This window comes from Amia ocellicauda, chromosome 5 (assembly GCF_036373705.1).
Source record: "Amia ocellicauda isolate fAmiCal2 chromosome 5, fAmiCal2.hap1, whole genome shotgun sequence".
NCBI classification, from domain to species: domain Eukaryota; kingdom Metazoa; phylum Chordata; class Actinopteri; order Amiiformes; family Amiidae; genus Amia; species Amia ocellicauda.
This window is the reverse complement of record NC_089854.1, coordinates 36,077,460-36,311,496: the sequence shown is the minus strand read 5'-3', so window position 1 is coordinate 36,311,496 and position 234,037 is coordinate 36,077,460. Positions and strand designations below refer to the sequence as shown.

The window sequence follows — 234,037 nt, the reverse complement described above, 5'->3', positions numbered from 1 at the left end:
TGGCTGCACGAGGGCTCTGGCAGGGTGCAGGGATACTGCGGAGAGTGGCATGGCCCCTCATTAAAGGGCTGGAGCCCAGCAGCGCTCCGCCATGCTGCCCCCTCTCTGGGGGCTGAGAGAGCTGCCCATGCCTGGCAGGTGCTGCAGGAGTGGCCCTGTTCCCACAGCTCCCTGCTGCTCGCTGTCAACGGCCTCCTGGCTCCCTGCTGGCGGGGGAATGCTGCGCTGTCCCCTTGCTCACCCTCCCTGACAGCCTGCATAATAACCTGCATGAAGACAAATGACGCTGCAGATCTGTGACCAGCTCATTAGAATGGGAAGCTGGCAAGCCTGTTTTCCCAGCATGCTCTACCCAGGCATTAAATGGCCACAGCCACCTACGTCCACTTCGAGGCGTCATTGGCCAGATTGGATCTGGTGCTGCTGTTTTTGGTTTTTACAGTCGTGGAACAGATCTGGAAGTCCTTTTTTCTGTTTGATTGTTTCTCAGTGATGCTTCACCTTGTTGCTTTGACAGCACCCTGGGACTGGCAGTGCACAGCCTGTTGTAGGACTCAAATTGTGATGCCGCAAATGTGTTTTCATAAAGAGCTCTCAGTTTCTGAAAGAAGTATTTCATGAATACCGGCATTGGTAGGCTTCACTCCCAAAAGATTCAGTCAGAACACCATCATCCGGCTCAGAGGCCTCACAGGTCTTCTGGCTTTTGTTTCAACCCAGTAATATAATTGGTCTGATTAGCTGCTTAACTGCACAGATCAAGTTATTCTCCACAGCCTGCAAAATATGTTCCAGAAAGTGTACCTTGTATCAGAACAATCCTTTATGCCAGGAACCGTAAAGCATAAGGAATATATTTCAGTCGGTAATCCATACAGTGAGGGAAAAAAGTATTTGATCCCCTGCTGATTTTGTACGTTTGCCCACTGACAAAGAAATGATCAGTCTATAATTTTAATGATAGGTGTATTTTAACAGTGAGAGACAGAATAATAACAAAAAAATCCAGAAAAACGCATTTCAAAAAAGTTATAAATTGATTTGCATGTTAATGAGGGAAATAAGTATTTGATCCCCTTTCAATCAGCAAGATTTCTGGCTCCCAGGTGTCTTTTATACAGGTAACGAGCTGAGATTAGGAGCACTCTCTTAAAGGGAGCTCGTTACCTGTATAAAAGACACCTGTCCACAGAAGCAATCAATCAATCAGATTCCAAACTCTCCACAATGGCCAAGACCAAAGAGCTCTCCAAGGATGTCAGGGACAAGATTGTAGACCTACACAAGGCTGGAATGGGCTACAAGACCATCACCAAGCAGCTTGGTGAGAAGGTGACAACAGTTGGTGCGATTATTCGCAAATGGAAGAAACACAAAATAACTGTCAGTCTCCCTCGGTCTGGGGCTCCATGCAAGATCTCACCTCGTGGAGTTTCAATGATCATGAGAACAGTGAGGAATCAGCCCAGAACTACATGGGAGGATCTTGTTAATGATCTCAAGGTAGCTGGGACCATAGTCACCAAGAAAACAATTGGTAACACACTACGCCGTGAAGGACTGAAATCCTGCAGCGCCCGCAAGGTCCCCCTGCTCAAGAAAGCACATGTACAGGCCCGTCTGAAGTTTGCCAATGAACATCTGAATGATTCAGAGGAGAACAACGGTCAGATGAGACCAAAATCGAGCTCTTTGGCATCAACTCAACTCGCCGTGTTTGGAGGAGGAGGAATGCTGCCTATGACTCCAAGAACACCATCTCCACCGTCAAATATGGAGGTGGAAGCATTATGCTTTGGGGGTGTTTTTCTGCTAAGGGGACAGGACAACTGCACCGCATCAAAGGGACGATGGACGGGGCCATGTACCGTCAAATCTTGGGTGAGAACCTCCTTCCCTCAGCCAGGGCATTGAAAATGGGTCGTGGATGGGTATTCCAGCATGACAATGACCCAAAACACACAGCCAAGGCAACAAAGGAGTGGCTCAAGAAGAAGCACATTAAGGTCCTGGAGTGGCCTAGCCAGTCTCCAGACCTTAATCCCATAGAAAATCTGTGGAGGGACATGAAGGTTCGAGTTGCCAAACGTCAGCCTTGAAACCTTAATGACTTGGAGAGGATCTGCAAAGAGGAGTGGGACAAAATCCCTCCTGAGATGTGTGCAAACCTGGTGGCCAACTACAAGAAACGTCTGACCTCTGTGATTGCCAACAAGGGTTTTGCCACCAAGTACTAAGTCGAAGGGGTCAAATACTTATTTCCTTCATTAACATGCAAATCAATTTATAACTTTTTTGAAATGTGTTTTTCTGGATTTTTTTGTTGTTATTCTGTCTCTCACTGTTAAAATACACCTACCATTAAAATTATAGACTGATCATTTCTTTGTCAGTGGGCAAACGTACAAAATCAGCAGGGGATCAAATACTTTTTTCCCCTCACTGTATATTTATTTTAGTTAAATTTCTACTGTGTATATTTTCAGCATATAAAGTGGAACCTATATCTTTATTTCATTATTTCACTTCTCACTTCAAGTAAGAAATTAAAGAACACTGACTTGTTTTCTTCTGCATTGCACATCTCTGTCATGCACAAAGGCCTGTATTTGATCATGCTCAGCACGGACTGAAACAAGGAAACCACAAGTCAACGTGAAAACATACCTCAAGCATGACCAGGAGACACTGAGGCTGAGCAGCATGTGTGTTTCAGACCCACGCCCCTTGACTGACAGACTGAAGACATCGCTTGGACAGTGAACTTCCCATTTTCACTGACACACTGAGGACGTTTTCCTCATGCTGCATCTGAAATGTGGCCACAATGTGCTGTTACTCCCCTGCTTTTGCCACCATTCCTGAATCTGTTATCCTCTCCCCTGGCCTTCAATGACTATAGTTCTCTATTCCCCAAACCTTCCATGGTAAACACAAGCAGAATCTCCAGGAGTAAAATACTCCCCAGCCTGGCTCATCTGCAGAACTTCTCATCAGTAACTGAAACATACTCCACCCCTACTCTTGGAAAACCCCAACCCAGACCTATTTTACTGGTCCCCCTCGATCGCCAGTTTCACATACCTGACATTAGAACCTCACAACAACCCAGACAGTGAGCACTAGGTCTCTGGACTCCTCTAATTCAGGCTGAGGTGCTTAAATTCCCAGGTGTGTGGAACTGAGTAATTTGAGACCTTAAATAACTAATAAAGCTTGTTGTTGGGGTGTTTGATACAATGCTATTACCACCTGTGTCTGCGCATTACGAATTGATAACCTGTTCAAAGCTGTTTCAACAGGTTGAAGAGAGCAGCAGTTTTATTACGCACGTTGAGGACCGACTGAGCAGAACTCTGTTTGATCAGTGTCTTGGCAACAACACGCCTACAGTGTAGAATGTCTGAAACCAAGGACTGAGGGAAAGACGGGGGGTGGGAGAAGCTAAACAAAGAGCCAATTAAGAAAAGAGTTCAATTCATTCTAAGTCATTAAGTTTGGTTGGAATGAAAACCAGAAAACACAGAGGTCCCCCATGACCAGGATTGAGAAGCAAGGTTAGAAAGGTCTGGAGAACGACCCCTGCTGCACTCTGTCGGGATCTCCCAGCTAACCCAAACACGCTGAACATAGCAACACAGACGTCTCCTCGCCTGCTATCTATCTTGTAACCATGGTGACCTTTGCTCTCACACAATTTCGCCTTTCTTATCAGTCCTGATGGCTCCTGTTTTATAAGCCATCCTGTGTGTTTTGCATTTTATAGTTAAGCTGACAGGTGTTTTTTTGCTTCTAGATGACTGACGCTGTAAACGGTTAAACTTTATGCCGAGTTCCCTGCATATGATCTACTCTCTATATTGGGAGGATTCACATGGCTTCAGGAAGACTCCCAGGCGGCTGCATGCTTGTGACTGTCAAAGTGCATACACATATGGTACACATACAGGCCTGTACTGTCTGTATTTATGAATGCTGGGGTGTGTCTGTTACTAAGAATGTCTGTTTTGTTTTATGCAATGTAAATAGGTTAATTATTTCCTTCTTTTCACAATTACAATCCCCTGCACTCATATAAATGTAGAAACCCTGTGTTGCAAAAAGTCTAATCTAACTCACCCCTAGCTTTTCTGTGAGGGAAATGGCAAACGAGTGCCAGTGCCCAGGCGTCCCTCCCCCTCTTACCACTTGTCTTCCTTGTTTGCTGTGAGGTTTTCACCCACTGACCTCCGAGTCACACTTACCTTTTCATAACATGGTGAGATATTTCAGCCTGCGCACATCCGCACACAGACCCAGTGTGTAGAGCTGACCCCACCTCCAGCCCAGAAACAAAACCGCCCCATCCATCATGCTTCTGGCTGTCTGACCACTGATGGATCACCAAAGTAATCAATTACTGCCTGTAGGCCAGGAGTCTGGACTCTGAAAGCAGAAGGGGTAAAGAGTTGAGTGAGAGTCAACAATGGGTATTACTTATGAATGCATCTCAGAGTGCCGTCAGGTCCACTCAGCTGTGTAAGAAGGACAATCCCCTCCTACTACCCATCTACTAAAAAAGGCGTTGTCTTAGAAACCATGAGATCCGATTTGTTTTTCCTCAACGTGCGTCCTCTGCGGCAGACGGAGAAAACGCGTAACAACAATCGATATGCAGTGGGATATCTCGTTTGTTCGCCTACCTGGATACATGTCAGCTGTAAGTCACCCTTGGCAAGGACATCTGCTAATCTATCAATCAATCAATCAATCAAATCAGTCATCTAATATTGAAAGGCAGACAAATATACCGAAGCTCTGTCAAGCTGCATATGGTTTCTCATTTCCTCTAAATTTTAAATTGACTAAACAACCCATCATATCCCAGTGGCGTCCAACCCTGGCATTGTTGAGCCATAGGAATGTGTTCACAAAAGTGTTAAGTTAACCCCTGCTTTTCCTAATGAAAAGAAAACACAAAGTGTGTGTCCTGAGTAAAATTTAACTTTTGAATTTAGTTTGGTTTGTATTTAATTTTTTTTTCCTTTTTAATAAATGTTGTTAATAATTTATAAAATAACCATCATATTTTCATTTTTTTTGTTTTCTCCAAGACCTGAATAACATATTGGACTCACGTACTGGGCTTAACTGCTGAAGTTCAGCAGGGTTTTCTTGAGCTGCTCTGACTGAGAGACCCACAGGATTGTGGCGCCACTTCTCCGTGCTGAAGGTACCAGTTTATGAAATCATGTGATAATCTGTTTGATCCCACTCAACAATATATGACTAGCTGTTTAGGCTTTTCATTTTCCTTGACTCAGTAAAGGGGATTGCAGAGGATTTTGGCACTTGACTTTAGAGGAAATGGGTTCAACCCCCCTTCCACACAGACACATATGCATACACTCCCTGTCTAGTCTCAAATGCCTTCCTAATTCACTGCAGGTTGTTTTTAGTAGCTTCCTCTTTAACGAGGCAATATGTTGTAAAGGGGAAGGACTCACCAGTTTCGAATAGAGCCACTGTCTTTTGCAGGTGGGAGCAAAATGGCAGAGTTCACTGCCTCAGAGTGAAGGGAAGAGGCAGAATTATCAGTATTATCTGATTCCATATGATGAGTATTACTCTCCTGTGCTGCTTTCAAGTGACTTGCTAACCTTCCCTTTGCCAAAAGGTCCAGGCCCTCTGGCAAGAGGGTAAACAAGGGCTGCATGCTCCTTGTTACCATGTTATTATCTTAAAGCTGAGACCAAAACACAACTTTCGCCTACCAACCCCCAATTCACAAATTACAGTTTAATTCCTTGTCAGGGGACTCTTTCTCTAAATTAAAACGTGATGAGGTACAAGTGTTGTAATTTCCTATTGGGGAGTCAAAACTGTGATTTGATCCAGGCCTCAGTGTCAACAAAAAACCCAGAAGTGCAGAATAATATAGTAGGATACGTAAGAACTGAGAAATTAAATCAATTGAAAATGCAGATGGTGTTCACTGCTGCTGGAAATAGATTTGTTCGTCTGACTATAAGAATAGCCATTGGCAACTACCTTTGCCTGTGGTTTGTTACTTGAGATGGAGTGAAGGATGCCTTCGTCTCCTCTATGGAGCTACACATGGAAATGGACCTGCGAGTCTTTATTTAGGCGGTCTTGTTTTTTTCTGCTACAGGATTCCTTCCAGAGGGTTCTTCTGTACAATAAACATGAAGATTGAGTTGATGGCAATTACAGATGTGGAAAGAACATCTGCTTTAATGTTTGAAACAATATCTGCTAAGTATACAAACACACCTCTGTACTTGAACAAAGCTTTGAGATAATCTGATGATGCCGAATCCTGCAACAAGACAGGATAGGATCTGTGAGTTTATTGGGTCTTGCTGTATTGAAACATGCTCATCAAGAGATCTACTCTGTTTTTAAAGAGCAAATTAAAAACTATGAATGGATGAATGGCTAACATCATTTGAATTATCTTAGGATATCTTAAGGTTTCTATTATTTTCTTTAAAAAAAACTACAGCTGAAAAAGCAGCTTTAAAGTTTATGACCTTCAATCAGACAGATTTGGACAACTGAGTAACTGAGTGCAAATTTAAATAGAACAGTCTGTCCATACATTTATCGTGTAATTAAGAAGTCAAATATATAATACCATATGTAGCAATCGCAATAACAGGCAATAGTGTGTCAATAAATCAATGAAAATGAAATATGTAACAAACTTACTTAATGCCATGGCATTGTGTGGAGTAGTGCAAGGTGAAATAATAAAACAGAGACTACATTAAATACCTTGTAAAATCTCTCTTGGCCCAGACATGTAGCTGTGTACTTTGACAAGCAATTGACTGTCATATACTGATGCCAAATCTTGACTTGTCTGATATGGCAATACGTGTTGTTCTTGACTACAGGGTTTGTTTATAATGTTTTAACACAACAACCAAACAATAATATCACTGGGCTGGTGGAAGTGTTATTCCACAGAAGTAAAATATCTTAACTTGTCATTTGTTGAGCTGTTTTCACATTCAGAGATGGATGAGATCAAGCTAGGTGTCTGATGAGAGAATATGACTGAGCTTTTGAAAATACACAATAGATGCAGTTTCATTCATAGAACCACTTCTCTCAACACCATGAAGCTTCATTCTTGCAGCTTTGTTTGCATCTACTGTAACATTCAGTGTTATACAGACCCAAGGCTGAACAACATTATGATTAATTGTTTTCACTACCCCACGTGAGCTACCAAGGGTAGTCAGCAGATTGCAGGTAAATATTAAGCGTGATATTGCATTCTCTCCACAGAGAGAAAATCCAGCATTTTCCATCCCTTCTTGCATTCCTGCGAAAATCACCATCAAGAATCAGGGATAGCCATTGGTCCAGAGACAACAAGTCATGTGACAAAGGGCTGATAATAGTAACAGTATATTACAGTATATTTTGCCACTGATCAACACAGAAAATGTTCATGTCAAAGTAAAAAATAGAATCTGCAAATTGTTCTAAATGATTTACAAATACAAATCAGAAAATAATTGAATGCATAAGTAATCACCCCCTTCAGTCAATATTTGTTAGAGTCAATATGTGGATAAGTCTCTACCAGCTTTGCACATCTGGACAGAGCAAGTTTTGCCCATTCTTCTTTGCAAAATTGCTCAAGCTCCATCAAGTTGGATGGGGACCTTTGCTGAACAGCAACTGCCAACTCTGTATGTTTGGGGTCACTGTCCTGCTGGAAGACGAATCTTCTCCCAAGTCCCAGGTCTCTTGCTGACTTCAGCAGGTTTTCTTCCAGTATTTCTCTGTACTTTGCTGCATTTGCTCATTTTCTGATTAAATCCATTCTGATTTCATGTTGTAACACAATGACATGTGGAAAAGTCCAAGGGTAGTGAATACTTTTGAGAGCCACTGTATGTTTTAAATTAACCTCCTGTAACCTATGCTTTTATTCCATTCACTAAATTAGTTGCACTACACTTCAGTGATACAAACACAACAGAGAAAGCGAATCAAGAGCACAACTAACACTTCAGGACAGTGCAGAGCAGGGGGAATGTTTTAAACCCAAAGGTAAATTCACAACTCACTGATAAAGCTTTGAAAACAAGGTGACAGGACTTCACAAAAACAAGTCTCTTGGTTAGTTTGAATTCACCAACAACACAAACATTTGTTGGACAATAGCTTAATTACAAAGTGGAGATGTTTCATATCGAAAAACTGATCTGTAAAACCTATATCATCTTAATTCTCCTCACCAGCTCAATAATAACTATGTTATTACATTAAATTCACACAAAGATGCACAGGTGCGTGTGTCTGCGCTTCCGTTAACAAGACTAAATAACTTTCAGAAAAGCCACAAAATGAAGTAAAACATCTCAACTAAAAGGGAGTGATCATCCAAGACAGTAAGAGGCTGTTGAGTGTCTTACACCACTATCATCACTATATGCTTTCAGGACCCGACAACTCACTTGAGAAACGAAAGGAGACTTAAAGGATTATGATAAGAATCTAAGTTGAAATGAAGCCTTCAAGGTATCTGGGCAGTTTGTTGTTGTGCTTTATACTGAATGACACACAGAAGGCCCTACAAACACGTTATGACTTATAATGATGTTTACTCAAAATTCAAAAATGTAAACTGTTAATACTTTACCAAACAAAAACAAACATGATAAGAGAGTCAGTCAGCGAGAGTGAACCATGCTGTGCTGCCATATTAGACTGCCCTACACAAGATCTGAGCTTATCTTGTTCAGTGTTCATATTTGTATTTTTGGCAAGGCAAGTACCTTCGTTGTTTTCCAAGTCTGCTTTAAGGGCTACATCTGAATCGGGCAATTGTTTGCATTGTTTTCCATATCACAATAAGGAACAGCACACAAATAATGCACGGCATTTTTGATTGGCACTGGACACTGCTGGGCACAGCCAGGATAATTTCATAGGACATCTGTCAAATTGAAGCATTGGGTTTCTGCCAGTATGCTGTAGGAAGTTGACTGGAAAGACATTATTGGACATTTTTCTCCCTGCACACATTTTTGAAAAGCCACAATAGCTTGGTACAAAAAGCATTTAAAAACATTTTAAATCAACCAAATCTATGATGTATTTATGTATTATCAAAAATACCCTCAATCAGTATTTAAACATAGTAGCGTTACTTTAACATATCAGTTATAGTACATTTCATTGTTCTGACACTGCATAACATCATGCATCATTAATTTACAATCTCTCGTGTTTATTTTTTCAGTAGTAAAATATTGTTAATCAAAATGCATTAGTAAGTATGCAGACCACTCCAATTAACCTAAAGAGCTAACAAACAAAATTAATTTGAATTGTTACTTGTTTTTGTACTTTCAGACATTGTATTCAATAAAATAAAGCAGAAGATTTAAGAGATGTGTACTTATTAAGACAAACAAACAAAAAAACACTGTCTGATAGCAGTGGTCATGTGTGTATTTGACATTTGTACTGCAATTGATTAATTGATTAATGACCATTAAAACAACAAGCAGCTAGTCAACAAAATGGGTGAAATACAACAATATTGAGGTTCATCTCAGAATGACATGAAAAGCTATTATACAGGTTATACCAGGAAGTCCTCTTTTTTATCCTGAAGAGTCTATGACCATTTTAATATCTTAAAATCGAATCACCTAAATAAATAAAATGCTTCAATAGCATATAATAAAATGAAATCCTACTAAATCTACTTCATTTAGGGAATAAAAAACATGTCAAAACTTCATCATTCATCCTTATTGTTATATGTACTCTTAACATGATGGTAGTGGGAACCTTCAACATCTAATTTTCCCTTGAAAAGACAATAGCTCATACTTGTTAATATTTATTGGTTCTTCACACGTACTAGCCAGCGTTTTCAAAAATCTAAATTCCCAATATAAGTGTCTGACTGCGGAGGTGGCGGTGGAGAGGAGTATTTCAGGAATGTTATGATCCTGATCCTCACTCTTTCTGCTCAAAACCTTGTAAAGAACAGAGCAATGTAACCTCAAGCTATTTTACAAGTGACATCATCTTCTTCAAAGTAGTGCCTTTTGTGAGGCCAGATTAAAAGTGAGTGGTTGTGCAATTTAAAAGGTGATGGCTGACCTGATCTTTGAAACACTCATGCTCGTTGGATTCACAGACACCTTTTTAGGGGTTATACAGTGGCACAGCTGAGGTCAGCTGAGCTACTGCAAAACCCCTAAAAAGGTGTCTGTGATTTCAGCATGAGTGTTTGAAAGATCAGGTCTTTCAACTAGACCCCTGGGTCAAAGGTCATTCGCCTGAGGTTAGGATACCCCAAATATAACTTCCAAGATGACAGGTTAGAGAAAAGGGACTTAAACTGACAGTAAATCATGAATGATGAGATACCTCTCACCCTACCTCAAGGAATCCAGATGATCTACATGAATGACAAAAATGTGTAAATAATTTTATTGAGCTATTATCTGGGATCATTCACAAGAGACGGAGTGTTTTGAAGTGTGGCAAATGCAAACACAGTATGTTACAAGTTAAATATACAATTTCCTACTCTACTAGATCTGTTCCACCTATATTGATGTTACATCAGGGACAACTCCAACTACTGCAGTCGATAAATTATACAAATAAATTGTTCAATAGGAAGTAGGGTGCTGGCTTAAGTGTTATGCAATACTGTAGCACTAGGGGGCACATTTTGGAAATTGTTCTTGTTTTCACATTGAACTGCAGAAGATTCTTTACATACATACAATGGTCTCTCTATAGCAGATTGTACTTCATGTAACAAAGACTAAAGAGAAAAGTAACATTATACAATTATTTTTAACCATCTTTACAAGAATATCAGTTTGCAATTAATGTAACTGCATCGCGGCCAATTAAGGATTTTGTGCACATTATTTTACTAAATTTGCGATTGTCTATTCTGTATAGTATGTCAGGGTCAAAACATTATCTTTTAACTGGTACATGAACATTTACTGCAAATGTGAATGATATGAATATTGGGGCAGCTGGTGTAGTCAACTGGATCGCATGTGTCATTTTTTTTATTATTTAACAACAATAAGAAAAAGGGAATATAAGCCGATTTAAAAAAAAATGAAAACTAGATAGACTGAAATGCCAAACCATTAACTAATGGCTACATTCAATTTAGATTACATATTGCAAATGTTTAACCAAGCTTAAAACATCTTGTTTTGGGACGGCATTCCAGACAGAGCACCTGCAAAAGTGAGCTTTCAGATGTGAACCTCACCAACTCAGTAACTTAAAATTCAATGTTCACCTTTACGAGCAGCATTTTTTTTTTTTTAAACTGTACAGCTGTGCAAAATGTCTTAAAGTTCAACTGCATCATTGTCTAAGAATGTGCACCAAAATCCGAAACGGTTGCTTGTTTATAGAATAATTGCAGGACACTGTGTGGATTTACAACGTGCAGATAGGGAGGCTAGTGTTTAACCTTTTACCGGTACGTGTATGCATACTGCGTGCAAAGATTGCATCCACTACGAGATGGCTTTTGCTTCTTTTTCTCCCTGCTTTCCCATTGCTCTGTATCATGTTTATATGCGTTTCGCTTTGCTCGTTAGCTGCAATAGAAAGTTGGCGTGCAAGTGTTGCAGAAGTGAGATCCAGTGAGTCGTGATTTACAGGAATGTTCCTTTAAGTCGGAAAAATGCGAAGCCACCGGGGCGGAGCCGAGATCCCCCTGTCACACTTTGAATATCACTTATATATCTGGAGGCAAAACTGAAGTACAGCAGCGGCGTGGTAGCAGCAGCAGCCGCCGCCGAGAATGAGAGCAACCACGCAGCGTCCGTTCAGCACCTGGCGTTTTTGCAAGCCTGTTGCGTCCAATTAACACTGTGCGCCAATTCGCTGTCTTGGGAAACCCGAGTTGTCAAAGGCTGGATGTGTCGTTTTATTCAGTTATTAGGCTATTGTTGCACGCGTCTGATATTGCAGAATAAAAGCAGCTCCTTTTCTCCCGCTGCTAAAACTTGCCTCCACATGTCACTGTAAAAAAGTACAGTCAAAACTAAGTACTCATGTAAATGCATACAAGTCTCCTGGAGTTTTCAATCTTTTTTTCTGAAAAACCTTTCCTGGGCTCCGTATCTATCCAGGCTTCCCCCAGAGGACTGCCATGATGCGCTGGACTTTAATTCCCCTGGTTTCACTTTTTGGATTGTGCTCTTTCGCTTCAGGTTGGTGTTTTCGTCTTGGTTATTGTTTGATATGTTAATTTGGCATGTTTTGAGGCGTATTTAGCACGCCATTTAAAACATGCGCAATGATAACAAGCGTAGCCGGAGAGCTTTACGACAAAGCTGTGCTCGGCGTCACCAGACAATAGCCGTTTTGGATGCAACTGTGTACTTGTATTAGTAGCAAATCCGAGATGATGGCATGACATTTTGTGCACTTAATCAAAATATATCTTGTGTAAGAACTCTGTTACCGTTAAATAGTAGGCTATAGAAACATGATGGTGTAAATTGAATCCCCTAAAACGTTTTTTTTTTTTTTTTTGGTTTGGTTTTGTTTTCTTGCATCGGGTGCATTCAACTGCCGCTAAACACGACTTTACATAATTTATATCTATTCGATCTGTTATAGCGTGGACTAATCACGTGTTTCATTCGTATTTTGATCCAAGACGTTTTACTCTTCCCGTGCTTTTAAAGCATACTTTAGGGAGCAGAAGTCAGCGCTGTCTCAGCTTGTAGGACTGTAAGGATGTCAGTGGTCGCGTTCTTGAAGCGCAGATGTCCGCAGTTCTGCGCAGATCTGCAGGATTCCACCGATCCCATTGGTGGAGCCGCGCAGATCTGCGGAAATCTGCGCTACACGAACACGACCAATGTATCGAGGGAGTTCAAATTGACACTGCTCCTGCCGGGAATGTGAATGCCTGTGTCCTCCTCCTGCCGTCGCTGTATCCTTCACTGTATCATATGAAGTTACATTTCGCAGATACAGTGAAGTAGACAGAATGTGTTCGTTATTCAGCACCACTATGTACGTAATATATATTTTTAAAGGGCTTCTCTGCTTGATTGAGATGGTGCGGGCTCAATCCATACAAAAAATAAATAATAACACCATGCTAAATGATCAAGGAAAAAACACGAAATATTGTACTGCTGTGTGTTAAACAGAGCTATATGAAGAATAAAAACATTACAAACATATACAGTTATTTATGTTATTGGTTTTCGGTCCTGCAGTACCCCATGCCCTGCTCGTTTTTGTTCCAACCGAAGTTTTAATTACTTAACAGTATATCGCTTTGTTAGTTCAATTAAGGATTCAATTAAGCAATTAAGGCATCGGTTGGAGCACAAACTAGCAGGGCAGGGGGTACTCCAGGACCGGGAAGTATTTCAGAGGTAGCCAAGCCCCATCATCATCATCATCATCATCACCACCCCCCCCCCCCCAAAAAAAAAAAAAAAAAAGTGAAGGGGGTTATAAGACATTAAGGCTGTTTATCCACCTCTCCTCGTTGTCATCAGCGGCTTCTTCTTTCTCTCCTAAAGGTTTGAGCGGCGTGGCACCGCGTTGCGACAGTCATGCTTGCAACCCCCGGATGGGGAACCTGGCCCTGGGCCGCACGGTGCTCACGCAGTCCGTGTGCGGACACAACGCCACCGAGCTCTTCTGCTCCTACTCCGAGGCCGCGGATGGCTCCTGCCGGCCGCCCAAGTGCGGCAAGTGCAACGCGGCGCAGCCCCAGCACGCACACCTGCCCGCCGCCCTGGCAGACTCGTCCTTCCGCTTCCCCAACACCTGGTGGCAGTCCGCCGAGGGGCTGCAGCACGAAACCCTGCAGCTGGACCTGGAGACGGAGTTTTACTTCACTCACCTGATCCTGGTGTTCCGCTCCCCCCGGCCGGCCGCCATGCTGCTGGAGAGGTCGCAGGACTTCGGACGGACGTGGAAGCCTTACAAGTACTTCGCCACCAACTGCACAGAGACCTTCGGCCTGAGGGACGACGCGGAGCTCGGAGGGTCCGAGTGCACCTCCAAATACTCGGGGGCCTTTCCCTGCACCCGGGGAGAGGTGAGCTGGACTGCCTTGGTTTTGGTTTATTGGTTTTTCTAAAGATACAGGAACTAATTTCTAGAATTTCCTGTCTAGGTTTTCTCCAACTAACTAGTAGTACCAGATAACGGTTTTGTGCTCCAGCTAGAGATGAATGTCTTCAGACGCCCTGTGGGCCATAAGTGCCCTCCCTCACATTTACTATTACAAAAAAAAATGTGATTGTGAAAAAAGTGATTTAAAAGCAACTTCCCATCCCTTTCTAAGTTACACAGAATTAAAAAGCACATTTTTAAACTATTTGTATGTAGGAAGGCTATGCCAGAATCGCCGTTATCGATGTGGCCCTCCAACTGGTCCCCGGCAACAACGGCCCTCTCAAGAAAAGCGCAGACCAATGAAGCCGTTTGAACAGCTGGGTAGGAGGAATTGGCGAAGCCCTAGGCGAGAAGACAGGACGAGTATTCTGCAGTTGACAGGAGGGCAGGATGAACGGTCTCTTTGAAAAGTAGGGTAGCAAGGGTCAATGTTTTGACAAACCTTTAAAAAGGCTGGTTCGCAACTGCCACCTGTGTGCTGCACATCTCCACGTTTCTGAGTAGCATTAAAATATCCCAGGAGAATCGCCTGGTTTTTATCTTGCAATAGTATCAAGGTATTTTGGTTGCAAGCGTGTTCCTGTTGATCAAGTCCTGTTTGTACCAACAGAGGGCATCAAACTGCACTGCGTTCATTTAGCTTGGCCATTACCTGTGGTGCTTAAAAAGAATACACACACAAAGCTGGCTGATGACTTGTTAACTGAATCTCATCTGAGGAGGCGTTGTATGTATATTTGCTGATCTGCTAATATATATATATATACTGCTAATAGTCTCTAAATATAAATGTTTTTCTTATTAAACTGCTAGACTGAGCTTTTAAGTTAAACTGTCTCTTTACATCTGCACATGTTTTGCCTACTGTTTTCTGGAAACGGATCAACGTTGGGTTTTCAGGCGCTTTCCTAAATCAACATTAGATCATGGTGTTCTGTGCAATTGGCTTTCAAAACAAAATGTAGGCTAAATCTGACTGAGAATTAACAATGCCTTAAATAGATTTAGATATGAAGCTCCAAAAGGTTCACAGATTGTGTTGGCTGGCACCAGCATGTGTTGAAGGAAGATGTGACTCGGCACATGTGTGTGAATGGGTCAGTAATCTGATTTGTTAGTGTGCACATAAAAAAACATTGCCTACCTAAACATACAAGTGCCTAAGTTAGTCAGTTATTGACTAGAGAAGACTTCAGTTAAGTTAAAAAGGAGAAGAATGTATGTTTTTCCCCTGTGAGAGCATGTTGATGGTTTTCTTATGTGTACAGTATTTTACTCACTGCTGTATTTCAAAAGTCATTCAGCTATGTTTTTTTGTTGTTGTTTTTTCCAAACTTTTACACTACACAATGTACTACACAGAGACAACACTTCAATGGGTTGTAAATCACTAAATAAAAGAATAGCCACCCTTTCCAGTGAACAACATTTAAGTGGCATGTCATAGCTGAAATAAGGGACTTAAGCAAAACACTGGACAGTTAACTGGAGAGGCAGAATGTATGGGGCGCCAAATGTGAAACAGCGCACACTTTTTTTCCAAGTGTCTATTTTCCACACACTTAACTAAATCTGCAAAAAAAATAAGAAAGTTAATACTTAAGCCGTTTTTTCCACATTTATAAACATTTCATTTTTTAAATAAATGCTTAATCTCCATTTTTGAAAAATTAAATATTTATCGTTTGATTAACTTAATCCTAAATCTGAGTCGCAAAATAAATGTGTAGCTTTTAAATGCATATAAATGTTAAATGTGGAGTTTGTAAAATAAATAAATATATGGCTAACATGCAAATACAGCCCCGCACCTCTGGTCAGGTCATCCTCTCACAGCAGTGGTCGGGGCTTCAGTAACCCGTGTAATGTGAGCTGTGGGGGCATCAAATTGTCTGATTGTGTTTATGTGATGCAGTGGACACTGGCTCCCAGTAAAAACTGAATAAAAAACATTCACTGAACTGCAGATATGTTGGGGACTCTGGGGAAGCTCAGGGCTGGACTTTATATACAGTGAGTGACTAGCACAACAGAAGACCAGGGTGTGAAGTCTAAACTTGTAGAGAATAGTTTCCCCCTTTGATTCACTAGCCCAAGATCTAGTCCTGGATATCAGTGGTCCACTCACTGAACCAGCACACTGTGATAGTGGCTGGGTCATGCCTGTAACCAGATGCATTGTGGGATACTCCTTGTCACTACACTCCACTCCACTACCGCCATTTAAGGGATCATGCCCCGCCCCCACTGCTGTGAGAGGCTGCCGGCACCAGAGGGGTGGGACTGTATTTGCATGTTAGCTATATATTTTGCAAATGCCACATTTTAACTTTTACATTTAACATTAATATTTAGCATTTATATTTAACATTGATATTTAGACTAAATATTTATTTCAAAGATAAATGTTTAGTTTTCAAAGCCAATATTTAGGATTTAGCTAAATATTTAATCAAATGACATTTATTTTTCAAAAATGGAGATTTAGCATTTATTGAAGTTTATTTAAAAAAAAATGTATATAAATTAAGTTAAAGGTGTGAAAAAAGACAGTCAAAAAGTGTGCGCTGTTTTACATTTGGCACCCCATAACAAAATGGAAATGGATGTGGGGGAAGTGGCTGCCCATAGGGGATGCTAGAAGGCCTTAAGGCATTGGGAATGGGCTGCCACCCACTGGTCCTGAGGAGTTTTCTGGTTTTAATCCCAACAGGATCTCTCTCGATGTTCTCAAATTGAACTTTTCTCAGTTAGGCTTACTGAAGCGTTTCACTTGTGATTCCAGATCCTTGTGTTGGCCAATCAGAGGGCTGCTGTTGAGCTACCACTGACTGAAGAGAGGTGCTCTTAGGCTGGGACTAAATCAAAACTTTGACCCACCTGCTGACCGGAAACTGCAAAGCTGCGCTCCGTTTCCTTCGTAAATATCCCCACTATGAAGTGTAGACTTGGAGTTTGCGATTTAGTTTGTTGGTGACCATTTAATTTAATCCGGACCTTGGTGCACAGATTCTGATCCTCTGATCTCATCTCGGCTTTGCCCAAAAGCCTGCTGGCACCCCCCACACTTGGACACTTTTCCCAACAAAACGGGTCTAGAAGTGTTCAATTCATCCAATTCATTGTTCAATTGTGCCAATGAAGGAAATGATAACTGGGCTGCAACAAAAGCCCAAGAGACACCATGGACCTCCAGGACCGGAGTCTGAAATCCTTGCTTTTTGAAGTCTTTCTTGTTGCCGTATTTGAGGCATATAAGCTATCTAGGTTGAAACGCCTAGCAAACACATTAAGAATGCAGTTAATCCTTCAAACCCAGTTTGATTGTAGACATTGCTGCTTCAAGTGCTGAAGATTTTTGACAGCACCTTAATATTTTTAAATGTCAGATCTGAGAATGTCATTTAAAATGCTTTTCACTTCTGAGCATATTTGACTACCATGTTATTCTTTAACCTGGCCATCCTTTAATCTGATTTAATCTTCACACACACTTATATCTCCAGTAAGAAACTGTCTATTCATTATGTCTCAATTTCTCCTATAAGGGTGTAGTTTTCTTTTCTTAATGTCAAGAGATCTTTACGGAGTCTCTCATTCTTAGCAAGATAAATGGCTGACATACTGACGGTCTACAACAATGTGCGTGTTAACTTGGCAATACTTGAATGATGTGCTTAGCTGTCACTGGCTCATAAGTACCATCAGATTACTTAACCTGATCATTAAAAAAGTGCATTCATCACATTGAACAAACTCTATTCCAAGAGCATACCACAACCTCTCTGGAAACCTGTTTCTTTTTTTTTATCACAGCCTGCCCAAAGGAAATTCATTTTATCTACTTGACAAATGTACTTGCTAACATTGTATTTTTTGTCATTTAGTAACATTCTTCATAAAAAAAGAAAAGAGGTGCAGATTATAAAGAACATGTCATTTTACTCACCATAATTAACCATTGTGTCTTGAGTAGTGCACTTCAGAATCAGATAAGCATAACCCATGATGGATAGAAACGCGAGGGGAAAAATGTTGCTTCAAGCAATATAGGTAGCAGGTATTTTGAGATTTTTCTGGAAACCTTAAAACATGTCATCTCTTGTGTGGAAAGCTAAATATGCTGTGCAGAAATGTTAAGACGAACCAAAATGATCATAAGACACAGACGGACTAACATAATGCAAACTACAAATGTGTATATATAATTATTGTAAATGTTATTTTCATTCTTGTTGACCCTTTTGAAGTGCTTGTAAATAGCATTTCCCAGTTCCAATATGCACTATATACTGTGTGCCAGTTTCCCCCAACCTGCGCGAAGGCTTTATTAACTTCCCAGTTGTAGATTGGACTAAAGGTTCAAATGTAATGTTTGCCCTACTGATCGACTTGCAAAACTGCCAAATAGTTCTACAGTTATACTCCATCTGTGCTTGTGTTTTAGTCCATTGGGGCCGTTTCTCAAGCTCCTGAAAACCTCAAGCTGCAGAGTGTTACAGACCCATGACTGAGTCTAGACTTTTTTTCAAGATTTTTTCAAGATCAAGAAAACAGTCAGAGAAGCTATCATAATGCATGTAATTTAGTGTTGCTGGACTGTGTCATATTCTTCATAAATCTGAGCATTGTCAGGATTGAGATTTTTACAAAAAAAACTTCCAATTCTAGAACAAGCAAATATGGTCTATTTAAATCTGGATATAATGATCTGCACATGTATGGGTTGCAGTGCAGTACAAGAACATTGAGGAGTGGAGCGAGGACAATCGGTGAGAGTGAAGATCGTGATGTTCTTTTCCTTCGATAGTAAGGGTAAAATATATTTATGCACAATGCCCATGAACTGTACAATGGCATCATTTTGAGAACAGTTTGGAGGATGCTGTGAACATGCTTTTTGTTAACAGCCTCAGCTATTTGAAACGTTATCCAAGCCGACGTGAGCAGAAGTTTATTTCTGAAATTTGTCGGGCAGGAGAGTGGGGGGAGAGAGTGTCACCATGTTGCCTTGAGGAGGCCGAAGAGCCTGGCTGTGGAGCATTGTGTTCCAGCTCTTGGTTGTGGTGAAGTGTCACACTCTGTGAAACATTTGGAGGCGGATCAGAGAGAAAAACAGTTTTGAGTTTTATACCGCATTTGTAACGGTCACGAAACTCGGACACTATATAAGTCACCGTGCTGTCCAGATGCCTTTGTTTGCAGCAGAGCTATGCAGGACTAAATCTCTGCAGCCTTTGTCCTCTGATTTTCTCAAGTGTCTTGGAGTCCATGGTCTATTTGTTATGTACCCTTAATTGCAGAACACAATGATGTGACCTCGTAGCCCTTTTCCACAGCTTGGAAAGTTTAATTGCATTTCATTCAGTCAGCTCGTGCAATAAACGGTGCATGGAAGGGAGCTGTTTATATTCAAATATTTTCCTTCAGCTTGTTTTGGCTTTGCTACTTTTAAATTCTCAGAGACATAGTGGCAACCTCTTGAATTCCCAGATGCATTTAAAAAAAAAATTAACTTGTGTGCATGAAAGAAGCTGGATTCTGGGTAACTTTAAGCTCTGCTGGCCGGCACTTTTAGAGATGGACGTAAGTTACTAGTTTGGAAATGAAGACGTCGTTTTAAATGGTAGAAGACTCCTGAAGGCATTGTCTTCAAGTTCAACATTTGGAAAAGGTATTTTGAATGAAGTTACACACTCTGACTTCCAGGCATGTATCCTTGGGGATGAATCCAGACCATTTCATAAACCTTAGGAGGTAGAGGCACCTGTCAAGGGAAAGTTAGTTTTCTGACCCCCAGAGGGTGACTAACCTCTTGTCTCACTCTGAGTTGTGTGCTTGGTTACTGTTGTGGGTCCAGCTTTGCTTTGATGTGAATCTCCCAGGGCTAAGAGGGCACATGCAACCCATAATTCAGTCCTAGAAATCAAGACGGAACCTTTGTTTTTAAAACTCACTTCTCATTAACCCACTTGGTCAAGGTGACAGGTTACAACCAAGTCATTAATATAATCTATTGGTAGTTCTGCATCTCGATTATGGGCGCTGTGTTGTCCTCCAGTTTGCTCTTGTTTCGGCTACATTTCGGTCTTGCAGAGCTACTCTATATAGCTACATGTTGTTCTATGGCATGTATTTTTTGCAGTGATGCCATAATCCCAAGTATGTTATAGTATATTGTATGTAATTACATGATGTATAAATAGTGTGATTTTATAAATAAAAAAAAAAAAAGATCTGCAGAATGATCCCACCAATAGTAAAATGTAGTTAATTTTATGAATTGTATGTTTCCTGTTGGTCAGTGACTTTGACGAGAGAAGTGTTGAGTTCAGAGTTGTATTTCTTAAGAGCTGAAAAACATAGGCTATCTCAGACCTGGTGGCCAGGAAGTTGAATCAATACATAGTTTATCATCTTCACCTCCCTCACACTCCCTGCACTAAGAGAGAACCATGGGGAAAAAATAAATTTCAAATGTCTCAAAAATATCACTGAGAAAAATGCTACTCTCATGCACTTCTGGAATACTCTAGTGCGGTCATATGGAGTACATGTCCTGGGCAGACAAGCATCATGGTGAAGGGTGCATTTTGTTGGCAGATTTGTAACATATTCTATGAAGACTGCCACCATATCAGCTGGGCTTCTGCTGGTAATCGCTTACCAAGACTAGCACTGAACAGGTCCCGTCCCTTCCTCTTCCCGCAGATGATATACCGGGCTCTGGCGCCAGGCCGAACACTAGACCCCTATGGAACGGAGGCAGTGGAGCAGCTGAAGGTGACCAACATCCGAGTGCAGCTATTAAAGCGCCAACCGTGCCCCTGCCAGGGCAAAGACCAGGCAGTCAAGCCCCAGCACCTGGCACACTACGCCCTCTATGACTTCATTGTCAAGGGCAGCTGCTTCTGCAACGGCCATGCTGAACAATGCATACCTGTGGATGGTTACCAGCCCACCAGGGAAAGGGCGCACCACGTGGTAAGTACAGCGAAGAGAAACTATACAGTTCGCTCAGCTCGGTAACTTTCTCCCACTTTCTTCTATTTTTCAAAAATTGAATGTTGAACAATAAAATGCTTAAGTGTAAATGGGACCGAAATAGAAGCAATAGTTATCCCTGCATAAAAGGTGGCTTGAGTGTCATTTGAGCTGAGGTTCTCCTGCATGGTTTTAGGCTCTCACCACGGATCAGTCGGCACCAGCTCCCACGCTGCTGCTGCTGCTGCTGCTTATGAATTGCGTGCGGTTGTTTTTCCTGCTGCCTACTCTCCAAAGCCTAGCATTTGCAGTTAATCCACTAAAAGCACGACTGGAACAGGTGTCCCAAACACACCAGAGCTGAGTTATAATGTGGACAAAAAACCTGATGACTGTATCAGAAATTGTATGCTTTATTGACTGCAAGTTCCGATTTGAAGTAACTCCTGCTCCCAGTCGCTCCCACATCGTTACCTCACTGTTGCTGGTGTCGCATTAGAGCGCAACTGAAGGTGACTCATTTGGCTCTTTTCCTGGTTCTATGCCTGACTGGTTTAAAATTAGAAAAAGTTTGGTGTAACTTGAGTTAGGCTTTGGTGTCTTTTTTAGTCCATCACTATCACTCTGCAGATTCTTATTCAGCTTTTTTTTTTTAGCTATGTGTCTGGCGGTTTTGTAATTTAAAAACAAAGGCTCACTACATTCAATGTCATACCTCTCCTAAGTTTAATTATGGTTCATGTCTCCTTTGTAGGCCTCCTCCACTCTTGCAGAGGGTTGGAGTTGGAGGCTTCCTCCCTGGCCTGACAGTTTGATACTTATTAACTCCCCCTCACTTATTTCCGCAGAGACCGGTGGTGTACCCACACTGAGCACTCGTGCTGTTGAAAGCCCCTGTTGCACTGCGTGTGTTTTGGGGTTAAGTAACTTCTTAATCCCTTTCACATTTCACGTGCCCTTTAGCTGTTACAGCCTTTCACGTGCATCTGTTGACTTCTCCAAATCTGGAGTTTTCCCGGGGTCACTGTGCCCCATCACCAGAGAGACTGTGGATCGAAATGGGTGGAGGAATCTTCATGAGGGTTTCAGCTTCCATCATCTTACACCACGGTCTGATGATGATGAATATATATACAATTTAAAATGCAAATTTGATCATTTTACCATTGCAGCATGATGGGCTTATGGAAAATAAACTGATAAATATCTGAAGTTGCTTTGGAAGGATGCTTTTCAGCTGGAGTAAGACTGCACCTGACATACATGGTGTCTGAGAGGGTGATATCCACCTACTGCAGTCAACCCCAGTCTTGATGTGAATACATGTCATTTTCATTGAAGCTCGGCAGCCTCAAACACTTGAGGCGACTATTGCATTTTATTACATGGTGATCTGCCTGGTAATCCTGTTTTTTCCAGCTTCTAGGATAAGGTAGTTTCTCTCTGAGCCTCATAGCCACAGATAAGGTTTGTTTTGTAACGGAGATAAGGTGATGATAGAATTGGATTGACACAGGAGGCTGGTTTGAAATGAGACACCCCTTTTTTTTTTTTTTTTTTTTCTTTGCTTCTCAATCCAGAAAGGCCTTCAGTTGTTTCAGCATGAGGATATCAGTTTCCTTATTACCGTTCCATGGACTTGTGGCAAAGAGAGTGAAAGTGATGTTCCCTTTGATCTATGCATCTGCTAATTTTACTAGATTTCATAGTACTCTTGGTATTTGGTTCCAGAAACAAAAAAATAATGAAATCGGAGTTGTTTACAGTCAACAGACTGCTTTCAACCACTGCCAAGCATGAAGAGAATCTGTGCTGTTTGACAGGAGGAAATATGGGTTAAGAACAAGGGCCCACTCTGAGGAACACAAGTGACTTGAACATGGATACCCAATGTATTATTATTTTAATAATTCCAAAATGCACATTTCTATTTTTGCTTAGGAATGATGAACTGTGTGGCCTTAATTGTAGAACAAGGGACTGTTGTAGCTGGGAGATTCAGAGGAAAAGGCGAATCCAAAAGCCAGAATAGGTTTTCAGTCTTCTCGTAATTGTTTTTAAAACTTATAGTACAGATGCTAGAGGCTGTTCCAGAGTTTTTTGCTGGGTTGTTTTCCATCTTGGAGACAGTGGTTGAGGGGGGGTTGTGATCATCCTCATTGAAATCATGCTGGAGCCAGACAGTAGAGGAGTGGAGACAATTGTATAAGGAAAACATTGTAGCAATAGGGTATTAATAATGTAACCTGCTGGCAGTTTAATAGTGTAACAGACCCATAATAACTTAACCAATGGTTTAATTGCCTCTGTAATTTGATCTTCAGGGTTACCAGTTTTTGGTTCTTTCTTTAGTTGGATAATGCAGTTAATGCAAAATGCTTTGGTGGAGATCAGAAGCCAGAATGTGTCTGTTGCTCTACAGGTCTGTCAGACAGACCTTTTGAAGATCTAGATCATATATGGCACACCTTGTTTTCAAAGTATTTGCTAAAATGCACAGAACACCTTTTTGCCATTTAAAGAATCCGAGTGAGATCTTTTGCTTTTTTGTTTTCCTTCTTCTCAGATGTTCAAACCAACCACACCTAGTGGGAGATCTTTTAAATTGAGGTTAATATTCCAGGGGAGGAGAGCACTCCCATTGTGTGGACTACACTGTACTTAGGGCCTTAACTTTCTTGCAACACTGAGCTACTAAAGCAGATTTAAATAATATAGCCTTGTCTTAAGTTATAATAAGGGGAGGCAATATAAATAGCAGTTTAGGTCTCTGGGGTATTTTTTTTTTTTTCACAACAGGATTGCATAATCTGTATAACCCAAACAACAATAATGTGACCAAGATCTGAGAGATTAAAGCCTGTAAACACTGCAGAGAGGGTGTGTGCTGGACACTGCTTCCCTGGAATACCACTCTTGGTATGGAAATGCTGGTGAGGCCTACGCGTTGTTCCCTATGCCTTTCTTTTGTTAGTTTGTTTTTCTAGTTTGATCTTTAACTGTTTTGTTGTGACCGATTGCCTGTGCTTGCATTCCCCAGTCTTTTTGATCTCTGGATCATTACCTTTTGGATGTCATTACCTCTTGCGTTACTTCTCTTGTGTGTACTTTCTCAATTCCCCAGCCTTTTTCCATGCAATCATGCACAGTTGGAGTTGTAATGTAAGTTGTCTGTAGTATCGCAGATCTGGTTTGGGAATATCTGGGTTACACATGCCATACGGCTGGTGAAAAGCACATTGTAATGGTGTTCATCATGACAATGTGTAGTATGAAATGCATATTGATTCAAGGATGTGTGATGAGCCCGATGGCAGAAAAAAGGCTGGGATGTTTTGAAGTGCTTTTGAACATGATCTGGTGTGGCAAGTACTACAATTTACATTAACAAACACTACATTTGTTTTCTGGGTCTTCTCCGTATCCCCGTGCCTGTACATTCTTAACTGTTATGTGTTTGGTTGTATGACGTTAAGGAATGTAATTGGGAAGGCTTACTGTAAAATCTCACGGAAAGAAAACGCAAGCAAAGAGTAAATCTGGAAATTTCTGTGAGATCCCAGCAATTTTGACTAAAACTGCAGATTCCTTTGGAAGAATTTTGGAATCGAAGCATTACGAGTCACTTAAACATCTCGGTATATCTCGGGAACTATCACAGAGGGCTGTTTGGATTAAGCTTTGTAGTTGTTTTTGAAAGCAGTGGCAATTATATTTTTGTTTTAACTGTTCTGGACTGCTGTGTTATTAATCACTACAGAAGTTTAAATTGCTACCAATTGTGAAACACACAAGCAGCCTCCCCTGCACATGCGCCCAAAGGGTGTCCTGTGCAGGTTGTCAAAACACTCCCTGCACCACGAAGGGGGGGTTATCTGCCCCAACACAAGCTCACGCTCACAAGCGTGGGAACCATGATGCCCAGATAAGAAACTCACCCATACAGAAAGCTGTGTGTCTGTAGTGTATTCTTTTCTAATAATAATTTGATTTAGCACCTCTTTGAAATCACAAAGCACCTCACAGAAAAGAAGTGCATTTAACCAAACGGAACAACCAAAATAAAACCACTATGACTATAAAACCAATAGTATAACATGCCTATGACACACTTATAATGAATTACATTTATTTTCCATGTGTAAGGGTGTCTGGTAAAGACCTTTGCAGACCTATGTGCATATCCCACAAATGAATTTCCCCTTGTGCACTTATGCAATAGCTGTTTTAATGTGAGATCCTGTAACGTCACACACACGTAAATAAACGGGGATCGGAGAACTCTTGATCAGGATGACGTTGGTGTAACGGCAGATGTGGCCACAATGTCGGAAGCATAGGATGCAGGGAGTAAACGCTGCCGTGTGGTCAGGCCTTAAGTCAGCGAAGGCCAGAGAAGAGCCAGGACCCTGAAGCAGCTGTGCAGCATAATCACTCCATACCAGGTAAACATGTGCAATAAGTGACGATACTGCTGACGGTCATTGCATCTGGAGACCAGCCAGCCACTCTCTCTCTCCCTTCATTAGGGCTCGTTTCATCAGTCTAGCTTGTTGTTGTTGCTGTTGTTATTTAATGTCAGCATGTTTGCTCAGGGGCAGTTTCTCCTTTTAATGCATATAGAATTCTGCTGCATGAATGATGCTTCACCTCCTCAAACTGAAACCCCCACTCCTCCCAGACCAGGTCCGTGCCTTGCTGTCCATGGGCCACTGCTCATTTTGTTTTTCCATGAATGGGACGCATTATGATTTCTCCAGTGAGCTGCTTCCCCCTACTCCCCCCCCAAGCAAAAACCAAGGCTGTTTGTTTTATGAGGACATGACATATTTTGTTATTCAGTTACTGGAATTGAAATTTATCTAGCCATTGCTTCCACACTTCCGTGACCAGGGAAGATGAAGGTCCCACTTTATCTCTTTCCAAATATAGAACGGTTCCGCTTGCACCATTTCAGCTCGATGGCTAGAAGTAACCAGGCTTCAGACAGCTTCTCAGGGTCACTTTGGTCAAAATACCCCCGGAGTCTTGGTGTGTCCTGGCCTTTGATGTGTGGAATGTTCTCTGTGCTGTTGTGTCTCTGTGGAGTTCCTCAAGGTTCACGATCTGATGTTAGTAGAGGTTCTGTGGAGTGTGGATGCAGGATGAAGCAGCAGGGGTCATGTGACTAGCCATTAGCAATGTTGCCATTTCTGATGTCTATCGATATCTAGTCTATTTGTGTGAGTACATTTATTGATTGCTTTTACCAAGGGTAATTATAATACACTGATGCAGATACAAGGCTAAACTAGCTAATGGGACATTTTAATTATAAATTAGGTTTTAATTATTGCTTTGTCTACGTTTTTCAGCCTGAACTATATACATATATTTTAATACATTTTAAGCATGTAATGCATGTAAGGCATGCATTACTATCAAGGTGTATGACAACATTTGGGAAGATGACACCTTAAAGACAAAGCAACATTGTGGGGAATTCCCCTCTGCATGAAACTGCTTTTATCAAGGGATTTCTTATGTGGTGTTGATTTTTGGAATAGTAAATAATAAAAATGGATCTAATAATGAGTCCATGGAAAGTACCAATGTGTATCTGTGTTTTTTGTTGGATGGTGACATACTGCAGGAGAGCTGCCTGCTCTTGTGTATGGCACAGCTCTCACCGCTCCCTGCTCCACCCAGGTCCATGGCAAGTGCATCTGCAAACACAATACCGCAGGAGACCATTGCCAGCACTGTGCCCCACTCTACAATGACCAGCCCTGGCAGCCTGCGAATGGGAGAACTGGGGCCCCCCATGAATGCAAAAGTAAGTAACATTGATGGCCGACACTCCACTGTACAGAAACTTGTCCAGTGTATCCAAATACTGTGACGGCTAGCTGCTCAGAACCTATCGAGGCTCTCACACCAGTGTCCTCATTACCCAGTGCATGTTTACATTCCCCACTGGCTCTTGCTTGAGGTGATTCAAGCCAGCATGTTCCTCAGCTCCTGTAGGGACTCTGTGGTTGTTTATTTACTTGGCAGGCTCTTTTCTATCCCTGGTAATATTCTAGAGTAAACTTAATTGATGTGAGAAAGGTGTTTAAACTGAGAACCCTGGTGATTCTGTGGTGTTGATCCAACTGACTGTTTGGGCTCCCTTCCCCTTGCCACAGAGTGCAAGTGCAACGGGCATGCGGACAGCTGTCACTTTGACTGGGCTGTGTGGCTGGCCTCCGGGCAGCGCAGCGGGGGAGTGTGCGACCACTGCCAACACAACACTGAGGGGCCCAACTGCCAGCACTGTAGGAGTGGCTTCTACAGAGACCCCCGGCAGCCCCTCTCTGCACGGGACTCCTGCAAACGTAAGCACAGCATCCCGCTGATCCTTGATCTCCTTATGCCCCCTCTCCTGCTCCTCTTCCTTCCGTCTCTGGGCTCTGGTGTGTCCCTAATACAGAGTGAAGATCAACAGGAGATGGGGCACTTTGCTCACTATAGCAGTACTTAGTAATGCATTTAGGAAGTGTTCCATAGTTTAGGTACCGAGCAGCACTTCAAAATCTCTCCAGTTTAGAACCTCTTTGTCTTTTTGTTTGTCAGTTTGTTTTATTTACTTGTAAAATGCTCTGAGAAATCTATTTTAAGGATGTTATACAAAAGTTTATTATTTCTTTGGTTCAAATGTGAATACTAGAGCTCTGAGAGCAGCCCTACAGAACCTGTAGCTCTTTGTCCTGCTGTCACCCAAACTCAAAACCATACAGGGAGGGACATATTAGTTCCTATTTGAACAAAGACCATATGCTTTCCCATTCAGCAGTCCCGCTCGGTAAGAGTTCATGTACGTTCAATCGTGTGACCACAGACTTGGGTTTGCCCAAGTACTGTTCCCACCTGCCCTTGGTCGAGATTATCTGGACGACTCCTTGGTTTGAATTTTGAGGACGTATTGACATGGGAGCAGGGCAGCAAGGAGATTGTCTGATGTGCAATCAATCAGTGTGTTCACAAGGCAAGCCAGCACAGGTCAGATTATGCAATGCTGATGTGGGGCACCTGACCGTATGAGTAACCAGAATACAATGCCATGCGGAGGAAGGAGGAATGAAAACAGGAAGCGAGTCACAAAACAAACGCAACACAACATCCATCAAACATGCTTCTCCCACTACTTCTGCAAGAGTCTGGCCATAGCAGATTGATTAATCACCAGGAGGAATAATGTAAGCTTGTCTGGAGTATGAGGAGGGGGGACCCTTTAATCTGTCTCCTATAGGAGTTATTAAAACAAAGATTAAAGGCTATTAATGTTCAAAGAGCATCTCAAGTGCCCAGAGTAACATTTTAAAGAGAAGAGAAGGAAAACTCCTCTAGGGAACTGAAGTACAGTGATTTATAATCTAGAATGCATGAAAGAGAACTGAAAGATACTTTTGTTTATAATTTAATGATCTAAAAAATAACACTCCGTGATTAACCAGGTAGAGGAGATCAGACCCATGGTGCTACTTGTCGATGTAGGTTGCCCATCTGAATCTGACTGACCTCTGGTAAGAGCTAGCTAAACCCTGGATTAGGAGTATACAAACAGGTTTGTTGGCAGAAGAGAGAGGGAGAGACATGCACATATTTCACGTGTGGCTTAGGGAGAGGAGAAAAGGAATACAAAATACAAATAGTTTTGGATTTACATATTGACATAACCTTTAGACATGACACGAGGGGGGCAGCCCCAGAGCACTAAAATGAAAATGGAGTGCATGCTTATTTTTTAAGCTGCCGTAAACCCTAGTAATAAAACTGTAGATAAGGAAAACATTGCTTACTCTGCTTTTTTGAAAATGGTGTGCAAGCATTTTAGCCCCACGATAGACATTTAATATCTCTGTGCTTCGAATTCACCATTGTTCTGCAGGCTTTTGGGAACCGAGTGTGGGGTTTGCTTAAATTTATGGTGTGTGTTTCAGAAGTATACTTTAACATTCACTTAATCAGTGACACCTGGCTTGCAATGTCTGTTAAATAGCAGAAGTACATGTTGTAGCTCATGTTCCACTGTCTGGGGACTGGATCAGTAAACCTAAATACCTTACAAACTGCTTCCTTCATGTTTACAATCTGGGTAAAATAAAAAATAAAAAGCCTCGTTTTGGATTACAGTTCAAAATATTTTGGAAATTTCAGGAAAGATTTGCTGTTAGCAGAGTTTCTTTGTGCTCTGCATACCAGCATGATAAAATGTGATAAGGCTTATCAGACACTTGGGCACAGAGTGAAACGTGTATACCTCACAATCTCGCAGATATTGTGCCGGCCTCAGGCCTGCACTGAGACTGTTGTTCTCAGATCAAAGGTTTACCTATTCCCCAGCCCACTGCGCCGATTAGAGCAGGCACTGGCTCTCAGGCAGTCGGCAAGGGCACCGAGGAATTGGAAGCAAGGGCCAACACCGGAGAGCCAATTTTAATTCTATTGAGAGTTTTCCCTCTTGAGGATATAAGTATTTGAATAAAGCTCTTTTAAAATGTTTTTTTTTTTATTAAATAAATATCAATGCCTATATTAAACATTAATGTTTTCTGTGAACTGCCAACTATTCCTGTACATGGTTATCATACAAGTGGCCCCTCTCTCCCTGAGATTTTAAAATCATGCAGTAATTGTCTGAGAAGTTGGATTTCCCCATAGTGTCTCAAACCACTTTTTTTTTTTTTTTTCATTCCACTGTATGTTACTTAAGGCCTCTTAATGCTGATATCTTTACCTTAAGAATACAACAGCTGTTATGGGCAAAATAAAAGGAAAGCACAAAATGATTTGGTACTTAAGTCTACCAAATAGTATAATGCCATGACATTGACAGTATTCAGTTTAAATTACTGTTTGTTTTTCCTCCTCTCCTGTGTTCTGTTTAAGGCAGCAGTTGACACGTTACAGTCCTGTCTGTAACCTCCTCTGAAAAGACTATAAAGCGGTCATTGTTTGAAAGAGCTGTCAGCCTTCTGCAGGTAAAGTGGAGTGGCCCTACGCTGTTTAATCTTCATCCGAGGCATATAAGACCTTTCCCTTGCTGGTATCTGCCAGCGTTGTCTGATGAAATTCAGTATAATTCTGATCGGAGCCATGAGATAACAAAGGGATGAAAACCTACAAACTTATTAATTCCTGACAAACGTCGTGTGCGTATGAGGTCTTGTTGTGGAGTCAGTGTGGTAGCTGTGTGCACTTCTGCCTGACTGTCTGTGTGCTGCAGGCTGCGCTCAATATGTAAAGAATAAGAAATGCCAGATTTGGTTGTGGCTTTTTGCAAGTGGTGCACTGGGACCAGCCAAGTGTATTAGGGGAAAATAAAAGGAATGTCCCTGAACTGAGGTCCAAACTCTGTTTTCCACCAAAACTCCAAGGCATATTCAAACAAGAACTGTAATAGTTTGTAACCAGCAGTTTGAAAAAAGCCTTTCAGGGTCCATGTTTCCAATGGTTTAGTAGTTTAATCACTTTCTGGTTTTATTGCTGATTTACTATCGCCGTACGAAGCAGCGGTGCTCAAGACTAATTGGAAGAGCCCGGTTTCCTGGAAAGTGTGAAGAGTTTACTTTGGCTGTTGTGTACAAAGAGCCAGGCTACAATAGGAGCCAATGGGAAGACAAGCAATCCTTTATATTCTGTCCAGAGAGCAGTTTCCTTAGGCTGTTTACAGTAGAGCTGCGTTTTAAGTCTGCAAAGCATACAATTATCTTTACACATTTTATTGTATTTGTGTTATAATGTTAGAGTGAATCATGCTGGCTTGCCATTTCTCTTCACCCATCCTAGGTCAGCTTTTCTGTGGGTTACTGAGGTGGAGAATTGAGCAGAAATAAAGCTGCAGGGTTCGACTGAGCTGGACTGTGCCACAGCCAAGTGACCAGCACTACAGATTAGTGAACCGCATGGCTTGTGGACGTTTCCCTGCACTGCGTGGGTGCTGGGAGAGGCTGTTGTCAGGAGATGGCATTGTGCTGCTGGAATGGCGGCAGAAGTAGTTCAGATTTATGTATTGGAGCCTTTATTTAGTTACTTTTATATTTTTGTCATTAATGTATTATAGACATGTTCATGCCATTGGTAGGCAAAGCATATATAAGATTTTAAAAACTAATGACCTCCTCTGCCCACCTGCCAAGGACCAAGAAACCTAATGACTCAATATTTTATTAGTGAATGGCTCTTTGTCTCATTGGTGTGTAAGACGCACAGCAAGAGCTATTGTGAAATGACTGGTAGTCATTCCCTGCATCTCACCCAGCATCTGAGATAGAAGTTGGATTGTACCAAGACCAAGCCATTATCTAGTTAAACTGCAACATACAGAATAATGGTTATATTGGGAGAGATTTGTACATGGGTTAGTTTAACATTATATCTCGGTTGTATCTTTGCCTGAATCATTTAGTTTATGGTACATGTTATCAACATGACAGAATTCAAACAGTTCAGTTAATCTGTTTGGGGGTGATAGCACAGTGAATGAAAGTCTGTCTGGTGGGAAGTAGTATCAATAAAGATGTAAGGAAAAGACAATAACACTGTATATTTTCTGATAATGTGTTGAAAGGATCATTGTGAGAGCTGACAGATCGCTTGCTATTGTCCGCAGTAGAAAGAGATGCATTGAGTTTCACCTGTTGCATGAATATTATTTACCGTTATGTACCCCCCCCCCCCAGCATGTGCCTGCCATCATGTTGGGTCGGTGTCCTTCCACCTCGGCGGGGGGTCCCCTTGTGACCCCAAAAATGGGCACTGTGTCTGCAAGCCAGGAGTGGGTGGCTCGCACTGCGACGGGTGCATGGTGGGATATTGGGGTTTTGGAGAGTACGGCTGCCGGCCATGTGACTGTGCTGGCAACTGTGACCCCTTCACTGGTGACTGTCTGACTGGGTAAGTTTAATTAATTTTAATTTTTTAACACCCCCCCCACCATCATGATATTAAGTATCCTAGGATTTTGATAGCTTGATAATCTTTGCGGTAACCATATATATTGTAGAATACTTGAAGGCATTTGGTGCATCCAGCTGCATCCTTACAGGTCTCTGTAATCTGCAGTTCGGATATGGAGGCGTTTCCCAGAAGTGACTTCCTGTCTCCCTCCAACGAGAGTGATCCCACCTGGAGCTGGAGGGGTGATGAGCTGTTCTCTGCTCTGCACTACTCAGGTACCAAGTGTCCTCTTGGCATCTCACTGTGCCCTGTGAGGAGCAACCGGCATCACTGCTCCCAGAGTTACTTAGACAACGTTCAGGAAACTCTATGGATCCATCTTTAATACCCGCATCCAAGACAGAGTGATGGGGAGCCAGGTCCCAAGGGGAACTGCACAGCAGTAATCTGTCCTGCTGAAGAATGGGACATATGAAGGGGATGTCCATCGCAGCTGTCCAGTCGTGCACGTTTCACTTCACTGCTGATTTTAACGTGCTTAACTCCACAGACAGTGCACACAATTAAAGCACAGACGTGATTTTACAGTCTAGGAACTTTGCAGTGTGATTTCTCTTCCCATCGTATAACTAATGGAGACTGTTAATCCATGTTAGTCACGCTGACCATTACCCACTTTTCTATACCTTGTGTTTTTTGGAGGCCCCACCGAGTCTTTCATAGGCAGCTCCTCTCCACAACCAGTTGAGGAAGACCTCTTGCTGCCACGTGAACACCGAGATCATAGTTGTCCGAGGCTGACGAATTCGTCTGAGAGGTCTAATTCAGCCTGCCCCTACTGCTCTCTCCTTAAGCAAGGGGTGAATTATCCAAGAATAATTATGACATTTCATATTCTGTCACATTTTTCTCATTCAGAGATTGACTTTCATATACGTTATAAATATGGGTACAACTAGATGAGCCTGCAGGCCCAGCCTTTGTATTATGACAGCTGCTGCCTCTCCCAGAACAGCCTTCATGCTTCACTTCGTTTCACAAGTGCTACCCCCTGTCCCTCCACCAGGCGTGCTTTCAATCGCTGTGATGCTGGATGTGCAGATGGATGTTTTTCAGTAGATGGGGGGGGGGGGGGAAATTTAACCACACAAAAATAAGCACAGGATTAAAAATCAGAGTTTGAGATGTGAGTCATACAACCTTTATCAGGAATTTTTCTGATCTCTTCAGCTCTGTAGCAGCAACTGTAACATCTAATTGTGGGTATTGGAGACATATTTCAGATCTTAAGCATATCCATGTGATCCATTATCAACTGTAGGGAGAATTAGCTGTAGTCTTTTTAGATTTTGGAAATTTACTTTTTTTTTTTTTTTACATAACTATTTCTGTTTTTCTTTCGCTTTCTTAGGATGCATATGGGTTTAAAATGGTAGCTATTAAAAATATGTATTCATACAGTGTCCAAATGTCCCTTCCCAAAATCCCTTGTTAATCTTTGACAGTATACATTCAGATAAATAGGGGAAAATCCAAGCTATCAATTTCTATTTCTTTCATCTTTTCTTTAGAAAAATGTGAATGTAAAGAGCAAGACCTGGGAAATCCGAAACTCTTCTGTACACTGAAATATGCCTATGGTGAGTATGTATGTCCTGCAGTGCAACTCGCTCCTACTCTGTGCCTCGCTATGTTTGTAAAGGTAATACTAAGCTAGATGTCTAATTTGAAATTGATTGTAAGCCCGGTTTGCATGCAAAGACATTACAGAGGAAGTCCGATAATCATGTCTGGAATGTTCCCAAACTGCCGCTGATCTCCAAATAACTGCATCAGAAACTGAAGAAGAGGGATTCTCTGGATTTATGGAAACAATGAAACTTTCCTCCAATATACAATATACAATATGCATCTTGACAAGAAGAAAATGAAACCGTGGCAACAGAGTCCTAAGCATAGTTTATTTTCTCCAGGGTAAAACTTTGGAACTAGAATGATGCAGCTCTTGATTTTTGCCGCCTTGTCTTCGGTTGTGCCCCAATAATGTGCGATTCGGTTTAGTCTGAAGCTCCCCCACTTCAGAATCATTGAAATACTTGATGTCAGAGATGTAAGGTGGAATTGAGAGGGGTTGTAGCAAGAAGCAACAAATATTATTGCAGAAGCTTGTCCTAGAAGGTATTCTTGGTCTGCGGTTTAGAAAAACAAAACAAAAAAAACAACAACAATGGAAAAGCATAGTTTTAGATAATGGAGCAGGCTTATCATAATGGAAAATATTCTTTGAATAAGATTTTGAAGGTTAACTTTAAGGTTGCCAAAAACGGCACTGTTGTAATGAAAAGGACTGCTTGCTTAAGGAAAACCCAGTGTACCCTCTGCCTTCTACTCTGGGTAATAGGGTTATACTGGCAGGCACTGTACTTTGAGTTCACAAATCGAACAAAAGTATAATGGCAACAATAAAAGTGATCATATCGTACACACAATCCTTCAGAAACCCCAGGGCTCATCTCCTTCATAAAGATTGAAAAGGGAAGAACACAAGTTTCTCCCATTGTGGGAACCATCTAAAGTAACCTTTCTTTGATTTGAATTGCCTTACACTTTTATATAATTCTCTCCATTCTGTCCCTTGTGTCCTTGAATATCCATAACCGCATAAGCTCTGAACCTTAAGGAACTGTAAAATAGCCGTCTGTGTGTCAGCTACTGAGAGGGTGTTGATTGCTGTGGATCAATAAAAAGTAAAGTAGTAATAATAAATAGCTTGAACTTTAATATTGCATTTCAATATTGTGGATAATGTTCTTTCTACTTGTATTTACATGAAGTCCAAAATCAAAAAAGCCTAATGAAGGCGTTTTCACCAAAACGTGACCTATAACAAATACAACATTTTACCTAAAATGTCAAACATTTATCCAGTCACGGATTAATTTGTCGGAATCCATTTTCTACTTATTAGAAATGCAAGCACAGCAGGGTACCAGTTTGTAACTTGTAATTGTTGGGTAGGTTTATTTAATCATGCTTTAAGTTCAGTGCTTCCCAGTCCATGTGAAGAAACATCTCTTGATTCTTCATTTAAAGATTGAAATCGGTTCCAGTTCAAATTGTCACATGGCCTTGAGTTTCTCATTCCATCCAGTCCACATCGTCCCTTGCTGTGTTTGTGCGGAGATGCGTCGGCCCACCGATGAAACTGTGACTCTTTGTAAGACGGAAGAAGGTGTTGCGTTCTAGATTGGTCAAGTCATTGTGGCGCTTCCTAAGAATTGGGTCAGTTAAAAAAAAGTTACATTGTAACTCAATTGCGTAATTGCTGTTCATTAACTCTGAACCAGTGGAGCTCTACAAATAAGAACTAGAATTGATGTAACCATTTATCCACGGGTGGATTAAAGTTGCATTGATAAATCCAAAACGATTGTTTTTCCAGTGAGGTTCCTCCCTGGGCCCTCCTCTGGCTCCCATCTTGACTTTCCAAAGGCTTGATACGCACAATCGGAGGCTGTAGGGTTCTGTGTTGCATGTGGCAAGTCGCTGGTGCACACGAGGAGGTTGTGCGCCCACTGTTGTGTAGCTATGTCTCGCTGTTGTCATTTTACTGTTGTACTTCAGTACCTAAAAGGACAGTGGTAGCATTTGGTTACCTTTTTTCTGGTTTGTTTTGAATATCATTTTGTTGTTCCTAGCAGAGAAGGTCTTTATTTTATATTTTATTGGACAATAGGTTGAGTCTTGCAGCTATCACAGGATACACACACACCTCCTTCCCCCTGTCCCTCCACATCAGACCTTTATTATTACCTTAAAATTGCTTAGGAGAACAAGCTCCCTGAAACAAAAAAATAAATGCATAATTTAATATTTAAGTAAATAAAAGAGGAAAGCAAACAAATACAAATGAATGTATAAATGTGTATACACATACAGGTACTTGCATATAAGTTTAACACGTTCTGTATACCAGGGTTCCATAACGTCTAGCTGAATTTATTACTGCTGTATCTCTACACTTCTGAAATGGAAGCGCTATCTCCTGCTCTCCCTTTATCTGTTGCAGTCTTGAAAGTTAAAATCCTGTCAGCGCATGATAAGGGCTCGCACGCCGAGGTCAGTGTGAAGGTGAAGAAGGTTTTACATCAACACAGCAAAGTGAAGATCCTGCGGAGGAAGACCACGCTGTACCCGGAGTCTTGGACAGCACGGGGCTGCACCTGCCCCATCCTCAATCCCGGTAAGACCACTGTGCCCACAATCATGAGCAACCTGGGCTTTTCAAAATTATAAACCTCAAATGTATCAAAGCTCAAAGGACCCCTTGTAGATTTTGTAGCTCTGCCCTGTGATGTCCTATTCAATTTTTCTTTCTTTTCCAAAATCCCAGTTTTATAATTATTTTAATTTTAGACAAGATGCCTTTCTAACATCTAAGCTAGTTTCATTGAGGATGTTGCCATGGCTTTTTACAGAATATGGGGGTCAATTTTGCATTGTGGAAGAGACATCTGAGGCGTATTTAACTGAAGAATACCACTGGCAGGATCAAACCGTTCACATTCTAATGTTCATGAGTGCCGTTTTGCCTGTGGATAAACACACCCTTTTAGTTTTGGTTTACAGATAGAAAATTGTGCTGCACAGGTGTCAGATGAAAGCTGGAGGGGTAGGGCGGGATATCAAAAACTTCAAAGGCAAAATCAGGAGTTTTTTCACTCGGTGACTGTCTTTCAGGGATGGAGTACCTAGTGGCAGGCCACGAGGACCGGAAACTGGGCCGGCTGGTGGTCAACATGAAGAGCTTTGTCAAGCTCTGGAAGCCCAACCTGGGGAGGAAGGTCATGCAGTTCCTGAAGAATGACTGCAAGGGGTAGAGTCAGGGGAAGCCCAGGAAGACAAGACTGCGGCTTTGTTTCTGTGCACTGAGAGGGGGAAGCGAAGGGGGAGAGCACCCGCCGAGCAAACTGGAGCGAAAAATAATAAAAATAGTAATTTCAAGAAGTGTCAGAAAAGGCACCGAGCTATATAGTAGGAGTTGCGCTTGAATTGAAACCAAAGTTTGCCAGATTTCCCTGTGTACCCAGCTACATCCTCTGAAGCACTTTACTAGCTGTTGGGCCGAGGCGTTCAGACATTGGATCGGGGGAGGTACCTTCAAAATCGACCATTCCCAAGCAGACCTGACCGGCTCTGTGGGGGAAAGGCGAAGATGGAGTTTGTAGTGGAGCGCTGGCCTTCGCATGCACCCTGTCGGTGAGCACTGGGTCAGTTGAGCAGTGGGAAGGGCGCGTCGCACTGGACTTTGAATCCTTCAGGTTCTTCTTTTGTTTGACTTGGCTAATGTGAAAGCCAGATCCACTGGGGTTTGTTTTACTTTTGTTTCATTCAGAGCTGTTACAGTGGAGACACGGACGTCCTTCTGACACACTGTTTAGTCTGAAGCTGAACAGTCCGGTTGCACAGGTCTGAGGATGTGCACGTGGCACACATGGTCAGAGATGGTGAAGTTGTGAATCGAGACTGCCTTGTGTTCAGGTTACAGAGCCATAATGAGCTTTCTTCATCTGTATGCAATACATTTTAAAACTGCCATGTTTTCTATATAATTATATATTAAAAAAGCAATTTAGTATTCAAAATCTCATAGTTGTATGCTCTCACTTAGGAGTCCTGTGGACTTTGTGCTGTTGTGTTCTGCTTTATGTGGTCATGTCCAGTAGTGGCTCTCAGCCTTGGCCCCGGGGCTCTACTGGCCTGCTGATTTTTGCTCAATCCAAGCTCTCTCACTTCACTGAACCATTAACCAAACCTACTATTTACCTTAATTATTTTAAACTGTTGGAAATTTCAATTGTCTATAACATGATATCTCCAAACTGGAATTCCCTAAACGTAACTATTTACAAAGTCAAATTTAAGCAAATTAAGATTTTAATTAAGTAGTTATGAGCTCAGTTTGACCAAAGATCAGAGACTTTCCCCAGGACTAGGGCTGAGACCCGCTGATGAAGAGTATATAATAAACAGAGACACAAGACTGATTTAATTAAATATGCAGGGTTATACAGACATGGTTGTCCATATTGAGTATAACAATCAATTTCTCTGGAATTCCATTTTGTTTTTTCTACTTTTAAAATGTATATATAAATTGAGCTTGTATTTGTTCATTGTGTAATGCTTTAATATTGAAACCTGTGGAGGGGTTTTACACACCGTGTATCACTCTCGGACTGCTCCACGGCACGGCTCCACGTTGAAAAGGATTTTTTGGAGTTGCTCTGAGCGTAAAGATAAGCGGGCTTTTAAAGTCATTTGTTAGTGTGCAATGTCTTTCCAGCACATTGGATTCCACCTCTATTAGCGGTCAGCGGCGAGGCTTGGCATGTTAAAATAATGATCGAATGAAAACAAACCACTGTTTCGTAATGACGTGTTGTTCTTTGTTGTCACTGTGCATCAGATTCATTTAAGAAACATATTCAACACTTAAGCCAAGGAAAGAAGTCCCGTTTCATAACCAGAAAGAGCACGCACACAGAAAGGCGTTTTAAGTAACGTGATCTGTTGGTGACTCAAAGTGGTGACCAACACAAGGTTCTGATTTCCCACCGCTTGATCTTCAGCTGACTGTTTCCATTCATCCAACAAATTCATACATAAACCAAATTCATTCATAACGAAGGCGGAGAGAATGAATGAAATCCAGTGCAATACAGCAGCTTTTGGTCGATCTTTTAATACAGTGAAAATAGTTTTTTTTTTTTTTCCTTTTTAAATCAAATCTGGAATTGTGTAGCATGACTGAATATAAAATATGTGGCTCTTAAGTGTGTTGGGGGAGCTATTGGCAGTAATCCAGGACCTGAATAAGAAAAAGCATCTGTAAAGCCACTTTGAAGGTTTGGTTTCAAATAAAGCTGATGGGCCTTTTACATCTCTTTTGATAAGTATTAGATTTCACTGTATTATATAGAAAACTGTTAATAAAGCGCGAGACAACTCAAGCACACCATGTATGACATCTGATTTACTGTGAAACCGTAGCCAATTGAATGCTGTCATGTTGTATCGGATGCAGGTCATAGATGTCACACCAGGCCTGAGTAACCATACATCACTGTAATGTATTTCTGCCCGATTAGTGTCTCCACATCTGTGCTGTTAATAAATTGGGTGAGGTTTAATTTAATTTGCATAGATGCCCTGGATTGGCTGAAGGAAGACTGTTGAACATTTGCTCACTCTCAAGCCTTGTCCTTTTTGTTTCTCCTTTTGACGGACGACTGCTGTTATTCCCACGGCTCTCATTCGGTTTATAAATGAGTTGTTTTGTTTGAGTTTTAAATCCACCGACGACATCAATTTATATCTGTAAAAAGCACATTCAAGTTATTGTCTGACTCTTGTGTAGAACTTTTTAAGATTGCAGATGTTAGAGATTGTATGTAATGTTGACAGGGATTAATCTAATGTTTGTAATAGGAAGACTATTAAACTTAAAAAGACAGAGAGCTGGGATTACCATCTGTGGCCTGTTTAATTCCAACTGTTTTTTAAAATAAGGCTTCAAAACTGAGCGAAGTTTTTCATAGAAGGTGTCCTTATGGGATAATGTAGAATGATAAGGTGTCCTTCAAGAAAGATATAGAGTTGCTCAGTCTTTTGTTTTGTCAACCAAGACACATCAATAGACAAATAGGCCTTGGAATTGTTACAGATTGAGCAAGATAAATATAATAACCATAAATAACTTCAGAGGAAGGTTTCCGGGAAATAAGAAGTTACAGTATTGAACTTGCAAGAAGTGAGCAGCCAATGAGATGGAGAGTAACTCAATAAATAAATGATGATAATGCTTGTTAAAAATTACAGAAAGCGAAGAAACATTAACGCAGAAGGAATCCCGGAGCTGACTGGAATGTCACGAATCTCCTGCGCCCTGAGCAGTCGCATTGGTCACGGAAAATATGCCAGTAGCATGAGGTCTGAAGCTAGTCTTGCAGAACCTGTGTGCATTTCCACTGGGTCAGCAGTATCTGGATTTATGCACTTTGGTGTTGATTTTTCATGACAGTAGGGTCCACACATTGACCTTGCACTATCGGGCCAGGCTGCTCACTGCTACTGTTCCCACAGCTTCACACCACAATATTGATATTGCATTTGAGGGGAGACCAGTCGCCCGGGGGAACTGCCCAAGCGTGATGGGAGTGGTCTCGAGCCATCTGTGTTTGCAGAGCTTCACAACACAACGCTGCAGATATGTGTATGTTCGTTATTTTAGAACAACTTGGATGTTTTAAGGACGCACACTGCTTCATGTTACTTTAAGCTGCACATTCCAGTTACACCACACGATAAGAGATTGTGATAATCATGCATGGAAATAATTTAAGCTGTCGGTGTTGAATGCAAAAAATAGATAATTTGACTGATTTAGCATGTTGAATTTCACATTAATTTCCGTTACAAATTAAGCCACACCCATTTATTATTAACTAGGGAGTCTCCTGTGAGAATGTTCAATGGTGACCCCACAGGCAGTATCTGTAAAGATCCCATTTTATTTTAAATGTATGTTGGTTTCAGGGCTTTAATGGGGGGTGGTGCCAAGTGTCTGGGTGCCGGATTAAATAAATGGTCACCCACAAACTTCATAGTGGGGATATGTACGAGTAGCAGGAAGAAAGATCTGACAAACATGAAAGCCGCCACTGAGCGCAGCTTTGCAGTTTCCTGTCAGCAGGAGGGTCAAGGGTTTGATTTAGTCCCAGCTCAACTGCTGCTCTCTAATTGGCCGACAAGGATCTGGAATCACTAGGAGCCAATTCATCACCCTGTCCACAGGCGGACTGCAGGGATTAGGCAACTCATCGATCAGGCTCTCTGGTTCGCTAGGATAAATGTTTTTAAGATAAAATGTAGACTCGTTTTCTTTTTAAAAAGATAAGATGGCTTTGTCAGATGCCATTTATTATCATTTTTTTATCAGCCAACATAATGTTGCAAAAGCCTTTCCCGAGTTCCTACAATGCAGTGCTTTGTCTGTGTGGATGGCAGTATAGTTTTACAATTCATATTAACAGGCTGTTCATTAGGTCATGTGCACACTTACTTTTTCTTTCTAATAATATATTTTACCTAACCAATACAGTGGTTAAGAGTTAAATGCTAATAAAAAAACAGGGTGGGAGGGTGGGAGTTTCAGTACTGGCACAAATCTGACCGTCAGGAGCTGAAGTGAAGGTCTATGCTCGATCATGCATAGTTCACATCTTGATGCTATTACAGCATTAAAAATTGCTCTGCCAGTTAGATATGCTGCGACTTGTGGAGTTGTTGGTGAGCTCAGCTGGATGCCACGGCTCGTAACAAGATAGATGCATCCTTGGCCTATCTAGTGAACACCGAACAGAAGGGTTGGTTTCCCAGTTGCCTAAAGCAACAAGGCTGTGCAGAGAAGTACAGATATGAGGTGGGATGGTGCTGAGGTTGAAATGGAAAGTTAAGATTTGGTAGCAAAGCCATTACATATCAGATTTCGTTTAGGAGTAGGGGTGCAACACTGGAACTATTTTAAATGATCAGTGCTGAGGATACAGTGCTGTTTACTCCCTTGTGGAGGAGTCTTCCAGTTTCTGGAGATTGTTCCAGTTTCTGGCAACTATAGGATAACTGTGCCCACAAATTATTGTTGAATGCTGTTTATTTGTAAAGCTTTTATATTAAAGCACTAGATATATAATGTACTGAATTTCCCAGTCAAATTGAATTTGAAAAGAAGGATTTGGAATTTGTATTTGTATTTGGTCCCACTATTACTCCACAGATAATGGATCCGAAATAACAAACCTGTTGTTGGTTAAAATGTGACGTAGCCTTTATTTTCTTTTAAACACAAAGGTGCTGTGCTGTGGTCCTGTATTTTCAGATCTTGCTGGCCTGTCTCAGATGAAGAAATGGGGCTTGTGAATTTGCTGTTAAACAGTACTGCGATTGTTTGCTATATAATTCAGTTATTGCTTTTGTTCAGCCCACATTCCTGTGTTTTTATTGCTTTTCGCTGCGCTGCTGTTGTCAGTGTGCACGGACAATTGCCTTCGCTGAATGGCTTTGACCAATCACAGAAGCCTAGTGTGGCTGAAAGGAAAACAAAGTCACTTAAGCCATGCTCCTGGCCTGAACAAAAACAAAAAAAAAAGTTGTATTATCTCACATTAGCAAACACTTAGTAATGTCACAAATAAGCACAGGAAAGCTTTTGTATCAAAATTGGCAATGGCTGTGAGGATTTCAGATTGTATTTAGTTTGCTAAGGTATAACAAACTTTCCTGCCTGTATACTGAATCATAGATCATGGCTAAGGTGATACTTGAATTTACAATGACAGTGTTGCACTGAGATTAAAGGCATTGTTTGTGCAGTTTTTAGTCTGATGCGTTTGAATTTAAATGTATTTCTGTAGTAACAAAAAAGCATCTAAGAATTAAAACACAAGAGTTTTTCTATTTTAATGACTTGAGACTTTCACTAGTCACAGCACACTCCCATTTTTTAAGTGTCTACTGTTTACACAGTGCTGTTCACAATGCTACACATTGTCTTGTTCACCAAGATCAACTCCACTCCCTGACTATTAATCACACATTAAGTTAATGCATAGTTATGTACCCGTAGCTTTAACATTCAACTTCAGGTATTTCATATGTTCAATACCGCAAAAGATGTGGGAGTCTGGAACAATTTGCCCACCCTTGTCGTCCTTCAGGAAACCTCGGGATCAAATAGTTATTGAGATGCAGGCAGATGCTTAATCAGAAGCCTCCACTCATTTATAACTTTCCTCCTGTTCTTCTGTTCTCTATGACACTGTGTTCTTCTAGGACAGGATTTCAGACACAAAATATGAGTGTCTGGAACCAGAATCTTCTTGTTTTCCACATGACAAACCAGAGCACCATTACATTACTACACGATTCTATCTTTTGAATATCAAAATAAGATTACAAAAACAAATACATGCAACTTGTGACTGAGGCATCATTAAAGCTGGTCAGTGTGCATTATCTTCTAGCAGTGTAATTTAATAGCAACTGATCAAATGACACTAATTAAATATTCAAGCATATCTCCTGTCAAGCAACCGCAAGAAAAGGCAGTTGACACAGACAGCTGATCTCCTCTCAGATAGATTTAGTTGGGGCAAGTTCAAATATTCCCACTCAAGGGGGTGGTTTCCAAAAGACACTGGCACATTTTAACTTGTCCTACATAAAACTATTTGAAAAGAAGATTTATTATGTGTGTAAGGCCCTTTATTTCTCAGATCAACAGCATTGCTTTTCTTGGCAGGAATGCGTCTGGAAACTACAGGTGTGCATTGCAAACGTTTTTCATAAACATTTATATTGAGGGTTAATAATGAACTGCAACACCCTCCCAATTCCATTCTTTTCTTTTGTATTTGTGTAACCTTTGGCAGTTACAGCAATAGCCACCTGTCCTGGTTTGTCTGTAAACGCAACATCGGAAGAGGTCCTTTTCTTAATTTGCTATCAGGACTCCTGTAGCAGCATTGTGGGACATAAACGGATATCGAGACGTTGTGCACCTCTGGCCTCTTGTTTGTTTTCGTAATTTAGGAGCTCAGATTTCTATGAACCTCTGTAATTTCCCTGTAATCCTGTAAGAGTTCACCCTGAATATTGTCTACAAAATCTGATACTTCACTGACTCGTGGACGTCTTTATTGAGACAGAGGGCTACTATTACAAATTGCTATACTGTTACAATAACATTCTTTTGTATTGAAGTTTTGAACTTCAATAGTATTAAGAAGTCAACTAACTGCATACCGTTTACAAATTTGCTGGGTAGTTGCAGATCAGAATTATGGCATCATCTGTATGTTTAAGCCTTTAAGCCTACTGCTGGGCAGTATTTCATTATAAAATAAATCATTAACACTACTGTATTTCCTTAGTAGATTCAACTTTTAATGATTAAAAAAATCTGATTCAAATTCTCATTTGATTTCTAGCAATGTATTCATAAATATAATATAATTGTACCATTAACGAGGAAACAGAAAAGTTGTATTATTTATTTATTATTAGTGCTGCTCAGAAGTCCTTTAACATTGAACCCAAATCTGCCTGTTTCAAACTGATCTCTCTAGAAGTTCTGGTGGAAATAATCACAAAGAAACATGGTGAGAATCAGTTGATAAATAAATACATGAGGGAAGTGAGGACTTGGATGATATACTGTATTCCACAGTCCATTTGATGTGACATGAGCAAATATTGCTTGAGAACGTGTAGACCAAAAAAACAAAAGGTATCCATCAAATGGCAAATATTAGGCATTGAATTTAGCTATACTCAAAATCACCTCTGAACACTTTTGTTTTATATTGAAAAATAAAGGATTGTGGAGATATCGAGTCTTTAATGCTAAACAATCACCTTCTCAAAGCTGGGGCAATGGGCCTGGACAGTCTGTACTCCCTGAGGTGAAGCCGACCTTGACCATTCTGCCCCCTGCAGCCTGGCTGAACTTCCTGGCAGCGAACCAGCCAACCACCCTGCCACAGCACCGGTAGCAAGAAGTTCAATCACAGCCAAGGTGTTCCGTCCTCAAGTGCACCAGGCAATGCTGTTTCATCGAGTAAACTAATTTCCCCTGGCTTTGCTGTTTATTTAACAGCCTATGTTGATGTCTGTTTAGAAACATTATTAATTTACAAGAAGTAAAACTGGGCCATGAAGGACAGGAAGGTCAGCAATGTTGTCATTTATTTATTTTGCATTCTCTGATAGTCTGGTTTTTCAGCTATTCCACCCTCCTTCAATACTGGGAAATTCCAACGTCTCAGACTGGGAACAAAAATAGGATCACATCTGCTACGATAAGGAATCCCTTTGAGTGTCACCACAGCTGAATGATAAGGATTTTGTTGGGGGGGTGGGGGGTTAAAAAAGACAATTCCTTCTAAATCCATGCCTCTGCATAAAAAATATGGGCCTGTGAACAGTACGATAATACAGATAATTAAAAAAAAACATCAACCACAGCGACATGATGCCCTGTTAACGTACATGAGCGAGGGTCATTATAGGGACAACAGCTTTAGTCTTTTTCTTTTTTTTCGGGAAAAAATGTTAATCTCTTTCAATGTAAACAACTCCGCTGTAAATGTGTGTGAAAGCTGTCCTGTTGACGTTGGATGAATTACTACAGGTGTGCAAGTACCAACACGAAGCTTCAATTATGTCCCCTGGGCATAAATAGTGAAAAAAACATTAAACTGTGTCTCACCTTAAAAGAAACTCCAAAGAATCAGGTCGCTGATTTACAAAACTGAACACATACCTCTGCTGCATGGAGGAATGCGGGGATCTTGTGGATACTTTTGCTTATAACTAACAAAACAAAATGCCTTCAGTAATGAATATAACATGTCTGCTGCTTATTCATTTGACTGGATTTTGAACCATTCACAACTAAAACAAATCTGTTCTTTTACCTTTAAGATCTACCTCCTTGGAATTAATTTCAAAGCAGTGTGTGTGTTTTCTTTCATACCAAGATCACAGTGGGGAATCCCAGTGTTACTAAAATATAATAGGTTATACTAACTGGCACTTATTTCAGCTGGTAATCTTATTTTGAGCCTAGTAGCCAGACTATGGTAAGACCACAATAAAACCAATGATACAATTGTAAAATTCTTAAGGGTAAATTACAAAGGTAAACTTTACATATTTTATGCTGATGTTTTTTTTTCTGTTCTCTGCACACTATAAACTATATACAAGTTACATCTAAGACAACAAACAACCTCCCTACTCTGACAACAGTAAGTACGTACTGTGGTCAGCCTGAACCAGGGTCATAATTGAATTCAACATCTCTAAACACAGTATTTTTCTCAGGAAATAAATCTTCTGTTACTTCAAACATACTCTCGGCCTGTGATGATTCTCATTGTTGGTACTGGGGAGCCAACTGTTTTTTGCATCAACACATATCAATAGAAAATAGTATTCTCTATACAGTAAATCCCAATCAGTACTTTTGGAAGCAATTAATGAGAACGGCCTTTATGTAACAAGAGGAGATTGTTGACATGAAGCTTTGATCTATTTGATCCCAAAGCAAATAAGGAGTGGTTCTCCCCACTTCTCTAATGGTCTCCAGTCACATGTGGATTTTGCAAATGCAGTTTTAATTGGAGCCAAGATCCTCTCGTCCTGAAACCGGTGTTGCTGTTGCACACCAATGAGCTGTTTCTCTGTACGAACCATGGGTGTTTAATGATTATTTTCATTTTCATTAAATAAATGTTTGTTATTTGTCCCAGAATACTGACATGTTGGGGCCTGAAATATTGGCTATACAAAGTCTAAGACTTGATACAGAGGTTTTAAAGACTCTCTTCTCAGCTCTGTGTGCACAAGCAAAGACCTCCTTTTGTACCATGGATCATGTGACTCCTGCTTATATGATAACCTTGAGGCTGTGCTTTTAACTCAAAATGCATCTCATCCCCGAAAGTCTGACTCACAGTTCTTCCCATCTGAAGAGCATGAAAATAACTTGAATAATATTTGCTTTGTTGTTCTCATAAATATTAAATATGACCATATACATCAAAATTAAATATTTTAAAAAATACACACACACATATATATTAGATCGTTAGACAGATAGATATAGAGAAAGAGAGATGTTTTTTATTAAGGCACACATGAACTTCAGATTGAGAACCAGTTATTGCCTGTTAGTCAAGACTTTCAGCAGCTGGGCAATTACTATAATAGCAGTGAAAACAGTGCTGTTTATGTACTTGGAGTACAGTCAGCTTGTGTAAACACAAAAATTGTTTCCATTTTCCGGTTGGCATTTGAAGGACTCTTTTACTAGTGTGATAGTTAATTGCACATAAACAATTAACAAAGTCTTGGTAACAAGGTTTCTTTTTGAAAACAAATGTGTGACAATACATAGTTACAAGGAGATATCCACAAAAACTGATAATTATTTATATTTCTTTGTAACTACTTTGATTGTCTCTCTAATGTAAGCTCACCTCATACATACAAGTATGGGCTTGTGTGTGTGTGTGTTTCAATTTAATGTCAGGTGTTACCCCATGCTTGTAAGATTACAGTCGGATCTGATGTAGAATTCAGTTACTATTCTCTATTGATACAGATAAATACCAAATCAGTATCATTTTATGCTTTACTTTATTAGTGACTAAGCGCTGTGGGGCGGGGGGTGAAAGATGAGGATAGGGCTTCTGTGCCACATGGTGCAGGAAAATGCTCTGTTTGCAGGAGTTATAAAATATTATAGCAAAAGCTCCATGTCAGACTGTGGGTCTTAGAAATGGCAGGATGCATTTTAACAGAATGTGTCTGTTTCTGAATCATTCATCCTTAAATAATTGTCCATTCAAAATGAAAGGAGTCATACTGGTCAAACAAATATAACAGACAAATTGAGTTGATCCACATGATAATATTCAGTTTTAAACAGAGAGAACTAACCTGTTTTCATACTTGTAAGGTCATTCGATGTATTAGCCCAGATGGAAGAACCTCAGTATTACATGAATGATGCATAACTTCCACAATGATGTTGGTGGGTTTTGCAGTTTTGACTAATCACAAACAAAACTATAAGTTCCAGCACTCTCTCATGGTGACTAATTTATAGAAAGACCCAGACCGAATCAAATCTTTAAGCTGCACGCGAATGGCAAATTACACACTTGAAACCGTGCATGGTTTATTTTACTATCAGAGGCCACTTGCTACAACTTACAAAAACACCCAATTGGACACCAGTCTGTAATTTGTGATCTGTGGGTAGGTCAGAATTGATTTGGTCTAGGCCACAGTTCGGGTCATTTCCCGGGCAATGAATTAAGGTCTTTCACAGTCGTGGTCATGTAAAAATATGTACACTGCTGTTTCTTCATGTCATATGTATGCATCTAGGAATAATATTAATAACATACAAGTGTTTTTTTTTTCTGTTTTGTTTGTTGTTTTTTTAAATTGACTACAGAAGGGCAAATGCAATTGTTGTATTCTTGTTTGTTTTAAATTCACTTTGTAATTTATATATTCTCTCCTAAGACTGTAAACTGGTCGGTGTGAGCTGTGAGATTTGAAATGCATAAAACCTGGTAGATGTCGTTCATTGTCGTTATTATTATATTACACCTCTCCCATTGAGTGATGGGTTTCATGTAGTCACACATCGCCCTCTTCTGGACAACAGTTGGAAGAACAGATGGAAGAAACAAACAGGCCGCAGTTGCCCGCCACTAATCTAAAGTTATGCACATCTCATTATTGGACGTGCCCGACACTTTATATTTCATGTCAAGCAGTGATCAATGGCGATGCAGTTCCAACTCAAATCAGATCAAAACCGGGCAGACACATGGCAATGGACTGTAAATACTCGTAAATGCAGACCACTAATATCAGTCGAGATAAGAAAAAAACAGATGGGCGTCATTGCATTGAAATAATCGGTACAGTAGTACAATCCTTTATAATAGTGGGCTGTAGTAACAGCACAGTAGGATAGTATAGTATAGTAGTGCAGTGTTGTAGAATAGTGTAGTGTAGTATAGTAGTGCAGTGTTGTAGAATAGTGTAGTGTAGTATAGTAGTGCAGTGTTGTATAATGTAGTGTAGTATAGTAGTGCAGTGTTGTATAATGTAGTGTAGTATAGTAGTGCAGTGTTGTAGAATGTAGTGTAGTATAGTAGTGCAGTGTTGTAGAATGTAGTGTAGTATAGTAGTGCAGTGTTGTAGAATAGTGTAGTGTAGTATAGTAGTGCAGTGTTGTATAATGTAGTGTAGTATAGTAGTGCAGTGTTGTAGAATGTAGTGTAGTATAGTAGTGCAGTGTTGTAGAATGTAGTGTAGTATAGTAGTGCAGTGTTGTAGAATGTAGTGTAGTATAGTAGTGCAGTGTTGTAGAATAGTGTAGTGTAGTATAGTAGTGCAGTGTTGTAGAATGTAGTGTAGTATAGTAGTGCAGTGTTGTAGAATAGTGTAGTGTAGTATAGTAGTGCAGTGTTGTATAATGTAGTGTAGTATAGTAGTGCAGTGTTGTAGAATGTAGTGTAGTATAGTAGTGCAGTGTTGTAGAATGTAGTGTAGTATAGTAGTGCAGTGTTGTAGAATAGTGTAGTGTAGTATAGTAGTGCAGTGTTGTAGAATGTAGTGTAGTATAGTAGTGCAGTGTTGTAGAATGTAGTGTAGTATAGTAGTGCAGTGTTGTAGAATGTAGTGTAGTATAGTAGTGCAGTGTTGTAGAATAGTGTAGTGTAGTATAGTAGTGCAGTGTTGTAGAATGTAGTGTAGTATAGTAGTGCAGTGTTGTAGAATGTAGTGTAGTATAGTAGTGCAGTGTTGTATAATGTAGTGTAGTATAGTAGTGCAGTGTTGTATAATGTAGTGTAGTATAGTAGTGCAGTGTTGTATAATGTAGTGTAGTATAGTAGTGCAGTGTTGTAGAATAGTGTAGTGTAGTATAGTAGTGCAGTGTTGTAGAATGTAGTGTAGTATAGTAGTGCAGTGTTGTATAATGTAGTGTAGTATAGTAGTGAAGTGTTGTAGAATGTAGTGTAGTATAGTAGTGCAGTGTTGTAGAATAGTGTAGTGTAGTATAGTAGTGCAGTGTTGTAGAATAGTGTAGTGTAGTATAGTAGTGCAGTGTTGTATAATGTAGTGTAGTATAGTAGTGCAGTGTTGTATAATGTAGTGTAGTATAGTAGTGCAGTGTTGTATAATGTAGTGTAGTATAGTAATGCAGTGTTGTATAATGTAGTGTAGTATAGTAGTGCAGTGTTGTATAATGTAGTGTAGTATAGTAATGCAGTGTTGTAGAATAGTGTAGTGTAGTATAGTAGTGCAGTGTTGTATAATGTAGTGTAGTATAGTAGTGCAGTGTTGTATAATGTAGTGTAGTATAGTAATGCAGTGTTGTAGAATAGTGTAGTGTAGTATAGTAGTGCAGTGTTGTAGAATGTAGTGTAGTATAGTAGTGCAGTGTTGTATAATGTAGTGTAGTATAGTAATGCAGTGTTGTATAATGTAGTGTAGTATAGTAGTGCAGTGTTGTAGAATAGTGTAGTGTAGTATAGTAGTGCAGTGTTGTATAATGTAGTGTACTATAGTAATGCAGTGTTGTAGAATACAGTGTAGAATATACACTCACCTAAAGGATTATTAGGAACACCTGTTCAATTTCTCATTAATGCAATTATCTAACCAACCAATCACATGGCAGTTGCTTCAATGCATTTAGGGGTGTGGTCCTGGTCAAGACAATCTCCTGAACTCCAAACTGAATGTCTGAATGGGAAAGAAAGGTGATTTAAGCAATTTTGAGCGTGGCATGGTTGTTGGTGCCAGACGGGCCGGTCTGAGTATTTCACAATCTGCTCAGTTACTGGGATTTTCACGCACAACCATTTCTAGGGTTTACAAAGAATGGTGTGAAAAGGGAAAAACATCCAGTATGCGGCAGTCCTGTGGGCGAAAATGCCTTGTTGATGCTAGAGGTCAGAGGAGAATGGGCCGACTGATTCAAGCTGATAGAAGAGCAACTTTGACTGAAATAACCACTCGTTACAACCGAGGTATGCAGCAAAGCATTTGTGAAGCCACAACACGTACAACCTTGAGGCAGATGGGCTACAACAGCAGAGGACCCCACCGGGTACCACTCATCTCCACTACAAATAGGAAAAAGAGGCTACAATTTGCACAAGCTCACCAAAATTGGACAGTTGAAGACTGGAAAAATGTTGCCTGGTCTGATGAGTCTCGATTTCTGTTGAGACATTCAGATGGTAGAGTCAGAATTTGGCGTAAACAGAATGAGAACATGGATCCATCATGCCTTGTTACCACTGTGCAGGCTGGTGGTGGTGGTGTAATGGTGTGGGGGATGTTTTCTTGGCACACTTTAGGCCCCTTAGTGCCAATTGGGCATCGTTTAAATGCCACGGCCTACCTGAGCATTGTTTCTGACCATGTCCATCCCTTTATGACCACCATGTACCCATCCTCTGATGGCTACTTCCAGCAGGATAATGCACCATGTCACAAAGGTCGAATCATTTCAAATTGGTTTCTTGAACATGACAATGAGTTCACTGTACTAAACTGGCCCCCACAGTCACCAGATCTTAACCCAATAGAGCATCTTTGGGATGTGGTGGAACGGGAGCTTCGTGCCCTGGATGTGCATCCCACAAATCTCCATCAACTGCAAGATGCTATCCTATCAATATGGGCCAACATTTCTAAAGAATGCTTTCAGCACCTTGTTGAATCAATGCCACGTAGAATTAAGGCAGTTCTGAAGGCGAAAGGGGGTCAAACACAGTATTAGTATGGTGTTCCTAATAATCCTTTAGGTGAGTGTATATAACGTTGTGCAGTGTGGTACTGTCACATACTCACTTTAAAATGAAACACTGAACTTACAATTTTACCTAGCCAATCATGTAACCACAAAAGTGTCACAAGGGACAAAGGTTTAACCTTAATTTTGGCCCATATATACCCTGTTAATATTTGACACCACTGAGTACAAAGTAACGTTCCCTGCTTTGGCTCAAGGGAAGAATACAGTTGCAGACACTTCGAGAATGTAACCACAGACCCGTTTCCGATACTTAGTAATATGCTAGTGATACTAAAGAACAGTACTGTTTTTTCCATGGAGAAATGTCCCTCGAACAACACAGCGTCCCCGAACCGCATCAGCTCCAGAAAATGAGGCAACCCCTGCGAAATAAGGGACCGCCCCCTCCCGGTGACGTCACGCCAGAAGTCCTGTCTCTGACGTCACCGGAGGACGCGCAGCGGCCGAGGAGCGCTCCACGCGACAGTCCGCGCGAGCAGACAAGATGGCGGCGGCTCGAGTGCCAGCGGAGTGAGTGGCGTGCGAGAGGTACGTTGGCATTGTTTATTTATTTAAATATGGATCACCGCATGCAAAAACAAAAAACCCCAGCCCCTTTCACGCAAGACCGGGAAACCAACGCAGGGCTCTGCGTGCTGTGACAGAGCGCAGTGACACGGCGGTGGAGATGTAGTTGCAAACCCGTGTGAACACGCCGGGAACAGCGTGAAGCCGGAGCCTGTGCCCGCAGCAGCTGTAGGCGCGCAGACGCTCCGCTGGCTGGTGGTGTCGCTGACAGGGACAGGGACGTGGACGACTGCCGGTCCCCTCTGCCGTTCCTGCGACTTCATTTTGCGTTGAGAAAATGAGCGTAACACGTCGCGATTCCTGTGGGAGAATGCGGTGTTTTCGTGTGTAGTGATCATCCAATCCGGGTGCTTCGCAGAAACCCTAGTAAGCACGTTGAAAAGGGAGTCGTGGGAATTTGTAGCCTATTCTGCGCCGTGTTTTGTTGTGGATCTTGATTGAGATCATGTTTCCTAGACTTACGCCACACTCAGAGCGAAACCTCTTGCTATGACTCTTTAACTACAGTTTCTGCTGGGGTTTTTCCCCCAGATTGTGAAAGCAGTGTGTGTGTGTGATTGGTTGGCACTTTCAAATCCGGGAAGGTGCATTTGTGTCCTTAAAGAGGACACTTCTGCCTGTGCGGTATGATAGGGTTGAGCGGCAGCTCTTGTACGTGCGTGTCGGTTTTCATTCAGCACCGACAACAACAGTTTCCAGATCATTACAGCTCTGTCCTAAAATGTAAGATGTTTGTATGCTATGTATGTGTGTGTCCGTTACATTTGTTCACGTCGATTGCATTGCATCCGTTTTTTTACGTAGCACTTGCACAGACAAAATTGTGACAAAGACACAGGAGATGCACAGCAGCTATAGAGGTGTTTAACGCGTCCGGGTTTCTCGGCTTTTACCGCTTTAGAACAAACACCGGAGAGTTTCACAGCGCAGGATGCATAGGATAGTCTGAAAACGTATTATTTTAAGAGTAACAAGTCTGAGATGTATTGTTAAGTGTTCAATCTATTCGTTTAAACGTGTTACTTAAGAAATCGTCTCCAAAACATGGCTTCCAGTGTGTGAAAAGTACTCTGAAGTCATAAGTAAGCAGGACAATGCGACACATTTCCCATTTTTAGCTTCAATTTAAACGCATACATATCGACGATTTAGACGCAAGATTGGACACTGTTACACGATTTAATGACAAGGTAGCCTCATAATCGATCACAGATTGAACATGTTATCCTATTACTGAATGTATGTTACAGTAATTTCCATGATTGCTTCCTAGGCACTGGAAAATGTCACTTATTCAAAAGAAAACGATATCTGTAGTCCCACAAGAGACTGTCCCAATAAATTGTCTAGACAATAAAGCGTTGTATACCCGAAATACGCATTTAAGTACATCATTACGGGGGTGGGGGGTGTATTTTTACTTGTTGTGTAGTTATCCCTGAACAACAGCACTGAGACTGAAAGATCTGAATTTGGAACAGTAACACAATTACAATAGTATTGGTTTTGTGCTAAAAAAAATAAGTCAATATTTTTGTTGTTGTTGTTTTACTACTTGTTTTTCAGGGCTACATACTGTTAACGTGTAACTTAAGAGTGTATTCCCAGAACTGGGCATCCAATGGTGTACAATAATGAAAGTATATGATAGTACATGGCTGTGTCCTCTTCTTTGAAGATGAGGTTAAATTGAAAACTCTGTTTATGTTTGGATGTTATGTTGCATGTTTACAATGATGACTCTCCAGTCTATTGATAAAAACCCAAATTGTTGTCAGTTGTTTGCACTGGATAAACCCCTTGAATTGCAGATAATTTGCTATGCACATATGGCCAGCAACATTGTGGTTAAGTGCCTCAAAGGAACGCATGGATTAAGATACCACAGATTTTGCCATTATGAAGTGAGCTGCACATGAGGGTTTTGCATAGACTGCAGTTATTTCAGAGGGTTGTTTGTTTGAACCTCTGTGAAACTCAATGAAATTAAGAGTGATAACTCAGCCAGCATGTTACTCTTGCTCAGGGGAGACACAGAAGTTTAAAGTATTTTTGTGTTGTTTCTTGTGATGTATAACTACGATATATAAGAGTCCCTATTGCTTCTGTGTTCGGGCCTCTGGCAGTCCTTCTGCCTTTCTTCGATGTAATAGAGAAAAATGTGCTTGGCAGCTTATCATCAGACAAAGGCCTGGAATTGTTCCTTACTGACTACCCATTCTACAGCAGGCCTGCAAGAGAGACCTCCAAGATTCCTCTTTTGTTAACTAAGGGCTGCAGAGATGAGTGCTGAATGGAGTCGGAGGCTGTGGTCTGCACTCTTAGTACAAAGACAGTAGAATTAATAAGACTTGTAAAATCATAATGCTTTATCCCGGTGTGAGAGTATATGCACAGACTGTGTAATATACTGTTCAGGCAAGCGTGCATAAAAACGTCAAGGCCAGGAGGAAGAAAAAAAAAAGTTCCTTTAGAAAACAAAAAACGCGGTGTTTACCCATTCCCTGTGAAGCAGTGTAAAATGCGCAGAGTAAAAGGAGTGTGTCTGATGTGAATGCAGCTCTGTGATGACAATCCCTGTGAATTGAAGTTTGCAGTGTAGAAGTCTGTTTTTCTTTGTGTCTTCAGCTGTAGCATTGTGACACATCTTCTCATTTCCAGACCACCACGTAGAGTTCTGCAGATGAGGTTATCCGTTCAGCTTTTCAGTAATGGAGCACTGAGTAATTTTAACAAACCCGTTAAATGTAAATATTCTAATGCTAATTTGTGTTGGTGCATTGGGTGAAGGATTGTGAAAATGATTACAGCATCCAGATACATTCATCCTTCAGAATATTGATTTAGTGAACATATGATTATCATGATTATTTTATTTTATTTTCAGATTAAGATGCTGTGGGGTGGGCGTGTTTTTCACAGCTTGCCTTCTTAGCGATGGAGATCTGAATCCGAACAAGATGGACAAATGTAAGCACGTGGGCCGGCTGCGGCTGGCGCAGGACCACTCCATCCTGAACCCGCAGAAGTGGCACTGCGTGGACTGCAACACCACGGAGTCGGTGTGGGCCTGCCTGGGCTGCTCCCACGTGGCCTGCGGGCGCTACATCGAGGAGCATGCCCTCAAGCACTTCCAGGAGCGCAGGCACCCGGTGGCCATGGAGGTCAACGAGCTTTACGTGTTCTGCTACCTGTGCGATGACTATGTGCTGAATGACAATGCCACGGGGGACCTGCGGCTGCTGCGCGGCACGCTCGGTGCCATTAAGAGCCAAAACTACATGGTCACCACGCGCAGCGGCCGCACGCTCCGCTCCATGGCTGCCAGCGATGACATCACGGCCGGCAGCGTGCAGGAGCTTGTGAGGGACGAGGACCGCATGTTCACTGCGCTCTGGCACCGCCGCCGGGCCCTGATCGGCCGGGTGTTTCGCGCCTGGTTCGAGCTGACGGCGGGGGGGCGGCGGCGGGCGGTGGAGGACAGGTTGAGGGAGGAGGCGGAGGCAAGGAGGAGGGAGACGCAGGAGCGGAGGGAGGAGCTGAAGCGGCGGCGGAAGGAGGAGCTAGAGTGCACCCCACCCAGGAAGAGCCACCGCCTTCTGGAGCTGAACCAGAAGAGTCGTCCATCCAGGAAATCGTTGGCACCGGCACACAGAGGTCTCGGAAGGGGTTCGGACAGGAAGCAGACGCCTGGGTCCTGGAGAGCCACAACAGTGCAGAACAGGAAACTGGGGAAGGCATGCCGCCAGAGGTCACAACCCCCCACCTCAGCCAACACCCCTACCTCATCTGACGAAGTGCTAAAGCTCGGGGACTCACCGATCCGACGGAGGCCCACGGTCACTCCTGGCGTGACAGGGCTGCGTAACCTGGGCAACACCTGCTACATGAACTCCATCCTGCAGGTGCTCAGCCACCTGCACATCTTCCGCGAGTGCTTCCTGCAGCTCGACCTCAACCAGGCCCTCGAGCTCCTGGCCAGTGCCGTCAACGGTAACTCGCGGCCGCCCCTCTGCAAGTTGGTCATGGCCCACGGCAAGGCAGGGCAGCCTTCCTTTCCTTTGTCAAAGAGGGGCATGTCGGCCGGTCTGAGTGGGGGTGCCTCCAGGACCAGGAACATGGAGCTGATCCAGCCCAAAGAGCCCAGCTCAAATCACATCTCCCTGTGCCACGAGCTGCACACCCTGTTCCAGGTGATGTGGTCAGGGAAGTGGGCCCTGGTGTCTCCCTTCGCCATGCTGAACTCCGTCTGGCAGCTCATCCCCGCCTTCCGGGGCTATGCCCAGCAGGATGCCCAGGAGTTCCTTTGTGAGCTGCTGGACAAAGTGCAGAGAGAACTGGAGACAACAGGCACCCTGCAGCCTGCCCAAGTGCCGGCCCCCCAGCGGAAGCTCATCAAGAAGGTCCTGAATGTCGTAAACACCATCTTCCATGGGCAGCTCCTCAGCCAGGTCAGTGGTTACATGGGTCAAGTCTGCACTCCTGTTTTGCCTTTTTGGTATGATTGGTATGAATGTGTGACACATACAGATGGGTGTGGTAAGTGGATTGTGGCACAAACAGGCAAGCCAGGTTTGGTCATTGATCAAAATAACAAGGAGCAGATTTTTTTTATACACACTGGTGACATCACTCTAGATGGGCATCTGTTGTATATTATCTATATTGCATTGATATTTATGGTCGGTGGAGTGCGTCCCTTCTGAACCCTTTAGGGCTCCTTCAGGATGAAAGAAAAGCTCATTCTTATTATTATACTAAATGTATTCATTCATTTTATATTTTTTTATTGACAATATCATGATGGTGCTTTTTCATTTTTTTATAATGCACACATTAGTAAGTAATTTATTAAAGTGACTGTTTACTAGTCCCCCAAAACTTTGTATTTGATTTCACTTCAGAGTGATTTGTTATTTAAAGACATGTCATGGACAAGTCCTGACTTGCTGAAAGGAGTTTAATAGAGCCTATGTTTACAGATCTGAAACTCTCTACCACTTAAGAGTCAGATTTAGCAGATTCCTATGGACTTCAACTCCACTTGAAAAGCAAAATATCCCCCATTTTAAATCTCAAACCAGGCCTGGGAATAAGCAGCAGGGCATGATTGCAGTATTATTGGCAAAAAAGTATGAGATTGCTTCTAAATTAATTTTTGGTTGTAATACATTGGGGGAAAGCCCAGAAGCCCAAATAGAATCTGAAATGCTGAACACAAAGGCCTGATCTTGAGCCCCTTCAGAGATGAGGTGGTCCTCAATTGTATTTAAAATAATCAGAGGTCTTCTTCGTCTTTACATATTCAATGAATCCTGATTGGCCTTCATGTTCCGTCTGACATCACACGCAAGTCAATCCTTTAATGACGGAAAAACAGCATTAATCACCAGATAAGGTTCTGTTTCTTTAAGCACAGTCGCTGCCAGGAGAACGCAGATGGAACGTTTTATACTGGTAATAAACATTTAAACATCTGCCTTCATTTATCACATGCCATTTTAGTAGAGAATGCCATGTGCCATGCCACTGAACAGAGTCCTGCTGTATTGACTGAAACGGGTGTATTTGAAGAGTCTGTACACATTCTCTTATACATTGGTGTCACTGGCGATTTAATCAAATGCACCTCTACCCGAATGAAGCGGTCCCATATCTAGGACCATACACAGACCATGACACACGTTATTCTTAAGTGCTTAATTAGGGATTTTGGAGATATCTGTGCAATATAAAAAATGTGATGGATACAGAACTTCTTAAATGTCATTGCTTATTACTTTTAGATCCTTGGTGGGGGGGGGGAAGATACTTGTAGAGATTAGGGAAAGTTTTAAAATGAAATCATGGTGGTGGACTGCTTCAGATTGCAGGTGTTTAAATGTACACCCACTGTAAAAATTGAAACGCGCATATCTCACATTCATGCTGGTGCCTCTCTCTCTCTCACGAATAATGACAATTGATTGAGTTTCACACTGGTGGTGTTATCCCCAAAGGACACTCAAGTAACTCCCACATCAGGGTTGGTGAATTCCCAGCTTTCTCCAGCACAGTTCTATAGATTAGTACCCCTCTCCCCTCCTGGTAGGTCACGGATGGCACTCTCTTTGTCCTGGCCCTGAGTCCCGCGGGATGTATTGACTGAGCTCTGGGCTTTATCCTGAATGTCACAGGAGGAGCCAGATCCTCTTGGCCTCGGGTTTAGTCTTTCTTGTCTCTTGAGTGACGGGGCAGTTAGGTGGAACAGCAAGCCCATCCGATAAGTGTGCTTCCAGAGTTGTGAGAATGCCAGGGATCCAGGGCTTAAGAGCCATTTAACACTGAAAACCACAAAGCAGCATTTTTTTTCTGGAGAACCACAGAGTTGTTGACATCGCTGTGATATTTTCCATTCAACTTCTTGCGGATAATTTTCCCCGTGTTGTAAAATGTAAGCTTATGGGTGTGCCTTTTCTCCACCAGGCTGCTATTTATTTTTCCCCTATCCCCTTTTTTTTGTTAAATGTAAGCCTTGAAAATCCCTTTTGATTTCAAGAATAGATTTCATTACACAATTAAAACTATTTTTGCTTGTGTACAGAATAATTGGATGCTGCTGTATGTTTAGTTTTTTTTTTATATATATATAAAATATCTGTTGTAAATGCTTGCTTTTGTACACTCTCTCATGTACCATTGAACCACTTTATTTTCAATGAAGTAGTAGGGCAACGATTTGGTTCCAGTTCTATTGAGAACATGTTTTTTCTTTCCTTTCTGCAATGTGTGGTTACCACTTTCCTACAGTTGGTGTTTGATGGCAGCAGCGGTGATGTAATGGAGAAATTGGATTCTTACAGTCTTTCTATAATCAGGGGGTATATTGAAAACATTTAAACATGGCCCCATTGGGAAGGAGAGCCAAAAACATCATTCAGACAGTATTTTACCACAGGCTTTGGGCTGAAGATCAGTGCTTCATCTTCTCTGGGGAGCTGTTGCTTTATCTACCTGACATGTGCCTGTGGTAAACTGGACTCTTGAGCCGCCAAGAGAGAGTGGACTCACGTGGCGTGCGTATGGGCCTGCAGCTTGCTTTTGTTTCGAAGTGACAAATAGGTGAAATTATACGTCACATACTGCCAGTGACATATGACGTGTCCCCCCCTAAACTTATGCCTATGCATACAGCACTGGCGAGTGTCAATCATTTGTGCACACTTCAGTACACAGTGTGTGTGTCGGCATTTTACACCATTCCACTGATCCATCCGATGAGTCTTTTAAATGATGATTGTGTGTAATCTGTATGAGTGTGCATGTGAGCTCACTGGCCAGCTACACATTCACAACAGTGGTCTTATCAGTACATGCTCATAAGGGTCCCATTACACAAACCAAATGTGTAATTAATATTCATGCTGTACCCTGTTGTGGCCTGGATTCATTGGTTGCCTCGGTCTTGCTGATGGCAGAGTCCTGGGGGCTGTGTAAGAGGATCAAGGCGTGTGCTCTAGCACGGTTTATCTCGCTCAAGGGGTAACATGTTACAGCTCAGTTTCATACTGATTTCTCTCATGCGAGCTTGTGACCTGTAGAATGGCTGTGAAGTAACACTGTGCTTATAATTCACTTCTCCCTTTGACTCTTCACTTGCCACAGGGGGCACCTACCACAGGGGGCACCTACCAGCAGCACCATCTTTGGGTGAAGGGATCTATGGGCACATGCATTTCCTCAGTCAAGCTGCATTACTTCGGCTTCTGGCTCTGGCACATACAAATCACTTCCTGTGTTCATCTTCCTGATGTGCTTTTTTTGGCAGTTTCCACAATTATCTACAGAGTCTGGAGAGAATATTTTTTATTTATATAGGCTATACAAATCCAATATCTTCCAAGTTTTGCAATGCATACAAACAGGATATTCTCCACAAAAACAAAACAAAAATTGGGATATCCCAATGAAGGCAGCCGAGTGCCAGAAAAAGTACATTCTTACTGTGCTGTTTTTGTCTGAACTTCCAATCATGATTTTTCCCTGTTCTGGGTGAAATGTCCTGTTTTTGTGCATCACAAATCCCATCTTCAGACATGAGACATACTGGATCTGTCCTAGTTTTCATTCTGTCCCCACATACTTACTCTCATTAAAAGAATACAGTTCATTTTAAAAATGTGGACCAGTGGAAAATGCCTGATACTTTCACTACAGCAACCTAAAATCCCCAGCTTTCACTGAAGCTGCTGTTTTGGCAAAGCTGTGTAAACCACAGTGAGTGTTGGTCAAACTTCCTAGCAGATGTGCTGTGCAAAGAAGGCGCTGCTTCCGGGGGATGGGGGGGGATTCATCTTCATGGGGGGTGGGTGTTAATTGTGTGTGTGTGAGGAACTTATATCAAGGTCAGTGAGTGCGGTGCATAGACTGGTAACATAAGTGGTCTTACCCATTCATTTTGTAAGCTTTGCAATGAACTACTCAATGAATCTTTTTCATTTTATATGTCTGTCTGTGTGCAATAAATGCAACTGATCTGATGTTTAGGTTTTTGCATGCGTTTTGTTATGGGGGAAGACATTGTTAATGCTTGTCGTGGTACAACAGGGCTGGCTGTTTTTGCAAGATATATCAGTGCTGTGGCAGAAAAAGCCCAAAGCTGCCTGCTGCCCGGCCCTGGTGAACGGTGCGAAGGGATATTGACGGGCTGTGTCTGTCCTGACAGGTCACCTGCCTCGCCTGCGACAATAAGTCCAACACCATCGAGCCGTTCTGGGACCTGTCCCTGGAATTTCCCGAGAGATACCACTGCAACGGAAAGGAAACCGCGGCACAGTTCCCTTGCCTGCTGACAGAAATGTTGGCCAAATTCACTGAGACCGAAGCCTTGGAAGGAAACATCTATGCCTGTGATCAGTGTAACAGTGAGTGAAGACAGTGTGTACGTGGCATGAGCTTGATGTACTGGGCCGTCTTCCACACATTGTCGTTCTCACGTGAGGGGTTAGGATGGGTTAATGTCTTGTTGCTTCCTCCTATCAGCAAAGTAAATTTGCCATGTGTTGAAATTGGTTCCATCCTTTCTTTAAAAAAATAATGAATCATTTCTCCTTTCATGCTCATTGTTGGCTTTCGAGACGCTGTGCAGTGAAAAATAAAGCTGCAGGCTCTGAAATAAATAACAAAAATAACACAACTCTTTTATTGAATAAAATAATAAAACTCTTATTGTGACTTGGTGCATTCCCAACTACAGGCAACTGGGAATGTGGTCTGCAGTCAAGTACAGGAAAGTAATTAGTGCAATATCTTTAAAAATTGCAAAAGCCAAGTATGCATTTAAAATGTATTGCAGATTATTTGTTTCCGCTTTCCCAAAGTTTTTTTCCCAATGTGAATGTACTGTGAGAACTCATACTCCCCCACTGACCCACCACTGTTTTCTTTGGTTACTGCATGATTTCTCCTGGTTTAAAAAGACAAGACAATATAACCTCGTCCTCGTTTGGTTTTAAGGCAAACGGAGGAGATTCTCGTCAAAGCCCATCATCCTCACAGAGGCTCAGAAGCAGCTCATGATTCACAAACTGCCTCAGGTCCTGAGACTGCATCTGAAACGCTTCAGGTAAAGTATGGTTTATTCAGACACACACAAAAACACAAGTGTTTTTTACATGATGGGCATTTAAAATCACGTTTCGGAAAAGATAACTTAATATTATATTCATTAATTTAAATGTAATTTAAAAGAATTACCTGAATTCAAGGTGGCCATTTTAATATACTTTATTTATTTTAGGCCTAATTGATTAACTTGCTCTGTGCTGAAAGTTGCTTTTCTCTGTGCTGAACAAGCATGTTGTTGGAACACATTGTCTCTCTCTCTCTCTCTCTCTCTCTCTCTCTCTCTCTCTCTCTCTCTCTCTCTCTCTCTCTCTCTCTCTCAGGTGGTCAGGCCGCAATCACAGAGAGAAGATCGGAGTTCACGTCAGCTTCGATCAGATACTAAATATGGAGCCTTACTGTTGTAGGGACTCCACAGGGTCACTTAAGCCAGACTGCTTCGTTTATGAATTGTCAGCCGTAGTGATGCATCATGGGAAGGGATTTGGTTCAGGACACTACACTGCCTATTGCTACAACACGGAAGGAGGTAAGACTTGTGTGTTTTGCTTGAGGTTTCTTCTGTGGGTTGTTTTTCCTTTTTTGGTTTTGATATTGCCGTGTACAGATCTCTACTAGGCTCACTACTGTTACTCATTGACAACTCCAGTGGTTTCCAGATTAAAATGTTGGTGAATTGTAAAACCCAGTGTTACTTCAGAAAGCATGGCCACTTCTAATTGATACACCACTGATGCTGATATTAACGGGACAGCTCTATTTCAAACACTGCAGCCCCTCAGTAAACTGACAGATGTCCACAGACACAGAGTCCAGGATTGGTTGTTGCCTGCTCTCTCTCACAGGGGCATTGCTTTTGAGCCCCTCTCTCTATGGACAGTCCCAGAGGTGGGTAGTATTTCGGTTGCAGGTTCAGACAGGTGTAAGCTGAAGCCTGGCCACCTCATGAGGGTGTTGAATGTTTCAGTGGCATGGGGTCAGCTCGTTTTGTTTTAAATTGGAGGAGGGGAGGGGGAGGGAATCTGTGCCGGTGGGGAGGAAAGGGCTTCTGTGTTACCCAGGTGCCACGGGGAAATGAGCTGTTGCCTTGGTAACAGCTCTGTTTTATTCATCATTAATCCAGAGAAAGTGATCTGCTTTGAAAGAGCGTGCCACTTGGATAGTTACAAGTTTAAAGTAAACTAAAGCTTGTGAAAACACGTTCACTTCAGCAGGCTGAAAAACACACTTATAGATCTGTGAGAACGGGATTAAAAAAAAAAAAAAAAAAGAAACTCAGTCTTTGTCATGGCTTTGTGTTCCAGGTCCCTTGATTTGATGTTGTAAGCCCCAAACCCCTTTACATTAATTTATATTTTTTAATATTTGTTTTCCTTCACCAGGGTTCTGGGTCCACTGCAATGACTCCAAGTTAAACATCTGCACTGTGGATGAGGTTTGTAAGACCCAGGCCTACATCCTGTTTTATACCCAGCGTGTTTCTCAGGACAAAGGGAAGTCTCTTTAGAAGAGAGTCGACACCAGCTTCAAACTGAAACAGATCAACTTCACCACCAAGCACCATGTCCACAGGCGGTCTCTGAACGTCTAAGATTGTGGACTTTTTTTTTCTTCTTCAATTGTATCTTTTCATATAAAATACTGGATATAAAAGTGTTAAAGATAAATTGTGAATTTTATGTACATGATGTTTATAATGTTTTGTATGAAATTTTTAAACTTTTTTTTATATACAAGTCATAGAGTGTACAGTAATTTTTAAAGCAATTAATACTGCATGTGGCAAAATCTTTTACCATTGAAAGTTCAAATCTCGGTCAGTTTAATGTCTTTTGTGCTGTCAGTATCATTCGAAACATTCATTTCACAATACAAGTTGGTAACGCATACGTAGAACATTTCTAGATACTTGCCTTACAGATAAACAATCTCAGCTACTGTGAACCTCCTGAAATACAAGGAGCAGGTATGTAGGTTATTTTTTAATAGCCCTTACTTTTAGAATGTAATTGTTTAAAAATATATATATACTGTATTGGCTCCGTAACAGGAGGATTTTATACAGACAAACGTTTAATTTTTATATTCATTTTTTACATTGTACTACAGATACAATATTCTGTCAGAAGAATATGACTGAATCCTGCAGTGCAATAGCCACAGTTGTCCGTGTGAATGTTAAGTTGTTATTTTTAAACCAAAGTTTTGGGTATTTATAATGTGCTATAAAATGCCTGAGAGGTAGCTAATGCAAGTGTCTGAGTGTGTCCGAGTTACCGGTTTTGTTTCTGACAGCAGTGCCATTAGTGTCACTTCCCCATGTCTTCTAATTCATGATTTATGATTGCACAATGCAAATGTCTTGAATTTGATCATTTTGGTTTGTTTTTTGATCAAATTGTAAATTGGTTGAAGGTCATAAACTTAATTGTAAACTTTCATAATTTCATACCAGATTTCTGAAAACCTTTACTTGGCAGATTGTTTCCTAGTATTAAATGTTGTGTTTTGTCCTTTGTGTTCATTAAAAGTTCCACACACATTTGCACTTTAACACCGAGACAGTATCCTCCTTTGGTTTGGCAACCTAACTTAGGCCTTAGATCGAGGCTTTGTCCTACCTGTGAATCACAAAGTACAGAGCTGTACCATGTCAGGGTTTAATGGTCAGAAGCCACTTTCTAGTAATTTGTAAAAACGCAGTTGTGTGCAGGGGTGTAATGTGCGATTTGAGGGTAGGTCAAGGTTTAGATTTGGTCTAGGCCTTTGTCACAGTACAGCAGCAGCAAACAGTATTCCATGGACTGCTCTTAAGTGTTAAAACAGTAGACCGTGAATTGCCCTTTAGTTTTAAGTGCAAAAAGTGAAGGTAACCTGTCCTTATTGCAGCCTCTGATACTGGGAAGTGAGAAACCATGCGTCTTAAGTACTTTACAGTGTTACACTTCTGTGATTTTATGTTTCATTTGGGGGAGAATGGATCAAACCTGTGATCCTGCCATAGCCTGAGTCAGGGAAGAGGAGCATTGTGCCCAGTTAATGCCAGCTTTAAGTGGAGTAGATTCTCCCAGACTTACAGACATCCTGCTCTGTCGTAAGTACAGACACTGCCATCTCTATTTACTCTATATCAAAATAAAAAGCTTTCTCTTTGGGTGATTGCACTATAGGTGCTTATACACATCAAGGAATAATGTCCATACATGCCCAGTCTGTTTGGAATTCCTGCAGGAAAATACAATACAGAGCCGGGTATCTTCGAGTGAATCTTGTGGGGAGGGTTCAGGTTGGTTCTGCCAGTCACTCGACGAAAGGTCACAGGCACAGGCGCTTGGTTTCTTTCGTACATCTGCAGATAGCTAGGAAGAGTCGAGCGCAGCATTGCGAAGATCGTTTTTGTTTGAAAATAAATACAAATCAGTGTTTAGTATATGGTGTTTTTCTGATGTAAATTTATGGAAGCAATACTATGCAAATTGTTACCTCAATTTTTAGAGAAATTTACCTCAATAAAATGAGAATATTTTTGCATTTTTTTTGTTTTTACTTCATGCCTCACTTGTGTTCTGTGTAATGTGTGTGTTCTTTCTCAATGTGTTTGTTGCATTGCTCTCAGCCAATCCAAAACACTGGATGTCTTATTTATGTTTTCTGTATACTCATTATAAATCTTTGTACATTTTTTTTAATAGATTGTAAAGAGGATTGACTAAATGGTTGTGATTGCACCTAAGATTGCTGCTTTATTGTTAAAAAAAAATAAAAATCCCAAAGTTTCAAAATTGAAATCCTGTTTGGGGGAGAGAAAAAAATAATCGACTTTTCTGGCAGAGTAGTGCTATTGATATTAATGCTGAACCTTGCAGGGATTCAAATTACCTGTATTGTTTAAAAGACTATGGTCCACTCAAGATACACAGCACTGTGGACATAAACTGAAATGATTGTGATAGAAAGTACAGTACTGGTTTACTCACATGCTAGAAAAGGGATTTCCCCAACCTTTGGACTTGGCAGCAAGAATGGTCACATGTAGTTCTTTCCTCATTACTCATATGTTTTGCATAAACAGATCACAGGAAATCATCACTATATATTTACATCGGTGTGAGAAACCTAATCCAATCCAATGGAGAGATGGAAAAGTATGGTATGGTTATGAATTTTGTTTCCCTTGGGGCCACTAAATATATCTTGGTAAACTTTCAAATGAAAATGAATAATGTAAGGTTGATTATATCTTTGAATCTTGTTGACCTCCAGTCACCTTAGTTAAGGAACAGTTGAAAAGACCATCGATACTACATGCTGTCTTACACACGGAAATCCAGGGTGCTAATTGGGCTCTGTAAAATCATGAACTACTTTCAGTGTGGCAGAGAGACCTTAATACAGGACTAAAATAAGTCTTATGGTATGTTAATAATAGTCTGTGCTGTACCTAACTGGGATAATACTCCTTGTTGTATTCAACTAAATCCTGACACGTTCAGCAAGCATTCACAAAAGGTTTGGCTTCTTGTGTTTTATAGGTTTGAATGACAGACTCACTGCAAAACATTTAAATAGGGGTTGAAAGCCATTCATCTGCTCGCCAGCTTCCTATGGACTTGAGACGGAAACTCCCTGCCAGGTACCTATATATACATATATATACACTACCAGTCAAAAGTTTTAGAACACTTACATTTTTCCAGTTTTTATTGCAATTTACACAGCTTAATGTCTTAATGTATTCTGAAATTAAAGCACAGAACAAATAAACAATTGGAGAAAAAAATAAAAAATGTAACCCCTTAAGCCAGTGGTTCCCAAACTGGTCCTGGGGGGACCCCCTACCCTGCTGGTTTATGTTCCAACCGAGCTCTCAATTACTTAATTGAACCCTTAATTTAACTAATAATTTCCTAAATCAGAGACTTTTAATTATTTTAAACAGTAGTAGTTTCATGTTAAGTATAGAATTATATTAAAAAATGTATTGAAGAAACAACTATTTTCTTACACAATTTATAAAGTAAAATCTAAGCAGATTGTTACTTCAATTAAGGTTAAAATGGCATTCTGAAATGGGGGGGTGGGGGGATACTTGGTCTGAGAAAATATTGACAATTACGACATATTCTGGAACCAGACAGTCTACTGATCAAAACAAGACCGTCCACGTTTTGGTAGAAGCAACACACACCCGTAGAGAGCTCAAAATGTCAAGATGGAAAACTGTTTACAGTGTACTAATACACAAACATTTTACATAACTGGATCTGAATTTCTCTGTGTTTGAAAGAACATGAAATAATATATACTGGATTAATCGTTAGGTTGTTCTGAACAAAACAAGCCTATTTGCAAAGAAATCTGATCTGTAACCGTCTGAATGAGACCCCTCCCCAGAGCAGACAATGAAAAATGGTGGGTGACATGGAAACTGTAAATCAGATGTGTTTGAGAATTAATCGCGCTGGGAGCCAAGAGAATAAGCTTTCAAACGATGTGCGCATTGTAGGAATACAGTGTAACTTCTATGCACAGGAGCTGCGCATAACACTGCCAAATAATGCTTAAGAGGGTGTAGTAACACAGTATATAACTCTGAAATGTACATTATTTTTCAGTGTTTGGTAACGTAAACTTTTTTGTTTAACCTCTGGCAGTTTACTGCTTACCTTTGCACCATTTCAGGTTATTCACTGGACTGGAACTGCTTAAATTGCAATACAAACTGGAAAAATGGGGGTGTTCTAAAACTTTTGACTGGTACTATATATACAGCTGTGGAAAAAATTAAGACCACTTAACATTGATTTCTGAACTTGGAATGGTCTCAATGTTTTCCAGAGCTGTATATATATATATATATATATATATATATATATATATATATATGTCAAATATGCTGATTTCTTAAGCCATTGTCAGAAAAAATAACATAGCTGGTCAAACAGATTAATAACTGAATGAGAGCTCACTTCCCAGAGCCTAGATTTGGGATAGAAAAACCCTTCTATTGTATTTATTTCAGATACTTATGTACTTATAATTCCTGTTTTCTGTTCAGTCCATATTTCATTTACATACATTATTATTACAAACAAAATCATGAAGCTTATTAAACTTCTACTCTGTTGAAAATCTGTTTCGGATATACAAGCTTCCTTTGGAATCTGAAGCTCAGAGACTGGAAGAGTAATTAGGTATTGACTGTTAACATCCTAAGTCTTCTCTATGCAAATTACAATGTGCTCAGCTCACTAATGAGGTATTATTCTTATTCCCTCTTCAGTCACTATGAGGCCATGGGTCTGAAATCAGATCCTAAACTACAGCGTTGGGGGTTAAACAGAATTCAGTTACAAAGGGGGAAATTTACGTTTTGTTGTATCAACTACCGAACTAGCCCTATATTTCACATAGTCAGAAAATAAAATACTATTATATTAAAGAATAATTCAGTTTTATTTCCTTTTGCTGTAGATTATACAGTTAGGTCCATAAATATTTGGACAGTGACACAATTGTCATCATTTTGGCTCTGTATGCCACCACAATGGATTTGAAAGGAAGCAACGTGCTTTAAGTGTAGACTTTCATCTTTAATTTGAGGGCAGTTACATCCACATTCGGTGAACGGTGTAGGGATTACACCCATTTTTATAGGTGGTCCCCATAATTTTAGGGGCTCAAAAGTATTTGTACAAACTAACATAATCATGAATACAATTGTGAGTTTCAATACTTGGTTGCAAATCTTTTGCAGTCAATGACTGCCTGAAGTCTGGAACCCATAGACATCACCAGATGCTGGGTTTCTTCCCTGGTGATGCTCTGCCAGGCCTGCACTGCAGCTGTCTTTAGTACTTCCAATTGTATTACCAATTAGCACAGATGTTGGTGTGCTGTGTAGTACCCCCCACTACAGGCAGGGGTGATAGAGAGCACTAGACTGGGCAACACAATGCAACTCCTGATAAAACTGTACTCTTAATACAAAGGCTAAAATACAAGGTACTGTAGTTAAACCAATAAAAAGTAAAAAAAAAAAAAAAAAAAAAAAAAAAAGTATTTAAAAGAAAAGGTTTAAAAGAAATAAAAGTTCAATTAAATGTGTCCCTTTCTTCCCCTTTTGAGCTCAGCAAGACCCAGTACATTCATAGAAACTTAGAGGGACACATTCAATTGACCAGATTGCACAATAGCAGAACAGGAACCAGAACTCAAAGGAGGAGGACTGTAGTTCTTTAATTAATTAAGCAGAATAGGGTACAATCGGTGGTTTTCCTCCAGCTTGGAATTCAAAATCCTTTTTTCCTGCTTCAACTGTCTGCTGGTGATCTGCATACTGTCATCTGAAAGCAATACCTTAATTAGCAGCTTTTAATAACCTATTGGTGGAGAAACAGCTGAGCCAAGCCAAGCCTAGCGTCCTCAGACAACTGCTTGGTATAATTGCAGCTGATGTTGCAATTCCTTTCATGAACACTTCTCTTCCACCTGAAATCATGCTAATCCTTAACTATTCATTTGACAGAACACACCAGAAAATAATAATATGTGGTAAATTAGTGACCGATGACCACATAAATCATTGATTCCCCCTCCTATAAAATGAGGACATTCATTAAAAGAACCCTGAATAACAAATTCATTTTAGAAGAAATCTGTCAAATCATTGACATAAACCCCTATGTTTATTCAGAGCAGAGATATACCATTGTTTAGGAGTTTAGTTATGTTCAGCCACAGATTTTATATAGATTGAAACATTTTGTCCATGTTGTGTGGCTTTTTAACTCAGAACCAATTGATGTGGTAGTGTAACTGTGTGAGAAGTGGTTTGGCCTCATTTGTAAAGTGAGAACACCTTGTGTTCTTGCAGAGCTGCAGGCAGGTGCTATGGCTTCACAGGAGTGTGTTGCTCAGCCCAGTGCTTTGTTTTGTGAACTTCAGATTGATCTTGGATGTCAGAGTTTGGTTACTAGTGTGTTTGGCCTGTTCGTGTTTATTATTAGTATTTGTGTAGTGAGTGAGGCACTTCATGTGTTTAGGTAAACTCAAAGGGGAAGTGAGGTTTTGTTTTTGGCTTCACGGTAATAAACTTGCACTTATTTGCACCGTACCCTGTCCCTTGTACCCCGCCTGATATAGAGATTGATAGATTATATACATTATACACATGTACATACACACACACTATTGCATGCACAGGGAACATTCAGCAAGCAAACATGGTTCTTTCTAGTGGATAAAACCTACCAACACATATCCACAGGTCTGGAAAGAAAATAAGTTACTTACCGTTTTTTCTTTGTGTTACTTTAGGATGCATTTTAATGTGGGAGTTACACAAAGTACTTCATACATACATATATACACAAGATATCTGTAGGCAACTTCATAAGGCACTGTAATTTACCAATACATTGAAGGGTGTGTGTCTGGGTAATGACTATATAAAAACTAATCATGTTTATAAGATAATTTGGCCTCCCATGACAAAGACAACCAGTCCATTGAAAAAAGTTAATTGTCTTTTCATGTGCGTTTATCGCAGAACAGATCTTCAAATGAAACGTTAAGACTATTGTGGTGACAAAATGTGCACAACTGGAACTAACTGTCAAACCAGGCCTTGTGAGAATCACCCCTAGAAAGTTCTTGCAAGCACCACGATTACAACTTGGCTCTTAAAAGAAAATGGCAACATTAAAATAAAAAATAGAATGGCTGTGAATCTTGGATCTTACTGGATATTAATGTTTAACTCCTCCCACAAAACACCCTGAAGGGGAAATCAAAAAATAATTGTGGTGATCCCAGTGTTTCCCCTTTAAAATAATGACAATGTAATTTTAACAATGTGGTAAGACAGCATCCATTGATTTACTTCTTACCCCTTATCAACCCAGCACAACATTTTTAGCCCTTAGCAACCCAGTGTGATGCATGTCAGACAGGCCTGGTAAATTGGGATAATATATACAAATGCTTATGAATCACACTGCCATCTTAAAGGTTAAACTATCACGTCAACTTCAAACAGGATTGTTAAGTCCCGTGCTATTCTTCACCCCAAGCAGAGGACCGTGAGGTTGTATCACAGGAATGCCTGCTCTGTGATTAGAAGAAACAGTGTCTTGAAGTGTTACAGTGTCTATAGAGAAAAAGTATTCTGAACAAACGGAAAAATAGATTGAAGTTTCATCTTTATTTTTACAAAAAAGGCTTTAAGGAGTTCAGAACAAAATCCTACAAGGGGCACAGGTGTCAATCAGGAATTTCTCAATCTGTCAGGGAAAATATAAATACTGAGTGCAATGCAACGTTTGTCAAATAACCCCCTGAAACACACTGCATTAAAAGCCAAACTTACAGCCTTAATGTATATGCTGTATAGCTCCCCAAACGAGAGGGAACTGCATAATTCATTCTAACTGCGATGAAGCATTTTAAAAAAAGTGACAAAACTATACTTTCCATTTTTTCCCCCGTTCATTTCAAAACACGGCAGATATGATACAAGTCCACTCCTTCAGACAGACACTGTTCTGCAGACAACTTGGTTTAGGCTGCTTTCTGCCAAAGCAAGTGAGAGAAAAGCCGCTCGGGAGAGTCGGCAGGGCTTAGTAATCGTCTCCCCTGCTCACCACCTCCTTGCACGTGGGGCGCAGCAGGATGGTATGCTCGAACTGCGCCGTGTAGCAGCCCTTCATGTCGCAGAGCGGGGGGTAGGGATCCACGATGCCCAGGTCACAGAGGTTCTTCAGCGCCATAAGGTATTTACTCTCGCCATGACGATCCAGCCAGCGGCGGCAGAAGGCCAGAGTGCCAAAGTTCTCATTGATCACATTCAACAAGTGTTTAGCCCTTGGGAGTCTAGAGAGAAGAGATGGGCTGAGTGGGAGCTGCTCTCGCTGGTTCTTATTAATTCAAATCCACTCAGGCTAACCTCTCACCATCAACATAAGCAGACATGCCATAGAGAGTACAATGACATGGCAAAATTCAATTACTTTGATCAGGTTTAAGAGGACATGAAGTACAACACTGCTTAGTTGATCTAGTGAGAAAGTGTATACACACACAACTATAGCTCTACCTCTACAATGCAGCCCTAGGTGAATAAAACTCACGATTCAAGAATTACATGTCATTCAGTCCTAATTCATTATTAATAACAGAAAAATACTTTAAAAAATAACTTGTTACCTAATTGGCACATGTCCGACGTCAAAGTTCTTCATGTAATGCGAGCACTCCATGTCATCGTGCACAACTCCTTTCCCTGTGCTGCCAAATGTTTCTATAGCATACACCTCCCCCTCCTGAAAGAACAATGCCCTGATCAGAGCATGAGCCAGACAGACACCCCTGCAAACCCAACCTCTGAGCACCGTCCCCCAAAACCCGCATCCATCAACATTGTGGTAATGACAGGTCTTCAGGTCAAGATCAAGGTCTTTTCACCTCAGCGGGAGCTCGTAACCATAGAAGTATAATTCCTACAGATCAGTAGCATAACATACACCAGCTGACTTGAAGTCCAATACTGCATGCATGTGTAACAGTTCCATCTGAGTCAGCATTTTATGGAAACCATGTGTCATGGACTGATAGTGGCACATGTAACAAAAACTGCTGTGTAGCTCTATATAGCGGAGTCTGAAAGTACTCCACCTTCACCTGAAGACGTTTGAGAGAACCGTTCAATGTAATTAAAATATTTATAATTTAACAAAAATGTATTTCAGTTTGTGGAGCAATGATTCAGCCTAACGGAAAAACAACCCTGTTCCAAATGCAAGGTGTGAAGTGTTTCAGCCACAGCAACATGGCATCTGCTGACTCATTGTTTGGTTTATGCAATAAAAGCTGGCTTCTGGATAAAGGCTGCAATCTGATTTTTTCAGTTTTACTTTTAAATGCTGTTGGTAAATAGAGGTCAGGTGTTTTTCCTATGTAGCTTTAAAGCAGGGTAAACAACATGCCTTTTTTAAATTGTACGAATAAGATTATATTTCTCCAGAAACGCAGACCCTACCTGCAATGTTTGTGTTGTGAAGGTGAAGGAGCAGGCAACTGTGAGAGGAACAGACTGATGGGATGACTACCTTCCCACTGAACAGCTATAAAGTTGGCCTGAGAGATTGATTACCAAGTCAATTTTCTTTTTAAAATTACAATGCATGTTACCGTCACACCAAGCACTTACCTCCATTCTGGTTGCTTCTCCTCCTTTGACAATAGGGACAGTCTTGCCGGCATGTATCCTGTACTGTCCAATGGAGTGGCCATTCAAGTTACGAATTGGCTTCACTGAAAAGCATTAAGACCCAGTTTAACATTCAGCTCTGGCAACTACTGACAATTTTATTATTTAAATTGGTTTTAATCAAATCCACAACGAAAACTGTGATAATCCTCTATAGTCAATATTGAATTAACTACTGCATGATCTACATGAACAACATGAGCAGAACAGCCACATTGATTACACTGATGAAGCAGCAATGAGAGATTGTACCTTGATAGGTTTTCCCATCAATGTCCACTTCATAGGATTCCATGACTTCCTGTATAGCTTCTCCAACATCGCACAGACGCACATCGATTCCAGCACACTTCACACGTGACACAAAATACAAGAATGTTAGGAAGCAAATCATTGTACAATTCACTGTGTGTGTGTGTGTGTGTGTGTGTGTGTGTGGGGGGGGTGGTTAAATCAAATTAAATGTGGGTAAATATTCTCACTTGTTATTAAATCACACTTTCCTTAACATTCGAGACAAAGCACACTGTAGAACCTAAATTAAAACACAAAAGGTAAAAGCTCAAGGTGGAAAGAGAAGAATGGAGTATAAGGCTCTTTAATAACCAACCTTGATTCCTGTATTAGTGGCATCTTTCACAGCTTCGAGCAGCTTATCGTACTTTGGATTGAACGTGACGGTAAAAGCACAATCGATGATGCGACCTGCAAAAAAATATGCAATTTATAGGCCCTTTTTTATGTGATTATAGTACAGTACATGTCTTTGCAAAACATATATTTTTTTTTAACCTGGGAATGACACCCCCACATTTTTTTGTTTTTGTTTGCGAACACAACTGGCAAGTATAGCTGAAACTACCTATAGATAAAGATTTTACAGTAAAATAAAACAGTTACATTTAAATCATAGTATATTTTTGGACACAACTGCAGTCAGAAAGCACATTCAAATGTTCCTTAGGAAAAGCAAGCAGTCAAAGCTACATGTCAAACAGCTCACGAGATCAGACCCAAAGACCATGAAGGCTTCTACTGTGGTTAGGCATGTGCCTCAGCCCACCCACGTCTCAGAGCTGTGGAGCACCGACGGCCACCCCCAAAACGGTTTCAAAACAGGCCTCCATGACATCTATTAATCACATTTGAAAGCATCATGTCTACCAAGCCCATACAGTGAACAGAAGTCTTTCACTTGGCTCACTTCAGGACCAGATGTCCGTACAATATTCAAGCGTCTAATTTTACACCCCCCCCAATCACAGTCATGGGAAACATCTGTGTAAGAAGCAGCGCATGCACATCTCAATCAGCAGCAGACAATAAGTTGGACTTGAACAGACTGGTGGAGAAACAGCACAGCCACTGACCGTTTATGTGAGTGCCGAAGTCTATCTTGCAAACATCATCGTACTGCAGGACTGTGAGGTCTCCAGCATTGGGTGTGTAGTGGGCAGCGCAGTTATTCAGAGAACAGCCGGTGGGAAAGGCCAGGCCCGCATGTAGACCGTTCTCTTTGATCAGCTTTCTGGAACAGTCTTCTAGCTTTTCACTGAAAGAAGTGTTGAATAACATTAGATTTAAAAAATAATAACCAGAGGTAAAAATGTATACCTAAATAACTCGGCATTAATTCTTACTCTACAGTGGTTTTCTAGAGTGGCAAGACCTAATTCAGACAGGATAGAGAGAGATGGGAGGTGCAGTAATAACTTTACTCCTGCTGAGAACCAGGTACATAATTCCAGCAGGAAGACAGCATGGAATAAGCTCAGCCTGACTGAACAACAAGGAACCTATTCCAAAAGCCTGATGTCACTCACTGGCATTTTGGCTTGTGGGAAAGTACAAAAATGAGTGGAAAGCTATAGAAAAGCCAGCACTACAGCAATGCCCCCCCTTTCAACGTTTAGATTCGGGTTGCCCTTTCTAGGGAAAACAAAAATATCCTTAGTGTGCAAATTCTCCTCCAGCGAAGCGGAAGAAGCAGACCACACCTCCTCTCTGATTTGCCTACAACTACAACATAGAGGGTAAAGAAAAGTGTATTCATTGAACTCAAAACCATTTTTAAAAGTCGGTTTGCTTACCAGATCTCAATCATCGTCAGGCCCGGCTTGATCCAGCTCCTGACGTACTTCCTGACTTGTCTATGGGCCTCTGCGGCCTGCCTGAAGTCATTCCACACCTCCTCGTTGGCCTTGTCCAGCACTTTCTTCTCGTCGCTTGTCACCCGCCAGGCAGCACTCCGGCTGCAGGGAAACACACCAGCACTGTGTGAACAGCGGTCGCGCGGGTAATGGCCACAGCTACCGTAAGAGAAGCTCTGAGATATTTACCCATCTTGTGTGGTTGGATATTCACATTCCTGTCCTTTGGGGAATACTGCGCTTGGGTAGAGATCACCGATGGGAACAGACGGCGGATCTGTCTGCACCTTGGCTGCAAGTAGAAAGAAGTGTAAGTCATGAATGTCAGGCAACTTGGCTGAGATATGCTTGACACTACTGGGCAGTTGCCATTATCCTAATTCAGCCCAATTAATCTCTCTATTTTAGATTTCTAATCTGGTACCATTTGGAGAATATTTCAGAATGATCCATTACCAGGCCAAGGCATAAATCAAGGTTCTTATGAGTTCTTATGATAACAAAAGTATTTATTGTACAATCACATTCAACACTGTCACCAGATGTTACAGTAAATTTGCTCAGCATCTGCAAGCATTTCTGACATCTTGATGGTGCCACTGTATGAAACTGTTCTCTGAAGCGAGCAGTATCAAATCTTACCATTTCCTTTACTTTAACATAGTATAGTAATGTGTTTGATTCAGATGATAGACCCATATCTTTGGTGTGTGCAGGGAACCACATATGGCAATGCAACTCATTTTACAAAATAATAAAGGCCTAAACCAAGAATACACAAACACTTGGAAGAGAATGGGTAATTCTGTAGTTCTTCAGAGGTGCATACTTTACCTACATGTTTTTGTTCTTCCCTGTCATGGCAACCATATAATAAAGCAAAGTAACAGCCAAGCCGGGACACATCCCTGTGGTTTCAGTGAAATCCACTGGGTCACACCCAGCTAAGGCTACAGTCCGTAAACTAGACTGATGAAAACAAGAAAAAAAGAAAAGAAAAAAGGGGGTTTGGCTATACTGTATGGTGTCCATGATTCTTGACACTGACTTGTAAAATTTAAATTAAAGGAGACCCTCAGCATCATCGCAGAAGGGTTGATTTATATTTGGTATTCAGATAAATTAAGTAATATTTTTATATATATTTCTCCAGGAACTACATTACTACCAGAGGATTCACCAGTGCATTGCTTCAGTTGCTGGTTTGCCCATTTCCACTCTGCCCCTTTCAGAGCTATAACCCCAATATCACGTTCTTGTCCATTTACACACACAAGCTACAAAGCCCTGCCTGGGGAAACAACAGTTGTCGAGTCTTTTTAGGAGATAAGATTAAGCTTTGTTTGAAATCATTCACCATGAACAAAACTGAAATCAAGAGCCATTCAGATAAATACTATTAGTGACTGGATCATGCGATTGGAGTCCCCCTCTTGTTGTGAGAGGGTATTGTGGCTCCTACACTGTGGCGCACTGTGTGGACAAGTTGACATTTGGGCAGACCGATACACTAACTTTATTCTGCCAAAAGCCACATACGTATCAGGGATGCAAATTCACTACAGAGACAGTAGTTTTAACCCGATAATAATTTGGTGAAGCCCAGTGAGAATCTGCATCATGACCTTACATGTAGCCTAAACATGCCCGGATAGCATATTAGAACTAAACCATTTCCACAGATTGCAATTGCTTAATAAAATCGTAATTGGAAAAGTATAAAGCAGCCGTGCCCAACAGACAAAAGGGGAGATCCTGCCTCAGATCCCCACACCTGGTGCATGTGCAGAAGGGACAGAAGTATGACTTACGGCCCTTCTTCTTCTTTTTCTTCTTCTTCTTCTTCCCGGCAGAGTTTTCCCCCTCCTCTCCATCTGTGGAAACAAGACGTTGCCGATGACCTTTACTGAAACTGCTGGACAGTTTGGAGCTAGATACAAACACTATAGATTTAGTGTAGATAGATTTTGTAGTCCTGTTATTCTACTTAAATCATTCTAAAAATGGACTTGCCTTCATCATCTTCCTCTTTGTCCTTTTCTTCCAGAGCTTGTTTCTCCAGTTGTTTGGTCACCCCATCCAACCCCTCAGCGCTTCCATCTTTTTCAGCTTCAGTACTAACTGTAGGGATGTCATAAAACAATAAATAAGACAGGAGAGACATCAAATGATATATATATATATATATATGAGAGAGAGAGAGAGAGAGAGAGAGGTGTTTAATCACTGGTTTCCCAGATCTACTGTACAGACCCCTCTTTCATTCCCACTCATTGAACCAAAAAAGTCTCAAACGATGAAAGTGACGTGCACAGACAATGGATGTGTCAATGGATTCGGTTTATTTCAAAACACTTCTGGTTATTTTTAGATCTTCCCTTGTGTTGCATTTATTTTTCAATCAGGATCACCAAAAAATAGTTGTGCAAGCATGTCCACTCCATTTCGCTCTTCTGGGTAATAAAATGTGAAGCAGGAGTAACGATGAACTCGATGCATTTTAAAAAGTAGAAATCTCCCCTTCTGATATGTGATACGTTTGTGATAATTAAATATACTTTTTGTTATTGAACACAAATATGTACATCTCTAAGTTAAAACACCATTAAGTACCTTTGAAATATTTGATGCAAATCAGATATACTTCAGTTTATTGCAAAAGTTATGTTTTTTGTTATTTGGCTTGTTAGTAAATATTGTTGTGATGCATCTCTTTAAACCCACATTGTTACCCACCACACTATATTACGTAAACTGGCATTCCTCGACACATTATGAAACGGGGAAACTAACACGAAACCACGACACGTAGAAACTCTTTGCGCTACTTACTATTCCGCATTACTTTCCTTGTGCAAAATATACTCGCCCGCCCGAGTGACATCGGCATTTCTTATCACGAATGAAAAGAAGGCAGATTGTCAGTCTGGGCAAGGCGTGTTTCCCTCGGCCTGCCCGGGCCTAACTCTTACCCACACGAGCGCCGTCTTACCGGGAGCGGCCGACTTGTTCTTCTTCTTCTTTTTCTTCTTCTTCTTGGCGGTCTCTTCGGCAGCGTCGGCTTCCTCCTTGTCTTCGGGATCCAGCTCTCCGTTCAGGTGTTTCTCCTGCTCGGCTTCTCGCTCCGGCTCCTCTTGCAGTCGCACCACATCCGCCATGTTTGGAGACGCAGGGGCAGTGAGGGAGCGCAGGGGCTGCTGGGAAGCCGTGCCGTCCGGGGCAGAGCGTGCGGATCAGCTGAGGGGCGGGCGAGCTGTTTCTGCTTAGTGCGAGCAAGCTGGGGGGGTTTTTTACACCCAAAACTGTAGCCACAGAGTTTTAAACCATGTGCTTTATTAAAATGCATGGATTGCACAAATAAAACTGACACATAAATTATACAAAATAACAAGGAATAGGTTTGCAAGTATGTTATGTTGTTTAACCATGCAAGCCACATTTATAATAATAATAATAATAATAATAATTGGGTGCAGGGTGTTTCCTCCGTAATTTACAAAGCTATGCAAATATGAACGCTTTAGGTTGACAGGTATAGTTTGAGCACACTTCTGCAGCAGCACGTGCCACTAAGGGTTATTCGCAGTGCTGACAGCCGGGTTTCCAAGCAACGAGCTTTGCAAACCCAGAAACTGGACGACGTGGTTTCTGTCTGCAGGCAAACGCGCTCTACTGCTGTGCTAATATGGCCAAACTAGTTTATTAGATTACTTCTTGTCGGGGATATTCTCAATCAGTGTTCTTCACCTGTTTCACGAGCAAAACGTGTTTTATACTTGTCACCCACTAACACCGCCTGAAGGTGTGATACAGGTAACACTATTGTGTACATTGTTTTATTATTATGAAGTTGCATTGCAATCCATGCTTCTTATTCATATCTGCATGTGTTTGTAGGTCATCGATAATGCTTAAACGAGTGGAAACTGGAGACACTTCAAACCCCGGGCCATTGTATTTCTTTGATCAGGTAAAGGGGTTGATTTCTGATGTATGGATACAGGCGATCTCGGCAGAATCGTGATTATTAAGCCTGTCGTGATGTCTCTTCAGACTGCAGGTGATCGGACACACAGGAGGCGCATGAAGAAGCCGCTGGACGAGCTGCCGCCGGACCTCAGATACCTCAACATCAACCCGCGCCTGGCAGCTTTCATTAGGAGGTACAACTGCATGGCTTTCCTTCATTACATAGAAAACAGAATACACATTTATCAAAGCTTGGACGCAAGAAGTTGGTGCAAAGAAATGAGGGAATGCATTTGTTATAAGCGCAATAACACAAACGATGTCCTACTGTAAAAGGAAAGCTGTGCATTAATTTGATATGGTTGTGCAATACTAAATAACCTTGATGCTGTAAACGTGTATACATTTTTAAATCTTATATTCTTTCAAGCAGACACAAAACACAATAACTTCTGCTGCATCTAAGTCCCGGTATTTACTATAACTTGTATATTTTGTATACTAAACAATCCATTTATCGCAGGAGACTGTTATTTCATATGATGTACATTACAGCAACTGTAATAGGATAGGGAACCTACAAACAGTATGTATTTGCTTGCATCAGCAGGGGCAAAAAGGTGGTATCCGACGTTGTGTCCGCAGACGATAATGCAGACGTTAAGACCAAAGAGAAAGAAAAACAGACGGCTTTGCCAGAGCTCAGTACCGACCCTGGAGCTCTGGACAGCACTGACCCCGACCAGGCGCTGCTGGCCGTGCAGGGTGGACAGGGCTTGCCCGGGGAGGAAGAGGACATGAGCCCGGTTGAGGAGTATAAGTATATTGCGCCCCAGCTGCTGTCCGAGCTGGGGACGTGGCTGTGGGAGTGCTCCGGCCGGGGAGAGGGGAGCTTCCCCAGAGGACTCCTCAACGTCCTGAGCTACAGCTGGAGAGAGCTGGCGGAGGCGGCAGTGGACAGCCGGAGACAGGGGCACTCGCTGGCTTATAAGAGCACGAAACACGGCCAGCTCAAAGGCTCCGAGGCCTGCGAGAGTCAGTCTGACGAGACCCCCCCAGATAAAAGTCATCACGGAAAGATGAAAGCAAAGAAGAGAGTAGGCGCACCTGCCGAAAACGTGACTGGGAAGAGCTCGCAAGAGTCCACTAATGTGCCGCCGAAACTGACGACGGCTGCGGCGCCTAGACGTGAGTGTCCACCTGCGGCGTAGTGCTGTTCGCGGTCCTGGGGCGCAGATTTCCGCAGTTCTGCGCGCATCTGCGCGGCTCTACCAATGGGATCGGGTAATGCTATAGATGTTGCGCAGAACTGCGGAAATCTGCGCAACTCGATCGCGACCCTTCGCTTTGTTGTCTTTTCTAATTAGAGAGTTCAGTCTTTATGCTGGGTGAATTGCCTGTTTTAAGTGTAACTGCAGTCGTTGCCACGCACTATGCTAACAACACCAACAACAACAGCAAAAGTGGTCAGCTACAATGTAAGATTTTGTTTTCCTTTCACCTGTATTACATAAAATGAAACCGTGACTCTGCATTCACCTCGGTTCCCAGGTGAATTCAAGGTGCTTGACTGTGTCACCTTTTAAAGACTGGGGAGTCAGACTCCAGTGCTGGGGGGCGCATGTCTGCTGGATTGTGTTCCAACGCGAGATCCCAATTACTTATTTCATGTCATTATTTACTCAGGGAGGCCTATCTAAAACGTACGTATTGTATTTGTATAGCCGATACCTTACAATTTGTTGATTACGCAAAACATTGAACCCACAGAACATTTCAGAGTCTGGAGAGAAGTGTTAAATTAATTAAGTTAATTGTTAAATTAGACCAATTAAGCAGCCAAGAGCTGGGCTGGAGCAAAACCCAGCAGACACTGCGGCCCTCCAGGACTGGAGTGTGACACCCCTGACCTGGAGGGTGACCCTTTAAAGGAGAAAACCCTGTCTCTGGTAACCCACCACTGTGTTTGAAGGGTAGTTGGCAGTGGTTAGAGTTGGCAAGCAGGCGAGTGGGTAGGCTTACCAGGAAACGTGTTGGGTGATTAGAGACAGTAGCCCATGCAAGCTTTATTACTTTGATAAATGAATCATGAAACACTATATCATCCAGTGTGACACTGTAGATTGTAGCCTAGTGACAGTGTTGGTTTAATCTACTCCAATTTATCTGGAGTAAACCAGAGTATTAAGACATACTTTTAAATCTGGTAATAAAAGCCAGGCATACAAATAAATAATTGGTTGATCAAGTTGTCCTATGATTTTCTTGTCTTTGAAGTGGTATTTATAAAGGTGTTTTATGCATGAGCAGTTCACTGGTTTGAAATGTATTGCAACTGTATGAAAACAAATGGTTAAGGTGTTTAATATTAAAACACCTTGGCCTGGATCCAATCCACAGAACAACTTACATCTAGTCGCAGTAATTAAATATATTTACACCAGAGCAGCCCAGTTCAAAGTTAAAACTGCGTACTAATGCATACCTCGTACTCCATTCCCCCTTCTCAGGTGAGAAGAAATCGAAGAAGACGGACAGTTCCATAGAAAGAGCTCAATCAGTTGAAATAGGTAAATATATTCCTGTGAGGAAGACACATGAATAGAACCACATAGGCTACATATACTGCATAATTGTCTTAATGAGAATTTTGCCATAATTAATTCATCTTTAAAGTCATAGCCACTTTAATTGCTTGTCAGCAAGTTGAGATTATGCACAGATATATCCCATGTTGATCAAGGATGATCAGTTATTTTGAAACATTGTACATATTTATTTAAACACCATATATACACTCACCTAAAGGATTATTAGGAACACCATACTAATACTGTGTTTGACCCCCTTTCGCCTTCAGAACTGCCTTAATTCTACGTGGCATTGATTCAACAAGGTGCTGAAAGCATTCTTTAGAAATGTTGGCCCATATTGATAGGATAGCATCTTGCAGTTGATGGAGATTTGTGGGATGCACATCCAGGGCACGAAGCTCCCGTTCCACCACATCCCAAAGATGCTCTATTGGGTTGAGATCTGGTGACTGTGGGGGCCAGTTTAGTACAGTGAACTCATTGTCATGTTCAAGAAACCAATCTGAAATGATTCGACCTTTGTGACATGGTGCATTATCCTGCTGGAAGTAGCCATCAGAGGATGGGTACATGGTGGTCATAAAGGGATGGACATGGTCAGAAACAATGCTCAGGTAGGCCGTGGCATTTAAACGATGCCCAATTGGCACTAAGGGGCCTAAAGTGTGCCAAGAAAACATCCCCCACACCATTACACCACCACCAGCAGCCTGCACAGTGGTAACAAGGCATGATGGATCCATGTTCTCATTCTGTTTACGCCAAATTCTGACTCTACCATCTGAATGTCTCAACAGAAATCGAGACTCATCAGACCAGGCAACATTTTTCCAGTCTTCAACTGTCCAATTTTGGTGAGCTTGTGCAAATTGTAGCCTCTTTTTCCTATTTGTAGTGGAGATGAGTGGTACCCGGTGGGGTCTTCTGCTGTTGTAGCCCATCCGCCTCAAGGCTGTATGTGTTGTGGCTTCACAAATGCTTTGCTGCATACCTCGGTTGTAACGAGTGGTTATTTCAGTCAAAGTTGCTCTTCTATCAGCTTGAATCAGTCGGCCCATTCTCCTCTGACCTCTAGCATCAACAAGGAATTCTCGCCCACAGGACTGCCGCATACTGGATGTTTTTCCCTTTTCACACCATTCTTTGTAAACCCTAGAAATGGTTGTGCGTGAAAATCCCAGTAACTGAGCAGATTGTGAAATACTCAGACCGGCCCGTCTGGCACCAACAACCATGCCACGCTCAAAATTGCTTAAATCACCTTTCTTTCCCATTCAGACATTCAGTTTGGAGTTCAGGAGATTGTCTTGACCAGGACCACACCCCTAAATGCATTGAAGCAACTGCCATGTGATTGGTTGGTTAGATAATTGCATTAATGAGAAATTGAACAGGTGTTCCTAATAATCCTTTAGGTGAGTGTATGTGGCCCAATAGTAAATCTGATCTGATGCACTAGCTATTTATAACACATATTAAATGAAATAAACTTACTGGTGCCCTAGCATACACAGTAAGAAGTAGCAGTATTGGAACATTGTGACTGTGGTTAATACAAATATATATTATCACTGGGCTTAATATGGTTTGGATATTATATGTATGTGTGATATTCTGAAACATTAACCATTATGTCTGCAGCTCAGTTGTCCCATTTGCCCATGACCCTAAGCTTCTCTATGTCATCCAGGACCTGTGAAGATGAAGGTAATGCAAATCGATTAAAAACTGACATGACAATTAGCTGCAATGTGTACAGGATTTTAGTCGACAATTTAGATTATTTAATGAAAGCATTACAATTTATGCCAGTTAGATACTGTTAATTTCCCCCCAATATACCCTATATAGTGGAAGGTCTCTTCATCCTGGGGGATGCAATATCACAGTTCAACATAAAGATGACTGATGTCCCCCAGTGATGTCGATATTTAAACACAAATGTTTATTAAATGAATGATTCACCCAGCAATGTGGTTTCAGATTAAGTCAGTGCTTCTGTAACACATTTATTTATTAACAGACATGAAAGAGAAATGGTTGCTGTTCGTTGCACAGTTCACATGTAAATGACTACTGATGAAGTCAAGATTGTTCCTAACTAAATCCTGTCTTACTTTGTTTATCTAGGTTGGATTGTCCAGCAAGAAGAGCCCAAACCCAATGACCCCGAGTGGACAGCGCTCTGCCAATGGGCTGTGGAGCGGCTCCAGCTTGCTCAAGTGCCAATGTACATGCCATTGTTCTTTCAATCAAACTGGAATTGTGTGCTGTGGGCAAAGCAATATTGCATGAAGGATTTCTGTGCAGGAATGCCACTAGCTTTAGGAGTCGTTAGGTACCTGGGTGCATGTAACACAGATTCATCAGACTTTCCCCTGACAGTCCTGTAGAGGAAATTACACAGAGAGATAACAGAAACATAGTATCAGTCAAGCGTCCCATCAGCACATGCCTGTATATGTGTAGTTCTTCTTCAAGTCACTCAATTCCTCATATACAGTACTGTGCAAAAGTTTTAGGCAGGTGTGAAAAAATGCTGTAAAGTAAGAATGCTTTCAAAAATAGACGTTAATAGATTATATTTATTAATTAACTAAATGCAAAGTGATGGAACAGAAGAAAAATCTACATCAAATCCATATTTGATGTGACCACCCTTTGCCTTCAAAACAGCATCAGTTCTTCTAGGTACACTTGCACACAGTTTTTGGAGGAACTCTGCAGGTAGGTTGGCCCAAACAGTTCTTCTGTGGATTTAGGCAGCCTCAGTTGCTTCTCTCTCTTCATGTAATCCCAGACAGACTCGATGATGTTGAGATCAGGGCTCTGTGGGGGCCATACCATCACTTCCAGGACTCCTTGTTCTTCTTTACGCTGAAGATAGTTCTTAATGACTGTCGCTGTATGTTTGGGGTCATTGTCATGCTGCAGAATAAATTTGGGGCCAATCAGATGCCTCCCTGATGTATTAGCATTCTTACTTTACAGCATTTTTAAACATCTGCCTAAAACTTTTGCACAGTGCTGTATATATACAATTAGGTCCATAACTATTTGGATAGTGACACAATTGTCATCATTTGGCTCTGTACACCACCACAATGGATTTGAAAGGAAACAATCAATGTGCTTGAAGTTCAGACTTCCATCTTTAATTTGAGGGTAGTTACATCCAAATTGGGGAACGTTGTAGGAGTTACACCCATTTTTATATGTTGTCCCCCCAATTTTAGGGGCTCATAATCATGAATTAAATTGTGAGTTTGAATACTTGGTTGCAAAGCATTTGCAGTCAATGACTGTGTGAAGTCTGGAACCCATAGACATCACCAGATGCTGGGTTTCTTCCCTGGTGACACTCTGCCAGGCCTGCACTGCAGCTGTCGTTAGTTCCTGCTTGTTCTTGGGGTGTTGTGGTGGTGTACAGAGCCAAAATGATGACAATTGTGTCACTCTCCAAATATTTATGGACCTAAAAAAAAAAAAAAAAAAAAAAAAAAAAAATATATATATATATATATATATATATATATATATATATATATATATATATATATGTTACATTTTATTATTTTGATGATACAGAAAGGAACAAAGCAGCAAGCTGAAGGATCAAGGATTCACCAAAACAGTTCTCCTGTGTCATTATGGAGATGTAAAGAAGGACACCATTGCCAAATACAAGAAGCGAGTCCGTAAGAACTGTGTGTCGGCTCTCTTTAATGGAAGGCCTCGGATTCCGGAGGTCAGACCAGAGGACCCGGCGGCGCAGAAGCTTCTCTACAGAATCAATGATGGAACAGCACTCGTATAGTATCCTTTACAAGCTAGAACTTACCTTTGAAATGGTTTAGAAACCTTGGGCCGGATTAAATAAAAACTTTGACCCACCCACTAACTGTACTCAGTTGCAGCTTCATTTTCAGTAAGATGACACTTTCTTCTAATCAGAAATGTAACCGCTATGATGTACAGGTTTGTAGTTTGCTATTAGCGGGTGGGTCAAAGTTTTTATGTAATCTGGCCCCTTATTTGGTTTAAGGGTAGTCATCAGGACAACAACAAGCAGAAACCAGTAGTGCTGTGAAACAATATTTCTCTAGTAAACTATCCAGAAATGTCTGAGCTCTCTGGATAACTTGCTGAGAAAGAGACAGTTTTGTTCCTCTCTATCAGACGAATCCTCTTCTTTCATGGACTGTTTAAATTTTAGTGTGAAATGAGGTGAAGGGATGGGTGAGAATGTGATAAATTCAGGGAGACATAGGCTTAGACATTGTCTTGGACTACCCTAATTCAAAACCAAGCTGTCTGTAAAGAGTTGTACTGTAAAGACTGACGTTTTTGGGGTGCCATATTTGGGTTAGAGATGTGTTCATTAAGGCAGGTTAGGCCAAAGGTTAGTGACAGGTGTAAACCAGTAAAGCATGACTACCTGAACCCTGCACTCTCAGCTATCCATCGGGACGCATCGCTATTTGTCAGAGCCACTCAGCTTTGCCTTGTGGGGGATTCTACACAAATGTTTTCAGCGACTCCCCTGATCCATCAATTCTTGGTACCTTCACTGCATTTGGTCATGGTAGTGTCTGTCATCCTGATAGGTGGGTTATAAATAAAACATGTAAAATAATAAAAATTAAAAAATGAATAGAAAACTACAAACCTATTCTCAGTGGCAGCATAGTTTTCTGTCAGATACCTCTTTCTTCTGTTCATCAATATAACCTTTATCAAGTGCTTGCAGGTTGCTGTTAACGGCTGGGTAAAAGTTTCAGTGTGATGGTGCTCAACGTCAAAGTGATCCTGACTGCTTCTGTGCTATTGGCAAATCTGTGTGCTTTAACCCCTCTGCACACACTGTTGTTGTAACAATTGGACTGTATTTTGTACAGATTCTAGTTGACTTAAAACATAATTGACATCATTTTCTTGATCTGTAAATGATTTTAACAGAGATCTTTTTTTCTTCCTTTTTTCTCCATCTGTCTCACTGGAACGTGACTTCCTTGCTGTGGCAGCAACACTGTGGTTGTGGCATTTGACCAGAGAGGAGGAATGATGTGTGACAAGGAGGGCACTGTGAAACGACAGTGGAACTGGGTCCGGGGAGCCAAACTAGACGAACCAATTGTCATAGAGGTAGGGCAAGGTCTCTGATAAGTTTCATGATGTGTGAGTTTATTACATAAAGCATTGTGATTGGCTGACCTCGGAAAACTGATTGACTGATTCAAATGATTTAAAAGGACAATAAAACCCTATTATTATTTTAAATTCTTATAAAATTAAGAAGAGAAGGGAGGTTAGGTTCCTACAGAGGGAGAGAGAGGAAATACAGATTATTATGGGGTAATTTAAGCATCATCTTATACGTTTGTACAATTTATGGCCCATAAATGCCATGGCAACATATTTATTTTCGATTAGACATGACCTGCAGGAAACCATAATTCAAAGGGCACATTTTCTCAACTTGATGGAGAAACTGTTTAAGTGTAAAATGTAAAATGTTTTCATTCATTGCGGTTGTCTGAGGTTTTTTTAACTAGATAAAAAAGAAGAGAAAATACATTGAATATTAACTGCATGTTTGTCACAACTCAGTGTGTCTTTTTACAGTTACCCGATAGTCTGTGTGAGGTAGAGCATTCATGATGTGCATGATGCATGACCCGCAGAAAACCAATCTGCAAGTGCTGACAGAACTGTAACATAAACAGTTATCCTCTCCTGTCAGATGCTGCTGGGTCATTGTCTGTAAGCAGTGGTCTCTAACCCTGGTTTAGAGAGGCCCACTCTAGATAGTTTGGTTTTTGGGTCATACTCATTGTGTCTCCATCATATTTAGGTATTGCTTTAGAAAAGTTACAATTAATAAATACATCAATCATATAACATCATATAAAACTACCTTCAAACCTTTCGATTGATTTTCGTTTTAATAACAGCATCAAAAATAACATTACCTGTCCCCGCACCCTCTTGTTCGTGTGTGGTGTGTGCGTCTCCCTTTGCAGGTGACTGAGTTCATCACTGTGCGAATCATGAGCCCGTCCTCGGCCAGTCTGTCCTACAGGGCTCACGAGGAGAGCGTCCAGCTGTCTCTCTCTCCCCTCGGAAACGTCTCTCCTCCAAAGCACAGGGATCTGGTGAGGCTTCTATGTGGAAGAGTCGCATTTAGTCTAAATTTCACAAGCCCAAGTACATCAGTGATCTATGATGATGATGATGATGATGTTTGTGAACACCTGTGCATTCCTTCAGGGTTTGATCATGAGTGATGAAAAGTTCTCCTCTGACACAGCATGCCAACTCTCAAAAGCTAACAGGAAGAAAATGATAGAGATTGAGGCCAGGAGGAAATTCAAGGCAAAGATTTCGGTATGTTAACTTGCAATCTAAAATGACTGCACTATCCCAGCTAACATTGTGGCAACATGAATATCTATTTTTCTTCATTTGGGTATTTTATTTAGCCTTTATGTAGAAGTAGGAGTAGTGGACCACATCTGGCTCGGGATGACAGTGCTTTGAAAGTTGTGAGGTATCTTTCAAAACATGCCAAATACTAAATCGTTTTCTACACCAGACAGCTACCAAATCAAGAAGTGAATTTCTGGAGATGGCAAAGACGCTGGAGACCCTGGAAGAGGAGTCTGGTTACCAGCGAGGGCTAAAAGCAGCGCAGGAACTGAAAAAGCTTCAGCGGAAGGTCAGGAATATCCTGGACGACTGGATGGAGCACTACCGCATCGCCACAGGCAGGTGACGGTGTGTGTGTAGTGTGGGCAGCCAGTGCTTCTCATGAGTGACACACCTGCCACACCGAAGAGTGGACAGGGCATTTAGAAAGCTCTACCAAGTTTATGGGAGTGACATCACCCCAGCAGTCTCCTCTTACACCATGAGACCTGTTGCATATCCAGGACAGCCTCTTCTATTTGAGATTGAGAAGATGCTTTCAGTGGTGGCAGCTTGTTTTGAAAACCAGGGGCTTCAATCCATCATAAAGGGCTGGGTTTGTGATCTGTGGTCGGCACTTGGGTTCAAGAATAGATTTGGTTCAGACTTTGGCAGCATTGCTTAAGGTTAATTTATAGGCATGACTGATTCATGACTTATTTAGGTGAAGGATTTGAATGAAAAGATGTATCCTCTCCTTTTCATCCATTTCTGTATTTTCACTGTTGGATTTCCCTGTAGGAATTGGTTGTCCTGATATTCACAGAATGTCAGACGGTCCACAAAAGACCTCGCTGAAGCGTAAGACTCAGTCAGCTGTCTTGCCCACACTGGCTCCTATTTGTGCAGAGGAGAATGAGGCAGGGCCTGCACTGAGCAACGCTGAGAAGAGACCCTTGCGTCGCCTGACTGCGCCAGCACACAGCAGCCGGTGGGACCAGCCTAGGAGTGCCCAGTCACCACGGTAACCAGGAATTGCAGGCACAATCAAATAGACCTAGACCAAGAATTTAAAAGATTAAAGAACATAAGAAAGTTTACAAACCAGAGGAGGCCATTCGACCCATCGTGCTTGTTTGGTGTCCATTAATAACTAAGTGATCCAAGGATGCTATCCAGTCTATTTTTAAACGTTCCCAAATTTTCAGCTTCAGCCACATCGCTGGGGAGTTTGTTTCAGATTGTGACAACTTTCTGTGTGAAGAAGTGTCTCCTGTATTCTGTCTTGAATGCATTGAAGCCCAATTTCCATTTGTGCCCCGGGTGCGTGTGTCCCTGCTGATGTGGAAAAGCTCCTCTGGTTTGATGTGGTCAGTGCCTTTCATGATTTTGAAGACTTGAATCAAGTCTCCACATAGTCTCCTCTTTCCCAGGGTGAAAAGGTTCAGTTCCCTCACAGTATTCCAGATGAGGTCTAACTAGTGCATTGTACAGTCTTAACATTACTGCCCTTGTTTTAAATTCTACACTTTTGACAATATACCCTAACATGCTGTTTGCCTTTTTTATTGCTTCTCCACATTGTTTGGATGGAGAAAGTGAGGAGTCCACGTAGACTCCTAGGTCTTTCTCATGCGTTACTTCATCTAGTTCAATTCCTCCCATAGTGTAATTATAGTGGACATTTTTGTTACCTGCACGTATGACCTTGCACTTGTCCACATTGAATTTCATCTGCCAGGTGTCGGCCCACAACTGAATATTATCTAAGTCCCTTTGAATAGCCTGTGCTGCCAAGATTGTATCTGCTTACCCACCTATTTTAATCTGCAAATGTGACAAGTTTGCTAACTATCCCAGAGTCCAGATAATTAATATAGATTAGAAAAAGCAAAGGCCCTAGTACTGATCCCTGTGGAACTCCACTAACAACCTCACTCCAGTTAGAAGCGACTCCTCTAATCGACACCCTCTGTTTCCTATACATCAACCAGTTCATAATCCATCTACTTACATTACCCTGAATCCCTACAGCTTCCAATTTGAGGATCAGTCTTTGGTGTGGAACCTTATCAAAAGCTTTTTGAAAATCGAAGTATATTATATCATATGCTTTCACGTGATCTACAGCTGCAGTTGCATGTTCAAAAACTTCGAATAGATTAGTAAGACATGATTTGCCTCGTCTAAACCCATGTTGACTATCTCCAAGAATATGGTTTGCATTAAGATGCTCCTCTTTTTTCTGTCTAATCATTTTTTCCAACATTTTACAAGTAATGCAGGTGAGACTGAGGTTAAAGGTTATGTACTTATTTTATGTCAAATATCAAAACTGCTTTCCAGACTTGCTACTTAAACAGAAAATGTACAGACATTAATGCGAATTGACTGTGTATGATACATCCACCAAGATGATCACAACAGATAGGGCATGTTCTGACTGACGCGCGTACCTGAGATGAGATTGAAAATCGTGAGGAACGTGGCCTTTCTGTTGTGTTGCTCCATTCCAGGGCCAACTCTCCTGTGCGTAAGAGTGAGAAGGAGGAGGAACAGCATCTCATCACGGAGGCAGGAGCGCTCAGGGTTCACAGCAACATCAGACTAGAGTAAGGATTCTATTTGAATTTTTTTCAATTAGGACCGGAATTATATATGTTTCAATCCAGTAAGGAAAACGTCAGTGGAAGGCTACAAGTTTTAAAGCTCACAATTTCACAGTTCTATCAGTTCTATTAGAGTATGTTTGGTTTCCTTGTTCCCATTAGTCCGAGGATATTTTGAGACAGGAGAGTTTTATTTTAAATTTTGCCTTAATGAACGAAATGAAGGCATAAGCTATTGTACCTTTTGTTATGACAAATGTTGATGCTTAATTACAGAGAGCATGGCAAACGGTTCACTCCCATTCACTGTTTCACTTCAGCCAATCAGTTTGATTATTTGCTACTTTACTTTACCCAGCAGCCTCTTCTCCGTCACAGTCTGTAGCTAGCACATGAAGTGACATAAAGACAAAGCAGTTGATATCGTCACTAGATAAGGTTTTATCAAAGAAAAGGTTGGTGCAGGAAAGGCTAAAGGGTGTTGAGCTGTACGTGAGAAGTGTGTCATGCTTGGGGAATTTTCAGTGCTATGGTGCTTTCCCCAACACAATGCAAGGGTATTAACCCAAGTGTCCCTGGATGAATGCCTCACTGAACAAAATCACCACATACACAGTATGCTCCCAGCATGTGGGAAGAGTCTGTTGGAAGCACTCGGCAGAACTGGTATTATACACTGTATTTTACACAGACTATTTGTATATAAGCACAAAAAACACTGGTCAATGCATGAGTAATTGCCTTGGAGGGTATGTTGATACAATTCTTCTGTTCTAAAGTCCCGTTGTGTTCAGCAGTCCAGAGAAGTGCAGACCACCGCTCACGTCCTTGACGTGCCCCTGTCCAGTGCTGCTGAGGAATGCAATGCTGGGGGAGGGGGACAAAAAAATGTGCAAATGCAGCAACCACCAGATGCCGTCCCTGACAGACATGGAGTGCGATGCCTTCGTCCAAGGCCAGGCGCTCCACAGCCAGCAGGTCCTGGTGGTGTGTGTCACCTCCTCAGCAGGGCCGCAGAGCCAGTTCCGCATGGGTGTCCTGGAGGAGCTGTATGAGAAGATGAACAGAAACCGGAGCATGCCTTGTGCTCAGGTAGCTATGGAGCAGGCCTGGGGATGGGGGACTAGGTTATAGGTTGCCATGGTGTTCCTTGGAGGGACAGTGGCTGTCTTGGTCTAATGATCGGACCTGAGCCGCAGTGTAGAGTAACAGCCTTAAATATAATGTGTTCTAAAAAATATATTTGAAGCTGCTGTGCTCTTTGTGAGAGGCCTGTGAATAGGGATAGGAAATGGAAGCGGCCCACTGGCTTCCCACTAATATCTTTGCTGATCGCTCCTCAGGTAGTTTAAAAGGAATATGGGAAACTGGGACACACTTTTTTTTGCTGACCTGTGACTTCTGACCGTGCAGTGTCGTCAGGACACCTTCCGCCTGGTGAAGTATGACGTCTCTACCGCTGGCACACATGCCTCCCGCCGCACCCCCCTGCTGTTGCAACGACACAACGTGGCTCCCGGAATGTTCCTGGTAGGTGAGCAGGGTGGTTTCCGTGTCAACCCAATGTACAGATTAGGAAGATCTTGCAGGAAGTGAGTGGCAATTACAATTTCCAAAACTGTCCTTGCGGTCGGACTCTCAGGTCTAGGACTTCTTTTCTCCTGTTAATGTGCAGTGCAAAAATGGGCCAGCAGGTGGCAGAAGTATAATATATATATATATATATATATATACCCAATATTACAAGACATTATAGAATCACTCCAAAAGATACATTCAGCAACACATTACAGTGAACAAACATATCAAGTTGAATCTCGTAGCTTTCTGTGAAGGAAACTGAGCTGGTGCACAAACCAGACAGGTTCATGAAACGCATTAGGGTAAACCCACACGGTGGATGAGAAGAGAGCTGTGTGTGCAGCTGTGTTGAATACAGACCAAAAGCAGGCAGATGAAGAGTAGTGATACCTTGAGTTTGTGCTTTGTCGAGTCGAAGTTTAAATCTGAAAGCACATTTTCTAGGCTTCTCCTGTAAGCATATTGGACCGTCCCAGATGTTGTAAAGCCCAGTCAGCAAGTTTTGTTCTCTTTAAATACATTTCCTTACACCACTTTAAAAAAAAAAAAAAGGGTTTTGTTGCATGAGTTAAGATCTGTGGGAGGACGAATCCTGAAGTGTGACTTGAAGTGCAGTGATTCAGTTGTGCCGATTCCAGGAAGACTCATCCAAAGTCCAGCATTTTTCTTGAGGTTTTTTTTGTCTTCAATGAAAACCACAAGGCACTAGATTTCGCATTACTCAGTTCTGAGCACTAGAGGCAGTACAGGTTATTGATTTTCTGATCTGAGGCAGCACACAGACACAGCAGTGTGTCAGCGGGCGGATCCATGCAGGCCCTCCGTACATACAGTGCTGAACTGCACATGTGCGCGCCTTAGTGTGGTGGGTGGCAAGGGGAGTGGGCTCATTCTGGATGACATTGTGGATGAGCTGTCTGCCTTCCTGCTGAGACACCAAAGAACACAGAATTCGCCACACTCCTATTATGGTCATTTTTATTCTTTGATAATCTGAAATAAATATTTAAATAGGTTGCAGTGTAGTAAAAACAATTTGTCAAGCAACCCTTATCTATAGAGATATGAGATTTTATATATATGGGAAAACAGTGTGAAAACATATATAGGCCAAATCAAAACTGTGACCACACACCAGCAGCAACTTACAACACTTCTGCTGCCGTTAAGTATTAGTGTGCAATCTGCAACTCGTGGGTGGGTCGAAAAGTTGATTTGGTCCTGGGCTACATGTGGCTTCATTCAAGCAATTAAACATTTAACAATGCTTTAAAAAAAACTGTGTGAGTTTTGTTTAGCAGTTTCCTTGGAGTGTAATCTGACCCAGTTCCTGTTACTAATGTCTAGTTGTGGAGAGTGGAATGGGAGCAATGCAGGGAGCTTCCCTGGGCAGCTGTGTCTCGGCGCTCCTGGCGAGGGCTCCCCGCCAAATGCACACAGCGCCTTCTGTCACCGAGCTGGGCTGTCTGTGGAGCACTTGTTTACTCCCGTAATAAACACACTTCTTCAGTGTCTGTGTTGGGGAGGTTCTGTGGCCAGGATGTGAAACATGCACATTAAAGACTCGTGTTTTTCCGATTATGAATCCTGAGATTCGAAGAACAATATTATTATTATTGTTGCTGGCATTGTTTTAATTAATTTAATAAACAGTGTATGAATTATTTTTAAACTTGATCAGATTTTTTTTTAATTCCTTTTCCAGTCTTTTTTTTTTTTTTTTTACTTTATAACTCAATACATGTTGAATGTATTTTTGTTAACACGCTAGCTAATATCACGGTTTTCTGGGCCAAATCTTAAAGTGCCCTAAATGCACTTTTTAAACTTTAGCAAGAACAAATTGTTTTACAAAAGCCTTTCATTCAAATCAGTTAAAAATCCACTTAAGTTAAATTTAGATCATGTTATGTGCTTCCATGTATTGTTTTAATACCTCTTCCAGGCAAAAAATATAATTAAATTCTCCCTTAGTCCCAGTAACTCATAAAGCAATGTTGCTATTTGTGCAAGAAGGACTTGATGGTGGTGTGTCTTTTTACTTTAAGAGCAGGTATGCCATTTGTCTTTTCATTGTGGTTTATTTGATACACTATGGATGAATGGCTTTAGTGTTTCCATACATTGTTAAATATTGTGCTCAGGTGAAAATCTATGGAGATATTTGCCAGAAAGTATAATATTTTTAGTTTGCCAGAAGGATCTATCATTTAAGACAATATAGAGTTTATTAGTATTTTAACTGATATGTGTATGTTTTTTATTACCATATTCATTGTAAGATCTGTAATTACCTGTGTTCCAAAATCCTTACCTTAAACTTTATTTTCGGTATTTGTGAGAGCATGTAAAACTTGGTAGTTTGGACGCTGGGTGAAAAAATATGAATTCTCAGATGAATTTATAGCATTTTCATAGCAGACGATGAGTAACTCCTGTTGGGTGCTGTTTTTTCCATTTCTCCAACAAAGCTGGAAAAACAAAGTCAGGACATTTTTTAATCCAGGTAACTGCTGAAACCAGTATGTTTTGACACCTGTGTTTTCATTGCTGGGGCTCCAGTGTCACTGCTTATTTGTGTAAGGTTGGCCAAAGTTACACCCGTGAAACTTCAGTGGGAAGCCCTAGTTTAGTCTCGGTGCACTCCACTTTCATGGGTAAACCCTGCACGAGCGCACTCTCACGCTTGCACAACCAGCACCTGGTTAATGGCGGCTTTGAACCCGCTGTACTTGAGAAGCTGTTTTCAACCTGCTCTGTATTTTTGATTTCATGTCACTTCTGCCCCAGGGGTCAAGACCCTGGGGTCACCTGGAAGTGCTGTTCAAATGCAGTGAAAGGAAGAAGCACAAGGAGGATCTTTGCCTGGATGGAAATGTACCTTGCACAGCAGGTTTCTGTTGTTTAGATGTTTTACTGCAACTTCACCAACCAAAGAAAAAGTCACTAGGCAGTCAAAGGTTAATGTTTCAACACATATTGCTGCTGTTAGTGTGTCTTTTCAGGCATAGAAGACATTTTAGTTCTCTAACATTGCCCAGTGTTGCTCTGCTACAGGCCTTTATTTCTGTGTCATTTCAGATGTACATGAGTGGGAAGTTGTTGTTTGCCGATTACATCTTCAATGGGTACAGCTGCTCGGTAAAAGACCTTCAGAAACAGATCAGCAAAACTCGTGGAGACTACGGCAAGGGCCATTGTCTGCCCGTTGACTTCAGACTCAGGTATCTGTGTGTGTATGGAAAGCTTCTCATTGGGGAATGTAACTTGTATTGGCAGATGGGTCAGAAAGTGACGCGGTCATTCATTTATATGGCCTGCAGTGGTCTTCTACAACAGCCTATTGTAACTCAGCAGACTAGGGGTTTTGACCCTTGACCTTTTCTGCATTGGAACATTATCTACTGCTCTCTCCAAACCACTATAAAATGAATAAGCAAAATAAAACACTCTTGCAATCGCATCAGTTTGTGGCAGTGGCAGCTTTTTCAGCCAGTGCACATTGTTGTGGAATGTGTTGTCGGTCACTCCTTTACTGGAAAGGTGTTCTGGGAAAGCACAGGCCAGACTGACTGCAGCGTGTTGATGTAGAATAAGTTACAAACATTTCTCGCACCTGTCTGTTTGTCAGTCCCCAGAGGCAGACGCCCGAGACCGTTGACTCTCTTGCACCCCCAGGCCCGACTGCCAAAGCTAGGAATGGAGAACAGAGAGAGAGCTGTCAGTCAAGAGCCACCTTACAGTCAGAAGAGTCTAAACTCCAGCCCAGCGGCAGGTAGGCCTTCACAGTCCTTGGAAATAATACAGGTTACCTCCACAGCCACGAAAATATCACACACACGTGCCGTGCAAAAACACTTCACTTCACCCGATTCTAGACACTAACTCTTTATTATTGTTCAGTGATATTTCAAGGAATGAAAAATGTTAGATAATTTGCCTCCATCCTGCCCTTTGCTGGCTGGGGAACTGATCCTCGGCTGGGCTGTGCTCTTGTGTTGCAGAGCACAATCCGTTCAAGAGTACGTAACATTCAGCACGTCCAAGAGAAGCCACCTGCTCAGTGGCCAGAAGAGCCTCCCAGTCCCCTTTCCCTCCCTGAACACAGAGAGAGGCTCGCAGACGTCTGGGCCTACCAGACTGCTGACCGGCTCCACCGGCCCCAGGCCCTGAGTGCTCCGGCCGGCTCCGAGAGAACAGGACTGCCCAGGTCACGCGGTCAGCCTCTCGGGTGGGTTGGGTATTCCAGGTGCCAACTCGTCAAAAACGCTTCTTCGGCGGAACACTGATCCAGATTTAGAGCGCCATTTTAAATGTGTATATATAAAATAATTAGAAGGCCTAACATTTCTATAGTATCATTATCCACAAGGGAGCATGTGTTCAAATACACATTTTGTCTTAGTCATAACACCACTGCCTGGTACTTAAGAAAATGGTTGTTGTGTTGTTATTGTCGAGAGAAAAGCTACCTCAGTTTAAAATGTCCTTTTCCTCTGCACTGAAGGAAAAGGCCCGAGAAAGTTTTCTTTATTGAATTTGTGCAAATTTATGTGAATGAAGTGGTACAAATTAACCCCCAATGAACCTTTTGAATTTAATTTGATAAGCATTTAACCGTTTTTTTTTTAATCATACCCCTCTGAAATGTCAAGCTGCAGTAGTACAAAGGCCTATTCAAACACTTTAAGTATATTAGACATGGGACAGCCTAGACTAAGAGGGAATTTGCATTAAGAACTGTTTTCCACCTTGAAGCTGGCCGTGTTTTGTTACTGAAATGCTCGACAGATCAATGCAGACTGATGCTCGGTGTTTGTACCACTGCTTTTTTTTTTTTTTAGACCAGGAAATGAAATAGTTTTTTTTTTAATGAAAAATAAAAACAAATTGGGTGAAAAATATATTAGAACAATTGAATGAACAGTATATATCAGAATTAATTTAAATCAATAAGAAATCCTGTAGCTCCACACAGCACCAGTTCAGAACAGAGGGTCTGTGGCAGGACAACATCCATCCATCTATTTTCAATAACCCCTCATCCAGTACAAGCACCCTGGACAGAAAGCCACAGTCTGTCTTAAATTGGACTGTTCTGATTGTCACAACACCACTGGAGCTAATGATGACAGAGGACGACAGGAGGTTTACTTTAGAAATCTGAATCAAAAAGCCTGATTGACATTAAACCCTGATTCTCAAGGACACTATTCACTGTATCAGGAGTGAAAGGTGTTTATAAAAACCCTTGTGAGATCAATATTTTTATGAAGGACATTACCCCACTGCACAGAACAGTAGATTTTACACAAATATTATGTCAGTACTTTTGTGAATGTTTAACATCTTCAGCTTTCACAGGTCACATATTGCTCACACATTCCAATTTGAGCTCAACAAAGAAACCCTCTTGAGATTCAGGAGAAAACAGTCTGGTATTTCTAATGTTATTTATTGGAAATTAAATGTAGTAGCATGAATAACACAATATCCAGGAGGAAAGCTTTATCTTAGTCCAGCACAGTGCCAGTGCTGCATCTCTGCACCTCCTGCAGATGAAGAGAGGCAGCACTGTAGGTGATAAGCATGGTAGTGCAACATTGTGTATTTAAAATACTCAAACAGAATGAGTGGCTTTGTGTAGCGCAGGCTGCGTTTACCTCATGGGCACTGGAGTGCCAAGCCTGGCTGTGTCCATTTCCATTCTCTTGAGCTGAAGGAGAATTTCCTCTAGCTGTGGTTTGAAAATTACGTGAACTGGGGGTCAGTATTATTACCTCCTACATTGTAATGAACAACTGAAAAGTGCGTTGAAACAAATTTACATTTAGATCCGTGAAATCGGGAGTGGGGATTACTTGCCCAGACTGGTCAGCACTTTCATCACGGCATTAGAATAAATTCATTTATGAGCAGATATTTAAACTGGGGAATTGCATTTAATGTTGTGATTGAAATAATAACCTGCATTTATCTTAGCGAATGGATTAATGTCACTCCCTGCCTCCGCCCGGACAACCCTAATCCCAGAGCTGTCGTCCTGTAGTTTTCTGAAGTATGTTTACATTTGTTTGTTACTAAGTTTGATTAATTTAGCAAGCTTTGGGATTGATTGCCATGACAACCTAAAGATGCCCCCACTGATGAACACGCACTGTACAGGGTCAGCGTCAGTGTTGATAATTAATCATTTTGAGTCTTGTTTTATTTTATTATTGAATTTAACATTTTGGCCCCAGTGAGACTATCATATTCTGGAAGCAGCAACTCCACCGACGCCTGGTCACTGAACCACTTCTCAAATGCGGTGTGGCTGCTCTGGCTAAACATGAGAGGTGGAAATGTACAATTGGGCACACCGTGTGTACATTCAAAATGGAGCATCTGCATTGTGTGACTCGTGTTGCTGAGGAAACTTCATATATATTCCTATAGTCAATGCATACAAATTAGATTTTTCGGTTAGTTTTTCTCTTTTAAAACACAAAGAAAAAAGCCAGTGCTTTCCTCCTACTTGCTTTAATGGCTTGGTTGGCACGGTTGGTACCAAATACAGTACACACACATGCAGCTCATGATCTCAGGACAGACATAGGTGATGCTAAGATTCACATTATATCAGTGCATAATCAGATCCACAGCTGATAAATAATATCAGCAGATTTGTCTAATTATTTTTTTTCATGTTATGAAACATTCAGGATTTTAACTGTTTTGTAAGAAAACTCAGTGGTTCAGCACCAGCCCAACAGTACCTGGACGTGGTCTTCAAAGCACATTCACCCGTTTAGCGACTTTTAAATTTGTAGTGTTACATTCAGTTTACTGGTCCCAGAGCTGTACCTGAGAATTCTGTATTGGTAAACGCGCAGCAGTCCCCTGCTTTTCGCCCCTCGCTTCAGCGACTGCCAGTCAGTAACAACGTGGGCAGAATTCACTGGGGGAACGAGTTCAAGGGAAAGGTCTCCTCTTCAGAGACTTGGTCCTCCCTGGCTCTCCAAACTTAGAAAAGGAAAATGAATACTCTGTGATTTAACCCAATGAGTGCAAGGGAGGGGGCGAGCATTAGAGGAGCACAGTGCTTGGACGCTGCGCTGTCTAATGTTACACAGAGGAATAATTTATTCCTACAATCATCTATTTCCATCTCCAGCATAGTGCCACGATATCGGGCCTTAAACATTTTCTGGACGGTTATTTGCTTTCAGTTGTGCGCACACTGCTGCTGATACACAGCTTGAAGACTGACTTCCTTCTCACATGTCGATCTGTCTGTCTGTCTGTCTGCGGTCAGCCTGTGTGGAGATTTTGAAATGAGGAAACTGGTCTGGGAGGGAACTGGCATGCATGTCAGTGGAGAGATGGTCACGACATGCCCAGAGGCTCCCGCTGACCGATATTCAAGGGTGTTGAGTACAGTGAGAACTAAATGTGTTTCGAGACAATGCTGGTTTGGTAGTCTGATGAGTCTTAATGACAGTCCTTATCATTAAAAACAAACAAACAAAAAAAAGACTAAAAGACAAAAGCATAAGACCACACCAAAACCGCTAAATGAAATTACACAAACAAACAAAAAAAAGTATCTTCTTCTTTAAGCAGTATTTCAATAAATAACATTGAAAGTATTAAAATAAATATCCTGCTGTACAGTTTTCAATATAGCAGCTCTATGTCCTTACTCCTCCTCATCTCCCCTTGACAGTTCTTCTTCTTCCTCTTCCTCCTCCTCCTCCTCATCTCCGAAGGTTTGCTCCTGCATGCTGGAGAAGGAGTGGGACTTGGCCGCCACCTGTGCTGCCAATGCGGAACTGAAGCTCAAGGCTGCCGTGCCGTGCAGTCCTGTCAGCCTCTCTTTCACAGAGACGGGGGGGGCTCTCTCTGCTAGACCGGACATGGCATCTGCAGACTCCGCACCAGTCTGGCCTTCCCCCTCCGTGCCGTCGTACTGGTAGTGTAGAGTTGCGCCTGGGTTACTGGGTGCCACCCCCTCGTGCGGCTGATCCTGAAGTACGTCTCCCTGCGCAGGCAGCCCACAGGAATACTCGGTCTTAGTCCCTGCGGGGGCGGGGCTTGGGCTCTCCCTGCTGTCGCCCCCCTCCTCTCCCCTCAGCTCTTCAGCGAGGTGGTTGTGCTGACTGCTGTCCTGCACAGGCGAGTCCGTGTCCAGACCAGCGCCTGGGGTATCGTCAGGTCCTGCAGCCTCCACAGGCACTATGGGCTTCAGGACAGCTAGAAAGCAATGATAAGTGAAGGAATGAAACCTTAAACTGAGACATTCGTGTCTGCTGTGTGGCTCATGCTGTTTCAACACCATGTGATCGTGTCGCAGGACAATCAGCAGCTTTGAAAGCTCCTCTCCTGCCGCACTAATGGAAAAAACACATCAACATGTGAAGACCACCGCCTGGGTCTAGAAATGGTCACTGTCACGGTGGCACTGCGGTTGTGTGTTCAGCTAACCCCATGCTCCATTTCATAATGAAGAGCAAGCCATGATGTGATCACTTCAGCATTTCTGTCTGTAATGTAATGCATACATTTTTTGCCAGTGTTTCTTGGGCAAAACCCTGCGCTAGCCAGTGCCTATCTTACAATACGGACAACCACAATTGCAACACACAGCTGGATTCCTGGAACATGTGTGAAGGAACTTCTGTTTTCTGCATCTTTTTCTGCACGCTCCTTAGCATCACTTTAAGGAGCTCTTAAATAGATCACTGCTGTAATTATGCCTATAATTACGCTGCTAATGCGTGGGTGCTGTGCTTGGGAAGATGATCATCCTGACTGTGTGTGCGCCTCCGCCTTCTGTCCATTACTCAGAAGGCACTCCCATAAGACAGACGCTTCCTGCTGTCCGTGTAATTTCAGAGACGCGTCATTATTTAATCCGCCGAAACCTGACGCACAATCCTCAATGACCAGCACTGTAACACTACCATTATGGCTCAACATAGTTATAAATTGCCCATGATCAAGGAAAGCTATCACACAATGCTGATTTCAGTTACGCAGGCCTACGCATCAGTTTCTAAGATGCTGCAGTGTAAGTTTACTATGTATTAATTTTGTTTTTCTTTATCGGTGTGCGGTAATAGGGGCAGCTGCTGCTTTCGTGCTCACCTTGGTCACTGAACAGAAGCTGTTTCCACTTTTGCCGTTCCACCTCTGAAGCGCGGAGCCCCAGCACTGATTTGAGCTCCTGCAGGACCCTCCTGGACTCCTCTCTCTCCTTCTTCTGCCTCTCACGCTCCTCCGGCGACAGGAGGTCAAACAGACTGCCCCGGCCCTCTGCTTCCGAGTCTGAATCCTCCACGTAGGCTTCCAGCTCCTGCCAAAAAAGTGCTCAGGACATTGACACATCCAAGCGGGTGAGGGGCACAGTGCTTCTTCTCTAACGGGGATCCTGCTCCACCAATCCACCTGCTGGCAATGTCTACAGGCTAATAGAATAATTTGAGACTGCTGCCGTTTGCCTTAAATAGCCCTAACAATACAGGATCTCACTGGAGTGATTCACCAGCGCACCAGCTGGGACAGCAGGCTGGAGTGTTGCCCTTAAGGCTGTGTGTTGCAGTAGAGGGAGGGGGCTGTACCTGCTCCTCGGGGACGGGGTCTCTGTCCTCGATGTGAGTGATGGGTGTGGGCAGCGGGGGGATCAGTGGAGGCTGGACCTCTTCGGGAGAGTCTGGCTTTCCTGCAGAGGAGAGTAAAGCGCTGCGTCAGCTCGTGTTTCCGGGTCAAAGAAAATACTCTCCCATAACCTGTCCTTTCCTTTATAACTGGGGCCTATTTTACCAACATCCTGCAAACCCTCCGATTCCTCTCTAATCCAGCACCGCCTTTACTTCAACAAAGCAGTGAATGCTGAGCTGCACCATTCTCACCACGCTGTATGTACAGAGGTGAAAACATATGGCTGAACCAGTGGTACTAGGTTTTCATGCTGTAGGCGGCTAAAGGCCTAGATTTCAGTGCAAGACCACTGGGGGGAGGACCCTGCCAAGATTCGGCATTCCCTCCAGTAAAAGCCTGCTGGGATGCAGGAGGGACAGGCAGAAGAGCTGCACTTTCTACACACTGTTGACTTTATTATGACAAAGGAGACACGTGAGTCCTTACAGGCAATGATGGCATTATCAGGCAGGGAGACAAAAGATCTGAGAGTGTTCAGGAGGTACAACATTATCAGGCAGAGAAGGGAAACAGGAAGCCCAATACATGGGGAGATGGTGTTGCAAATACAGGCGGGATACCTAAGGTACTGATTTCAATCACTCCATGCCATTGAAAGTGTGATCTGAACTAGATAGGATAAGACACACAAATAAATACTTGAATACTAATCACACATTGCACATGCCTATATTGTTTTTAATAGAATAGCGTTTCCTTTTTGTTTGTTCTTGTGTTATTTTTTCCCTCAGAATAGTTAATCTAGTCCACAGGCCTGCATATACCACTCTGCAATGGGGCTTGTGTTCAGAGAAAAGTACACCTCTGTATTTGTTTAGTTACACTCAGCTCTTCGCTTACTAAGCCACCAGGAAGTGCGCTGGAGTTAAGCTAAAACAAGAGCCTTTACTGGCAGATATGCTTCCGTCACCACCACGATGATGACTTGGATACTCTCCGTTAGCAATGCCAGACCTCTAGGCCTGACTCCTGTTACTGTCCACAAATCACCCAGGAGAGCTCCGCGGCAATCTGCTCCGGCCAGATATCCCAGAGTAACGCCATCTTCACAGAGCTATTTATCTAAATTATTCTGGCACAATTACACAGTGCTCGTATTGTCAGGGTGCGAGCCAGACACACCACATGAGGAAACGCAGTCCAGCAACGCAGCTCACACTATGCCACATCAGCACCTGTGATGCCCCACACAATTTAACTACGGTGTTCAAGACAACCACTTGCCAAGCGCTGCGCAATGCTTTACGTCAGAGGAAGTCAGTAAAAGCTTAGCCCTTTAACCATTTCAATTGGGGGGGCAGAAGGCTGCCCCCCGCCAAAGTAAAGGGACTAAAGAAAGCCACAGGGGTCCGAGTCATCACTGCGTTAATTGTATGGACACTTTCACATCGTGGGTTCGTTCTAGGAGGGGGGGCTGTTCTGTGGGGCAGGTAATTGTGTGTCGAACAAAAGACCAGTGTTCCCCCACAAGCCTATGCTGTTTTCAACAAACACGTCACACAAGCGGTTAAATGACAGTCTGCTGCTGTGAGACCCTCCCTTTCTCTGCTGTGTTTGTGGTTGTTCTAGTGTGTGGGGGAGGTTTTCCCAGGTTAAGCAGTAGGTAAAAATGGGAATAGGATTGAGGATTTACCTAAATAAGGAATAAGATTAAATTCCTAAATAAGGAAGCAGCCCTGGAGCCGAACATAAACATATAAAATACAAATCATCGAACCTTTAAGAAACGCAAACCGTGAAAAGCAAGATCTTGCCCTTTCTTTAAGATCATAAGCCCACTCAGTCCATTCAGCACAAGACTCTGGACAACATCTGTGTCAGAAGCCACTGTTACTTCAGTGATGTGGCTTCCAGTTCAAATGGTTTAATCTGAAAAGATCCAGTGCTGGTTGGAGTAGAAAGAGTCTGAATACTGAACACATTACTAAATACCCCGGTATCTCCGAACAGAATGGAGGTATAGTAAACCATGACAGACACCTATAGAAACATCACTGCAAACTATATGTATAGCATAATGGTATAGAGCAGAAAAGTCGACAGCCACATCTGACCTCGAGGACAATTTGACCTATTATGGCAGTTCACATGCTAGTAAATGAGTTACGACAGTAGGGGAAGTGTCCCGGCCTAGTCGAGGTGGTGACTGGGGTTTGTTACAGTTTCAAATAGTTTTGGATTATGTTGGGATACAAATTAAACCAAAAAAATCAACACAACAAAACAGAAAGTGATAAAATAAGCACACACAAACAAAACTAAGTGTAACCCAGCTGTGCCACCTCGAAAGACTCACGCATGTAGAAACAAGGCCACCACAATTGCTGTCACACGCTCACACAGTGCCTTTGAGGTGTGTGGAGTGATGTGTGTGGAGTGGGGTGCGTGAAGCGGGGCGCGCCGTGCCGGAGTGGGAAGAGACCTGTGCAGTTGGTGGCTCGGCGCAGCATCCGGTCCACGTGGGTCACAGCGTCCTCCCAGCAGCTGGAGCTGGCCTGCATGTGTGGCTGGATGAGTCTAAGCTTGTCCTGCAGGTCCTGGCAGCCTGCGCACGTCATCTCCGCAGGGCCGTCTGACACCATCAGCTTCTCCAGCTCGTCCTCCAGAATAATCACCCTGCGGACCAACGGGGATGAGGAGGTGAGACACACAGGGCACACGGAGGTGCACACACACACACAACACAGACATACAGACTCTCTCGAGCAAAAACTGCATAAACAAATGGGCATTAATGGGTTTATTGTAATCTTTAAAGAAAATGTAATGATTTACTGAAGAGGTCAAGAGAAGAAACAATGTGCTTTGTGATGTGTGGAGCGGAGGAGGGTGTATGTGTGATAATGATTAACCAGAAATTTCTCAAGCGTGCTCCATCCACTTCACTCTCTGCTAGGCTGTAGGCCCTGTGTCAGTATTTCTATGCTCTGTCGGTGGCGGAGGTTAGAATGGAAAGCCTTGATCCAATTCATTGTAATGCGCAGGTGAATTTTTACCGTGCTGCTGTCATGGCAACTCCTTTGTGAGCAGCGCTACATTAAACACAGACAGATGGACTGACAGACAGACAATCTTAACCGCGGTGTTGTCACCCTGGGCACGCACTCGTTGAGCAGGGCTTTGAGGTGCAGCTGCAGGCTGCGCACGGCAGTGTACAGGCTTCCCAGCTCCCGGTGCTCCTGCCGGACCTTGCGGCTGCGCTCAGGGCCAGCGGGGGGCTGCTGCTGCGTCTCGAAGTAGCGGTGGAAGTCGTAGCTGCGCCGCAGGTCCCCCAGGCAGCTGGTCAGCGTGCAGTGGAGTGGACCCGTCACCTCGGAGACGGCCTGGTGCATCAGGCCCCAGTCCTGCTGGTCCTGCCCCGGGGACAGCAGCAGGGCGAGCCGGCGGAAGAACTCGGAGCTCTGGCCCACCCACAGCTGGAAAAGGACCTTTCCAAAAGACACAGTGACACGATTAGCAAGGTCTCTGAGCACTGGCTGCCTTCGCACCACTGCACTCCTGTCTCATACCTAGACAGGCAGTGAGTCAGTGGTCTCCACTGCATCACAGACCCGTGACCTGGCGATCCACGGCAGACAGAGGGAGGAGGGATGCTGGCTCATGCTGATACTAGTTCCGTATCAGGAAGCAGCAGCACGGTGTGTGAATCATTCTCAAACCCTGTCCCTACATGCTGCCAAATCCTAATCTGTATACAGTTACCCAAAACCCTCCGGCATCTGGACACTCTTATTTATTTATGTAGTTATTGATTCATTAAAAAAACGATGATCCGATGATGGGATTTCAAACTAATTATACAGATTTGCAATCTCACCACCTGCAACTGGAACACAGAGAGAGCTTTTACCTGCCGCCCCCCACAGCTTTTTAATTTTATTTGTTCTTGGATTAAGAGATATCTGGCAGGACTATATCACTTTGGGCTCCCACAGGCCTAACTGCACACATCCTGCACTGCCCTGGTACAGACAGAACTGGAGGTTTTGCAGCCTGCCCTGTACGAACAGGCTGACAGGAGACGGGCCAGCACTGCAGTGAGGAGAACGGCCACACTGTCCACCACACACTGGGCTGCTGCTGACTCACCCTGCTATTTATGAATGGGCTGCTTTCAACTAAATGCATTCTGGAGGATATGCAACAATATCCTGTTTAGGCACGAAAAAAAAAAAAAATCCTGCTTATCTACAGTACACACACACACACAAAATACCAAAATAAAGGAGCAGTCTATAAGGAAGGATCACAAACCATTGCATAATATTTTTCATTGTGGGGGGGACAGAACACATTTAAAAATGAATATTTAGAGTGCAAAAAATAAAAAAAATATTTAAAACAAATGATTAATGAGAAAGCCGTGAGAACATCTCTCTGGCATAGACAACAGGAGCACTGCTTTCTAGCTCACTGGTGCTATGGGAAAGGCACGGGGACACTGAGGCATGGGGAGGGACAGAAGAAGACAGGAGAGAAGTAGCAATTGAGAAAGGGGGTTGACAGAGAAGAGGCCATGTCTCTGGGAGTAGTAAGAGCAGTCACCTTGAGTGCCGGGAGGCTGTAGTCATCAGTGAGCTCCTGGGCCCGTTCGTCAGACAGCTGCTCCTCACTCAGACCCAGGCCCAGCTCCTTCAGCGGCACCGTGGACACGTAGTTGGTTGCGTTGTCGATCTCCGAGTTCAGGGGATAGGTGCTGCACAAGGGTTAAGGCAACTAAAAACATGCAAGGCATTTTCCTGCAATACTCTCATTTTATTCTGGTCATAGTGTTGCAAGGTGCCATGATGACCTTTCACCTTGCCAGTTCACTTGCCTCCCTGTCAGTTTCGATCAAGGTACAAGCTGACTTTATCTAATGCAAGTCTGCTTCTTTAAGAAGACATGATCCATGATTATGATATATACAGTACTGTGCAAATGTTTTAGGCAGGTGTGAAAAATGCTGTAAAGTAAGAATGCTTTCAAAAATAGACATGTTAATAGATTATATTTATCAATTAACAAAATGCAAAGTGAGTGAATAGAAGAAAAATCTAAATCAAATCCATATTTGGTGTGACCACCCTTTGCCCTCAAAACAGCATCAGTTATTCTAGGTGCACATGCACAAAGTCAGGGATTTTGTAGGCATATAGTCAGGTGTATGATTAAACAATTAAACCAGACAGGTGCTAATGATCATCAATTCAATATGTAGGTTGAAACACAATCATAAACTGAAACAGAAACAGCTGTGTAGGACGAATAAAATTGGGTGAGGAACAGCCAAACTCAACTAACAAGGTGTGGTTGCTGAAGACAGTTTACTGTCAAAAGGCATACACCATGGCAAGACTGAGCACAGCAACAAGACACAAGGTAGTTCTACTGCATCAGCAAGGTCTCTCCCAGGCAGACATTTCAAGGCAGACAGGGGTTTCCAGATGTGCTGTCCAAGCTCTTTTGAAGAAGCACAAAGAAACGGGCAACGTTGAGGACTGTAGACACAGTGGTCGGCCAAGGAAACTTACTGCAGCAGATGAAAGACACATCATGCTTACTTCCCTTCACAATCGGAAGATGTCCAGCAGTGCCATCAGCTCAGAATTGGCAGAAAACAGTGGGACCTGGTACACCCATCTACTGTCCGGAGAAGTCTGGTCAGAAGTGGCCTTCATGGAAGACTTGCGGCCAAAAAGCCATACCTCCGACGTGGAAACAAGGCCAAGCAACTCAACTATGCATGAAAACACAGGAACTGGGGTGCAGAAAAATGACAGCAGGTGCTCTGGACTGATGAGAATTTGAAATATTTGGCTGTAGCAGAAGGCAGTTTGTTGCTGAAGGGCTGGAGAGCGGTACACGAATGAGTGTCTGCAGGCAACAGTGAAGCATAGTGGAGGTTCCTTGCAAGTTTGGGGCTGCATTTCTGCAAATGGAGTTGGGGATTTGGTCAGAATTAATGGTCTCCTCAATGATGAGAAGTACAGGCAGATACTTATCCATCATGCAATACCATCAGGGAGGCATCTGATTGGCCCCTAATTATTCTGCAGCATGACAACGACCCCAAACATACAGTGACAGTCATTAAGAACTATCTTCAGTGTAAAGAAGAACAAGGAGTCCTGGAAGTGATGGTATGGCCCCCACAGAGCCCTGATCTCAACATCATCAAGTCTGTCTGGGATTACATGAAGAGAGAGAAGCAACTGAGGCTGCCTAAATCCACAGAAGAACTGTGGTTAGTTCTCCAAGATGTTTGGGCAAACCTACCTGCCGAGTTCCTTCAAAAACTGTGTGCAAGTGTACCTAGAAGAATTGATGCTGTTGATTTGATGTAGATTTTTCTTCTGTTCACTCACTTTGCATTTAGTTAATTGATAAATATAATCTATTAACATGTCTATTTTTGAAAGCATTCTTACTTTACAGCATTTGTTCTAATCTGCCTAAACCTTTTGCACAGTACTGTATATATACACTCACCTAAAGGATTATTAGGAACACCTGTTCAATTTCTCATGAATGCAATTATCTAACCAACCAATCACATGGCAGTTGCTTCAATGCATTTAGGGGTGTGGTCCTGGTCAAGACAATCTGCTGAACTCCAAACTGAATGTCTGAATGGGAAAGAAAGGTGATTTAAGCAATTTTGAGCGTGGCATGGTTGTTGGTGCCAGACGGGCCGGTCTGAGTATTTCACAATCTGCTCAGTTACTGGGATTTTCACGCACGACCATTTCTAAGGTTTACAAAGAATGGTGTGAAAAGGGAAAAACATCCAGTATGCGGCAGTCCTGTGGGCGAAAATGCCTTGTTGATGCTAGAGGTCAGAGGAGAATGGGCCGACTGATTCAAGCTGATAGAAGAGCAACTTTGACTGAAATAACCACTCATTACAACTGAGGTATGCAGCAAAGCTTTTGTGAAGCCACAACACGTACAACCTTGAGGCGGAAGGGCTACAACAGCAGAAGACCCCACCGGGTACCACTCATCTCCACTACAAATAGGAAAAAGAGGCTACAATTTGCACAAGCTCACCAAAATTGGACAGTTGAAGACTGGAAAAATGTTGCCTGGTCTGATGAGTCTCGATTTCTGTTGAGACATTCAGATGGTAGAGTCAGAATTTGGCATAAACAGAATGAGAACATGGATCCATCATGCCTTGTTACCACTGTGCAGGCTGGTGGTGGTTGTGTAATGGTGTGGGGGATGTTTTCTTGGCACACTTTAGGCCCCGTAGTGCCAATTGGGCATCGTTTAAATGCCACGGCCTACCTGAGCATTGTTTCTGACCATGTCCATCCCTTTATGACCACCATGTACCCATCCTCTGATGGCTACTTCCAGCAGGATAATGCACCATGTCACAAAGGTGGATCATTTCAAATTGGTTTCTTGAACATGACAATGAGTTCACTGTACTAAACTGGCCCCCACAGTCACCAGATCTCAACCCAATAGAGCCTCTTTGGGATGTGGTGGAACGGGAGCTTCGTGCCCTGGATGTGCATCCCACAAATCTCCATCAACTGCAAGATGCTATCCTATCAATATGGGCCAACATTTCTAAAGAATGCTTTCAGCACCTTGTTGAATCAATGCCACGTAGAATTAAGGCAGTTCTGAAGGCGAAAGGGGGTCAAACACAGTATTAGTATGGTGTTCCTAATAATCCTTTAGGTGAGTGTATATTAATTATCTTAAAAAAGTAACATACGTGCCGTCGCAAGAAGGTTTGCTGCGTCTCCCAGTACAGTCTCAAGAGCATGGAGGAGATACCAAGGGATGGTCCGTTACAGCAGGAGAGCTGGACAAGGCTGTAGAAGGGCATCAACCCAGCAGCAGGACTGGTATCTGTTCCTTTGTGCGAGGAGGAACAGGAGGAGCACTGCCAGAGCCCTACAATATGACCTCCAGCGGGCTACTGGTGTGCATGTTTCTGACCAAACTGTCAGAAACAGACTCCATGAGGGTGGCATGAGGACCCAACGTCCACTAGTGGGCCTGTCCTCTAGTGGGACCTGTGCTCACAGCCCAGCACCGTGCAGCTCGATTGGCATTCACCAGAGAACACCAGAATTGGCAGGTCCACCATTGGCGACCCGTTCTCTTCACAGATGAGAGCAGCTTCACACTGAGCACATGTGACAGATGTGAAAGAGTCTGGAGACGCCGTGGTGAACGTTATGCTGCCTGCCACATCATCCAGCATGACCGGTTTGGCGGTGGGTCAGTGATGGTCTAGGGAGGCATATCCTTGGAGGGTCACACAGACCTCCACGTGCTAGCCAACGGTACCCTGACTGCTGGTAGGTACCGAGATGAAATCCTCAGACCCATCGTCAGACCTTACGCTGGTGCAGGGGGCCCTGGGTCCTCCTGGTGCAGGACAATGCCTGGCCTCATGTGGCCAGAGTGTGTAGGCAGTTCCTGGATGACGAAGGCATTGATGCCATTGACTGGCCCTCACGTTCCCCAGACCTGAATCCAATTGAGAACCTTTGGGACGTTATGTATCAGTGCAGTCGTTTTCGCCCTCTGCCGGTCTGTACCTTTGTTGTCCCCAATGTCTGCTGCTTGAACTTGTTCTTATGAAACATCGTCTTTGAAATTGTAAGGATGGAAGCAACCCAACGCTCACTGTATCCCTCTGCCAGTAAAGCCAGAATTGAACCCTTCTTTTCCTCACTCGAAACTTTGCTTTTTCAATTCTTTTGGCATGGTCAATAGTTATTTTTTTATTACAATTACTTTTGAGGTACTACTAGTACTGTTTTTGCCATCGAGCTGGTCCTATTGCAAGAGGATAGTGATGACCACAACAGTGCTTTTTATACTTTTCCTTGTTAAATAAGATTTGGTTCAGGTAATCACCTAATCAGTACATCATTCAGCAGAATGAGGTGTGCCTGTGTTGGAATTCAACAGGCACTGGAATGGAATGGCTGCCATACATGTAGAGATGCTGATTTAAGAAAAAATTGCAGTGGTCTCTTATTTTTTTCCAGAGCTGTATATATATTTGTAGATATTCTAGATATATACACAACCATTCAAAAGTTTGGGGTCACTTAGAAATGTCCTTGTTTTCCATAAAAACCTACATGAAATTAGTCTGAATAAGAAATATAGTAAAATTAATAGGAAATATAGTCATTGACAAGGTTAGAAATAATTATTTTTAATTGAAATAATAACTGTGTCCTTCAATCTTTGCTTTTGTCAAAAGAATCCTCCATTTGCAGGAATTACAGCCCTGCAGACCTTTGGCATTCTAGTTGTCAATTTGTTGAGGTAATCTGAAGAGATATCACCCCATGCTTCCTGATGCACCTCCCACAAGTTGGATTGGCTTGATGGGCACTTCTTACGAACCATACGGTCAAGCTGCTCCCACAACTCAGTAGGGTTGAGATCCAGTGACTGTGCTGACCACTGGAGCTGTTCTTTGGGTCATTGTCCTGTTGTAGGAGGAAACTGGCTCCAATCAAGCGCCGTCCACAGGGTATGGCATGGCATTGCAAAATGGAGTGATAGCCTTCCTTCTTCAAGATCCCTTTTACCCTGTACAAATCTCCAACTTTACCACCACCAAAGCACCCCCAGACCATCATATTGCCTTCACCATGCTTGACAGATGGCAAGCGCTCCTCCAGCATCTTTTCATTTGGTCTGCGTCTCACGAATGTTCTTCTTTGTGATCCAAACACCTCAAACTTAGATTCGTCTGTCATAACACTTTTTTCCAATCTTCCTCTGTCCAGTGTCTGTGTTCTTAATCTTTTCTTTTTATTGGCCAGTCTGAGATATGGCTTTTTCTTTGCAACTCTGCCTAGAAGGCCAGCATCCCGGAGTCGCCTCTTCACTGTTGACGTTGAGACTGGTGTTTTGCAGGGACTATTTAATGAAGCTGCCAGTTGAGGACCTGTGAGGCGTCCGTTTCTCAAACTAGACACTAATGTATTTGTCCTCTTGCTCAGTTGTGCACCGGGGCCTCCCACTCCTCTTTCTATTCTGGATAGATCCAGTTTACACTGTTCCATTAAGGGAGTAGTACACAGCGTTGTACGAGATCTTCAGTTTCTTGGCAATTTCTCGCATGAAATAGCCTTCATTTCTCAGAACAAGAATATACTGACGAGTTTCATAAGAAAGCCATTTTGAGCCTGTAATCGAACCCACAATTGCTGATGCTCCAGATATTCACCTAGTCTAAGGAAGGCCAGTTTTATTGCTTCTTTAATCAGCACAAGTTTTCAGCTGTCCTAACATTACAAAAGGGTTTTCTAATGATCAATTAGCCTTTTAAAATGATAAACTTGGATTAGCAAACACAACGTGCCATTGTAGATATTCCATTACAAATCAGCCGTTTCCAGCTACAGCACTCATTTACAACATTAACAATGTCTACACTGTATTTCTGATCAATTTTATGTTATTTTAATGTACAATAAAATGTGCTTTTCATTCAAAAACAAGGACATTTCTAAATGACCCCAAACTTTTGAACGGTAGTGTATATATGAAACCAGTTTACCATTACACTAGAATTGTACTGGGAATCATTTAAGATTCACCACATAAAAAGAATCGTCCTTTTAACAGAGCAAAAACAATTACCTCTAAACTTAAGCTCACTTTTAGTTTACTATTGTTCACTGTTCCACTCTTTGGCAGCTTTACTCAGGCAAATTAACCACACTGTTCTTGCACTGTAAATATGGTTACACTGAGGTTGGACTCTGGTTTGCATGCCTTCACTGGGCTGTACTACCCTAGACCCTGGGAATAGACGAGGCTTATTCATGGTCAAGCGTAGTAACGCACATTGAAATAATGTTAAAGCCCAGCAAACCGCTGTACAACCACAGTAAAAACAAACAATAAAAAATGTCCAGGCAGACTTTCATAAGCTGCCATGAGAGAGGATGGCCAAGGATTTATATCAAAGCCCCCAGCCTTTAGCTGTCCCGGAGTGGCATGGGCGGGGTGGAGTGACCCAGCTTCCTTCAGGGGTTGCCATGACGCCCAGTGGGCCGCTGTGGGAGGCCGAGCTCTGGACAAAAGGATATGACTTCAGCATGTGGCAGGTGGCCAGGCGACAGGCTCGGAAGGTTGCGCGCAGGGACCTGTACACGGCCCTGCGGAGGCCCAGGAGCTGCTGGCTACGGTGGGGCCCCGCTTTGTTAAAAGGATAGGCAGCACTGACCCTGTCAAGCAAACTTGAAAAGTGAAATGTGATACAACTGTGCAGATGTCCCAGAACATCTCTGAAACTACGCATAATAATAATCACAATAATAATAAACACATTAAATTAAACAGAACACACGCACACATAATACAAGTGGCTGGGCAGGCAGGGAGAACAGAAGTGTGTATGTGGTGTAAAGCAAGGCCAGTCTTTTGGGATTGGATTTATTTAGGGAACAACACAGTTCAGCGAATGAACCGCCACATTCATGCAGCAGCAGAGTTATTTATTTACAAAAGCTTTGGATCTGTGTAATTATGTGAGACCCATGTATTATGTATGGACCCACTTTGATCTTGACATGCAGTCTATGTGAACCCTAATGCTCTATGGCTGGGGACTAGTGTTGCACTAGACAATTACTATCAAAGACGATTCACCTGGTGAGAATGCTAGGAGAGCAAAATGACAAGAATTCCTATGCTCTCACTTTTTTTTTTAATCTCCCTCAGATTAATCAACGCAGACTCCTCCAGCTGTTCTCTGGGTTTTGATAATATCCTCCCTCATTCTGCACCTCTCCCATTACACACCATCCAAATAGCTGAATATCAATCGTGTGTGGCTGTACTGGGAACTCACAGTAGCATTAATACACTGACCGCAGAGTTGCACTGATCCAAGACACTCCTGTACTGGCCTGGTTTAGTTGTTTTACCCACATACTGTACTTGACATTTCTGTTCCCATGGCTGTGGTATGGGTATCCAACGACTGTATCGAGCATGTCCGTAACCACGTGCTCAGAGTCAAAACCTCAGGAGTCGTCTCCCTATGCTGAATGTGTTTCTTTGAGACCCTTTTCTCAGGAAACTGATTTCGAATGCTCTGGGTCTTATCATCAATGTGAGGCCTTGATAAGTGGTGGAAACTAGAAAATATTCTGAGCTTCAGTGCAAAGATAGGAGGTGGGAGGGCATGGAAAGGGGTTCTCCTAGGACAGCTGTTTCTTTCTATCAAACCCCCTTTATTACGGATTTATTTTGTGAGATCTGGGTCTCAAATCGCTGCCCTGGTGAACCATCAGTTCCCAGGTGTCATGAGGCTTTGAACCAGAGCTGGGGGGTGGGATTAGGTATTACAGACACAACACAAACAGTCCCGTGTTCAACAACAGTGCAACAAACTGTGGCTCGGTGGTGTGTTGATGGGCACACTGAGCAGAGGGTGAGGGGAGACTTACAGGGTGAAGCCTCGGGAGATGACCTCCGTCTCTTGGACCAGGCGCAGGGCCCTGCGGACCAGGCTGGTGACGGCCCTGCTGTTGGCTGCAAGCTCCTCCAGCTGCCTGCTGCACAGCCTCATGGTGCGCTGGAGCCGGGCTGTCCTCCAGAGGCTCAGGCCCCGCAGCAGCAGGAATGCCGAGAACGCCAGGAGCCAGGGGCCCAGGGCCATCCACGGCAGCCCCTCCGCCAGGAAGCGCACGCCCACGAACACCCCAGCGAAGGCGGCCAGCACGGAGAGGTCCCTGCGCAGAGACAGCACACACAAGGGTTGAGCTCAGTGCCGCTATTTCACACTCCAATTCCAAATTCCAATTCCAGTTCTTTTTGCCCTTGACATAAGAGGCTCTACCGGAATCGGAACTGCACTGTAAAGGAATTACAAATGGAACTGGAATGGAAAAACTGGAACTGACCGCAACCCTGGCACACGTTCACCAGTTGAATAGTGATTTGAAATCGATGTTTACCCACAACAGACAACAGGTCACTCACAAAACTGTCACAGCATGAATACAGTGTGATGCGTCTCTCAGTTCTGTAGCTTGTCAGAGTGTGAGAATCCTACACTTTAGTATGAATGTCTTTTTCCTCACAAAACCCTTAAGGTAGAGTAATTGCTTCTCTCTCCCCAAATCATCTGAATAATATTAAAAAAATAATAATGAAATAAAATAATAAACTTAGTGCAAAAGTATTTCCAAGGTGGAAGGAAGCAAAACTCAAGCAGAGAGTCTCACAGAAGGATCCACTGATGGAAAGAGAGATAAGAAGGAACCGAACACAGAAGTCTGACTCCGACCCAAGACAAACACAACACTGTGAGGCACTCTAGAAACACAGGATAGCACTGGGGTCTGTTTCGGTTACAGATACAGACACACATTTCATTTCCAGGGTTATTTATTCCCAGAGTGATATGTAAACTAGCACCATGAATAAAGGCACATCTTTTGATATATGATAGACAGCGGCGTTGGGGGAACAGTACCACACAGTGGGAACAGCGAGGGAGCGCAGGTCTGGCGCGGGGCCACTGTGTGCATGCTCAGAGGATCCTGTGGAGAGGATGCTGGGGTCCAGCAGCTCAATCAGCTCCACATCCTCCTGCAGCAGCACTTCCTGCCCCAGGATGGTATGCAGAGAGTACTGGCGAAATCCCACATCCTAGGCAGCAGGGCCAAAGAGAGGGGGAGCACAGAAAAACAAGTCAAGACAATTCCTGAGCATTTGTATATGTTGAGCTGTAATTGTAGTTGCTTTGTAATATATTTATTTTTCTGTAGGAGAGTCGTAGTGGTTTCTCTCTCTCTCTCTAACCCGTAACAGGCACACGTGCAATTCCTGTACTGACACAGTCACCTTTCACCTTGGGAAAAAGGCTTTACTTGGAAGAACAACAGGGCTGCTCTCCACTCACATGCTTACTTCCTGCCTTACACATGAATGCGTGTTTGTTACAGCTGGAGGACTCTGCATGACTGTACTTTCTACGCCCCTTTGAGCACACGGGACCGGCTATGTTGACTATTTTGTTTTTACGTATGCATGGAAATCTGCAGGGATTATCTATAGCCATGATGTATATATCCATTGATAGAGACTTTATTTACATGCATTTGAGGCTAGACTATTAATACAACTATTTTCTTAAACTGCTAAGTAAAATATGTTCTCCTAAAAAGGCAGCCTCAACCGACCCGTTAAGGTTTAGTGAAGTAGTGAAATGGAAAGTACAGCAAACGAAAGTAAAGGAAATGGTTTTAGCCCCGGTACTGTGAACATTTGGTACAAGAGAGGTTGTCATGGAAACTCTTACCAGCTGCTGCTCTGGACTGTCGGACTTGGTGCTCTGTGAGAAGGGGCTCCATCTCAGGAGGGCGTCAGCCAATTTCAAGAAAAGGCCTTTCTGAAAACACCGGGAGAAAAAGGGTTGAAGACACTCTATATACATCTATTGTGCCCCAAAAAACAACAACTTAGGAGAAAAAAAACAGACATTTAAAAAATAACACTTAATAAAGAGAAAACATGTTTATGACTCACACAAACTGCACTCTCAGACATCCTCCACAGATAATAAAGAATGACATCTATTACAAAAAGTACACAGACAAATTACCATACATAAACAAACAAATTCCTAATAAACAAGTATGCAGTTTTCCATTCTACTGAAAATGACGTCCAGGGAAATTGTCCAGTTTGGGTACCCCTCCACAGAGGAGGAGAGCCAGTAATGGAGAAAACGTGTCAAATCTGCGGTTTGTTCAGCAGCTCTGTGAGAAAAACAGACAGATGTCTACACATAAGGCCTTCTGTTAGGCCCTTTATCGACGCGGTGGTACCACCCAGTCACGCCCGCGATCCAGGTGCAGAATTCCAGAGCAGGATCTATAACTGCAAAGTCGGGTCAACAGCTACAGGACATGTCTCTGTTTCCAAAGCTGACATTTGCCTCTCAGTATTTACTCTCTCAGTCTACACTGCAACCCCCAAAGACATGGGCCTCCCAGCCTCAGATGACAGACCAGCACTGTATTGGTCTCTCGCAACCTTGTGCTCCCATTTTACCTGCTGAACAGTGACAGGTTTGAAAGGTTTAATAAAACATATCGGTCAAGCTTGGTATTTAATTGGTTATCACTCAACCACTGTCTAGCTTCTTTCCATTACCCTTATGCTTGGGAATGCTCCTGTTTTGATGTACATAAAATAATTGATAATTGATCTGTGAGTCTGGACTGATAATTGTGTTGACAGCTTTACAGTAGGCACTGCACTGGGTCACATAAGGCCGTCGCATCATCGATTTCAGCAACAACGTCAATTTTGGATTTCAAGGGCACAATTATCCTTTTGGGTACAAACAAATCACTTTCAAAACTGATAGATCAGCATCTGCACTGCAAAATTTTTTTGCTTGAAATTTGCTTGAAATAAGTGAAAATATCTGCCAATAGAACAAGACAAAATACAACATATTCAAGGCATATTTTCTTAGAAACAAGTGTTATTATCTTGCTTGTTAAAGAAATGTATCTTATTTTAAGGATGGTTAGTTTTTCTAGCCTGGAAACAAGATAAATATACTTGATAAGACTTGTATTTTTTGCAGGGTGTTGGTTTCAGTCTCTGGGACAAGGAGGAAAGTGACAACAAGCTGAAATTAAAGACAGAATAAAGAGCGAATCTGCTGCCGTGCTGCTTGTTATTTTTTATACTATCTTGCATTAGTGAAGGACTAAATAAGAAAGTGTTGATGTTCTATAATAACTGCTTATTAATAGTGTAAACTTGTATGTAGACTATACCTCATTCAATTAATTTGTCCTGCCCCGTCACTGATTACACAGTTTAAAAACCAACAGCACAATGAAAATTAATATTCCACCATTAAACGCAGACGGAGTCATTGCAGACAGGTATCAGTGTACATCCCCACCCACCTGAGTCACTAAAGAGGCCCCCTTATCTATGTTCCCATTCATTTCTGGAATAGCATTCTATTCCAAGCAGACCTGTGGTGCTGCATTTTTTTAACAAATAAGAAAGGGTGCACTTCCTTTCACCGCAGGAACATCACAAAAAGATCGTGGTGGGATATGGCTTCTGTCTGGGCAACACAAAACAAACCAGTAAGAAATATGTTGTTGCTTCTTTAGACTTCAGAGGGCAACATTTGTGTTGTAAAAAACTAAACAAAAACATGAATTCATAGTTTCAAAGGTTTCCTTCCGGGTACTCAATGCGGAGTTTAAAATATTAACAATTACAAAAAATCTCGTTCAGTGTGTTAACTGTGCCGAGACTTCACTTTCTAGTTCTGCTACACCTTCAACATTCCTGCCATTTCTTTCATTGGATGTGGTTTCAGAATGTTGTCTGGCGATTTGTTTAGGCATTGCACAAAAAAGGTCATATGAAAAGCAAAGCAGTCCTTGTGTCAACGCAAGAGGAACGTTTACACCAATATGAAAAGGAAATAATAACCGTCTCGCTGCAGGAGTCTACGTAACAGTAACGTAAAACTAACTGCCTCCTCCGACAACAACAAACTGCACACACAAACAAAATGCAGGCCAAGTGAGAAGAACATTAATGGCTGGTTTCACAGACCTTGATCAGACTAAAATAGAACAAAGATAACATTGGGTAATCCATGACCAGTGTTAATTTGGGTTTCTGAAACCATCCCAGTGTAACCTATAAACAGGAAGTGAGGTGGGTTCATTATCCTGTGTGGTTTGCTGTATCTTTTCAGTCCAAGAACACAATTAAGCACTATATTAAGGATCTGTGCGCATTCACCACACACTGGTCTCTAAAGGACGGCCTCCCACAGAAAGAGTTGAGTGTATCTGAGCCGAGCAGCAAATAAAACAAACACTACTTAAGCTCTACCTTTACAATATATGCAATACAATAATTGGTTTTAAAATACATCTAATACAAGCAGCCAGGTAAGCAGGCTGTATTTGGAAATCCCTTTAAACATGTTAACGCCTCTGAGATATTCCTGCAAATATTCAAAAGCTGCGCAATTATGAATTACAATTAATTGGAGTGGGTCGGGGAACGCATGTTCGTGCAAGATGTAAAAATTAACCCAAATGAAAACATTTTTATTTGATTTGGTGAGACCAATTTCACCAAGGTTGGGCCTCAGTCAAAATGATGCAGCACTAGCCTCCTTAACCATGTTAACCACACAGGGTTAAGAAAATGTACTGCAGTAAAAGTGCGTCATTTTTTACTATAACTCACTGCACCATCTGGTGCCATGTGTGTGGGAGTGTAGAACTGTATGGTAAAAAAAATAAAAAAAATAAGACATGTCTGGCACTATCAAGACTCAAAAATCATTAAAGTTTCCTGTAACTGTTGGTCCACCGTTAGTAAGAACCAAACAAAAACAAAACAGCCCAAAAAACTAAAACAAAGCAAAGCCATCCGGGTGAGAGATCTGGCCCTTTCACTCTCTACAGTAAGCCTGTGTTGAACCTCTAAATCAATCTTAAGAATATTTCTCTTGTGTGTAAGCAGTTACTGTCATTATCCAGTAATGCGGTACATTTCCTGTCAAACAATAGAAAACTGGCAAGCCCTCTTCCGTATGCTCACAGAGCACCTGAGACAAATGATAACATTATTGTGTTTTGTTTGTTTTAATTTAAGAAGTCCTTTTTAATTTCTCAACTGTAACTAATCCCATATCACACAGGAGTGTTTTTCTCCATATAGAACATTCTTAATAGTAAACCACGAACAGTGAATATAACTAATAAACAGTATAATGTGCACAGATTAAAACAATATGAATGCAATGAAATAGTACACTAATGCTTTGAAGATACGATCAATAATGCTGGAGATCTTTTTATTTCTCACTCAAGGTGATCCAAAGCAGTAGGCATTAAAGAGTTGTCCGAGGCTGTTGGGTATACGGCTTTCTGAAACTTTTTGAGACATTGTATACGGGGGTTAGAGAAACATAATCCTCTTGATGTTTCATTCTTCTGGTGGTGGAGAGTTAAGTTTTCGGCATTGAGTCGTAAAACAGACTTAAGCGAAGCTGATTTGGTTTATAAGCAAGACTAAAATAAACCTTCAGCTGACCACCTGGCCTTGAACTTATGTTGGGGGAGAATTCAAGTAGGCCCAGATTTCTCCACTTAGTCCTCAAGGTCCTCAAGGCCATGGGAACAAGGAGAGAAAGAGTGGTTGCATGGTGACCCCCTGCTAAATTAAGAAGGGGGCTATTAAAATCCTTCTGACCTCGTGAAATCAATTCCTACGTGCCCGTTTATGATCACTGGTGTAGCGTAACTGTGGCCTGAAAGTCCTGACACTTTTTAAATTCACATTCCTGTACACTGAAGCCACACTGACCCCTGGTCTGTCCGTACACCTCCACAGTGGACAGAAAAATCTAATTCACGATCTGCAAGATGGAGTAAAAAGAAAAAGAAAGAAAAAAACAAGACAAAAGAAACTCGTCGGTTTGCCCTGTTTCCGAGGTACGTCCTTGCAAGTCCTTTCGCAACTGTCCCTTCGACCAACCTTAATGAGGTCCATACAAAGATTGCATAACCGCTTTTGAGCTGGTCACAGAGAGGATAGTTCAGAGCACCGTGCCAATTATGGACCTCAAAACTGTCAACTCCTGTGGTGGCATTTTTTATTAGAACTGTGTCATGTTTTTAAGTAATTAGTAAATAAACAAAAACACAAACAGGCATGTCTCTTATAAGCCGTGCAGCTACAGATCAAAAGGATACACAACTGACATGTAACTGTCCAGGCCAACAGCAGGCAGTAGGGATAGCTAACTGAATAAATATACAGATAAACCTGGTGCACAGCTGGCTGATTCCTTGGTGATATAACAAAGAACCCCCCCAGGCCTGGCAGGAATTGGTATGTTCAGCGGAAACCCTAGTGTGTTCACATGACAACAATTTTAAAATGCCAACTTGACCCTGTGACAGTAAGGTTGGCAGTTAAACAGGTCTTACACATCTTTAATAACATACATACCATATATATATACACATGTATGTATACCATATATCACAGCTAGATGTATTACACCTCTGTGACTCACACATCTAAACTGAAGCCCAGGGCTCTGAAGGTAAACACCATTTGTTTATAGAACTGCTGATAACAGCTGTGTCTTCCAGCTGTTAATCTGGGCACAAGTGCTCCCTACAACATGATATAATCTCAAATTGCAGAAATACTAATCCTCCTTAAAACAAACATGCAGGAATCTAAACTCAGCTCTCTGCGGTATTATGTTTATTTCTCAATTCACAAATGCCTTTTTTCTCCTGTGCTGTTGCTGAGTTGTTGAGTCAAGTTATGCAGAACAGGATTGTGCGTTTTTGTCTATTGGCCACGGTTCTATCTGTATTCAAATCAGCTTTTATTGTGAGGAAAAGCTTTCAATTCTCCAGGCTTCGCTTGTGTCACGGGCCACATGTGACAAGGCCACGCACCCGGAGGAAGTAAATGTGAAGGATTTTCCAGAGGCACATAACATCGCCAGGTCTGATTAAACAGCTTTCAAAATGTGCAGTCCAGCAAATGGCGGCCCAGTCAGCGTCATTATCAGTGTCATAAGATTAAACCTAGTTTTATCCCTGAAGAAACTGGACTAAAACAATTTCACGTGTTTACCATCCCGCTATAAATAGACCTGAATATACCAAAAACAATTCCCCAACTCAAATTGAATTTAAGACTTTAATCAGTTTATCAGTTCAGAATGCAAGTAAAGGGTTGATTTAAATGTTTTCTCATTATAACGATGATGACATGGTTAAGACAAAGTTCTACAGAAATGAAAAATATATATTCCTCTGTAAAACCCAGCCTCAAATTATCAAGAGTACTGATATCACGCATTTCAAAACCCATTTTCCTTCGTCTACACTACATATTCCAGATTTCCTTTATTTGCTTGGTGAGGCCTTTTGTTTTTCTGCCTTTCATTTCCATTTGCAGACCTTTATCATAAAGAGAGCAGGCCTGTGCCTCTGCACTAGCGATGTCCCAGGAGTGATACTGATCAGTGACAGAGCAGACATACAGTGCCCTGGATCAAATCCCCATCCTGTACACACCAGAGCTGCTTTACGAGAAAGCACTTACACAAACAAGCCCCTGGAGGGAAAAAAAACACTTTCTCACACCCACTAAAAAAAGTCCCAAATATACAATCTGCTCTGTCCTACTTAGCCTGGTCCACGAATTACAAAAAAAATGAAAATGCCAGCTCAGGACGGGTACGTTTCATAGTGTGAGAGTGGCTCTAAGTCCCAAACTACCACTGCTCTCAGATTTCCTTATCTTCCTACTAAGATGTGTGGAAATCTCAAATGCTCACCCAACGGAAAACACCTAAAACAGGCATAGGCATGTGCACGTGTTAGTTTCCATAGGAATTATTCTGCCATGCTGCTTATGCAAATTGTGCTGTAGGTTTCCATTTTGACACATTAATTGATACGGGGGAAGATTTATAAAATATGTATGTGTAAGAAACCCCATCTGTCTTCAGAGCTACAGGGCACTCATCACTACTGAGAGCCCTGCAGCACTTTCACTGTTGCCTGTTTGAACTGCAAGAATGGCATTCACTGAGACTCTCAACACCAGAGTCAAAAGAACAACACCCTGTTGTATAATTTGCTTAAATGCACACTCAGTCGCATATATAAATCCTTTCAATACTGAGACCCACAACAATATTCAGTGCAAATGACAAGGTATAAAAACACTAACCTTGTTGTGTATATATATTTCCCATTGGATAGCCATTTCACCCTTGATAGTGGTTTTGGTAGTTTTTTTTTTAGAACTAAATACATTAATAAAATATACTTTGTTAATGTTGCACAATACAGGATGCCTGCTATTGTAACTCACAACTCTTTGACTTGAAACCATACTGACAGTAAGAAAGTATTTTTCCCCTCCAAGACCCACACTCGCCCAGTCGGAAATAATGCCTAAGAACATGTAACTTGCACGGACACAGGGTACAGTGAAGTTAAAGGGGTCCTCTCTCAGTGCAAGAAGCCCCATTGTCAGCTGGCTCCCACGTCTTGCCATTTACATTTTAACTTTCATTCGATCAACCACAAAAAAGGTTAAAGCAAACAAACTGGATAACTATCAGCTCCTTTGCTCTAATGCTGAACTCCACTTCTCTTCCCTAACTTCCCTAACTAAAGTGCACTGTCTATGGCTAGATTTGCACCCTGGACATTTAGCATTACAAAATGTATAATCATCATTATTCTTCAAAATCAACCTACACATCTTCAGACAAAACTTCAGGCAGAGGACAAGAAAGTCACATCTGTGCTATGGTGTGACAGTCACGAGGCACCACCAGGGTGAACGATTTCACAGCGCCCAAGAGTTAAAGAACAGGAAGGCTGAGAAAAGGCGCAGCAGACAGAAGGGGGCACAGAGGAAAAGGCCGGTGATTCAGGAGCAGCACTCACTCTTGGTGTGGTGGGGATATCCTGTAGGAGTGGGCCCTCCTCCCCAGCGCATTGCTCTTCCTCCTGCGACACAGTTGGACATGTCTCGAAATCCGTGTGTCCTAGATCCTGTAAGTATTGGAACAGCGGAGAATTCTGTTGGAAGGGAGAAAGTGTAACTTAAGACACAAGCCAAACTTTTTTTTTTGTCGTAATTCCTCTTCAGGTTCTGCTTACCATTCCAAATCACCGTGGTTGCCGCCTACATTTAAAGCTTCACAGCGTTTTCGTTACATTTATTTACATGTGCAGTATCAATAAGGTTGTCAGATACTTAGCAGGGGATGTGAACTGTCCACACCACCTTCCATTCCAGAACATTCATTCGGAATGGCCCACCACTGCTTATAGGCATTAGATGACAGAAGCTGCTTGTCAATTTTTTATTTATTTATCATTCATATTAATATTCCGGCCGGCAAATCCTACCAATGTAATCTCTGAGCTCAAATGAGAAAATCCAAATGTGGTCTTGTTAAAAAGACAGAAATCAAAAACCAGAGCGTCCACTTTTTCCGCTGATCATTAGTTCTCAATCTGGGACAGTCAACCTAAGAACTGCTGTAACATAGAGTACAAATCACAGCTACAGCATGCTTCCAAGCACGGGGGAGTCAAGAAGCAGTCCAGTGCATTTCTATAAGAGCATTAGGCCTTATTAATTTATTTTCTGCCCCGGCATCAAAGCAGGAGCTCTAGATGCCAACTGCTGAATCTGATAAGAAACACAAAACAAACAACAAACACAGGCTCTTAACGCACATCAGTCAGCTATCTGCTCTGGGAGCCAAATAAAACAGATGAGAAACAAAGCTGAGTATCTCGATTGGCTGCAGGTAAAGAAGCCCCTGGCCTCTGCTAATCCAGAAATGGCAGCCTGCAGGCAAAGCATGGCAAAGCAACCCACTATGTGACCCCCTCAGGCACAGAACCAGGTATTAGTTACGCTGTTTAATTTTACTCGGCTAAAAAGGGCACCTTCTGCCTGGGTAAGTGGAGGAGTATCTCATATATCGAGCAAAGGCAAGCCTCATCTCATCTCCCTAGGGAGATTCTCCTGTGGCCTGGCTGCTCTGTGACCAGTCATTAAGATGCACCTGTCCTCTTTATCTGACCAGCTTACAATGTGAAAGAACAGCTTGCAGCAAGACACAACTGTACAGATGAGTTTGGCCCAACCCGTGAAGTAACGGGTCAGGCCAAACTCAAAAGCCAGTGGTTGGGTCGGGCCAGTAATATAAACTCAAAAGCACTTGGAATTAGAGACCACATGATACACATGAGTTAAAAAATGTTTATCTGATGTTGGTGGTTTTCCTGAGGGGAAAAAAAACAAATACTGTAAATCCGCTACGGCTCATTCCACACATCAAATAAAAAGTAAACAAGCGTCCATTACGTCTCATTATTGATGAACTAAGAAGTGCATGACAATATTTGAAGTGCCTAAACATTAAAGTAAAACAAAATCTTCTTTTCATCTCCCTGGAATTCAGATAAATCTTGTTTTTGTTTTGTGGAACTTTTTTCATTGGACATGTTTTTTCAAAGCCTTGCTAACCTCCTTTTAAAGACATGGATTCAGCACTTTTACAACACCTCATATGAATTATGAAAATAAAACCTGTGGTTGTGTCACTATCATAACTTAACAACATGGCATGCATTCGCAACACTATAATGTGCAACTCTCAACAAAAACAATATCACACATTACAGCCAAGTGTACATATTTTTACTTACTTACAGCTGCAATTAGAACTCATACTGAGTAAATACTATAACCTATTCAATAATGAAAATGACCAGAAAGCAGTATTTTAAACACTTATTAGCTGACACCTTAAGAGTAGTATTTTTTCATTTTTCAATTTAATGAAACCTCATATTTTGTAAATGTCTTGGCTTACATATAAAGACAAGACTTCAGTAAATAGACTGCACAGTGTAGAAAGACACCCATTTATACTTGAGGCACGAACCCCATTCTAGTCAGTCCTTCATGAAGACTCTGTCCAAGAAACGGGCAGCGATCCTGAAAACTGAGATTGTACAGTACTGTGCAAAAGTTTTAGGCAGGTGTGGAAAAAATGCTGTAAAGCAAGAATGCTTTCAAAAATAGACATGTTAACAGATTATATTTATCAATTAACTAAATGCAAAGTGAGTGAACAGAAGGAAAATCTAAATCAAATCCTTATTTGGTGTGACCACCCTTTTGCCTTCAAAACAGGTTTAGTCCACACAATGTGTACAGGCTGTTGCCTCATGCGCGTAATGGAAATGGTGACACATTAGTTAATTTACATTTAAATCCATTTAAAATCAATAACTGACAAAGGCTATATCCACCTGTGACCCCTATTCATCAAGACCAGACCTGCAATCCACATCTCTGTTAATAGCCCTGCTCAATCAGTTGCATCTGTTTTGCCATCATGTCTGCCTTTGTAGGATTAAGGCAGGACAGCCTGCCAATTACAATTTATCATTTCAGCTTCACAAGATCTGCTCTGATAATCAATATTGTGTGGAGATATTCTGATGCTTTTGCAAAATAAGTCACATTTACATGTTCAATTTAGTTTCAGAAGTGAAAAATATAAATCAAATATCTGGCATAATTTGCATTTATATTTGATCACAAGTCTGGTGAAAGCATGAAGTATTACACCCACTTACATAGTCTTACAGTCCTATATATGGCTCTAGAATAAAGGTGTGGTTGTTTTCTCCCCCAAATTTGGGCTTCTTCATAGACGGCCTGGATTAAATCAAGCCATTCTCAGTTTACAAACCCAGATCTTCATGGCAAGCTTCCAAAGAGAATATAGAAGATGCCTCTAGGTGCCATCAAGTACAGTTTGTACTTCGCAGTTGGTAGGTTAGGCTTAAGATCAAATTTAATCTGGGCCTTTATTTAATATTATACTTCTACACAAGTGTATTGAGCAACATAATTACCTTGGATAATAACACAAAGATTCTTTATTAAGCCCTTCTCACACTAGCACACCAAACCGGGTTCAGACCCTCTTTCTGGCAAAGCGGGTCATGTTTTTCATTGGTGAGAAAGCATGGGCACAGGTACAAAGTGGGTTGACCTTGGTCAAGAGCAACCTGCCTCAAAGTTTAAAGTCAAGTGAAAGACTTCGTGCCCTGTGTACTTCAGTGCCAGTAGATCTGACCAGCTTATTGAAACTGGAGCGTGAGAGGGCAGACCCGACCCGCTTGACACCCCATCGTACCCTGGGGAGGGTCGAGTCAGAAAGAGGATGGCTTTTGGATAATGTGGCAATAGGTGAGAACTTGCTCACACTCAACCACATTACCCTGAGAAACAATTTTTTTTTGGCCAATGTCTCAGTCACCATCTCCAGCTCCTGTTTCACCAAACAAATCTTAGTGTCTTTTCCCACGCTGCTCCATTACATATACAATTCAAGAGCTGTGTCCTGACCCACTTTTCTCTACACCACATGCTTTCATCCTACATCCATTCTCCTGTCTCTCGCCATATCATCTCTGCTCCTCTTCTACAGGACAACTGCTCATCCCATTAAAAAAAAAAAAAATACATATATACCCTTGTGTATATGTAACTACTGGTGTTTGAAAAGCCATGTGGGAAATGATATAATAGTAATATTCCGCCTTGATATCGATTACTATATAAATATAGAGATATGCATAAAGTACTTGCCATAATATCATTATATTTGCAAAGCCGTTGTTTTCTATGCATAGTCTACCTGTTCACCAAAGCTCCTAACGTTACAAACACGCAACAGTCAGTGTCTCCTCCAGAGAATTGGCAGCACAGTGTGTGTGAATTATAGCAATATGGATCCAATGCGTACTTACTGCCAGCGCTGACCTAGTTCAGTGTAAGCCAGCAGACAACCTAGCGAATCGTTTGCGAAGAGAAAATTAAAGTATTTTTGAGCAGTTGAATAGATTCACTACATTGTCAAACAGAAATATCCAGCAAACCGGCCGGACGCATGAGGGTGTTTACCTCACTGCACAGTTGCTCTCGTGGTCGGATTTAATGTTCAATTACATGCAAGACTTATGTGTAATGAGGAAGAAAAAAATGCATTCGTATTTAAAGCAGATCCATGCATTCCTCACAGAGACCGATTTGCATGAATGTAATACACTGCACTGCCAAATTAAACACAATATTGATGGATCAATGCACAAATGCAGAGCCACACTTTATTAAATCAGTCATAAACATTTCCCAATTAGAAGAATGCAATTAGTATGCAAAATGAAAATCCACCACTCAATCAAATACCCCGCGGTTGTACAAGTATCGTAAACGCTGCACGAACCTCGAATACAACCTCTTCATCAAACTCCTCAGTCATTGCTCTCCGCCATAGATAGCTAGTCGTTACGCATTCTGGGATTGTAGTCCAAAAAGTAAACGGGAAATGAAACTCCGTCGTCGCTCCTGGTTGCGCGAAGCCTTGTGCTCATGAAACTACAAATCCCACAAGGCGCAACAACGACTACGCATGCGCAGTTTAAACCTCCCCCCTCCCCTCGCCCCCATTGAGTGGCAGTGTTGAGGCAATCCTCGTGGAAGCGTGACGTCAGTGAGGGGCAATGTACGCTGGCGAGCTTGTGGGTGAAACAGCGCTGCACTCAGGAGTGCATCACACCAGAAAAGTGTCTTATACGGTGAAGGAAGAAAAAAAAAACACTAAATCCGTTTGGATTATTGGGATACTTCTCTGTCGTTGTCACGGATCTGTGCGCTTTGGGAAGAAAGGAAGACGCGATGGTATTCGTGCAGCTGGAAATGAACGTATTCATGGATTAAAGAAGCTGTTTGGGGAATCATGAGCACAGGTTTGTTTCTTGTTAGTTAAACAAAAAGTTTGCTCCGGTGGATTACAAAACCTATTCGCTTTGCAACGCGCATCCAGGTGTGGCTGAATACTTTTCTTGCGTCTAATCGTTTAACATCCAACACATATAGCCCGACAGCACTGAATAATTTAAGTGATTGTCCGTCTTATTAACGCCCCTCAGTTGGTCGATAGGTTAAAGAAATTTGAAAGTGGATGTTGATTAAAATCCGTAATAACGCGTGTTTTCCGTTGTCCGATACTTCCAGACAAATGGACTCGCACGGCCGTGTGTTGGGTTTAAGGATCCGGAGCGAGCGCTGCTCTTGCTTGACTCGAGTTGCCGACCGTGACTGTAAGTGTTAAAACAAAGGCATTTCAGTGCGATTGATGTGGTTCAGCTTCCCAGCATCTATCCCCACACAAAGCACAGGGACGTTTGGCTTCTGTTCAATTGTTCTCGCCTTGTTTGATTAAGAGGGATAAAAAAGTGTGTTGTATTTGAATTGCTGAAGGCAGCCAGTCCGAGCGTGTCCGGACAGAGAAAGCAGATTGGAAACGCACTTCCACAAAGGGATCGCCTTCATCACAGTAACACATTGTCACTTGAGTTTAGATTATATAAAGTGTATAGTCTTGGCGCTCCAACAATCGCCTACAACATTTTCCCGAAATGTATGTATTTATGAAGCGGCTTATTTTCAAGCATAGGACTTACCGGTCCCAGTCTTGGATGTGATGAATCGGAAACACCTTGATTTTTTTTTTTGTGTGTGTGTCAAACTGGCTTTGAAGTTACTGAAAGAATATTGAACAGGCAAAGAAACAAACACCATTGACTGATTTTTGTGTAGCTACTGTTGCGTTTCCATTAAGGAAGCACGTAGGTACAGGATATGCTGAGCTCGCTTACACGGACGATTTTAATGACGGCGTAGATATGGTCAATGGTTACTTATATCCTAAACTAAAACCACACCAACAGCTAGAATCAGTTACGAGCACATGAACTAAACCAGTGCAAAGTCTTGGCGCTGATATTACTGTGAGCCCTGGCAGCCGCAGAGAGAGAGCACAACTTTAAACTGCTGCTGGGTCTCAAATTGAAAATCAAATCAGTCTGAACAATTGAACAACACGGCACTTTCTTTCTGTTTTGCATGCACTGTTCTGGGTGTTGTCAGGTTAACAATACTGTTTTCGGTCTAAAGATGTGCAGGACTGAATATATGCTCTTGAGCAGTAGGGGTCGGGGAATACAGTGTACACCATAATATCTGTATAAAGAACGACGACAATTCTAAACTTGACGATTTACTTACTACATAATGCATCTCCCCTGCAATAAATAGAAGGAGCTTACAACAAAATTCAGTCTGTACTACTATTATATCACTGACGCTACTTTGATGCCAAAAACCCGACCCGCCCAGCACAGGGGCAATGCAGCCCGAGAGACAGGACCCGAGGGCACCAACTCAGCACTTCACATTAGCCGGGAGCTAGTTTTACGATAGGTGTAAGCTGCTGCCTGAGGTGGACAGATAACTCGGGGAAGGGCTTCAGAGACCGACCGGCACAGTGTGCAGTGCATCCGAGACTGCTGAAGTCACCAGAACTAAGCTGCAGAGGTCCGTTGTACTGATCCTGGCCTGCTCCCAGAACGGAGACCCCATTTCCTGTACTGTAACAGATATATTTGCCAACTAACCACTTTTAAAGTAAAAAAAAAAAAAAAAACGAGCATTGTAAGGATGCATTTCAGATGGAAATTCCTAGCATGGTTCTTGTTCTGGCATGCACCTTCCTCCTTTATGATGCCCACAGTAGGATTAAAGGCATACTTCTATTCCTAACCTCTGTCCTTATACAGTATTCCAGAAATGCAGAGCATATTGTGCCTCTTCTCAAAAGACTGCAGAGAAAGACTGGGCTTTGGGTATTCAGTGGGAGCTGACCTACTTTGCAGTGATTCTAGGTACCCTTGCAGTTTCAATTAGAGAGCCATGTGGTCTTGAAAGCTTCTTGTGATATCAAACAAGGGGTTACAGGATGAAGTGCCATAGATCCCCTGCTTGATTCATTATGAAGTTCTTATCCTAGGAACTGAACAGCTATGCACGATCAAAGGTACATGCTGTCCTGTACTACAGAGCTACTGCTTAGAAAAGATTCCCTGTGGAGCTGAGAAAGGAGTGATATCAGTAAATAAAAACGAACATGCTAAGTCGTGTGGCAAGTTGTTTTTACAACTTATCTCCTGTGGTGATTCACCCTTAGATAGCAGATATTAATTACGCTAGCGGGAGCTGTGTGTCGTGTGTCAGGCTCTGAAACACGGTGTTCAGCTGAACCTTAGGCTGCGTTTGTCAGTTGATTTTGTGGTACGTCGGCAAAAGCCATGCAAGTGTCAAGGTCAGTTCCGTGTTTTCTTTTGTGTTTTTTAAAACAAAAGCTGTCACAATGTGATTTCACCTGTTTGTTTATCAGTATGAATGCAGTAGGATGTTTTGCACTAACAAGGAGTATCTTGTTTTGTAACCCCTTCAGCCAGGACATAGTTTTGGAATGTTGTTGTGTGACAGTGTTGCCACTGAATATCATGGAATGGTATTTTAGGCAAGAATGCTCTTTCTTCTTCTTTATTATTTATAAATGAATCTCTTTTCATAATGTATTTCCTCTTTTGGCACAGGTGTGGTGGGGCTTTAATAATCAGTCGCCAGGACACCACATTCTTATAAGCAAGCTGTAGCAGTTTCAAGGTGTTGGAGAACATGACTGTAAAAATGATGCAGTGCGTTATTATATTCTTTACCTAGTGCTTTGCCAGATTTGTAATGGTTCTGAAAACTCCCCTGAGATTCAGACCCACAGAAAGGGACCCTGCATGGCACCTGGTTTAATGCCACCCCAGTGACCTCAGTACATCCAACACATGCCACATTCACTTATCACTCATACACAAGCGATGGGAAATCGTGGTGGCAGCATTTTACTGATGTTCACGTTTAGTCATCTCTTTGAAAGGAGTTTGCTTGCTGTCCACAAATGTTCATAACGAAAACTCGCTGGTGCTTAGAAATCATATATAGAAGCTCTAGGATTTTTCTTTAATTTGGAAGGGTAGGTCAGTGCTAAATAACTTCATCCAGTAAACCAACAGGTCTGGAGACGTGATCTTTGGCATCCTGATGTAAGCCGACATCTGGTCTTTTCCAACTGCATGTTAGCTTAATGTAATCTTCACCTAGGCTGTAGCTCCAGATCATTTAGTTTTTCTCGGAACAGTTGTTTCAGTGTAACATCGCAAGTGCTGCAGAGCTACCCGTTGCATGGTGTCATTGCCCTGGATTAGAAGAAATCCAGACACGAAAGAGTGAGCATCAGTCTAGTTATTTTCATTTAGCATGTATTATCAGAATACTGCCTCTCATTGCAGTGATTAAGGTACACCCTGTTTATTTTGTCAGCAAGACCTTCACTTTACCTCATGGGATGAGGAGAGGAGATGTGTAGCTTGTGTCTCTCAGACATGTTCACTGTTTACCTAAAGGTAGGAACATTTAAATTAACTTACTGAAATACCCCACATGTTCCCTGCAAGGGAAAGAAGATTTGAAAGCTCCATCCCTGGTTTGCTTTCAATGAGTACTGAGTTTAGGCTGCAAATTCATAATCCGTACTGACATTTTTGTTTTAAGGCAGATTAACACTTATACAACCATATGAAAAGCCAGCTATGTTTCAGTGTGAGAGTCAAGTGTCCACATTGTTTCCTAAAGTGTATGAAACATTTTGTTTCTATTATCAAAAAAAGTTTTCGGTTTTGGTAATATACATTTAATGTATTGAACAAAAGTGTCCAATAGCCCTTTTTTGTATGCTATAAATGTGACCTAAGGTGTGTTTGAAAGTGACAATGACTAGTCCACAAAGACCAGTATGTTCCAGTAAATATATGATTTATACTGGCATTAAATTGACTTTATCTAAATGATGGTTCATTTAAAAAATACAATTGCATACAAATATATTGTTCACCAAAATGTCAGCAGAAGACATCTTTAAATTCCTGCAAATCCGCAGTGCTCAGATGTGCCTTTATAGTTCATTCGAGCTGGTGCTCAGTGTAGCTTGATACGTTTCTGTCTTGGAAATTACAATGTAGGAGTGATACTTAGAAGTTGGAATAATAGACACTGGGGGGAAGGGAATTAGATTTAAAGTGTAATTCTAGTTCAATGTTAACCCTCCTGAAAACCTTCTTCATAGGTTTTGATTTAATTCTACAGTGGCAACAAGTAACCAAACGTCTTCCTAGTGAGTGGGACAAAGACAGATTGTGTGGTTGTTTGCCTTATAGTCAACAGGCTGACCTGTGATTTCATATAGAATTTAAATAAAAACGAACAAACAGAACCTGAGCAGCAAAACCATTTTGTACAGATGTAAGGCATTCCATGTGGTTTTGCTGTACAAGGACAAACCACATCATTCTGAGGAGGGCTTCTGTTTCAGAGGCCTCTGCTCTCTGCGTTTTCTACCAGGCCTATTGCTGGCTGCAGTCATGTCAAAGCCTGGCCGTTTGACCTTTCTGTAACCCCCTTAGCTTTTCTCTGTCATAGCCCATCTGTTTCACTGGGACCCTATTGTACACCCCAAAGGCCACCCATCTGTGATCTCTGGAGCTGTCAGAGTCAATGACTAATTAGCCTTCCCAGTGTAATGTGATTCACAGTAATATTACCTTGGAAAAAAAAGTAAACCTTACTGTTACTGACTTAGACAATCACAGTCGGTATGTTTAATGTGACATGGCATTTTCTAAGAACAAATGTATGCGGAAAGCCAATTCGAAAATATCATTTTCCGAAACGGTAGGACATGCCTAGTAGCAGATGATGCAGAAGTTTGGGCCAGTTTACACACATGTAGAACACTGTCCGAACAGGTATTCACAGGACATATGTTTTGTCAGTTTGCACAGAATAATCTGTCAAATGTTGGTGGGCTGTTTTTGTTTTCCAGAAAATTGTACCTTACATACATTTTAGAAAAACATTGCTTATGTTTACTTGCGTTTATTTTTCTTGGTAATGCGATTTCAGAGTTCCATGCTTATGTAAACCCACTAATAAAGATGATGACCATTTTGTATGCAAATCAGAGACTACAGTGCTACTGGAAGCTATCAAGTTTGATTGAGACACTTGCATTCTGGATTGTATTAGAAGTTATAGACCCTGTATTGTATTAAAGATCTTCTTATTTAATTATTTTGAATAGTCCCAGGAGAGTCTGAAGGGTTGGACTCTCCTGCTCATGGGACCGATTTGGACTTCCTCTGTAGTTGGGCCTTGTGTGTCCCATGGAAGGAGAATCTCATGTCTGTCAGAATTGCACACTTGGACTGCGTTTCAGAATAATCATTTGATTTATACTGACCTGTGTTCTTTTGTTCCTCCCTCTAGGTATCAAGAAACCACCAGTGGCGCCCAAACCTAAGCTAGTTCAGACCCAGAAGCCCTCTCCCCCTCCTGTTGCACCCAAACCGGATATTCTTTCCCAATCAGCTCCTGCACCAAAAAAAGCCAAGCCAGCAGTCGCACCTAAACCATGCTTTCCCAAAAGTGTGTTGCTCCACAACTCGAGTCCCCCCAGCTTGAAGAACACATCCCAAACCTTAACCGATGAGAAGGCCGAGCTTTCCGAAAACCTCGGGCTGCTTAATTCTAAGAACGGCCTACAGACGGAGTTCTGTAAGCTCAACTCAAATTACATCATCCCAACATGCACTTGTATCCCAGAGTGTGGTCACACCTGCCAACACACTGGGAACTCCAAAAAAACTGAGATTGTCATTGATCAGCTGGAAAAACTGGAAACCTGGCAGAATGGCAGAGCAGACAGGACAGAGTTTTCTCCTGTTCCCAGAACTAACAATTATCACAAGCACAAACATCAGGAAAGCTCCACTGCCCGGAAGGACAAGGCAGATACCTTTGATCCGGATCAGAAACTGCATTCAACTGGAAGTATTGATACATTTGCCGGGAAATGCTTACTTCCTGAAGGACCACAGGCAATGGCTTACAAGCAAGTGAAAGACCTTCAAGCTAACAGTCAAATAACACTGTCTAGTGTATGTCAGCCTCGAAACATCTCTGCACACTCTGAAAACCCTGTCTGCTCCACAGAGAGTGGATGTGAGCCCAGAGAGGAGACCAGCAGGGACAGTGAACCTTTAATTTGCCCAGCAGCACCGAAGAAACCTCTTCCGGTCCCCATGCCAAGAAAGTCGAGAAAATGTGGACTTGTGAGGCAGGATTGTATTGAAAGCAACCAACTTGAGGTGAAGGACACCACTGAAAGCACAGACCAGGAGACGGATGGGAAATCTGTGAAGAACAGTCCGTTTAAGTCTCCAAAAGTTTGCATCCATACTCAGAGCGTTTCCTATTCCAGAAACCCTGGGGAAAACCAAGCACATGCCGAACTCTCCCATGGAGGAGATTCAGGTAAAAAATCAGAGAAGCCAGATCAAGTGTGTGGAGATGCCTCTGTGGGTGTACTGGAGAACATGTCCCATCTTGCTGATTGTGGAGAGGTGGAAGAGGAGGATGCGATACAGCCCCCTGCAGTGTCTGAAAGTGAGGATGCAGAGAGGACCAGCAGCTTTGTGCATGCCCCTGCTACCAGGAGCCATCTCCGGTTCAGAGCTTCCTGTAACATGCAGCTCACTGTGGCTAACACTCTTGCATTTTCTGAAGAGAAAAGCCACACTACAGACATCAACTCTCAGACTGAAAGGTCACCAAAAGTGGCCCCAAAGAAGCCACAGAGACACAGCTTACCTGCCTCTGGACTTCTGAAGAAAGAGCTTTCAGAGGAGTTGAATGAGAGGAGCCGCTGTGTGGGAGAGGGGGAGTCTGGTCCCACTAACCAAGACTGTCCACAAGAGGAAGAGCAGATTGTTCCTGTTGAGGAGGACTTGAAGCCGGAACCGCCGACGGAGAAGCCTGCATGGAGGCTACATCGCCCCATTATGCCGTTTTTTGGAAAACCTGATTCTTTAAAAACTGCCAGCACCAGGAATGTGCACGCCAAAGTGCTTAGTCTGGGCAAACCCAGAGCCAAGTCCTTCTCATCGGCAGACCTGGAACGCTCAGAGAGCTTGCCCAAGGAAGGGCAGAAGAGAAGTTCTTTCAGGAAGCTTCTAGAAATGAAACTCTCTGTGAGAAAGCTCCCAAGGTTGCTGGCCAAAAGCAGCCAGTCCCTAGACTGCACCACAGTAGCGGCAGATCCTCCTATGGATGAGTACAGAACTGCCGCCCAATACAGCCCCGTGGCAAAGACACGTGGGCAGGTGGCCAATGGCCAGTGTGAGGCTCCAATCACTGTGAATAGCAAATCGGACTTGGTGGATGGACTGAAGGCCTTGTGTTCGCAGAACCTCCTGGAGGGAAGTTTATATCAGGAGTCCCTCCCATTTCCGGACTTGGATGTGGAATATGAGAATGTGCCTCATTACGAGGAAATCCCGGAGTACATGAACTTGCCTTTCCGGAACGCTTCTGGATTACGCCACTCTGTATCACCACCTTTCAGCTGGAACAATTCCTCGAGCGTGGAAGATGCGGAGGCAGACCTGTACGAGGTTCAGGAACCTTATGAGCCCCACCTGAGGTACATCACCCATGATCTGAGTAGCACATATCAGAGGTACTGGCATGCTTGGCTTAATACAACACACAGGGGCTGGTTTCACAGACTCAAATAAGAACTATCCATGGCTACCCAATGCTGTTTTAGGTATATTAGTCCTAGACCAATGGAGGTCTGTGAAACCAGACAATATTGCTAATGTATTGAGATGTTCACTGCGTTTCAGCTTTATTGTGGCTGATTTTGATCAGTTTATTTACGCTTTCAGGTGTTCTTCATTTGTGATGTAGGGCAATGAGATTGACTCTCCTATAGGACATTAAATGCTACCATTCTTCAATCTGAATCTAGTAGTGCTCCATTTCATAATTGGTTGAGTACTAAAATACAAAATGTTCCTGTGTTTGTCTCCTTAACACTAAAGAAGCTTCTGCTGCATTTTGCTCCAGCTATGAACAAAATAAAATTCTTTTAATGTCTATCGGCTAGTTTATCCAGCTTTACTACATTTTCTTTTTCAGAAATTATAAGTTTTTAATCTTTCAATATCACTATCAAATTGGAATAAAATATGTAATGTTTTTCTCAGAATTATAGCTTTTGAATTGCCAGTATCTGGTTTCAGAATATTTGACATATAGAATTTGTTTGCTGCAAAGATTCCAAGTTTGATTTAATTTCATAGACTTGTTCTTAATAGAAGTTACATTTAATATTTATATTTAAAAAAAGCATCTGAAAAAATTGTAAGATTTGTTTTAATCTGGCCCAGTATATCTCAGTGACGAAGAGTATATTTAAGTAAATTGCTGCATTCATCAGTGTAAGCTTAGTCATATCTTGCTTGCTTGTCTCTGAACTTGGCCTTTGAAAGAGTACAGCTCCTAATGAACAAATGGGCGTGGTGTGTACAGCGACCCATTTGAGACGGTGCCTCTCGGGAGCACACCTTGTAGCAGGCCTGTCTCTGACCTGCACTGAACATATGCATAATGTTCTGCAGGCGGCAGTAATAAATGACTTATGGCTTTGTGTACTCTTTGTCCCCCCCAGGGCAGGTTTACAGGAAAGAGGAATCTTGGCGTAGGAGTTTGTTAGTGTTTTGAAGTCAGGTGATAGGAGGAATTTCTAGAATGATCTTATTCACTGTAGTATAATTGGTGAACATTTTGATTTTAAAAGCCACATTACAGATGCATTTTATTTTGTTCCATTGTTTTAGTTCTAGGCTTTAGTACATATTGTGAATATTAATATTATTTAGTAAAACTACTTTATCCAAGGATACAATTAAGCTAAAAGAGAAGCTGAGTGGTCTATAGGTATAATCTGAAGTCTTAAGTGACTGTCATATGCATGCAACAGGTTTTTTTTTGTTTGTTTTTTTGTAGTTTTGTCTTTCAAGACACAAGACTGTGCTACATGTATATCACTATCACCCTTGAAAGAACTCCCCTGTGTACAGTTTTGTAACATGCAATAACTTTTTTTTTTTTTAATATACACGCTTTAGTATCAAAAACATGTGTATGCAGGAAAAAGCCACGTATTCAACTTAAACTTTCCTAACAATATTATCAGACAAGTAGTTGAACACTTCGCTCTGTTTCGACTTTAAATCTCTCCTTTGTTCATATATCTAATGATCACTGCTGAGCAAAACTATTTCACCTTGTTGCCCCATGCAGGCCAGTGCATTTCCTCCTTCTATCTGACTTGGTGTTGTCTCTTGTTCTGTTTTTTGTTCTGTCTTACCTCTTTATCTCTTGTAGTCTGTTATCTTTCTGAAGTGTAGAGTTGCTATGTGGGCCACACTCACGTCACTGTGCCTTGCATTGTCTGTCATTCATTTCTTCTCAATTTATTTTGACAACTGGGGAGACTACATGAGGGATTTTTATTGTGGGGGGCAGTAGAGACCTTTGTGGATTTTGATGTTCAGAAGATGCACAGTTAGGTGGTAATGCATATTCCCAATGAAAAGTAAATTCAGTGCTTTGCCACAAAAAAAAAACTTCCTAATGCTAGCCTTAAAAGGGGGTTAAAGCAAAAGCTCCTCTGGCCTGGATTCATACTGCACTAAAAGTGGGACTCGCTCTGGCCTGCACTGGAATAGTACATTTAGCTGAAAGATCACATTGGGACTGAGGACGATGAAAGAGGCATTCATACAGCTGCTGGGCTGCCTTTTCCTGTGGGTTATTTTCAGTGGAAAGACAGGAAGTGTTGGAGCGGTGAGCTTGACGGGTCGGGGAAATAAGCCTTTGGTGTGATTTTTCGAAGGGGTTTTCCTTCGGCCTGCTCAGTGTCCACCTCTGGAGCTGCTGGAGCTTGTGTGCTGTGACTTATCAGTTTGCAGGTGGGCTGGAAAATAGGCTGCTGTCCAAGAGACCCCTTAAGCAGTACATTGATTGGGTCCCAGTGTTGTCCTATACAATAAAGGTCAACTGTTGCAGCTGAAATTGTTTTAAATGCCCTCATGTGTTGTTAGGAGCGTATAATTAAAGTGTCTGATTCTTCTGTTCAATTCTTAAATCTTGGCAACTTTTGTAAGCTTAACCAATGGCTGCTGCTGTTTATACCTCAAAGGGGTTTAAGAGGTCACACTTAAGTGTTTCAGGAGTTTGGACAACCCCAATAGAAGTGCGTAAAAGGTGAATAGTTTATTTTGGCCTAGACTCTCTTGACTAAGGGAAAAATGACCCGGCCATGAGGACGTGGTCATCAGAACCCACCCACTAGATGGAATTAGACGAGTTGCTGCTGCAAAAGTGGTGTTGGGGGTACAGGAGGGAAGGAGAGCAATGCATGCTGGGAAAGTGTGTGTGTGTTGCCAGATACGTATGCTTGGGAAGGTGGAAGTAGTGCATGAGAGAACTCCTTTACAAGTTGCTTATACGATGGAATTGATAGTATTTTAATATTGTTTTGAGATTGTCACCAGGTCTACTCAGTAAATGGAAGCCTGACTGAGGTTCCTCACAGGGACCTTCAATGGGAAATCCAATTGCTATTTTTACTCTGTAGATCAAAGATGTACTCAGTGCAGTGTGTGGGCTGTGTTAAAACCTAGGTAGCCTAGCTGCAGGGCAACAATCTTTTACTTCCAAGAAATTTCTCAACCGCTCAAAGAATGGGCCAAGTTTTTTTCCTCTCTAATTATTATTCCCAGGTTTGAGTAACAATTGAGTCGTGAGCTGTTTCACAAAAGGGGTTCCAAATTGTTCGTCAGTGCAGGTTATTGAATGGGATGCCAGAGAAGAACACATGCCAAGGACGCGGTTCCTAGCAAAGGCAGTACAGGCACACATGACACATTGAGCCTCAACGTGGTGCTTTTGACTGAAAACCCCCTAAATACCACACGCCTCACTCATCTTACATATCTTAAATTTTAGTACTCATACCGGAAGCTTGTTTCATCAGAGCTGTCCAGTATGTTAATTAAAACCAAAACAAGAACAACAACAAAAATGTAATTATGAAAAATATTTGAGATCTGGGCTTCTGCCTTGAGACGCTTCTTGTTAGCAGATGCCTCTCCGGCATGTCGGGAAGGCACACTACAGGCACCCGTGAAAAGGCACTGTATCTTTAAGCATTTCCTCATATTAAGTTTGCCTGCAGCTCATGCCATGTGGAGCTCTACATGCCTCATGTCTATCAGATGGGCCCTAGTTTCCATGAAGGTGGTGCTGACGGGTAGGCCTAATCTTTTGTGCTTTCAAGAAGGCGGTGTCTGCACTTCCAGTAGCCTCCAGACAGATCTAAGACCTGCCTCCTTGGTGTGCCTGTGTCAGACTGCATGGAATCAACCCTGGCTGCCTCCCAAGCCCATTATCAACTTTTATACTCAAGTCTTGTACCTGCACGTGTACATACAAACACACACTACACTTTAGCTAACTACTTTCTTTTCAAGTTCGGGCGGGTAAGTTCCTTTTAGATCTGAAAACCAAATCCCATTATCGATTCATCAGACGTTTTGATATGTAACATCTGACGTGTGTGACAATAGTTAGCATTACATACGCCAAACTGTTGGTTCATCAATAACACTCACAATTGCTGCCACTGTTATTTTCAACCTCCAACCCGGTCCATTTCTCGTTACGGTCACAAGTTTTTGGTCTTAACCTTTGTGTTGTGGTCGCAAAAATGCGCCCCTATTCTGATTGGTTACGTCAGTTAGCTTACGCAATGCAACTGACAGAGGTGTGTTTTGCATATGGTGAATCTAGCCTTTGCAAATTATTGAATAATATTTCAGATGCACTTGGAATATTTTTTAACCTTTCATTTGATTTAAAATTCAAATGTAAGTGCTTTTATGTTAGGACATGTATGTAAATACCAACAGAAATGCAAAATAGTGAATTTTTCATAGCATTAAAATGCCAATGGGCCTGACTTTGGCCCTGTCTAGCCAGAAGTAATTGCAGGAAACCTGGGGAAGCTTACAGAGGAGCTTTGCGTTTGTAAAGATCTGTGGACGGTTTAAGCAGACTGCCGTGGGACGTGGTTTCCTTGGTTCAGTTTTGCATCTTCTGTTTAAAATGTCAAATCTTTTTTTTTCAGCCAGGGTTTCCTGTTGACCGCTGATATATAATAAACCTTGATTCATGTAACTTGAGATGAGACTGTGATTCTGTTCATACACACTTTTAATTGTTCTGCTCGGTGAACACAGACAAGCTACTAATAAACATACTTCACAGGTGCTCATAACTTCAGGTGTGTGATGTATACATTACCTTATATATACCTTTTTTTTTTAACAAAGTACAAGAACCACATCAGTCAAAACGCAGGAAGCTAGACTAAAATATTAATAGGTGTACTTGGTACTGATTCAGATCAGAAAAACACGGAATATAATTTTTAAATTTATTTGCATACACTATTGTATTGTTTGAGCCATTCCAGTCTTTAGTTAGCCAATTGTACATCTGCTGTCGGTCACTTAACAAAACAGGAAGTGAAGAAGAAAGGTCTGGATCCACGGTAGCAGACATTTGTGAAACGGCTATCTGTCTGTTGCAAAATAGTGCAAAACTAAGTGCATGAATGTGCACTGCAGAAACACTTTCAGAATATGGTTAACGTCTAGGTGTAGTTCAGTTTATTGCATGCTAGTACATAATTGCAGTTTTCGTGTTAAAAATCAAAAAGTAATATTAATTTTAAAACAGTTGGAATAAACTTTCAGCTCTAACAGTGTTGTGGAGGGTGGATGTGCGGGGCTGTGACTTTCTCTCCCTCTGCGGTGTGGCTCTGTGACTGCGCCAGCTCGTTTCCTCGGGGAAGTGAGTGACCAGGCTTTCCTGTTTTTCTTTCAGGCCCACGCTGGACGGGGACCCCAGGCTGGAGAATGACCACTCGGAGGAAGAGGAAATGGCAAACAGCTCTGATGAAGATGACAACAGCTCGGCCTCCAGCAAAGGAGAGCTGGATGCGTCAGGAGATAGACAGGTGCTTGCCTATTGGCACTCTTAAACTTTCCTTCTTTTGGCTCTGAATCTGGGGGAGGGAATCATTTGGAGGAGGTGGAAATCCTGGTGAATTATATTATAGTGCCATAAATAGCTATCGAGAGCTTTTTATTTTATTCTTTGATTCGTCTGACTTCCTCATGCGCTAAGCATCTCCTTTGCAGCTTCCTTTTTTTAATCCTTAAACTGGCTGACCTCATATTCAGGGGTCGCATGCACAAATGAGAGCTGACGGACAGTTTTCATGGTGTGGTGGCAGGGTCTTCTGGTTCTCCTTCCAGCTGCAGCTCTTGGTTAATTAAAACCTGGTTATTTGATCAATTCAGCATCTACAATGTTCTTTTAAAAGGTCTAAAGAAGGGATTAAACAATGTGAAGGGAGACTTTTAGTGATGAGATGGTAAGTCAGTGGCTTACTGGTTGTGGTCATTAGCTGGAATTGTCTGGCTTCCAAATCAACCAGTAACTAACTAGCATACAGTTCTTCTGCTGGAATTGAGTTTCTGGACCACTGAGTGAGAAACTGGGCATCATCCAAGAAAAGATACTCCTTATTTTTGGGTCACTGCCCCCTCATTAGATTGGTGGGACCCCAGTGCAAATAATTGTTCTTTGGTAATACAAGTGATCTTGTTCTTAGCAGAACAAGCCCTTCTAATTTTCTTTTTAGGTTCATGACTGTAACTCATTGTAAAGGACAAACTTGTTTTTTTGTTTTTTTATATAGAATATATAGCTGTGTATCTTTCCAATTTTACATTTGAATAAGTGAATGGATTATGGCTTCTTACATGTCTAAAAGTGACTGAGAAGGCAGTAGAAACATGATGAATAGGCCTCTTGTGTTTTCTTTGGTTGTTATTTTCTCCCTCCTTCAGTTTGTCAGCTTGAGATCCCATTGCTGGCACCAGATAGTGCCTGTGAATGCGCCAGAGAATTGTGTCATGAAGCTCTTGTGTCAAAGCTTTTTTTTGGAGATCGACAATGCTGGCATTGTAATGACTGGATAACGATAGGATTGCCTCTTCATTTTTTGGCTTTTCTGTTCCACGAAAGATGATCCAAACAGACGTCTTATAATTGGAGTATTTCAGATGTGTATCCTGGATGGTCTTTTTCTTTTTACTTTTTGAGAAATTACTAAATATTGCATGTGGCTGGTATTTACTTTCCTGATGGGGCCTAGTTGGAGACGTGCAATATTGAGAGAGGAGAAAGGAAAGAATACACAGAGTTCAGTTCAGGTGCCCGCTCCCCAAGGGCCAGATAGATAAGTGCAGCACCTTCTGAATACCAGAGCCACACAGCCAATGAAACATTTTATAATCATATTTTATATAATGATAATGAATAACATACACTTTTAAGATGGTAGTAATGGATTACCTAATTTAAGGCACAGTGGTGCTCATATTCACAGATTGTCACATAGTGAAGACTATTACCGAAAATGCATTTCAGTTCAGCATTAAGAAGGTGATTCTCTGCCTTCTGAAGATTGTTTAACCAAATGCTCCTCCTGTGCAAATGTGTAAACGAGGTGCTTTTTATTTTTTGTTCTTGGGTCCATATTATTGTCCACTGTCACTTTAAGTAACTCCTGTTGTTCCTGACGCACACAAAGTGGGGAGGTGCCATGTAAAACTTTATTAATTTATGTTGACAATTTAATTTGAGGTTTTATTGTTTGTTTTTGAAAAGTTTTATGAATATGGGCATTAGTCGTAGTTGAAGCTTAAGATCTCTCTAGTCAAATTGTTTAATTTGAAAGGAGTTCTTCCTCTTGGTATAGCATTTTGTCATCTAACCAAGTAAGAAAAATTACCATGAGCAATACTCTGAGCTGAAGGATAACCGGAGAAATGTGATACACAGTAGGCATGTTAAAGAAATAAGAAATGCTGTGACAGAAAATCACAAGAGACATGAGCTCACTCGACAGCTCGCTGGACGGCTGAACGAGACTCTTCAACCCTTTAGACCTGGGGCTCAGCTGCCTCCTGTCAATCTGCCTCTGGGATTGAAAGGTTGTGTTGGGCCATGGGGTGCCCATGCAGACAGCCAGGTCACCGTTTCATTGTCTTTCTACGTTGCAGCACGAGCTGGGAGCCAAGAGGACAAAGGTGGTCCACATCGCCAGGGAGATCATGAGCTCTGAGAAAGTGTGAGTGTGGGCTGATTTAAGACAGGCCAGGCAGTGGCTATGTATCACTTCATAACCTATATCTTGGTCAAACCCAACCCCTGATCTGTTTTTCTCTCAAACAGATTTGTGGATGTGCTGAAGCTCCTTCATATTGTAAGTACCCTTTTTGTATTTGTATACCCTGTGTGTGCAAGTTAATTCGACCAGGCCCGTCTCCTAGCTATTCCACAGCAGAGAATAGGCTGTGCATATGCTGAGGTAGGAAGAAAAATGCAAATGATAGAGACGTTAGTATCCTCATGTTTCCCCTCATAAAATTGTCCTAGTTACTCCTATTAAACATTGGTGCAGAAGTACAAGATGTTCGTCTTTTGTTTGGGCATAGATAGTGAAGTAGGAAAGATGTGTGCGTTCCTAATGCACTGTGGCAAAATAGTCCTGCAAGGTCAATATCTGTGTAGCTCCTGGAGTGATTCACGAGAAAATGAAAGTAGAAGAATCGCTTGCGGATGAAAAGTTAGGACTCCACCTGGACACGCATAGTTTCAGTTATAGTGCAGTTCCTTGCCTTTTATGGGGGGGCACTCAAAACGATAACATGACCAGGAGCCACAGAGCTATGAAGGATCCTGCTGTGAGTGGTGTGGATGTCTTCACTCCAGAGACCTGACAGGTGTGGCGAAATTATAATGAGTTTCAGCTTCATGACAGATGTGTGGGAGGAGTCTTCAGTCGGTGCTTTTCTGTTGTGTTGTTGTATCATTATTTTATTATTTAAAGTTCACTTTGAGGAGAGGGGTGTTAAGAACCACCACAACTTTTTACTTCGCCCCAAATGTCCAAGTTAATTAACACGGGCTACAGTTATAAATAACAATAAATAAAGATTGCTCTGTGGTGCTGCTCAGTGGAGTTTTCGTGAACCATATCTACAGTCCCGTGGGACGCTCTGTGCGCAGCTTTGTTCTATTTGTGGCGTGTGAATTCAAATGAGTGGCTTGCAGTCAAGCATTCAAACCCAAGGTGAACCTGATAAATCTGCATTCCTCAGCTGCAGCAGGGGAAATCCAAAATACTAAGCCCCTAATTTAGTAATTAAAAAAAAAACTTTGCTGGCTTGTGCATCAGCAGCTCACAAGCCACCTGTTGCTGGCTTTCATGCTCGGGCTACAAGACTCAAACCGAAATATTTACAGACTTGCAAATAAACTCTGTAGTGGGCACCTTAAGCGAGACATGAACATTGCATTCTTCATGGGGAGCACATGTAGGCAGCTGCTCAGCATGCTGTTGGTGCTTGGTTGAAGTGGCAAAGCACTTCGGCTTGTATGTACCTCCACTGAAGTCTGACGTCTTTCAGCTGGGTGTAAAATGTTGATATTGAAAGTGTTAACTTGTTTAATGCCAGCTGCTTCCTCACTGCAGTGTAGATGTTAGCGAGCTGAAGAAACTGCATGATAGTGCAGAGGGGGAATTATCCGGACACCCGTTTCCCTGCTTGCTCAATATTTGTGCTGAGTGGAACGTAAATAATAATTACACACAGGAAGGCTGCTCTGCTTAATTATACTTTAAGAGACTCAAGACTGCACTCATGCTGATTGTTTTGTTATCCTTTTCATATACCTAATGCTATTTTGGAGTCTTCAGTGATAGTGTATCGCTGTGATTGCATTTTTTTTTTTCTTGTCTATTCTCTTTGCCCTTCAGTAACTCAACTCCCTTCATATACTCTAGTGAACAGCTGGGAGATGTCACAGTAGCCCTGCCCCCTGTCTGTCTTTCTGTTGCTGACAGGTGCTAAACGTTTATAGTTTGAGTATTATAGCGCCACTGTTATTTTCAGAGTTCTCGGCTTTGGATTGTGTAAGGAATGTAAAGAACCAGTACAATGTTGTCTGGTTTTAGCTGCTCAGTTAGCATTTATGGGTAAAACACTTTATTATAACCATTGGTCACTGGCTAACTTATGCATGTAGTTTATAAACTGTGACATTTATAATCAGGAAGTTATTTAGCAAGACAAGTTGCTTAAGTTGACATTAATTTCAGGATGGAAAAGATGTACCCGAACACAATGCTTAATGAAAAGGCAAGAGCCTACCAATTTCGCCACATGACTAGCGCCCTGACGTTGACTGTCATGGTCACAACCAGTGGCTATTTTTGTTTCCCTGGCATTGTGAGAGTGGGGGAAGTCCAAACACCTCTTTATTCATACTATTTAATTGAGTCATTTGTGTGTGATCACAGCTAGTTAGAGTGGCACTGAGGTGGTGCAAAGGGCTGTGAGCAGATGAGCACTCTGTGTGAGCCTCCTTGTTGCCTCCCTAGTCTGTCCGTTATGTCTGTTTAAGAACAGGAGCAGGTTCCCTCTGGGTAAAAGAAGGGAAGTGGTAGTAGCAGAAATGGCGTGGAGGCTGCTATTCCTTTCAGCCCAGTCTTATTTCACTTCTAAAGGTTTATGCTGTCGCAATCTCTGGAACCTTCAAAGCTGTCTTCTGTAGTAACATACATGAGACCAATGTGCTTGAATCAGTTGTGTGTTGAAGCTGCCATTGGTGTTGATTTCTGCTGGCCTTATTCATATTGTTTATTGCACATGAGCTCTGTTGGTCAGGGGAGTATTGAGCAAATGCAATGAATCTGCAGAGGTACTGCATTAACACATTTCTCAACAATTCCTGCATAAGGAATTTTATTTTTATCTGTTTATAAACCTGTAGGCCTAATCCATTTGATTTAAAACGCCTCCATTTAGATTACAGCTGTAGCCCAGTCTACCCTTTCTTTCTACCTTGATTTTAGTTCACTGTCAGGCGGTGTTGAATCTTCTGATGTTGTAGACTAAACCGTGGGTAAAGTAGTCTGATAAATATCTTAATAATCAACCCCCCCTTTTTTGTATACAAATCTAGGTAACCAACCATATAATTGAATTGTTGGCCTTCTGGACAGTTATTTTTATAAATGTCTTTGGTTTGGCTGAGGCCTAGAAAATGCACCTTGCTTTGTCTTGAGTAGTATTGTACCTTGTGTCTTGGATTAGTGGGATTAGTGATGAATTGTCTTCGGCGAGGCCCGTGAGAAATCTGATATCTTCAGCTGCCTCTTCTGGAGGGACATGGAGATACCTGACCCAGGCTTTCTTTTGCAGACCTTGTTCATTCATCCTGGCACACAACATAAGGCCTTTTGACTCCTGTGTGATCATGTTTATAGCATCTGAAAGACTGACTTACTTAAAAAGGTAGCATCAAATGGACTCATTAAGGAATAAGCACAGTGGATAGTTTTATGCCCTCTGATCTTCCTCCGTCTTGAAAGAAGCGTCACACATTCATTTGTGTCACACGCCAACTGCTCTGTGGGTTGAGGCTGTGGTTTATTATTGCAGTGTGGTAAAGAGACTTTTACAGCTCCATGGTTTGTACACATCTATTCTGAATGACGCTTTGCAGTCAGCTGAGATTAGTTTTTCCCTGATCTGACTATCTTGTATAAGTTGGGCAATACGTGTATTCATACTAGTCATGTTTTGAATTTCTTAATAATTTCCTACTGTTTAAGGATGTAACGCAATAGTTTGCCTGGTTTTCTGCCCACTTTTATTTTTTATTTTTATGAACTGCTTTCAGACTGTGGAATATTCTTAATCTGATTTCCTCTTTCATACGAATGCTGTCATCACCATCTTCATTTTCCTGACGTTATTTAAAGCACATTCTAATTTCTGTTACATAGACAGAAATTTGACCTTAAAATGTCCTGAAATTTGCCATGCATTTTCAAACTCACCCATGTCTCTCCCACTGTCTCACCGTGACTCCCTGTCTCCATGCCTCCCTGTCTGTAGGATTTCCGAGATGCAGTAGCGAAGGCCTCCAGGCAGAGTGGGAAGCCAGTGATTGAGGAACGCACTTTAAACCAGATTCTGTATTACCTGCCTCAACTCTACGAGCTCAACAGAGACCTTCTGCGTGAGCTGGAAGAGAGAGTGGCTCACTGGTACTGGAAAAGAAAAAAGACTCGTCAACACTATGAAAAGCAGTTATTATGAAGTAATTTTATTTAATTATAAATTTAACTTGGGATTTCACTCTTTGGGCCTTTGCAGGAACGACCATCAGAGGATAGCGGATATCTTTGTGAAGAAGGGTCCCTACCTCAAGATGTACTCCACCTACATCAAGGAATTCGATAAGAGCATTGCTCTGCTGGATGAGCAGTGCAAGAGGAACCCAGGCTTCGCCGGTGTGGTGAGGGAGTTCGAGGTGAGTGCTGTGAGCAAGGTAGCCAGCTGGTGGCTTCGGTGTTGCCACTGTATAGTCTGGTGTGTGTGTGTGTGGCACTGCGGCGAGAGGTGGGGCTGATGGAAACAGCGTGGCTGGGGTGTGTTGACGGATTTTCTTCAGCAATGGCCCCCTTCACATCCCTCCTGCACACAGGCAGTGTACTGGACCATATGGGACTGCTAAACGCTGTAGTGATTTTGCCTTTTCCTTTAGTTTTATTAATAAGGGGATCCAGAACAACAGGGAATGGGATTCATTCCATTCCTGTTACATGCAAGTTTAGCCTTGTAAATTTCCCATATGATTTTTGCAGCTTTGACATGGATGTACTTTAGTTTTACCCCAGTTTGACAGTGGTTTCCTATGGATTCAACACATCTTCAATGTGTCTTGCTTCACTGGACCCTGGGAATACAAAGATACGTTACAATCAATATTTTTAAGGCATGCTCACTGTGGCTGACTAGAGTTGATTGTTCATTGTAGTGAGCCACAGCAAAGGCATGTTGAACCACTTTAAGACTATGCAACTCTGATAAACGTACAAGCATGCTATTGGAAATGTTACCAGGGTAAAATTGTCCAAGATAATTAATTTGCGTGTTTGTTTTACATTTCAGTGGTTTTGTTTGAATCAGATCTGTCAGCTGCTTTGTGGGTATTTAAAAAACAAACACATGGAAAGAGTGCTCAGATTAGCAATTCTCATGATGGGTGCGTGGTTTTTTTGGTTTGAGTTGAACAGGCCCTAATTCTTCCTGATCTCTTGTTTTCAGATGAGTCCCCGGTGCGCCAACCTGGCCCTCAAACACTACCTGCTCAAGCCGGTGCAGAGAATCCCACAGTACCAGCTGCTGCTCACAGGTGAAAATAGCTGAGGGGCAAGGACTGGCACACAGCATACTCCCTTACTATCAGGCCTGACTACTGTAGTGGAAATAACTGTTGCTCAGAAAGGTGTAAATGGGGCTAATAAAATTCCCTGAGGTGGTCCTTGCATAACAAAACAAACACAAATGTATTTATTTTTCAGGATCTTTTAACTTCTCTTCCTTGGTAGCTGTCAGTGTTTGGAAATAAATATCTGTGGATTAAACACAACTAAAAAACCTATAAAGAGATTGGTTGTATATTTTTAGCTCTTCCCCAGGAATTCCGACAAATGAAATTAGCCCCAACCACCTAATCAAGAAAAATATTGGATCAGAGTCAGGAATGTGTGGTTAAAAAAAAAAAAAGGCATTTTGTTATATGCAGTGTCAGCTTTGTGGGGGGAAACAAACAAATGTGCCCAATCTGAGCTGCATTTTAAAAGCTGGACATTAAATTCCAGATGTGGGTGGAACTGCAGAGGCAAGGAGGCAGTGGGAAGTGACCAGATGTGACATCAGTCTGGAGCTCAGATTGCAGTGGTTAAATAAGTCCTATCCCATGAGAATGCAGTCTTATTTACAGCATGTCTGTCTGCCCCTGCAGAGCAGAGCAAAGAGCTGCCCCTACTCTACCTCACTTCTGATGCAGACATTGATATGTAAACTGTCTAGCTGGCAGCTGGTTGTTTGGCAGAGGAATTGGAAAGGTACATTACGACACGGTTTTTACCAGGCACTTGTAGGACAAAGAACATGTCTTTTAATTTTATTTTTTACTGTATGGTTATTTTAGACAAGCACAGCTAGCAACTCTCTCTCGCATTCCTTGTTTAAAGGTACATGGAGTTTACATCAAAAAAAGGAACAGCAGCAACAAAGGAGCGATCCTAGGGTCGGGAAAGGGGATCTACATCCCTCGGTCCCCTGAATTTGGATTGGCTGGACAGCCGTGTGTTCTTGGTTTTTCTGAATAATTCTGGCATCCATGTCAGGATTTTTGCACCTTTGCATCCAATCAGTTTATCCAATGCGTCTCTCAGGGCAGTCTTCCATGACCTGCAGATATCTCTGCCCTGCCCCCCTGATAGCCGCGTGCTGTTGATAACACTGAGTACTGGCTGTGTGTGTGTGTTTCTTGTGACATATCGGGAGATGTTGATGAAACCTTGGGTGTGTTTAGCTGGCCAATCAAAGCTCAGTGATTTCCTATATCTTTTCATAATTTTACTCCGTTCTTCTATGTATGCTTACAATGTTGCAACTGTGACATGTAACGGGTCATTTTTGTGTGAATACATTTTTCTCATTCACATTTAGAAATTGTGCAATTAATGAGACTTCACATCACTCAAGTGCTTAAAATCTATAAATAGTAGGCCGATGTTTAGAAAGATCTGCAAAGAGTGAATTGAAGAGGTTGTTAGAAAAACAGATTTTGTGACTGGATTTTTTTTTTTTTTTTTTTTTTTGCAATGTTGCATTTTCTACACTTTCAAGGAGTTAATAAGGTTTTTGTTGAAGTAGACTTCCACATATCAGATTATAGAGAAATAAAAATGATCATTGATTTTTTCCCAGGAAGCCATCAAAGTGAAGATTTTGAAACCATGGTGCAATATATCCTGGTAATTTAGTGCCAATGTCTGTGGAAGGTTTAGTTGTTTGGAAATAACTGATTGTGTGCATCACCTCTCCAGATTGCATTGCTTTTAGTGGCAGTACTACCATCTAGTGGAGTGATAAAGCAACTGCAGTTGAATGTGATTTCGGAAAGGATAGTAGGTCAGAATGTACGTCTTGCACATACTTGGTCAGCGCATCTGTTTGCATGGGCTCTCAGGAGTGCCTGTGCAGAGGACTCCACACTCAGTAAAAACAAGCTCTCTGTTACCAGTTGCTTCATTTAGGAATTCATGTTGTTGGAGTGTCTGTGGTGTAATGGCGTCTGTGAGAAGCCTGTTTCTACTCAAGTTCGATTGATTATTTTGGTCCTCGCACCTTATTTATTCTCCCCAGAGATTTGGAGCAGCAAAATGTTTGAACTGCTCCATTCCAGCTAGCTCCAGACTCTGTCTCAAATTAATTAACTATAATAATTTGTAAGAAAGGGATGTTTTATTTATTTTTATCTGAAAATCACAAATTTCTGACTTGTTTCCACCTGTCCCAAATCTGTCAAATGCTTGAATGCCATAAAGAATGAAAAACGCCTGAAACAGCCATTCCGTTAAACTAAAATCAAACTTAAAATGGTTAAACATAAGTCATATTTTGCAATAAACTTACATTTTTTCAAATTTCTAAAGGATTGTGTTGAATCAGAAAATTGACTATCTCTGGGAAAAAATATATACACAAGTGTAGAAAATTGGGCAACCTTTTGATTAGTATCCCATTTTGAACAGTAAAATTGCATCTTCTTTTGCAGATTATTTGAAGAACCTCCATGAAGATTCCTCAGACTACAAAGATACACAAGGTAAAAAACAGAAAACATCTGCACGGCTTCACCTCTTGTGCTGTTTTGCCATGCACCTATTTTAAGTACAGAGTTGAAGTTAATGACAACTGTTGCATCGTGTGTCTGTCTGCAGCGGCTCTCAGCATCGTCATCGAGGTGGCAAACCATGCGAATGACATCATGAAACAAGGGGTGAGTCTCTGCAGCCTGAGAGTGACGTTCCTTCTCCCTGCGTTCCCTTTCTCTCGCTAATCCTCCCTTTCCCCTCGCAGGATAACTTCCAGAAGCTCATGCAGATCCAGTACAGTCTAAACGGGCATCATGAGATTGTCCAGCCAGGCCGGGTAAGCGCAGTGTCGGAGATGCGGTTAGAATTTATGATCCCTGCTCCCTCGATTTTATTGCTGCCATTTACTCATTTGGCTGATGACTTTAAGCAAGGGCACTAAAAAGGTTTACAAGAACCTATAAACATTTTATTAACAGCATGGTGACAGGATATAACTCAGCTGTATGTACAAGGATCCAGAGAGCGAGTATAATGTGCAACTGCTCGTTTATTGTTATTGCCACAGAACTTAATACTACAAATTGTTATGGTGGTTAAATTTTACACTTCACTGTGGGTTACAGTCACAGATGTATGGTTTGTGAAGAATGAGTGTAACTGTGTATCCTATTTGCATATGTAAGGTTTTCCTTATTAAGTTTGCTCTGTAGAACAGTCAACAAAAGAGCAGCAGGCTTTTTAACCTGTCGGATCGCACATCTAGCAGGTGCCCAGTATCGTCCAATCCCTTACCTTTTCTGCCTTTTTCTATGGTGCTGTTCTCACTGGTGCCTGCGCTCTGCTTTGTCCAGGTTTTCCTGAAAGAGGGGACTCTGATGAAGCTGTCTCGGAAGGTCATGCAGCCCAGGATGTTCTTCCTGGTAAGATCCAAAAGCAACTCTCAGGAGACAGTGTTGTTAAAATTTAAGTGTTTGTTGGGTTTTTTTAAATCACAGAAGATCAACGAGCACCTCTGACTTCACAGCTTCAATGTTGCTGGTGGGGATCAGCCATAAATGTGTTCTGGGTTTAGGGCCTGATTTTTCCCATTTGCAAGAGGGTACGTGGGTATTCTGCAGTTTATGTAGTGTGATCAGTGGGTTAGATGCATTTGTGAGACAAGTGTAGGGTTGAAATCACTGCTCAGCCCCCTGTGCTCCTTTCTCTTGTCCTGATCAAACTCTAACACATCTGATATTTCCTCCCCCCTCTGCCTCATGTCAGTTTAATGACACCCTGCTGTACACCACCCCTGTGCAGTCCGGAATGCATAAGCTAAACAGCATGCTCTCTCTGGCAGGAATGAAGGTAAGACGTCATTCTCCATCCTGTTATTTCCCTGGACTTCCATATAAATATTTGTATTACTTGACAATAACACACACGTAGTAATGATGAAACGCAGAGCACGCCAAAAGGTGACTGAACCTGTGCCGCCACTTCTGTGCCGTTTGATAGGCTGCGGCATGCTGGGGTCAGAGGTCGCGTCTGGCCAAGGCACCTGCATTTACTCCTGCAATAAGGACAGGATGTCATTAGGACATAACTAATGACTCATGCATTGCTTCCACCTTTATTTACTTCACTTTGTAAACAGTGGGAAATGCACTAGTCATTCTAAGCTAACTGTACTGTCGTTCTGACAACAATATTTTCCTCACTTGATCCAGCAACTGAAGGCATATTTTTAAGGCAGTCACAGAAGGCTGTGGAGGAAGAGGGGCTGTGTGGTGTGTAGCCTCTTCCTGATGCGTCGGCCACAATAAGCCGTGTTTTCTCTTCACGTTTGAGAAGTGTAATCGTTCACGAGTAATTCCCATATGATGTTTATGTTGGCATGTAAATTAGTCAGATGACTATTGCTCTTAAATTGCAGTGGTTCTGCCTGTACAAGAATGTAACATTTGCTTTGTCCGCACAGGTGAGCAAACCGACTCAAGAAGCCTATCAAAACGAACTGAACATCGAAAGTGTGGAGCGGTCATTCATTCTGTCAGCCAGGTACGCACTGTTAAAATCAACATGGTTGTGCATGTCTGTTCCCAGTCCAGTGAACCTCTGCTTTAGTTCACTGTCTGGGGACACATACAGAGACGGGAGATTACACAGTGGCTGCTTGCACTGTAACAGGACGGTTTACAACCTGTCCGTGGTGGCCTCCCTGTCCGTCTTTTGTTTCTTGAGCTGTTGGCGAAAGCTTTATTCCACGGTTTCCCTTTCTGAGAGCCATGACCTAGTGGAACATGGGAAAACCGCCTGGCCTTCTGGGTAATGTCCTGGGCCGGTTGCTACAGTAACTGGAGGGGCCCAGACTCTCAAGCAGTCCCTTTTCTTTTCTTAATCTGGACAATCACAAGAGACTTTTAAAAATATAGAATAAAGAAACAGCCTTGCAGACTGTGTGGAAGGAATACAGGAAGAGAAGCTGGGCTACACACCAAAGACAACGTCCTCTGAATAATGTTGCGGGGTCATTTCTCATGTGATGCCAGCCCTCCTGCCTTTGCTGACCTTTCCATCTCTCCCCCCAGGATGTCTGTGTTCAGACGATAACATCTTTGCGTTCATAGGGAGAACAGATTATCTTTGTTGGAAGAACAGAGGGAAGCTGGACAAATGTCTGGGCACTGCCTAGGCTATAAATAAACCTAGAGCAGCTGCTAAATTAAAAAATAAGTATTAATCTGGTTACAGTTCATGTGATTACCATGCTGACTTGTCTGCTGCATTCAGATTCTGAGAGTATTGTTAACCAGAAGTTTTGTTTAATATGTCAATTTTTTTTTAAATCATGAGGTGTGGATACAAAAAAAAAAAATCAGTATCAAATCAGCCTGCTTTTTTCTTTTCTTTTTTTCTCCAGTTCTGCCAGAGAGCGAGATGCCTGGCTACAAGCCATTTCCAAAGCTATTGACGACTACACCAGGAAGAAAATCACATTCTTTGCAAGCAAGAGCCTGGAGGAGGTATGAGGATGTAGTTTAGGGCTCCCCTGACTGCATTCCTTAAACAAGTAACAACATTGATCTTGCATAAAGTTAACTGAATTGGCAACAACAGTGCTGCTGTGAAATCAAAAAGCATTAAAAAGAAATGCTACAAGCACAATAGCAGGGCTCTGTGTTTAGTGACTGTTAATGAACAGGGAGTGCATGACTGAGTCCAGCCAAGGTGAAGACCCTCCAGGCCAGTGCGCTTCAGACCCTGTAGGGTTTCAATTAGGGCCAGATGGGTACCAATTAAGTCCAATTAACTCATTAAAGACTGGGTTGGAAAGGAGATCATGTGAAGGTTTCCGCTCAGTGCTGTAAAGGCTGCCTGTCCGATGTCTCTCCCAGGCTGACTCGGTGAGCATGGACAGTGGGGCTCCTCTCGGCTCCAAGGCTCCCATCTGGATCCCTGACCTGCGTGCCACTATGTGTATGATCTGCACCTGCGAGTTCACACTCACCTGGAGGAGGCACCACTGCCGGGCCTGTGGCAAGGTGAGTGACGGTTGGCCTCCCTGCCAATGGCCTCTTCCCGGTCAATGGGAAAACTGTTAAAGTGTGCTATACTAAATAATTCATAGATTAAAGTGTAAGTATAAAAAGTGTAGGATCTCTAATTATGTTCTGCTGAATAAACTGTACAGGTAGTGTTTGAAGTCACTGTACTATTAGGAGTGCTAAATAATCCCCCGGAGTTGGTATAAAAGTCAAAAGCTGGACAATCGCTCAGCGGCCTGCTTAGGATGTCTCCGTGCGATTGCTTGTCTTCTTAGTTCTCAAGGTCATCCACCTATGGAGAGAGCTGAGAGACTGGGCCTCCGGTGGTGCTCACTGATCCCATGTCTGCTGGTATTTTCTTGGGGGGGAATTCTTAGAACACACACACTATCCTCTAGAAAAATGTGGATATTGTACAGAGGTGCCATGAAAGAGGACACTTCCTGTATGTCAGCAGTAATTTAATATTACTCTTTGTTAACATGGTTGGTTGTTGTTTTTTCCTGTTTCTCAGGTTGTGTGTCAGTCCTGCTCTTCAAATAAGCATCGCCTTGACTACCTGAAGAACCAGTCTGCCAGAGTGTGTGACCAGTGCATTGTCAAGCTTCAGCAAAACGGTAGGAGGAGTTTTGTTTTCTTCAGGTTTTTTTTTTTTTTCTTTTTTCTTCCCCACCCTCTCTCCTTTCTGCACAATAGTGGAGAGCACATCAACACTATTAGTACAAGTTGTTCAGTAGCATTTACCAGTCTACTGTTCAGTTCCAAGGACTGTGGAAAAAAGCTCTTAACATTGCAGATGCTTGTGCAAGATTAATACAATATTTCAAAGCAGGTATATTCTTTTCGCAACTTTTTTGAGCTGTGAGTATGTTTGAGTAACTCTAATACAAAGTTACTGCTCCTAATCTACAGCTTTGGATAACCTGGTGACCACACACTCCTGAAAGTCTAGGAGAGTGAGAACTCCACCACATCAGGAGAGTGCTCTGTTGGGCTGTACAATATACAAATTGCATACCATACACAATTAATATATATGCATATGTTTTTAGCTATTAATACTTCCAATAAAGTGTAAAGTGCATTTCATTTGCAAATGTTTTGTACATGTTTAGCTCTGGCAAGTGTTGTGAGGTTCTTATTGAGCTTTTGATCATATGGCATTTATTTTAATATCACCACTGCTGGTACTCAGTTGTGGTTTTACATGTGATCAACAATCCATTTAAGTATTTGTAAGTGAATATTTGGTTGTTCCTGGTCTTCCCAGCAGATGAAGCAGTCCCTGCAGCCGTGTCTCCCTCGGGCAAGTCCTCCACCGGGGCCTTCTCCTCTGTGCTCATCAGCATTCCCTCGGGCAGGAAGCAGAAGAAGATCCCAGCAGCCCTCAAAGAAGTGAGTGCCAGTGTGATCGTAGGACAGTCGGAATGTGTCCAGGAGGGATATAAATATACCAGTGTTACACATCTGTGTCCAGTGCACAAATCCCCTTTTTGACGTTGAATTTTTTTACCTTTTTAGGTGTCGGCAAGCACCGAGAACTCCTCCATGAGTGGCTACCTGCACAGGTCCAAGGGCCACAAGAAACCCTGGAAGCGGCTGTGGTTTGTCATCAAGAACAAGGTCCTATACACCTATGCTGCTAGCGAGGTGCGTCCCATGCAGTAAAGCCCTCTCGGGTCGGTCATGCCCGTGTTTAAAATGGTGGGGAGGGGATTTATTTCCCAATCGTTGACGATCATTAGTCAACACTTTGCTTTTCTAAATCAGCAGATTAACCGGTTGGCATCAGATTAACATAGGAGTGCTCATGGACATATAGTTACAGAATTTCAGTGATAATTATTTTTATATTCTTGAACCCCAACCCCACTGTCTGATACATGCTCTCCAGCTCCAGAATGCCCAGGGCCCCCAATTGTGACCCACTGAAGTCAATTTTCGGTCTCAAAAATTATTCTTGGACTCTAGGTGTAAAGGATACGCATACAAAGTGTATACACATACTCGCTGTAGTACAGAACCTAATGCAAATAATCAAACTATAATGTTTAGTCAAAGAACCCCTGATAGCTCAAAGGTTTTACCCAATGGTCTGGAAAGTAGGAGGCAGGTCAGGAGCTGATGGGCGATACTTCTCCTGTCCCGGTTTCACTGCTGTCTACTTCTTCTTGCATGTACCTTATTGTCAACTTGTTCCCCATTCTTATCTTGGCACCATCTTTCTAGACAGTTTGCCCCACACTGGACACCCCCAGATGCATCATCTTCCTCCTTGGAAAGATATAGAAATAACTTGTAATTTAATAATGGAGCTAGAACACGTGGAGATCCCATAGATCCCTTATCCCCTGCTGTGGCTTTATCAGGCTCTGTGGAAAAACAAGGTGGATGTGACCTTCCTCAGAGATCCCCAGATAAGTTATTTCACAGCACTTTCTAGATATCCCATGGGAAACACAGACACCGACGAATCAAACGCATTAACAATCCTAAAAACCAGGCACTCCTGCAGTGACTGTAGGGGTTTAGTGCAGTTTTAAATCATCGTTAAACAGAGTTTTGTTATTTGGTTTTGTCCGCAGGACGTGGCGGCCTTGGAGAGCCAGCCCCTGCTTGGCTTCCACCTGAAGGAAGAGCGAGCCGACCAGATGCTGCAGTTCAAGCTCTACCACAAACACACGCTGTTCTACATATTCAAAGCGGACGATGCCCCGACAGCCCAGAAGTATGTGGCTCCATCCAAACTGTACATAGAACTTGATTGAAATACAAGACGGGAATATATGTACACAGGGAAAATAGGTAGAGTATAGGTACTATATAAAGCTAAAGCAAACTGCTCACACATCAATATCCTAGTTTATTGCTTTGCATCAACTGGGCATCCTGCTAAGAATCAACCTGTAGCTCGGGAATCAGGTACAATACTCTGCAGATTTTGAACTGAACGGTGACCTTAGAAAATTTAATTCAGGATATAGAACTTTGGGGGTAAAATGTCAACAAATGTGTGAAGATGCAAAAGTGAAGTTGTAAGCATATGACGTACCAGACCCATGGGCGTTTCAGTGATGCTATAGTTACATATTGATTTTGGTTTTGTTTGTTTTTCTGCGGTTTCCACAGGTGGATGGAAGCTTTTCAAGAAGCCACTGTCCTGTAAGGCTGTGGTCGCATACAGGACTGACGAAACCAGCGCACAGCATTCCTCTGCACGGACACCGGCCTTCATGACCACTGCACAGACACGGAGGCGTTTGTGGTCGTGGTGGCTCGCAAAAAGTCATTTTTAGTGATGTCTCCCCTCTTGTACATATTCGGACATGTGACAACCGTGGGGTTCTGACAGTGGAGGAACATAAAGGCAGGCTGTTCTTTTATAGCTTCCCCAGGTCCTCTATTCAATGTATACCCAGTATTAGCTGTGAGACACTTGGCAGTGAAATCACTTGGTGCCTTTAAGCCTATTTAAGCCTTCTTCCTAGACTACAATGCACTTGCCATTTCCTGGTGCTTTAGGATATAGTGTACATGTACATAATTCAAAGTAAGCAGCACTCATGGCTGTTTTTGTTTTATTTTAGAACTCTTTATCTAATTTCATATTTTAAATGTAGGCCCAGGTGGCTTATGGTTGTGTAAAAAGACGATCATGAAGTTTGCTGACCGTATGAGTGCTGCTTCAGTGTCAGGTGCTCTGCGGACTAACCCAAGTGGACTTGGTCAGGTGGATAGTATGCAGGTGGATGTGTTGTAATGTCCCACTCTCAGGAAAAGGAAGAATACCTTGCAGACCACTTAATCCAGTAGCCCTCTGTAGTTCTGACTCGTAGGAATGCCATCGCCACTTCCTATGAGAATCGCATCTGCAGGTATACGGATCCTGTCTGTAATACTCTGCAGTGCCAGTGGTATTTATGTTTGACAGATGTTTAAATGTACATCTGTTACTTATGAAATGTAAATGCAATCAATTTTATTTTTCTAATGAGTTTTTTGAAAGAGATAATCTTTTCTACAAACCATATATTTGACTTAGTTTTGTTTCCACTTCAATATAATGGTATATAACCATTATATTGTTTTTAAACCCCTTGGAAAATGGCATACTATGATTTGTTTTTTTGATATTCCTAACTGCAGGGTATTTGAAATTTGACATTGACAAGGATGGGATGTTCCTTGATCTAAGAGAGCTCTAAGCAGACTTTTTTATTTTTTTTAATGTTACTAAATTATTCTTAAGTGTGCCGCCTGAAGGGAGAAAGCTGAAGATGTCTGGTCGAATAAGTTTGTGTTCTACATTCATTGGGCTATTCTGAGCAACACCAGCACCTGAATTTCCTTTTTTTTTTTTTTAAACCCAGCCGATGTAATTATCTGTAATGTATTTATACTTTGTTTTTTGTTTTTAAATTGTATAGGACTGTTTACATCTTGTATTTACACTTGCTAATTTGACCATCATGGATTGCACTATGCTGTATAGATGGAAATTTTGGAAAGACAATCCATGCGGGTGGGTTAATTCCGTGTCATTCATGTATCACTACATGCGTTTGTACAGACCAATGTATAAAAACTCTCTGAACAAGTATTTGGTTGAGATCATACTGTCTCCTTTACACTTGCTGTCTTAAAACATTTTGTTATAGTTTTGAACTGTTTTTCTTCTCTCCATAGATCTAGTTTGTCACTTGGACCACAATTTATTTATTTCACTTTTTTTTTTTTCACTAGATTAACTACTAGAGATGAGAATGGTTTGAATGTGATGTTTGATACTGAAGCACTTCCTTCACTCCTGTTACAAAGATTGTGATGGCCCAATATCTAGCAAAGTACTTGCAAGGCAATTCCAGTCAATTGTACACCAGCTGTTTGTACACTTATTGGAGTCACTGTAAGGTGTAAGGGTGACAGAAATAAAATGGACAACGATGAAAGAAAAAAGGATGACTGCTAAATAAGGAGTGTATTGATGGTTAAAAGCATTACAACTGCACATAACATGCTGTTCTTAACTTGTAATGCAGAAGCAAAGATCTAATCTGCATCTTTCAACCATACTTGTCGATGATTTACAGAGGCCAGCAGTGGCGCTGTCAAGGGGTGGCCAGGGGGGTCCATGGCCACCCTGATACAATCACTGGCCCCCCATCATGAGTTGCATATGCATAACATGCTTCTGAGACTAGCCTATTTGAAGAACAATGAATCACCTATCACATGTATATACAGATACATAACACATTAAAAAAGGATTGTCAAATGTTCACTGTACCGGTATTAGTCTATGCATATCAGATAATTAGTAACATTAACTGTAAAATAAGAAACCAAAGTATATCAGTATGTGATTCCTTAACTCTCATATTGACATAGTTATCAACTAGCCTATATACTACAACAGCATAATATAATTCCTGAAATTCAGTTTTGGTGGCTTTTGGTTTTGGTGTGCCACCCCAAGATTTTCTGTGGCCCCAGCTGGCCACCCCAATGAAAAATTTCTGGGGGCACCACTGGAGGCCAGGTGTGGTGATTGTTCTCATCCCATCCATTCCACGGCAGTTCCTTTATATAAGCAGGGCTTCATTATATTTAAGAATGATCAGTTAATCCAATAATTACAAGGGTGTGTGTGTGTACACCAGAATCCTGTAGCCAAATTGAGAAGCAGCTATAGTGGACCATCCTTGGCCTAGACGCACCAAGCAAGTCTGGGTTGTGGTTTCAATTCCAGTGGGGGGGAATCTGCTGTTGTACCCTTGAGCAAGGTACTGTACTTAGATTGCTCCAGTTAAAAAAAAAAAAAAAACAACAACAAAAAACTGTATAAATGGGTCATTTTATGTAAATACAATTGTTATAATATTACATTGTAAATCACACCCAATAAGGCCGTCTGCAAAGAAACATTATAATAATGGCCTTCTGTGTGTAGCAGGAAGTCAAAATACACTTTCGCGTGTCAAGAAACCTGGGTTCTCTAAGTGGTGGAGAGATTGGGTGTTTCAATTGATGGTACATCTAATCCTCGGCAAAAGCATCATCCACAATTACAGGGATCCAACTTTTTATTTTATTGATGCAACAGTTTCCATGCCCAAAGTGTTAGATGACAGTGCCAATGCAATATAACAATTTTTTGAAGCAACAAGCCGGACTGAACCCCCCCCGGTCCTACCGGAGAAATCACTGTCTGCCCCGGGTGAGCTGAGGTCTAGCGACGCCCCTGGCTGCCACTGAGGAGAGGATTGAAGTTTTCTACTAGCAGGGTCAAGGTATTAGACAGCCTGGTTTTCCTCATTCACATGTTTGGTATTGACCCGCTTCCATCTTTAAGACTTAGCAAAGTGTGTAGCTTACCTTGATGGTGGCTCTTCCCACTTTTTGTCCTGCCATATTTTAATGAATAAATCAAGGCTACCAATAGGTACAGCACATGATCTGGTAGTTTCCTTTATATATGGCTCAGAATGTGTTGAACCACCCTGGTACACAATATAGACTTGTCGAATTCAGTGTAGCTATGTACACCTGGTAAATAGTTTGAAAGGACTTTTCAGAAAACATCAGTTGACCTACTGTATAAAATGAATAATCCAGTTCTGCTTGCCCGTACATTAGTTGTCTCAGTGTTTTTAGGGTGTGTAGCGTCATGGTCTGGTTTGATGTTACATGTTGGGGTGTCTTGGCTGGTTTTTATGTAATCTGACAAAACTGGGCTGTCATACAAATGATGCCCAGTTCAACATACTAGTCATCTGATGCATAGTTCAACTGATACTGAATAACAATAATTTGCAATAACCCATGTGAAAAATATATATGTCATAGTTTCTGTGTATCTTCAGATATGTCACGGCACTTAAGGAAGCCAACTGTATTATTTATATAATGTAAACTACAAGTTTTAAAGAGGTGTGGGTAATGCTTTGCATGAACGTTGCTGGGATAAAGGTAGGCCTATTATTCTGAAAAACATTTGCCTACACATTTTAATTTCTTTATAGGTACAGAAACATTATGGACACCAAGTGTGAGCTACAAATACTGTTTTGACCAAGACATTAGACAGTATAAGGTGAATAGATAGTTAAAAATCAGGGGATTAATAATGTAACGTTATATAAGAGGAACAACTAATTACATAGTACATTAGATGCGTTTAGACCAGTTACCTCACACTGAGCTTTGGTAAAAATGAATTATAAACATATCTGCTCAAACAAAGCTCCATGTATTAGTATGTATGGCACAATAATGGTTCACCACAAATAATCTCGGTTAGTTATACACGCAACATCCGCTTACACGGATCAGTGTTGAGAGAGAGAAACGCAGACCCATAATATATGTTATGCCGACAACATGCAAAAACATTAAAGAGACTCATTTGACGTGCAGCTGCGAACTCCTTCCACGTTACGTCGTCCACAGACTGCGCATGCGTAGTGGCAGCCGCAGACACGTGGTTGCGTCGAGAGGTCACGAACTCTGACCCTCCCTGGAGCTGCAGCAACCAGAAGAAACATACATTTCTTTTTTTATTTATGACTCTCCCGCAAAGAAAATAAGAACTACAATTCCGGTAAGGTTTCGCTTTGTACGGGGCACGGCTGCGTCCAAGAACAGGGAACTGGCGAGCTCAGTCTGGGAAGAAAGAGCATGTTGAAAGTGCAGATAAGCTAATACGGGTAGTGCCGGAGCAAGCGACAGCGGAACCAGCAGTGCGAGCGATGATTTGTGCGTGTGATTGTGGAAGAAACCCGCTAATTGTGCAGTTTGTTCTAGTTTCTGCCGTATTTCGGCCCGATTGCACGCTGGTCCGCATACAAAAGACTCGGTAAGATGTGATGTTGTACCTCGGCATCTGTAGGTTTGTCTTCCCGTTTCCTTTTCCTTTACTCGAGAACTGAAACGGTTCCTGTTTGAAAAATAAAGTCAGAGGAGATAGATCGGTTTTAAAGCGAGAATAACCTTGATACACTGAGCACGGATGCGGATTGTACGTGGAGAAACGGTGGTGTAATGTTTACGAAACCAACTTTCACACGCGTAGTCTTTATTTTCCCCCCTAAAAAAAAAAAAAAAAAAAATCCCGCCAGACCGAAGCTTGTACCTCTAGTCTGAGCTGGTTTGCATATGAACCGACGCCGCGGCAACATGCTTTAACCCTTCAATCTTGACCTTTCACCCACAGGAAAAAATAATTTTGTCTTCCTCCATTTTGAATTTAAATATTTGTGTTTACGTTGTTTTGGGGCGTGCTTCATGAAATGCACAAGTCCAAGATGGTCTTGTGGAGCGCAAATGTGATGATATAAAACATGGACGTTGTGTAGCGCAGGCTGGCGCGGTTGTGTTGTCTTGTCTGTGGTCCTGCTGCAGCGCTGACTACAGCTGTGTGTATTAAATCATGACTTTCCCAAACGTGTTAATGCAATCATTTCGGTTGAGGTCAGCAGCGGTACCGCAGTCCTGTTTATTTTTTTATAACTTGTGATGTTGCAGGAAACGAAACGTATTATTGTTATTGGTGTTGGTTTAATCTTTATATGCATTATCTTCAGTTAGCTTGGATGTGCACGGGTTGCTTTCACGACTGATATTGTTCTTTTACAAAACCTGGATGAACAAAAAACAAATCAGGATTCGCAGCCATTTTGTTAAACTTCATCAGCTGTTTTCTTCTGTAGAAAAGGCGCTTTTAGCTACGTTACAATGTGACTTGCATGCTACACCATGCACAATCAAGCTAGTGCGTGCTATACACGGGTTATTTCTGGCCCACAGGTCTCTCTTGGCACTATGTGTGACAACATAAATCACGGTTTGTGGATTTTCAGTAATGCATAAAAAGATCCTGTACAGCAAACCTGACGCTAATGCATTCCATTATTGCAAATCCGTTTTATTAAATAACGTTAAAACACGTTCAATTAATAGTCACAACGTAAGGCACTTCTAATAATTTGTGAACCAGATGTGTTATTTAAAACTGTCATTCCTAAACAATGCTGTTTTTTCGGTTGACATATAGGCAAGCTTTTTAAAAAGCAAATACAATGCTTTAAGGTGGCAGAATGCTTTATTCCTCTTTTTCTCAGTGCATTTGGGTTATTCAGCTCAGCCTGAGCTGTTGCCCCATCCTCTCAGATTGTGCTACAAAAAGTTCAGCTCTGGGCTTTAAAGACATCCCTGTGACCTGGCAAAGGACAACCAAACGTTTTTAAAAAGTGACCTTGAATCAAGAAAAAGAAGGGTATACCTGTTTCAGTGGTGTGTTGATATTAAACCAAGTGTAAACCAATAGTCGCCAGCATTGCACTCAATCTCAGATTTCCTTTTCCTGTGCAGTAATTTGCTTGTATTGAACAGAAAAATGTCAAGCAGACTTTTCCTCCCAACTGTGGGCTTACCCTTGTTTTCACACAATTATACACCAAGGATATTATAACAAAGTGTGTATTATGCAATTGCCCTGAAATAGTGTCTTTAAACAGTTTTCAGTTCCTCATAATGAACTATACCTTTGTATTGCATGCAGAACCTAACAATATGTTGTTTAATAAAGTAACATGGTAAATCAAAAATTAAATAAATAATGGAGAGGTCTTTTTTGTTGTCTTTCTGTACTTCCCCTTTTCTTAATATCTATAATTTTGCTGTTCTATTAACACTTCATTAGTTATTTCTATTTTATGGAGTGGTTTTGCACAGTGATAACCGAAAAGTGCTTTATAGGAAGCCATATTACAATAGCACGACCATTAATAATTGGATTAGCCTATCTGAAAGTGTGGCCTCTGATGGACTGGATTAATATTGATGATGCTTCTCTGAATAATGAATGTGATTAGGTTAGGTTACCAATCACGTTTCCTGGCAGACACGCCCTCCTGTCATATACAAACTTTTGATGCCTGTTTCACAATGGTACTAAATACAATTTTGTAAATTTGTCAGTAGCCAGGCAGGATAGTCAGGTTACATATAACTGGAGTTTCAGAAATAATCAGGAATCATATGCATATGTCAGGCAAATGTTAAATACTTGCCTGTTGAGTACAGCTCAACAGGAACCACTGGGAAAATTTAAACTTATCAGTTCTGCCATTTGTGATGTGCCGGACAATTAGTTACTAATGGTTCATCAATCATATGGAGTTACATCCCCAATATTGGCTGTATTTCAATCATCATTATCATCTGGTTATACCATTGATATTTAAATTATTGCAAACATACAGCTGAAGTATGAGTTTATAGGTACACAGTGGTATGTAGTCAAAGGGTTGACCAGTATGAGCTGAATGTATCACTGTTGTTTTATTGAGGTGATTGAGTGTTGTATTGTTGGACTGGATTTATTCTGTATTTGGTGTAATGTGTTATTCATTTTATATTTTGATTGTGAAATCAATGAAGATATAGGCTAATCTGTAAATTATATATATATATTTTTAAGCAGGGCTGCATTTTATTTATGAAACCACCTAGTCCGTGAAATGTTCGGTTTATAAAATCGGCATAACCTTCGTGTGTAAAAATTACCAGGTTCACAAAGAGCCTGGCCAGCTGCAATGAACACTTATAATGAAGACCTCCTGTCCCCCCACCCGAGGTAAATTGCTTGTTAATAATTCCTATTTCCTGCTGATACACTTCCAGCTGGGAGGAGGGAAGCCTTTGAGCCCAGTGGAAGGCAGGCCAGGCGAGGGCCGTGGTTACCAAGCTCTAGAGAGCACAATGGTATTTTATTAATGATCACACAAAGACCTTACTCAGCAGGTTGATTCAAGGCCTTCAAGCCTCCTCAGAAATTAGTGGTTAAGGGGGGACCAATAGTTGTTGCTGGCTTTTGGCTCTTCAGGACCTTATGATGGACTCTGATTGACCATTTTAATAATAATACTATGCTGTGTGTTTGTGTTGTTTTTTTTTAATTGGTAGTTTTTGTGGTTGAACGGTAACTGGAGGCTTCCTGCAGGTCTTTCCGTCCCATGGGGTTGCCCACTGAGGGGTTGCAGTAGGACAGCACGCCATGGAGAGCACATCGCAGAGGATACAGCTCATACCAGCAGACGGCAGCATGGCATTGGCACATCGCATACAGGTGACCTCATCATCACCAGCTCACCAATCACAGTTCACATAATGGAACAGAGTATGTGGAATACCTGTAGGGGTCCTCTGTACTACTCAAGTTGATTGCAGTGTCTGGTTTAAAAGCAGTAACTGCAGACTTCTCAAGATGAAGATTATTTTCATCCAAAGAAATGTAGTCACATCTGGTACAGGTCTTGGTCACAATACATCATTAAAAGTACTGGGCTGTAAAATATGTGTAAAGTAACAATGTACAATATGCTTACTACACAGATTGTCACGGACCAGCAGACCGGGCAGAAGATCCAGATCGTCACAGCGCTGGATCAGGCGGGCGCAGGGAAACAGTACATCTTGACCAACACAGATGCCTCTACACAAGGCAAAGTGATCCTGGCCAGGCAAGAGCACTCCCAGGGAAAGGTCATCCTGGCTTCTCCTGATGGCTCGGGCGTCAACCAGTTGCTGTTCACGTCCCAGGACATGGCCACCCAGCAGATCCAGGTACCAGGCTCTCGCAGGCTGGCTGTCCCTTCTCCCTGCCTCCCACCAGCTTCCTTTGCTGATGGAATTTCGCTTTCAGATGCGTTTAAGGAAGGAAAAGGAAACATTTACGTCAGAGCGCAGCGTTAATCATGTTTAGTTGTGGTCATCATCATCATCAGTCTTTGTCGATCCACTGCTGGATGAAGGCCCCTGCTTGATCCACAGTCTCTCTTCCAGCTTACACAAGCAAAGGAGACTCTGACCCCATCTTCCCAGCTGCTGTGTGCTGGTGGTCATGGTTGTTTTGAAACCATTCTGTAGTTTTTTTCCATTTTGTGAAAGTTTGCAGTGCCCTCTAATTCATTTGCTGAGAGATAAAAAGGAAGCTCTCTTCAGTTCCTATCCTGGTGATTGTAACTTCTGTGTCTCATTCAACGCCTGTGTTGCCGTGTACAGCATCAAGCATGGCTGGGGGTCAAGACGGCGTGTTGTGGGATGGGTTGTGCTACACACAAAATTAGTACAACCTATCATTATTTAACCCTCAAGTTTTTCTGAAAAGTGTACTTTCTTGTGTTTTCAGATCGTGACAGACTCTGGCTCTGCGGATCTGTCTCCTTCCAAACCGATCATCGAGTATTGTGTGGTGTGTGGGGACAAGGCTTCAGGTATTGCACAAAGATCATTTGTAAAATCTCTGCTAGATCCTGTCTGTGGATTTAGTTTGTTATTGGTAGAACAGTACTATAGCCTAGTGGCACAGCAGCTGAACGCCTGAAGGATAAAAAAAAAAGTACACAAACATAGGATTCTTAACTTCTCAGGATTGCTGATACATAAGTTATCATGTTCTGAAAGTGTCCTTAAACTTTTTAATAACTAGTTTAATGTGTGTATATGTGTATATATAATAGATTTATGTATGTATGTATGTGTAATTATGTATATGTATGTACAGCTCTGGAAAAAATGTAGACCACTGCAAATGTTTCTTAAATCAGCATCTCTACATGTATGGCAGCCATTCCATTCCATTCATATTTGTATTTGTATTTGGAATTTGGGAGAAATGTTGTCAGTAGTTTATAGACTAAAACAAAAATGTTCATTTTACCCAAACACATACCTATAAATAGTAAAACTGATAATTTTGTAGTGGTCTATACATTTTTTCCAGAGTGTGTGTGTGTAATATATATACACCGATCAGCCATAACATTACGACCACTGACAGGTTAATTGAATAACACTGATAATGTCGTTATCATGGCACCTGTCAGTGGGTGGGATATATTAGGCAGCAAGTGAACATTTTGTCCTCAAAGTTGATGTGTTAGAAGCAGGAAAAATGGGCAAGCGTAAGGATCTGAGCGACTTTGACAAGGGCCAAAATGTGATGGCTAGACGACTGGGTCAGAGCATCTCCAAAACTGCAGCTCTTGTGGGGTGTTCCCGGTCTGCAGTGGTCGGTACCTATCTAAAGTGGTCCAAGGAAGGAAAAGCAGTGAACCGGCGACAGGGTCAAGGGGGCAGCCAAGGCTCATTGATGCACGTGGGGAGCAAAGGCTGGCCCGTGTGGGCCGATCCAACAGACGAGCTACTGTAGCTCAAATTGCTGAAAGCGAATGCTGGTTCTGATAGAAAGGTGTCAGAACACACAGTGCATCGCAGTTTGTTGCGTATGGGGCTGCGTAGCCGCAGACCAGTCAGGGTGCCCATGCTGACCCCTGTCCGCTGCCGAAAGCGCCTACAATGGGCACGTGAGCATCAGAACTGGACCACAGAGCAATGGAAGAAGGTGGCCTGGTCTGATGAATCACGAGTTCAAGGTGTTGATTTGGCCTCCAAATTCCCCAGATCTCAATCCAATTGAGCATCTGTGGGATGTGCTGGACAAACAAGTCCCATCCATGGAGGCCCCACCTCACAACTTACAGGACTTAAAGGATCTGCTGCTAACGTCTTGGTGCCAGATACCACAGCACACCTTCAGAGGTCTAGTGGAGTCCATGCCTCGACGGGTCAGGGCTGTTTTGGGACCTTCACAATATTAGGCAGGTGGTCATAATGTTATGGCTGATCGGTGTGTGTATATATACAGTGAGGGGAAAAAGTATTTGATCCCCTGCTTGATTTTGTACGTTTGCCCACTGACAAAGAAACGATCAGTCTATAATTTTAATGGTAGGTGTATTTTAACAGTGAGAGACAGAATAACAACAAAAAAATCCAGAAAAACGCATTTCAAATAAGTTATACATTTGATTTGCATGTTAATGAGGGAAATAAGTATTTGACCCCTTCGACTTAGTACTTGGTGGCAAAACCCTTGTTGGCAATCACAGAGGTCAGACGTTTCTTGTAGTTGGCCACCAGGTTTGCACACATCTCAGGAGGGATTTTGTCCCACTCCTCTTTGCAGATCCTCTCCAAGTCATTAAGGTTTCGAGGCTGACGTTTGGCAACTCGAACCTTCATGTCCCTCCACAGATTTTCTATGGGATTAAGGTCTGGAGACTGGCTAGGCCACTCCAGGACCTTAATGTGCTTCTTCTTGAGCCACTCCTTTGTTGCCTTGGCTGTGTGTTTTGGGTCATTGTCATGCTGGAATACCCATCCACGACCCATTTTCAATGCCCTGGCTGAGGGAAGGAGGTTCTCACCCAAGATTTGACAGTACATGGCCCCGTCCATCATCCCTTTGATGCGGTGCAGTTGTCCTGTCCCCTTAGCAGAAAAACACTCCCAAAGCATAATGTTTCCACCTCCATGTTTGACGGTGGGGATGGTGTTCTTGGGGTCATTCCTCCTCCTCCAAACACGGCAAGTTGAGTTGATGCCAAAGAGCTCGATTTTGGTCTCATCTGACCACAACACTTTCACCCAGTTCTCCTCGAAATCATTCAGATGTTCATTGGGAAACTTCAGACGGGCCTGTACATGTGCTTTCTTGAGCAGGGGGACCTTGCGGGCGCTGCAGGATTTCAGTCCTTCACGGCATAGTGTGTTACCAATTGTTTTCTTGGTGACTATGGTCCCAGCTGCCTTGAGATCATTAACAAGATCCTCCCGTGTAGTTCTGGGCCGATTCCTCACCGTTCTCATGATCATTGAATCTCCACTTCCCTCATTAACATGCAAATCAATTTATAACTTTTTTGAAATTCGTTTTTCTGGATTTTTTTGTTGTTATTCTGTCTCTCACTGTTAAAATACACCTACCATTAAAATTATAGACTGATCATTTCTTTGTCAGTGGGCAAATGTACAAAATCAGCAGGGGATCAAATACTTTTTTCCCTCACTGTATATATATATATATATATATATATATATATATATATATATATATATATATATATATATATATATATATATGTGTGTATGTGTATATATATATATATATATATATATATATGTGTGTGTATGTGTATATATAATTTGCAATAAATTAGGAGATTGATGATCTGACTTTGCTTTGCCCTCAGGGAGACACTACGGTGCAGTGAGCTGCGAGGGCTGCAAGGGATTTTTCAAAAGAAGCATCAGAAAAAACCTAGTGTACACCTGCAGGGGCACGAGGGAGTGCGTCATCAACAAGCACCATCGCAACCGCTGCCAGTACTGCCGGCTGCAGCGCTGCATCGCCTTCGGGATGAAGCAGGACTGTGAGTGTCCCCAGCCCACCGCCACGCTTTCCACACACACAGCCACTATTGCACAAAGCCCCCTCTCACAGGACGTCTGTGTGAGCCCTTGTGAAACCTACCCTGTGACGGGACTCTTGCAGTCAGTTTATGATTCTTTGGTGGGTGCGGGCTACCAGTCAGCTGATAACAATGTGACTAGTCTGGTGCTCAATTGCAAAAGCTGTAATGGGAAGAATGGAATAAAAAAAGCATAATGCTTAATGAGGTAATTTCCTGTTCCCACCTCCCATGTTTTTGTGCTTGTAACAGAGTTTTGCTGTCTTTTTACCATTATTTTACATCTATTTCTGAGTTCCTAGAAGAATGCGCTTTACTGCATTGGACAATGGAAATACCAAGATATACCATGCTATGTGTTTCTAAAGCAGGTTTACTCATGGTGCAGTAGACATGCTGAACCCATAGAAAACCACTGTAAAACTGGTCAAATTGACCACTCTAACCATCATGAGGGAAATGCCATGATGGAACTGGCCTCCTAGCCAGTGGCAATGACTCAGTGTGAGGCCTCGGTGTGCAATCTCCTCCTGGTGATGAGTTCAGGAATATGGGTCATGCCCTCTACCGGCTGTTCGTGCAGAAGGGCTCTCCTGAGCGCCTGTGAACTCCCTGCAATGTGCGGAGTCAGCATTTCCTCCCTGCTGGAGTGCAATGTAGTACTGAGACCTCAAACAGCTGCCTAATCACTAACCCTGCAATGTACTTTAACACCCTACTCTTACCTGTGAACACACCTGCATGACCGTAGACCTGCCCCACTGATTGACACTGTGGTGTCAGAGCGCATGCACGCCCCGCTTCACACCGTGCCGTCACCGGGCTAGGGTGAAAGGCGTTGGCATGAGAGGGTCCTTAGTCCTCCTCCTCTGATTTGCTGTGTTCCTGTCCAGCTGTGCAGTGTGAACGGAAGCCTGTCGAAGTCTCCCGAGAGAAGTCTGTGAACTGTGCCGCCTCAACTGAGAAGATCTACATCCGGAAGAATCTGTGCAGTCCCCTTGCGGCCACGCCCACGTTCGTGACGGACAAGGAGACCGCGCGGTAGGCTCCTGTGCCTTTGAATCGCATCGAGACAGCTTTCATCACAGCCACAATGGACTTCCTTTCACAATGATACCTGTTTTTGTTGTTGTTTTCTTGTTATGTAGGTCTGCCAATTTGCTGGAGTCAGGAATGCTCTTAAACATCCAGCAGCCTTTCCCAAAAGTGGAAAACACAGTCATGATGTCATCACCGGAAAAGGTACGATCCATTTCTGTAGTCTCCCCAGTCCCAATCGCTTTCTCAGGTGGTGGTGGAGTTTCTAAATAGGTTTGTAGGGCATTTGTCTGTGGTTTAAATTACATTTATTTTTACTTTTTTTCTGGTAAATCTAGCGATGTCATTGTAGGTTAAGTTCTAATCTTTCCCACACCCAAGGAACATGCAGCCTGACACCTTGCTCCATCCCCATGCCTTCTGATTCTGAAAAGAGGTTGAAGACCATAAACACTGACTGAAAATGCCTTCAACTGCTTTCTTCCAGAGCGACTCGTTTCAGGGCGATTTAAGTACACTGGCCAATGTTGTGACGTCCCTTGCACACCTCAGCAAGACCAGAGAGATGAGTGACAGCAGCGCAGACCTATCGGTGATTGAGACATTAAGCAATGGCGACAATTCAATAGCAGAAATTCAAACGGAAGAGCAAACCAGTGATATAACAAGGTTTGTCTTGTTTGTAGTCCGTTTCGGGTCTAGTGGTTCGGTGCAAGTCCACATTGTACTTAAAAGCACCTTTTGTAGTGTATTATCAACATGAATTATCAGTGTTTCTATGTAGATATATCATACAGTATTTGTACTTTATTACACTTAGTATTTTGTTTCATGCAGCACCATGAGGAAGGTTACTTGTTGGTAAAAGTTAACCAAAGTTTGCCCTACTTCTCCATACAAATCAATGGAGCGTCTGTCAAAAATGTACACTTTGTCTAAACTCACTGGGAATCCCTTTATTTTTGTTCTTAGCTTGAACAATAACGATAAACAAAAATATACTCAATAAATCAGTATAATTTGATGAATAGTATGTATTAAACTGAACGAATCGCCAAATAACAGGGTTTCACACTAATACGTTCAGCTACAACATCATGCACTAGCTAGTGTGCTACTGTTCATCTCTGAGATTATTCCCAGTGGTGGCTTTGACTGACAGGAACTTGCTGACCCCTTGTAGGGCATTCGATACTCTTGCTAAGGCCCTGAACCCGGGAGACCATCCTCACGTCGAGCACATGGAGGCCAGCATGCACCTCGTGTCTGGAGACCAGTCGGGCAGCGTGCTGGAGATGGACGGCCCTCTGCTGTCGGACATTCACGTGGCTTTCAAGGTAGGCACCGGGGAAAAGCCTGCCCAGCAATGTGAATCTGTAATTGAGACCGGAAACTACAACCCTTTCCAAGTGCCACAAACATAGTTAATGATTTTTATTTGATTTTCCTTTCTAGCTCACTATGCCTTTGCCAATGCCTGAGTACCTCAATGTTAATTACATCTGTGAATCCGCTTCAAGATTGCTGTTCCTCTCCATGCACTGGGTTCGCTCAATTCCTGCTTTCCAGGCACTGGGGTGAGTAAAGAAACCGTCCCAACCTCTCCTCCCATCAGCTGATTGTTCCCTAAGGGGGTTTGTTCTGCCTGTGGGCTTGGTGAACACTGTTTTTCATGGGTTAATACTGTAAATGTTTTTTTGGGTAGTATACTTAGCCACTTCATATTGTAACCCGGGTCTAAAAACAAAACACACATTTATTTTACTCAAATGTTTGGGGGACACTGAATTTTCACTCAAAAGAAGATCCTCAAACCATTTCCTTTAATTGGTCAGACTCAGTAAGGGGATGAGGAAGGCACTTTTTCGACTCCTTGTTCCTTAAAACTAGAAGTCGCTGATGCGAACAGCTCGTATTTATTCGTTTGGCAAGAAAAGCAATAAAACAACATGGTCTTTGTTCACCTTACTTGCTGTAATCAGTTATTTATGCTGTCGTGCTTTTCTATAGTTAAAACCCATCCTTTTCTCATCCACAATTAGGCAGTTGAGTGAGCAGGTCTGTTCTCTCCTCAGGCAGGACAATGACACCAATCTGATGAAGGCCTGCTGGAACGAGCTTTTTGCCCTCGGTCTGGCGCAGTGCTCACAGATTATGAACGTGGCCACCATTTTAGCTGCTATTATAAACCACCTCCAGAGCAGTTTACAGGAAGGTAAGCCATCGCTCATTGAATTTGTAAAACAAACTGATGGGTTATTTTAGCTTTTTATCAGGAGGATTGTTTCAATTACTCTTCAGTTATTCCACTGAAAATGATGAGGAAGCTGAAGTGGGCAGCCACATATCTCTAATATTATATATTTATGATTTTTATTTCCTGTTTTACACAGCTTTAAGTAGTATTTCACAGTAAGATAGAGAGAGCTGTTTGGTGTTTCTCCAGACAAGAGTTACAATCCGTTAAAGCTGGATACTCTTCCTGTAACACCTGTATTTAAAACCTGGTCTCTTTTTCCACAGATAAACTCTCACCAGAAAGGGTGAAGATTGTAATGGAGCATATCTGGAGAATGCAAGAGTTCTGTAACGGCATGGCTAAGCTGTCTCTTGACGCTTATGAGTACGCGTATCTGAAAGCGATCGTTCTCTTTAGCCCTGGTGAGTGCTTTGTGTCGTTGGACAGGATTATAATATATAATGGGCTATAAAATGCCAGCCCATAAAATGAGAATTACATTTCCTGTTTGCCAGAGGCTTCTTGTGTCGATCCAGTGCTGAACACTCGCACAGTTACTGGATGTGTTGTCAGTGTGGCACAGGCCGGGGTTTCAACTGAGTGTACAACACGGGCTTCTGCATGATCCATCTCTCTTATTGGATGTCCTGTGTTTGGTTTTTCACCAGATCATCCAGGTATCGACAATATCCTGCTGATTGAAAAGTTCCAAGAGAAAGCGTACATGGAATTGCAGGACTACGTCACACGGACATACCCAGAAGACACTTACCGGTGAGCTGCTGTTTTCAGCGCTGCTGTGGCTGCTGCTCCTGCTAATAAAGCACCTGAATCTGCTGGAGTCTTGAGATAATAAGGAATATGAACTGTCATGGTGGTTGTAAACCTTATTACAGCAAAGAACAATGCATCCTTTTCACACAGTTTTAAATCCAGCCCCCCACTTCGAAACCTGCTTGTTATATTGCTGATAAGCTCAATGCACAATGGGCTTTGCGTTCAGCACAGTTTGATTTACTTGCATTAAAAAGTATGACAAGAAAATGTACCTGACCTCCCTGCAGGCAACGTGACCCCAGTCTGAGATTTGCTTTAAAACCAGAAAGAGCTCTTAACATGAAGCAGCAGCCTGGACTGCACATGTTCCAGGGAACGAGTCTGTCAGTTCCCTCGAGGGGTGATTCCAATATCCATGCATCGGGATGACCACTGAGATTACACAATAGCCTGTGCAAGCAAATTAACTTCTCTAGATTAACACTCAGTACTTGTTTGTCTGGTAATAAATGCTGCATCTCTTTAGTGTTTTTTTATCTATCTATCTTTCACCTTATTGCTCACAGTTCGATTTATACTCCTAAGCAATATTCAAACCGATTCAGCATAAGAATGTCTTTTGAATGATTTTAGTTTTTGTTTTAAATTACATTCTCATCTGAACCAGTCTGAGCTTAAAAAAATATATAATATATATCCAACCATACTTGGGTACGGTTTTGTAGTTTTCCTCAATGTTGTCAGTCGGGAGTCATTTTAGTTTTGTTGGTTTCGTGTCTTTGCTATGCAGTCCTGTATGAAACCGATCAAACTGTGCGCGTGTCCCTCAGGTTATCAAAGCTGCTCCTGAAGCTGCCAGCGCTGAGGCTGATGAGCGCCGCCATCACAGAGGAGCTGTTCTTCGCCGGCCTCATCGGCAACGTGCAGATCGACAGCATCATCCCCTACATCCTCAAAATGGACTCCGCCGACTACAACAACCAGATCATCACCTCCATCGTGTGAATGGCGCCAAAGCGGTTCGAGCGAGCTGGGAAGCTGCAGACGCCCTCAGAGTGTTTTATATGTTACTGATGCTTGGAACTATTGCCGGATTAAGACTCAAAAGCCACATCAACATAGATTTTTACTTTTTAATGTTTTTATCATTACTACCTTGAAGTCTGAACTTTTTTTGTTTTGTTTTTCTTGCACTCGTTCAGTCCTTTGTGTGAACAAGTAGGCAACTTATCACTGCGAAGAAAACTCCCTTTCACCATCGACACACTCTCGCAAAGAATTTGCATAGTGTCATCTTTCATGTCTTTTTATTTCAAGACTTGTGTCTAGGCACATTCTTTTTAGGTTTAATAAGTAAATAGTCATGTTTGGGTTCGAGATACTGTAGAGACAAACCGATGACAACCCTATTTGTAATAATTTATCCCATTTAGAGAAGGCTAATGCTCAAATTTGTAACATGCGTGTGCTTGGACAAGATCTTGGTGCTCTTTGTATATATATAAATATGTATATTAAAAAAAAAAAAAAAAAAAGAAATCAGGGACCATAATAACTTGTATCCTCCCATTATCTCTGGAAATATGTTAATGTACTTACAAAGGCTTAAGTGTAGAGAATCATTTATTAAAAAAATATGAAAATAAATTACCTTAAAGGTATTTCAGACTATAACACAAATGCACTTTAAAATCTGTTGCTCCCTGTCTAGTTGCATTATGGGTAGTGGAGGAGCACTTGTGGATCTGCCTGGCACATATTTTTTATTTTTGTATTTAATTACAAGCAATTTTCCTTTTTAGGTGGACTGTACTGAGTATAATCCAAAAGAGTTTGGCTACAACTCTCCCTAGATGAAATGACACTCTCAGAAAGCCCCGTTACAGACTTTATCAAGAAGTCTTGTTCTGGGGGAAAAAGTGGAGGTGTTTAAAATAATAAACTACTTGGTTTTCAAATTTGTATTCACTCCCAGTGTGTTCTCATGCAAAATGTTTTGTTACTTTTCTAGTGTGAGTTAGATGGGCTTGGAAACCATGTGATCATTTTGAAGAACACTGGTCACTGTAACAGCACAGGTCTTGATACGAATGTCCCAACAGGAAATCTTAACATTAGGTCTTCCTCAGGCACGAGTTGTGTGTGCTGTAGGTGCCTGACGGTACTTAACAGCTTATAGTATCAACTTAATATCCTAAGAAAAGTAATTGGGATTTTCTGACCATGCTAGAAGATCGTCCTCAAACCTTTGAACAGTTAGCTAGGGTCTTCCTACCGATCGTTGATTAGTTTTGAACCTTCAAATAAATCTTGCCTTCAGTCTACAAGCTGAGGACTTAAAGTGTACCACTACAATGCACGCTGTCTGCTCAGTCCATCTTGGCTGTGGTTGGGTGCAGAGAATGTGTTGAATTTGAATGTACATAGTTTTTTTTCCCCCCAGAAGACAACTTAATGTTGAACACATGAATAAAACCAGTGGATTATGGCCAGTTCTGTCGGCATAGTGCCCAGAGCTCCAGTGTTGATCAGCGAGGTTTGAGTTCACCTTGTTAGATAGCTGCACTATTGTATTCTAGGTGATCCATTCTAAAGTTACACCTGTTTTTGGCTTATGTTTTTTTTTTTTTTTTTTTTAGTTTTGTTTTACTGTAAAAAGGCTAATGTAAATCTTTGGAATTCAAACTAGGTCTGTAAATTGTATCTTTGCCTGTATTTTTTAGGACGCACAGATTGAAAATATCCACACACCCCCCTCTCTCTTTTTATATGTATATTATTAAAAAAAACATTTGATGTTAGGTTTGTAAATAGCTACTGGCAGTGATGCTTCTGTGCATTAAAACAAACTCAGTTAATCCTCTGTCACAAGTTGTCCTGTTTTCCTTTGAGGTTAGTGAAGCCAGATGGGAAAAAAGGTCTTAAGAACACGTCCTGCTGTAATGTTTCTCTAATAAATAGGTGTGGGTGTAAACTCAAATGCCAGAGCTCCCCATGCTTTTGAGGCCTAAGGATGCCTAATTGACATTTGCGCAGCACACCTACCTCCCCGCCCCTCTATTTAAAAACTAGAAACTGTCTCCATGAGAAACCTGAGCTTGTCCTAATGTCCATGTATAACATTTTTACTGTGTGTCTTTTCCTAAATTCTCCAATACAACCGAAATTGCCAAACATAAAAATGACAAAGGTAAGTTTTAATTAGGGCCAGTTAAGCTAGTGCTGTAACAATTGGTTATATTGAAATAATCTCTCGACAGTGTCAGTTCAGCATGAATATTCTGAATATCATTGAGGTGTTGGTAAAAGTCACCAAAAATAGGTTGTTTTTGTAAGCTACAATTTAAGGTAGACAGACAAAGGTGGGTAAGGTGTAATCGGTACATTTATTATTATTATTATTATTATTATCATTTTTATTTCTTGGCAGATGCCCTTATCCAGGGTGACTTACAACATAAAGTGCAAAACACTAGGTTGATAATTACACACTGAGCTTTTTTTGTACCATGTTTTAAACATTTTTATTATGCTTTTACCATAATATTACAAATTTTTCCATATTTTTAATATGCTACACCATGCTACACTTGACCATATATTACCATGTTCTTACCATGGTACACCACACTACACCATCATTTGTAACAATATTTTTACCATACTACACTGCATCTTACTGTATTTGTTACCACATTACAGCACACTACGGTCTTGTAAGGGACAGAAAATGACAGACACCTATTTGGCCCACGATCCCATATTGCATCTGTTGTTCCCTTATCACACTAGTTTTAAGCTGCCTTGTACCACACTTTGTCTTGTCCTTATTGGGCTTGAATTTGAATATTACAAAGGGGTTATGATGTTAAAATAGATCAATTATTCTTGGGGCTATTTCCTTTGACAGAGTATCTTCAAATATTTTAAAATCTAGTCATGATGATGCTTTGTTTATCGATATTGTATGAAGTAGGAAATTACACTTAGTTATAATAAGTGTGTCATACTCTGTGTCTTGAACCAGTGCACATTTCCAAAAATATAATGAACCTAATATTAATGAGTTTAATAGGGCTGTTTGATACTGTACTGCAGTCCAGTCATGCACTACAGGGGCGCACTCACATACTGGACTAGCTCTAGGGCCGGGAACTTCATGTCAGTAGGAACCATTGTTACATGGGACGTCGTTTTCCGTCGGACGCTGTTCCGCGCAGGACATTTTCTCTGCCAGTGTTGCTTCCGGCCTAAAATGGCGGAGTATGTGCAGGTCGCTCGGAGGGCTGTGGGACAGCTAGGAGGTCATGGGGGAATACGCGGTTTGTTATATCAGCTTTTGAGGTAAATGTTTTCATTACTTAAGAAAACAATAACATTTATTTGTTGAAGGTGTGTATGGCAACATGGCATCTTCTGAACACGTCGTATTAACTTGCTTAGATACGCGGTTGTTTTTGCGGTCTGTATTTCTGTCAACACTGATATAAATTAAAATATATTTATAGAAAAAAAATAGTATTGTGTCGTGGTGCAGCGGTAGAATATCACACGTTGGGTCTAAAAGGGCCAGTTATAATTTGATATGTTGTATGTGTACCAAGTAGTTAAAATCCAGTTAAAGCCCTTTACAAATCTTTCTTTCTGAAGACGAGTCGAGTATGTTGTCTGTTATAGCAGTAACTGTGTCCAAACACACGGCTTTCACGAATTAGAGCAAGTAGTTATCGATATCGACTGAATAATGACTGGAGCTGTATCATAACCCTGAAGATGTCTTGTATTCTGGCTTTCAGAGTAAACGATGTTAAAACTGGAGCTCTTGTTGGAGTAGACAAATACGGGAACAAGTATTATGAAGACAATCGGTACTTTTTTGGTAAGACAACAGAGATGCAATGTTGATAAGGGCATCCCCATGTTCTGTAAGCGCTGCTATGCGATCCCAGATACTGGGTATCATAGCAATGTGTTATGGTTCATTTCGTCCACTGCCAGTGGGAAGTCGAAATCATTCACACCTTTCTTTTGAAACCATGTCATTCTGTCACTTTTCTCTGATTCCCTGGTTTGTCAAAGCAGAACCACCACATATTGCAGGAATATAAGAGGAGAGTTTGCTAACGTGTCTCTGTTTCAGGCCGCCACAGATGGGTCATCTACACTGAAGAGATGAATGGCAAAAGAACTGTCTGGGAGGTAGATGGAAGCATGGTCCCACCTGAATGGTAATTAGTCACAAACAATTGTAGAAGCTTTTAAGCTTTGCTATTCTGCCCTTCATCATGGCTTTCATATTAATGGTGTAAAGATCGTGACCTAAATTAACCTTAAGAGCCCAGTGTGACATTTAAACTTTAAACGGGCTTGATAAAAGTGTATAATCCCAATTTACCATACCTCTGTTAGTGTCGCAATGGGGTCCTAAGGGTTAAATCAAAACTGTAAACCTCCTCCATGCAGTGAATACATTTGGGCCACAAGAGGGGGATGTTGGCTTTGTCACCAGTGAGTTCTGCAGCCTCAGATATCCTTGTTCTTCACAGGCACCGCTGGCTGCACTGCATGACCGCCGACCCGCCGACCACACACCCCCTGCAGCCCCGCAAGTTCATCTGGCAGGATCACCGGTTTAACCTGAGTGGCACGGCAGCCCAGTACGTGCCCTTCTCCACCACCCGCAAGAAGGTCCACGAGTGGGTCCCACCACCGCTGTCCAGCAAGTGAGAAACCTTGCCTGCGTAGCCCATATATATATAAACTGTTTGGACATGATCCTGCGGATACTCTGTGCTTTCCAGTCTCACTTCTGATACTAATTAAATTATATATACAAGTAATGTGTTTGAGTAATTATTGCAGTTTTGTGTCAGGCTGGGGGTGTGGATTTTGTGCAGACGATTACAGGTGAAAATAGTGGTGTGTTGTATGAGCCAGTGTTTTAAGGAGATGCTCAGAGCAGTTTTTCTCCAACTTATGTTTTAGTGTTTGAATGGAGACTACTTCTGCGGACTGCTTTCCCCTGTGAATAAACTGTGGGCTGATTGCCTGTGTAATCAATCTCTTATGGGATTAGGCAGTCTGCCTGTAGTTTGCACATGGGGGAATAATGACACAAGTACTGCTAAATTCTAACTTACATAAGTAGTCTCTAGTCAGTTATAAACAGTATATAATTCCTGCCACAGAATACAGTTACTGAGTTTTAGCTGTAAACTCCTAGGTTTCTTTGTGCCTTATAGGTATCTCTCCTCAAATGCTGTACAGTGACTCTGAGACTAGGTAAAAGGTGGCTTTATCAAGAAGCTAAATTAGACTGCACAGTATTTTCCTCTCGGCCACACATTCATTTTTATTGTATTTAATTTTCTTAACAGATAAAAAAAAAAAAATAATAATAATATCTGAAACGATGAACTAAAATGCATTTATTTTAAAGGAAACAATCCAACACTTTTATTTCAAGGTCGAATTCAGCATGTGCCAGATGTATATCATAGTAGCAGTGTGTAGCTGTTAAACAGTGTTTTAATTCGTGCTGACAGATGTATCCAGTCTTAGGACAAACTTCACACATGACCTTCTAAGCTTAGGTGAGATTTATGATGTTCTGTGCTTCAGGTTTCAATTTATCAATGTTTATAAGGGGTTCCTAATGTATTTATACAGCCTGTCCTACCATGAAGATCAAGTGCTTAGTGACAGCTAAATGTCGAGTTGAAAGGTGACCTGACAACCTCCATAAAATGTTCTGTATCTTGAAGTATGATGCTATGCTTCCTCTCTTTTGCACAAAATACAATACTACATTATTTAAAATAGACTAGAATGAGAACACACAAACACATACACACACAGGTGTGTCCCACTGTTGGTGGCATTTAGTTTTGCATGAACATGTTTCTCATAATATGAAAAAAAAAAAAAAAAAAAAACATTAAGACCAAATATAACCATTAGCTTTTCCAAAGTACTGCTTTGGAAAATTGCTCTGATGTCTGTAACCTGCAGCCTGCTGCTCTATCAATGGAGTTGTTTGCACTATAATAGTCTCTGATGGCCTCTCTTACCAGCTCAATAAGCCTGACTGCCTTAGGGGCCATTATGTGGCAGTTTTGGTGGTGGATTTACACCAGTTCCAATGAGGGTAAGAAAAACAAAACAAATATATGATAATGTCCGTGTTTTTTGTTTAAGTAAGAATCTGAAGGCCAGGTGTTAAAACCACATTATACTGGTGATCAATGATCACCAGGGACCTTATATGTAATAAGGAGAATTCAGTGAGGCTGGATTTACTTATTTTTAAGACTGAACAATTTTTAACCTTGAATGTTTGTTTGTGTTTATATAAATAAATAAATAAATAAATGTGTGGCTGACCACACATATGGCACCCTGTGGCAGACACCGGGTAGTGCGAGTCATGTATGTCAGCTGTATTGACTGCAGGGCTTGATGTTTACACATGGGGTGTTCAGTCAGAGTGCTGTGCAGTGAGGCTGCTGACTAGACACCACATAGGCCAGTGAGGGTAACTGATTTAATGCAGGACAGGAGTGGCAGTGTTGGCACACGGTGGCGTGAGAGGTAAGTTGGTGTGGTGCGTTTCTTATCAAAGGTGAATTGGGTGGAATCTGAAACGGGGAAGCCCAAGGAGATTGTGTGTAATTCATTTATGTCTAGTACTAAATTCCTTTTTCTCACTGTCCAAGTGACACTTGATTCTACATTGCATATGTTGTACATAAGGGAGTACACCAGTACAATATCACTGTGCAGTAAATCAGGATCAATCGGATATGTTCATTACCATGTAAATGTAAAGTGTTAATTAAAATCGTTTTTTTTTTACCATTATATGGTTACAGATTTTTGTTCTGCATAAAATGAAAAGAGTCTCCTCAGTATAATTTTGTACAAATACTGATTGATTTTAGTTTAATTTCAATATATAATTATAACAATTTTTATAACTTACATTTTGTTATAAACTGAACTTATTTTCAACATTTATTTATCACAATTCATTTCTGGAGCGCCGCTTACAATACATCTAAAACGATCAATACCATCAATCGGCACTTCTCCCAGGTCTAACAGTCTAACAACCTTTATTGAAGTTCGCATAGTTTAATATACCCTTACAGCCTACATACATTTTCAGTATCACATTACAAGCGCTCGCAGCTCTCACTCCTTCACAACGCAACGGCCCTCCTGTTAATTCTCACAGGTGGAGTTATGTATTTGCTGACAGTAGTTGCTTTAATTAAACAAACGGTATTGATAAAGTAGAGAAGGAAGGGGAGAATTAAACTTATTATGATTATTTTTACACTAAGCCTGTTCCCCCTTTTTTTTGGCTCAGTAGTAGGAAGGAACAGTTCAGATATTAATAATATATGAATATAATGTGTGTGTGTAGTGTTGTCTTTCATAAGAAACTATGAAACATGGAAATCATCATGCTGTCTTTTCCCATAGTTGCATTTGTACCAGTTTTCCTTGATGAAACTTGATAAAATCTTTATTTTTTTAATGAAATTATACGTCACAGCAACTGGCATTTTGGAGGCCACAAAAAGCAGAGCAAACAAGACAGTCTTGTGGTTAATAGCCTGCCTCAGGAATTCTCTTAAGTGTGTTTTTTTTCTGCTTCTGCTTTTCTCTTGCTTTTAAGGTATTCAACTCTCTCTCTTGCTACCTTTGTCCCTTCCTGTCTACACCAATATATATAATTTAAATCCTTTTAAGATTTTTTTTTCCCAAGCTGAACCAGTCATCCTATAAAATCAATTTTTTCTTGCCACGTGAATTGAAAAAATCAACTCAAGTTTCTCCTCCTGAATTTACTTTATGCTTTCCTTTTCCATATGCCAAGTTAATTGATTTCTGAATGTTCAGCCAAACAGGAAGCATGATGATCGTTCATAATAAGGTCACAGGGGGAAAGGGTCTCAGCAGAATCACATGGCGCCATCTATTTTTGTGTCATCTGCAATTCTGACAAGTTTTCTAACTATACCACAGTCTCTAGATCATTCATGTAAATAGGGAAAAGCAGAGGCCCTGGTACTGGTCTAAGGTAACTCTCATTACATAACTCTTTGTTTTCTATATATTAACCCATTCTTAATCCACTTACTTACATTACCTGGGACTCCTATAGTTTCTAGTTTTTGGACTAGTCTTTTGTGTGGAACTTTATCAAAAGCTTTCTGGAAATCCAAATATATCATGTCATACCCTTTTAAATTCTTATTTGCTGCAGTTGCATGTTCAAAAACAAACGTAAGTAGTAAGACATGATCTACCTCTTCTGAATCCAGTTTGACACATTTTTGTCATTTTTCCAATGATTTTACAAGTGATAGGGGTAAGGTTGATTGGTCAGTTAATTCCCTGGTTCAGTTTTATCCCCTTTGTTGTGGATAGGTATAGCATTTGCAATTTCCAAATCAGTCAGATGTGTACAAGCCCTGAGTCAGTTTGAATACTTTGAGGTCTGTGATTAACTTCCCTCAATTCCTTGAGTACAATTGGAAATGTACCACCTGCCCAGGTGATGTTTGTTTAAATTCTCTCAGTTCCCTTAATACCTTAATATCTTCCTCTATGTTGAGATCAGTTTAAACCGGATAGGATTGCTTGTTGACCAGGGCATGTTATTAGTTTCTTCCTTGATAAATGCTTGTGTTATATACTCATTAAAAACATTTTCTACACCTTGCTCATTGTCTATAATTAGCCCATTACTGTCTTGAAGCTGTTTTACCTCTTCCCTTCCTGACCTCTTGCTGTTATCGTGTTGGAAGGAGTCTTTTGCCAAGTTTAGCCCCCATGACTGTGTGTCTTGTGGTCTCTCTCTTTGTCCTGCTCATGTCTTTCATGTTTTGTCCCTGGAGTTCTGTATGCCTTCTATGTTTTTTTTGATCTCAGTTCCTTTGAGACTCTCTACACACCTTTTATTATATTTATTAATCTTATGATTGAATGACATCACCATGACGAGCTCATACACTCTGAGCCCCGTTGCACTAACCCCACAAATGTGAATCTTCCTCCACTGTTTTTAAACCACTTACAAAAGAATCAAGTCTGGGCTCTCGTCTGGCCTGTGCAGTCCACATGGCTTATGCTAATAAGCTGTGCTTGGCTATATTCTAGAAAGGGGAAGGAAACTTTTTTTTTGTTTTCTTTTTCAGCAGAACAGGAAAAAGATTTCCCTAACACATTTCCATTGCACACTGAGCTATTGACAAGATGCACAGGCCTAGCAGAAGTAAACATGGACTTCCTTGTGTGAGTTTACCTCAATGAAAAGAACAAGAAATGAAGAAACACTGTTATAAAGCACCTCAGATACTGGTCACAGAGGTAAGTTTGTCTGGCTTTTTGCTGTTTAATTAGACCCTGTTATGAAGAAAGTAAAATACTGAGTGATTGTGCTTTGTACAGTACTAGTAAGCAGTTTAGCTTGAGTGCATACTATTTGTAATTGCAACCATTAAGCATGCAGAAAGGTCTGTTGGCAGTGATCAAAGGCATATCAAATATGTCGGAGGACTGTAATTCGATCTGTTGTTTTAAACTTTAGAAGCAGTTTTGAAATTGCAAAACATTGTGCAGTTCACCGTAATGACTTTGTTACAATCGTCTCATATGGATAAACTAGAGGTCTTGTGTGTTGTCCCTCAGTGTGCATTTGATAAACCTTAATTTGCCTTCAGTTGTTTTCTTTTCAAAACTGGGAGTATGAATGCTCCTACCTGAGCTAATCAATTGCTGTTGAATGCTGACAAAGGCTGTTTAATTTATGGAGGCATTACGTCATTTTAGTTTCGAACAACATTTACAGGACACTGGGTTCAAGTGCTTGGCAAAATAAGATATTATTGTGAGAAGATATCAACATGTGAGATTTATACATTGTGAACATGAGAGCAGTAGGCAGCTGGACTCGTTCACAGGAACTTAAACAATATGTATGTACAGTGTGCACTACAGCAACTGGTATGAAGCGATACTAGGTGGTATAATCATAATCATGAATTGCCTTTGAGTAAATATACTCATAGTTGCCCACAGTCCGTTTGTTTTTGTCTATTTTTGGTCAGCTGATTCCAAGTTAGCCCTCGGGTCTATTGAGCGTAAGAGTGAGTCAGTGGATTTGAACCCCAGTGTCTCAGCTGACCTGATTGATTCGCACACAGGTCACAACAGAAACAGTTGCAAGTTATTTTGCAGGAAGCTCATAGTGAAGCAGTTGACAAGGAGTCCTCCGTGCTCGGCCCAGTGTTAAGAGCTGTCCCTGAAGAGCACATGGACTTTCACCTTCAAACCACACAGTGCACTCCTTGCTGTTTTACGAACACAGATAAGATAAGGACTGACTTACAGGTTTCTGATACTCATGGCAGTTAAGATCCTGCTTTGGCAGCTGTTGATCATATTGGTATCGGCCACCTGCCAATCCAGCGATGTAGTTTTTGTTATGAAATATTTTGAATACCAAAGGGTTTGTTTTATTTATTTTTGTACTTCTTTTCTGTTCTGCAGTTTGTGTAGCAACACTTCTGAATTTGTAAATGTCAGTATTTTCTAGATGGGTTTTTTCTTGTCTTTTCTCTCTTCTCAGACTTTGTAGGTTTCCACATACAAACCAAGTGATTTGTAAGGTTTTGCAACAAAGTGCAGTGTCATTTCAAATGCACATCTTACAGTCCATATGCAGCCTTTCTCTCTGTCTGCTAACCTGACTGTGTGCTATAAAGTTCGCTTTCAGATCGCTTCACTCCCCACTAATTGGGACAGGTAGCTGTTAACGGGGAATCTGTGAGCATTGTATACACTGCTGGGTGTGGCGTCTGTAAGTCGGACAGTAACTTATAACCTACGTGACCTGGTTCAACAGATTGGCCACAGGCAGACTGATGAAGCTGGTGTCAAATTTTGGGGAACAGGATGATGGGTTCATTCACACCCCGCTGCCTTCTGGGAGTTCTGCGGTATTTGGAAAACAGCCTGCAGCTGTGATTGGTGTGGCTTACAGTGCCTTGAAAACAGTAAATGAGATGGATGCTTCTCTCTAGGGGGACAGCACCACGTGAATCAATGCGTTACACTGTGTGATACCATGTGAGTGTGTGTGTCTGCGTGAGTGTTTTTACTGCACTTTTTTGATGTCATCAATGTTTCCATGGGTTTTAGAAATGAATCATACAGAAAGCTCCAAAGATGTTTCCCCCTTGACAGTTTATTTAAGGGTAAAACAGCAGGCGGTGAGAAATAAAGCACTCTGAAGCCATGTGTGCTGAAATAAAGGAGAAGATCAGCACTTGGTTCTGGGAAAGCAAAGACTGCTGTGTCAGCGATCAGCGGAAACTGTGAAGGCCAGGAAAAACAAACTGGAGGACTGCAGATAACGATACACATACTGAGAATTTTGAGAATTTTAAAGAAAGAAAAAAAATGTTACTACCACTACTTTCCATCACCACATCCATCTGCAGTAATTGTAGCCGAACTAACATACAGAACAATCTCCCTCTGGATTCATACCACATGGAAGTATACTTACTGGGTATATCATATGAATTAATCTTACTTCCACTTCATATTACTTCAACATATATTATTTTCCATCGTGTTGAACGTCCAGTAATTCTAAAATGATACAGATTTAACACATGAACACAGTTAACTGCTGTCACTGCTTTTTTTAAATGTATTTATTTGTGAACCATTTTCTAAATACTTCACAGACCTGTGACCCCTGTATGGCATTGTGAGATAATGACTCTGGCTCTAGTGGTGAACCGGGCAAAATGCGATTAAACACTACATTTCCGTCTGAGATTATCTCGCGTTTGGTCTCATGTAATCTCTCAGCTCATCCAGTGAATGAGGGGAGTTCTGTACTTATCAGTCAAGTGATATTATTAACATAATTGGAAACTGGAAACTCGGGTCCCCAGAGCGACACACATTCCCTGGCTCAGTATCGTAAAGTGAGAAATTTAGAAGTGTGCTGGTCAGGGTTTTCAGGCTTGCAATTTATTCACAGCTATATCAACCAGTAATGCAACAATTACCAGGTAATTTAATAGCAATGTACCGTTGTACATTTAAATCACTAATGTAAAACCCACCAGTAATGGTGTGAATTTCACAACTGAATCAGAAGGATGATCACGATCGATCCTTATGACAACCTCCAACCGGTGTTTTCTTTGTTATTCTAGTTTTGCTCTAAATCTCTCTTTATTTGACTTAAAAACAACAAAACTATTACTATGGAAAACCTAAGTCTTCTTTGACCTCATAATTGATAACATCCTGTCAGTGAACCCCATAGTAACTCCTTTATGTCGGATCTTGATGAGATAAAAGCATTTTTTTGTTTGTTTCCGGAGCAAACGATCTCACACAAATGTATCGTTGTTCAACTAGATGTGTTACACCATGCAGGTCCTGTTTAAAACCTGTACTATCTGATGTCACAGACCACTAAGGGCCATAAACACAGAAATAAACCTGCAGGAGATGCACTTTACATCCTACATGTTTGTCTTCCTGGGTTGTAAGAGAATATGCATTCTGATCCAGTTTTATTTGGCTGAGTCGCTATTATTTACAGCCAGTCGATATTTATTAGAGTTGCCCCGACAGCTGTAGTCCGGATATAATGCATGTTTCCCCAGTAACTTGTTTAACTGTAGTAAGCCCAGATGTGGCATATTGACTTTGGTTACTCTCATACAATGATCTTGTTACACGGGTGTGAGCAACATGTATAAAATGCGTCGACAACATCTAAATTCTGATTTCAAATTCAGACAGGGGTCTTCTGGTTCATGAAGACAGGCTTGTGCTACCCCCAGAAAAGTATTGTGTGTCGTTGCATGGATTTAAACACAAGACAGTTGTGTTGTCCCTGTTTTGGAGACAATTCATATTTTTCCTATGGGTACAAGTATGTGAAAGAAAGTAAAAGAAAATAGTTTCAATATATACTATTCATATATACAGTAGGTTACACAATACATTGAGGGAAAAAAGTATTTGATCCCCTGCTGATTTTGTACGTTTGCCCACTGACAAAGAAATGATCAGTCTATAATTTTAATGGTAGGTGTATTTTAACAGTGAGAGACCGAATAACAACAAAAAAATCCAGAAAAACGCATTTCAAAAAAGTTATAAATTGATTTGCATGTTAATGAGGGAAATAAGTATTTGATCCCTTCGACTTAGTACTTGGTGGCAAAACCCTTGTTGGCAATCACAGAGGTCAGACGTTTCTTGTAGTTGGCCACCAGGTTTGCACACATCTCAGGAGGGATTTTGTCCCACTCCTCTTTGCAGATCCTCTCCAAGTCATTAAGGTTGCAAGGCTGACGTTTGGCAACTCGAACCTTCAAGTCCCTCCACAGATTTTCTATGGGATTAAGGTCTGGAGACTGGCTAGGCCACTCCAGGACCTTAATGTGCTTCTTCTTGAGCCACTCCTTTGTTGCCTTGGCTGTGTGTTTTGGGTCATTGTCATCCACGACCCATTTTCAATGCCCTGGCTGAGGGAAGGAGGTTTTCACCCAAGATTTGACGGTACATGGCCCCGTCCATCGTCCCTTTGATGCGGAGCAGTTGTCCTGTCCCCTTAGCAGAAAAACACCCCCAAAGCATAATGTTTCCACCTCCATGTTTGACGGTGGGGATGGTGTTCTTGGGGTCATTCCTCCTCCTCCAAACACGGCGAGTTGAGTTGATGCCAAAGAGCTCGATTTTGGTCTCATCTGACCACAACACTTTAACCCAGTTCTCCTCTGAATCATTCAGATGTTCATTGGCAAACTTCAGACGGGCCTGTACATGGGCTTTCTTGAGCAGGGGGACCTTGCGGACGCAGCAGGATTTCAGTCCTTCACAGTGTAGTGTGTTACCAATTGTTTTCTTGGTGACTATGGTCCCAGCTGCCTTGAGATCATTAACAAGATCCTCCCGTGTAGTTTTGGGCTGATTCCTCACCGTTCTCATGATCATTGAAACTCCACGAGGTGAGATCTTGCATGGAGCCCCAGACCGAGGGAGACTGACAGTTATTTTGTGTTTCTTCCATTTGCGAATAATCGCACCAACTGTTGTCACCTTCTCACCAAGCTGCTTGGCGATGGTCTTGTAGCCCATTCCAGCCTTGTGTAGGTCTACAATCTTGTCCCTGACATCCTTGGACAGCTCTTTGGTCTTGGCCATGGTGGAGAGTTTGGAATCTGATTGATTGATTGCTTCTTTGGACAGGTGTCTTTTATACAGGTAACGAGCTCCCTTTAAGAGAGTGCTCCTAATCTCAGCTCGTTACCTGTATAAAAGACACCTGGGAGCCAGAAATCTTGCTGATTGATAGGGGATCAAAAACTTATTTCCCTCATTAACATGCAAATCAATGTATAACTTTTTTGAAATTCGTTTTTCTGGATTTTGTTGTTGTTATTCTGTCTCTCACTGTTAAAATACACCTACCATTAAAATTATAGACTGATAATTTCTTTGTCAGTGGGCAAACAAAATCAGCAGGGGATCAAATACTTTTTTCCCTCACTGTATATCTCTCACATACCATTAAATATATACTATTCAATACAATATATATACAATTTCTAGGTTGGGGTTTCATTTGATCAGGTTTAATGACTGTTCTATGAAGACTCTGAAGGATCTGTATCAGATGTACTGCAAAACACACTGACTGAATATCCCAATTAATTCCAAGTCAACATGCAAAACTAAGTAGCTACACAATTTTTCTTCCTGGTGGGAAGATACATTTTATATTCCTCTGATTTTCTGTAAATGGGTTTCATTGACGCAAATGTGTCGGTTGGTGGTGTTGTTGCCATAAGAACTAGGAATGCACGATGTTGTCATTTTTCTCAAATGTTAACAACTGCTAGATCTCTAGTGGCTTGAGCGTCAATAGGCAGACTGACACTCAGTTATTTTTAGAAATGTAAGAGTTTAGAATGCATAATCAGAGATTAAAAAAAATGTATGTATACTATATATTATTATATTTGATTTTCCATGTTCTGTGTAGCACTTATAGTACTCTATGGTAACCTTTGTTTGCTAGACTGAACAGTACAGATCAGAGTCCCACCAAGCCCAGTCTCAAGGGTCTCTTGTGCTTCTCCCTTCCTGGCGATAAGAGGCGTTTAGCCCCACTTTGATTCAGTGCAGTTATTGTTGCTATTGCAGAGCATGGTCCAGTGTTAACAGTTACAGAGCCTGCATGATGACTGTTACCACTTCCTCACCTAAACAGCGAAGCAATTCAAAACGAGGAAGATCCAGCGACACGACATTCTACTCAATTACAAGTATCACAGAATTATAGGACAGTTACCCCAAATTACTTTGACTTCTACTGTTCTACTAAATCTTAGGTTGTAAATGTTAGCTTTATAATAATAATAATAATAATAATAATAATAATAATTATTATTATTAATAATAATATTAATTATTAACAACCTAAGATTTGTAACCTAAACATTTCATTATTATTATGAATGTTTGTTTTCTGTAAACCTCAACTTTTCATGATTAATTCCCCATGTTGTGCTTATTTTTTTAACTACCCATATTATGTTAGCTAGCTTCAGTCACACTTATTAAGGAAAGGCATTACTCCTGACATATCACCCACAATCGAATCTCTACACTTCCAGTGGTGTACATGTGTATCATGCGTCACTCACATCACAACACCCCGTCCTTCTCAGGAACTGTCTGACTACAGCAAAGATGAAGGCCAGTCCTTGTGTGTTTATTCCTGTTCTCTTCCATGAGAGTCTAATGCACTTTCTCAAACCTCCTGTTTCATTTAGATAAAGTTGCTGCACATCGACATTGTCTCTAAACTGATCTTTGCTGTTTGTCAACTGCTGAACAGGAAATGCAAGATTTTCTCAAAACCGCTGGACATTTCACAATGAGAAATGTTATCTTTTCTTCTTAAAAAAATGTAAGTGACCACTGCAAAATTTTCAGTTTCTCTGGTTTTACTATTTATAGGTATGTGTTTGGGTAAAATGAACATTTTTGATTTATTCTATAAACTACTGACAACATTTCTCCCAAATTTCAAATAAAAATATCAGTGGAATGGAATGGCTGCCATACATGTAGAGATGCTGATTTAAGAAACATTTGCAGTGGTCTCTTAATTTTTTCCAGAGCTGTATATAAAACATTAAAATAAAAGGTTGTTCTGAAACCTGTCCGATTTTTCTGGAGGAATTATGATGAGAGAGGGGAAGACATCTTAATTACACTTTAGGATGAAGCTACACTATCTCTGTGCTATTATGTTGTTATCTGTATCTGAACAAAACTTTCTGGTTGCTACCTGGACACATAACCATCCCTTGTGAAAACAAAATGGACAGTTGGGCCTGTTTATGGTGCTTTACTCTGTTCAGAGTGGTGAAATTTATGTTTTTTCTCATGAAAACCAATTCATATTTTGGAATATTTTCATGGCGTGTGTGTGTGTATGTTATGCATTATTGGAAATGTCATGCGTTTTATTTACTGTGATGGCATTGATTGTGCTACATGCTCTTCTGCCAGTCAATTCAGTGATCATATCAGAGCACTCTCTCTTTGTGCCTGAGTTCCCCTTGCCTTTGACCACAATGACAGAACCGTGATTTATGGTTGTGGTGTGAAGCTGTCACCTACTGACCAAATGTGCATGGTACAGCTGGCTTTACAATCATCTTAGGCCTGTTTATTCCAAGGGTATTTAATTTGAATGATTTAAATAAATAAAATAAATGTGGTTATTCACTTAGAATTGGTTTAAATCTGCCAAAAGTTGTAGTAATAAAAAATGATATATGCAATGATCAGAATAAGATGTGCCTCTTATCCAGGTTAGCCAACCATGTCTCACAGGCACAAAAGCAATGCTGCTTTACTGGCATAGTTTAAGGGCTACTGGGGCCAACACACACAGAAGCGACTGAAATTAGGTTCCTTATAAAAACAAAGCAGTAACACAGAGCCACAAACTCAGACACCCACACATCATACAGCCGACAGAGGCCCACAGTACCCAGAGGAGAACAGCTCAGCACACTGCTGCTTGGACACGGTAATAGACTCATAGGCTTATAAACAAAAGGCAGATACATAGGGGAAAGAACCAGGAAGGAAACAATGCAAGAATCATAGGCAATCCCTACTGATGTGTCCCAAGGATACCAGCCCTTCCCCCACCCCCTTCCTCTCATTGCCATTAGTTCCTAGCAGTGCTTATTTCTGTGCATTTTTCAAAATAACTTTGATAAACCTAGAACTGTGGCTGCAACTGCATCGCACAGCATTCTTCCTTTAGGACTAGAATGATCATCTGGCCTGTTTCTATTGGAAATGCCCTCAGGATCATGTCACTCACACTCCAAGTTACTGCGCCTACAGGAATGCTATCAGTAGTGGATTGCACCGAGTTGTAGCTGAAGGCTCAGTGGAAACTCCCTCACCGCTGCTGCCACACCCATTGTCCCACAGTAAGCTTTGCGTGTGTGTTCCTTTTGTGTCCTTCCCCTTGTTTTGGACAATGTCAGCAGCCCGCTATTTGGGTCCCATTATGATCACACTGGGGTCAGGTGTGTCTTACATGCTTTACTTTACTTTATGATATGTGCACCACAGCGTTTGAGGTCACGGTGTGTGGCAGTATCTCTCAGAGTGGACGAATTCGGCACATGAAGGCATTTCTATTACATTTACAGGTCACAGATCACACCTGTTGTTCTCATGCATGATTTACCCACCTGCCTGTTTTAAATGCCAGTCACACAGGCTCTGCAGGTTGCACTGAAATCATAAAAAAAAAACCAATGTAGACATCCTCAGATAAAGGTTTGATAACTGCCTACCATCCAAACAAAACTGTAATTTGCTACCTCTTCCACTACGGTGGCATTGTGGGATTGGTCTGCATGGCAGGGTAACTGCAGTTGAGCAGCAAGACTGTCCACTGATCCATATACCCTGCACACACACTCAAAGCTTTTCTTGTTTTTCTGGTAATGGACTCCTTTGATTTCCAGGTCTTATCCTTAGTGGTAGTTAAAATATTTATTGATTTTCAATGGAGCGTCAACCTTTCAGAGGAAAGGTGGGGAAAGATAATATACACTTTTATATTTGTGGTTTTCATTTGTACGCCCCCGATACAATTTGGTGAAGCCAAAATTAAATGTTCTTCTGCTTCGCCTCCCCTTTGTGAAAAGATCATTTCAATTGCAGAAATGAGGCCTGACCTGATAGGAGACAGCTGACAGGTCTACAGAAACAAAAAGTGAAGACCCATTGTAATGGATGATTACCCTTCTCCCAGTGAACTTCAAAGGATAGCAGAACTCTTATTCTGTATCTGATGGCTGGCTCAATAAAGATGTCTAATTCGAGAAAAGAGAAGGAGTTTAAATGTTAAAGACAATGATCTAGTCTGAGTCCAGTGGCTCTAAGGCATTTGTGTGGTATTTGACTGACAATTACTGAGTTGAGTGCTGAATTCAGGATGCCAGAGAAAGGGTATCTGTTCTGACAACATACTCATATCTGACTTTATGTCTGGAAGGCTCATTAACATTGACAATGGATGGGAAAGTATTATTGTGCCTCCTAAATTGTGAACACTTTTAATTGGAAGGCCCGATTGGTAGGAAACATTAATTTTTAGTTAAATACTGGACTCACTTAATTATTGAACTCCCCTCATTTAGCTGCTGACAGTAACACTAAGCACACAGGGGGGATAACAAAACAAGTCTGTCTGAGGTGAGTTCTTTTTATGATTGAAACATTAACTGAATTACAGAGATAATAAACTGACCTCAATTGTTTAGTGCTGTAGGAAAATAATGTGCCTGTGCATGCATTTCTAACACAAATACACAAATTAAACAATTTTTTGTGTGTAAATAGCCAGTCACCAGAATGAATCCTTCAGTTTGCTTTGGAACTGAATTAAATAAAATACAAAATGCTTTTTTTTTTCCTAACAGAATGAAAACATTTTTAAACTTGACCATCCAAAGTATTCTATGATAAGTTCGCAGGTTTAACTTTCCTACTTGATCAAGGTTTCTCCGACTAGACCCACTGCTCTGGCCGGTGGGGCACTGAACTGCAAATGCAAATTGACCACTGCAAGTTCCACTGGTTTTGCCGTCAGGGTCCCAGTGTCCAGACTGTTGTTGTTGTTGTTGTTGTTGTTGTTATGAAGCAACATAAGAAAGCAGGAGCAGGAAATACGTACGAACAGGGACAGAATTATGTCAGACCCTGTCATATTCCACTGGCTGTTTGGGGGTGACGTCAGTGTCAGAGGGATTTACTTCTGGAGCCATCAGATAAGCACGATCAAAAAGGGCCTCCAGGGCGAGATGGGGAACAGGCCCCAGCGGGGGAGCCTTGGCAGTTCAATGCTTCTCCATATATAGAAAAGCTTAAGAGGAGATGAGAAGAAATCAGGCACATAAAACCAGCCGATGGTAGACACCAGTGTATGATTGTCCCACTTGGAACTGCTTGGATCTCTGTGCAAAGGTCAGACTTCAAGGAAAGTAATAATCATTGCAGCCGACGAAGCTGCACTGTGGCTCGCTGGGCCTGGTGCTTACCGGTGCTTACCCACACAATTATACAGACCATTGGTTTTCCTCCATTTATTTTGAGAGTAATGGAAACACTTTCAGTTACAAATCTAGCAATAAAGAACCTAGGCAGGGAAAACACACATACTCACACCTTTATTATCCTGCATGTCCCTTATGTGCCATATGCAGGTGGTCAATACTTTTGTCTTCAATTCTTCGTTATTCATATGCACATGATGGTCAAATACATTTTAATTCACCTGTCCAAAAATAAATAAATAAAGCCAGCTGTTAGATACCTATATGTCCAGGACACAGTTTACTAAATGTGTTGTGTAACTATGTGAGGAATTAAATGGAAAAAAGCAAAACTACTGAATGTGGAATGCAATTTGCATGGGTTTAAGGGATTACCTCTCTGTCTTTAATATTCGTTTTAGGGCATGTAAGGCATTGTATTGTTTTATTCTTTAGTCAGCTGTTCAAAGACATAAAGAGAAGCGATGGTGTTGCCGGTGGCACTGGCCCCTCCCGTGCCCTCGCTGTAGCTCTGGCGCTGAGTTGCTGATTAAACTGGTGCCTCTTAGGACTGCTGATGTCATAGTTAATCCCCTAAAATGGCATTTCACCTTTGACCCTCCCACCCGAGTCACTGATGCGGCTCTCACCTGACTCCCCCGTCCTGAGGATCTGTTTCCTGCTTGTTCATTTCAGCTTTGGCGCTGCAGCACTCCCACAAGTTGAACTGTGCATCACATGGCCACAGGTAGAACTGGCCAGAACCAGCTATTCCTGTTAAAAGAAAACACACAGGCATGAAGTGAATAGAGGGGTGTGTGTGTTTAGGGTGTGGAGGATGTTGGTGTTATTGAATAAGAATATAGTGTTACATTAAATAAAATGTTTGTTTTCTTCTTTACAGTTAAATAACACATTAAACAAAGGACACTGAATGTTTTAAATGTGTGTTTTATTCTCAACTGCTTATTCAGGGTGACTTAACACAACAGATAGTCAAATCAAATGGGGGTGTAGCCAGTGCCAGTGTGTGTGTAACCTCAGTACTTCCTAATGCACAAAAAAGGTAACAGTACAGCATAGATTACCCTAATCTGTATTTGGGGAATCCTTCTTCTGCTTCAGCTCAAACCTGTTCAATTGCTTTAGCAAACAACAACAAACATCTTTAGAAGCAAGATTGTATCCAAGGGAGATTCAGAGCTTCTGACAGTGCAGTGACTCTGTTTGGACTGTTCACAAATGGGGACCTGGAGGTGTACAATGACCTGTGCCATCCTCTTTTCCAATTCCAGTTCCAGTTCCAGTTCCACTTCCAGTTCCAATTCCAATTCACGAATCCCTTATTCTAATTCCCTTCGCTAGTGACAGAAGACATCAAACTCCCAAAGTGAAATGCAATCAGGAAAGATCACGCTGAACATTTGCTGTACAGATCTCACAACTAGATTTTCCTCAACAGATTAATAATGTTGCCATTCTTACGCTTAATAAAGCCAACCCATACGGGACACATTTTATATGCTAAACATTTTTTGGTAGAAAGTTTTACTAATATTTTCAACCTTGGCATAACAAAGATTTTTCCCTTTTTTTGCTGGTTTAACATTCTAAAATGCATTTTTTAACATGTCCGTGAAGACATATTACCCTCTGAAGTTTCAAGAAAGTGATTTCAAACCACAGAGCAGCTGAAACAAGCTCCGAGAGGCATTTTAAGGATGGAGAGAGATTTTTTCCTACCCTAGGGGGGGGAAAAAAACTATTTCTGTGTGGGTACTCTCTTACCCTGGATCGTACAACATCTGCACAACACATTTCAGCAATGTATAAATATTCACAACAATAGTCCAGTGTAAGACATGTATTATGAATAAATAGTTTATGTTGTTTTAGTGCAAACAATAACCATGTTCTAGAACGTTTGGCACTACATTTAGATGCCGGCTACATTTGATTTTTGTGTTAACATATTCTATTTTGTTCTAATCAGCATATGATATGTGTGTGTGTGTGGGAGGGGGGCACAGCCTGCAGGCCGCATTGATCGAGTTCCCACTCTCTCTTAATAGGCTGTGTGTGCAGTGAGACTATGTCATAGTGAACAAGGGACTCGGATCTGAGTGTACTGCGAGCAAGAAAGCCTTTTAATTTTTTCTGTCCTCTACATAATCAATATGTTCATTAGCCTGGGCTCAACACAATCAAAGCAAAAGCATATTTTCCCCCAGAAATGTCCAGGGGTTTGATTCAGAAGTGGTGGCTAACAAGAAAATCATTTTCGCTGTGCAGACAAAAGGAGGAAAATATGTGTACATTTTAAGAGCAAGTTACAATTGATCTGCAGTATCGCTGTAATGACAGAAAGAGAAAACATGAAAGCTACACAGGTTAATAAACCTGCCGCAGCAGAAATCTGCTTCTGTGAATACTTTAATAATCTGAGGTCAACATAGGACAGGAAGTGCTTATTCTGATATGGAACAGCAATTTCAAACTGAATTTTAATCATGGGGACAGAACCATAGATGAGCATTTTAGTTCAGTTGATTTATGCTGGGAAAAGGCACCTTTACTGTGCCAGATTGTGATTTATTCCTGGTACAGTGTAGTGTAGTAAAGCACAGTGAAGGCATGTTAAACCTGTACAAAATAACTATAAAACCATAGCAGAGCCACCATGAATCCATGTCAAAAGTGCATGCACCTTATCCCAACTGGTTAGCTGTACATCTCGTCTTTCAAAGTCCATTTGTTCTTCTGAACCACCTATCCATGGCATGGCTGGGATTACTCTTTCTCTCCTATAGTGGAAACACATTTGAGTACCATTAGAGTTTAAGAGGCAGCAGCAAAGCTGTGTGAAAATAGCTGAATTAATGTTAAGAGTAGAGTTATCTGAATTTGAAACTAATTTACAGAAACCCCAATTGGAAATATTGCATTTAAGGATATTCCCTCAGAAGGTGGCAGGAGATTACAAAATAACTGGCGTAGCAAGAGCACTAGTAGATCTCCAATGTGACAAACACAAAGCGTAGCCTAAGAGAGGAGACGCATAATGTAGAAACCAGTTCTTCAAATTTTCATCAAGCGGCCCTGAATAATAGATGCAAAAACTGCCGAATCACTGTGTTAAAAATGACACTGGAGAAATTCAGGCATTAACAGGCCTCGAGACTCAGCTTACATAAGAAAAATAATGAAAGCATTTATAGCAATAATATACAAACAGAAGCGAGATATTAAAAAGCTCTAATATCACTCATTCTAGTTGACACATTATACATGGAATATGATATATAAAAGTATTTACATTTAGTGATGCTGTAAAGTGTCCATGCTCCAAAACCTTCATAAGCTAATGTAATGTGTACAATTGGATTGTCAGACTGTATTTTATCTGATGCAGTCTTTGTGAGTTAGAATATTATTCATTTTTTATTTTCAATTATCTGCATTTTAATATCATTATAGTCATAATAGGTCAAGATTTATTCATTCATTCATTAAAAAAAAAAAAAAACATTCCCAAAGGAACAATTGTGCTGTTTCACAAAAAGCAATTTCAGAGGCAATTGGTTTTCAGCCTTCTAAGCCACAACGGGATAGCCTTTTAACAAATAACTCTGGAAATATGCTAATGTAAAAAAGGAACGAAATGTAACAGCCACAAAGTGAGCATCAAAGAACGTCGAGTAATGGCGTCTCATTAAGGCGCCTGCCAGTGTTGCTGGCATTCACAGATCTGCTCAGCGCAGCCTCTGTCACAAAGAAAGCTAAGAGGACAGAATTTGGTAGCGGGGAGGGGGGGGGTGTTAGATATTATAATGTGTTATACTGCACCAACAATCTGGTGTGCTTATGTGTTTATTTTTTTTCATGGCAGATTTCAGTCATGTCTTTTTTTAATTCATTTATCAGGCTCGATTTAAAAGCATGTGATGAGTTGCTTATAGATATGTCATCAGCTGTTATAATCCTGCTTACATACTGGCACTGAAAACAGTAACAGCAGAAACAATAAACTAAAGCTGTTAATTGCAGGTCAAATGCTATGGTGAAAACTCTATACCTGACCAAAAGCTTTCTTCTGTTTGACAGTACGAGCATTCTCGTTCTGATCAATTACATCACCGTTGGTTTGGAACAGCTGATATCACTGTGGCCCAGCGAGAAGAAAAACATGTTTTAAAGGTTCTGTCACGCCAGAGCTCACAGGAAAAGAAAAAAAAATGTGGTTAAAAAAACTGGTGTGAAGCCCTGGCATTCACTGTGCCAGAACACTTGGGTTGTGTCGTATTACAGAACAGAATCTCAAGTCTAATTAATATAGTAGGGAAGCAATGCTGCTGACACTACTGACATTAAAGAAAAAAGAAGAGTCAGAGTCATTAAAGATGGCAAAACCGGTGAGAAGCAAACAAGCCATACTGGAATAAAAATCTCATCTTGCAGGAAGAGCAAGAAAGCCAAAGAGTGAAACACACAAACTCATACTATGTAACCCAGGCTGCGCTCCAAACTGAGAACGCCATGCAGGAACGTTATGTGGGATTTTCCCTGGCTCTGACAGTAAGGAGGCTCTGCTGCAGCTGGATATGGTATCATCTCAACCACACTTTACTTCTGTGTGCCGAATTGACTGCTCGGGCCCGTGTGTCTTTATACAGCATGAGAGGGGCTCATGGGACTCCTCGTGCGTGTGTGGGAGGGATACTGTCTCCTTGCTTTCACTGCACTCAGGCTGATTCTCACAAACTAAATGTTCACACCACCCAGGGAGTGAAAAAGATATCACTACAAGACTGCGCAGAACATCAGCAAACTCCTTGTGGTCAAAACAGTTCTTTAGCTGTATCTCTCTTATCTATAAAAAGACAGAATATGTTATTTTTTGCATTCACACCTCCATCAGAATGTCAGATATTGTATTGAGCAAGACAACGTTTAAAAAAATAGATTGTTCCACTAAAAAAGGGGAAAGTTTTTTCTGTTCCAAATGCCAATTCATCAACTTGTGTGTAAAATGAATAGATCACTTGTGTCTTTCCAGATGCAAACTGATTAAATCCTTTCATGGATATGCACCTTTAAAAAGAGAGAGGAACAGCCTGCTGCCAAGTTATTAATGAAAACAATTAATCTGGGGGCAGCCACATATTGCAGCAGTTGTCAGACTGCAGTCATTGATGCCAGAATGACTCATGATATAATATGCAAAGATACAGTATATGTATAAAAAGCTCAACGATTAAATGACTTTTGTGTTGAGTTTGCCAATTTAATCTGATTAAGCTTTTATGAGTGAACATCAATAGCATCCAGACACCACTGCGAAACTCTGCTCTTTTCAGATGTGCTCAGAACAAATGGTAAAGTTACATTGAGCAGAACTGCAACTAATAACTCTGGAAGCAAAACCTGATACATTATTTATCTGTACATTGTATCTGATGATGGTAGGGGTCCAATTATATTTAGCAATGTGTTCAATTCAGATAAGTTCGCGGTCATAAAGGTTTGTGTAACCTGGAACATCTGATGTGAAAAGATGAACACCTGATCTAACAAAACCTCAATGGAGGTTTTACATTGTTGAACATGCTTGAAGAAACTGGTGCTCCCTACTGATGCTATTATGAAAGAGCCCTCAAATGTCTGGCATGAAGAGCCTTATATAACAGGAACATAAGTACCAGTGATGACTTATATTACAGGTGACAAAGCCAGCTTTGTTGTCACAAATTTGTAGTTCCAAAGAATGTATTTGCACCAATTAATACATTAAAATATAAAGCAAAAATGTATTCACCTTTTTAAACATTAACCTTTGTTTCTAATAAGAAACCCTTGACTTTGTGTTTTCTTCAGTTAACGCACGGGTAGAAACTTTTTTTAATGTAAAACTACTACACTGTGGCCTTATTGGTATGCACCTAGTAACAACATGTAATATTCAGTGTGGGTACAACAGCAGCGAGGCTTAATCACTGTTGTTCTTTTTTATCTCAAGATGTAATGTAGGTTATATGGCCTGGGACCAGCTTACACAAAATAACACTGGGTGATCCTGCTCTCAGGGCCGGTGCTTTTCCAGTCTAGAACAGATTAGTGCTTTGTGGAATGAGGGCTAGCCAGTTGCAACCAGAAAGGTCAGACTGTAAAAAAGCGTTATTGCTAAGAGCAACACTGGAACAGCGATTTCCCCATCCTGTGGCATACAGTATCATCTGAAAGAGTTTCCCCAATCGCTCAGATAATCGCCTCCCCTATCTGAGATTTCAACATGACTGCCTGTGTCTTCCGTCAGAAGACAAAGTGTTCCTGTATGAATTTGGTTAGTGCTGTACAGTCGCTAGGTTTTTTTTCTATTCTATTTTTATTTTGTCTAGAAGCAATTTGTTGTTGCTCTGAGTACTTTTTTTAATCTGTTTTAAAAAAGAAATGTGGATCTTTCTCACGGTGGCTACAGAGCCGTCCCAGCAGAGTTGAATCTGTTTCCTGTACTGTCAACACTGGACAGAGGCGAATAAAAGGAATGATTTACAGACCACTGGAGTCATTTTGGATCATCTCATATTGGTCGATCCTTTCAGCACCTTGACCTCACTTTGTGCTAAATAAAATCAGCTGGCCTTAAATCTTCTTCTTGGCTCCTATTATTTTCATCTTAACTGACAGCAGAATGCTTGGTACCTGGCTGAAGGGTTGGCCTTCTTCTCGCCAAAGCCGGTTAAAGCTGTCAAACAACTGGACATACCGGCATGATCCTGATCAAACACGACACCCACAGAATCTCAGCTAAAACAAACAAACAGACAGAACAAACAAAAGAAGAGAGCTGGTCTGGGTTTGGAAAGGGGAGCACTCAGAGGCGGAGTCTGACGCTTGAGCGAAAAGGGTGCAGTATGTGATTACTATGGTCATTCATCGATTTATTTATTTTTTCAGAATGAAACCTGCCATCTAGACAGCATGCCTTATTAGAATCTCACTCTGTTCACAGCTAATGGTCACAGCAGTTGATTGTTGCTTTGTATTTCATGAGTCCTCTGAGCCTTTGCAGCACCGATAATTACATTGGCAGAGGAATGTTATTAAATCCTCTATAATTTCGTATTATCACTGTTATAGGACTCTGGATGGTGCAGACTGATACATGATACTGGTAAAACAGGAGGCTGTGCTACTCATCATCAAACCATGTCCAACAAGAGGAGCAAGGGACTCTTCTTACAGCATTCTTACACTGCATTGTACAATGTCTAAATTTCTTCTTATGTTCTTTAAAAATTAATAGTGTGAATATTGATTTTCGTTAAAAATGAATGCTTGGCTCCTTAGGAACCATTGTAATGAATTGGGTTCCTATGGTTTAGGTACATTTAGGTAGGGATGTTTTAAGAGTCAAAACACCTCATTTATTCTTTGGTTGTTTATGATTTTCTGGAGAAGTGTGTGTGTTATTAATGCTATTGGAGCTAGAAGGAGAACTGCTATTAGGATGTCCTATTGTGGTTTCACTTTCGCATGCAGTTATTTCTGATATTGTCAAATTAAACGACATACAAATAAACAAAAATGTTGTGATTGAGCACTTCTTCAGGATCACATGAATGAGATTAATGTATGCAAGTATTCAAATGTCATCCAAGACACATGCTGTGATAAAGAACAGGTCTGACTATAAATCTTAACAGAAGTTTTCTGAAAACAGTGTGGATTGATATAACAGTTTTATTCGGCAGACTGGGATAAATTGCATTCAAGACCTGGGAGGAAATACATTCATAAATTACTGTTGCCACAACTGATTATGTTGACTTTTAGTACATGAGAACATAAGAAAGGTTACAAGTCCAATTCAACCCCTCGTACAAAGCAATCCTCCAATGGATTCCTGAAGGGTATATTTACAAATACAGAATTTTATCATAAAACAATGTTCTGTATTCTTTCTGAGCTGTGGCTATGGGGCAAATTATATGTATTGAATCCCACTGCTGACCAAGCAATTCCCAGACACAAACCTACAGGTGATATTTATCCATGATTAATGTGCACTATAATGCACAAACCAGTTGGAACAGGCGGGCCGCTGGTCTTTCTCCCGTCATCCGGACACTGCATTGCAAAACAGGTCAAACTAGGCTGGGAGCAGGAAAGAGTAGTTTTGGTCACCAGGTGTCCGTTCCTCTGCATCTGAAATGGATGTGTCTGGGATTGAACTGCTGCAGCCCTGGAACAGACTCAGAGAAAATAAAACATTTTGAACATAGGTGGTGATTATTATTGATTGCTTGGCAGATACAGTTACCCTGGGTGACCTACCCATAATCACTTAGTGGACTGATGTAGGCACTCAAGTCTTTGACAAAAGCTCCCTGCATGAGACCCCCATTTCAGCCACGCTGCCAGTTTGTGCTGTAATAATCTGGCCACCGTATTCCTTGCTTGACAAAAAACATTTTCGATACTTTTCTTTTGGACTGGTATTTTGCTTTTAATAGTTAGTCTGTGGAGATGATCAAATATTGAAAGACAGGAGATACAGGGATCCTACTGGTCTCCTGAAAACAACACAGCACAGTGAAGATTACTTTTACTGGGTAGATCTGTGCTGCTTGAAATCAAGCAATGAAAGGCCCCAGCTGTTTTTTTAACAGTGACGTTAGTGAAGAGTTTTAAACTTGTGGACCAATAATGTCCTGTGCAAACTGAGCTCAAAGGGCCAGTATCCATTGATGATGCTGACGGGCTTTTGCTTTTATGTAACAGTGAGTGTCTGGGTCAATACAGATTGATGTGCCCACTACACTTTTTGAATGCAGTTTACCATTCAGAAAGATCAATATGGATAGGAGATTCACAACCTCTACTAATAATGAGGACTACATTTGTGGCCCTTAATCAGTTGTACTTGCTGCAAGACCATGCACATTTGTAGATGTATTTTATTACTGTCAAGGTGGTGTGGGAGGATAAACACTTTTACTTTCTAATGTAATTGAAGTCATCAAGCTTACTATGTTGTCAAGGATTCATCAAAAGAAACACATTATATATACACTCACCTAAAGGATTATTAGGAAGACCATACTAATAATGTGTTTGACCCCCTTTCGCCTTCAGAACTGCCTTAATTCTACGTGGCATTGATTCAACAAGGTGCTGAAAGCATTCTTTAGAAATGTTGGCCCATATTGATAGGATAGCATCTTGCAGTTGATGGAGATTTGTGGGATGCACATCCAGGGCACGAAGCTCCCGTTCCACCACATCCCAAAGATGCTCTATTGGGTTGAGATCTGGTGACTGTGGGGGCCAGTTTAGTACAGTGAACTCATTGTCATGTTCAGGAAACCAATTTGAAATGATTTGACCTTTGTGACATGGTGCATTATCCTGCTGGAAGTAGCCATCAGAGGATGGGTACATGGTGGTCATAAAGGGATGGACATGGTCAGAAACAATGCTCAGGTAGGCCGTGGCATTTAAACGATGCCCAATTGGCACTAAGGGGCCTAAAGTGTGCCAAGAAAACATCCCCCACACCATTACACCACCACCACCAGCCTGCACAGTGGTAACAAGGCATGATGGATCCATGTTCTCATTCTGTTTACGCCAAATTCTGACTCTACCATCTGAATGTCTCAACAGAAATCGAGACTCATCAGACCAGGCAACATTTTTCCAGTCTTCAACTGTCCAATTTTGGTGAGCTTGTGCAAATTGTAGCCTCTTTTTCCTATTTGTAGTGGAGATGAGTGGTACCCGGTGGGGTCTTCTGCTGTTGTAGCCCATCCGCCTCAAGGTTGTACGTGTTGTGGCTTCACAAATGCTTTGCTGCATACCTCGGTTGTAACGAGTGCTTATTTCAGTCAAAGTTTCTCTTCTATCAGCTTGAATCAGTCGGCCCATTCTCCTCTGACCTCTAGCATCAACAAGGCATTTTCGCCCACAGGACTGCCGCATACTGGATGTTTTTCCCTTTTCACACCATTCTTTGTAAACCCTAGAAATGGTTGTGCGTGAAAATTCCAGTAACTGAGCAGATTGTGAAATACTCAGACCGGCCCGTCTGGCACCAACAACCATGCCACGCTCAAAATTGCTTAAATCACCTTTCTTTCCCATTCAGACATTCAGTTTGGAGTTCAGGAGATTGTCTTGACCAGGACCACAGCCCTAAATGCATTGAAGCAACTGCCATGTGATTGGTTGGTTAGATAATTGCATTCATGAGAAATTGAACAGGTGTTCCTAATAATCCTTTAGGTGAGTGTATGTTACTATTCTGGGATTGTGATGGAGCAAGACTCATCCATTTATGGATGAACACATTTGACATACCAATGATGAGGATTCTTTAAAAAAACATCCATATTATCAACTTGTCAACTATGTTATATGGATAAATATATTAATATTTCAATTTTTCCATTTCCATTTCCAGTTCCTTCAAAAACTGTGTGCAAGTGTACCTAGAAGAATTGATGCTGTTTTGAAGGCAAAGGGTGGTCACAAATATGGATTTGATTTAGATTTTTCTTCTGGTCACTCACTTTGCATTTAGTTAATTGATAAATATAATCTATTAACATGTCTATTTTTGAAAGCATTCTTACTTTACATCATTGTTTCACACCTGCCTAAAACTTTTGCACAGTACTGTGTGTATATATATATATATATATATATATATATATATATATATATATATATATGAGAGAGAGAGAGACTGAGACATAGCAGTACATGTGTATATATATATATATATATATATATATATATATATATAGTTTCATCTGCAGATGTCATAAACACAACACATTTTCAAAATGAACTATTATTAGAGAAAGGGGAAATTATACCACAGTAATGTGTCTGAAAGCACAACTTGCCCTCACTGATAAGATAAAAATACAGGGTGGGGGACATCCCAAATAATGAAAGGTGAATGCTATGACTATCTGTTTGACAAAGCACTTTCAGAGTAATGGCCAAAACAATCGTTTAAATCAGAACATAATCTATTTAATCTGCACAAACAAGTCACCGACAGAATATTTTCAGTGTATTTAATGTTACTGGAAGCATGCATTGTTTCCAAGAACAAGAACAAATGCATTGCGGTGATGAGGAGCAGGAGGCGGGTGTTTTGGCGACGCGGGGCATGGAAAGGGTTAAGTGGGCTGTGTTTGCGGGAGTGGGCGGGGCTAGAGGCGCGGTGGGCGGAGCTGGAGTCAGCGCGGCGGAGCGTGTCGCTGCCCGGGCTGGGAGCCGCTCCAGTTCCTTCACGGGCTGCTTTCCGGGATTATGCCGGGCTCGGAAACCACAACAGCGGTCCAGGAGAAAAGTTTATCGGAACAAGAGGCAATCTACGGCGCCACTAACGAAATGGTAAAATAACTACCACAGGATTCAGTATTGAGGTTGTTCACAGAGCAGTTGAATTTCTCCTCGGGTCATTGGCTGCATTTGAATGTTGTGCAGATACTGTATGCGTTTTTAGGAAAGCGTGTGATATCCCTGTGTTTCGCCTGAATCTGTGCATGTGTAGGTTAACACACGGCCGGGAGAGAGTTAGCGGGCTGCTGCTGCGCTGCGGGTTTGCAGGTTTGCAGGTTACGACGCTTTTCTCAGATGTCTTCTTAATCTTAATCAAATATGTCTATTTTCCACGAGTTCACTACAGTACTTCACAGAAACTACTCGTTCAACTCCACCTGTTTTAATGCACGACCCGTGTCCTTCGTTTACTAGTTGAAATGCATTCCACTGTATAGACTGAACGAGGGTTTTGTTATTGTGTAATAAAACTCACATTTTGGACAAGGTTTAACCGCTTATGAAAGTGTAACCATTTTTGCCACACAGGAGAGGCGTCACATTGCTTTAAATTGCTCTCCTTAAGAAGAATCCCGCGGACCGGGTCGATCCGGTGTATTCGGCCATGACCGGGAATGTGTGCCTAGAAACGCAAGGTGGATTCCGATTGATGCCTATGGGAAGATGCTATGGCGTGACTGCTTTAGATGTCATCTTTGGTTGGGTGAAGTTGGAGAGAAGTATTTCAATCTGGAAATTATTCCTTCGCACATTGGGTGCAGCCAAAAAAGTTTGTCTGTAGGAAACAGCCCGCAACCGAGGCGCGGAAGCATGTGGGTTTGTTATCGCTGTGGTTGTGTTGCAAGTTGGTGCGTTTGTGTAGCGCACATTTCCGCAGTTCTGCGCAAGTTGTGCAGAATCGCGCCGATCCCATTGGTGGGGCAGCGCAGAACTGCGCACATCTGCGCTACACCGGCGCGGTCACTTCACTGTCGTGCGCAGCACAAGTCTCTTAGCTCACTGAACCAGTTCAAAGCAGCAGATCTGAAAGCTATAACATGCTAAACAGAGGTGGGGATTTTAATAGTTCTACTAATCCTAGGAGCGTAGAAATGTTACTTTCAGTACTGTAATTAAATTGTTACAGTGTCCAACTAAGTCTTACCTTCAGATGCTGTATTCCCCTTCCTATGAAAGTACAGCTTAATAATTAATTGATTATTTTGATTTGTGGTTCAAAGGTAGCAAAGTATCTTTTTCCTATAAAAAATGGACGCCCTCATTGATCTGTACAGGTCTGAAGATTAAGGAAGCAATTAATGGGAAAAGTTACTGCATCTGTCATGATTGGGACATTGTAGACATGTGTAGCCTATTTGTTTTTCTTGCAGATTTTCTGACCTGATTCCATTGAGTGGTTTTCAAACTCAATTTGTTCTGTGTATATCTCTGGCATGCATGTGGCTGTTACTCTCTTAAGTGAAATGAAGTTGCCATTGTGCCGAGACCTTATTTTTAATCCTATTGAGCAAAGCAAATCCTATCGGAAGATTTGTTTAATTTGGGATTTATATTTTCAGTAGATTTGTAAACTGTATTTGACCTGTTTTCCAATACAACGTGGCATGTACAAACATTTTCTCTTGCAGTAGGCTCTTCATACAGAGAGATTAAACCAAAGGAAATTGAATTTGCAAACGCTCTCTTTAACATCGAGCAGACTTTACAAAGGTCACTGTCTTGGGAGGGTCGAAGATATTTGATGGAAACAACAGTAAACGAGCAATGTCACAATATTTCATTTAAATTATAATATATTATGCAGATATGAGAGAGAGAGATTAGTCGAATACTTAATGAATTAAGTTTTTGTTTTCTTCTCTGGAATTGCAGATGTTATAATTTTGTTTGGTTTGTTTAAATCCACAGGAGACTCTACATTAATTTCACTGAGCATTTGTCTACTGAACCATGAGTACTGGTTATGTACAATCGCATTCAATTTGTACCAATTTACACAATAAATAAATCTGAGAGAATACATTATCCTGTGTTGTATAACAAAGAGAGGCACAGAAGAGGGCATTTAGTGTGTGAATTACATTTTCTGCTTTTGCTTTTGCTTGGCCAGTGGATAGGCAAAAGCCACTGGGGATGGGGCTGAATTGAAACAGCTGGAGGGATAGGAGGGGAGCTGTGAGCTGGCAGGAGTACAAAACACACAGAACACGTCTGGATTGAGTAAAGGCCTTCATCCCCTCGGGGTGAATTCTGCCTCTTGAGCTATTGTTTTTGAAAATGCTGTGATTTGTATGCACTGTCCTAATTAGCCATTAAAGGGTAGAATCAACAACCTTATCTCTTTTGAGCTTGAGTGTTTAATTTACAGAACGACACTCAAAGCAAACCATAGAGACGTTTCTCGTGAAGCAGAGGGAGGAGCTCGCTTTACTCTCAGGGCAGAAGGATTGCCACAGGGATTTTGTTGTCCTGATCAGAACATGTGGAATTTGAATTAAGCATGTAAAGTGGATTTTGAGTTACAGGAAATCTTCTATTTACTTGCCTCTATAGCATTTATGAGAGCTTTAACATCATTTGTATGGGGAAATGTAATTTTGCTAATATTATTTGTAGTGTCTCAATAACGCAAGCTATCGCAGAGATGTAGGTGGTTTGTATTTTATTCTTTGAGAAGTAGAGATTTTTGTAAGATCCATCTGAATAGATGTCTCCACTTTTTATATGGGTGGATCTGTAAAAAGCTTTGAGTTTACCAGTGTCCCTTCATTATATGTGATAAAGCCCCTACAGTTATTACAAAATCTTAGGGTAGCTGTACAGTGAAGTCATTATAAAGGAAGGATGTGTTTAAAGCAATGTAAGCAATAGGCCATCTAAAACCATGTGTGTACTGAGAATACTGTGACAGGTGAACTACCCTTTGTGTAGGGAACCATTGGCATGCTTTCTTCTGTGCCTTTTAATCAGAGTTGTTGCAGTTGTTAGTTCTTTCAGAAAGGATATGCTATCTTGAACATTGCAGGTTCTTGCCTCACTCTGCTCTGGACGGATTTGTGCTTGTCCCTCTGCTGGTGTCTTTTCAGGGCTATAGGAATCCCATTCTCTAGTTATTCGCTCTATAGATTAATTTCAGGTCTGAGCAAGGTCACTCGATAGCAACAAAAATATAAAACTGAGCTTGTGAATGAACTGTGTGTCAGTATTGTATTATTCTAGTGTAATGTGGCAATGGCGATGACATGCTAAGCAAGGTATCTTCTTTCCCTTTCGTATTGGACAGCAGCTCTGGGCTATTCAACTACAGGCCAACGTCGGACGAATTGATAACCTTCCTGAAAATTATACAGTTAGTTTCCATGTGAAATGTCGCCGGCCTTGTCTCTTTTAAGGACCAGTTCAGGCATTCAAGGGGTGATGGAGGACAAAAATGGGCAGTGGGTGCTTAATGCTGTGCTGCATTAAGTGAAACTGACTAGTCTGGTGTGCTTTGCCCAGGGCAGGGCTCTTACTGCAGATGAAATACACATTTAATTTTGATTTGTATTGAAGCATGTAGACGGCCATGTTTTGTGTTTGTATGTATGGCCTTCGCTGCTTCAGACACGGTTCTCTCATGTGTGACCTGGTGATGTTGCCAGTATCGCCAGTGTACTCTCATGATGTTAAGGTAGCCAGATATATAGTGGAGATCTGAAGATAAGTGCTCTCAGCCTTTGCGTTGGAAGGTTTCGGTCTGACACACCCTCGGTGTTGGCAGACCTCCAGCACGCGTATTTGCCTGGAGGTGGTGGTGTTTGTTGTTGTTGTTGTTATGAGAACACTAGACTGAAGTTTAGTCTGTGGAGATTTGCAATGTGATTTTAAAATCACATTGTATTCTCTGCTGAGATGCCTATTGTTTGATTCTGAGGAAACCATAAACTAGAACTAAAACGTACACCGCCTTCTAATATTAGCCTCCTTATGACAGGTGCACTCTGTCAAGTCCCCACAGCACTGAAACCAACCCAAATGAAACTGTGTCATTCTGTGTGTGAAGTTAAAGCGGCATGACTTGATTACATTCTTACTGAGACAAAGTAATTAATCTTTTTTGAATAAATAAATGTAATGATGGATGTGAACTTATCCTGTCAAAAAAGAATGCTTTAATATTGGCTTCTAATACAATGTACCTGTAGGTTGTTACAAGATGTACTTCAGTGCACAGGCAGGGTTTGATTCAGTGTTTTCTTGCCCTTTTTTAAGCACTGTCAGGTATTGCTTTCAAAGGTTTTTCCACCTGTACAGGGTAGCTATAATCCTCTTTTGTAGTTCAGAGTAAATGTGTGAAGTTTGCACATCTTTAAGTGGGGGAGGGGGCAGAATAAGATCTCTTTGATGAATGCCTATTGGTTATCTTGTCTCCTTCTGGATTTGTATCTCTCTAAATTGCTTTCATAAACCTTAATAGTTAGTTTTACCTATTCCCCTATGTGCTCTGCAATAAACCCTCTGGGACTAACCCAGAGGAAACAGACATTTTCCGAAATTCACTAATTTGGAGCAAGTTAGAGTAAAAGCATATTATATTTAATGAAGCTCATTTTGTGCTTCAGTGACGATTAACATCAATTCCATTACATTTCAATGTAATTTCTCTAAAATGGGATTAGCTTATTATCTTATCTTATTAATATTATCATGAGAATAATTGTATGTCCCTCTGTGTTTTGTTTGCACTGTGATACAGTTGCAAGGGAAATCTAAACGTCTTTTATGGTCAGTCTTTACACAAGCACCCAGTCTTACCAGGGTAGCGTTTACATTTGGCTGCCGCTTTGCTCATTTCTCATTTCTGTGATTTTGGTCTTTTCATTTTTTTTTTTTTTTTTTTATCATTTGTAAAATGAGCTAACCTAATCACTCAGGAATGGGTTGCCTTGTGATAAAAGGCACAGACTTATTGCCTGTTGAACAAAATTCGACCATTGTCTCTTGTTGGAGAGGGACACATTAAATTGGGATTTTTCTGCAAAAAGATTCCATATAAAGCAACATAAGTAGAAGATTGAATTGAGATGTAATATAATTAAGCCTTGAGACCATATACAATACACTACAGTTTGTCTGCAGAGAGTGTTTTCTTGGAGTAAATTTTTAAGTACCCCAGGCTATTGACACCACTGAATGGGCTGCTGTGTACTGCAATTGTGATGCACAATACATTTTACCCTTGTTTCCTTTCGGAAGCACCACTGGTCTTGCACTGACTGATGTAGTGTGATTCATATGCCAAGGTATGTCTTAACTGTGGTTATGTCCTCTATGTAGGCGTTAATGAGTCTTCAGTGTGGGAGACTCTTGATATACCGTGAATAAACAAACAGGGTACCGCTTCTCCTTTATTGTTGTTCCACAGACCTTTGTTTTTCACTGGTCTTTGGACAATTCCCAACCAAATTGCTGTCAGTAATTACAAGCTAAGCTTTACTTCATGTGCTCAATTCGTCAATTGATGGATGTGTGCATTTAGTCGCATCATGCGTGCTGAAACTTAGTGCTGTCTGATCTTCTTGTAATTCTGAACAGACCTGTTTTTTCCGTGGCCTTCGGGTATGTTTGAGAATCGGAGGTAATCAGATGGATATAGCCTAGTCTATATGAAACAAACCTCTTATTTTGAATCATTATAAATCCTCCTAATGCCTGGGTTTCATTTTAATAGTACCAGAAACATTTTACAGTGTTTTCTGTATCTTATCTAGGGTATTTCACCTTCTACAGAGTATTGTGTGGGTGAGGTTATGGCAGTGTTTATTGGCTTAAGTAGGTTACACATGGTTTAAAAAGAGTTTCACGTTTAAAAACAAACTCCTAAAGGAAACATACGCAGAGCAGGGCCATTTCCTAATAATAAATACACAGTGTTTTTTTTTTTTTTTTTTGTTCAATGGATTTGCAGGGGAGTAGTGAATTTCAGTTGATTTGATATTTGATTATCCTGTGCCCAAAAATTAGAATGCCCCACTTTTGGTGTTTTGTTAATATAGTTTCCAAGCAATAGGCTAAATCTGTAGTTCATTTTCACACAAGTACTTAAAAAGGACTTATAAACACATTTTTGTTGACAATTAATTCAAGCATGAGGTATTCATGTTATTCTTGTGGGCTTCATGTGCTTCCGCTGAGATCTGCTATTGATGTTGACCAAATCCAAACCCAGTCTGTCACCCTCTCCCTAACCCTCACCTTGGTATACATGTGATTTAACCACAGAAGTGCACAGGGTATTCAAGTTTTTCCTGTGTGCTTCATACATCAATTGATTTAGAACTGGATCCCATTATTCTAAAGTGTAAACCATAATTTTTACCTCGTTTCATAGATTGTATAAAATTCGCTATTAAAAAGAAACTTGGCAAAACAAGCAATTTAGTCTGTGTAACGTAAAACGGGGAATTAGGCTACCTGTGCACATTTATTCCAGTTCAGAAAAATAAAGAAATAGAACTGCTGCCTTCAGAAAAATGTTGCTGTTGTTAACAACAGAACTGTAAAGGTCTTAGTCGTTAACTTTATAATGCCAATATAATGGATTGTTAATTTGTAAAGATCAGCATGTCTCTATATGGTGTGGAGGATGTGTGTGTTTTGTTTGTAGTGTTATCACCTGTTAACCAGGCAGACAAAGTTTGTTTTTAATTGCCGTGGAGGATTCATTGGTTTTCAGATGTGAAACGTGTCCCGTTTTATACTGCTAACACTCTGTCCATTGACTGTCTTCCAAACGTCCTGCAGAAGAAGGGTCCTCTTACAACTGTCTGACTTGTCATGTTGCATCACTTTCGATGGCTGTGGAAAGCGTGACTCATGAAATGCTTTTCCTCTTAGTCAGAGTACTGCAGGGGAACTTGGTCCACTGGATCACTCGTATTTGTCTCATCAAGTTTTTAAAACACCGACACTGAACAAGTTTCAGTGTGATGGTTATTTCTAGAGCTTCTTGTTGTTCCCTTTAAAACAAAAGGTGACAATATGAGGAATATGTAGAAAACTGATATTTCTAAAGATGGCATTGTGTAATTGTGCTGAAAGGACCATTCCGGGGTCTTCTCTACTTCTCTACACTGATGCAAGCGCATGAAAAACTTTTGATCGATTTTAGTCAATATACTCCACAATCTCCACAAATGGAGTAATAAGAGAATGATCTGTCGTCTACTGTGTGTGTGAGATTTTGTGTCCTTTGTTCTTTCAAACACTAACTTGAAGATTTAAAAAACAAAATGCCAAATGGTACAATTTTTGTTCAATGCAGTATTTATTTATTCATTCTTAACCTGAAATGGAAATCTGAAAGTGCTAGGAAAAAGTGTTTAATGAGTGATTACGGCCATAGTAATGATTTGGCTAAACACTGACAGCAACTGCTCAGAATGAGTTGGTCTCACTGGTGGCACACAGCACACAGATTGTCAGGTAATGTAACCTTTGCAACACCAGCTGATTAAAAATTTATAATATCCATACTGTCCTCCATCTGCATTATTCTACAGGAGAAGGAACTTGCATGCTTTATCATACAATAGTCTTTTCTGAAATGTGACCAAAACTGCTCCTACATATATATAAGAATATATTTCCTGTTCACATCATTAGATTAAAAAGTAAAAATAAAATATCTACATCATATTTGTCAGTTGTTTCAATTTCATGAAAATCTGTCAGCCTCAGAAAGTGATGCAGTGTGCAGTACAGTAGGAGAGCAACACACTGCACTCTGTTAAGCCAGCGGTGGTCTAAGCAGATGGTCTCACAGCTGGCTCATTCCTGTTACATAACGTTTTCATTAAGACTAAACAAATCGAGGATCTCCTTTTTTCAGTATACCAGATTGCATTGTTTTAAACTGGGCCTTTCAATGAGAGCAAAACGGTTCCCTCCATGCAGTTGAGTTCGGCCTGTGTCTCATAAATGCCTGATAACTCTGGCATCGCTTCCTTTGAGTCCCATCAGCATGTGGGTCACTCCACAAAGAGGGGTTAGAATGGATCTACTGTAGGTCCATTTGTGTTTGAACTTGCTGACTGGCTAGTGTTTTCATCATATTTTGATTTGATTAATTTAATTTGATTAATACTTAAGTTTGTGTTTTTGGCATGTATATTCCCCATGTTGTTTTAAAGGCTCTAGCGCACAATGGTTCTTGAACATTTGTGTACAGAAGGGTTGTTTAGAAAGGGAACATCGTTTTTTCCAGCTGCTGTTAGCCCAGTTAGCTCCTTTAGATGCATACTCATCACTGCTACCTCACAGTGTCCCACTTCCTGGAGGTAAATGTGTTTCAGAAGTGAGGTAAAGCAAACAGACTGCATGTACACAGATATCTCACAGGGGTGGAGTTTAGCAACTGGATCATTTGACCTGTGCTAAACCGGAAAAAAGGAATGATAAGGAAGGAGAGTAAAGTGCATGGTTAGAGATGCTGAAATGTGATAAAAGTGGTAATAAGATCCAGGCGAGTGGAGAGCTGGGCTGAAAAACAGTAAACAATGTATCTCGTACATTGAATCCTAGGCCACAAAGAAACGCACTACAATGACCCTCCGGAAGCTTCCAGATCATCACAGCTGTAAACATCTACCTCCCTGACTGGTTTACGCATATGGACCACTCACTGTGCCTGCCTGCACACACGTTATGTATGTGATGTTTGGAAGCCTGATGTCTTCCATTCTGAGCGGTTCTGTCAGCGTTTCGGACGCGGATAAGATGCAGCCTGTGTTTTTGATTTTAATTAATATATGGTGGAAGCACACACCACTGTTTTCAGTGTGAATTAAGATGCTGTGATGTGCCTTGTACCAATGCACATTTACATTCCAGAGATCAATAATTTGACCATCACCCCTCAGGGGACCTGCATCGTATCTGACTGCAGAGAAATGGCTGATCCGTTCTAGTCTGTAGTTCTCAATACAGACCTGAATATTAGGTATTTGATTGCACAACTTTTACCAGCAGTTGATCTCTCTATAAAGCTTATTTAATGATATGGAACTGGGAGGAATCAATATGGTGTTTGAAATCCTTTATTTTAAAGCTCGATAAATCTTAATTTTATAGTGTTTTCCCCACGCATATTTATTTATTGAAATACAAATTATATTTCAGTGTTTGAGCAGTATGTGCTAATTCCAAGCAGCAGATATCGGTCACTTTGATCTTCACTGCTTGTGTCCTTTTCCTTCCTGCATTTCAAATTCCGTGTTCTTGTGATGCGAGTCCAGCTGTGGTCCCTGTGGCTTCTGCTTGTGACGCAGCTTTTTTACGGTCTTGACTGAGGCTTATGAAACAGATCGAACTTCACAACATTAGGATGACTGCTATGCAAGGTGGCTGAAATGTAGAGGAATTGGATCCATAATGACACCAGAATGGAGTGATCAGGTCTTGCCAGCCGACTGAGTCACTTTTTTTTTTGTTTTCTCTTGAAGAAAGTGAACCAGCAGCACAATATTCTCGGTAAATTTAGTCTCAGCCTCATAAGCACAAAAGGCTGGAGGCTTTATATAAGAAATGCCACCCTGCCTAGGAGCCAGACTGTGTCCTGGCGTCCCTCTCTTGACCCTAGTGTTGTTGTTTTTCCCATTTAGATGATAATGTTGAGAAGATAGTTGGAATATATGAAAGGCCTGATTGTTCAAGACAATGAGACGATGGTGCACTTGTTTGTTTGTGTCTGATATATGAGCTTGAGACAACAGTACAGTTATGTGTTAGTTTGTGTTTGGTTTACAAGCTTGAGAGAATTTGTGTTTCTTCAAAATAAAAAAATAAAAACTGACTGAAAGAGAGAAGTCAAATCGAGGTTACAAATGTATTATGAGGTCTTGTTCAAAGTCTCCAGCAGACATATGCGTCAATAGTTGGATTTGCAAAGTCATGAACTTCCTGTTGAATAACACTGAGAAGGTGATAGATGAATCACTATCTTGGTAGTTCAGTTTTGCAGAAGTGTTCTTGTAGAAGAAGGAATGTTTCCCAAACCTATTACTGACAGGTAAGGGCAGGTAGCAACAATAGCACTGTTTACACAGCCACTCACAACATCTGACCTGGTTTTGTAACGCAAATTAAATTTACTTGTTGGGACTCTATTTGGTGGTATTGACTGTTTTTTTTTTTATATATATATTTGGTGTCAGGGGAACTTAATTAAATCTTGATGACTGCAGAAACAAATCCCATTTCACACCTCCATTTGTGCTGCTTTGGTTTAAAAGTGGACTCTGCAACCTCTAGAGTTTCTGGTTTGGCCTTTTTTCAGTTATTGCAGTTACATTTGAATTGTCTTGGCAGATGTAAGTGTGTATTATATATAAATATTATTACATATCACGCTCAACTTGGCTCATCCAGCTGGCTGGTGGAAAGTGTGTTGTCTTTCACCAGAGGGGTACAAAAAAATTCATGATCAGTTGAACTTCAGTCCATGAAGACATTAATTATACTTGAGCAGCTGAGCCTCAGCTTCACATCTTCAAGGTCTGCTTCGGCTCTGCTCCTCAAAGACCTGAATTATAATTCTCCAGTTTTATGACCCACCGGGGCAGCTGTACATTTTGAACCATCATGTGTGTGCTAGGCGTGTGCCATTTATTATTCATGATGACGGTTATTAGGTTTGCTTGATCGTGAGGAAGGCTAATGCAGTGCCCGCTCTTCTGACAAGTCCTTTTAAAAACATGCCTTCCTGAAAACTAGTCTCATCCTGTTCTCATTTCTTTACTTTGTTCTGCGCAGCCACAGAACCACGCTTGAGTAACTTCTCAAAAATGTGCCGGAGCACAGCTTGTATTTAGAGATTTTTCAAATGAAACTTGCAACACCATGTTGCTGAGGGGGAAAAGTTGTGTACTGTATCTTCTTGCTCACATTGTATTACTGTGTTTCTTGAAGTGTGTATGTTTTGTCAGTTGTCATCCAGGGTAAGAATGTCTGAGGATATATATATATACACATACACTTTTGGATAAAATAAAATCAGTAAAACAAATAATTTCACCAGCTTCAGCATATTGCCCATTAGCCACGGGTTTTAAGTCAGTGATTTTACACAAGGGGCTTAACCTACACCATGGGCCTGAATTGGTTTTGTAATGCTATGCCTCTTCTGTTTGATCTCGTTTTTTCACACCTCCATTAGATCTTGCTAACTGACCTCACTATAACACCGGGAAGTCCACACTTATTGTGTGAGACCAGCCCTCAGACTTCTGAGAATAATCTATCCAAAAACTGTGTGCTAATTTCCATGATTTAAATTAGCTTTATTTAAATTAGTCTTTTGGTAATTCCAAAAGTACACCAGCAGAGTGATTGAGTCAGTGTATAATACAATTCTGAATTTGTATAGTTTGTTTTATGTTGTAAAATCTTGCATTTTACAATCTTGCCCAAACAAAACTGTCATTTTAAAATGGTGCGTAAGGACTATGACACTCAAACTCAATGTGTAACAAGATGAGTTGCGTCAGATAGATCCTGCAAACATTTATAAATATGTATTTATTATGTTGCTTTCAAAGTGTAATGTGGTCTTAAGTATATATTCATACTACTAGATTACATTTTATTAATAAAAAAGATGAATGCTAAAGACAATTCAAGGTAGATCAAACAGAGTTTTTAAACACATAAAGCACCCTGATGCGAGGAAAGTATTATCTTTACAAGCTGTGATACAGGCTGACGTCTAAGCGGTTAATATCTACTCTTATGTGTTTCTGTTAATACCAATCTAGGGTTCAACAGTATTTCTTAGCATTTGTTTTCTCCTGCAGTAAAATGTTCAGAAAATGTAATACTTAGTTTTAAGTGATACCTACATGTTATTTTTAAATTTGCCAACTGAAAAGGGGGAAGTTTTCAATTCTCTGTCATCACCATGCTATTAGGCCTTTTTGATCAGTCTTTTAATGTATTAAATGTCTGAAAGTTACACAAACCTATCGTTGTATTGGGGATTTCTCATTTTTATATAATATATATATGATGTTGCTATAAATGTTCAAATGCATGCATTGGGGAGTAGAGATTTCTGCTGGCTCTGGTGTGGAACAAGAAGCAGCTCTCTTCAAGCACCGATTCCTTCATAACATTCCACATAACCATCCCTAATCAGTCCCATTAACACCGTAAATGGAGAAATTAATCAGGCCTGAAAGTGTTTTGTGCACTGTAAAGAAATCTTTGTACAATGTTAAAAGTTCAATCTTTAACCAATCGTTTAATTGTAGCACTAATAATAATGGGCACTGTACACTGAATACTTTTTATGCACCGCCCGCTAGTTTGTTTAATATGCCTCAGGGGGCATTGAAGATGTTGACGTTTAATTTTTTCATGAATTTATTTCAGTTTGCTGTATTCATCGATTTGAGAGCCTATTATAGAATTCAGTAAAGCTGGCCAGTACTAGTAAATCTGTAAAGGAATTAAATGGAGGACTGCTGTTTCTCATAAAAAATAGAACAAAAGAGAGAGACCTGGCACTATTCATTAGATTTGAAGCGAGTGTATCGTGGTAAAAGTCTCTGAAACCGCAGATTCCCAGGACCACTGGCAGTTTGTTTTTTGACTGAAGATATCTGCTCTACCTGGTGTCTTAAATCTCCTTTCATCTTCATCCACAAGTAGACCCCTCAGCAAAGCGAGGCATATTTAAAATGTCATTTAAGTGAAAAGAATTGGAGATGTGGGCATATTTTACCTTTTAAAAAGTAATTTCTTCTCTGTGATTTGTGCTTGGAGAGGGCAGTTGGAGAACACTGAGAGCAAGAGGAGAAGCTGTCAAGTTTAGGGCCTACATTGAGCACCTGCAGCCTAACTGTTCCTTCTGAGGAGAGACCCAGGAGTTCTGCTCATTGTGTTCCCGTGAGAGGGAATCTGATCATGCCCACTGGTTCACATTTAATCCAGGCAGTGCATGGTTATATGACTCAGTCTGACTGCAGACTTCACAGCACTGCTGTTGTCTGCTCCATCTGCCTATTGCTACCCTGTCAAATGTGAAGGGCCTTAAATTATGGCTTCTCTTGGTTGCTTTAGAAGAATTTCTGTGGGGGGTGGGGGTAGCCTATATATTGGGGCCCTTGCTTCAAAGGTATCTAGAGCAGAAAATAATAGGATCGTTTGAGCTGTATTCAAAGTCTCGGGAACAGGTTTGTGGAGTCTGCAGCTTCCTATTGAGCATCTCAAGATAAATCCCTAGAAACAGATTTCTGCATTGTCACACATTGTTTTAGTGAGTACCTTAATGTTAAGACTCAATAGATATGTACACCTACTTGCCCACTATCAGATCCTGTAAATTATTTTTAACATATAGGCTACATGGATTAGAAAAAAAATATATATACAATTTTGTTAATGAGCTGTGTTTTGTTTAACCACTGCCTCCGTGTGAAGTGAATCTGAATTGTTTCTCAGTCTATCACTCATGCTGTGAAAAGCTGAAAACAAAAGCTCATTCGTGCCATCCTGCAACTCGGTGAAACACTTGGAAAACCTAAAGCTTATACACATCTCACAGCAGCATTTATGTGAAAGAGCTGGGTAATGATACATAAAATATAATCGAGAACACTTAGCCTAATGCCTCATTAGTTAATAATGGTAATTACAAAACAAATTATTTAAAATATTTTAAATAGCGGGTAAATGTGTTCATATGCACAGATTGTAGATAGCCATATCTTAGCTGTATCAGCTTTTGACCACTTGTTTTTGCTGTGCAGGTTTATTCATCCATGTCTTTCTCTGTTAGACTTGTGACTTTCTCTGACTTACGATAACAGTTATAACGACAGTGCACTGCATTAGCAAGGTAGTACTGTAGGCAACTCTGTGAACATGCACGGTCTGCCCACTATGCCCAGGAGTCTGAGTAGTCCAAGGTCTGTTCAGAACCACCTGTTTGTACAACCCACAAGCTCTCTGCTTTCAGCCTTGATATTGTGTGTTGGGATGCACTGAGCAGCTGTCTCGCCAGGCCTGGGAACAGGTGTGCTTACTGATCCGAGAAAACTCGGCCCATCGGCTTTCACATCCCTTCATCCGACACCAGTCTAATTTAAAGGGAAGTGTCCTTGGAAAAGTGGTTACATGTAGAGAGCCATGGAAATGTTAGGCAAGAAGACACCAGCCGCCTTTATGCAGACCAGAATGATGATCAGTAATGTGTTTTAGGTTTTATAGTGTCTGTGATGCTTGCTCTGCATTGTGGGATGTATTGCCCAGCTTTACCAGTTACCCTCATCCCAAATTGGCAGGAAGTGCCTAGTTGTGAGTTCTTGCACTCCGTCTTCATCACTAAACGCGCCTGTCAGGGACCCAGATGGGACAGCCATGCCAAATGCTACCAGCCAGCTCAGGGCACCGGCTCGGAGAAGGTCTTTTCATTTCAAAATGGTTGTTCGTAAAACCCCTCCAACTCAACAAATGGGTCCATAAATCTCTCTCCTTGTGCTCACAGCAGACCAGCGAACCTCACACAGACTGTTTCTGTGTCACTGGCGTTCAGTTATTCCCCTCACTGCCAGAGGTGTGTGATACTGTAAATGTACAGAAGAGCAGTGGGCATGATTATTTATATATGGAAATGGAAACCTTTTTTTTTTTTTTCAGATTTGTTTTCCCTGGGATTTGGACACTGTCTTATTTTCACATGCAGGAAACTCTTCCTTAATTTCTTGAATACCTTTTATGCAGCCTACTGTCAGGAATGCAAGTAACTTGTCTCAGGATACCATTATCTTTGCAAACAGAGATGCCCTTACAGGATTTTTACTGGCTGTTTAAATTTAAAAATTCTGAGGTTCAAAGTGGCATGGTTTAAAAAAAAAAAAAAAAAAAAAAAAAAAAGAAATCCTCAGAGTTGTTGTGAAGCTGCTACCTTAAAATAATGATTCTGCATCACAGACTCTATTTACATAGTTATTCATGTAGATAATGATGAATGTACATTCTGTATCACTTGCACCTAATTAGACTAGTCAAATCCTAGGACTGTGTTAAACGAGGACAAAACTCAAAAGGCTTTTGTGTGAAACTGTCATCCATGATGAACACATGAAACAAATCAAGTAAAGGTTAAAAAATGGTTAATGGTTTATTATTAAGACAAACTGTGGACGTGTGTGGGGAACCTTGACATCCTCCACAGGCTTGTCAGTTTAGTTCAGTGAGTGCTGGACGGGTCTTGATTTGATTTTTAAATTTAGTTCACATCTACCACAGGGAACACCCTGGACTGTGAACAGAAAACTTGCCCATCCAGGGTTCAGCCCACCTCTCTGTCATCCTAGCTTTTCTTCAACTTAAATAGCTGCAAAATCACTCAAAGGCTTAAGCCAAAAATAGAAAAAGAAAAAAAAAAACCTCCGCTTTGGAAACCCAGCCTCATACTTTACAAAGACATTTTAAACAAATATCAGCATTTTCATCCTGTTTAAGTGATTCAACCATCACATTGCAGGCGCAGGGCCCGAGAAAGAGAAATGCAGAAACCCTGGCAGTTACATGCAAACAAAGTAGCACTATTTATCTCCAATTATTGCCCCTGCTTTTCAGTGCAAATCTGTGGTGGTGCAAGTTGTGCTGCATCGAAGGGGAAGGGGAAGGAAAAGGCAGATGCTCCACTGCACAGGATGCTCCACAGCAGTCTGCACTGCTGCGCTCTGCTGGTGTGATTGCGAGTCAGATGTGAGGAGGTGGGACACAGAGCTTGTAGAGCTGGTAATAATGCACTGAACAACACTCTTGGCTTCTCTGTTCTTGGCACTAGTCCATATCTGTAATGAATTGGGGAAATGAAAACTTGAACAGGAAGGTGTTTGACCTGTAGATGCAAAGTTCAGCTGAAGTGCTACAGAAACCCTTTCACTCGGGTTAGACATCTCTTGTTTTGAGTGTGACGCCACACAGTAGGAGGCTGGGATGGCCGTGCTCCTGCCGTGTTGCTTCCGTGGGTGTGCACCCCAGTCTCGGTGACCTTTTGGTTTATGATGAAGGCAAAATCCAAAGAGCCAAGTGAAGCAGGTGTTATAATGACTGTAGTCGGAATGTATAGACCTTTCAGGCAGAGTCACTTCAGGTATTCAAATAAAATTAATCGCAAAAGCCTGTTCATAAACGCCAAGTGTGGGATTTGGATGAAGGGAAGTGGGACTCCTGTTGAAGTTCTTTGGTGGCAAATTGAGAAGTGTCAATCTGGGCAAGCACAGTCTGGCACTCCTCTGTGTAACACAGTTCCTGTAATTCAGCCTGATGTGATTTAAATCCGGCCCTCATTTAAAACACTGCTAGAACTCGCATGTAAACACAGCCATTGTATGCAAAACCCCACCAACCTCTCCATCTGAAGAAGGTGGACTCTTGCATTGTGGGCTAACGGGACAGCTCCCAGAGGCCCATGCCAGGTGTCCTTGGCTGTGTGGTGGTTTGAGTCAGGGTCTTCCAGAGCTCTTACCAGACCTCCAAGGCCATCTGTGTTCAAATTGAATCTCCTGTTATAGTCCTGTCCATTTCTCAATTGGCCTGGATTGGGATGTTCGACATGGCAATTTTCGCAGTGGGGGATGCGATCCCTATGTGCTTCTGTTCAGTACGTTTTTTTACATTGAAACCGCTTTGGTATTGAGGTCACACTTCTGAACACAGCCAATAGATGGTTGTGATTGGATGAGGTGCAGCATTACCAAGATTCTGGATGGCCTTCATGTCATCATTACAGAGCCAAACTATCATCTGCATCTAAACCCAAAGCAAAGAGATTCTAACAATTACTCAATTTGTACTTTTCAAATGTACAGAACAGAGCCATGTTATTTATGCTTCCAGTTTTTTTTTTTAAGCAATTCAGTACAGGACATAGATTGCATACTGTGATGTGAAAAGGCTGCGGGTTAATTTGTCAGAGGAAAGATTAGCAGTGGTCTGAATTTGTCCTAAAAGATAGAGCTGTCAGTCTTCTCTTCGGGATTGATCTTACAAAGGTAAAAAATAAGAGAAGTACACTGCATCTTATCTACAAGGACTACTATCTACACAACCACACTAATGCACACTAGAGGGATTTTCCGGAATAAGCCGGCGTTCCTGTGTATGAAATACCCTGGCTTCCAAATATATGTATTTAATTAATTAGTTCTAGAAAGGCACTTAGTCAATCACCGTCTGTAAGGGGATTTGTACAGGGAGCTCTTTGCCTGCATTCTTGACACCTCTAAGAACAGGTTGCGTCTCCCAGACTGACAGGCCTGGGACAGGAGATTTCATGTTATACGGTTGACGCCATATGGCACCTGTAATTGTAGGACATAGTAATTTGTACTGTAATTATCTAGAACTTAAAGAAAATAAAATCTCAGCTGACAGGGTCTAATAGGAGGCTTAGCTGCAAGCTAGCCAGTACAATGCTTAGATGCCAGAGTCATTTTTAGACCCTTCTAATACATTTGGGAACAGAGACTGAATATATTGCCTGGATTCTGTTGATTTAGAAAAATACTGAAAGTAAAACTTCTTAAGCTGGACAAAAGTGTAGTTTGGATAAAAGTAATAAGAGGTTTTATATAATATATTACACACACCAGACAGGCACACATGGAATAAGGATGTTTTTGAAAAGTCCGTCCAGGATATATTTCTACACGTTGGATGGGAGTGATTTTCCCAGACAAAATTCTGAAGTGGCGATCGTTAATAGAAACATGGAAGAGGGGAAACAGCTAGCACATGGTTCATAAAATGCATTGCTTCCTAGTATTTATTTTATTTATGTATTTATTTTTGGCACTGGGATCAGAACACTGATGAGGAAACTTTCTGTGACAGACAGGGTGGATGTTGGAGTTCAGTAAGGTCAAAACCTGTATGGCACACTGTCTGCTGTGTGATTGTTATTGTCCCTCTCTGCTGGCTTGATTAAACTATTGTGAGGCAGGCACTGCTTACTGCACTCTATTATGCCTGTCAAAACCTAAGCCATCAGGATTTTTATTTTATTCAGTTTGTGTCAGATGATGCAGTCAGGGCATCTATAATGAAAAGTAATGAGCTAGGACATGCTGGAAGAAGCACATGACTCAGTTGTCCTGTTCTTTTTATAATGGGGGGGAAAAAATAAAATTTGTTCTAACGGGTTCGGATGACAAATTTGACTCACTGTAACAGCTGCATGACTACCTATTCTGCAATAACAAAAAATATTGAAAAGTGCCAGGCTGCCAGTGAAGGACGAGGCAGATATGCCATCAGTGCACCTGGCCTCTTAAGTGGAAATTACATTCAACCTTGAGCTCCAAATTCTGAAATGTTTTCAACCGTGCATGTGTTTTTCTGGAGGTTTTGTATTCATTCACTTAGGACAAGCCAATGAAAGCCTCCATTATCCGTATTGTGTGCTTGCTCTTGTGTAACTCCGGTGCTGTAGGGATGTCCTTGCATCTACTGTGTTTTAATTAAAAGCCTCAATAAGTAACCTTCCTGAACTTAAAACACAGAATAAACTACATGCCATATAGATTCACTTTCATTCTGTTCTGTCATTGTTCTTTAAAGTGAAGACTTAGGAACTGAATCAAGCAATTCACTTTTAGTTAGAAAAGGGACACATCTGCTGCCTTAGCAGGACAATTAGAATCTGCCCTTTTCACAGGGGTGGTGCAGCATTAATATTTATTTTTATATCTAATTCTTTTTCTGTAAATAACCTCCACTAAATATTTGTTATAACAAAGATGGGTCTTTGGGAAGGATACAATTCAGGCAGGAAGGAAGTAAAGCGGGATTTTAGGATCTGCACTAGTCTTCTGGCAAGAGCGCAGAGGCGTCTTCACAGCTCCAGTAACAATGAGGGTGATTATCGGCTCCTTCCACAGGGCCGTCTGGAATCAAAGGGATGCCAACAGACTGTATTTTCAGAAGATAATTTAAACCTTGCTTGTTTGTCAACATCCTAACCTACTGAACAATATGTACTGTGTACCATAAGAAAACATTATTATGGTATATGTAACTTTAGCAGCTGTCAAAAGTTTTTCTTTTTTTCTTTTCTTCATATTTTATCTTCCAAGCCAAGCATCTGACCACTGTAACCATGGCAGTGAGTGAATACTGTGGCTTTCATCTAAAACATATTTTTGTTCTCTCCATCTCCTCATTCACCATCTATGCCTTACTGTAATACATCATTTACAGATTCCTAATTTGTATTGTATGACTTTAAGTAGGACATAATTTCTCTGCATAGTCATTTCTAAAAAGTGAGCTTTTTATACGATCGAAGACGGATTATAAAATTATACCCTTTCTTATATAATCTATTGAGCTTTAACTACATGGGAAGTTATATTTTTAGAAATTAATTCTAAACCTTGGCATTTCAAGTTTAAAGGTTAAAATTATAGTCATAATGCATTTTGAAAAAAAAAAAATAGAATCTTTTACTAAACCAGAACAGTCAATTACATTCTTCTTCGTCTTCATTTTCATCATCATGAACAAAGTGCTAGAAGACTTGTTTTTTTTGGATTTGTATTATTTTTCCTTCCGCCAAAATTTAAAATGCTTTTAAAATGCTCCTAAAATGCTCATATATGCATGAAAACTCTTGAAACTTGCCAGTGTTGTAATCTTCTACTCCACAACCGTAATACCCACTATGCCACAAATTGGCATGCATGACACTAGTACAGAATACTATCAACATTGATCAAGGCAAACTGCTACACATGAAAAATAACATGCGTGCCGAGTCACACACGTTGCACATTTTTCTGCACAATGAAACACGGTACACACATGAAACGTTATACATATGTCAATGCCTATGCCTTGAACCCACAACCTCAAAATTAAGTTTATGGGGTAAATGGTTAAGCCGCCATATTGGATTATACATTTCTCCGTGTGAGGATATTAAAATGGCTACTGCTCCGGAACTATAAAGGCCAGTGTGTTACATAGATACTACTATCATAATTGTAAAAGGAAAGTGGCTGCATGCAAAAACATGGCTGCCAAAAGCCAATGAGTGCACGTAAGTAAAATATGTGTATGTTCAAACGTATGAAATTTGATCCCAGAAAAAAAACACAAGCCTTACTAAACTTACTAAAATTGATACAATAATAAATTGCAGTGTTATGCTTGATTGTGGTGAGGTTCATCACCATGGTCATGCAGTAAAATCTACAGAACTGTAATTTTCATTGAGTAACCCTAGTACAAAGACCTGTCACAGTTGATGAAGCAGAAAAATGACAGCTTCACATTTCAGCCACATAGTTGCATTCCTTATGCAGACCTCTACCTCCATCTTGTGGACAAGGTTGGAAATTGCTTTCTAATTCTTGAATACCACAGGCATTAAAGCTACACATATATGCTAGAATTAATTTAAATACAATTGTACCTTACATAATAGAAGCATGCAATCAAGACATACATTAAAATCCACTGACATTGCTATACACATCTCAAATGACACAAGCATGAACACCTCTAATTTACACCATATTGCATTGACATCGAAATTCACGCATTAAATAACACTAGCATTTAGTGCCTGCTAAAATCTGAAGCCTACTGATATAGCTTGGAAGCCTTGCAACTTCTAGTTATTGTTATTAATGGCCTGGCTTGTAGAGAATTTGACAGCAGCTCTTGTTTTGCAGGCTGACCAGATCGATGTGAACACGCTGTCTATACCCGTCCCAATGCGGAGGGGTGGCTCTGACACCAACCTGAACCTGGATGTGCCAGACGGCCTCCTGGTCTTCCACAAGGGCAAGCCGGGCAACAACAGCCTGCAGCAGAAGATCCTAAAGATCACGGAGCAGATCAAGATCGAGCAGACGGCTCGTGATGAGAACGTTGCAGAGTACCTCAAGCTGGTCAACAACGCCGATAAACAGCAAGTCACACGCATCAAGCAGGTGTTCGAAAAGAAGAACCAGAAGTCGGCCCAAGCCATTGCCCAGCTGCAGAAAAAGCTAGAACAGTACCACAAGAGACTGAAGGACAGTGAGACAAATGGGTCCTCAAAGGCCCCAAAAGAAACCAAGGAGTCCTCCAAAGACAACCTGAAGGACACACCGCAGGGCCCAAAGGATGGCAGCAGTGGCTCCCGCACCAGTAACCCCAGTGTGGAGAAGGTCAGGACGATTGGCCCTGGAGTGACCTTGTCTCCGCCCTTCTTCTTCAACAAGTCCAGGGAATTTGCCAACCTGATACGCAACAAGTTTGGCAGTGCGGACAATATTGCGCACCTGAAGAACATGGACACCTTCCACCCAGAGGGTGGGAACCGGGCTCTGAGCGGCAGTGCCACCATTGTAGCCAAGCACAAGTATCCCAGCGATGACGAGTGTTCCTCTGGCACTTCTGTCTCCGCCGACAGCAATGGGAACCCCCCCTGTGACCCTGGGTCCTCCAGCGCCATGGAGACACAGAACAAGCTGTCTATGGTGATTGAGGACCTGAGGGAGATAAAGGAAGTGCAGTCGCAGCTGGCTGAGGACATGGAGAGTCTGAAGGTTCAATTCAAAAGAGACTATGGCTTCCTCACACAGACCCTCCAGGAGGAAAGATACAGGTGAATTTTGTGTAGCCTTACTGTAGTCTCACAGATCAACACGCACACTTTTCTCAGAACGTTTTGTTTAGTTTCTGTTAAGCACACAAAATAACATTGGTTCTCCTAGGGTTTTCATTAGGCAAGATTCTCTAAACCCTTTCTATTGTAACCAGATCACCAAAGACGACATGAGAGTGTAGCATAGTTTGGTATAATTGATACAGCTGTAATCCATTGGAATGGTTTCAAATGAAGGCCTGTAACAATTACTGAATTGTTTTACTTGCCAACAATGTTCTTGCACAATGTTCAAACAATGCTTGAACATACCTGACCATCTGTGATCAATAATGGTAGAAGGATTTTTTCCCGGGACATGATTTAGAGACTGCTACAGACAGTTCAGTTTCCCATTCTCTGGCTAGGGGTTGTTTTCAAGTGTGCTTTGTCACGTAGCATTATTCCAATTCTCTGCTGCAGTTTCATCATTCAGAGTTGTAGCATGACTAAAATGTGTCTAAACTAGAAGACAGGTGAGTTACAAGTATTTGTTTTCTTTAGTTTTTACAATGGGACATGAGTCATAGTTTCAGCTGATACGGGGGTTTTTAGAGGTTCAGATAAGCTTTTCAAGCTCTCAATCTATTGTAGCTTTCTATGAATACTGCTTCGTTTTCCTGCTTACTGTGGGTTTCAGGTATTTAGGGGACTTTGGACCTGGTTATAAACAAGCTGTAAATTATGTCACCAAAATGTAAATGAAATTTTGTGTGTTCAGTGCCAGCATTGTTTTGGAAGCCATCATGAGGAATTCAGGAAGTTTTATAGCTACAACTCAGAGCACAGGAATAGTTTGATTGATTAACGTGAGAGTTTAAACTTTCCCATTGAGTCCCTAATGATCGGTGTTATGACTTTGCAGACCTCTCTCATTACCATAAATACATTTTAAGCATGCCTAATGTAAGTGGAGTTGCAAAAGTTTTATAAATACTTGGGTCTCGTACTTTTCAGTGATCATTTGTTGCAGATGCAAAATATAGAATGTATGTTTATATTTAAAGCTATAATATACAGTAATATCCATCAGTGGTAGATCTAGTGTAAAAGGTTAAACAAGGTCTGTTTTACTATTTGCACAGAGCCTGTTGGGTTAATCTTAAAACATTATCTCAATGTTCGTATATGTTGACTGATAAAATAGATTGAAAATTTAAACGGGAACAAAAGGTTCGTTGTTCGGATGTTTGAAAACGTGCAGTGTTAACGTGTACATAATGTAATCAGTTCTAGTTTTTCTGCACAATGTTGTCACTCATGAATCTTAATTAATCTACTTATTTGCTTGAGCTGGGCTCTAATTAATTGCTTCCTCTTGTATTTGATTCACCGTCAATGCCAGTTAATAACTGAGAAGAGAGCCCGTTGAAGCTGGTTATAAATCGGCTCTGAACAGCAGCACAATCGTTATGGCAGGGCTGTCAGCATAGCTTCAGATTTCATTTTGGGAATACAGCTCACTTCGGCAGTATGCTTGATGACTAGTAGGCCTTATTTTAGTTTCTTACTTTTATTACTCCACATACTGATATATTTAGTTAGGTGTCAGTTCATTGGCAAAATGACAATCTTCTTCAGTGTGGCCACTACCGAGGATCCAGACTACAAGACTCCTCATTCCTGTCCTTAAAATCTGCATGGCTGCCAAGCGATTTTAATATATTCTAGTTGATGGGGGGGGAAAAAAAAAAAAAACTACCTGGCTCGGCAGCAGCTGTAGGTTAATATCCTCATGTTTCTGCTCGTGCTTGGCATTCTGAAGAACCTGGGCCGCTGAGCAATCCCAGGGTGGACCTGGAAATAAGGGGCAGCAGCTCCTTTGGTTTTCATTTGTCTGGTTGGAAACCAGACTTGTATTACAGAGTAGACATCTGTATCGATCTTTAAATCCTTTTTCGAGATCTATACAAGCCATTGTTTTCTACATTTTATTCATTCATTCATTCAATGTTTTGCAACTAGACTGGCAGATGGAATCTGGAACGTGTTTAATGAACTAGGCTGATTCAATTACCTTTTAATAATAATCCTCTATGAAGTAAATATAGATGTGGTTTTACACATACAGGACTCTAATCTCCTCGCTAGTCCCGTGCCTGCAAGTGAGTGTCATGTCAGGATTTTCTTTCCGTTTGCATGTTGCAGGTATGAGCGCCTGGAGGACCAGCTGAATGACCTGTCGGAGCTCCACCAGCACGAGACCACTAACCTGAAGCAAGAGCTCGCCAGTATTGAAGAGAAAGTGGCCTACCAAGCTTATGAACGGGCCAGAGATATTCAGGTAAGAAACGGGGATAGGGGTGGGGGACAAAAAACAACAAAAAAGTACCTTACCAATCACATCTTTCATGGAGGTTACTTTTAAGGAAGAAAAAAACACTAACTGTGTTTAGACATATATATGAGAGAGAGAGAAAAATTTAAAAAATTGTTTGGGATGCTGGTGTTGCTTAGCCAGCAGCCTGGGGAAAAAACTAAGCAAACCACTCATTCCTGTTTCGCTGTTCTCTCCTCCACCCCCCTCACCCCCTGCCCATGCTCGTCTCTTCCAGGAGGCCCTGGAGTCCTGCCAGACTCGGATCTCCAAACTGGAGCTCCACGCGCAGCACCAGCAGGTGGTGCAGTTGGAGAACACGGATGCAAAGGTGCTGCTGGGCAAGTGCATCAACATCATGCTGGCCATCGTCACGGTAATCCTGGTGTGCGTCTCCACGGTGGCCAAGTTCACCGCCCCCCTCATGAGGAGCCGCCTGCACGTAGTCTGCACCCTGTGCGCTGTCATGCTGCTGGCCATCTTCTGGCGGAACTGGGACAACCTGCAGTGCGCCGTGGAGCGTGTGCTGCTGACAAGCTGAGGAGACACCAGGGTGCATGGCGCTGCACCCGGTTCTTCATTCGTGTCACTTAGGGACCCTGTGAGACGCATGGAGGCTACCAACCTTGAACAAGCTGTGCACAAACACACTAACTCCACATACCAGGCCACTGTATGTGATCTATATGTCAAACTTAATGATATATCTGTGTGTATGTATGCATTTGTAACTTAATTCTAGTATTATTTTTTTTACTGTTTTGTACAGCCTGGGAAGTGAACTGTTATAGTTCTGTTAAGGAAAAGGAAATATCACTGCGACACTTGGGAAGGGATTAACCTGGATTAAGCGGTGGATCTCTGATTCTTTGGGGATGCTAGGGGGCGGGGGTGTCACTGCTCTTCCATCTCCTTTGTGGAGTGAGGTGTGGCCTTTATTTATGATCGTCCCGCCTCCAGCAGCCCCTTCAGTGCAGCTGAAGTTACTCCATCGTTTTATGACCGATGATTCACTGTGTATCTGACTGGAGACGTGCAATATATTTGTTCAATCTTGAGTATCTGTTTTTGAAGTCTGTGAAAGCTAGTGTCTGGGTGTGTATCCAATTTATTTATTTTCTTCAATGTTTTTGTGTACCTGAGGACTTTGCCAAACTCCCCACCCTCCTTTTGTTTGTCAATTAGAAGCTTGTTCAAAATCATAATTGTACTTACTTTGGTGTTGAGGCAATTTACATAATTTCAACACGCCCAATTTTGTATCAATGGGCAATGTGTAGATGTAGAAAATTGATCTTATAGTGAAATTAATGTTTATGGTAAAATTAAATATTTTATTACTAAGAAGTCATAGTTTTCACATGATTATAATGATTACATGCCTCACTATAACACTGCTATAAAGGGATGGTAAGTTATACTGGTAAGTAATGAGCCAAAACCTTTTCTGAGATATCTTGGTATTTTTGGAATTCTGTACAAAATGTAAACGGGAAATATTTTTATTAGTTTTTTTTATTTTTAAAGCTAAAATGATTTATTTGTGAAAATTGCAGAAGTTGTACAGTTTGTTTTTCTTTGTTAATTATATTTTTTAAAACGTTTTAATCAGCTGAGTATGTGTGAGAAAATGTGACCATTGTTTCCAGATAAAAAGATGCAGTAAGAAAAAGCCTTCACACCTCATTGCCAGCAGGGGGCACCATTGACCAGTACTGTACATAGAACTGCAGGCTCACATGAAGGCTCCAAAATAGTCATGCGCAGAAGCACTTTCCACAGTACTGAACATTTAAATCACATTTTAGTGCAGAAGTCTCCAACCCTGGTCCTGCACAGCCCCTATAAAGCAGGTTTTGGAGATCACCCTTCTATCACCAATTTTTAAACATCTGAAAGTATTTAATTCCAAACCATTAAACAGGTTGTGTGGTAAAACCATTGGAGCAATCCTCTGAACACCTTAAGCCTCTTGAGTCAAGAAATCCCTTGGTTGGGGTGTTTAATTGATGAATAACTCCCATGTGTTCCCAGTTTTTAGATATTGGTGATTTAAGGTGACCTATAAAGTGAAGAGGATTGGGGCTCTCCAGGACCAGGATTGGAGACCACTGTTTTAGTTCGTTTGTGTGTGTTTAATAATGAAATACATCCATTTGCATGCACACACGTGATTCATTCAGTATTTTTAGTCCTATATATATTATTGATTTCACTTCTGCGTTATTGTAATTAGAGCATTCCTGTGGTTGCCTAGGCAGTACTTGAAGACCTTGTTAAAACACTGTAGTGTTTGTGAGCACAAAAAATAAACACACTTTTTTTTTTTTTTTTGTATATGTGCCGGGTAAATAAAGTCTAAATAAAATACTGAATAACTGTTTTTTACCCAGCTCTTCCTCAGGGTTATTCCAAAATTTTTGTGAGTGGTGCTGACGTGCACGGTCCTGGTTCAGTGTTGCACCCGAGTATGTGGAAACTTCCCTTAATCATGTAATTGTATATGTGCGAGATAAAAATATAAGTAATAGTTTTATCTAAGAGAATTTTGTACTTCGCAATCTACATTTAAAATCATGCAATTTGTTGGCTTTGGCATCAGTTGAGTTCAATGCAGTGAGAATATTGTTCAATCCATGCATCACTGTGTCCTTCAAGAGATTTTGTGTTTGTGTCGGTGGTTTTGGGGCCTTCCTGTTGAACAATATTAATTAGGTTATTAATTTTACTAATACTTTTTTTTTTTTTTTTAATGGTTAAGTGCTTTTTTGTTTTTTACACTGAAAGCTATATACCATAAATCCCTTGTCTGTGTTTTGCCACAATTTGAAGAAACCTGGCCTTGTTCTTTGTGTGATACAGTGAGAGGATTAGGTTTTGTTGCTTCATTCTTGGATTTGACAACACCAGTTAATTGTTCCACTTGCATATGGTTTTCACAGTTCTTGATTACCAATATTTAATTATAACCTTATGTGAATTAAAATGGGTTTGCAGCACAACACTAGAGATAAATGAGAAGAGGTGTGATGATATTGGTGCCCTGTGTTACATTTCACTTGTTTACTTTTACATCACTGATAGACTGGGCAAAGTGCATCACTGTTCACTTTGCAGGTCATTTTCAATGTATCTACAATTTTTGTGTGCGTCAGAAATGTGTACAGATAATGGATTAATGCTGCCTAAATGCATCTGTACTTTCCTTACAGAGGCATTTAAAGTTAATTTCTTAAACAAAGATAATTGCAATTGATTATTTTTTTTTTTTTTTAACAAAGTTTAACATGTCTGGGTTCGTATGCGATTTGCCATATTTCTATGGAGCTGTGCTGTACAAGTTCTTAATTGAATCGACTGTTGGAATGAACTGAAAAAGTTAAATTAACTGATATTTTAATAAAATAGTTTTTAGATTTCATGGATTTTTTACAGTCTCCTCCCTCAAAATGGAGGCATTTTATCTGCTTTTGAGAATGACACCATGGAACAAACTTTTTAATAAAGAAAGTAAAAGTCTGTAGTGTGTGATGTGTTAAATTTAGCTTTGTGGATGTGGGTCTGACAGGTATATTTATCAACTATGAGAGACTCGATTCAATCTACACTCACCTAAAGGATTATTAGGAACACCATACTAATACTGTGTTTGACCCCCTTTCTCCTTCAGAACTGCCTTAATTCTACGTGGCATTGATTCAACAAGGTGCTGAAAGCATTCTTTAGA

The 234,037-nt window shown here is 41.4% G+C and overlaps 10 protein-coding genes across 16 annotated transcripts; 8 read left to right on the top strand and 2 right to left on the bottom strand.

The window, feature by feature from the left end:
- The first annotated feature begins 11,760 nt into the window (after window positions 1–11,760).
- Window positions 11,761–39,612, top strand: ntn4 (netrin 4). The gene is made up of 10 exons (XM_066705005.1): window positions 11,761–12,242; window positions 13,578–14,101; window positions 20,893–21,165; window positions 26,854–26,980; window positions 27,333–27,521; window positions 31,869–32,082; window positions 32,251–32,360; window positions 33,657–33,725; window positions 36,155–36,328; window positions 36,826–39,612. The coding sequence occupies exons 1-10, from the start codon at window positions 12,182–12,184 to the stop codon at window positions 36,963–36,965; spliced, it is 1,881 nt and encodes a 626-aa protein (XP_066561102.1). The 5' UTR covers window positions 11,761–12,181; the 3' UTR covers window positions 36,966–39,612.
- Window positions 39,613–51,992: 12,380 nt separating this feature from the next.
- Window positions 51,993–65,523, top strand: usp44 (ubiquitin specific peptidase 44). The gene is made up of 6 exons (XM_066705003.1): window positions 51,993–52,093; window positions 55,020–56,583; window positions 60,837–61,035; window positions 61,628–61,736; window positions 62,059–62,264; window positions 63,118–65,523. Exons 2-6 carry the CDS (start codon window positions 55,093–55,095, stop codon window positions 63,240–63,242), a joined length of 2,130 nt encoding a protein of 709 aa, XP_066561100.1. The 5' UTR covers window positions 51,993–52,093; window positions 55,020–55,092; the 3' UTR covers window positions 63,243–65,523.
- A 5,398-nt stretch (window positions 65,524–70,921) lies between these two features.
- On the bottom strand, window positions 70,922–78,351 carry metap2a (methionyl aminopeptidase 2a). The gene is made up of 11 exons (XM_066705002.1): window positions 78,147–78,351; window positions 77,168–77,275; window positions 76,966–77,028; window positions 75,344–75,446; window positions 75,095–75,256; window positions 74,375–74,556; window positions 73,615–73,709; window positions 73,257–73,353; window positions 72,945–73,048; window positions 71,942–72,057; window positions 70,922–71,608 (listed from the first exon to the last, which is right to left on the bottom strand). The coding sequence occupies exons 1-11, from the start codon at window positions 78,310–78,312 to the stop codon at window positions 71,356–71,358; spliced, it is 1,449 nt and encodes a 482-aa protein (XP_066561099.1). The 5' UTR covers window positions 78,313–78,351; the 3' UTR covers window positions 70,922–71,355.
- Window positions 78,352–78,786: 435 nt separating this feature from the next.
- On the top strand, window positions 78,787–88,556 carry LOC136750175 (uncharacterized). The gene is made up of 13 exons (XM_066704999.1): window positions 78,787–78,967; window positions 79,052–79,124; window positions 79,208–79,317; window positions 79,731–80,311; window positions 81,634–81,693; window positions 83,359–83,424; window positions 83,848–83,947; window positions 85,306–85,533; window positions 86,175–86,324; window positions 86,742–86,862; window positions 87,741–87,872; window positions 87,988–88,104; window positions 88,313–88,556. The coding sequence occupies exons 2-13, from the start codon at window positions 79,062–79,064 to the stop codon at window positions 88,490–88,492; spliced, it is 1,908 nt and encodes a 635-aa protein (XP_066561096.1). The 5' UTR covers window positions 78,787–78,967; window positions 79,052–79,061; the 3' UTR covers window positions 88,493–88,556.
- Window positions 88,557–88,784: 228 nt separating this feature from the next.
- On the top strand, window positions 88,785–97,658 carry LOC136750176 (uncharacterized protein C3orf20-like). The gene is made up of 7 exons (XM_066705000.1): window positions 88,785–89,149; window positions 90,642–90,737; window positions 91,514–91,826; window positions 92,148–92,264; window positions 95,397–95,539; window positions 95,947–96,090; window positions 96,320–97,658. The coding sequence occupies exons 1-7, from the start codon at window positions 88,863–88,865 to the stop codon at window positions 96,486–96,488; spliced, it is 1,269 nt and encodes a 422-aa protein (XP_066561097.1). The 5' UTR covers window positions 88,785–88,862; the 3' UTR covers window positions 96,489–97,658.
- Window positions 97,659–98,818: 1,160 nt separating this feature from the next.
- Window positions 98,819–127,996, bottom strand: vezt (vezatin, adherens junctions transmembrane protein). The gene is made up of 12 exons (XM_066705001.1): window positions 127,894–127,996; window positions 123,515–123,649; window positions 116,314–116,403; window positions 115,486–115,661; window positions 114,455–114,739; window positions 113,093–113,227; window positions 106,563–106,713; window positions 105,123–105,445; window positions 104,440–104,633; window positions 101,918–102,018; window positions 101,445–101,652; window positions 98,819–100,550 (listed from the first exon to the last, which is right to left on the bottom strand). Exons 1-12 carry the CDS (start codon window positions 127,927–127,929, stop codon window positions 99,997–99,999), a joined length of 2,388 nt encoding a protein of 795 aa, XP_066561098.1. The 5' UTR covers window positions 127,930–127,996; the 3' UTR covers window positions 98,819–99,996.
- Window positions 127,997–128,148: 152 nt separating this feature from the next.
- On the top strand, window positions 128,149–159,842 carry fgd6 (FYVE, RhoGEF and PH domain containing 6). 3 transcript variants are annotated; one of them, XM_066704997.1, is made up of 21 exons: window positions 128,149–128,416; window positions 133,890–136,140; window positions 141,423–141,555; window positions 143,672–143,739; window positions 143,844–143,874; window positions 147,578–147,729; window positions 147,839–147,995; window positions 148,793–148,880; window positions 151,317–151,367; window positions 151,483–151,541; window positions 151,622–151,693; window positions 152,211–152,279; window positions 152,623–152,706; window positions 153,320–153,399; window positions 154,262–154,364; window positions 154,737–154,883; window positions 155,401–155,503; window positions 156,160–156,281; window positions 156,408–156,536; window positions 157,472–157,614; window positions 158,016–159,842. In XM_066704997.1, the coding sequence occupies exons 1-21, from the start codon at window positions 128,407–128,409 to the stop codon at window positions 158,050–158,052; spliced, it is 4,089 nt and encodes a 1,362-aa protein (XP_066561094.1). In that variant the 5' UTR covers window positions 128,149–128,406; the 3' UTR covers window positions 158,053–159,842. The 3 variants fall into 3 exon arrangements, with proteins under 3 accessions (XP_066561094.1, XP_066561095.1, XP_066561092.1); XM_066704998.1 differs by having other exon boundaries at window positions 128,150–128,416; window positions 133,890–136,104; window positions 156,157–156,281; XM_066704995.1 differs by having other exon boundaries at window positions 128,150–128,416; window positions 156,157–156,281.
- A 2,498-nt stretch (window positions 159,843–162,340) lies between these two features.
- nr2c1 (nuclear receptor subfamily 2, group C, member 1) lies at window positions 162,341–176,212 on the top strand. Of its 5 annotated transcripts, none has more exons than XM_066704994.1 (14): window positions 162,341–162,486; window positions 165,889–166,014; window positions 166,281–166,511; window positions 167,077–167,161; window positions 169,982–170,161; window positions 171,094–171,241; window positions 171,349–171,442; window positions 171,726–171,907; window positions 172,422–172,575; window positions 172,694–172,815; window positions 173,314–173,453; window positions 173,762–173,899; window positions 174,146–174,251; window positions 175,085–176,212. In XM_066704994.1, the coding sequence occupies exons 2-14, from the start codon at window positions 165,943–165,945 to the stop codon at window positions 175,257–175,259; spliced, it is 1,827 nt and encodes a 608-aa protein (XP_066561091.1). In that variant the 5' UTR covers window positions 162,341–162,486; window positions 165,889–165,942; the 3' UTR covers window positions 175,260–176,212. The 5 variants fall into 5 exon arrangements, with proteins under 5 accessions (XP_066561091.1, XP_066561087.1, XP_066561088.1 ...); XM_066704990.1 differs by having other exon boundaries at window positions 173,281–173,453; XM_066704991.1 differs by having other exon boundaries at window positions 162,351–162,486; window positions 165,852–166,014; window positions 173,281–173,453.
- Window positions 176,213–178,447: 2,235 nt separating this feature from the next.
- On the top strand, window positions 178,448–180,090 carry ndufa12 (NADH:ubiquinone oxidoreductase subunit A12). Its single transcript, XM_066704989.1, has 4 exons — window positions 178,448–178,598; window positions 179,051–179,133; window positions 179,395–179,482; window positions 179,801–180,090. The coding sequence occupies exons 1-4, from the start codon at window positions 178,510–178,512 to the stop codon at window positions 179,979–179,981; spliced, it is 441 nt and encodes a 146-aa protein (XP_066561086.1). The 5' UTR covers window positions 178,448–178,509; the 3' UTR covers window positions 179,982–180,090.
- Window positions 180,091–206,200: 26,110 nt separating this feature from the next.
- On the top strand, window positions 206,201–233,829 carry tmcc3 (transmembrane and coiled-coil domain family 3). The gene is made up of 4 exons (XM_066704988.1): window positions 206,201–206,356; window positions 227,035–227,954; window positions 230,142–230,277; window positions 230,549–233,829. The coding sequence occupies exons 1-4, from the start codon at window positions 206,273–206,275 to the stop codon at window positions 230,849–230,851; spliced, it is 1,443 nt and encodes a 480-aa protein (XP_066561085.1). The 5' UTR covers window positions 206,201–206,272; the 3' UTR covers window positions 230,852–233,829.
- Window positions 233,830–234,037: the final 208 nt, after the last annotated feature.

Coding starts and splice junctions, on each gene's coding strand:
- ntn4 (XM_066705005.1), top strand. CDS start 12,182: ATGATGCGCTGGACTTTAATTCCCCTGGTTTCACTTTTTGGATTGTGC. Junction 27,522..31,868: donor TGCACGGGACTCCTGCAAAC/GTAAGCACAGCA, acceptor CCCCCCCCCCAG/CATGTGCCTGCCATCATGTT. Junction 36,329..36,825: donor CTGCCCCATCCTCAATCCCG/GTAAGACCACTG, acceptor ACTGTCTTTCAG/GGATGGAGTACCTAGTGGCA.
- usp44 (XM_066705003.1), top strand. CDS start 55,093: ATGGACAAATGTAAGCACGTGGGCCGGCTGCGGCTGGCGCAGGACCAC. Junction 61,036..61,627: donor TGCCTGTGATCAGTGTAACA/GTGAGTGAAGAC, acceptor TTTGGTTTTAAG/GCAAACGGAGGAGATTCTCG. Junction 61,737..62,058: donor CTGCATCTGAAACGCTTCAG/GTAAAGTATGGT, acceptor TCTCTCTCTCAG/GTGGTCAGGCCGCAATCACA.
- metap2a (XM_066705002.1), bottom strand. CDS start 78,312: ATGGCGGATGTGGTGCGACTGCAAGAGGAGCCGGAGCGAGAAGCCGAG. Junction 72,058..72,944: donor GAGAAGCAACCAGAATGGAG/GTAAGTGCTTGG, acceptor TTGTTCTTTCAG/GAGGGGGAGGTGTATGCTAT. Junction 71,609..71,941: donor GTCGGACATGTGCCAATTAG/GTAACAAGTTAT, acceptor TCTTCTCTCTAG/ACTCCCAAGGGCTAAACACT.
- LOC136750175 (XM_066704999.1), top strand. CDS start 79,062: ATGCTTAAACGAGTGGAAACTGGAGACACTTCAAACCCCGGGCCATTG. Junction 79,318..79,730: donor CTGGCAGCTTTCATTAGGAG/GTACAACTGCAT, acceptor TGCTTGCATCAG/CAGGGGCAAAAAGGTGGTAT. Junction 86,325..86,741: donor AGTGTCTGTCATCCTGATAG/GTGGGTTATAAA, acceptor TTGCTGTGGCAG/CAACACTGTGGTTGTGGCAT.
- LOC136750176 (XM_066705000.1), top strand. CDS start 88,863: ATGAAAAGATGTATCCTCTCCTTTTCATCCATTTCTGTATTTTCACTG. Junction 89,150..90,641: donor AGGAGTGCCCAGTCACCACG/GTAACCAGGAAT, acceptor GCTCCATTCCAG/GGCCAACTCTCCTGTGCGTA. Junction 91,827..92,147: donor GGAGCATGCCTTGTGCTCAG/GTAGCTATGGAG, acceptor CTGACCGTGCAG/TGTCGTCAGGACACCTTCCG.
- vezt (XM_066705001.1), bottom strand. CDS start 127,929: ATGACTGAGGAGTTTGATGAAGAGGTTGTATTCGAG. Junction 115,662..116,313: donor ACAGTCCAGAGCAGCAGCTG/GTAAGAGTTTCC, acceptor CCTGCTGCCTAG/GATGTGGGATTTCGCCAGTA. Junction 113,228..114,454: donor ATCTCCCGAGGCTTCACCCT/GTAAGTCTCCCC, acceptor TTTGCTTGACAG/GGTCAGTGCTGCCTATCCTT.
- fgd6 (XM_066704995.1), top strand. Junction 152,280..152,622: donor AGCCCAGGATGTTCTTCCTG/GTAAGATCCAAA, acceptor GCCTCATGTCAG/TTTAATGACACCCTGCTGTA. Junction 152,707..153,319: donor TCTCTCTGGCAGGAATGAAG/GTAAGACGTCAT, acceptor TTGTCCGCACAG/GTGAGCAAACCGACTCAAGA.
- nr2c1 (XM_066704990.1), top strand. CDS start 165,943: ATGGAGAGCACATCGCAGAGGATACAGCTCATACCAGCAGACGGCAGC. Junction 173,454..173,761: donor CCAGAGCAGTTTACAGGAAG/GTAAGCCATCGC, acceptor CTTTTTCCACAG/ATAAACTCTCACCAGAAAGG. Junction 173,900..174,145: donor GATCGTTCTCTTTAGCCCTG/GTGAGTGCTTTG, acceptor GTTTTTCACCAG/ATCATCCAGGTATCGACAAT.
- ndufa12 (XM_066704989.1), top strand. CDS start 178,510: ATGGCGGAGTATGTGCAGGTCGCTCGGAGGGCTGTGGGACAGCTAGGA. Junction 178,599..179,050: donor TTGTTATATCAGCTTTTGAG/GTAAATGTTTTC, acceptor TCTGGCTTTCAG/AGTAAACGATGTTAAAACTG. Junction 179,483..179,800: donor AGCATGGTCCCACCTGAATG/GTAATTAGTCAC, acceptor TGTTCTTCACAG/GCACCGCTGGCTGCACTGCA.
- tmcc3 (XM_066704988.1), top strand. CDS start 206,273: ATGCCGGGCTCGGAAACCACAACAGCGGTCCAGGAGAAAAGTTTATCG. Junction 206,357..227,034: donor ACGGCGCCACTAACGAAATG/GTAAAATAACTA, acceptor CTTGTTTTGCAG/GCTGACCAGATCGATGTGAA. Junction 230,278..230,548: donor AACGGGCCAGAGATATTCAG/GTAAGAAACGGG, acceptor CGTCTCTTCCAG/GAGGCCCTGGAGTCCTGCCA.